General features: G+C 44.6%; 1 protein-coding gene and 1 non-coding gene across 2 annotated transcripts; one reads left to right on the forward strand and one right to left on the reverse strand.

The window, feature by feature from the left end:
- Window positions 1-35037: 35037 nt before the first annotated feature.
- On the forward strand, window positions 35038-35229 carry LOC116971632. Its single transcript, XR_004411527.1, has one exon. It is a non-coding gene; the product is annotated as a U2 spliceosomal RNA (small nuclear RNA).
- Window positions 35230-65899: 30670 nt separating this feature from the next.
- LOC116971567 (sushi, von Willebrand factor type A, EGF and pentraxin domain-containing protein 1-like) lies at window positions 65900-193524 on the reverse strand. Its single transcript, XM_033018802.1, has 35 exons — window positions 193395-193524; window positions 191078-191209; window positions 187264-187419; window positions 184616-184795; window positions 180235-180414; window positions 173756-173935; window positions 171758-171937; window positions 170893-171072; window positions 168356-168535; window positions 167198-167341; window positions 162786-162965; window positions 157365-157544; window positions 155204-155383; window positions 149305-149484; window positions 147144-147323; window positions 143770-143949; window positions 141609-141788; window positions 135643-135822; window positions 131090-131269; window positions 128929-129108; window positions 127548-127727; window positions 126269-126448; window positions 121202-121381; window positions 118062-118241; window positions 116759-116938; window positions 111819-111998; window positions 102859-103038; window positions 94880-95059; window positions 92862-92944; window positions 91661-91847; window positions 86960-87053; window positions 83780-84035; window positions 81240-81279; window positions 74328-74421; window positions 65900-68160 (listed from the first exon to the last, which is right to left on the reverse strand). The coding sequence occupies exons 1-35, from the start codon at window positions 193522-193524 to the stop codon at window positions 68142-68144; spliced, it is 5655 nt and encodes a 1884-aa protein (XP_032874693.1). The 3' UTR covers window positions 65900-68141.
- Between the last annotated feature and the right edge of the window lie 18634 nt (window positions 193525-212158).

Below are 212158 nucleotides of genomic sequence, written 5' to 3' on the forward strand. Positions count from 1 at the left end.
AGCATGGATAGAGGTGGGATATGCTTTGGCTTCCTAGACAAAGTCATGGAACAAGAGGAATGATGCCTTCAAAGTGGGAAGTTCAGAACCACATAGCCTTGTACAAGTATAAAAAGGAGAGGATTCGGTAAGGAGGTGTATCTTCCTCTGCATTTCAAAGATTGTAACAAATGTTGCATGTTGACTAGGTGAATGGCAGCACATTCATCCCTATGTGATGTTTTGGGAGGTGGACATATGGGTCAGGAATGGGTAAAGCCAAATCCAGTTAATTCCTTTGTTTCGCTCTGAGATTTGGTTAACGTATCACCCTCCCTAAGCCAAATAATTAGGAATAATGTCAAAGAACTCGAATCAACCATTTGGCCCCCTTGTGCCTGTTTCACCATTCAGCTTTCTTCTTTTGCAGAAAAGCTTGGTGTCCAGTTGAAGACTATTGACAAACAACTAAATCATTTCTTAAGCAGGATATAGAATGCTATCTGGTAATCCCCTCCTTCAAAGATGGAGGATTGGCACTAATGTATGGACTATTGGGGGGGAAAAGCAGGGGAATGGAGCTGTTTTGGAGAGAGCCAGCATGGATACACAGGACTGCATTCCTCCTTTGCAATATAATTCTATATGAGTCCATAAATATGTAGCTGTTGCTATATTCTGTATCAAGTGTAAGTGACTGCAATAGAATTTATATACCCCCCTACTTAGATTTAAAAAAAGCAGTACTTTATTGCAATTCATGGCTGCTCTTTAGAAAGATAGGAATAGATTCCCTTACAGCCATTCAAAAAAAGAAAACTAAAAGACACAAAGGGGCTACATACCCTTCTCAAAAACTTCCAAACCCCCTGACCCATACCTGTAGTACACTGGACCAGATGTTGCCTGGTGAAAATTTAGCCGCACAAGAGGCAGATCAATGCTGGATTGATGTTCCCCAATGTTCTGCACTTTTACCGGGTTCTGCGTAGGTTTTACTATTTGTCTGAATCATGGAATTTCTATTGGATGTATTTGCACCACAGGGCAGACATGTGACATTTTATATCATAAAAGATGTTTGGCATGATTAAAGCCAATGGGAGGCCTATGTTTTTATTGCAATGTGAATTTTTCTATGAGACTTATTGTAATTGTGCAAATTATTGAGTAATAGAATCCCCACAGCATACAAAGAAGACATTCAACCCATTGTATTAATGTCAGGTTTCACAAACATCTATCCAATTAGTTCCAGCACTTATCCTCTGACACATGCAATCCATCCTTGCCCACATCCTCTTCCTCCACCCCCATTGCTCCTAACTCCACTGTCCTGCAATGTACTTACTTTTTATGTATTAATTATTTTCCTTTTTCAATGTTATCATGACATCTGCTTCCACCTCCGTGTTGGTATATTCTTCCCAAAGATTGCAGAGTTAAAATAACTTCCCTCTGACTTTCTAATGCCAATTATTTTAAATCAGTACTCGTTCCATTCTAAACAGGGCTAGAAAAATATTTGCTGTTGTCTTGATTATTTATTTGCCTGCCTTGAAGATTAATAGTTGTGCTCAATATATAAATTCTATAGAAACATCAATGAACTGTTTTTGACTGAATGACCACAGGAAACATTGACAGAAACTATATTTTAAATGAAAGCTGGTGCAAGAATGAGAGTAGAAAGGATTTGCAACCCTGGAATGCCTATCAAAAATATTTAGCAGCCAATCAAGTAGTCTGAAGGTCTTATCTATGGTGACATTTCAGGCAGCAGGTGGGTCCAATCGAATTAGAAAATTATTGTAACAGATAATCAAAGTGAAAGAAAAATGGAAGAATTGTCTGCAAATATGGCAGTGAAAATTCAAGGTGCACTGTGCTTTTGTAGATAATAAGCACATGGCATCTTTTATGACCAATACAGTTAGTCCCACTGCCTGGCTCTTTCCCCAGTGGTACTAACCCTTCAACTATTTCCCATTCTGTTCTGTAAATCAAGGTCAAAAAAGGGTGCAATTCAGATACAAACAGCTGCTTGTCGGCTTTGATCAGAAAATCACTGCTTTACAAGTTGGAAACAGATTCAAAAGTTATTTTAACTCTAAAATTGAGTCCTTTACATTTCAGTGTATAGATTTCTTTCATCAGATTTACATAAAAGCAACACATGTTTCAAGGGACTGGTTTTCAGCTTTTAATAGAAGTTTGTTATTAGGGCTAAATTACAAGCAGCAATGTAGACTCTTAATGGCTGACTATTTGCACATAGCTTGCCCTGCAGTTTTCACTAAAATAGTTCAAACAGGACATACAACACCCACTGTTTTGTTCATCTCGGAGAATGCTAATGCCTTTTCAGTTCGGCACAACATATGTTCAATTTCCTGTCTGTTCTCTCTGTAATTAAGGAAATCAAAGATGTAGAATCGCCTCTTCTTTTAAATGTAGGAAGCATTTTTTTTGCCCTGCATATATCCTACAGCTGAGATTTCTAAAACCTCGCTGATCATGTGAAGATCCTGTTGATTGGAGAACAGGAACCTTTCCATGAAGGAAAAACCCTGACAACTGCAGACCTGTGAGCTTAACATCAGTAGTGGGGAAGATATTGGATGTGGGACAGGTTTAACGATCACTTGGAATGACAAAGTCTAATCAGAGACAGCCAACATGGTCTTTGTCAAGAACAAATGCTGTCTGACCAATCTGATTATATTGTTTGAAGAGGTGACCAAATGTGGTTTACATGAATTTCAATAAGGTTTTGGTTAAGGTTCTAAAAGGTTGGGTCTAAAAGATTGAGTCTAAAAGGTTATGGCTCCTGGGATCTGTGGCAATCTGGCAAACTGGATCCAAAACTGGCTTGGCAATAGGAAATAGAGGGTGATTGATTGTAGAGAGTTGTATTCATTAATAAGATTGGTGCTGGAAACGTTGCTGTTTGTATTACAGTGTACGTGAATGATGTGGGTACAGGAGGCATGATTATATGTTGACAGATGACACAAAGACTGGCGGATATGTGGGCAGTGTGGAAGGTAGTCTTAGGCTACAGTAATGTCAACGTGTTAGTGAAATGAGCTGATAAATGACAGATGGAGTTCAATCCAGATAATATTGAGGTGACGCACTTTGGGAGTACTAAAGAGGCAAGGACACATACCATGAATAACAGGGTCTCGGGGAACAAACATGAAAAGAGGGACCTTGGAGTATGTCCAGGGATCCTGAAGGTGGCATTGCAAATGGTTGACATGGTTAGCAAAGTACTTGGAACACTACCTTTCATTAGTAAGGCTCAGTATGTCAGGGTCAGACAGCATGACTTAAAGAGAAACAGAACATTTCAGTCAAAGATCTTTCATCAGAATTGGGAGGTGAGTGAACAAATTATTTGTAAGTTGCAAAGTAGGTGGATAGGGCTGGATAGGACAAAGGGAATATCTCAGATATCAATTACACTTCACCCTGGTCTCATCCTATCAAATTTAGTAATGATTCCATCATTCTGTTCCCAGTGCAATGGCAATTAAACACTCATGACATCTTTTCATCTTTACAGTTCTGATGAAGGGCCTTCAACGAAAAGGTAACTCTCTCTACTGATTCTGCCTGATCTGAGTTTTTCCAGCATTATCTGTTTTTATTTCAGATTTCTACACCTTTTGGAGTTTCAACCATCACCTGCAGTTTCCCTCCAAGTCGGGCCATTTTGATTTGTAATTATGTATTGCCATTCCATGATGGATTGTTTCACCACAATGTGGAACATTATGGATCAATTTTATATTTCCTGGAATAACATTAGGTAATGAATTTCAGTCACCTAGTTTTGTTGGTCTCAAACCAATAGAGGTTGAAGGGAGATTTAATATTCAACATTAAAAAGCATTTTAATGGTATAAGAGAGAAGAAATTTGGATAAAAGTTAATGTTATCTTGTGTGCCATCTGGCTTCCTGACCTTTTAGTTCCAATTAAGTTATGGAGTACAGTTATCACACCTACCTTAGCAGACAGCTAGCACCAGAGATCAAAGATGAATGCCTAACTCTGAATCCACCATCAGAATTATTTGTTGTGTTAATTATTACACCATTCAAGATTTAGTAATAATTTTTTAGTAAGGCTATATAAATTTCCATATACCACTTGATAAAGCCAGACCTGTATCAACGTAGCATCTTTTATGGTTTCTCAAAGTAAACAGCAAACGTTTGATGCATCGGTAACGTAATAAATAGTATGGCCATTATTTGCGTGCCATACTCCCATTGTCAGTGATTAGGTTAAATATTAATCAGGATTTTCTGCATGGAACTGTAGCCATTTCTTTGTATAAACATCAGGAAGTTCAGGACAAAAAGACAAAATAACTGAATTTCTTGAGAGGATCCTGCGTGGAGTTTATAGATTATATTCACTTCTGTAGTTCTCATGGAGCCCAGCATTGATGGGTGAAAGAGCTTAAGTCAAGTCAAGTCAAGTCACATTTATTTATATAGCACATTTAAAAAACAACTCTTGTTGGCCAAAGTGCTTTACATCTGTTATAAGAATAGCACAACAAAACAGACGACATACATATATACATGTAGCCCTCACTCAGAGGACGTCAGGAAAGGCTTGGGAATATAGATAAGCCTTTAGTCTTGACTTAAAAGAGTCGATGGAGGGGGCAGTTCTGATGGGAAAGGGGATGCTGTTCCACAGTCTAGGGGCTGCAACCGCAAAGGCGCGGTCGCCCCTGAGCTTATGCCTAGACCGTGGGATATTCAGCAACCCCAAGTTGGCCGATCTGAGGGGCCTGGAGGTGGAGTGGTGGGTGAGAAGACTTTTTATGTAGGTGGGGGCAAGCCCATTGAGGGCTTTGTAGACATGGAGGAGTATTTTGAAGTTTATACGGAACCGCACAGGGAGCCAGTGGAGAGAGGCCAGGATCGGGGTGATGTGATCCCTTTTTCGGGTGCCCGTCAGAGTCTCGCTGCGGCGTTTTGGACCAGTTGCAGGCGGGACAGGGAAGATTGGCTGATGCCAGTGTAAAGGGAGTTGCAGTAATCTAGGCGGGAGGAGATGAATGTGTGGATGATCTTTTCCAGGACATCAAACTGGAGGAAATGTTTTATTTTAGCTATCTTCCGAAGCTGAAAGAAGCTAGCTTTTACCACGGCATTGATTTGTTTGTCAAATTTCAGTGCTGAGTAAATATCACGCCAAGCTTAATCCTTTCAAAAACCTTTACACTTCATTTATTTTCAATTGTTACGAATCTTTTAATTGTTTTCTTTACTCTATAGCATGACAGAAAGATATTTGGACAGGTATATGGATAGGATAGGTTTAGAAGGATGTACAGGCAGGTGGGACTAGTGTAGATGGGACATGTTGGTTGATGTGGGCAAGTTGGGCCGAAGGGCCTGTTTCCATGCTGTATGACTCTATGACTGTGTTTTGTTGACAGATGTGACGGCTAGAGAAGTTTAGCTAGCCATCTGCAGAAGGGTTTTGACCCAAATATGTCTGTCCAATTCCCTCCACAGATGCTGCCTGTTCTGTTGAGGTCCTCCAGAGGTTGTTTCTTAGTTATCTGTCACTTTCTTTTAAGCTTTTCAGTGGAGAGAATGGAATTTGTGTTCAAGGGGCTCACTGATAAGGATGTTCTTCATGGAAGTTCTTGTCATCCATGTGAGATAATCGGGATTGGAGGATCAGTGCGGGGCATTTGCTGTGCCTTGAAGTTCCATATTGTATATGGAAGTAATGCAGGATCACCAACTGGACTGTACGTCTCTTCCAAAGCTCCACTGCCACCAGTGCAATGTTCCTTTGCTACCTCACCGGAGCACCACTGCAGTGGAGGTGGAACACAAAGCTGTCAAACTGGGAGGAGAATGCAAGTCCCACTGAGGTGCAGATCGTGTAGCTGCGGTAAAGCATAGGCATTGTAGGAAGCCGTCACAGTCTCAAATAAATGCTGATCCTCAACTTATCAACCCCAAGCACTTATTTTTGCACAATGGCTGCACGTTGCTCAGTGAGATTTTCTTGTGGGGTTTAAGATTTTGATGGTTAACAATGTCCTGTTTGCATCAGTTATCTCCCCTCTCCACATGCTCTCAACGCTACAGTCCTGCTGCCTTCAATTAGCCAGGCTGGGAAATTATAGATGAGTAACGGTTGAAGTGGCTGGAGTGGTTTCTTTGCAGCAGTATAGGCTGAGACCTGCCTTGGTCTCAGTATAAGGATACTGAAGTATAAGGAGCCTTGCTGTAATAAACAGGAAACACCTATTTCCTTTAATAGAACAGTTAAAAGCCACAGAGGGTTGATTTAAAGTACTTGGTGGAAGGGTTAGAGGAGAGATAAAGCAAAATGTTTTCATCCAGGGGAGTAGCAGAAGTCTGAGACTCACTGTTTTGGGGGAGGGTGGGGGTGAGGGGGGGGGGGGGGGGGGGGGGGGTGGGAGGGGGGTGGGAAGCGAGAAACCTTCATCATGTTTGAAACAACCAAAGATGTGTACTTGAAGTGAGGTGACTACTTCAACTGCAGGGCTATGGCCACTGGATGGTGGGGCCCAGCCAGATAGGCCTCCCCTTGAGTTACGCATCTTCCTTGAGTCTATGATTAAATGACAAAGGAACACGGACTCTAGCAGCTCCTTCCAGTGCCTCCTGTCATCCCAAAGTGCTTCACACGCCATGCAGTGTTTTGAAATATAGCCACTGTGTGAATGCCATTTGTCTTCTGATATAAATATCATATGTCAGTGTCACAAAGCATTTTGCAAATAGTGGGAATAAAAGTTGGACCCACCCACAATTTCAACAAATGATACTGTATCTTGTTATAGCAACATACAGCCTTTTCCATTACTTGCTACATTAAACAATTTGTCATACTACAAGAAAATGATGGATTACGGTCAAATTCCCAGTTCTCCGACCAGTCTTACTGTCTCCGACTACATTTTATCTCTGGTTGCTTTGTTGTTTACTTCTCACAATGAACAATGATCTATTCTACAGTTTTCTTGATCTCCATTCCCTTTGTCCTATTTTCACACCTTACACTTCCTTACTTATGTATCTCACTATCCTCTGACATCAGTCTGAAGAAGGGTCTCTACCCGAAACGTCACCCATTCCTTCTCTCCAGAGATGCTGCAAGTCCTGCTCAGTTACTCCAGCATTTTGTGTTTATCTTCGGTTTAAACCAGCATCTGCAGTTGCTTCCTATACAGTGGGTAAGTGTGTCAGGTTATGGAATTGGAACATATGATGGCTGAATCAGTCAGAAAGTTGCACGGGTGGAGTTGGAGTTGGCACTATGGATTGCGGAGCCAGGAAAATGTGAAGTAGCTCATCTGAGGCAATCTCCAGTGCTGGGCTAGGAAACTCAGGGAGGCCCCCTTTCATGGCAGGCCTTTATGGATACAATGCAAACCTACTTCTGCAGGAGCGATCTGCAGGTCACAGAGGCCATTCCAATCTGAATGCAACTTCAAGAGGCAGTGCCCAGATCTGCACTGCCGTCTTTGTACATATCTAAACATATGTTACATATCAGATGAACAGAGGGACCTCGTATATCTTGCTAGGTTTATGATTTTCATTAGCATTTTATACTTGATAGCTAGTGGAATTTGTGACACACAGAACCAGGGCATTATACAATCTAATTTCTAGGTAGATCAAGGGTTAAGGATTTAATGTTAGTGAGGATATTCGGGAGATCTCCCCTGCTTTTCCTAATCATGTTCCAAGAACTTTTTTATCCATCAGGAAAACCCATGGTTCAACATCTCATTCTGACGCAGCACAGCCTCAGCGCTAGTGTTGTTCAAGGGTTTTGTGCAAAAGTTTTTCATGAGGAGAAACTGACAAACTTTCCCCTCAGATACAAGAGTGTAAACCATTGAGTTACAACAGAAACCGTACAACATTTACAAATCACTTAAAAATATAAAACATATCAAACTGAAGGCTGGCTAAAGCTTCAAAGAGCAGAACTATTATGTAAACATCCAACAATAAATTATCCTTTATATTGTATTTTACTAATGATGTGGGTGCTGTTTAGTCAATGCTTTTAGAATCTAAGGATTTTAAGAATGGGAGGGAGAGTAGCTACACAGATCTTTGAGTCTGGTGTGGCATTCAATAATTCTCTGGTCAATCCTTCATCCATCTCATCCTCCTGTCCAAATATCTATCAATCTCAGCCCATAATATACTTCTGAGGTTGAGAATTGAGACTAAAATTCACAACTCTGTGAATGTAATTTATTTTTAGCTCACTCCAAAAAGGGCAGGTTCTCTACCCTGAGACAGTATTATCCCTGGTCCTAAACTCATCACCCAGAGGAAACAATGTCTCCACGCTGTAAAGCAGCAACATCTGGGTTTTCTCAGAGATTTCCGGTTTCCTCCCACATTCCAAAGACATACAGGTTTGTAGGTTAATTGGCTTGGTGTGTGTGTAAATTGTCCCTAGTGTGTGTAGTATGGTGTTAGTGTGCGGGTATCGCTGGTTGATGCCGACTCAGTGGGCCAAAGGGCTGTATCTCTAAATTAAAACTTAATAAAATCTGGATAAGAGAAAGGACCATGTGGAACTGAGATTACATGATCTCATTGATTGAAGGAGCTGAGTTAAGGAGCCACATAACCTACTCCTGGCTTCTAGTTTGTATCTACATGCGGCTGCAAATAATTATGAGCCAGACGTGAAAATTTAAATCTTTGCCTTAAATGTTCCTGCATTCGACATCAACCCATCGTGAAGTTTGCAGACGACACAACAGTGATTGGGCTGATCACCAACGGTGATGAAACAAAATACAGAGCGGAGGTGCAGAACCTGGCGGACTGGTGCGCACGTAACAACTTGTCACTAAACACCTCCAAGACCAAGGAGCTGATTTTACTTCGGAGTCACGTGAGTGATTCCGTGAAGAACCCGTTCAGCACGCATGTGCGGCATTACGTCCAGCAGAGCAACAGTGGCACAGCAGGAGTCGGGCTCTCCCGCTATGGAGGTGAAAGAACGGACCGTCAGGTAAGCTGACGTCGGTTTCCTTCACAGGGAGCCTTCTGCTGTCCGGCAGAGAAGAAAGGCTCTGCAACAAACCTGTCCCCCGCTCGACTCCACGGAGGAACCTTCCATCAGGGGGGGGCAGCAACGGAACAGACCTGTCCCCGCTCGACTCCACGGAGGAGCGTTTTCCATCGCGGGGCAGCATCAAGCCTGTAGGACCGCTAACCCAGCGCTCCGCAATCCCGACACCGCGCCGAGCCCAGCCCGCTAGCGCCTCAGCAGCGGGCTGGAAGTAACGCCACGGACGCGTCCGGCCGGTGGCTCCGACTTATCAGACGGGACGTCTTTCCACCCGCCTGCACAGACCTGCCCCCACGCTCGACTCCATGGAGGAGCGTTTCATCTCGCGGGAGCAGCAACAAGGCGGTAGGACCGCTTACTGGGCGGTCCGCTACCCCGACACCGCGACCGAGCCCAGCCCCGCTAGCGCTTGAGCAGCGGGCTGGATGTACAAGCCAAGGAAGAGGCGTTCCTGCCGGTGGCTCCGACTTATCGGACGGGGACATCTCTCCACCCAGGCGGGGGAGAGACAGCCGCCTGAGCGGCATGGAGCGGTTCTTGGAGCAGGAGCTCCAGCGCGGTGCACCCCAGGAGGGGCGCTCTCGCAGAGGGGGGTCAGGCACTCCCTCCACAGTGCCTTGTGCACTGTCCATTGCTTCCTCCTTTCCAGAGGATAGCGTTGGTGACCAGGACTGGGCTGGTCAAGAACAGGGGCAATGGCTGAAGATCTCGGGAGTATGCAAGGGGTGCAGGAACAGGAAGAGCTGCTAGGTGTGGTGGACAGCTACGTGGAAACCCCACGTGCAGGCGGCCGTTAAAAGCCTGACGACAGCCATCACATCGTTTTTTCTCCTCGTTCCATGGACAAATACGGAGATGACCACAACCTTCGTAAACAAGTCATAAGACCTGCCATAAAATCCTACATTGCGGGGTTGTGCATACCCCAGCCACTGAGCCAGACCCACTGCTCTTTGGGGAAAAAACCTCACAAAGCATATGAAGGACATGCAAGAGGTTTTACAAAACTTTCGGCTCATGAGGGCAGGGCCGGGACGAGTAACCAAAAACAGTAATTCCTACGCAGCAGCACCCCATCGCATCCATCAGTCAACGTCTACCATATTGGACAGATGAAAGCTCGGGGTCCGCATCTATCACCGAAAGTCTTCTTTAGACCAGGGCCCAGAGCGGACCCCATGGAAAATGTGTCACCCCCCAACGTCACCGCCACGTCAGACGACGTGCAACACTCGTTGGACCGGCAGGAAACAGAAGAATACCCATAACCATGGAGGTAGGTGGGTCTGGTTCCTACCAGTATATAGAGTAATACTAACACATGGGAGTCTATCACGAGTGATCAGTATATACCCAATGGCATTAGTGAATACAATTCATACTAGAAAAATTGCCACCAGGTCAACATTCACCCCAGAGTGTATTTTTTCCCCTCTCCGTTAAAGAAACAAGAGGGACAAGCTGAACTGGTGAGAATAATTACAAAGGGTATCATGGGAAAACCTGAACCCTTGCAATTCGTATCAAATAGGTGGGACGACAGATGGCACAATGGGCTAAGTGTTCGGCTGGCAACCGGAAGGTAGCTGGTTCGAATCCCGCTTGGAGTGCATACTGTCAAATATGTTTGTTTGAGACAACATAGTTGAATTGGCACAATCATGCAACAATTTAATGGTCAACAAACTACCAACTACTCGACAAGTAACAGAGTAATTGGGGAAAATGGTAGCAGCATTTCCGGCTACACAATTCGGACCTTTGTACCAAAAATGACATACAGGTCATTATTGATCGTTTCATGAAGTTACCCACTGAGGTAATATCAGAACGACAGTGGTGGGCAAAAAACGTTTGACATAGTTTCAGCCTATTATTATCACTAACCCTACGTCAGTTATCCAAACAGATGCCAGTACTCAAGACTGGGGAGCAACTAGCTCTTTTCAAAATGGAACCGGTTGTTACTGCCAAACAACTAAATTCCAAAGGATACTTCATGGCAAGCATTCATCTTAAAGATGTTTACTATTTAGTACCATTCACAAGGATCATCGCAAATACCTGAAATTTACCTGGATGGGGCAGCTATAGCAGTTTAAAGCTTTACCCAATGGGCTCACATCAGCCCAAGAGTGTCACCCAGACACTAAAACCAGCTCTGGCAATATTCAGAAGACAAAAACATATTGTCATGGCATATCTTGATGATATCCTAAATGGTAGGCAAGACCATGAATTTGACTGTGTTAGCTGTTCAGCTACCAAACAGTTATTCGAAACCCTGGGATTGTCTTACATCCAGATAAATCTAAGTTGAAGCCATCCTCTATCATGGACTACTTGGGCTTCACAATTAATTCAGTCTACGTGACTGTAACATTGCCAAGAGACAACATAGTTGAATTGGCACAATCATGCAACAATTTAATGGTCAACAAACTACCAACTACTCGACAAGTAACAGAGTAATTGGGGAAAATGGTAGCAGCATTTCCGGCTACACAATTCGGACCTTTGTACCAAAAATGACATACAGGTCATTATTGATCGTTTCATGAAGTTACCCACTGAAGTAATATCAGAACGACAGTGGTGGGCAAAAAACGTTTGACATAGTTTCAGCCTATTATTATCACTAACCCTACGTCAGTTATCCAAACAGATGCCAGTACTCAAGACTGGGGAGCAACTAGCTCTATATCCAGCACAAGTAGTAGATGGACTAACCCAGAATCATCGTTACCACTTACACTGGGCATTAATTATCTAGAGATGTTTGGGTGACTTTTATGGTTTAAAAGCATATGCATAAATATGCATCACTTGCATGTACGGTTAAAAATAGATAATACTACGGTGGTGGCCTACATTAACCATATGGGCGGCATAAAATCGGTATCATGCGACAAGTTGGTCAACACAATTTGGCAATGGTGTGTCCAAAGACATATTTGGCTATCAGTAACTTACCTGCCAGGTAAGTTAAATACAGTGGCAGACACCAGGTCACATAAATTTAATGACAACATCGAATAGATGTTAAAAACCCCAAACATTTTTCACAAAAGTTATCAAGCAATATGGCACGCCAGATATCGATTTATTTGCATCAAGGCTACATCACCAGGTACCTATGTATGTCGCTTGGGAACCAGACCCTGAGGCAGCAGCGGTAGATACGTTCGCGCTGGATTGGGGAAATTCTTCTTCTATGCATTTCCTCCCTTCTGCCTCATCAGTCGGGGACTACGCACAGTACAAATGGACTCTGCTTCAGGTATTTTGATAGTACCCGACTGGCCTACACAGCCATGGTTCCCAATACTCCATGACATGGTTGTTGAAACTCCAATGGTATTCCCCAGTGACCCAGAGTTATTAACACCCAGTGTCGGGCACAAGCCACCCGTGCCATGAAAAAATCAAACTCCTGGGTTGCAGATTCTGCACAAACCACTTCTGGGACTGGGATTATCATAACAAACCGTCGACACCATGTCAGCATCCCTCCGAACATCCACTGAAAAACAGCACTTGTCCAGCATCAAAAAATGGGAGAAGTACTGCTTGGATACAGGGACCACCTACTCAACCGCTGCAGTTACCAACGTACTGGAATTCCTGGTGAACCTTCACCACGATGAGGGACTTCAGCTACAGAGCCATCAACACATCTAGAATTGTCCTGCCTGTCTATTTCAAAACCAGCTCCAGGACAACAGGCCATGGGGTCCCACCAGCTGGTGGTCAAACTAATGAAGGGTATTTACAACTCTAAACCCCTAGACCAAGGTACACCCATATATGGGATGTCTGTGTGGTCCTGACATACCTCAGGGGATGCCCACCAGCCAGATCCCTCAACCTGAAACCATCTATGCTCAAAACACTCATGTTGATGGCACTTGTAGCTGCACAGAGGGTCCAGTCACTACACCTATTGCGACTGGACACCATGCTCACAGCTCCAGACCAGATCTCTGTCGTTGTCCAGGGAATGGTCAAACAGTGCAGACCAGGAACACCTAATCCAGTCGTGGAATTCCGGGCTTACCCGCCAGAAACACGGTTCTGTGCCATGACCCTATTATCCTACATAGACACAACCAAAATATTCGAGGGAGATGAAAAGCCTTGTGGGTCAGTCATAAAAAACCTTATCGTCGGGTGACGAGCCATTTCGGGATGGCTCAAGCAGGTGCTAAAAGCTGCTGGGATAAAAACTAACATGTACAAAGTTCATTCCACCAGGGCAGCATCCACGTCGACGGCTAAAAGAATGGACGTGCCTATAAACCACATCCTGGCTACAGCAGAATGGTGGGGGGAAAGACCGTTCAGAAATTTTTATAATAAGCCGTTGGCAAAAACTGTTTTATTTGCAGTAAAGATTTTCCAGACTGCAAATATTTAATTTAAGCCCAGGGGAACAATTTAATTTCTTTGTTGTTATTGTTAAAAAATACCATTGTGTTTTTCTACAAACAGATTCATTGGTTGATTACGATAACACACTTCCTCCCTCAAAGACTTCGGCAGTGATGTAGTAATAACTGTTACACGGTTTGAAATCACAGAGCTTTGAAATCTTCACGGAATCACTCACGTGAATCCGAAGTAAAATAGTAAGATTAAATGAGAACTTAGCAGTTTGAAGTTTGATCTGTATTTTATGAGGAGTTACGATGAGGGATTACGTGCCCTCCGCTCCCACCCTCAATAATATGGGTCAAATTCATAAACTGATGTCTCCTTATCTTTACTATGTTTACTTCAATAACTGTGTCTATCTGTGATTCCACACCGCTGCTTTGAAGTATGCCGCGCCTGCGCACTGAGCGGGTTCTTCACGTAATCCCTCATCGTAACTCCTCATAAAATACAGATCAAACTTCAAACTGGTAAGTTCTCGTTTAATCTTACTATTATTGACTTCAGGAGGTCCCATAATGGAGAATACGCCCCAATCTCCATCTACGGGGAAAGTGTGGAGAGAGTGTCCAGCTTTAAGTTTCTGGGCACTCATATTTCAGAGGACCTCACATGGTCCACCAACACCGCTGCGCTAGTCAAGAAGGCACAGCAATGACTGTTCTTCCTGAGGACATTAAAAAAGACTGGTCTGCCCCAACAGCTGCTGACAACCTTCTACCGCTGCACCACAGAGAGCATACTAACGTATGGCATCTCTGTGTGGTATCTCAGCTGCACGGAGGCGGAGAGGAGAGCTCTTCAGCGCGTCATCCACAGAGCGCAGAGGATTATTGGGACACAGCTACCAGCCTTGGAGGGCATCTACCACACACGGTGCCTCAGGAAGGCCGTCAGCATCCATAAAGACTCCTCACACCCTTGTAACGGACTGTTCGAACTACTTCCCTCCGGCAGACGTTACAAGGCCTTCTACGCCCGAACCTCCAGACTCATAAACAGCTTTATTCCCAGAGCTATAGCGGCTCTGAACCGGCCTTGCTGAGTGCCCCCCATCCCCCCTGGACTGTCTCCCTCAGATGGTCACGTCGCACAGTTTATTTATTTAATTTATTTTATTTTATTTTTACATCGGTTGGAAGCTGCATACTAAATTTCGTTGCACTGATGTGCAATGACAATAAAAGATATTATTATTATTATTATTATTATTATTGTTATTATTAAATGCAACTTAACAGCAGCGTTTATTTAAACAGCACCTTTTCCAGGTTGCCAAGGAATTTCATGGGAAATTCCAAGGAGTTTCATGGGAAATTATCAACCAGAGATCGACACAGAACTATTGAAAGAGAGAGTAATGGGCCTGTCCCACTTAGGCGACTTTTTAGGCGACTACAGGAGACTATGTGGTCGCCACAAGGTCGCCGGGGTGTCGCCTGTATGGTTGTGAGTAGTGTCCTCAGTCGCCCAAAGAGTCATAGCGTCTTTCTGGTCGCCGAAAAATTTTCAACATGTTGAAAATTTTTCGGCGACAGTGGTGACCTTGGGTTTTACGCCAAATGAGTGTACCTTGACGGAGGTGCTGTCGTAGGTTGTCGCCAGGTTAATGTAGGCAGTCGCCAGGATGTCGTCAGTTGTCGACTGGTGACTTAGGTTGTCGCCGGTGCTGACTTCGGTGAATGTTGTATTTGCCGGCAGTTGCCTAAAAAATCGCTTCAGTGGGACAGGCCCATAAGATGGAGTTTGGTGGAACTTCAGCAACTAATGATCTGAAGCAGGTGATGTTTCTGCAGATAGTTGTTGTTCTTAATCTAAAATTAATGAATAGCCCAAAGAATATCAGGAAATAAATCCCAGAAATAACATTAGAATTTCCTTCTCAAGACCCGTTTTGATCTTCATTACCTTAATCTGCTGAGAGATATAACTAATTATGAATAGAAAGAAAGCGTTCAAAAGCAGACCGCAATGAGAAATAAGGCCATGGAATATTTCACTCAACGCAGACAGCAATCAGGTTTGAATTTCCTTGTAAACGCATATTACAAATCCTTGGATGATCTCACTATGAGGTAAAGATAAGAATTAAATTGCATCAGATTTGCTGCGCCAAATACCTTGGCTGGTACTAACAAGATGGGCCGAAGAGCCTGTTTCTGTGCTGTACCGCTTGATGTCTTGTTTTCTGAGACTTGTCCATTGTTTGGAACAGTTTCCGGACAATTCTCAGGGTCTCTAATTTCAGCAAATTAGATTTCCTCAGCTCGTCCGAGAAATGAGTCGCATCATGGTGGACAAGAACCTGACCCGTGTCCATCTCTCTTCCTGTACCCCCATCTTCCCTATTCACCCACTCACCAGAAGTTCATAAGCGATAGGAGTAGAATTAGGCCATCGGCCCTTCAAGTCTACTCCACCATTCAATCATGGCTGATCTATCTCTCCCTGCTAACCCCATTCTCCCGCCTTCTCCCAATAACCTCCGACACCCATCACCAGAGGCACCATTCAACATATTTGTACTCACCTGCCACCCCTTGGGTTTCACGTTCAACGGATCATTCAATAGCCTATCCAGCTTCCATGTATATTCATAGGGCTAGCAATCACAGAAAATAAAATTGCCCTTTAATTTTTCTCAAAATGTTTCAGTTAAGACTCAATGTCTCAATGTCAGCGCACACTCCTGACCACGTTGCCCTTTTAGATATGAAACACCAGCCCCCCCCCCCCCCCCCCAACCATTGAATTCCTGTGAACTGCAAACTCATAACATCAAACATAGTTGAAATCTAAACTTCAGAAGGTTGAAACACATGCAGCCAACCTAGCCCTCATGTCTATGCTAACATTCATAGAGCAAATTCAAGAAGGAACTGCAGATTCTGGAAAATCGAAGGTAGACAAAAGTGCTGGAGAAACTCAGCAGGTGCGGCAGCATCTATGGAGCGAAGGAAATAGGCAACGTTTTGGGCCGAAACCCTTCTTCAGACAGATGTAGGGTGGGGTGGGGGGGGGGGGGGGGGGTAGAAGAAAGGAAGAGGAGGAGCCCGAGGGCTGAGGGAGAGCTGAGAAGGGGAGGATTCCCCTATGATTCATAGAACATAGATCATCGAACTGTGCAGCACGGGAACAGGCCCTTCAGCCCGCAATGTCTGTGCTGAATATGATGGCACGATCAACACTTATCTGCCTGCATTAAATCCATACAACCAGATTATGGCTGTGATACAATCAGCCACACATTAGCCGTGTTCATTCTCTGCCTTTTGACGATGTCTCGGCCACGATTGCTCTAGTTAGCTATTTCTCATTAAAAATGTGGTTTGCATTCTCTGTGAATGTAGGACACCTCTTTGACAGACAAGCAAAAATAAAGTTGTATTGCGGTACAAAAGGCTTCACATCTGGTTTTGAGCCAATCCTGCATCAAATGTGAACCTGCCCACAGCCGCTACTGAGCCCACGTTTCCCAGACATAGAATATGACCTGTTAAACCATCGTTGTGCATGAGGCAAAAATAAAACCAGATGGCTTGCCTTTCATTTAAATGGTTCCAAACAAGAGATGTCTAATGCCATTCCCATCTTGATAAGTGTTTTTAAAAGCCTGTCACGCTCTAAAAGTATGTCCACATGTATAGAATGATAGATATCCAAACTTCACTTTATTTTCCCACTGTGTTCTAAACTTTGAAATTTTCCTTGATAAGTCTAATGACATAATCTTACTACAGATCAATACACTACAGAGCCTGGAGAGCAGAAACTGTTGGCAAGACATGAAAGAAGTGTGTAATATAATCAAAACTGGTGAACAAAAATAGTTATAAATGATATCATCCCTCTCTCTTTGTGAAAATTATTAACCATACATTTTACCAAAGCAATGGCTATTAATCTGTGGAATTCTCTGCCACAGAAGGTAGTTGAGGCCAGTTCATTGGCTATATTTAAGAGGGAGTTATATGTGGCCCTTGTGGCTAAAGGGATCAGGGGGTATGAAGAGAAGGCAGGGATGGGATACTGAGTTGGATGATCAGCCATGATCATATCGAATGGCGGTGCAGGCTCGAAGGGCCGAATGGCCTACTCCTGCACCTATTTTCTATGTTTCTATTCATCTGGGCTAGTATGTATGAGGGAAAGATTCTACCTTCAATCCAGTGGGTTTGTTCATTTTCTCCATTGAGCTTCATGTAGCAGAGAGAAAGGCCATCTTTCTCGCCAAACACTTGTGCTCAGTCTGCCTAGGTCTGCTGGATCTCCCATTTGCTAACCATTTTAATTCCCCTTCTCATTCCCACATTGATCTTTCTGTGCTAGCTCCCTTCAATTGCCAGAGTGAGGCCACATGCAAACTGGAGGCAGAAGACCTCATATTCCGTTTAGTAAGAACATTGAATTCTCCAATATTACTGGAGGTACATCCCCCCCCCCCCCTTTTTTCATTTATTTCCTGTACCACACCCCAGTACATACCCATTTCTCCCAATATCCCTCTCAACTCCCCCTTTCCCCACCCCTCATCCCATCCCCTTCCTCTGGCTCCACTTTGCTCCTTATCATTTTGTCTCCTTTTCATCTGCTAATGAAATCCCCCTCACTTCTTGTATCCACCTATCACTTGCTAGGTTTTATCCCACCCCCACCTCTCTTCCAGCTTTCTCCCTCTGCTACAATCCGTCTGCAGAAGGGTCCTGACCCAAAAAGTTGCCTATCAATGTCCTCCAGAGGTGTTGCCTGATCCTTTGAGTTCCTCCGGCACTTAGTAACTATTTTGTAAACTAGCATTTGCAGTTGTTTGTGTCTCTGTCTTCCCATCGTTCTTGTGCAGCCTTTTGAAATGTTTACCCAATCAGTCCTACTCCCATCAGATGTTGTCATGAAGCTGCATCACTGTTCAATGGTCACCATTGGCAGACACTTGAGTTTAATGATGACCATACTAAAAAATACTTGATTAAATAGTTCAGTCTTACAGTCAGTGTTGGTGTTGGCACTTGTTAGTTTTGCTGCTATTTAACTCCACTCACACATCCTTTATGTCACCATCCTTGCACTCCTTTTCCCCTCCGGGATGAATCCAGCTTCTCTTTAAATCCATCTCTACTCTTTGCTTCAGTCTCACCCTGTGGGGGGTGAATTTCACATTCGTACCAGTTTCTGGGAAAATAAAGATTCTCCTAAGTTCTTTGTTGGGTACCCTTTCACTCTGTTCTTTATTGAGAACAGAAGCTCTGCTGGCTCACTTTCATTCTTATAACTGGTCTCCTGCATACTTTTTCGAATTGTGACTTTTGGCACCACGAGTTATTACAGCTGAGCATAATAAAGGGGTAAGATTTCTGACTAGGATACTAAGCATTTCAAATTATCTACTGCAGAAAAAAAGCTCATATAACTCAAATATTGCTCTTTACTCCTCTCAGGCTTCGCTCCACAACCTCTCCTCCCCCTTGCAGTAGAGCCTTCTATTCACTTCTCCCTCGTGGTTTTTTTTTTTCAGTTTCCCATTCCTGACGGGAATTGCCTCCTAAGGATCAAAACTCCCAATGCATCACATAGCTGATTCTCTCCATGTGACAAAGACTGCCTCCTGGAACACAATGTGAAAATCTAGCATGTAAACTAATGGTGTAAATTAATGAATGAGTCAGATGATGTGGACTCCAGCCCATAATCTCAGCTGACACACCAATGCATCTTGTCCAAAGAATCTTGTCCTTCAGCTGAGACGTTAAACTAAATCCCTGCCTTGTCTCTCAGGCGAATATTAAAATCTATGAGCACTACTTAGAGGACTAGCAAGGGAGTTCTTCCCAGAGTCCTGGCCAATAGTAATCCCTCCATCAATATTGCAACTGTTTGTTGACAGATCTGTTTGTTGATAGATTTGCACATTAATAATACATATTTTTTCAGCCTGTGCCTTAGAACAACATATTTGTGATTGTGGTTAATGAAAAGTAACACGCTAGAACAAAATATCCTTCCTAAAACTTTTCTCCACTGATACCTTCAATCATGTTTTTGTCTTCTTTACCAATAAATTCAATAATCTGGACTTGGGCCCATAGACATGGGTGATTCATCAGTAAACACAAAATGAGTGTGCAGCATGGGATGGTTTAGTCTTCTGATGATCTTTTGCTTGTCCCCATTGAATCAATGGGCCAAATAATTTCCTTCTATGTCAGAGGAAAATCTGCTGACTGTTTCTTCGAACATTGTATTTTTATTTTAGGTTTCCGGCATCTGCAGTTTGTTATTTATTTCCACAGCAGCTACCAGCAATTCAATCAAGTCCACCATGAAATGGAGAAGCAAGCAACTGCAGATGCTGGAACCTTGAGCAAAACACAAAGAGTAACTCAGCAGGTCAGGTCCCTTCTCTGGAGAACATGGAGAAGCAACATTTTGGGTTGGGATGTAACTGAAGATCTATAACGTCACCTGTCAATGTCCTCCAGAGAAGCTGCCTGACCTGTCTGAAGTAGTGTCTCGACCCGAAACGGTGCCTATTTCCTTCGCTCCATAGATACTGCCTCACCCGCTGAGTTTCTCCAGCGTTTTTGTCTACCTGCTGAATTACTCCAGCACTTTGTGTTTTGTCCACCAAGAAACCATTATTGTAGAACTTGGTCACCTTTGAACTTGGTCAACTTTGAGTCCCATTTCCAAATTACACACCAAATGCTATCAGATTTGCAGAAACAAGGAACTGTAGATGTTGGATTACAAAGTGCTGGAATAATTCAGCAGGTCAGTCACCATCTCTGGAGAATGTTTCAAAGGTTTCAAATGTTTCAAAGGTCTTTTATTGTCACATGTACCAATTACAGTGATATGCGTATTACCATTCGAAAAAAAGCAACAAGACACACAAATACATAAAAGTTAACATAAACATCCACCACAGCAGATTCCCCACATTAACTCACACGAAATGCAAAAAAGTCCAATCTTCTTCCACTTTATTTCTCCCGCGGTCTGGGCAGTCGAACCATCCGTTGGGGCGATCAATGCTCCCGCAGCCGGCGGTCGAAACCCCCACATCGGGGCGATCGAAACTTCCGCGTCGGGGCGGTCGAAACTCCTGCGGCTTGGAGTTCCCGATATCGGTCTCTGACCAGAGACCATGGGCTCCGTAATGTTAAGTCCGCAAGCACCCACGGTTAAAGTTCCGAGGTCGATGTCTGGCAAAGGGATCACAGGCTCCACAATGTTATAGTCCCATAGGCACCCATGGTGGAGCTCTCGAAAGTCGGTCTCCAGCAAAGGCCGCCCAGTCCACGATGTTAGGCCGCAGTGCGGACAGAGATACGATACGGAAAAAAATTGCGACTCCGTCGAGGTTAGAGATTAGAAAGTTTCCCCCCACCCCCCACATAAAACAAACACTACAAGTTTCCCCCCACCCCCCACATAAAGAACACTAAAAACATACATTTAACATATACTATTTAAACACAAAGAAGGAAATGACAGACAGACTGGTGGCGAGGCAGCCATTGGTGGCGCCACCCAGTGGTCTCTGGAGAACATGGATAGGTGACATTTCAGGTTAGGACCCTTCTTCAGACTGTTCCAAAACATGAAACAATGTGCTGGAGTAAGTCAGCTAGTCAGTCTGAAGAAGGGTCCCAATCCGAAACATCTGCTATCCATGTTCTCCAGAGATGCTGACTTACCCATTGAGTTGCTCCAGTATTTTGTGGCTTTCAGATTGATATTCATCATGACTTGTCCAAGGCCTGGCATTCTCCACGTGATCACTATTACTGAAAAAGGATGCACCTCCTAAGATAAAGTATTTAGAATTCAGGCATTATTTTTAAGAGTCCATGGTGAAAAGAAAGTCTTGCATTCCACAGCACCATTCACCTCCCTTTCTGCTGGCACTATAGTAAGAATGTGTTAGCCAACTGATGCACCTCAAGCTCCCAGGGAACTAGGGTGGCATAGAGGCGCTGCCATAGAGTTGCTGCCTTACAGCACCAGAGACCTGAGTTCGATCCTGACTACGGGTGCTGTCTGTACGCAGTTTGCAGATTCACATTGTGACCACATGGGTTTTCCCCGGATGCTCTGGTTTCCTCCCACACCCCAAAGAGGTACAGGTTTATAGATTAATTGGCTTTGGTAAAGACTGAAAATTGACCCTAGTGTGTAGGATTGTGCCAGGGTACAGGGATCGCGGGTCGGCGTAGACTCGGTGGGCTGAAGGGCTTGTTTCCTCGCTGTATCTCTAAACTAAACTAAACTAAACTAAACTAAGCTAAACTAAACTAAACTAAACTAAACTAAACTAAACTAAACTAAACTAAACTAAACTAAACTAAAATAAAATAAACTAAACTAAACTAAACTGTGGCCTGAGGTATCTAAGCATATTGACTGCAGGATCTCTACTGTCCAGGGCTCCAGGGATAACTGGCCGGCTCTTCTTGTTCATGCCTTGGACCCTTTGCCTCCATTTCAGAGGCTGTGTCTCATTTGAAAAGTGAATGTGGATAGAAATAAGAAAGAAAAACATTGCATTCGGTCAAATTAAGATCAAAGGAGGTAAAATGGAATTTGATGGACCATGTGATAAAGACTAAATTGACATTAATTTATTCTGGCTCTGGCTTAGATTAATGCATCAATAGAAAGAATGTGAAGCATTTGCTGAGGCAATATTTGTCCCTCACAATAGCTAACACATTGGTGCACGTTAATAGGTAGCCAGTTTATCATGTGAGCCCTTGAGTAATAATATCCTAATGGGGGATTTTAATGTTCATTTTGATAACATTGACAATATTTTTACTAAAGATTTTAAAGAAATGTTAGATTGCTTTGACCTAACACAACATGCCAATTTTACAACCCACACCAAGGGCCATATCCTTGACCTAGTTTGTTGTTCCGGCATTACACCATATAACATCACCTCTGCTAAACTACCCATCTCAGACCATAAAGCTGTATTATTCTACACCAACCTACCGCTCAGTAAATCAAGGGTGCATCGCATCATGTCATACCGCAACATCAGACATGTTAACCCAGAAGATCTCAGCAGTTTAATTACCTCGAACCCCGTTCCTGTTCACTCTCGGATCTAATGGACTACTACAACAACACTTTATCTTCTGCACTTGATTCTCTAGCTCCTCTGAAAACATGGGTTGTCTCATTTTCCCATGCTGCTCCCTGGTACACACCTGAACTACGTCAGCTTAAAGTTTTAGGTCGGCGCCTGGAGAGGCTCTGCACCAAGACTGGACTTGATGTTGATAAACAAATGCATTTTGATCATCTACTCCACTACAAAAATGCTCTTTCAATAGCTAAAACCTCTTATTATGCAAACATCACCAGCACAGGTGAAGTAAATACCAGAACTCTCTTCTCCACAGTGAAAAGGCTACTGAAACCACCTGAAGCCAATATAAACAGTAACCTTTCCAATGAACAATGCTCGGCTTTTTTGAAGTTTTTCAACTCCAAAATTAGCACAATCCACGAGCAGCTGACCTCTGCCAACATCATGCAGACTGAGTTACCTTCAATAAGCACCATGAAACTATCCCCATCCATTGCCTTATGTGACTTCAGTCTTCCAACTGAAAACTATATTTATGAACTTATTACTAAGTCCAATAACTCCACGTCACCTTGATCCAATCCCCACAACCCGAGTTAAAGCATGCCTGCCTTTTATTATTTCCCTGATAACCTTCATTATTAACTCCTCTCTGTCCACTGGTATAGTTCCCTCTTCACTGAAAGTTGCCATAATCAGACCAATCATGAAAAAACCTGGTTTGGACTCTAGTGACCAAAACAACTACTGTCCTATTTCCAACTTACCATTCATTTCCAAAATTCTTGAGAGGTTAGTTTCATCTCAACCAGAGACCTACCTTGAAAACAATAATATCTTTGAGCAATTCCAATATGGCTTCCGCCCCAAACATAGCACCGAAACAGCCCTGGTTAAGATCACCAACGAACTCCTCCGTGTAGCTGATTCCGGTCTACTCTCTATCTTTATCCTCCTTGACCTCACCGCAGCCTTTGATACCATTTCCCATCACATCCTCATGGATCGTCTGGCTAGCATTGGAGCCTGTGGCACTGTGTATCAGTGGTTTGCCTCCTACCTTGCAGATAGGACACATTTAATACAGATTCAGATTTACCGGTCAGAAAGTTCCATAGTTCACCACAGAGTTCCACAGGGTTCAGTGTTGAGGCCACTACTGTCCATTATCTACCTCCTCCCTCTTGGCAACATTTTTCGGCACCATGGTATTCATTTTCATTGTTATGCTGATGATACACAGCTATATGTGTCCACCAAGCCCACTTCTACTGTCCCCTCCAGTACTCTCACTGCCTGTCTCCATGAGATACAGATATAGATGACAAACAACTACCTAAAGCTCAACAGTAGCAAAACTGAGCTACTCCTCATTGGCTCTAAATCTACACTCTCAAAAACCAATATCTGTTCACTCCCCATCGCTGAAGCCATCATACACAGGTTAAGAGCCTTGGTGTTATCTTGGCTTTCTTTCTCCAGTCATATATACAATGTCTCCGGATTGCCTTTTCCCATCTACGAAACATCTCCAGACTACACCCTGCTTTAACACAACACTTCATGGAAGTTCTAGTCGAAACTTTAGTCACATCACGCATTGACTACTGCAATGCAATCCTGGCAGGCATCCCCAACAAACTTATTCACGACTTCAACTCATCCAGAACTCTCCAGCACGGATTATCTCACGCTCAAAGTCCACTGATCATGTCACACCCCTGCAGATTCAATTACACTGGCTCCCTGCGTCACAAAGGATTAACTATAAAATTGTATTATTAACGTGTAAAGCGTTTCATGACCTTTCACCAGTTTATCTCACAGACCACCTTCAGACTTACACCCCCGCCCGCTCCCTGCAGTCTTCATCAGCAGGTCTACTGGCACTTCCACCCATTAACTTCAGCACAATGGGTGCCAGGGCCTCTCCCGCACTGCATCTAAACTTTGGAATTCACTACCCCCTCACATCCGCATACTGGACTCCATGACAGAATTCTAAACTGCTCCTAAAACCCATCTTTTTAAACTAGCTTACTCATTTTAACTGCAACAATTGTATCTTATTTTATATCAATGTTAACTCGTTGTGCTATGCTATGTTGCTTATTGTATGTTTTAATTACTGGTGCTTTGTTACTTATTGTATGTTTATTACTGATATTATGTGATGTAAGGTGACCTTGAGTGTCTTGACAGGTGCCATTAAATAAAATGTATTATTATTATTATTATTGATACGTGGAAACAGGCCCTTTGGCCATCAAATCCAAACCCACTTTTAACCAATGCAACGCCAAACCCACTGTACTCTCCCCATGTTCCCATCAACTCTCCCCAGATTCTGCCACTTACTTTCACACTAGATGCCATTTACTGTGCCCAAGTAACCGAGCAAACCAAGAGTCACTGGGATGTGCGAGGAAACCAGAGCACCCGGAGGAAAGCCCCAGGTTCACAGAGAAAACATACAAACTCCACGGTGACATCTCTGGAGGTCAGGACTGGTGCAGCCAAGCAACCACTCTACTATCTGCACCAGTGTCATCTTCAGTTACATACTTTCAGGTGAGTATTTCCCAGCCACAATAAATCTAGCTGAAAGAGCATTGTAAAAAGTTATTTTAATTGGAATCGAGTTATGTGAGCTTCAGACAATTCATAGTTTTCTTTTGTGCATGCTTCCAGTCCTGGGGTATTCCTGAATCTTCTGAAAATTCCCTCCCTAATATTCCCTGTGGCTCGGTTTATCAAACTGACCAGGTGTTCTGCTTCAGCGAAGCTGTTGTGAGGTATTAATGTTGGCCAAGATATTGGAGAAAATTCTCCTTTCTCATTCCGCTGTATTACCAGGGCATATTTGACATCCACCAGCTAGCATGTCAGGGCCTCCAATGAACACTTTTACCCTGGGCAGCATCTCCATCTGCTCAGCACCCTCTCAACACAGCACAGCAACATTGATGTAGGTTGTTGTGTAAGCATCTGGGGTGTGATTAATACCTCCAATCATTGTGACTCTAAGGTCATCAGGGTCTTGAATCAGCCACCAACAATGGGCATGATGTCCTTCTGGTTTAAGCAACACAGAGCATCTCGAGCAGTAAACACGACATCAAAGATTGAACATTTATTGAATGTTGAGGCTAATCTGACAAATTACTGCAGCTGATCTGGGAGTTCCCCAAATGTTTCTTTCTCCCAGAAGGAGCAGTTGTTTTTGTCAAATGCAATCTCTAATGGTTGCAAATACAATCCAACTGCAGAAAACACTTGACTGTGTAATAATCCAGAGCAAATTGACATATTCCCCTTAAACTACTCATTAACAAATAGGATACAAATGCTGGAGTAACTCAGCACGTTAGGCAACATCTCTGGAGAACATGGATAGGTGACGTTTCCGGATAGGACTCGCCTATCTTCAGACTAGTGAACAATTAGGTACACTACTAAATATCACTTCCAACTCTGGATCTGCGCAGGAAACCACAATTAGTGTAAGAGGAGCAAATAGTGTGAAATTTAAACAAAGCAATGCTCTCAATCAGACAGTAAAATTAATAGACAAAACAATAATGTGATTAGGAGATAGAGTCCAGCTGGGTGCTGTGAATGTGATGGAAGAGGAATTCCTCTGAACATTGAATGGGTAACATAAATCTAAAGTTGGAAGTGCTTTCGTAATTGTGAAAATGCTAGTAATGAGCAATTTAAGACAGAATGTACATACAGTACACTTTCTAGGCTTATTTCTTTCACACAGTTTATCAGTTTTCTAATTTTATACTGTTCCTGGACTCAGAGAGCAGCAAAGCTATGAACTACTTTTTGAGACGTAAACTGGTATAATTAATAGAATGTTGCTGATAAAATGACAGACAGGTTCAGAGCAGGAAAATGTGACGACAGTAATCATACACTTCATTTTTACTTTGAATGGGTTTAGACTCTTGGCATTTATAGAAATAACTGAAGCTCTTAGTGTGTTACCGAAACCTACAAATCAGGTTGTTTCTGAGACAGACCCTTGTTTGGCTTAAATCACTGTCAGGATGTTAGTCTGAGGAAGCCTGTGATTTAGAATTCAATAAGGCCCATTCTATCTGATGGTTAGAACAGCTCTTGTAAACACTAAGAGGACCATTAATAACTTTACAGTCACAGTGAAGACTTCCCGCTGCAAGGTGAGATCTGCCACACACGACCTCGCGCCAGTATGGATACGCAGATGACCTGGCCCTACTGCATTCGGACAGGAGTTGGTCAAATGTGGAGGATGTGCTCTCGGTGGATATGGAACTTGTTGCGGGCTATCTTAAGACCTGGAGACTAAAACTGAGTGTGGCAAAAACCACCACAACGACCTTTCACCTGAGCAACAAGGAAGCTCAACGCCAGTTAACCGTCACCCTCAATGGGTCACCCCTACCCTATAACCCATTTCCTACATACCTCGGGGTGTAACTAGATCGGCAGCTGACCTACAAGCAACACCTTTAAGTTCTCCATACTAAAGTCTCGGCGCGGAACAACCTCTTGCGTTGCTGGGCTGGATCGTCATGTGGCGCCAGGACATCTACTCTCCGAACCAGTGCTCTTGCACTCGTGTACAGCGCCGCTGAGTACGCCGCCCCAGCATGGTGCCGCAGCGCTCATACTAGCAAGCTAGACGCCATCCTCAACGACAGCATGCGGATCATCACCGGCTGCCTACGCCCTACTCCGACGGATCACAGGTATCGCACCCGCCAAACTTCACAGCGAGTACTTCACTCATAGGCTGGTGTGCAAGGCCCCATCTGACGCCAAACATCCTTTGCACCGCCTCGCCCAGGACTCGCAGCAACTGGGACCTCAACGCCTGTCATCTCCTCGTCCCTTCTCCCGTCACGCAGCGACCCTCTGTGGCTGTGGTTTCAACACACTAGGAGCATGGAGAACCAGCTGGGAACAGACTTCGCGACGTCCACAATTCACTGTTGCACCGAACGCCACAGCCCCACCCGGCTCGGACCTGCCCCGTAACCATATAACCATATAACCATATAACAATTACAGCACGGAAACAGGCCATCTCGACCCTTCTAGTCCGTGCCGAACACATAATCTCCCCTAGTCCCATATACCTGCGCTAGAGTGGGTCGCGCTGAACCGGCTCCGTACAGGGGTTGGCCGGTTCAACGCCAACATGCATCGCTGGGGGCTGTGTCCATCAGCAGCCTGCGTGTGTGGAGCAGACCAGCAAACAACGCAGCACGTCAGTTTCGACTGCGCTGTCCTCCGCCCCCCTGCTGGAGGGGTAGATATCGACAACAGCACATTGAACTGTCTACAGTGCCTGGAGGGCGTTACATAACTTCTGCTGCCTCAAACGCAAGAAGAAGACCAGCTCTGTTATTGCTCAGCCCATATAGATAGATAGATATAATTTAATTGCCACACAACCAAGGTCGGTGGTATTTGGGTTGCCAGCAGCGGTACAGTAATAAAGAACACACAACCACAACAAAAATTTTACACAAACATCCACCACAGCATTCATCACTATGGTGGAAGGCACAGAACTTGGCCAGTCCTCCTCCATTTTCCCCCGTGGTCGTGACCTCCACCCTCCACAGCCGTTGCTGCGGGCGTCCAGATGGTGAGGGACAAAGTCAAAGTCAAGGTGAGTCCAGGATCGGCTCTTCCCAACCAGAGACCACGGCTTCAGGCTGGTGTAGGCCGCAGGCCGGCGGTCAAAGTTTTAAAGTACCTGCCGTGCCGCAGCCGGAAGCACCGCAGTCTGCAGGGCCGGCGGTCGAAGCTCCCCTCCAGGGGAGATGGTAAGTCCATGCCGCACCCGCGGTAGAAGACGGCCGCGGGCCGGCGGTGGAAGCTTTTTCTTCCCCCCGGGTCCTCCACGAGGGATCCCGGGCTGTAGATGCCGCACCAGTTGGAGTTCTGCAGACCGCTGCTTCAGGCTGCCGGCTGCCGCGGGCAAGCGTAATGGAGCGCTCCCCTCCAGCGAGCCCCAGTGAGGTCTCACCCGCTCCGCGCCGAGAGTCCACGCTGCGCCCGCCGCTGAAGCCCCGGGCGCGTCTCCGGGAAAGGCCGCCCGATCCTCGATGTTAGGCCACGGGGGAGGCGACCTGGAAAAAGTCGCCTCTCCATGGAGGAGGTGGCCAAAACGGTTTCCCCCTTACCCCCCCCCCCCCACACCACCCCCCACACAAAACACACAAAGAAACATTAAAAACAGACTTTTAAACATACTAAAAAAAATTAAAAAGTTGAAAAAAAACGGACACGCTGCCGACAGGCTGCTGCAGTGAAGCACCCCCTTCCACTTTGGAGCGCCCCCTCCCACATATGTCAGTTCCCCCTCTCTGAAAGATGTTGAATTAACTCTTCTCAAAAGGTCTTTGTCTGAACCTGGGCAATTTTTTTCCTTTCAAATATTTATCCAATTTTAAAGCTACTGTTGAATCTATTTCCACTCCCTGTCAGGAAATGAATTCCAGATCATAACACAATTTTATAAACCAAAGATCTCCTCATCACTCCTTGTAGTTTTTGCCAGCTATCTTATAACTGTGTCTTCTTTTATTGAGATTGTTGCCAATAGTAGATCCTTCCTGTCCAGAGGCAAAACGTGTACAGACCCTTCAGCCCACTGAGTCTGTACCAACCATCAAACGCTCATTTACCATAATCCCACTTGCAATCTCTGTAGGTCAATTAACCTACCAACCCGCACAACCCGCAGGTTGTGAGAGGAGACCCACGTGGTCATAGGGAGAACGTGAAAACGCCACAAAGACAGCAACGGAGATCTGGTTAGAACCCAAGGCGTTAGAGCTGTGAGGGCTCTTATCCTATTTATATGCGGACTAGCAATTTAATTGACTACTGTGTTATCCCCTGTAAAAGAGGTTGAGCAGGCCAGGACTATTTATTGAAGTGCAGGAGGATAAGGGGTAATTTTATAGAGGTGTGCAAAATCATGAGAGGAATAGATTGGGTAAACACACAGAGTCACATGCCCAGAGTAGGGGAATTAAGAACCAGAGGAAATTATTGATAGGTTTAAGGTGAGGGGGGAAAGATATAGTAGGAACCTGAAGAGTAACCTTTTTAGACACAGGGTGTTGTGTATGGAATGAGCTGCCGGAGGAGGTATTTGAGGCAGGTACTATCACAATGTTTAAGAAACATTTAACCAGGTATATGGAAAGGATAGGTTCAGAGGTATATGGGCCGACACAGGTAGGCGGGACTAGTGTAGATGGGACACGTTGGCTGGTGTGGCCTCAATGTTTCCTCAATGACTCCTGAACTATGACAGCACCAGGTCTGGATTGAACTAGAGTCACTGGGGCTGTAAAATAGATGCATAAATTGGGCTGTTTTCCAGAATAAAGTTAGCAACTTGAGATGATGAGGACATTTGCTACGGTGAAAGATATTACCAATGAATCAATTATTGCTGTTTACATATCCCCCGAACCATTCCATTGTTACTGCAGGCCTATTTTGGCCAAATATAGGCACCTGGAACTGGCCCTGGTGGGCAACTTGGCCAGCATGGGTGAGTTGGGCCATAGGGCCAGTTTCCATGCTGTATACCTCTATGACTAACCCATTAACATTCTCTTTTATCTCATACCATCTTTTCCACTGTTAATTAACCTTTCCTGCCCTTCCCTTTTATATTCCTTCCCCAGCATTGGTGCCTCCCTCTCCACCAATGCTGCTTGGCTTGCTGAGTTTTTTCAGCATCACAGATAGATACAACATAGAAGGAGCCACTCACCCATGCCAGCTCATTGATGGGGAAGTCTATTAATGGTGGCGGTCAAGCCTCGCCGGGTCTAGCGTTTGTTGATGAGGACGCGGGGGAACCACCGTGAGGAGGGGAGGGGGAAGAGCAATGGAGGACCCGGCATGGGGGGAGAACAAAATAGGAGCTGGCGGGTGTACTTTGTAACTTTAGGTCAGCACTGTTTATGTGGTGTCTATTTACATACCTTGGGTATGCAAGCAAAGAATTTCACCGTGACTTGTCACATGTGACAATAAAGTATTCCAATAAAGTTGTCCATTCCATTCTATTCCAAGTCTTTGCTGAACTATTACAGTGTTTATTGTCCACTCCTAGTTGCCAGAGAACTGAAGAAACCATTTAGAGTCAACAGCATTGTTGGGTCTGGAGACCCGATACATAGGCCACATTGGATAAAGTTGATGGATTTCCATCCCTGAAGGACACCAGTGAACCACATGGGTTTTTATAGTTTTAGGGTGAGACATGCAACCCTGCATTTATATTTCATTCCCAAGTATTTATCTAATTCCCTTTTGAAAGCTCCAATTAAATATGGTTCCAACATTCTTTCAAACAACATGTCTCAGATCATCGATGTTTTAACTAATCTCACATGTTTCTTAATAATTATCTTAAAACTGATGCCTTTGGTTACCAACTGATGTGCTGTTGGAAAAAGTTTGTACCTGGTTGAATTATCAAAACGCTTTCTGTCTTATTTACTTGGTGGTGCATTTTTATACTCCTGATGTTTGACTCATTAAGAGCATGATAATTTGGGGACAATGCTGGTGAGGTTGTTTGTTGTCTAGTGAGGTCTGTCTGGTTTATCTGTGGGTTTCACTACAGGAACTGTGCTGTTGTGATTTCGGCTCATCTAGCATTCCACCAGCGATCTTCATTGGCTGTACTGGTTTATACAGACCATTTGCTTCGAAAGGCTTCTTGTCTGGTTTTTGCTTGGTGTTGGTCTAACCTGTGGTGTTTATTGTAGCTCAATGCTAATTGACTTGTACAGAAGATCAACATTAACTTTGAATTTGCGGCCAATACAAAAACATTTTGTTCAGTGTTTCTGTGCCTCTAGGAATATCAGAACAAAGCCTAACACTTACTACAAGCCAAATAAACTTTCTCGACTATAGTATAATAACTGGGAAAAAATTAATATTACAATTTTGGAAAGGCCTTGTAACCCCCACAATTAAAATGTAGATTATGGAAATGTCGGAGACCTTACATTTGGAAAGAACTAGACTTGTCTTAATGGACAAACAAGAACGTTTTGTCAGAATATGGTCTCCATTTATTGACTATTTGAAAGGGTAGAATGGTTCGGCACGGAAAACTGACAAGCTCGAACTCAGGATTAGATGAAAAGTTATACTTAATAATTTTCGAACCTATCTCCAATGTTGTATTATTAGTAAATTATTCCATTCTTCTTTATCATGGTTTTTTTCCCTCGCTTTCTTATTTTCTTTCTATAAAAAAAAATAGAAGCAGTCATTAAATACTTGATAATATTAGCAATGGATGACTGATATACATGAAATGTTCTTATTATGTACTTGCTTCTAATAAAAATATTTAAAACAGGTTTAATTAACAAACTGGAAAGTATGACTCATTTATCCCAACTAGTATTATCAAGTCTCCAGGATCGCTCCGGAATTCATTAATACTTTGATAGAAGGAACAAAGTGGGAAAGTCATCATGGCAATAAAGTTAAATCATTTAATTCATTTCTTTAAATATTTCTGTTTGTATGTTATGAAAATATATTGTAATTATGGTGCCGAACTACTTATTTTTCTTGCGTATGGCGTGCACAGCCTAAAGTTGTAAGACAACTTGTTCTGTTTGATCTTCTGTTTGTGCACGTCAGGTTGATTGTATTCGTCGATATAGGGTGGACCACGTGAAGGTTGCAATCTCCCACCCCAGGTGCTGTACTGACAGACAAGCATCATCCAACGAGGTAATAAAGAAAGAAGACATGGGAAGATGGGGCACTGTGGGATGGGTGTGACTGGTGACAAATAATGAGAGTGTGAGGCTGAGTCAGGGATAAATCTCCAGGAATACCTTAAGCTATCTTTGGAAATTGTACTAGGTAAATATCCGTCATGTTGAACGACAACTTGCATTCAAGCAGTGCTTTTAACAGGTACTTCAGCACAACTTTCCAGGTTTAAAGCATAGTTTTCCAAGATGCTGCACAATTTTGTGAGAGATGGTGACTGCCTATTGCCTGTACCCCTCGTGATGTGATGTGCCACTTGTGAGTCCATGACTATTTGTTGGCCAGGTGTTGCTGCATCTAGACATGGGTGACTGTATTCACTGAGGAGTTGCAATTGGAACTAAACATGACACAATCAATAGTGAACATCCCCATTACTTCATGATGGGAGGAAGCTCATTGATGAAGCTGATTTTACTTCGGAGTCACGTGAGTGACTACGTGAAGAACCCGCTCAGTGCGCAGGCGCGGCATTTTACGCCAGCAGTGCAACAGCGGCAGCGGGAGAGCCTAAGCTCTCCCGCAACAGAGAAACGGACCCAGGTGAGTATCCTGAAGTCGGGTTTCTTTTACAGGGGAGCCCCTTTTTCTGCTTGTGTTTTACAGGCAGAGAAAAAGGCTCTGGAACAAAACTGTCCCCCGTTCAAGGAGGAACGTTTCCCGTCGGGGGGAAGGGGGGCAGCAGCAGGCGGTAGGAGCGTTTACCCGGTGTTCCGCTATTCCCCGACACCGTGCCGAGCCCAGCCCGCTAGTACCTGAGCAGCGGGCTGGATGCATAGCCACCCGAAGAGGCATCCGGCAGGTGTTCCCGATTTGGGACAGGACGTCTCTCCACCCGCACGGGGGGAGAGAGAGCCGCCTGAGCCGCTGGAGCGGCTCTCGGAGCAGGTGCCTGCGAGACGCGCTGCTTGAGGGGCGCTCTCGCTACTACAAGGCACAAAAGCTCTAGAAGAAGGCGGTAGGAACATTTACCGGGCGTTCCGCTATCCCCACACCGCGCCGAAGCCAGTCCCGCTAGTGCCTGAGCTGCGGGCTGGATGTTCAGCCATCCGAAGAGGCATCCGGCCGGTGGCTTCCGACTTGTCGGAGGGGACGTCTCTCCACCCGCATGGGAGAGAGACAGCCGCCTGAGCCGCTGGAGCGGCTCCTGGAGCAGGAGCTCCTGCGAGACACGCTACGTGAGGGGCAGTCTCGCTGGAGGGTTCAGGCATACCCTCCACAGTGCCTAGGCACTGCCCATCGCTTCCTCCTTAGTGTGGTTAGCTTTGGGGTGACCAGTGGCTGGGCTGGTCATGAAGAGGGGTCACTGGCTGAACAATATCGGGAGTATGCTTGAGGTACAGGATCAGGAAGAGCTGCTGGGTGTGGCCGCTATGTGGCTCCACCACTAGCGAGATGGCTTTTCAGTCTCAACTGATGGCCAGCTTACTACCTGTCTTTTCCAAAAAACCTCTCCAAGACAGGTAGCCATGAGGCGTTGGTTTTATCACGCCTCCCCTAAATTGCATTTACTCAAAGTGCCCGCCATTATTGGGGGATACATTGAGCAGCGCATTTAACCTAAATATTTAAAAAATGCATTTGGTACCCTGACGTCGGCTATCATGTCCACCTGCTCATTCCAGAAGGGCAGGGTAGTATGGCAAAACACCTGACCCTACTGTTCAATGGCATACCTCATAACTTCTGAAATGAACTCACAAACCTGCCCTCAATCTATGAAATTAACAGGACTATGAGAACGCCGACCTCACAAGCACAGATCCTGCTACCTGGCACTTACCAAACCAGTCCTAAAAAACTGGACGAAGTGTTCAAACTATTCGGCACAAGAGGGCAGAGTCTGGAATGAGCACCACACTAAACCAGACAGCAGTACCTCTACGTGTCCACCAGGGGTGTCTACCTCATGGTACTGGTGAAAGCTCGGGGCCTGCATGCCAAACCCGTAGCATTTTAGGCCACGGCCCAGAGCAGGCCCCAGAGGAAAATGCGCCACCCCCCAACAAACATCGTCCCTACAAGAACAAGGAACCAGAAACCGAAGAAAACAACAATGAAGACAGATAAGTATGGTTCCTACCATCACATAAAGGTTAAGGGTTGTACTAACAAAGGGTGGATGAATCACGCCTGGTTAGGAAGCTATCACTCTTGGTAGTTATATACCAAAAAATAAATACAAGGGGAATAGAATTAATATCTTGCCACCAATTCAGCAAGCACCCCAAGTGGTCTACCCTCCCACGATGGTGAATGTCGCACCATCGTTGATAAACCACTTGAGTATTTCACCAGGTATACCCATTCATGGGATTTGTAACTACTACCATGGATCCAAGGATACTTTATGGTACACATCGACCTTGAAGATGCACACTATTCAGTACCTTCTCATATAAGTTTCGGATATACCGCAATTACCTGGATGGAGTAACCATGATGAGCATTGCGGCATTTAAGTCAAAGTTATCCAGAATCAACTAGCCCTGATACTTAGAAACATTCCGTCATGGCATGTCTATATATTAACGACAAACTATCCTTGGATACAGCTTTAGCTGCATCGCTTCTCGGCCTTTTGGCTAAGATCAAGTGTAGTATCTGTTCTTATCAGTTTAATAATCTGATACGTCCCTTATCTAGGGACCATATATTAAATTGAATTTTGGAACAGGGAGATGGAATAGGGGCTTGCTCCGTCCACTCCACGCATCGACCCAGTATTGCAGTGCCTCTGGGAACGGTGCACAAAATATATATCCAGATATTTACGTTGACCATCCACAACGTTGTTATCTGGTATTCATTAAGACTATCAGTCATGGTGTATTAACCACCAATCAACTACGTGGCAAAGTAATTGGGATATAGCAGCATTACCAGCTACTGAACTTTGTACCTTTCCTATGAGCTGAGATACTAGTGTTCAAAACTATCTTCATACCTGTAATATGGGGGCAAATGGATTAATCTGTAGTGTTATCATGGAATTTATTGGCAGGAAGGATTATGGTTGTACACTTCCACCTGTTTTGAGTAACATCTTATGTGTCCTGATGTGTTACTGAGCTTGTAATACTTAATGCCAATATGAATTGACTTAAACATGTTATATATTAACTTACTTAATTCTAGTGAAGCATTTGCTCAGTAATCCACCAAATTTGCATGTTCGTTTATAAGATAACAACATCAGTGGTGGCATATACCAAACCACTTGGGCGGAGAACATCGATATTAGGTGACAATTTATTAACAATTGGAAACCGTATGTCGTCAAACATGTTTGACCATCAGTAACTCACCTATCAGGTGAGCTAAATACTGTAAACATACATTTAAACCAAAAATATTTGCTGAAATCACTAAGCAATATGGACACCAGATATCGATTCCTTATATCCAATTAAATCACCACGTACTAACTTACGTCACATGAAACCAATCTCAAGGCAGCGGGAATGGAGACATTCCCGCGTATTGAGGGGTGGGGGGAACCTAATCTCTATGTTTTTCCTTTCCTTCTACCTCTTCAATAGGTACTACGGCTTCATCAGTCGGGTACTACGCATATTACAGTGGACCAAGTCCACAAGCATGGTTCCCAGTGATCCTCGACATGGTCATTAAAAGAATTGCAGAATTGGGAAGACCATTGCTGTGCTTGGATCAGCAGCACTATCAACCTGATGACAGTATTCCGTAGCATATCCTAGGGAACATACCTGAGGAGCATCAAGAAATGGTACACTGTTTTCCAAAACAGGAATTACACATTCAACTATAACAAAAAACTGTACTGGAGCTCCTGGCAGGTCTTCACCACAATGAAGGACATGTTCTGTAAGCCTACTCAAGTTGCTGGAGTAAATACTAACGTGTATAAAATCTTATTCCACCAGGACAGCTTCCACGTCAGTAACTAAGAGGATGGACGAGCCTATGGACCACATCCTGGCTACTGCAGGGTGGTCTAGGGCGTATACGTTCCAAACTTTTATAACAAACCACTGACAGAACCTATATCGTTTGCAGAAAAAGAATCTGCAAAAAATATATAATGTAAGCCCGGGGGAGCAATTGGTCTTGTTGTTGTTAATAACACCATTATTGTTTTTACAAACAGATTCATGGTTGATTACGATAACATACTTCCTCCCTCGAATGACTTCGGCAGCGAGTGAAGTATGAACTGTTACACGGTTTGAAATCACAGAGCTTTGAAGTCTTCACGTAGTCACTCACGTGACTCCAAAGTAAAATAGTAAGATTAAACGAGAATTTACCAGTTTGAAGTTTGATCTGTATTTTATGAGGAGTTACGATGAGGGATTACGTGCCCTCCGCTCCCACCCTCATTATATGGATCAAACTAATAAATTGATGTCTCCTTATCTTTACTATGTTTACTTCAAATAACTGTGTCTATCTGTGATTCCACACCGCTGCTTGGAAGTATGCCGCGCCTGCGCACTGAGCGGGTTCTTCACGTAATCCCTCATCGTAACTCCTCATAAAATACAGATCAAACTTCAAACTGGTAAGTTCTCGTTTAATCTTACTATTTTAGATGCTGCCCTGTGCAACCCCTTGCAGTGATGCCCTTGGACTGGGATGATTGACCACCAGCAACCATGACCACCTAGCCTTGTGCTAATTACATCTGACAAAATAGATGTGACGGTAATATAGATCTTTGTTGTTATCTGTTGGTTGCAGGTTTGTTGACTTCATATGTCGTTTGCTGCATCCGCTTCCTCATGTTGTAACTTCACCAGCTGTGTAGGAGAGCATTGGTCTATGGCGATTGCTGGTCAGCGCTGACTCAGTGGGTCAGAGGGCCTGTTTCCGCACTGTATCTTTAGATTAGATTAGATTAGATTAGATCCTTTATTTGTCATTCAGACCTTTCGGTCTGAACGAAATGTCGTTGCCTGCAGCCATACATATAATAATAAACAACAAAACACACAATAAACACAAATTAACATCCACCACAGTGAGTTCACCAGGCACCTCCTCACTGTGATGGAGGCAAAAGTCTTAAAGTTACTGTCTCTTCCCTCCTCTTCTCCCTCTGCGCTGAGGCGATATGTTGTTACCCCACCGGGCGATGGTAGTCAGTCCCGCGGCTCAACCGAGCTCCGCGAACGGGCCGGTTCAAGCTCCGCGGCCCGGGGTGGTCGAAGCTGCCGCCCTCCAGTCCAGCGGACGCAGCTGTTGCCGCGGGAGCTCCGGAAAACAGGCACCAGCCTGTGACCTGCGAGCTCCCGACGATGTCGTCCACTGGCCCGCGGCCGAGCCCCGGATTCAGGTCGCCGCCGCCGGAACGCCGCCTCAGCCACCGGAGCACCGTCTCAGCCCCGAGTTGTGCCGCCGTCTCAGACCCAAGTCGTGCCGCTGCCACCGGAGTGCCGTCTCAGCCTCGGGCCGGGCCACCCTCACCGGAGCGCCGTCTCAGCCCCGAGCCGGGCCGCTCTCACCGGAGCGCTGGGACTGGGATGACTGTATTAAGGTGCTGTACTTCTTCTTTTTGCGTATGGCGTGCGCAGCCTAAAGTTGTAAGACAACTTGTTCTATTTGATCTTCTGTTTGTGCACGCCAGGTTGATTGCATTCGTCGATATAGGGTGGACCAATCTCCCACCCCAGGTGCTGTACTGACAGACAAACTAAACTAAACTAAAGAGGAATAATTCTGGGATCAACTTCCAAAACCATTACAGATCTTCTATTTGAAATGGCTAGCACTCTGGATATCTGGAGAGTTCTAGTTTAATGCAATGTTAGCAGGATGACAAGAGCTGACCATGTAACTGTGGATCAGACCTCCCACAAATGACATGAGTCTTTGGGGTGTTCTCTCAACAACAACAACAACTTATCTCCCTCAATGTAATAAAACCTCCCAAAGAGGGAAAACTCATACTTGGGGAAAATTTGATAGCAAGCCAAAAAGGAATTATTGGACAGTAATAGTGAGATTGCACCCAGAGTATTGTGTCCAGTTTAGAACTTTGCATTTAGGCAAGGATATACTTGTTTCAGAGGAGTGCAGCGAAGATTCACTGCAAATGGCGAGTTTGCCTTATGATGTGACACTGAGTACATCAGACCAGCATACCCTAGAGCTTCGAAGTATGGCAGATGATCTACGGCTAGATGCTGGGAGGATGTTTCCCCTGAGTGAGGGGTCTAAGACCAGGGGGCAGAGTTTCAGAATATGGAGGATACCATTTAGGAGAAATGTCTTTAGTTTTTAGTTTAGTTTAGAGATACTGCGCGGAAACAGGGCCTTTGGCCCACCGAGTCCGAGCAGAACAACGATCCCCACACGTTAACACTACCCTGCACACATTAGGGACAATTTACAACTTGACCAAGCCAATAAACCTACAAACCTGTATGTCTTTGGAGTGGAGTGGAAGTGGATGTGGAAGTGGAAGTGGAAGTGGAAGTGGAAGTGGAAGAAGTGGAGGATTTTTGGTCATCACAGGTCCATTGAGGCTCATTCATCATGTTCATTCATCAATAGTTATCTGGCCATTAGAGGAATTGAGAGTTACAGAGTTTGTTCTGAAAAATGATACTGCTGTAAAATATTAGCTGGGATATTGATGCACGGTGGAGCAGGTACAAAGAGCCAATTGGCTGACTCCTGCGTCTATTTCTTATGTTCTTACCTTATGGTCTTTTTAGGACAGGTGAGCAAAGGCTTGAGATTGAGAGACAATCTGTGAAGGGTATCTTCCAGGCTGAGAGGTAGAGGGGATTCCAGATTGTAGGGCCTGGGCTGCTGGAGGTTCAGCTGCCGTTGGTGGAGTGATGAGTGGGGATTTACTCGACTCAAGTCGAGTCAATTGATTCGACTCAAGATTAACACTGACACAAGTCACCGTCAACTCCACGGAGCAGGATCAGCAGCTGTGGTTATTTTCTGCAAGCTGTGTCACAGGAGTCGTGCAACCTTGCTCACCAACCTCACTCCTGACATTGTTGCAGTGACTGTCAGCCAGCGAGCTGCTGTATTAAAAATAACTGATTCAGTTGCCTAATGTTCCATCTCAGATCTACACTGGCCGCCTTGACACTGACCTCAGACTTAGTGAGTCAGAGACACACATTCAGACAGAGGCTGACCTCAGTAATGTTTCTGGCAATTCTTAAATGAAAGGGACAAAGTGGCGAAACACCACATCCTTCTAGCTTTGTACCCGACCACAATGTTATAGTTCAATGCTACAACAAAATAGACAAAACTCCCGTTATATTTTACAGCATAGAATAGAAAAGTTCAGATATTTCTGAAGGTTGTGACACTGGATGAGATTAGCGAGTAGGAAATCTGGTAAACCAATAGATGGGACAGGAAACAGGGATGAGGATTACAAGGTCATGTGTTTGCTTAATCATAGGCAGCAAGCATATGCTGATAATGGTGCAAGTCCTGGACATGGTGCAAGTTTATTAACACTATCATCTGTTGCTATTTAGCAACGGCCTGTTCATAGACTGATCAAGTGGACACTTGGCTGACAGCGTCTATGCTCTGCCAGGTTTTAGACAAAACTGGACTTTGGATCCACTGACAGAGATGTTGGGAACAGATGGGCCAGAGGCATTCCTCCCTGGCACCGCCCCCTCACACGAACAAGAAGCCAAAATTCAAAATGATGCTTTAGAGTGGGGCAAAGTGAATTTGGAACATCCGTATCATTCTTTGCCTTCTATTGAATTGCGCACTGCCTCAACCATGTACACATTTGAAGGCAAATGCATTCTAATATGTTCTCATGTTTGTGCGAATGAGAAAAGGCACTGGGGTAGAAGTTTACTTAAGTGGCTAGCACTGAACAGCTGCCGTGTGTATTGTACATGATATTTGATGCTTGAATGCACAATGGGCAATAGATACAAGATCACTTATGTTGTGAACTCAAATTTAAGCCCCTTAAGGGCCTGTCCCACTTAGGCGATTTTTCGGAATCAAGTCGTGTATATTGGCTTCAGGGGATCCGGAATGTTCCAGATGAAAGCCCAGGGGGGCATGATTGTGTTTCCACTTGCACATTGACACTACTGGTCCTACACACATGACCTCCTCCATGTCCTACTACATGACCGGTGATAGACGCACAGTGTTGGAATAACTCAACCGGTCAGGCAGAATCTCTGGAGAAAAAGGAAATGTGACGTTTCAGGTCGGGATTCTTATTCAGGCCCGATCTGACCAGTGTCTAAGGCAACACGCAACTACTTACAGCTAAACACAGATTCTCCACCACACGTGACACACTGCTTACTGTATCTATTAGTCATGGGTTGAGCCAGACCTGACCCACAAGCTCCTGCCTCCATCCATTTGCTTTCATTTCACCTATTCCTTTGATCATCCACAGGCTGGATTACTCTAATAGTTTCCAGCTCTAGTTTGAATATGCTCCTTAAAGGAGATTAGATAGAAACATTGTGGTGGCACCGGGTGGTGGGCCACGCACTATATGTAACTTTCAGCTCTTGGGGGTTCACGTGTCCCGGTGATGAGAGGTAGGGGTCATGGTGTGGTCACCAGTGCCCATGGGGAGTATTTAAGATGCTAATTGCGCACGCACGCAGTTTGGTGAGTGAGGAGCAATAAAGAACAGTATTTTCGGACAAACTTCATGTCTGCCTCGTTCTTTAACGTACAACTCCTCGTCCGCTACAATGTGTTGGAATTTGGGAAGTGAATTGTGAGGATGTAACCCAAACCTGTCCCTTTCATACAAGTCGTTAATCGGTCCTCCATTTCTTTCACCCAAGGCTTGATGGCCATCTTTAGCGCCTTGAGTATTAGAAAGGCGCTATATAAATCCCATCCATTATTATTATTATTATCTTTCCTTTAGGCCAGTGTAGGAGGTGAGCCCAAACAAGAGGAGGCTTATAGATGTGAGTTTGCGTGGTGGCAGAGTCCAAATACTTCACTCCATGGGTTCACATTTTTAGCAGGGATAGGTGAGTAAAATGGTTCTCAGACATTGAGATAATTACCCAAAGGCAGACCCATTTGTAGCTACTTATGTCCTTTAAAGAAGTAAGCAGTTACTGAATGGTGTGGGTTTGGTTTCTGATGTAAACAGTCGTTGGCTATAATGTAGGATGCTGTCAAAGCCCAAGTTTAAAAGTAATCGAAGGCATAACCTCAGCGATGGTAGTATAGAGATTTATACAAAAGGACTAGGAAGGAGTCGGCCATTGCATCCTTTGTACATGATCCACCATTCAGTACAATCAGCGCAAATCCTCCATTTCAATTACCACACGCATAATGCTCTATCCACATCCTATGTGTCTCCATATCCCTGTTTGTCTCACAATTTATCGACCTCCATCTTAAATAGATTAAATGACTACAGTAACCACCTTAACTACAACTCCTCCCACCGTGCCTCTTGCAAGGACACCATTCCTTATTTTCAATTTCTCCATCTCTGCTGCATCTTCTCCTAAGGTGAGGTGTTCCACTCTCGGACATCTGAGATACCTTCTTTCTTCTGTAAATGGGATTTCTCCCCTGCTTTTGTGGATGTTGCCCTCACTCATGTCTGCTCTCACTCCCTTCCCCCCAGATGGAACATGTATAGAATTTTCCTGGACCTCACCTTCACCCTACAGCCTCTGCATCCACAACAATATTCTCAGACGTTTCCATTATCTTAAAAATGATCCCACCACAGTCATATCTTCCCTTCCACACCCATTCCAACTTTCTGAACTCTCCACAACTCTTTAGTTTATTCATCCACTCCACTCCAATCCATGCTCTTGCCAGGCACCTTTCCCTACAACCACATGAGGTGTAATACCTGCCCTTACATCTTCTCCCATACTTACGTCCAGGGGCCCCAGCAGCCCTTGCAGGTGAGAATTTCCTGGTGCACCTCCTCAAACCTTGCTCATTGAAGTGGGATTTCCTTAATATCGCCAAGACCAAGCGTAGACTGGGTGACCATTTCACTAAATGTTCAAACTCTGTCTGCCAAGGCCTGTTTGGATCTCCTTGTTACTAACTCCCCTTCTCATTCCCATGCTGACCTTAGACACAAAAATCTGGAGTAACTCAGTGGGCCAGGTAGCATCTCTGGAGAGAAGCAATAGGCGACATTTCGGGTCGAGACCTGACCCACGCTGACCTTTCTTTCCTTGGCTCCTTCATTGTCCAAGTGAGGTAGTCATAGAGATTTACACAATAGGACAGGAGTCCCTCCCCTTCCACCCATATCCCACCCTGCCACTTTACATTTCACTCCACTTCTTTCTGTATCTGACACCCTTTACATCTTTAGTCATTGTCACTTAATCCACCCATCTTTCAATCTCCCCACCCCTTACCTGTCTGTGTCCACCTATGACTTGCTAGGCACTATCCCGCGCCCACCACTTTTTGTCCGATTTCTCCCCTACTCTGTCAGTTTGAATGGGGGTCTGAAACTGAAACATCATCTGTGCATTTCCACCACAGATCCACAGATGCTGTCTGACCTCCTGAGTTTCTCCAGCACTTTGTTTTTTGGTCAAGATTCCAGTACCTGCAGTTTGTTGCGTTTTCATTGCCTTCACTCATGTTTTTCTTTTTAGGGGTGTTCTGTTGGCCTTTGATTGGACTGGGTGTAATCATAGGAAAATAAATTAAGTAGAGTACTATTGGTAATAATAATGTGGATAAAACTCATCTGCATTTTTGCAGTGAAAATTTGAATATGTTGGATGTTAATATGTGTTTATTGTTGTTTTTTATTGTATTGTATTGTATTGTATGTATGACTGCTTCAATTTCGTTCAGACTTCGGTCTGAATGACAATAAAGGCTATCTAATCTAATCTAATCTAATCTAATATGCATACGTGAACTTTAGGTACTAAAATAGACTGTGGCTAAAGAATTAAAAGAGAGTGACTTTTGCTAATAGCCAGACTATCTGAAACTGAAATATAATATCTTTCATGGCACACTGATACTTGGGATGCAATTGGCTATGTAAACACAAAAGTTATTTTAGATGGTTTGAAAGAAGAATAAAAACGACTATATCTAGATTAAGAACACGGTTAATTGGAAGCTCATAGTCAATGAGATATATGGTAGTCAGTAGGCATAAACCTGTTTCCTTTATCATCTTTACTTTTTTGCATATATTTCATTCATTTGTTCTATATCCCCCTACATGGTCTATATCTCTCATTTCCCTTTCTCCTGACTCAGTCTGAAGAAGGGTCTTGACCCAAAATGTCACCTATTCCTTCCCTCCAGAGATGCTGCCTGCCCAGCATTTTGTGTCTATCTTAGACATAAACCTTGATTATTCAAGAATACATCCAATGGATGGACCAATGGTTTTCCACAAGATCAGATAATATCTGCTCTCTCTTGATTGCAAATGAAAACTTTGTAAGTAGGGTGTAGATGGAAGAGCTGCTGCCTTACAACTCCAATGAACCGGGTTCAATCCTGACCTTCAACACTTTCTGTTTGGACTTTGCACATTCTCCCTGTGACCATGTGGGTTTCCCCTGAGTACTCCAGGTTCCTCCCACATTGAGACAGGTAGTTTAAATGTGACATTATAAAATGCACTCTTTGGATAGGCGAGTGGAGGAAACAGGAAGTGTTGATGTGAGCACAGGGAGAATGGGATTAGTGTAGGATTAGTGCAAAAGTGTGCATGATGGTTAACAAGGGTTTGGTGGGCTGAAGGGCCTATTTCTATCTTGTATAATCCTAGTGTGTTGTAATTTTGCATATAATAGAGCCTTAGACCTTATCAATGTGATTGATCTTACAAAAAAACAAGAGATTGATCCCTGTGATTGGCAGAAGTTGGAACAAAGCCCGGTGGTGTTAGGGGAGCAGGTTATAGCTCTCCACACAGGCACCTGCACTGTCAATACAGGTGACAGATTGATTTTTCAGTTATTATCTAGCTACAAAATATATTGTCCCCATTCATTTTTCATTCTCCACAGCCAAAGATGGAAAATGGTAGCAGTATAATTTGAAATAAAAAGGAAATGTATCACCCGGATTGTATCACAGATTGGGGCCATGATAGTGCTGGATGAAGACATGCTAATCCCACTTTCCAACAAAGGGCCAGTGTGGGACATCTGCCACAAATGAAGTTGCTTGGGTTCGAGGCACTGCAGGAAGGCTCAGTCTGGTGTTGATAAGGAGTCAGATCCACGCTGTTATTTTGTGTCACAGAATCAGAAAATGTGATGAAATGCAGGCAAAACATAGTCAGGGAACAAGCCCCAACAAACTGATTGAGGCAGCTGGCTCACAAGGAAGATTTCCCTTGTCACATGGGAGAAGTCCTCATCCAGTTTTATTAAATTCTGTTGCAATTTTGCCAAAGGGTATGTATTGAGCAAAAACTCCCTCTTGAAGAATTAATTGGTGGCGAGATAAGGCAGTGAGCCATGAAATGAGCTATCTGGCAAAATGTAGTTCCTTTAAACCTTTGCACTGGAGTGCAGAGTTTCTGGCCAAAACACTATGTGGGACAAAGTTCAGCTGGATTTGAATTCCTGAGGAAAGCTTTTGTGCTGTTGCTTGAGAGCAGATGTTGTGTAATGTAGATAACAAAATGGGTCACCATAATCTTGATAAAATCCTAGTGGTGTTGTGAGATTAAAATAAATTATGCAGCAGCTCTGGTTCTCTTGCGTCCGAATCAAATAACTCTACGTTTATGATCCATTCCAGAGTGCGATTTGTGTGCAAATTGTCTGTCAAATGTATTTTCCTTGCAGCGATGTCATCTAAAAGTCTTCCTGGGTGCTATTTTGTAACGGGGTAGACAATAGACAATAGACAATAGACAATAGGTGCTGGAGTAGGCTATTCGGCCCTTCGAGCCAGTACCGCCATTCAATGTGATCATGGCTGATCATCCACAATCAGTACCCCATTCCTCCTTCTCCCCATATCCCATGACTCCGCTATCTTTAAGAGCTCTATCTAACTCTCTCTTGAAAGCATCCAGAGAATTGGCCTCCACTGCCTTCCGAGGCAGAGAATTCCACAGATTCACAACCCTCATCTCCCCATCAAAAAAGTTTTTCCTCGTCTCCGTTCTAAATGGCTTACCCCTTATTCTTAAACTGTGGCCCCTGGTTCTGGACTCCCCCAACATCGGGAACGTTTCCTGCCTCTAGCGTGTCCAATCCCTTAATAATCTTATATGTTTCTGTAAGATATCCTCTCATCCTTCTACATTCCAGAGTGTACAAGCCCAGCCGCTCCATTCTATCCCCATATGAGAGTCCCGCCATCTCAGGAATTAACCTCGTGAACCCATGCTGCACTCCATCAATAGCAAGAATGTCCTTCCTCAAATTTGGAGACCAAAACTGCACACAATACTCCAGGTATGATCTCAATAGGGCCCTGTACAACTGCAGAAGGACCTCTTTGATCCTATACTCCTCTTGTTATGAAGGCCAACATACCATTAGCTTTCTTCACTGCCTGCTGTACCTGCGTGCTTACTTTCAGTGACTGATGAACAGGGGCCCCCAGATCTCGTTGTACTTCCCCTTTTCCGAACTTGACACAATTCAGATAATAATCTGCCTTCCTGTTTTCAAGATTCAAGATTCAAGAGAGTTTATTGCCATGTGTCCCAGATAGGACAATTAAATTCTTGCTTTGCATCAGCTCAATAGAATTATAGAAGGCATGAATACAGAACAGATCAGTGTGTCCATATACCATTGTATAAATGTATACACACATGAATAAATAAAACAGATAAAGGGCAAATAAACAGATTATGGGCTATTAATGTTCAGAGTTTTGTTTGAGTTGTGTTCAATAGCCTGATGGCTGTGGGGAAGTAGCTGTTTCTGAACCTGGTTGTTGCAGTCTTCAGGCTCCTGTACCTTCTACCTGAAGGTGATGGGGAGATGAATGCGTGGCCAGGATGGTGTGGGTCCTTGATGATGCTGCCAGCCTTTTTGAGGCAGCGACTGCGATAGATCCCCTCGATGGTAGGGAGGTCAGAGCCGATGATGGACTGGGCAGTGTTTACTACTTTTTGTAGTTTTTTCCACCCCAGGGCGCTCAAATTGCCGAACCAGGTCACGATGCAACCGGTCAGCATGCTCTCTACTGTGCACCTGTAGAAGTTAGAGAGAGTCCTCCTTGACATACCGACTCCCCGTAATCTTCTAAGGAAGTAGAAGCGCTGATGTGCTTTCTTTATGATTGCATCAGTGTTCTCGGACCAGGAGAGATCTTCAGAGATGTGCCCGCCCAGGAATTTGAAGCTCTTGACCCTTTCCACCATCGACCCATTGATATAAACGGGACTGTGGGTCCCCATCCTACCTCTTCCAAAGTCCACAATCAAAATGGATAACCTCACATTTATCCACATTAAACTGCATCTGCCATGCATCTGCCCACACTCAACCTGTCCGTCATTCTGCATCCTCATAGCATTCTCCTCATAGTTCACACTGCCACCCAGCTTTGTGTCATCTGCAAATTTGCTAATGTTACTTTTAATCCCTTCATCTAAATCATTAATGTATATTGCAAATAGCTGCGGTCCCAGCATTGAGCCTTGCGGTGCCGCACTAGTCACTGCCTGCCATTCTGAAAGGGACCCGTTAATCCCTACTCTTTGTTTCCTGTCTGCCAGCCAATTTTCTATCCATGTCAGCACTCTACCCCCAATACCATGTGCCCTAATTTTGCCTACTAATCTCCTATGTGGGACATTTATCAAATGTTTTCTGAAAGTCCAGGTACACTACATCCACTGGCTCTCCCTTGCCCATTTTCTTAATTACATCTTCAAAAAATTCCAATAGATTACTCAAGCATGATTTCCCCTTCGTAAATCCATGCTGACGCAGACCGATCCTGTTACTGGTATCCAAATATGTCGCTATTTCATATTTTATAATTGACTCCAGCATCTTCCCCATCACCGATGTCAGGCTAACTGGTCTATAATTTCCTGTTTTCTCTCTCCCGCCTTTCTGAAAAAGTGGGATAACATTAGCTACCCTCCAATCCACAGGAACTGATCCTGAATCTATAGAACATTGGAAAAAGATCACCCATGTGCCCACCATTTCTAGAGCCACTTCCTTAACTACCCTGGGATGCAGACCATCAGGCCCCCGGGATTTATCAGCCTTCAGTCCCATCAGTCTACCCTACACCATTTCCTGCCTAATGTGAATTTTCTTCAGTTCCTCCGTCACCCTAGATCCACTGACCACTAGTACATCAAAGGAGATTGTTTATGTCTTCCTTAGTGAAGACGGATCCAAAGTACCTGTTCAACTTGTCTGCCATTTCCTTGTTCCCCATAATAAATTCACCTGTTTCAGTCTTCAAGGGTCCAACTTTGGTCTTAACTAATTTTTTCCTCTTCACATATCTGAAGAAGGGTCTCGACCCGAAACGTCATCTATTCCTTCGGTCCATTGATGCTGCCTCACCCGCTGAGTTTCTCCAGCATTTTTGTCTACCTTCAATTTTTCTAGCATCTGCAGTTCTTTCTTAAACATAAAGAAGCTATCTGCTTGGACTTTTATGGAGCAGAATTGGAGTACATGTTGCTGTGGTTGATGCATGGAGGCGGATAAAATCCAGTCTCTCATCCTTCAGTGAGAACTATAGCCTTGGTCCACCGCCATAAATAGTTGAATGGAGGCCTGAGTCACCAGCAAAGTGGCCACAGATGCAACAATTGGGCCATACAAGAGCCTGAAATGGCCACAATGGACAGCCGAATGAGGGAGACTGTAAGGGATGGATAATGGATCATTGAGGCTGTAAAGTAACTAAGGCATGCGGATCCGGGATTGTTTTCTAAGGAGAGGCTGGATAGGCTAGGACTTTTTTACATGGAGTGTTGGAGGCTGAGGGATGACCTTAGAGAACTTCATAAAATCATGAGAGGCATCTAGATAAGGTGAAAAACCACTGTCTTTTGCTCAAGGCAGAGTCGTCTAAAACTAGAGGACATGTTTAATTGAAAGGGTAAAGATTTAATGGGAACCAAAGGAGCAGGTTTTTCACACAGAGGGTGTGGTTACACGTAGTAAGCTCTTTGCCATGAGTAGAGGAGTAGAACTCTGGTGGGAACCCAGATTTTAGCTGCTGACAACACCAGCTATTTGGTAACAGATCAGTTGTGAGTCATGAGCTTAAATTGCGGCTCTAGGCCAACAAACATGGGTTCAAGACCATGTCCAGATACAAGCACAAAGGCTTTGGATGGAATATTAAACTGGGATTCCAGCCTGTTTTCTCGAGTGTATTTAAAAGATTCCAATATTTTGAAAATTAACAGGGGAGTTCATCCTAATGTCCCGTCCAACACTTCCTTCACAACCATTGCTGTTTGTTGGGTCTTGCTGTAAGCAAACTGACCACTGAATGTTTAAGAAGGAACTGCAGATGCTGGAAAATCGAAGGTACACAAAAATGCTGGAGAAACTCAGTGGGTGCAGCAGCATCTATGGAGCGAAGGAAATAGGCAACGTTTCGGGCCGAAACCCTTCTTCAGACCACTGAATGTCGTTTACATTACAACATCATACATCAAGGCAACCTAACAATGCGGGTGGTGGTGTTAAAAAATGGGAAGTTTCTTTAAACAATTGTTCCCCAGAGTCTGGTGAATCTTTCTGACAGAAAAGAATTGAAGGAAGATCCACTCAGATGCAATATCTACATAACTTCCAGAAGAACTCTCAGAGGGAGAGAGAAAACGGGGAATTACAGACCAGTTAGTCTAACGTCGGTAGTGGGGAAACTGCTAGAGTCAGTTATTAAAGATGGGATAGCAGCACATTTGGAAAGTGGTGAAATCATTGGACAAAGTCAGCATGGATTTACGAAAGGTAAATCATGTCTGACGAATCTTATAGAATTTTTCGAGGATGCAACTAGTAGCGTGGATAGGGGAGAACCAGTGGATGTGGTGTATCTGGACTTCCAGAAGGCTTTCGACAAGGTCCCACATAAGAGATTAGTATACAAATTTAAAGCACACGGCATTGGGGGTTCAGTATTGATGTGGATAGAGAACTGGCTGGCAAACAGGAAGCAAAGAGTAGGAGTAAACGGGTCCTTTTCACACTGGTGGGCAGTGACTAGTGGGGTACCGCAAGGCTCAGTGCTGGGACCCCAGCTATATACAATATATATTAATGATCTGGATGAGGGAATTGAAGGCAATATCTCCAAGTTTGCGGATGACACTAAAGCGGCCTTTTCACGGGGCGACTTGACGCAAGAGTTAACCGGAGTTTAACATCGTGGGAACCTCGTGCGATAACAGTACGGCATTCGTGGACCACCGTGGACCACCGTAGCGCTAACGGCAGGTCATCGTGTAACTTGGTCACTCGGGAGAAAATTCAAGAAAGTTTGAATTTCTCCAAGATTGACTTGTACACTTGTGGTTGAGTATTGCAACATTATATGAACGTAGTGGCCAGTGCGATATCCGTAATAACTCTTGCGGGTACCGTGGGAACTCCTGCGAACGGTGAACCCGGAAGCTGGACAGAGGGGACAGAAGGTGAGTAAAAATTATCTTCTGTGGGATTGAATTTAAAAAATAAATAAAAATAAAGATTTGCATCCGCATATGGACATCAACTTATTCATGAGTTATGTTAATGAGATTCAAGAAAATAACTATAATCTTTAAAAGGGACTTTAAAAGGGACTTTACTGAAAGGTTACGCATTTTTATGGTCCGTGAGAAATTTTTCACATGTACTTCTTTGAGAGATACAGGTCGGAGTCCTCGGGTCCAGGGGTCCAGAACGCTAGCAATCAATGTTGTACAGAGACCCGTGTAAGGAGTGAACTGCACATGCTGGTTTAAACCGAAGACAGACACAAAAAGCTGGAGTAACTCAGCGAGTCAAGCAGCATCTCTGGAGAAAAAAAGCTGATGTTTCGGGACGAGACACATCTTCAGACGCAATTCCGATTAGGCTGTCTGAAGAAGGGCTCCGATTCGAATCGTCACCTATTCTTTTTCTCCAGAGATGCTGCCTGACCCGCTGACTTACTCCAGCTTTTTATGTTTTTCTTCCCAGATCTGACTTACCTGCTGAGTTACACCAACATTTTGTGTCCTTCTGTGCGTATTAACCAGCATTAACCAGCGTCTGCAGTTCCTTTATACATTACCTAACTTCAGATTTTAGAGATATAGCGCGTGGGAACTCCTGCGAACGGTAAACCCGGAAGCTGGACAGAGGGGACAGAAGGTGAGTAAAAATATCGACAAGGGAACATGTGTCCTTCGAGGACGTCCCACCTAATTGTCATTGTTGGATAATCTTTTTAACAGGAACACTTGCAGAGATGGCTCCCAGAAAATCTCAAAGAAAGGGGGTAAAGCGTGTCAGAGATGTTTTTGCCATGTTGCGCTATTCAGTTTCTATATTGTTTCAGTTTCTATATCTATATTGTTGCTCTATTCAGTTTCCCAGGGGGTCGGGACGGGACTGGAGTTGGGAGGGAAAGGTGGGGGAGTCGATGGAGAGGAGGGGGAGACAGATGGGGGTGTCTTCATTTACTGGCGGCGGGTGTCTGTCACTGAAACAGGCAGGTGAGATTTCACATCCACCTTGTGTGTGCCTCTCTCTCTCTCTCCCTCCCTCTTACACAGGCTGAGAGACTCTGCCTCTGTGAGTGTACGTCTCTTTCTCCCCCTCTCCCACACACAGTAAGACCGAGGTACTGTGCTCAGTCCATCTGTGTCTCCCACATACACAGTAAAATATGTCTCCAAATGAGCCAAATCAACCAAGGGAGGATATATATAGTGTGTGAAAAAAAAAGTTACATCATTTGTGTCACGTGTAGTTCACGATGTTCATTCAAGATTTAACGCGAAAGCTCGGGAAACGGACAAGTCACTCGCACAAATAACAGAAATGCCAAGTACCGTGGGAACTCTTTATCTACACCCGTTATATCGTGCGAGACTCGTGCTGGACCACGACCTCTTCACTCTGGTGACATCTTGCGTCAACTCGCCCCGTGAAAAGGCCCCATTAGCTGGGGGGCAGTGTTAGCTGTGAGGAGGATGCTAGGAGACTGCAAGGTGACTTGGATAGGCTGGGTGAGTGGGCAAATGTTTGGCAGATGCAGTATAATGTGGATAAATGTGAGGTTATCCATTTTGGTGGCAAAAACAGGAAAGCAGACTATTATCTAAATGGTGGCCGATTAGGAAAAGGGGAGATGCAGCGAGACCTGGGTGTCATGGTACACCAGTCATTGAAAGTAGGCAAATGTTTGGCAGATGCAGTATAATGTGGATAAATGTGAGGTTATCCATTTTGGTGGCAAAAACAGGAAAGCAGACTATTATCTAAATGGTGGCCGATTAGGAAAAGGGGAGATGCAGCGAGACCTGGGTGTCATGGTACACCAGTCATTGAAGTAGGCAAATGTTTGGCAGATGCAGTATAATGTGGATAAATGTGAGGTTATCCATTTTGGTGGCAAAAATTGAAAGTAGGCATGCAGGTGCAGCAGGCAGTGAAGAAAGCGAATGGTATGTTAGCTTTCATAGCAAAAGGATTTGAGTATAGGAGCAGGGAGGTTCTACTGCAGTTGTACAGGATCGTAGTGAGACCACACCTGGAGTATTGCGTACAGTTTTGGTCTCCAAATCTGAGGAAGGACATTATTGCCATAGAGGGAGTGCAGAGAATGTTCACCAGACTGATTCCTGGGATGTCAGGACTGTCTTATGAAGAAAGACTAGATAGACTTGGTTTATACTCTCTAGAATTTAGGAGATTGAGAGGGGATCTTATAGAAACTTACAAAATTCTTAAGGGGTTGGACAGGCCAGGACAAGGGGTCACAGCTTAAGGATAAGGGGGAAATCCTTTAAAACCGAGATGAGAAGAACTTTTTTCACACAGAGAGTGGTGAATCTCTGGAACTCTCTGTCACAAAGGGTAGTCGAGGCCAGTTCATTGGCTATATTTAAGAGGGAGTTAGATGTGGCCCTTGTGGCTAAAGGGATCAGAGGGTATGGAGAGAAGGCAGGTACGGGATACTGAGTTGGATGATCAGCCATGATCATATTGAATCGCGGTGCAGGCTCGAAGGGCCGAATGGCCTACTCCTGCACCTAATTTCTATGTTTCTATGTTTCTATATCTTCCTAAAGTTTCGGAGGGCAATTCTCACCTGGAATACTGTCAGAATCAATGCAGAATCAACCCATGCTTTCTGAAGATGGGTCTCGACCCGAGACTTCACCCATTCCTTCTCTCCAGAGATGCTGCCTGTCCCCCTGAGTAACTCCAGGTGTTTGTGTCTATCTTGGGTTTAAACCAGCATCTACAGTTCCTCCTTACACGTATTTACATATTCGTTTTAGGATTGCTACTAAACCTCAGAGTGGGAGATCAACAAACATATGCATTATACAAGGACCTTTTAAAATCATGATAACACACTCTCAGGGATGATTAATTACTGATGTAATAAATCAAATAGAATTTTTCATTGAAGACTTGAAAAGATTTACAATAGATAATAGTTTAATCAGAAAGATGGTATTTAACGATCAATTTTGTCAGCATGCAGAAATATTTAAGTGATTTTCATGCACTACTTCAAGGGCCAACGGCATTTCAATCCCACACCATCTATCATTCATATCTTGGGTATTACCTTTGATCATGACTGAACTTAACATGACTGGCCACATAAAACAGTGCAATCAGAGGCTGTGGATCCTGTAGTAAGTGATTTATCCTTTGATCATTTTTCCATCATCTACTGGGCACTTCAAGAGAGTGTGGACGTGCTCTCCACCGGCCTGTATGAACACAACTTCAACAACACTCAAGAAACTCAGCAGCAGCCAGGACAAAGCAACATATTTACTTGTCACCACGTCCTCTACGTTAAATAGTTACTCCCTCTACCGTAGGCACATTGACTGCTACATGTAATACAGCAATTTCTAAACCTGCTGCCTTTGCTACTAGAGCGAGCACAAGGGAATGGCACTAATTATTTGCAGGTACTGAACTTCTAAAAGAAAAGGGAGAACTGGAGATGTGAATCATTGTACGGAAGGAATTCCAGATTTGGGATCTGAACCTGGCAGAAATGTTCTGCCTAATGCATAACCAATGTGACCTGTCTAAACACTCACAGTTATTTGTCTCTCCTTTCCTACACACCCCTTTACACAGTATATTAAAATTGCACTTAGTTTTTATATGAATGCTTTATGAGTTGTTACTTGGCAAATAAAATAAAGTAAAAACAGTTATGGAATCTGATAACAATATTACATCCCTTCATTAATATCTGGACTTGGTGATACAAAACTGCCTTTGTAGTTCAATAGAAACCTATGTAATGCAGATCATTTACAGACTTGACAATCCATTTGTGTATTGTCTTTGGCTAAATAGACACTGGAATCCATAGAAAATGAGACATCCTCAGCATATGCATATATTTAGAAATTGTGGGCACAACATCGCCTTCTGTTTAATTGTAGTTCACTCATGCCAGCAGCCCTCCGCGCAAAGTGCATCATGTGATTACTGTCAAGATGGCTCCTGAACCTCAGTAGATTAGTCATTCACAGTCATAGAGTGATACAGTGTGGAAATAGGCCCTTTGGCCCAACGTACCCACACCGGCCAACATATCCCATCTACACTAGTCCCACCTGCCTGCGTTTGGTCCATATCCCTCCAAACTTGTACTATCTACATACCTGTCTAACTATTTTTTAAACGTTGAGATCGTCCCAGCCTCAACTACCTCCTCTGGCAGCTTGGTCCTGACACCCACCTTTGTGAGATAAAGTTACCCCTCAGATTCCTATTAAATCTTTTTGCCTTCACCTTGAACCTATGTCCTCTGGTCCTCGATTCCCCTACTTTGGGCAAGAGATTGTGTGCATCTAAGATAGACACAAAAAGCTGGTGTAACTCAGTGGGACAGGCAGCATCTCTGGAGAAAAGGAATGGGTGACGTTTCGGGTTGAGACCCTTCTCCCATTCCTTCTCTCCTGAGATGCTGCCATTGTGAGTTACTCCAGCTTTTTGTGTCCGAAGATATTCGGTTTAAACCAACATCTGCAGTTCCTTCTTACACATTCTGTGCATCTACCCAAATTATTCCTCTCATGATTTTATACATCTCTATAAGATCACCCCTCATCCTCCTGGGCTCCAAAGAATAGAGACCCAGGCTACTTAACCTCTCCCTATAGCTCAGACCCTCTAGTCCTGGCAACATCCTTGTAAAATGTGTGAGTGGCAGAGATAAGTGTTTCTAAATTTGATCCTTATTAATAAATTGAAGCAGTCATCTGATTTATTAGTTTCAGAGAGTCCAGAGTCTTTCCTGAACCAATCAATATCAATACTTTCCATATTGCTTTGGCAAGTAAATGCATTGATGCTTAACATCTTGGCTCAAAGATCCCAAAAACCCTGTTGAGAAAATGGAAACAATGAGATCACTTATTACTGTGGACAAATTCAATGACAAGTGGCCAAGGTTTTGGTGCACGACCAAACCAGATACAGATGATGAATCTCCTTCCCTGAGAGACTTCAGAGAATAGATGATAACAATTCATAGAAACATAGAAACATAGAAAGTAGATGCAGGAGGAGGCCATTCGGCCCTTCATTGTGATCATGGCTGATCGTCCCCTATCAATAACCCGTGCCTGCCTTCTTCCCATATCCCTTGACTCCACTAGCCTCTAGAGCTCTATCTAACTCTCTCTTAAATCCATCCAGTGACTTGGCCTCCACTGCCCTCTGTGGCAGGGAATTCCATAAATTCACAACTCTCTGGGTGAAAATGTTTTTTTCTCACCTCAGTCTTAAATGACCTCCCCTTTATTCTAAGACTGTGGCCCCTGGTTCTGGACTCGCCCAACATTGGGAAAAAAAATTCTGCATCTAGCTTGTCCAGTCCTTTTATAATTTTATGTGTTTCTATAAGATCCCCCCCAATTCCAAAGTTTCATGTTCCCATCGCTGATCATAGATGCCAGCCCTGTGTGCTGTGTGTCATTGTCCATGTGACCCACACACCAAGCGTGAGAAATATATTCATCTTCATGTTGGGTCAGTCAGAGATTCACCAAGTTGAAGACTCATTGGTCGTCCAAAAGCATATTCTGCAGCAGAAAACCACAGCTGCACGGATAGTTCATCTTCCACCCCATGCATCAGGCTGTAGATTGTTTATGTTCAGAGGACAATGTGGCTCCACAGTCAAATCTAAGCAGATACCCCAGTAGAGTGTAGAACCCAGGAAGACTTTTGGATAACACTGCAGCAACCTGACAGCCAATTTGCACGTAAATAACAAAAAAAAAATAAAAAATTACCAGAGACTACACCAGGATGCAGCTTTCTGTGGCAATTTTCTTTGCAATATTCACTTTATCTCTGACTTAGTACCCTCTGAGTCTCCCTGTGCCGGCAGGTTATAGGCTCAAGTGCAACTCTAGGGGACGCAATGTGCCACTCCAGTGGGAAGGGAGTGCTACACTGTTGGAGGTGTTCCCCATTGTAGAAGAGATTAAACCAGGGCTCTTATTTTGTTTTAGATTAGAGTCTTTGCTTCTTTCCAAAGGTTACTCCTCAATCACCATCTGTATAACGATGACCTAATTTATCACACTGTTTTCAAGAAGGAACTGCAGATGCTGGAAAATCGAAGGTAGACAAAAGTGCTGGAGAAACTCAGCGGGTGCAGCAGCATCTATGGAGCGAAGGAAATAGGCAACGTTTCGGGCCGAAACCCTTCTTCACACTGTTTGATAAAGCTTGCTGAGAAACCAGCCACTGCATTTCCTCTGCTCCATGTAATATTCTGGAGCTTCAGACTGGATCTTGTGTTCACCGCTTTTTCGCAATATTGACCACGCAATAAGGCAACATTGGCTTTAGGATGTCTGGAGCAAAATAAATCCAAATCTTTCTTCACATTAAAAAAAATAGATTGCTGGAACAGTGGACCTTAAATAAGACCAGTAAATGCTGACATTTCACTTCAATTGCTGTGCTGCCTTTTTGATATCCAGGTACCAATTGAATGGGTATATTATAGACAAAGTTGGTGTTTCAGCCTCCTAGCTCTCTGTCTTTGGATAAACCATTCAAGCACTTCAACTCCTGCTGTTCCGAAAAGTTTAGCTTTAGTTTAGTTTAGTTTAGAGATACAGCGCAGAAACATGCCCATTGGCCCACCGAGCCCGCACCCCACCGAGCCCGCACCCCACCGAGCCCGCACCCCACCGAGCCCGCACCCCACCGAGCCCGCACCCCACCGAGCCCGCACCCCACCGAGCCCGCGCCCCACCGAGCCCGCGCCCCACCGAGCCCGCACCCCACCGAGCCCGCACCGACCAGTGATCCCCGCACACTAACTTTAAACTACAAACACTCGGGACAATTTATAATTTTACCGAAGCCAATTAACCTACAGACCTGTACGTCTTTGGATTGTGGGAGGAAACTGGAGCATCCAGAGAAAACCAATGCTGGTCACGGGGAGAATGTACAAACTCCATACAGACAGCACCTGTAGTCAGGATTGAACGAGGGTCTCTGGCGCCGTTAGGCAGCAACTCTACCACTGCATCACGGGGCGATGAATTATACCAGGGTCATGTAGAGGTGAAAAGAGACTCCCAAAATATCAACTTGTTCAAGAGCAGACAATGAATCTCATGGGCAAAGTCATCTTGAGGAGCAAATATAACACAAAGGAAGAGACGGTGTCGAGTTTTGCTTATTGGAGACACAGTGAGCAAGTTTCAATTATTTCAATCTTAGAGGCTTCATACGTTCATGGTTTCAGAAGGCCTTGTCTTTTCAAGACGGCACAGCATTAAGGCACAGAGCCAGTTTCAAGCATGATCTCCACAGATGTCTGTGTGGAGTTTGCATTTTTTCCCTGTGACACTTGGTGCTCCGGTTTTCCTTATCATCCCAAAGGCATGCAGGTTTGTAGGTTAATTGGCCACTGTAAATCGCCCTCTGTGAGTTGGTGAGAGGAATGATCTGGGAGCACTTGATGAGAACGTAGGGAGATAAAATAAAGAGATGACGATATGATTAGTGTAAAATGGGTGTTGGTGGTCAGTGCAGACTTAATGGATTGAGTCTGAAGAAGGGTTTCGGCCCGAAACGTTGCCTTTTTCCTTCGCTCCATAGATGCTGCCTCACCCGCTGAGTTTCTCCAGCATTTTTGTCTACCTTGGATTTTCCAGCATCTGCAGTTCCTTCTTGAACAATGGATTGAGGGCCTGTTTCTGTGATCTATGACCCAAAGACCTGCATTTTTATGTCATCTATCACAACCTCAGAATTACTGCTAGATTTTGAAGAGTAATATAGACAATTAGGGTACATCTATGTTCCACAGCTTACAACCCAATGGTATGAATATTGACTTATTTAACTTCAAGTCATCCTTGCTTTCCCTCTCTCTCCATCCCTCCCCATCATGGTTCTCCAACCAGTCTGACTGTTCTTCTGATTAAATGTTATCTTTGTATGCTTCGTTGTACCTTCCCCCTAGCTAATAATGTTGTATACTACATTTTCCATGAACCTCATCCCCTTTGATGGCTCTTTTTCACACCTTACCCTTCCTTATCACTGTGTCTCCCGCTCCCCTGACTCTCAGTCTGAAGAAGTGTCTTGACCCGGAACATCACCCAATATTCTATCCAAATATGCTGCATGTCCAGCTGAGTTACTCCAGCATTTTGTGCCTATCTTCGGTGTAAACCAGTATTTGCAGTTCCTTCCGCCACATATGCAGTTGTGATAACTGACCACATAATCTGCTTTAGTGATGCTAATTGAGTGATCAATACTAGTCAGGACCTGCTCTTCAAAATAGCACCAGGCGATTATTTTATATCCACCTGAGAGAGCAGATAGGACCCAACGCACAACACCTCCACCAAACCAGCACTCTCTCGGTAAATTATCAGCAGGACCTTGGAGCTCAATCTCTGGATGTTACAGCTGCTTTACTCAGAAGTGAATTTAGCCAAAGAGAGCAAGCCAGAGTAACACATAATGCTGGACAAAAGGTCAAAGATCCTGGAATCTGGAGCAAAACGAGACAGAACACTGGAAAAAAACTCATCAGGCAATATTTGTGAAGGCAAAAGATTTCTCGACAATGTTTTGGGTTGAGACCCTGCAACAGAACTGTTGCCAGACCAGATATTTAGGCACTGATTCAAAACAGCTTGCATCAAGGACAGCAGGGCTGGAAGGTGGTGAGCAACTGGATGGGAAAGAAGGAGTGCAGAAAGAAAGATGACCAACCAGCTGAGAAGGTCAAGGGCAATGTTGATTCAGTGAGAAAAACATTACCAAATGTTTCTGGAATATTATTCTGTAACTGGGAGTTAGTATTTGCACTGTAGTGGACTGGATAGCTGCCTGCGACCTTACATCTGTCTTGGTTTCGTTTCCTCTCTCGATACACAGAACAGCACCTCACTATTGCTCTGTATCGCACGTGGAAATCACTTGCGCAAATCCTCTAGTTATTCCAGATTTGCTTTGCCTGAGGCAATAATGTCATCATCCAATGGGACTTTGTACGTTGGTGTCGTGGGTGTGACAGTCTGTTGTTCCAGACACTTGGGGAGGAATGATGTGCATTTATTGAGAAACTGTGTTGCAATCAGCAATTTATTTGACTTGACCGTACATGATTTTCAATTATTGCTGAAATGTATGGGGAAAAATCCCTTTTATATATTTGGAGGTGTGGTAATATCCACATTACACTCCAAATGTCATGATGTCGAAGTACACTATGTACAAATGGAGAAAATAGTAACCACATGATTATCTATTTTAAGTAACACGCCAGTACCTGCATGATGTAATTGGAATACGAGCCAAGAGAATGTGAGCATTCAACTCAGGCCCCACTCATAGATCAGTTACGGCAAGCGCTCCAGCCCGTAGTATTCTTTACATCGCCAAGCACATAAATGCATTAATCACTGGACAAAACGACCAGGGACTGAAGGAAGCTATTTCACCTACAATGTTGGTGTTAAGTCAGACAGATATCTACTTTGTTCCCTCCCAATCAGTCTGAAAACCTTTACCTTGCATGCGTTGACTCAATTCCCTTCACAATGTGTTTAAGAAGGAACTGCAGATGCTGGAAAATCGAAGGTAGACAAAAGTGCTGGAGAAACTCAGTGGGTGCAGCAGCATCTATGGAGCGAAGGAAATAGGCAACGTTTCGGGCCAAAACCCTTCTTCAGACTGATGTAGGGTGGGGGGGCGGGGAGGAGAAAGGAGAAAGGAAGAGGAGGGCTGCCCTTGCTGTCTCGTCCCCTTCTCAGCTCTCCCTCAGCCCTCTGGCTCCTCCTCTTCCTTTCTCCTTTCTTTCTTCTTCTTCTTCTTCCCCCCCCCCAGTCTGAAGAAGAGTTTCGGCCCAAAACGTTGCCTATTTCCTTCGCTCCATAGATGCTGCCACACCCGCTGAGTTTCTCCAGCACTTTTGTCTCCTTTCACAATGTTATTGCCAAATCTGCTTCAACACTTTTCAGGCAATGGCTTCCAGACACAACCCACTGTTCCACAAAACATTCTGCATGTGCCACACTAAATCACGTTGCACTGACGTGCAATGACAATAAAAGATATTATTATTATTATTATTATTATTATTAGTTATTTTGCCAATTACCTTAATTCTGTGCCATCTGGTTAGCAATCTTCCCGCCAGCGGAACGTCTACTCTCTATGTCCCCCTGTCAAACCCTTCACATAATCTACATTTAACCTTCTCTGCTCCATGGAAAACATTGTCACCTTCTCTCCAGAGGTGTAATCTTTCATCTTGGTATCAATCTGGTAAATCTCCTCAACCTATCAGGCAAATTGGTGACATCTTCCCTAAGGTATGGTGCATCAGAATTGAACACAGTACACCGGTGTACGATAAGAACTGCAGACTTCAACTGGTATAGTTCGTGCTTCACAGCTCCGCCGACCTGAATTCAACCCTGACCTCTAGTGCTGAGTGTGTGGAGATTGCATGTTTTCCCTGTGACCACAGAGTATCATGCAGTCAAAGAGCTGTACACCACAGAAACAGCCCCACTTTGTCCATGCCTACCCAGGTTGGCATATTGGGCTGGTCCCATTTGCCCACATGTGGCCCATAGTTATAAATGTAGTAAACACTGCCCAGTCCATCATCGGCTCAGACCTTCCTTCCATCGAGGGGATTTATCGCAGTCGCTGCCTCAAAAAGGCTGGCAGTATCATCAAAGACCCACACCATCCTGGCCACACACTCATCTCCCTGCTACTTTCAGGTAGAAGGTACAGGAACCTGAAGACTGCAACAACCAGGTTCAGGAATAGCTACTTCCCCACAGCCATCAGGCTTTAAACATGGCTCGGACAAAACTCTGATTATTAATAACCCATTTTCTGTTATTTGCACTTTATCAGTTTATTTATTCATGTGTGTATATATTTATATTATGGTACATGGACAAACTTATCTGTTTTGTAGTAAATGCCTACTATGTTCTGTGTGCTGAAGCAAAGCAAGAATTTCATTGTCCTATACAGGGACACATGACAATAAACTCACTTGATCTTGAACTTGAACTTAAATGGGAGGGAATTGGAAGGGAAGGAGGTCCGGGAAAATTACAATCACTAAGTTGGTCGTACTGCACAATGACAAGTCTCCAGTTCCTCAGAGATGTTATTCTACGGAGTGGGAACAAAGATAAAAATGGTTATAAATTTCAAAAATTCATGAAAGTTGGGAATGTTTCTATTAGATGGAAAATTACAATGTAACTGCTTTATTGAAGAATGGAGACAGAAAACTAAAGACAAATTGTCTTAACTGTTGTAGAACACATTTTAGAAGCTATTATTTCATTATAGCAGGGTCACTTAGAAAAATTGATGGTACTCGGGCAAAGTCAAGATGGTTAATGAAAGAGAACTCATGATCAATTTGTTAAAGCTCTTTGAAGAAGTAACGCATTATGTATAAAGGGGAACCAGTGGATGCATCATGCTCGAATTCCCAGAAAATATTTGATAAAGTGCTACATCAAAGGTTATTGTGAAAAATAAAAACTGACAGTGTAGGAGCTAACATAATGTACCACGCAGAAGATGGACTGGCTCACAAGAAACAGAGTAGCCTTAAACTGATCTTTCCTGGTCTACAAGATGTGGGAGTTAGATGTGGCCCTTGTGGCTAAGGGGATCAGAGGGTATGGAGAGAAGGCAGGTACGGGATACTGAGTTGGATGATCAGCCATGATCATAATGAATGGCGGTGCAGGCTCGAAGGGCCGAATGGCCTACTCCTGCACCTAATTTCTATGTTTCTATGTTTCTAACAAGTGGTGTGCTACAGGAATTGGTGCTGGAGCCTCAGCCTTCTATAATTTATATCCATAACTTTAGACATTACTTTACTTTAGATTTTAGAGGTTCAGCACGGAAACAGGCCCTTCGGCCCAACGAGTCAGCATCGCCCAGTAACCACCCTGTACAGTAACACTATCTTACTCATTAGGGACTACTTACAATTTTACCAAAGCCAATTAACCTATAAAGCTGTATGTCTTTGGAGTGTGGGAGGAAACTGGAGCACCCGGAGAAAACACACGCAGACACAGGGAAAATGTACAAACTCCATACAAGCAGTGGTGATAATTTTCCAATGTTCTATAGATTCAGGATCAGTTCCTATGCATTGGAGGGTAGCTAATGTTATCCCACTATTTAAGAAAGACGGGAGAGAGGAAACAGGGAATTATGGACCCATTAGCCTGACATCGGAAGATGTTGGAGTCAATTATAAAAGTTGAAATAGCAGCACATTTGGATAGCAGTAACAGGATCAGTCCGAGTCAGCATGGATTTACGAAGGGGAAATCATGCTTAACTAATCTTCTGGAATTTTTTGAGGATGTAACCAGGATAATGGACAAGGGGGAGCCAGTGGATGTAGTGTACCTGGACTTTCAGAAAGCATTTGATAAGGTCCTACATAGGAGATTAGTGGGCAAAATTAGGGCACATGATATTGGGGGTGGAATGCTGACATGGATAGAAAATTGGTTGGAAGACAGGAAACAAGAGTAGGATTAACGGGTCCCTTTCAGAATGGCAGGCAGTGACTAGTGGGGTGCCGCAAGGCTCGGTGCTGGGACCGCAGCTATTACAATATACATCAATGATTTAGATGAAGGTATTCAAAGTAACATTAGCAAATTTGCAGATGGCACAAAGCTGGGTGGCAGTGTGAACTGTGAGGAGGATGCTATGACTTGCAGGGTGCAGGGTGACTTGGACAGGTTGGGTGAGTGGGCAGATGCAGATTAATGTGAATAAATGTGAGGTTATCCACTTTGGTAGCAAAAACAGGAAGGCAGATTATTATCTAAATGGTGTCAAGTTGGGAAAAGGGGAAGTACAATGGGATCTGGGGGTCCTTGTTCATCAGTCAATGAAAGTAAGCATGCAGGTACAGCAGGCAGTGAGAAAGCGAATGGCATGTTGGTCTTCATAACAAGAGGAGTTGAGTATAGGAGCAAAGAGGTCCTTCTGCAGTTGTATAGGGCCCTAGTGAGACCACACCTGGAGTATTGTGTGCAGTTTTGGTCCCCTAATTTGAGGAAGGACATTCTTGCTATTAAGGGAGTGCAGCGTAGGTTTACAAGGTTAATTCCCGGAATGGCGGGACTGTCATATGCTGAGAGAATGGAGCGGCTGGGCTTGTATACTCTGGAGTTTAGAAGGATGAGAGGGATTCTTATTGAAACACATAAGATTATTAAGGGTTTGGATACGCTAGAGGCAGGAAACATGTACCCGATATTGGGGGAGTCCAGAACCAGGGGCCACAGTTTAAGAATAAGGGGTAAGCCATTCAGAAAGGAGATGAGGAAACACGTTTTCACACAGAGAGTTGTGAGTCTGTGGAATTCTCTGCCTCAGGGGGCGGTGGAGGCCGGTTCTCTGGATATTTTCAAGAGAGAGATGGATAGCGAGTCAGGGGTTATGGGGAGAAGGAAGGAACGGGGTACTGATTGGGGATGATCAGCCATGATCACATTGTATGGCGGTGCTGGCTCGAAGGACCGAATGGTCTACTCCTGCACCTATTGACAGGACCCGTAGTCAGGATCGAACCTGGGCCTCTGGTGCTGTAAGGCAGCAGCTCTACCGCTGCGCCAATGTGTCGCAGAATATGGACGAATGGCCCTCAAGTATAGTTGCATCATTTGCTGAGGGCACAAAGGTAGGTAGGAAAGGGCATTTTGAAGAGGTCATAAGAGGACACAAATTAATATATGATAGATTGAGTGAATGGGAAAGATCTGGTAAATGGAGTATATTAGAGAAAATACTTTGTCTTCCATCACAGTGGGTTCACTGTGATGGATGTTTGTGTGAATTAAATTGTGTGTATGTCTGTAGGAAATTGTCTTTGTTTGTATGGCTGTGGAAACGGAATTTCGTTTGAGCCTCACTGAGGCTCAAATGACAATAAATTGTATTGTATTGTATTATATTGTATTATATTATGGAGAAATGTGAAATCTGCCCTGTTTTGGAGGAATAATAAAAACAGCATATTATCTAAATGGTGAGAGATTGCAGAGTTCTAAGATGCCGAGGGATTTGCATGTCCGAGAGCATGAAAGGCTGATGCACAGGTACTGAAGATAATGAGAAAACCTGATAAAATATTATGGTCTATTGCTGGGGAAACAGAGTTCAAAAATGATTGGTGCTTCAGTCTCAGAGGGGATTGATGAGGCCACACCTGGAGCACCGTTTACAGCATTGATAGAATTTAAGGAAAAATATAAAACCATTGGAATGGGTCCAGGGCTTTACCAAATTAATACCTGGAATGGGCAAGCTGTCTTATGAGAAAAGACTCGATAGGCTAGGCTTGTATCCACTAGGGTTTGGATGAGTGAGAGGGAACTTGATTGAAGCACATACAACTCATAATCATAATTCTAATCATACTTTATTAGCCAAATATGTTTTGCAACATATGAGGAATTTGATTTGCCATACAGTCATGCCAATAAAAAGCAACAAGACACACAAAATACATGTTAACATAACATCCACCACAGTGACTCCTCCACATTCCTCACTGTGATGGAAGGCAAAAAAAAGGTCTAAGGCGTCTGAACATGGTGGATCTGGAGAGAAAGTTTCATCTAAATGGTGGCCGATTAGGAAAAGGGGGGATGCAACGAGACCTGGGTGTCATGGTACACCAGCCATTAAAAGTAGGCAGGTACACAAAAATGCTGGAGAAACTCAGCGGGTGCAGCAGCATCTATGGAGCGAAGGAAATAGGTAAAGTTTCGGGCCGAAACCCTTCTTCAGACTTGAGGGCCGTTCGTCCATATTCTGCGACACATTGGCGCAAAGGTAGAGCTGCTGCCTTACGGCGCCAAAGGCCTAGGTTCGATCCTGACTACGGGTCCTGTCAATAGACAATAGGTGCAGGAGTAGACCATTCGGTCCTTCGAAGAAGGTTTTCGGCCCGAAACGTTACCTATTTCCTTCACTCCATAGATGCTGCTGCACCCGCTGAGTTTCTCCAGCATTTTTGTGTACCTTCGATTTTCCAGCATCTGCAGTTCCTTCTTGAACATTAAAAGTAGGCATGCAGGTGCAGCAGGCAGTGAAGAAAGCGAATGGTATGTTAGTATTCCTAGCAAAAGGATTTGAGTATAGGAGCAGGGAGGTTCTGCTGCAGTTGTACAGGGTCTTGGTGAGACCACACCTGGAGTATTGCGTACAGTTTTGGTCTCCAAATCTGAGGAAGGACATTATTGCCATAGAGGGAGTGCAGAGAAGGTTCACCAGACTGATTCCTGGGATGTCAGGACTTTCTTATGAAGAAAGACTGGATAGACTCGGATTGTACTCGCTAGAATTTAGGAGATTGACGGGGGATCTTATAGAAACGTACAAAATTCTTAAGGGATTGGACAGGCTAGATGCAGGAAGATTGTTCCCGATGTTGGGGAAGTCCAGGACAAGGGGTCACAGCTTAAGGATAGAGGGGAAATCCTTTAGAACCGAGATGAGAAAAACATTTTTCACGCAGAGTGGTGAATCTCTGGAACTCTCTGCCACAGAAGGTAGTTGAGGCCAGTTCATTGGCTATATTTAAGAGGGAGTTAGATGTGGCCCTTGTGCCTAGAGGGATCAGGGGGTATGGAGAGAAGGATACTGAGTTGGATGATCAGCCATGATCATATTGAATGGCGGTGCAGGCTCGGAGGGCCGAATTGCCTACTCCTGCATCTATTTTCTATGTTTCTATGTTTCGATCATGTGGGAGAATCCAGAACTCAGGCTTACTGTCTGAAAATATGGGGCCATCCATTTATGACTGAAGTAAGTGAAGTTTTTTTTTCTCCAGAGGGTCACGTATAGGGTGTTAGCAGAGATCTAGCTGAAATAACTTTATTTTGGCCACTTGAATACAAAGAACAGAATGTTCTCAGTTCGTCTGAAATTTCTGGAACTCTGTGAGAAGCGAGTGAAGGAATGGTGCTGGAGATAGCCTCTTTTCAGACAGGATTCAGATATATTGGGGAGTAGGGTAAGGGGCAGGACATGCTCACACCAATCACCTGACCTATTTCAAGGCTGCACATGAAGGAGTGGAGAATGACAATCCTGGTGCCCAACCAAATGCTTGTGGTCAGGTAGGAGAAAGGTTCAAATAGAGGTAATCTTTACCTCACGACTACCTTAAACCTAAAGAGTCAGCCATACACAGAGCAAGACAATTAAATTTCAAGTCCACTCCAAGTGGTAATGGAGCAGTTACAAGCTATTTTGGGATTCAAAATCCTTACAGATGGGCAAACTACGATGGTGTGATTCAGTAAGCAAAGACTTCCATTTCTAAAAGCCTCGTACAAAGCATTATATTACCAGTTTAATACTTCTTGAAGTGTAGCCACTGATGCAAAGTAGGAAGCTTGCACAAGCAATAACTTGATTATCTGCTTTGAGATTGAAGTTGAGAACTTCCCTGAAATTCTTTGAAATAATGATGTGGCCTCTTTAAGAACCACCTGGGAGGACAGTCAAAGATTCAGTTTAAGATCTCATCCAGTAGCCAACACTTTCAATAATGTATACATAAGAAACGGTAGATGCTGTTTCACAAAAAAGGACACAAAGTGCTGGAGTTAAACAGAGGGTCAGTTAGCATCTCTGGAGAACATGGGTGGGTGGTATTTTGGATCAGGACCCTTCTTCAGATCCAATGCTCTCTCAGTTCTGCCCTGAATTATCAGTCTAGACTTTGTATTCAAGACTCTGGAATGAATTTAACTTTATTTAGAAACAGTTTATCATATACAAATAAATAAGCGTTTTACAATCGCAGCTTGTCCAAAAAATACCAATATTTGAATATTATCTTGAGCAAGGTACAAAGACGCCTTAACCTAGCACCAATTTTGTTCTTATTCATTGAAAACCGTATATTTAGTATCATTCACCAAACGGGCAATGTGGGAATGAATCTTCCTTTATTTATCTGTGGAGGAAAAAAAAATGTCTAGTCTGCACATCCAAATGAACAATTTTCCACATTTTTTTCAATGCCTTTTCCAATGAAATTCCATTCCTTCAAATTTACAGCAAGGAAATAGCTATTTGATCCAATTGGACTATGCTGATATTCATGCACCAGACATTCCCTACTGGTATCATCTCACACATGCCTGAGATTCCTTTCCCCTCCACATTTCCTGTCCACATTTACCCAGAAAACATCCATCCCATTCTAAAGCTGTACATTGAACCATGTGCTGCAGAGAATCATAGGAACAGAAGCTAATGTGAGCTGATAGTATCTCCTGGCGGAAGGCTCTTCAGATATAATTTTTTATAACTTTGCAAGTATTGAGGAGGTGGAGGTAAAATTCATTTCTAATGCGCGTTTCACAAGCTTAGGGAGTTCCAAATCACTTAACAACCAATTAAGTACTTTGAAGTGTGGTCTCCAGTGTAATACTGGGATGAGCAGCAGCCATGTTGCACATTGCAACTTGCCTCTCACAACAATGTGGTAATGAACTGTTAATGTATTTCTCTAGTAGTTTTTGTGAGAAGTCAATAATGTCTTGTATCCCACAGTAATTATCAGTCTCTTCTTCAAAACAGTGCATTGGAATCCTGTAGACCCCACCTTAGAGGGTGGGTGGGAATTTAGTTTAAATACGTACTCAAACGTTGGTACATTTGACGCTGTGACACTCCCTTATCACTTCACAGGATCATTCATGACGTTAGCTTTATGTTATCTAGTTTTGGGAGTGGGGCTTTGAAAGCATGAGTACACCAAGGTGCATTCTGCAAAGTAATCTATAAAGTTACATTACAGGTTTTACACGATATCGCATTACTGATCTCATGCAGAAACATCACGCATAGGATGACACAAATGCCCCAGGGGACTTCAGAATGCCCTCAGCTTTCAGCTTTCTTACCAACGTGTAACTTTCAGCACCTCTGCTATTATCTCTCCTTGAAGCACCTGAAAGAAAAGATAAATAAAGTTATTTTCATTTAATTGAAATTACTGAAGGGGCAGCATGGTGGTGCAGCTGGTTGAGCTGCTGCTTCACAGCGCCAGAGACTCGCGTGCGATCCTGACCTCAGATGCTGCCTGTGTGGAGTTTGCACATTCTCCCTGTGACCATGTGGGTTTTCTCCGGGTGCTCTGGTTTCCTCAAACACCACAAAGACGTCGACAAAAATGCTGGAGAAACTCAGCGCGTGAGGCAGCATCTATGGAGCGTAGGAAATAGGCAACGTTTCGGGCCGAAACCAAACCCTTCTTCAGACTGAAGAAGGGTTTCTGCCCGAAACGTTGCCTATTTCCTTCGCTCCATAGATGCTGCCTCACCCGCTGAGTTTCTCCAGCATTTTTGTCTACCTTCGATTTTCCAGCATCTGCAGTTCCTCCTTAACCACAAAAACGTGATGATTTGCTGATTAATTGGCCTCTGTAAATTTCCCCTAGTGTGTGTAGGAAGCGATGCAACAGTGGAATAATGTAAAACTAGTCTGAATGGGTGATCGAGGGTTGGCAAGCACTTGGTGGGCAGAAGGTCTTGCTTCTATGCCGTATCGCTAAACTAAACTAAAACTATTTCCCATTAGCCTCTGTTCCATGAGAGTGAGATATTGACTACTGACAGCCCTGATGGAAAATAAGTTTCCTGCAGGAATCAATAACTGCACTAATGGCATTGTATTCAGTCCTAATTGCTCTTGATGGTGCTTATAATAAAACTATGGGCAGGAGCAGAAGTGACTCTCTGTAAATTTAGCCACCAATCTCTTTCAGAATGAACAATGTGGGTCAGAGGCAGTGCTGTCTCTCATCAAGAGCCATTTAAAAAAATTTCCAGAGACACAACTTTCACTGGCCTGCCAGTGTTCTTTCATCAAATGTTGAAACATAGAAACATAGAAAATAGGTGCAGGAGGAGGCCATTCGGTCCTTCGAGCCAGCACCGCCATTTATTGTGATCATGGCTGATCATCCCCTATCAATAACCCGTGCCTGCCTTCTCCCCATATCCCTTGACTCCACTAGTCCCTAGAGCTCTAAGAACGGCTGCCAACAGATGAATGTGTTGGATGCTGCGACTTGGAAAAGGTACATGTCCAGTTGGTCATGGAACCAGCAGGGACAAGGGCAGCCCCCACTACTCCTCTAGTAAACACTTTGCACAGCGAGGACAGGCATATTTACTCACACACACACTGTTATAATAAGCATCTGCTTTGTGATCCTACTGAAAGCAGTAAAACTTAAATATATGCAGTTGTGGCTTGCATTTCCATTGCAACTTTCACCTTTTCAGCATCTCAAAAACGTTTTCAGCCAAGATGTGTTCGCTGTTGTAAAGTGGGAAGTTACAGCAAAGAAGATGTACAGTACTAGCTCACACGTGTTAATGGACTGGAAACACTTCAGAGAACGTTTATCACCCTAATACCTGGAATGAGTGGGTTGGCCCACAAAGGAAGTCTTGTTCTTGCTGGAGATTAGAAGAGAGTGAGAGGTGACATATTTGAAACATATAAGATCCTGAGGGACATTGATAGGGTGGAAGTGACAAGCATGTTTCCTCTTGTGGGAGAATCTGGCACTAAGACGTCATTGTTTAAAAATAATGAGTCTTCCATTTACACAGCAACAAGAAGGACTTTTATATCATCATTGGAATTTTCTTCTTCAAAAGGCTGTGAAAGCAGTTTTAAATATTTTTTTGCCAGAGGTAGATAAATCATGGCTAAGCAAGAGGGTGAAAGGTTACCAAGGTGAGATAGGAATATGATGTTTGTGAACATATGATCTTAGTGGCTTAGTCCTGCTTAGTCCTGTGTGTATGCTCACAAACAGAAATATAAAGAATACCAGACAATCTGACAATTAAAAAAAAAGGCAAATGCTGGAAATCTTAAACAAGATCTGAAAATTGTGGAAATACTTAGCAGTCAGGGCACATCTCTGGGAAGAGAAATAGAGTCAACGCTTAAAATCAGGATAAATGAGGCTTCGGGAGGGTGGGGAGGTCGATGTCTCTAATAAACTGCAACCATGGTGACCATTGAGGTAAACTGTAAACAAATTTATCAGGTGAATGAGTTAATGGGAGTGTGAGAACATGGACAAAAGAACCTAGACAAAGGAATGTGGAGTATTAGTCACCCAACCATAATCTTAATTCATCTGTTTTTCCCTTCCCTTTTCTCCCTGCTCTGAGAGCAGATGATATGTCCAGCTGGGCTAGTCTTTCTGCTCTGCATTTTGCAACCCACATTCCCCCACATGAGACATTAATTCTCTTTTTGTTCCAGGTAATTTAGGGAGAAGCAAGGGATGGGCAGAAGATGGAACAATTCAGCTGCTCTTCTTTGAAGTCATGACTGAGAGGGCAGATGGGGCCTTCATTAGCATCTCAGCCAAATGGTGGCAACCCGATTGTGTAACATTCCCTCCTATTGTAATGGTGTGTCATCTGCGATTTCCATGCTCAAGTCTCTGTACGGATCTGATCCAAAACTTTCCTGAGATGGGAGTGCTCCTTGCTAAGCAAAGGAGTCCAGCTACAAACCTTGCTAATCTCAGCCTGGTCATAACTACAAGTGTCCACTCTGGTCTAAACACTCCCTTTGTGGAAAGAACACCATGGAGAAAGAAGCCCGTTTGGGGCAGCACGGTGGCATAGCGGCAACGTTGCTGCCTTACAGCACCAGAGACCCAGGTTCGATCCTGACCAAGGGTGCTGTCTGTATGGAGTTTGTACATTCTCCCTGCGACCGTGTGGGTTTTCTCCGGGTGTTCCGGTTTTCTCCCCCACTCCAAAGACGTACAGGTTTGTAGGTTAATTGGCTTTGGTAAAATTTGTAAATTGTCCCTAGTGTGTGTTTAGAATTGGGTTAGCATAGGAAGATCATTGCACAGCATGGACTCAGTGAGCCGAAGGGCCTGATTCTGCACTGTATCTTTTTTAGTTTAGTTTAGTTTAGTTTAGAGATACTTCGGCCCACCGAGTCCGCACCAACCAGCGATCCCTGCACATTAACATTATCCTGCACACACTAGGGACTATTTACACTTATACCAAGCCAATTAACCTTTCCAACCTGTACGTCTTTGGAGTGTGGGAGAAAACCGAAGATCGCAGAGAAAACCCATGCAGGTCATGGGGAGAAGGTACAAACTCCATACAGACAGCACCTGTAGTCGGGATCGAACATGGGTCTCAGGCGCTGCAAGTGCTGTAAGGCAGCAACTCTAAACAAAACTAAACTAAATTATCCAGCGACTTCTGTAAATATCAGTTCAGCTTTCTGTGTTGAAAGAACAGATGGGAATCTGTGCAGCATGGGGTATGGACAGTGTCCTTTTTATCTGTGATAGTCGTTGTGGTCCTACAAACACAGAACCATTGAGAAGTTGCATCAAAGTCTTGCAGAACCGGGATGGACCTCCCAGAGTATAATGCTCCATATGATTCCATATTGCAAAAAAAATGATACAAAGCATTGTACAAGATGAACAGAAAGGATTTACAGCATAAATTCCATACATCTGCCAATACAGAGGAATTATCCTGATATCCGAGAACGCCTTACTTGGAATGGTAAGGATATGGAGAACTTCTACAGAAAGGCAGCATTAATGCATTTTAAAGGGTTATTAGGTAAACACACGAGGGGTAATGGAATAGAATGGCATTGATGGGGTTATAAGGGAGAGAGTGAAGAGGCTCACGTGTTGCATAAAGTCAACATGGAACTATAGGTTGAATGGCCAGTTTCTATGCTGTACGCTCTATTTAATTCTTTGTAATAATCCTTCCTGACAGATGATAGCTCAACAAATGGTGCCTATTGTTGAAATGCTAAGTAGTTGAATAAATATGAACTTCCTTGAATAACTTTGATTGTTATTCTCTGTTCAGAGTCCGTGACAAAGTGAAAAGGCTTCTGCATATTACTGCAATTTTAGAACAATTATAGATTCTGATCTTACCTGCAAAACTGGGCTAAAAAGCCAAAGTGTGCGGAGAATGGAAATTTACAAGATGCTTTTCATAAACAAGTTGCAAAATATCAATTTTGGAAGATTTGAAGAAGTTCAAAATCAATGCCCATTAAATGGCCATAGTGACCACAAGCAATGAAACCTGGCCAGAACTAATAACTTTGTCTTCTCCTATTCTCCTTATTTGGCGATATATATAGGGTAAGACATTGGTAAAATTATGCATTGCGCAGGTTAACATCATGTGTATAAACTATTGGAGGTGGTGCCTTGGTAGGTTGCATTATACTCTCTGCGGAGACTTGTCTTCGGACATTCCCTCTCATTACTAACTTAGAGTCATACAGCATGGAAACGGGCTCTTTGGCCCGACTTCTTGCTGACCCAGATGCCCCTAAGCTAGTCCCATTTGTCTGCATTTGGCCCATATCCCTCTAAACCTCTCCTATCCATGTACTTGTCCAAATGTCTTTTAAATACCATTATAGTACCTGGCTCAACTATCTCCACTGGCAGCTCGTTCCATATATGTGAAAATGTTGCCCCTCAGGTTCCTATTAAATCTTGCCATTCTCACCTTAAATCAATGTCCTCTATGCCATTACCCTGGGTAAAATATTCTGTACATTCACCTTATCTATTCCCCTCACAATTTTATACACCTCTTTAAGGTCACTCCTCTGCCCCCTGTTCTCCAAAGAATACAAGTCCAGCCTGCCTAACCTCTCCCAGTAGCTTAAGCCCTCGAATACTGGTAACATCTTCATAAATACTCAGCAGGTCAGACCACATTTGTGGAAATGGAAACAGAGCTAAGGTCTTAGGTCAAAGATCCTTTGTTCAAAAGTTTAGTTCTGACAAAGGGTCTTTACCTCAAATGTTCGCTCGGTTTCTCTTCCCACAGATGCAGACTGACCTGCTGAGTATTTCCATATGTTTTAATTAAAATTAGATGAGGTGAGGGATGGGTTTGTTCTGATTGCTAACATAGATTCAGTGGGCTGAATGGTCTTCTTAATATCATAAGATCGTAATATCATAATAAGGCAGACAACAAACATCAAAGAAAAATAATGCTGATTGATTTAGATCATCTCTCCTCAAATCTCCCATGTAACAATCTCCACGACTAATATGTTCCTTGGCAACAGACTCAAGGGTGTAAATGAGTAGGGCATAGGCTCACTACATTCATATTTTTGCTTTGACATTGGCAATATTAAATTAAGAAATATCCAGAGGGATTTTCAAAAAGAAATTCAAGGCATTCAAACCTCTCGCACGAATAAGGGCAAACAGGAAAACGTCAACTTATTTCGTAACATTGCTAACATTGTAGAACATCCCATAGTGTTCCCCAAAATACCGAGGAACAAAATTTGGCATAAGTGATAAGGTCATAAGTGATAGGAGTAGAATTAGACCATTCGGTCTATCAAGTCTACTCCACCATTTAATCATGGCTGATCTGTCTCTCCCTCCTAACCCCATTCTCCTGCCTTCTCCCCATGACCTCTGACACCTGTGCTAATCATGAATCTATCTATCTTTGCCTTAAAAATATCCACTGACTGGGGCCTCCACAGCCTTCTGTGGCAAACAATTCCACAGATTCGCCACATTCACATCGAGCCAGAGGGGGAGATTTTAGACGGTGAGCAAAAGGTTGGTAAAGGATCTGGGCTTAAGGAGAGAAGAGGTGGAGAAGGGTGATGAAGGCAGATTACAGTGACAGAGAGGGCAGAGACAAGGAGAGATCTGAGAACCTCACATTCAAAACACTGATAGAGCTATTGAATAACCAAGTGAGCATGTGGGTGAATGGGGAACTGGTGCAAGATATGACATTACCAGCAAACCTTTGGATGGGCTCAAGTTCACACTAGATGGAAAGCTGCAGTTTGGCCAGGAGTGTGCTTCCTTTTCTCCAGATGCTGCTTGACCCGCTGAGTTACTCCAGCATTTTGTGTCTATCGTCGAGTGTGTTGCAATAGTCCAGTTCAGCAATATCAAATGCAGAAGGCAAGCCAAGGTTGAACAAAAGCTTTTCACGGTATCTCAGTACACATGACAATAATAAACAAATACCGATCAAAACTGACTGACATTGGCTGTGATAGAATGATTGTACCTACCATGCCACAGAATAGCAGAGAAACAGAAGGAATCCAACCATTCCCAAGGAACCCAATCCCAAAAATATCCCAATCTGCATGTTGTTTGATGTGCCTGCACAGATAAAATAATTAGAGAGAAGGAAACAGAGTGAATAACCAGTACCGAATCGCTGACCTTAACTCATGTGGATGACGAAAAAAATACATTTCATACATACTTTGCATTCTGTTCATTCAAGCAAAGTTAGGATTTGGAGACAACAACCACTTTATTTCTATAATCACATTAACGTATCAGAATGTAACTATGCACTTCACAGGAGTGACATCAGACAAAACGTGACGCCTAGCTACATATCATATTAGGGCAGAACGTCAAAAGACTGATACGGGAGGAATGTAGTAAGAAACTTCTTAATGCAGAACAGAGCGGCACAGGGTTGCAACTCCAGAGCTTTAGGCCGTGTGAGCTGAAGGCATGGGATCAAGTGGATAGAATTTGACTGCCATTTGCAGAAGAGATTTCCAAACCCAAACCACCCTCCATGGAAGTGCGCTCTCCCGAATGACTGATTTCATGGTTACATACGTGTGAGATGGAGGAGAATTCAGGATTTGAGGCAACACTATTTGCAGCATTATCTGCATCTCAATCTTGAATTGGCACAACTGCAGTTAAATCAATGCCAAGTCAATAAACGCATGATTGAGAGAACTTAATTCACATATGTCAGAGCATATGGGGAAAAGATGGATGAATGGAGTTAGGTCACAGGTTAGCTGCGATCTGATTGAGCAGCAGGGCAGGCTGATGGAGATAAATAGGCTCCTTCTGTTCCATGTTTCTACGTCGCTGTTCATTCAGAGGATCAAAGCCCTGGATCTCCTCACCTGCCAGCACCATGGCTGTGCCTGCACCACACAGACTGCAACGGGTCTGGAAAGTCAGTAGTGAGAGTCCATTCCCAATTCCCACAGGATGGGCAATTAGGAATGGTTATTTAATACTGGCTTTCAGGGTGATGTCCAGATCCTACAGATGATGATTTAAACAAAAATGCTTCTCAACATGTGCTACTGGGAAAGTCGTGATACAGGAATCTGCAGCTTTTTCAATAAAATGCTGTGCTAATTATGGTGCACTGGTTGAATTAATATAAATGTATGAGTGTTTAAACAGCCAATTGACAGTCATTGTCTTGATGCACACAGAAGTATGGCCTTTAAGCCCCTGTTCCCTGGTTTATTGGATCAAGGTCAATCTGCAATCTACCTTCTAGATTAGGTCAACACAGCTGCTGGTTTGGACACTGCAAGCTTCCTCATACAGCACATGGCCAGATTATCTATTTTTTAGTGATTTTAATAAAGGATAATATTGGTTGCCATGCAGGGAGGAGCTCCGCAGTTCCTGTTCATGATGGCACCATGAACCTTTCTCATCCACCAAGGGCCGGTAGTTTGAGAAACAAGGTCAAACTTAAAAAAGGCTTCTCCTGCAGAGGTGGAGCGTTCCCTCGGTACTGTGTTTGAAATGCCACGTCCAGTGCATTTCAATTTTCAACCTCAGCTCCTCACACTCACTCCCTAACAAACCCTGGAGGCTGGAAGACGCACTGTAGCACTGGCGTTTGGTGTCAGTGGGTCTACGGTACCTGAGATTGGTGCCACAGGAACACCCTTTGAATCAATGTTCATTGCCAGAGAATCAAGGTTAATTTATAATTCTGTACAGTGATTCAAAAACCACCAAAAAATCTATTGCTTCACTGAACAACGACAATATCACTCTGCAAGCTGAAAAACCTTACAATAAATTAGCAAAAAAAGAAAAAACATTTGCATTATTTATCACATTTCTTGAATCTGGGGCACTCTTTACAGTTAATGACATAATCTTTGATGTTTCATCACTGTTATGAGACATACAACATGGGATCAGGCGCTTCGGCCTAACTTGCTCACACCAGCCAACATGCCCATCCACACTAGTCCCACCTGCCTGCGCTTCGCCCATAACTCTCTAAATTTGTCCTATCCACTGTTGAGGGAATCACAGCAGCCAATTTGCACAGAGTAGCTCTCAGAAAATAGCAATGGGATGATGATCAGTCAATTGGGTTTTCTAATTATGTTGGTTGTGAAATAAAAATCAGCCAGGCCAATAGGGAGAACTTCCCCTTCATCCACCCTCATGCTCCTGTGCAGTAGCAAGTATGTCCCCTGTCTAACATGACCTTATACCTACACCCTATTTGCTGCTTCATGAAGGATTCATGGTACCATTTCAAATGGGAGCTGGAAGCTTTCTCTAAGATTCAAAATCAGTGACGGATCTGACAGAAGATAAAGTACACACGTCATGTCTTCTGTCAAAGGCAGTTGAGGGGAGGGGAGGAGGGGTGTGGTAATGGGGTAACCTCTTTGCTGCTTCGCCTGTGACTCAGTCACCATCCAGACCACACTCTGTGGTGGAGGGAAGCTGAAACTCAGCCCAGGTAAATGTGGGAGGATTAAAGGTGGCAATTCCAGCCGGGCAGACTGTGCCAGCTTGATTCTGCTTAACAAATCCTCACTCACCTTCTTGAAGAAATTACGCTGCCATTATTGGACTGCATTGTATTAGTTGGTTCAAGAGTTCTGTTTGTTGAGCAAACAAACTAGGCTATAATAAAATAAAACCCAAAAATGCTAGAATAGCTCAGCTGGTCTGGCAGTATCCACGGAGTGAGAAAGAGATTTAACGTTTCAAGTCAAAAGGCTCAGCAACCTGAATTGTTAACTCAGTTCATCATCTTATAGATGCTGCCTAAACTGCTGAGTTTCCAGCTTTTCTGCTTTTGTTTCCGATTTTCAGCATCTGCAATGTTTTGCTTTGAATTTGCTATTTACAGATCTGATCAGTCTTATTGGCCACCTTATTGTTACCTTGTTAACAAAGGTAACAGTGGTGTCAACAGACACACTCCGTCTGGTTGTAAAAACTACTTCCCCAAGATACCTGCTCCCAAATATCAGCTAGTAATTCACCAATGGGAAACATCATGTGTCCCCATGTCACGTAATATTTAAACATCTATAGAACTGTTGCACTGTAATGCTCAGACTCCTGTGCTGCACTCTGCATCTTCCCTTTGCTCTACCCCTATTGTACTTGCACTTGAGTTTGGCTTGATTGTATTTATGAATAATATTATCTGATTTGATTGGATAGCATGCAAAACAACTGTACTTCAGTACACGTGGTATTAATAAAACTAAACGCGCATTTTTAGCAAGAGATCATGAATAATGAAAAAGAGGAACTTTCTGTTTGTACAGTGAGCTGCTGCATGCCTTGAGCACAAATACTTAAGAATTTGAAGGTCATGAAAGGTGCTAAGTAAATACCAGTTCCTTTTTCCTTCTAAACACTGACCAAACCAAATCATCAACGTGGCTTTTGAATTTTGTGATTAGTGTTGTTCATTCTGTTCTCTTGCTCAGCAGCTCATGGTGACAATTCTACCTTATTTCTTGACCTTGGTCTGAAGAAGGGTCTCGACCCGAAAGGTCACCCATTCCTTCTCTCCTTCTTGTGTCTATCTACATTCACAAGAAGTAAACATTTTCTGCAATTTTCTGCAATCTTCAGACTGATTGTAGGGGGGTGGAAGAGAGCTGGGAGAGAGGAGGAGCTGGACAAAGCACGGCAGGTAATAGGTGAACACAGGCAAGGGGTGTTTTGGAGAGGCAGATGGTTGGAACAAAGGCCAACGACCAAAACAGAAGATGTGAGACAAAAGGATTGAAGAGTTGCAAATTGTGAAGCTAGAAAAAAGAATGTGTGTGAATTGGAGGGGAGGGGAGAAATAGGTGCGAGTCTTGGTGGGGCATGGGGAGGAGTATCTTTGGATGAAAGGGGGGTGTGGAGGAGAAAGGGAAGGGGAAGGAGGTTTGTTAGAGTTTACCTAAAATTGGAGTATTCAACGTTCATATAGTTGGGTTGTAAATTACCCAAGTGGTATATGAGGTGTGGTTTCTCCTGTCAACGTCTGGCGTCACTCTGGCAATGGAGGACACCCAGGACAGAATGGGCAGTATGGGAAAGGGAAGGGGAATTAAAATAGTTAGTTGTGCTTCAGGGCACCAACATGAAAATAAAGAACACTAGAATGTTATAAATGGTGTTTCTTAAAGTGATATGGGCGGCTACTCAGAGCTAACTCTGTAAAATAGTCCCACAGACTGATCAACCCCCACAACTATGCTAACCACAGTATCTGGATGGTGATATTAATCTGGTAATATCTGTGCCTTTCTGCTCAGTGTCCTATCTCTGATACAGGCGAAGGTCTGAGGACAAAATTATGTTCTTTTTGTTTGAGGTGGGTGGGGAGGGATGAACGGCTGCGATGACAGAAATTCTTTGCAAGAATAAAAACGCTTGCTTGAGTTAATCATTGGAGTGCTGCTGCCGTTCCAATCAGGCCCACAGCGTTGCTCGACGTTGCTTTGGCAACATAGTTCTTAGCTTCAACCATTCGTTAAGACCTGCTGGGTCATCAAATTTGACCACAAGAAGGGTGGAACTTTTTTCGTAACAATTAAAAAAATCCCTGCATGCAGTTAATAAAAAGGGGCACAAAGTTCTGGAGTAAGTCAGCACCTCTGGAGGACATGGATAGGTGATGTTTTGGGTCAGGACCCTTCTTCAGACTGATTGTGGTGGGGAAGGGGTTGGAGCTGGAAGAGAAGTGGAGCACAATTAAGCCTGGTAAGTGACGGGGTGGATACAAGTGAGGGGTTTTCTTTTTATAGGCATATGGCTGCCCTTTCTGTAAACCACACCACATTCTTGGACCAAATATGAACCAATCTGTTGAAGTAAGTTAAGACTAACTGCACTTAACATCAAGGGCATCCCTCAACAATATTCAGCCAGAGCTGGTAAGTGGGAATAACATTTGCACCAGGGAATCGATGGGCAATGTCCATCTTCAACAAATGAAATATCTCTCCTCAACGATCAATGGCATTACCATTGCTGAATTTCCAAGTATAATTAGAATGTAGAGTTGGATCCAAAGCATCTACAATTCCTTTCCCCTTACAGATGCTGTTAAATCCTAGGATGGCGGGACTGTCATATGCTGAGAGAATGGAGCGGCTGGGCTTGTATACTTGTATGGGCTTGTAATTTAGAAGGATGAGAGGGTATCTTATTGAAACATATAAGATTATTAAGGGTTTGGACACGCTAGAGGCAGGAAACGTGTTCCCAATTTTGGGGGAATCTAGAACCAGGGGCCACAGTTTAAGAATAAGGAGTAAGGCATTTAGAACGGAGAAGAGGAAACACTTTTTCACACAGAGAGTTGTGATTCTGAGGAATTCTCTGCCGCAGAGGGCGGTGGAGGCCGGTTCTCTGGATACTTTCAAGAGAGAGCTTGATAGGACTCTTAAAGATAGCGGAGTCAGGGGATATGGGGAGATGGCAGGAATGGGGTACTGATTGTGGATGAGCAGCCATGATCACATTGAATGGCGGTGCTGGCTCGAAGGGCCGAATGACCTACTCCTGCACCTGTTGTAAAAAAAAATAAAAAATCTGCCTAGTCCCTCCAACAGGTTGTTTGTTGCTCCCACCGTGGATATTCTAGGGAGGGAGGAGTGGATTGTTCACAAACATAACTGAACCAACTAATCAATATGGTTTAGGAAGGAACTGCAGATGCTGGTTTACACCGAAGATAAACACAAAATACTGGAGTAACTCAGCGGGACAGGCAAGATCTCTAGAATGGGTGATGGTTCGGGGCAAGACACTTCTTCAGACTGAAAGTTCGGGGAGCGGGAAACTCCGAGATAGGGATGGGTAAGATGTGAAAACGACAGATCAAAGCAGATGGTGATCAAGGAAATGTAGAATGGGTCCTTGTTGGCTGAGAGGAAGATGACAACGAGGCATACAAACAATACAATTATCAGGAGGTCAGTGAAACTAGTTGGAGAACTAGGGGACACGGGAGATCCCCTCTTCCATCATAGATAAGGCCCTCACAAGTGTCTCATCGGCATCCCACAGCTCCGCTCTGGCTCACCTTCACCGAGCCCACAGCTAGCAATGGACTGTTTCCTTTATCATCATTACCTTTTTGCATATCTTTCATTTATTTGTTCTATACTTGAGACTTGAGAATTAAGGGACAGAAGTTTAGGGGTAACATGAGGGGGGACTTCTTTACTCAGAGAGTGGTAGCTGTGTGGAATGAGCTTCCAGTGAAGGTGGTGGAGGCAGGTTCGATTTTATCATTTAAAAATAAATTGGATAGTTATATGGACGGGAAAGGAATGGAGGGTTATGGTCTGAGTGCAGGTAGATGGGACTAGGGGAGAATACGTGTTCGGCACAGACTAGAAGGACCGAGATGGCCTGTTTCCGTGCTGTAATTGTTATATGGTTATATCTCTCTAAATCACCATCTAGATCTCTCGTTTCCATTTCCCCTGGCTCTCAGTCTGAAACATCACCTATTACTATTCTCCAGAGATGCTGTCTGTCCCGCTGAATTACTCCAGCTTTTTATGTCTATCTTCGGTTTAAACCAGAATCTGCAGTTCCTTCCTACACAATGGCCTTGCCAATGTGTCCCTTTTCATATATATATGTATATCTGAAAAAACACCACATGGTCAAACACGACCTTGTGATTCTGTATAAAAATGGGTTGCAGCAAAGCAACTGGTCATTTTACATCTCTTCCCAGTTTATTAATTAAGAAGAGATGAAAGGGATCTGACTCAGCACAATTATCACATCATACCGAATGCAGTGACTGTGATTATGGTGAGTAAAACAAGAATGGAGTCAATGAGCAATTATCCCACCCTTTCTAATTAAAGGTTGCTAAACCAGGGGATCATTTAATTGCATGCAGTACATCTCACCTTTTAATTGTGCCAAAGTCACACACGACTGTCTCTTCACCTGGTCAAAACAAATAAAACATGATTTCCCGATACGACTGACATGTAAACATACAGAAAATAATGACCAGATAATCTAATTATGAGCAATGGTGATTAAAGGTTGGTGAGGATAATCCCCTTGAACGTCTTCATATTTTAATTACTGAAAGAGCAGACGCATTCTCAGTTAAATGCCTCATTTGTCTGACAAAGCAACACTCCCTCATTGCTGCACAAGAATCATGGCCTCGATTTGTGCGAGTAGGATGACATAGTGGACAATAAATTCAGGCCAATTTGCAACACTGACAATTAAATCCACTTTGGAAGAAATATTCAACATCTATTATAAAAGGTTTGTTCAGAGATGCACAATTAGTCCTCAAGTATGCATTCTTCAATTGGGAAAACTATAAAAACAATAGCAACTGTCAGATTTGTCAAAGGTTGAGACTTTACAGGCAAATTGAATCACGATTTGATAATACAGACTAATTTACGCTGAATATCTCAAGTATGGACAGAGAATACTGCATTTGCTCAAGGGCCAAGATATTCCCCGTTTCTCTCTCCACGGGTAATGTTTTGGGCTGGTGACCTCTCAAAAGTTCCAATGTTCTTTCATCACAATTAGTACCTGAAGTGTGAACTCCATTCCTCTCTCCACTGATGTTGTATTGCTGAGCATTTACCGTTTTTTTTTCCAGATTTCAGGTACCTCTCGTCTACAATCACAGCACGGAAACAGGCCCCTTGGCCAACATACCCACACCGACCAACATGCCCCATCTACATTAGCCTCACCTGCCTGTGTTTGGTCCATATCCCTCCAAACATATCCGACCCATGTAGCTGTCCAAATCTTTTTTAAGCATTGTGATAGTACCTGCCTCAACTACCACCTTCTGCAGCTTGTTCCACACACTTACCACCCTTTGTATAAAAAAGCTGCCTCTCAGATAACTTAATGTCCATCTAGTGCTTTGTATCTTTCACAACAACTTGTACTTATATGTAAGAAGGAACTGCAGATGCTGGTTTAAACCGAAGATAGACACAAAAAGCTGGAGTAACTCAGCGGGACAGGCAGCATCTCTGGAGAGAATAAATGGGTGACGTTTTGGGTCGAGACCCATCTTCAAACAGTAATAGACTGTCCCTCATCACACAAAATGCTTAACCTGTGTGTCTTACATAAAGAAGGGCTGGCTCACAAGTCCAACTGATTAAACCATTCCCAGGGCATAGAGTTTGCGTGTTTTTGGAGAAAAAAGGAGAAACTACAGAAAAGCTGCCTTCTATACTCCTCATAATTTTGGGGAGGAGGAGAATGCGCAGCCAAGTTGAACAGAATTCTGGACTAATTATTTCACACAGGTGACATATGCCCAGAGAGACAGATCTAGAATAGACCTCTTGGGAGAAGTTTGGACTAGCCTGGGGCATTACTACATGCTACTGTCAGATGTCAGGAATTGGGTTGACACGGTGGCGCAGCAGTAAAGTTGCCGCTTTACAGACCCGGGTTCGATCCTGACCTCGGGTACTGTCTGTACGGAGTTTGTACGTTCTCCCTGTGACCACGTGGGTTTTCTCCGGATGCTCCGACTTTCTCTCACATCCCAAAGACGTGCAGGTTTGTAGGTTAATTGGCTTCTGTAAATTATAAAATTGTCCCTAGTGTGTAGGACAGTGCTTGTGTAGGGGGTGATCACTGGTCGGCACGGACTTGGTGGGCCGAAGGGTCTGTTTCCGCGCTGTATGTCAAAAAAAAAATTAAGGGCCATAATTCCTAATCAGTAGTGAGCAACCTGCTCCCTCACCACTAAAGAGCCAGTTGTATCCCTCGCATGATGTTTGGGATCAGGTGCAAGAGAGTGGGGTCCAGACAAGACCCGCTCACAACACAAAGCAAGTAGACTACTAGCCGCCCAACACATGGAACCTTGCTAAGCCCATTGTCAAACACCATCCTACAGTCTATGTTCCTGGATGTTTCAGACTTTCAAAAACCTCCATAAACAGAACATTTAAAAACTCTAAAACACTTAAAAACACATATCGTCAGCATATATACATCCTGACACTCACAAATACCAAGTCCCTAGTAACCAATATTCTCATGGAGATGAGAGGCTGTCCCTGTCCCTTAGCTGCCAGATTCCTCACCTTATGAACTAGATGACGTGTCCAGCTTCAGAGCACAACTGGGAAAATGACAATAATCAGCTGATCCCAACCTGCCTTGTGTGTGCTTGCACCAAAATCTGAACTTCAGTTCTGGTGAAGGAATTGTCACCGGTTTTGTCCACAGCCCCCAACAACTCCAGAATTATTTATATTCTGAAATCTCCTGAATGAACTGTAGTGGTCTGTCAGACCATGTATATTCCTATAAATTAGCCTCAACTCCATTTTTCTGCCAGTTCCCCGTAACCCCACAACATTACATTTTAAAGCATTTTGGGAAGTATTAGATGGAAGTGTTTTTGTGCATTTTTCTCCAAAGATCAACTTACATGATTCCATTCACTGATAATTTTCAATTGAAATGAATAGTTTTTGCCAGTCTCTAAAGCAGCGTTATAAAAGTCTCTGTAATATAGCCGGTTTCCGACTGAAAATTGCATCCCATCCTCAACGTCCATTGCGATGAACTCTGCTGTGATGTATGCTTCCGTGTCTTTTTGGTGGCCAAAGAAATCTCTTATGTTCTGTGAATTGCAATTGAACGAGTGTTGCAAACTCAATGGCAAAACAATGACCTGATAAAGGCTAAAGAGGGGCAAAGAAATTAATCACAAATGGTTCATTAATCAAATCATTGTTATCCATTGTTAACAATTTTAAATACCAACAATTTTGCCTGTAAAGAATGTTATACTTCCAGAAAATTAACAAGTTATTTTTTTTTTTTTTTTTTAAAGGCATCGGAAATACACATTCCACTCTGCTCTTTCCTATCTTCTTCCAAACGCTACGCCACAGCCTTCCCATTTTCACATATTCTACTCACATTTCCCCCATCGAAGCGATAAACATCTTCCTGCCGCATTCTGACCTATATTTCCGAAGTTATTCATGATTTAAAGTTTTTAAAAAAAGCCAAAATCGCTTTCTCAGGGCGTCCAGTGATGATGTCACAATGCCTCTCACAGTGCACCAATCACAATGGGCTCCCAAGCTGCCTGCCACAATACACAATACAATTTATTTGTCACTTGAACCTCATAGAGGCTCAAATGAAATGTTGTTTCTGCAGTCATACACACAAGAAAAACAGACCCAAGACACATCATAATTTACACAGACATCCATCACAGCGCATCTCCTCCTCGCTGTGATGGAAGGCAAAAAAACTTATCTCTCCCCTGCACTCCCCATTCCCCTCCCGATGTCAGAGTCAAAGCCCCCGGCGGGCGATGGCAATTGTCCCGCGGCCATTAACGCCGCGCCGGGCGATGCAAGGCCACGCTCCGGGTCTTGTTGTTGGAGCCCCCGGCGGGCGCTAGCAAAGTCCCGCAGCCGTTGAAGCCGCGCCGGGCGATGTAAGGCCCCGCTCCAGGTCATCCTCGACCCCGCGACTCGGGCGGGAGAAGTCGCCGTTGCGGAAGCCCCGAAAAGCGGTCTCCCAGCAGGGACCCGCGGGCTCCCGATATCACCGTCCACCGGACCCGCGGCCGGAGCCTCCGAATTCCCGGAGGTCGGGCCACAGCAGCGCGCCACCACAGCTCCACCCGCTCCGAACTCGGCCAGCTCCGTGATGGTGAGCAGCTCCGCAGCTCCGCAGCTCCGCAACTGGGGCCCCAGGTCGCTCCTGCCGGAGGCCGCTCCACGTTGCTGCCCCAACGACAACGGAGACCCGACAGGGAAAAGGTCGGGCTCTCCGTGCAGGGGAAAGATTTTAAAAGTTTCCCCCCCATCCCCCGCCCCCCACACACACACACACACACACATACCCCATCAAAAAAAAATAAAAACTACATTAAAACTGGACAAAAAATAACAAAAAGACAGACGGACTGCAGAGGCCGCTGTGACGTGCCACTGCAGAGGCTGACTGCCACAATGACATCACAATGGGACGTTGCCAACGGTAACAATGGTCTCTCAAGCTGGCTGCCTCTCACAGTGGGATCTCAAGCTATCCAGGCCCTGGCGCTGCTCTACGACTTGGGGCAGTGAGGGGAGGAGGATGAGGGGAATGAGGGAGATGGGGTAGAGTCTCTACCCCCCCTCTCTCTCTGCCCCTCTCATTCTCTCTACCCCCTCCCCCTCCCTCTCACTCTCTCTACCCCCTTCTACTCCCCCACCCTCTCTACCCCTTCCCCCTCCCAATCTACCCCCTCCCTCTACCTCTCTACCCCCCTCTCTCTCCCTCTATACCCCCCTCCCTCTCTACCCCCCTTCCTCTCTAGGGAGTGGTGAGTATTGGGACCTATGGGTGAGTGGTGGAATATTGCGTTCGGGGACCAGCCCTCCCCTGTGATGGGGACGGGACCCGATGGGTCCCACTTGGTCTAGTCTCTTTTAATATTTACAATTCATTATTTTGCCTTTTCCAAATTCTTGCCTCACTGGTACCCTTCGTTCCATCGCCACAACCGTTCCCTCAGTTGTCCAAGCACAAAACTATAGCAGTCCTTCCACAAACCTTGCTTTCGCAATCTGCAAATCGCAATCTCAATCACTTTTCCTGACCGAGCTTTAGACCCAATTTTAAACCATCTCCTAATGTGTCTTGAGTTGTTCTGGTGGTGTTAATAATTTTGTGTACAATGCATTTTGTATTTGTTAATGGCTTAGTATGTTTTACTTCACTAAAGGCACCCTATAAATATATATAAAGCTCGGTCAGGAAAAGTGATTGAGATTGAGATTTGCAAAAAATGTTGAAACAAAAGTCTCTGGTTGCTTGATCAAATGATCAAGGCCAATATATATATATATATTAACAACAGCAGCCAGCCACACGGACCCTTATCCATTTTATAATATTGATATGATTGCAACCCTCAATTCCACATCTCCAACCCCCGGCCGTAACCTTTCACCCCTTACATACTGTATCAAGTATCTATTCAGCTCTGCCTTAAAAATATTCAAAGGCTCTGCTTATAACATCCTTGCAGGTAAAGGAAGATAATAAATGTTCTTGGTATTTAATGGATGCGAATGATAATCAATTGCTTGCAACAGCTATTATTAGTTTGAATCATTTTAAAATCATGTTAAAAGGGGACAAGGAGTCCATGTTAAGGCGACACATTGAAAGAATCAATTGTTCAATAAAATAGATTTGCATATATAGCACGCTGTACAACGGCTGAATATCCTTAGGCACTTTATAGCCAAGGAAATACTGTTGTAATGTAGGGAACGGTTGCAGCAAATTTTTCACATTGCAAGATCTTGGAAAAACATCCAGATTTAAGGCCCCTAAGAATTCCGCTGTTCTATGAAAGAGGATCCACATTCACCTGAGATATAGTCAGTGGATTTGTTTTAATTTTCATTCTGAAAGACAGCACTCCAACAGTGCCTTATTGACCTAGATTTTATGCATATTATAAGGAGTGGGGTATGATCCAACAATCATTTGACTTACAGCAATATCAACTGAGTCACAGCCAGGGTATTAACTAAACCCTTTGGGGCACCAATTGATTTAACAATTTTTCTAAGTCTGAGACACATACCAAATTGGTCCGTTCTTACTTTCGACTCTTCGAAGGATAAGTGGAGACAATATCTGCTCCTCAACCACAACTGGTACATTTGGAACTGGAGGGTCTGAAACAAAGATGAATATTTTACAGGTTGCATTTGGTGATAATAATTTAACTTGTCAAAGTGGAGGTGATAGGTTATCTCCTTTGTCGAGCAAGCTCGGTGGGCACTCGGCTGTCAGGATCCCATATCAATATTATGCACTGGATCAATACATAACAATCCTGTGCAAATTATTATGTCACTTACAGCTGTATGGGCAATAATATTGACTGATAGGGGAATAACTTAATCACTTTCACTTTGGCTGGCAGAGGATTGACAGCAAACAAAAGCCAAACAATTACCTGTATATTAAATAAGCACTGAACTATATTCATAGATTGCTAAGACTGCTGAGGACATAAACATCAACAATTTAGTGTAAGCTGCAGAGAAAGGCTTGCTATTCTGATATTTTTAGGAATTAGTTTAGTTTAGAGATACAATGCGGAAACAGGCCCTTCGACACACCGAGTCCGCACCGACCACCAATCCCTGCACATTAACACACACTAGGGACAATTTACACTTATACCAAACCAATTAACCTACAAACCTGTATATCTTTGGAATGTGGGAAGAATCCGAAGATCTTGGAGAAAACCCATGCAGGTCATGGGAGAAAACGTAAAAACCCCGTACAGACAACACCCGTAGTCTGGATCGAAACAAGGTTTCTGGCTCTGCAAGGCAGCAACTCTACTGCTGTACCACCGTGCTGCCCTTATGTAACCAACAGAAATAAACTAAACCACCAGAGTTTCTTTCTGGAGAACCGTAAAGCGGCTTTTTCACGGGGCGACTTGACGCAAGAGTTAACCAGAGTTTAACATCGTGGGAACCTCGTGCGATAACAGTACGGCATTCGTGGACCACCGTGGACCACCGTGGCGCTAACGGCAGGTAATCGTGTAACTTGGTGACTCGGGAGAAAATTCAAGCAAGTTTGAATTTCTCCAAGAGTGACTTGTACACTTGTGGTTGAGCATTGCAACATTATATGAACGTAGTGGCCAGTGCGATATCCGTGCGATATCCGTAATAACTCTTGCAGTTACCGTGGGAACTCCTGCGAACGGTGAACCCAGAAGCTGGACAGAGGGGACAGAAGGTGAGTAAAAATTGTCTTCTGTGGGATTGAATTTAAAAAATAAAGATTTGCATCCGTATATGGACATCAACTTATTCATGAGTTATGTTAATGAGATTCAAGAAAATAACTATAATCTTTAAAAGGGACTTTACTGAAAGGTCCCGCATTTTTATGGTCCGTGAGAAAATTTTCACATGTACTTCTTTGAGAGATACAGCTCGGAGTCCTCGCCGACTAGCGATCGATGCCTTTCCGAAGCAGAACGCTACCAATCAATGTTCTCCAGAGACCCGTGTAAGGAGTGAACTGCACATGCTGGTTTAAACCGAAGACAGACACAAAAACCTGGAGTAACTCAGCGAGTCAAGCAGCATCTCTGGAGAAAAATAGCTGATGTTTCGGGACGAGACACATCTTCAGACTCAATTCCGATTAGGATGTCTGAAGAAGGGTTCCGATTCAAATCGCCACCTATTCTTTTTCTCCAGAGATGATGCCTGACCCGCTGACTTACTCCAGCTTTTTATGTTTTTCTTCCCAGATCTGACTTACCTGCTGAGTTACACCAACATGTTGTGTCCTTTTGTGCGTATTAACCAGCATCTGCAGTTCCTTTAGACATTACCTAACTTCAGATTTTAGAGATATAGTGCGGAAACAGGCCCTTCGGCCCACCGAGTCCGCGCCGACCACCTATTCTTATCCGGCTTCAGAACGGTTCTTCCTTCCATTCGTTTGGGCACTGACCCGACCTACCAACCTACCTCAATGCGGACATTGGACTTTTTTCCCCTGGAACTGTCCTGAAAACATATATTCTGAACTCTGGTATTTTCCTCTTCGCCCTACCGGTTTAAAGAGAATGCTGGAATAACTCGACGGTTCAAAATGCTGGAGTAACTCAACGGGACATGCAGCATCTCTAAAGAGAAGGAACGGGTGACGTTTCGGGTCGAGGCCCTTCTTCAGACTGTACGTGGCTTGGTTATATTCATGTATAGCATTATCTGATATGATTGTATAGCACGCAAACAAAAGTTTACTCCCTGCACAGAATCATACAGCGTAGAAACAGGCCCTTCGACCCAACTTGCCCACACTGACCAATATGTCCCATCTACACTAGTCCCACTTGCCCGCGTTTGGCCCATAACCATCTAAACCTATCCTATCCATGCTTCAGTCTAATGCGTCTTAAACATTGCGACAGTACCTGCCTCAACTACCTTAACGGATAGCTCATTCCATACACCCACCACCCTTTGCGTAAAATAGTTACCCCTTAGGCTCTCATTAAATCATTCCCCCCGAACCTAAACCTGTATCTGCTGGTTCTCGATCGGAGACAATAATAACAAACCAAAGCGAGTTAGGACATCAACGGGGAGATCCTGGATAAACCCAAGGTAGACACAAAATGGAGGAACTCAGCGCAACAGGCAGCATCTCTGGGGAGAAGGAATGGGTGACATTTCGGGTCGAGACCCTTCTGATATGCTGCCTGTCCCGCTGAGCTACATGTTGTGTCTATCTTCGTTTTAATCCAGCATCTGCAGTTCCTTCCTGGCCGAACCTGATTGAAAGATGAGAGGCTGGGCGATAGAGCACTGGGTGTGACAAGGATCAGGCTTCAGTAAGCAAAGTAAAGAGAGGTGGCAACGTTATGGAAATGAAGCGGGTAATCCGAGTGATGGCGAGACGGTATCCTCTAATGTGTCGGAAAGAACTGTAGATGTTGGTTTGCGCCGATGATAGACAGTAATACTGGAGACAGACATAAAATACTGGACGGGCAGCATCTGGATAAAAGGAATGGGTGACGTTTCGGGACGAGACTCTGAAGAAGTGTCTCGAACCGAAACGTCACACATTCCTTCTCTCCAGAGATGCTGCCCGTCCCGCTGTGTTACTCCAGCATTTCATGTCTATCTTCCGTATGCTCTGTGATGGTCATCTCGGAGTCAAGTGGCAACTCTGGTCTGTAGACACGAGGAACTGCAGATGCAGGAATCACGAGCAAAACACAGAGCGTTGGACGAGCCTGACCCTTTGAGTTCCTCCATCACTTTGTGTTGAAGTCAGGTCTGGACATTGCTTGGCTCAGTCTCAGGCGCCGGCTAACTAGGAAGGTCGAGTCAAAGTCCAGCACTAACACTCAAGAAATTACGTTTGCGGCCTGATGTTCCCAATATTTAATTGAAATCATTAATAAAGTAAATAAATAGATACCGGTCTAATCAGTATCTACGGGATTGGACAGGCTAGATGCAGGAAGAATGTTCCCGATGTTGGGGAGTCCAGAACCAGGGTCCCAGTTTTACAGTCTACCGTGGGAACTCTTTAACTCAGTAAAGTAAAGTAGCCTTTATTGTCATATCAGCGCACAGGCAGCAGTTGATTGTTGCTCTATTCAGTTTCCCAGGGGGTCGGGACGGGACTGGAGTTGGGAGAGAAAGGTGGGGGAGTCGAGGGAGAGGAGGGGGAGACAGATGGGGGTGTCTTCATTTACTGGCGGCGGGTGTCTGTCACTGAAACAGGCAGGTGAGATTTCACATCCACCTTGTGTGTGCCTCTCTCTCTCTCTCTCCCTCCCTCCATCTTACACAGGCTGAGAGACTCTGCCTCTGTGAGTGTACGTCTCTTTCTCCCCCTCTCCCACACACAGTAAGACCGAGGTACTGTGCTCAGTCCATCTGTGTCTCCCACATACACAGTAAAACATGTCTCCAAATGAGCCAATTCAACCAAGGGAGGATATTTATAGTGTGTGAAAAAAAAGTGACATCATTTGTGCCACGTGATGATTTAACAACACTTCACAATGTTCATTCAAGATTTAACGGGAACGCTCGGGAGACGGACAAGTCACTCGCACAAATAACAGAAATGCCGAGTACCGTGGGAACTCTTTATCTACCCCCCCGTTATATCGTGTGATATCGTGCTAGACCACGACCACTTCACTCTGGTTACATCTTGCGTCAAGTCGCCCCGTGAAAAAGCCGCATAACAATGCCTTCTATTCTTTCTTGAATTGACTGTCCATAACTTGTGAAGAAAAACTCACCTATGTTGTAGTTTGTTTTTCATAAGCTCTTGTCATGGATATCTTTGGCATGACACGTGTTAGTGTGAACAAGACCCACTGAACGACAGCATTTGTAAACTGCTTTCCAGTCTGTCTTCTATTTTTCCGCCTTTTATCTCTAAAATTACCTGGCAAATTATTTTCCAAGGTGCCGTTAAAAAACATCAAGGGTCACAAATTTTATAGACCCTGCGGTTTGAGCAAATGCAGAATTAGCTAAATTGTATCCAAACACGTCAAGCCCCAAACCCGAGGAACATGTCTCTGGCCTCTCTAAAAAAAAACTAAACACATTTTAACCATATGAGGTGAAATTGAATTCAAATTGTATGTCTATGCACGGACAACTCAGCAATCTGAGTAAGTGCCAAAGACACAGACAATACAACTCAATAATTGTTTGGGCACAGCTCTGCACAATCTCAATCACTGAAGCCAGTTTCTCACCAATGACTGCTGTTGATAGCTGCATAGATGCGGAACGTTGCGATGTAAGAGCTGTGATATTCACTGTATAGTTGGTGCCTGGTCTCAAGTTCAAACACACTACAGGGGAGTCATTTGCTGTACTATGAATAAATGAGCCACTGTGAAAGAATTCCCTTTGATAGACTCTCTCCCCTTGTATCTGAAACTGGAAAGAAATAAAAAGTTATAATGAAACTGTAATGAAGTAAAAAGACATTGCATTAAAAAAAGTACAATGCTGAATGATACAGCTGTAAGAGCAACTGAGTTGGAAGGCTTAGAACTTTCAAATGTACAAATAGAATTTTAGAACAAATTTACCCTGCTAACTGGATCTATTTAAATAGCCTCCCTCCACTATAGCAGAAATCATTTGCGAACAGTTTACTAAACAGATTTGATCTATAAAGAGCTTCCATTAACTTCAGCAAGCAGAACCCAGGACTGAAATTATGCAATCTCACACAAATAACAGCATGATTGTTTAATTGGAAAAATGGAGGTAGACTACATAATTCTAATTCTCTATTTAAAATGAATCCCAGACTTCATAAGATCGTAAGTGATTGGAGCAGAATTAGGCCATTCAGCCCATCAAGTCTACGCCATTCAATCATGGCTGATCTATCTCTCCCTCCTAACCCCATTCTCCTGTCCTCTCCTCATAACTTCTGACACCCTCTTACACTCTGAAAAATTAAACATTCTTCTTCAATTTTCAGAAACCTCCTCTTTTTGGTCAATCTAATAATTTTACCACTAATGCTCATCATCAACTATTTAGTCCTTCCCTAAATATCTCACAGCAAACTGCTGGTGCATAGATGGTAGAAGCATTAAAGGTTTGTTGCCAAAGTGAGTATATTATTTTATATATTGCCTTCCCGAACCCTTATGGAATCTTTCAAAGTCCTTACAGCCAATTAAAGATTTGTTTTAATGCAGTTATCATAAGGAAATGAATTTGCACAGCGTAACCTCCACAATCAACAATGTGATAAAGACCGGATGATTTTTTAAACATTTCATCTTCAATATTTCAGGGGGGGAGCGGGAGGGAGTGGGAGGGAGTGGGACGTGGAGAAGAATCCAACATAACATTGGCCACAAGATATCATGGAACAACAAATTCTGGGAAGCCTTTACCAACATTTAACAGAAAACTTTGTTCTTCACTTACTAAATATTTGTCCACAGATCTTGCTCCAATTCCATCCCTTTTCCATGTCAAGCACGATTCATTAAACAGAATAAAATCATTAACTATGAAGGACAAAAAGAGACCAACAGTGTAACCAATTTCAACAGGAACAAAAGCAAATACACAAAGGCTGGAAGATTTCATTTCTGGCATTACTTTAGTTGAATTACAGAATAATCCACTGAGTTATACAGATTTTTGGGGTGTTCTAACCATTTAAGTACATCACCACTAGCAATAACACAACACTTCAAGTAATTAGCCTTGGATTATTCACTCAACATTGCAACAAGGGCTTTGAGGAGAACGCAAGTCCTGCCTGTCCATTCATGGTGTTATCAGTTGATGTTCAATTTATCATGATACATTCAATGGACCTGAGAGGCACCAAGGATGCAGAAGATATGTACGACTGGCAGCAAATAGTTTCACAAAGGTTTTGACCAGCAAAACACAGGCAAGATTCTCCCCCTTTATATATTGCAAAACATAAAATGATGATAATCGCAGTGGTTGTATCCATTGAGGCAGGAGAATCATGAGGATCTTCCACTCCCAGTCTAATTTAGCCAGTCAGATAACCTGATCTAAGTTGACTCAAAATACTTCCTCTGACATCCAAGACAGTACTCAATGTCTGTATGTCTATGTTTCCATGTGGAAATGTTGTTTTGTGGATTTTTAACAGCTAATTTCTGAGCAACAGGTAACAAAACAGCCATGCTCTGAGTGACAACTATAAAGTTAAAGCATTAGCGCTCATTAGTTAGCAATGCAAACACCATAAACACCGGTATTATTTGTCAATCAAACACTATTTAAAGGTAGGGCAGCTATTTCAAAGCTTGAAAAACCTTTTAATGGTGAGATTTAAGTGTTACATGGACATGTTGGAGAGTTGTGAGTGTGTGGAATTCTCTGCCTCAGAGGGCGGTGGAGGCTTCTGGATCCTTTCAAGAGAGAGTTAGATAGAGCTCTTGGGGATAGCAGAGTTAAGGGATATGGGGAGAAAGCAGGAATGGGGTACTGATTGTGGATGATCAGCCATGATCACATTGAATGGCGGTGCTAGCTCGAAGGGCCGAATGGCCTACTTCTGCACTTATTGTCTATTGTCAATCACCTGCACTCTGAAACTGGCATGATTGCTGCTCAAAGGAAGAGAAATTCCACACACTCCTCCTTTAAGAATACAATGCCCTCAGTCAACAAGCAGTAATCCCAGATCTGGATGTTTGATTGGAAAATGTTCTGATCTATTAGAACTCCAAAGCTCTCCATATGTCAACTTTGCACAGTACAATATTAGTATTATTTGTGCAACACTACTGTCACCTAATTTAATCAAGAGTGCAGATTGCATCTTCCACCTCTCCAAGGAGCAGCATCTTAAACCTTGCCACGAGTAGTATCTGTACAATGTGGACGGCTTGATTGTAATCATGCATAGTCTTTTTGCTGACTGGATAGCACGCAACAAAAAAATATTTTATTGTACCTCGGTACACGTGACAATAATAATAAACTAAACTAAAAGGGTCTTCAAGCACTGGATAAGCTGCCAAGCGATTAATGGCATTTAACATCCTTTGCTTCAGTTTTTAAGTTTTAGATATATAGCGTGGAAATAGGCCCTTCGGCCCATCGTGTCTGTATTTCTATCCTACATTCTAGGGACAATTTACAGAAGCCAATTAACCTACAGACCTCCATATTCTTTGGGATATGGGAAGAAATCGGAAACACCAGAGAAAACCCACATGGTCACATGGAGAGCATGCTCCATACAGACAGCACCCATTGTCAGGATTAAACCCAGGTCTCTGGCGCTGTAAGGCAACAATTCTGGTGCCGTGCCACTGTGCTGCCCTGCTGCACCATTGTTTCATTGTTGAAATATCTAACACAGGAAGTTAAGATGAATGCATTAACTGGACCTTGATTGCTTTTGTTTAATTGAGTTCTCAGCGATGTGGCTTAGTTAAAAAGAACATTACCTTTACACACCAGTTTGACTTCTTCCCATTGACCTTCTTGTTTGCACTTGGACACGTTGGTTCCAGACAGTGCATAAAATTCATCCATACATTGATAGTGAACAACACTTCCCAGTCTCGTGCTCTGGTACTGGGTTAGTTTGGCATGTGGTACGACTGGAGGAGACCCACAGTCAATCTCTGCAAAAGATAAAGGTTACAATATTCTCCTCTTAGTCTGGGCTCCATTAATGTCTCAGCATGCTTTTATTTATGACAGCAGTCATTAATTGAGATCTCGTAAACCAAAACCAAAAGATAAATGTTCACTTCTATGGTGTAATCCAAGACCACAGGATATCCCAAAGTGTTTTGTTTTTTTGCAAATGGAGCATTAGTGAACCCCTGATTGCAACATTCATTATACCACCAGCATGCTAACTCAAGAAGAGAATAACGGGAAATTAACAAGAAACATTACTTGTTGCCATTTTCGATATGCCGACACATTATTATCTATAAAATACATTTATATGCAGGGAAGGCTCTTTAACTGGCCTGGGCTATTGGAAGCAAGAGGTCATGCAATTGTATCTCATGGAAGGACAGAGTGGTCTCAATCTGTGCTTTAAGGGGTTTTACCAGAGCTGTCAATACAAAACCAATTGAGGAATTATTAAAATACTAGCTCCAATTCCAAATTCAGGACACTTAAATTTAGTAAATCAAGCATTCTGGAATTTAAAGATAAAAAAAGCCTAAAAATTGCAAAAAAGAGTAATTATATATGATAATCCATCACAACTTTAGTGAAGGAGAACTGAGGTCCCAAACTGATCAAATTAATCGAATCTCCTCCTCCTGCATGTGATCCATATCCCTCCATTCCCTGCATGAACACGTTCCTATGCAAAAGCCTATTAAATGATCCAACAAAATTGAATAAATATATGAAAGGAGAAAGTATGCAGGACTAAGAGGTAAGAACACAAGGGGGGGGGGGGACTGATTGGCTTTTTCCATTCCTTGATTCTTTGTCCAGCCATTCCCATGTTACTCGAACATGTCTCATGCCTGGTGGTACAATGGGGGCTAACATTGAGTGCGGCAGGCTCAAAGATGCTGGGAGCACATCTGGTTTTCGATTTATGATTGAGACATGCAAACTAAATCTTCTTAAGCAGGCCCTCGGGGTCAAGAATTACTTGTTGAATGTTCCAATTATTTTGCTGGTTGTAGAAATGTTGTTTGAAAGATCATTAGAAGATTGTAATTACTATGTTCTGCAACGGAACAGACTATCTGATCATCATCACGTATTGAACGGTAAATGTACAGCTACATTTCGAAAAGAGTATACATTAGTTTCTTCTTTATTACATTTGGATAATAACTGATAATGTGTGGAAAGGTAACCAGATCTTGCTAAATTGTTATTACGCATGTACTCATTAAACATGCATCAAAATCCGCCAAATAAAAGAAACTGCAGATTAACTGCACTGGAAGCCATACAACTGCATTATACAACTGATTTGTTCTTACAGAACTCACAGAAATATAGCAGAACATCCAAAGGTGCTTCTCAATTACCAAACTATATTTGATGTGGAGCCACATGAGGAAAGATGTGGAAATATGAGGACAGTGACCAAAGGATTAGGAACAAAGTGTCTAAGTAAGATTAGGAGCAGTTTAAAAGAGGTGTGAGAACCGGATATGCAGAGTGTGTATTTCAGTGCTAGGACAGGGAAGGGATGGCTGCCAGAGATGGAATTATTAATATACAAACTGCTGCTCGCATCATTTACCATAAGCACACAATGGTAGAACCATCCACTACAGTGATATTTAAAAAGCTTTATTATAGGAGCCTTGCAACTTCATTCACCAAATTATACTGCACACAACAACAAAATTCTGCTGTTGCTGAGTTCAGTCAGCAAGTAACTACGTCAATCGATTCTGGTTCACTGCAGTCTATCTATACAATATACAATACAATACCGTTTATTGTCATTTGAACCTCAAATGAAGTTCAAACGAAATTTGGTTTCTGCAGTCATACAACAGGAAAAGAACCAAGACACACACCAACACAATTTACACAAACATCCATCACAGTGAATCTCCTCCTCACTGTGATGGAAGGCAAAGTCTTGTCTCTCCCCTGCTCTCCATTCTTCTCCCGATGTCAAAGCCCCCGGCGGACGCTAGTAAGTCCCGCAGCCGATAAAGCCGCACCGGGCGATGTAAGGCCCCGCTATACTTGCATTGTGCCATATTGTACTAACAAAGTTCTCTGACCTGAAAAGTAATTTCTGTTATTCTTTCCTCAGATGCTGCCTGACCTGCTGAGTGTTCCCAACATTTCCTGCTTTTATTTCAGATTTCCAGCATCTGCAGTTTTTAGATTTCTATACTCAAGGTTGTGCGAATACACCTCCCCCTTTGTACACCCCCATCATGAGTTCAAAACAAAAGCATCCCAAGCCTACCCATGGGAGCATCAAAAACACGGGTTGACATGAGGAGATATTGGAAAATTTGATTCCATGGATGTTGAAAATATTAAAATAATTTTTTTTTAAACTAGAATCATTCAGTGTATCAGGAAGCATCAGCAGAGACAGAATCAGAATGTCAGGTTGATGTCCTTTCATAAAACAGCTTAGATGAAAGACTGAGACAAAATGCTAGCATAACTTAAGCGGCCTTTTCACGGGGCGACTTGACGCAAGAGTTAACCAGAGTTTAACATCGTGGGAACCTCGTGCGATAACAGTACGGCATTCGTGGACCACCGTGGACCACCGTAGCGCTAACGGCAGGTCATCGTGTAACTTGGTGACTCGGGAGAAAATTCAAGAAAGTTTGAATTTCTCCAAGAGTGACTTGTACACTTGTGGTTGAGCATTGCAACATTATATGGACGTAGTGGCCAGTGCGATATCCGTAATAACTCTTGCAGTTACCGTGGGAACTCCTGCGAACGGTGAACCCAGAAGCTGGACAGAGGGGACAGAAGGTGAGTAAAAATTGTCTTCTGTGGGATTGAATTTAAAAAATAAATAAAAATAAAGATTTGCATCCGCATATGGACATCAACTTATTCATGAGTTATGTTAATGAGATTCAAGAAAATAACTATAATCTTTAAAAGGGACTTTAAAAGGGACTTTACTGAAAGGTTACGCATTTTTATGGTCCGTGAGAAATTTTTCACATGTACTTCTTTGAGAGATACAGCTCGGAGTCCTCGCCGACTAGCGATCGATGCCTTTCCGAAGCAGGGTCCGGAACGCTACCAATCAATGTTGTACAGAGACCCGTGTAAAGCGGCCTTTTCACGGGGCGAGTTGACGCAAGATGTCACCAGAGTGAAGAGGTCGTGGTCCAGCACGAGTCTCGCACGATATAACGGCAGTAGATAAAGAGTTCCCACGGTACTCGGCATTTCTGCTATTTGTGCGAGTGAACTTGTCCGTTTCCCGAGCTTTCCCGTTAAATCTTGAATGAACATCGTGAACTACACGTGACACAAATGATGTAACATTTTTTTTCACACACTATATATATCCTCCCTTGGTTGAATTGGCTCATTTGGAGACATATTTTACTGTGTATGTGGGAGACACAGATGGACTGAGCACAGTACCTCGGTCTTACTGTGTGTGGGAGAGGGGGAGAAAGAGACGTACACTCACAGAGGCAGAGTCTCTCAGCCTGTGTAAGAGGGAGGGAGAGAGAGAGAGAGAGGCACACACAAGGTGGATGTGAAATCTCACCTGCCTGTTTCAGTGACAGACACCCGCCGTCAGTAAATGAAGACACCCCCATCTGTCTCCCCCTCCTCTCCCTCGACTCCCCCACCTTTCTCTCCCAACTCCAGTCCCGTCCCGACCCCCTGGGAAACTGAATAGAGCAACAGTCAACTGCTGCCTGTGCGCTGATATGACAATAAAGGCTACTTTACTTTACTGAGTTAAAGAGTTCCCACGGTAGACTGTAAAACTGGGACCCTGGTTCTGGACTCCCCCAACACCGGAACCCTTCTTCAGACAGCCTAATCGGAATTGAGTCTGAAGATGTGTCTCGTCCCGAAACATCAGCTTTTTTTCTCCAGAGATGCTGCTTGACTCGCTGAGTTACTCCAGCTTTTTGTGTCTGTCTTCGGTTTAAACCAGCATGTGCAGTTCACTCCTTACACGGGTCTCTGTACAACATTGATTGGTAGCGTTCCGGACCCCTGGACCCGAGGACTCCGACCTGTATCTCTCAAAGAAGTACATGTGAAAAATTTCTCACGGACCATAAAAATGCGTAACCTTTCAGTAAAGTCCCTTTTAAAGTCCCTTTTAAAGATTATAGTTATTTTCTTGAATCTCATTAACATAACTCATGAATAAGTTGATGTCCATATGCGGATGCAAATCTTTATTTTTATTTATTTTTTAAATTCAATCCCAAATAAGATAATTTTTACTCACCGTTCCCTCTGTCCAGCTTCCGGGTTCACCGTTCGCAGGAGTTCCCACGGTACCCGCAAGAGTTATTACGGATATCGCACTGGCCACTACGTTCATATAATGTTGCAATACTCAACCACAAGTGTACAAGTCACTCTTGGAGAAATTCAAACTTTCTTGAATTTTCTCCCGAGTGACCAAGTTACACGATGACCTGCCGTTAGCGCTACGGTGGTCCACGAATGCCGTACTGTTATCGCACGAGGTTCCCACGATGTTAAACTCCGGTTAACTCTTGCGTCAAGTCGCCCCGTGAAAAGGCCGCTTAAGGAGTGAACTGCACATGCTGGTTTAAACCGAAGACAGACACAAAAAGCTGGAGTAACTCAGCGAGTCAAGCAGCATCTCTGGAGAAAAATAGCTGATGTTTTGGGACGAGACACATCTTCAGACTCAATTCCGATTAGGCTGTCTGAAGAAGGGTTCCAATTCGAATCGCCACCTATTCTTTTTCTCCAGAGATGCTGCCTGACCCGCTGACTTACTCCAGCTTTTTACGTTTTTCTTCCCAGATCTGACTTACCTGCTGAGTTACACCAACATTTTGTGTCCTTCTGTGCGTATTAACCAGCATTAACCAGCGTCTGCAGTTCCTTTAGACATTACCTAACTTCAGATTTTAGAGATATAGCGCGTGGGAACCCCTGCGAACGGTAAACCCGGAAGCTGGACAGAGGGGACAGAAGGTGAGTAAAAAAGGTGGTCTCAATATCGACAAGGGAACATGTGTCCTTCGAGGACGTCCCACCTAATTGTCATTGTTGGATAATCTTTTTAACAGGAACACTTGCAGAGATGGCTCCCAGAAAATCTCAAAGAAAGGGGGTAAAGCGTGTCAGAGATGTTTTTGCCATGTTGCTCTATTCAGTTTCTATATTGTTTCACTTTCTATATCTATATTGTTGCTCTATTCAGTTTCCCAGGCGGTCGGGACGGGACTGGAGTTGGGAGGGAAAGGTGGGGGAGTCGAGGGAGAGGAGGGGGAGACAGATGGGGGTGTCTTCATTTACTGGCGGCGGGTGTCTGTCACTGAAACAGGCAGGTGAGATTTCACATCCACCTTGTGTGTGCCTCTCTCTCTCTCTCCCTCCCTCTTACACAGGCTGAGAGACTCTGCCTCTGTGAGTGTACGTCTCTTTCTCCCCCTCTCCCACACACAGTAAGACCGAGGTACTGTGCTCAGTCCATCTGTGTCTCCCACATACACAGTAAAACATGTCTCCAAATGAGCCAATTCAACCAAGGGAGGATATTTATAGTGTGTGAAAAAAAAAGTTACATCATTTGTGTCACGTGTAGTTCACGATGTTCATTCAAGATTTAACGCGAAAGCTCGGGAGACGGACAAGTCACTCGCACAAATAACAGAAATGCCGAGTACCGTGGGAACTCTTTATCTACCTCCCGTTATATCGTGCGAGACTCGTGCTGGACCACGACCACTTCACTCTGGTGACATCTTGCATCAACTCGCCCCGTGAAAAAGCGTGTCAGGCAGCATATCTGGAGAAAATGGATAGCTGACGTTTTGGATCGGGAGAATCAGCCTGAAGAAGGGTCCAAACCCGAAACGTCACCTATCCATGTTCTCCAGAGATGCTGCCTGACCCACTGAGTTAAACATTTTGTGTCTATCTTTGGTATAAGTCAGCAACTACAATTCCTTTTTATTATATTTAATTAGACAAAAGATTGTTTACTTGAAAAGTTAACTCTCTTTTTCTCTTCATTTGTTTATTAGTTACCGCATATATCGGAACAAGTAACCAAGCAACTAGCTCAAAGATAGACACAAAATGCTGGAGTAACTCAGCGGGACAGGCAGCATCTCTGGAGAGAAGAAATGGGTGAAGCTTCGGATCGAGACCCTTCTTCAGAGTGAAGAAGTCTGAAGTCAGCAGTCTGAAGAAGGGTCTCACCCAAACCATCACTCATTCCTTCTCTCCAGAGATGCTGCCTGTCCCGCTGAGTTACTCCAGCATTTTGTGTCTATCTCAAGTTCAAGTGAGTTTATTGTCATGTGTCCCTGATAGGACAATGAAATTCTTGCTTTGCTTCAGCACACAGAACATAGTAGGCATTTACTACAAAACAGATCAGTGTGTCCATATACCAATATAGAAATATATACACACATGAATAAATTGATAAAGTGCAAATAACAGATAATGGGTTATTAATGATCAGAGTTTTGTCCGAGCCAGGTTTAATAGCCTGATGGCTGTGGGGAAGTAGCTATTCCTGAACCTGGTCGTTGCAGTCTTTGTGGCCAAGATGGAGTGGGTCTTTGATGATACTGCCAGCCTTTTTGAGGCAGCGACTGCGATAAATCCCCTCGATGGAAGGAAGGTCAGAGCTGATGATGGACTGGGCAGTGTTTACTACTTTTTGTATTCTTTTCTTCTCCAGGGCGCTCAAGTTGCCGAACCAAGCCACGATGCAACCGGTCAGCATGCTCTCTACTGTGCACCTGTAGAAGTTAGAGAGAGTCCTCCTTGATAAACCGACTCTTCGTAATCTTCTCAGGAAGTAGAGGCGCTGATGTGCTTTCTTGATAATTGCATTAGTGTTCTCGGACCAGGAAAGATCTTCAGAGATGTGCACGCCCAGGAATTTGAAGTTCTTGACCCTTTCAACCATCGACCCGTTGATATAAATGGGGTTGTGGGTCCCCCTCCTACTCCTTCCAAAGTCCACAATCAGTTCCTTGGTTTTGCTGGTGTTGAGGGCCAGGTTATTGCGCTGGCACCATATGGACAGTTGCTCGATCTCTCTTCTGTACTCTGACTCATCCCCATCAGTGATACGCCCCACAATAGTGGTGTCGTCAGCGAACTTGATGATGGAGTTCGCACTGTGGTTCGCTACGCAGTCATGGGTATAGAGTTAGTACAGCAGGGGGCTGAGCACGCAGCCTTGAGGTGCTCCTGTGCTGATTGTTATCGAGGCTGACACATTTCCACCAATACGAACAGACTGTGGTCTGTGAATGAAGAAGTCGAGGATCCAATTGCAGAGGGATGCGCAGAGACCCAGTTCTGCGAGTTTGGTAACAATCTTTGGTTTAAACCAGCATCTGCAGTTCCTTCCTACACAACTAATTCAAAGAGCTGGGTTTTAAGTAGCGCCTGCAGCAGTAGAGAGGAAAGGAAATATCAGAGCGTACTGCCATCAACACTGAGCGTTGTAATCTGAGAATGTACAAGAGGCTAGAATTGGTGGAGTGCATAGATCTAGTCAATACGAGATGTCTGTAACACAAACACACTCAGGTAAATATTTGTTTACCTGCAGGACGCCCTAAGTAAATACTATACAGCAGGTATACATGCCTTTGTGAAGCATTGCTGGTTCAGAGGCCAGATGATAAACACATCAGGTTTGCCGAATTTAATTACTATAGAAATATGATACACTGTTAATACAATATTCCTGGCAACACCTGTTCATGTTTAGCATGCCTTTTATTACCTGAACAATTGAAATGCGCTCCTTCCCACTGACCCCTCTCCGAGCAGATCATTGTGCCATTTCCTCCTTCACTTACAAAACCAGTCTTACAACGATATTGAATTTCAGCTCCGTATGTTGTCTGTCTGATAGGTGATGACCATGCATTTGGTACTGGTGCTGGTGTCCCACAATCAACAGCTATGAAGAAGAACATTGGAAAAGCAGCATTAACTTTTATGGTTTGCATTGATTATATTAATATTAACATTTCATTCTTGTTTTCAAACCTGTTCTTTTTTCAGATCTCCCCTCAACCATAATCTCCACGTTTGCATCCTTCTAAACACCAATTCTGAACACCAAAACACTACATCCCCCATTGCTTTCATTATATCAATGCCATGTTAGTCAGGCCCACAAACTCTGGAATTCATCCTTCAACCCTTACTTAAAAATTAGACAAGGTGACCTAATGGTGCTCAGTGTTAAAGTTAGTTTAATAACCTACTGCGAAGCATGGAGCAACATTTCCCTCTGTTAAATGTAAATAGGTAATGCTGTCGCTTCATTAACTCTCATTTACTGAACAAAGTTAAAAAAAAATGTATATATTATATAGATCAATTGGGAAAGTGGGCAAGGAGATGGCAGATGGAATGCCCAGGACCACAGTTTAAGAATAAGGGGTAAGCCATTTAGAACGGAGATGAGGAAACACTTTTTCACACAGAGAGTTGTGAGTCTGTGGAATTTTCGGGCGGTGGATGCCGGTTCTCTGGATACTTTCAAGAGAGAGCTAGATAGGGGTCTTAAAGATAGCGGAGTCAGGGGATATGGGGAGAAGGCAGGAACAGGGTACTGATTGGGGATGAACAGCCATGATCACATTGAATGGCGGTGCTGGCTCGAAAGGCCGAATGGCCTACTCCTGCACCAATTGTCTATTGTTTATTAACTCAGACAAGTGCAAAGTTAAACTGGGCAGGACATACACAGTGAATGGTAGGGCCTTGGAGAGTTGTTTTTTTTGAGCAGCGAGAACATACGGTAAAATACAAGTTCCCTGCAAGTGGAACTATAGGCAAATAGGGTGATGAGAATGGCATATGACATGTCTGCCTTCATCAAGGCATTGAGCATAGGAGGTAGAATGTCATGGTACAGTTGCACAAAACGTTGGTTAGGTCGCACGGAGTATTGTGTGTGGTTCTAGTTACCACACTACTGGAAGGACTTCATTAGGTTAGAGAAGGTGAAGAAAAGATTCATATGGCCTGGATTGGAGGGTGTGGAAAACATAGATAGGCTAGGTCTGTTTTCCTGGAGCAAAGGAAGGTGAGAGGTGATGTGATATAGGTACGTACAGTACACTTACCAAAGGCATGGATAGGGTAGATGGCCAGTATCTGTTTCCCATGGTAGGAGCGTCTAAAGCTAGAAGGCGTAGGTTTAAGGTGAGTAAGAGGAGGCTTAGAAGGGATGTGAGGGGTAAGATTTTCCAAAGAGTTGTCAATATCCGGAATGAACTGCCAGAGGAGGTGGTGGAGGCAGGAACAGGAACAACATTTAAGAGGCACCCAACCTGCTACATGCATGAGCAGGGCATAGAGGGATATGGAACTAACATGGGCAAGTGAGATCAGTAAAGATAGTCATGGTGATTAGCACAGAAATAGTGCGCCGAAAGGCCTGTTTTTATGCCATACAACTCTGATTCTACAACATTGAACCAGATATTAAACTAGAAGCAGCTGCAGCAATGGTATTTGGCAGCAAGATCAAGACTTGCAAAATCGTCAGAACTTGCAAGGTAATCAACATCATTCTTCACACAAACACCAGCCAACTTTAGCCTCCCCTCACCACAGTAATACAGTGACATTGTGGATGTATCCATTTTACAGCTTAAACAGCACAGGCAATGTTAAATCTGGCATTAAACACATTAATATCTTTCCAACAATATAAAATGGTAGTTCCAATCAAGCTCTCTTGCCCATGGTAATTGGTCAAATGTTACTTCATTGTTAGATTTTAAATGTTCAATTTATACAATTCCCTCCCTCGGTCGTTTCTCCTCCTCCCTGAACCTATTCTCTTTCCCTCACCCTCTTTTACTTTCTATGTAGAAATCAAAAGAGATGCAACTTGAAGCGCTACAACCCATAAAAAAATTAGAGTAACCATTTCTCCTTTTTGACAGCCATGGGCACAATGGGCCAAATGGCCTCTTTCTATGCCGTAGATTTCTATGATATGATCTAATACGATTCCGTTTCACTTTAAACCAAGGCTATGTCAGCTCTCTCAGATACAAAACATTCCATGGTGTTCTTCTGAAGGAGACCAGAGATGTCCTTACTAACATTTATCCCACAATCAACGTCACGTAAATGGATTTTGTGTTTTTAACACATTGCTGTTTCTGGAGGTGGGCTGTGCAAAAATGGCGGCCATGATTCCACTATCCCAACAGAGATTACATTTCACAAAATGCAGAGTAGACCACTTGGAGATGTACTGAAAGAGAATGGAAAGCCCACTATAAACAAAAGTCTTTCATTCTTGCTGTCAGGCTTTCTCCAGAAGCTGGTGGAGGAGAATTGTGTGCATCTCCGCTCCCAATGGAGTTTTCCTGCTTGTTTTAATTTCCCCTTGTGTAAACACATTAGCAGCTGCTCATCCTTCACTGCAGATGTTAGCAGACATTCTGCACGTGGAGAGTCCTGATGTTGGCGCTTGTACGACCCCTGCTGGGCATGAAAAGCAATGGGATCCAGTTCTTTGGCCTCTCAAATTCCATCAGTAATCTCCTTTAGTCACAAGCCCTCTTCAAACACAACACTGATATATTTAATGCTCCCTGATCCTGGAATCCTTGTTAAAACAACATGATACAAGCATCAGAACTGAGAAATGACACCTACTATGTTAGATTGAAAATGTAATAGATTTTTACAAGAAGAAATAATGAAGTGCTTAAAATTTTGGAAGAGTTTAATGGGGCGCGTAAAATGCTTTTCCACTCCTGTTGCATCTTTATAACACTTTTGTCGGGTCACAATTGGAATACTGTGTGCAATTCTGGTCACCCCATTACAGGATGTGGAGGCTGTGGAGAAGGTGCATAAAAGGTGTACCAGAATGTTGCCTAGATTAGAGGGCATTAGCTGTAAGGGGAGGTTGGACAACCTTAGATTATTTTCTCTGAGTATCCAAAGTTGAGAGGAGACCTGATAGAAATATATAAAATTACAAGAGGCATAGATGGGGTAGACAGTTAGCACATAGCTTTAAGGACAGAGGGGGAAAGTTGAAAGGAGATGTGCCTGGCAAGTTTTTTATTTACACACAGAATTTTTGGTGCCTGGAACACATTGCCAGGGGTGATGGTGGAAGAAGGTAAGACAGTGGCATTTAAGAGGCTTCTAGATAGGTACATGGGTATGCGGGGAATGGAGGAAAATGTATCAAGTGCGGCCAGAGGAAATTAGTTCAACAGCACAGACATTGTAGGGCCGAAGGGTCTGTCCCTGTGCTGTAATGTTTTGTGTTCCATGTTAATGAGGTTGGCCTAGAATTTTGTAAATCTGAGACAGTGATAATGTTTACTGATGGTTTTGGAAAAAGCATCACATACAGATCCCGCAATTGCAGTGGGGTGGAATTTTTCTATTGTGACAACAGTTGCTGTCAGGTGTCATATTTACATATAAGCATACCAACAGATTTATTAAATAATATTAACCTTGTACAAATCAACATTGCCTCTGCCTAAGTCTATTATTTTCTAAAATATTTTCTAAAGTGCCCCGTTTTCATTTACTTAATCATAGATTTTAGCATTTCCTCTACCATTGATGCCAGAATAACTGGTCTACTGTTCCCTGAATTTTCTCTTATTCTCTCTCCTTTTTTTGAATTGTGGGACTGCATTTGCTACTTTCCACTCAATGGAAATTCTTCTCAAGCCTTTGCATCTTTGGAAGATGACAACAACTATCCACTATTTTCATCACTGCCTCAATTAAACGCTAGAATGCTGCGCATCTGTTCCTGTGGTCTTATCATCTTTATGTCTCAATAATTACCCCATTATAAGTTTAGGATTAATACTGATGTTTCAAACTCCTCATTCTGACACAAATCCTTCATTATTTCCAGTAGGTTTTCGATATTTTCTTCCATGAAAACTGAAGCAAAATATTTGTTTTTTCTGCTTCTTCATTATTTCCTAATATAATTTCTCCTGATTAAGCCTGTAAGGAACCCACATTAACTTCACCTAATCTTTTGTTTAATGTGTTCCTGTAGAAGCTACAAATGTTGAACATTAACTTTGCCTGAAATACCTCTTCTGTATAAATGATGGGCAGCACCATTAAACTCTATATCGCTTAGAGGGTAGGTAACCTTTTTCAACTCATTCATGGGACCTGGTTTAACAATTGACACAAGCATTTATTCCCCATTCTACACTGGAGCAACAAGGCTGTGGAAAATCACCTTTCTAAGCTGCTCATCTTTGTTTGGAACAACTGAGTGATTTTCTTAGCTATTTCAGTGGGCAGCTAAAAATCTCCTGGTGAGTTATGAGACATATTGTTGCACGCCGGCCAGACAGGGTAAAGATGATAGATTATGTAAATAGAAAGGCTTGACAACAATCCAGTTATTTCACAGTGTGCGAGTGCAAGTGCATTACGCAAGCTTATTTTAGAGAATTCATCATTATTAAATTTATTCACTGAATTTAAATTCTTCAGCTGCTATGGTGGGTTTGAACTTCCATTCTAGATCATTAGTCCAGGCCTATGATTTATAAATTTAGATATAAACCCTCTACACTACCAAGGTCCTGGGACATGGTTTACTCAATATGACATTAAATTATAGTTCATGAAAATGCAAATAGAGACCAAGTTAGAGAATAGAAATCCATTCAAAGGTCTAAACCATATTTATATACTAGACCAACCAATAGCAGCAGCTTGCTACACAAAGAACTGCTTTGTTAGCATAGTGTGATCATACATCATCATCTGTAATCTTGTACTAAATCAGCACTGTAAAGGCTTTTAATAGGGAAGGAGAATATACAAAGCTTTCAGTTATTCCTAATTTATTCTGGTGAGCTATGAATATAGCCTGATAAGCATATAGGTGGTCAATAAGCATATGACAAATCAAATCATAAGAAAGTTCAAACACTCTCATTATATCAAACTTTGCAGAGCAGGCGAACATTATTTATTAATGTGCCTTCTTACTTTTTGCTGTACACAGATACATTCCTTCCTTCAATAATGTAAAGCCCTTCCAAGCAATTATAACAGATCCTGTCCAATATTTTCTTATTTGGCCTCTGGGATTGTCAGAAACTGAATGTAGTCAATGTCCACATTTAAGGAGAAGCTGGATAAATGCAAGAGAGGTACTGCTTAAATAAAACATGGACATTTTAAACTCCATTCCAGAAATATTAAACTCAATGCTATGAGGCCCGGGAACATTCGGCCCAAGTGCACCTTATTAGTTTCAAAGCATGACAAACACCTCCTCGATAATGTGCTTAACATTTTATCCTTCCCCTCTTTTGTCTTTAAAAATTTTTTTTTTATCTAGCTTCTCCTTAAATGTTTCCCATGTTATTCCCATGTCACCATTTCCACTTGGGAAAGAGTTCTACATTCTCTTCACTCTTAGGCTTAAGATGGTTCTCCTGAATTTTCCTTTAGATTTATTAGTAACTAGTTAGTTAATACAGATGGATTCCCGTTTTTTAATTTGTGAGACTTAAGTAATGGAAGATTTCTGTTTAGGTGGGCTAACTTTCCCTTCTGAAATTGGAAGGACCTTCACAAATGTTTGCAGAATTTTAAATGCAAATGGCATAGAAAACAAATCAAGTTTCTGCTGTCCTTTGCACTTGTTTAATTATCAGAGTGCTGGAAGTGGATTCCTTCAAGAAAATGCCTCCTTATCAAATTAGTCACCAGGGAGAGTTTTGGCTCATTTTGATTCTAAACCTAGCTAGATTTGTACATCGGGCCATCCGTAGCAGCAACTGCGGAGGGTTATGGCCCGACAAGGAGGAGGACTGACTTAACTTTGTGCCTTCCATCACAGTGAAGAATGCTGTGGTGGATGTTTGTGTTAAATCTTATTGTGTATTGTATGCTCTTTTTAATTGTACCACTGCTGGCAAATTCATTTCACTGCACCTTCGGGTGTTTGTGACGAATAAGATTGACTATTGACTATTGAGCAGTGCCACCTCTTCAAGCCCAAAGCTGAGCCACCAGGATAAACCTGTGACCGCCAATGTCTCCTCTTGAGGCAAGGGTGAACTGCAGAAAGGAGCACAAGATCACCACGCCTCCTCCTTTGAAGACCAGGACTGAGCTGCTGGGGCAAGCCTGAGATTGCCATGAGGTCCTAGACTTACCACTGTAAATAAACTACATCATGTGAGTTCACCTTACTGCGAGTGTCGGTGTGGTCGCTGCTGAACCCTGCGAAATCCAGACGCCACATAAAAAATGGATAACTTACTCCAATTTAACACACAGGCAGATCTGCATCCTCCTCTTACATCCCAAAGATGTGCTGGTAAGTTAATTGGCCACTGCAAGTTACCTCCACCTTAGATGAGTGGTAAAGGATGGTTGAAGGGCACGCAAGAGAGAATAAGTTGCAGCATTCCAGGAAAATAAGGAGTGGAGCAATGCCACTGATGAGATTGCTCTGCTGTGAGTTGGCACAGATGTGATGGGCCAAATGGTCTTTCCTCTTCTGCATTGGGGCAAGTAAATATGGCCCTCAAGTTGAAGCAGGGATTAATAATTGCTTAATTCTTGCCATCGGCACTATTTTAGATGTCCTGGGAAAACCCGCACGATCACTTCTTAAATAATCACATGAAAATTACTCGAACGATTCGTTTTGGTTAACGGCCGAATTTTCATTCAGCAGTGTGCAAATGAATTGGAGCAGAAACATGAGAAAGATGATTGCACTTCGTCCGGAATAATTTTGGGTTCAATTTCATGGATTTGCCCTGTAGGTACAAACAAATCTTTAAACGGAATTTTAAGTGGGAACTTCTAATAATCGGATTTAAGTTCCTGACTTGAAACTCAAGCATGGAGGCCGGGAGACTGAGACTGTTGAGTTTCATCTCTGCAGGTTGGTTTCTCCACAGATATTCTCTTGTATTTTACCTTCTCAATTTTCTTTGCCATGCAATTGATACCTCAATCATCTTTTGTGTTTTATCACCCCCACTTAATAAATTGATTATAATTCACTCTGTTCCTCTCCCTGTTATTCCAATGTTTACTTCCCTTCCGTAAACCTCATTGATTGAGGTGATGAATTATTGGGGCTGAGGTGACAAATTCCCCATTGACTTCACCAAAGATATTATCAGCTGGCTAATATACAGCACTGGCTCAAAATATTCAATTAATTGTGTTCACCCCAGCAACTTTAAGGCCACTTAGGTTTTAGTCATTGCATAGAATGATATAATAATAATAATAATAATAATAATAAATACTTTATTGATCCCCTCAGGGAAATTCAGATGTCCAGAAGCTCCCTACCAACAAACCCACAGATTCAAAACGAACGCAGACAGAAAATACATAGAATACAATGTGGACACTACCTGAGAGCAATAAATACTTAAAAAGACCAATAATTAACAGTTAAAAATTAGTAATTGCAAAATGCATCCCCCTACAGCCTAGCGGTCCAAATGATAAAATCTAATGGCTGCAGGGGTGAAGGATCTCCTGAACCGTTCCGTTCTACAGGGCAGGGAGAGGAGCCGGTTGCTGTTCCGAGTGCTCTTTTGACTCTCCAGAATTATATGGAGGGGATGCCCGGGGTTTTTCAGGATGACCTGCACCTTGTGCCTCATACGCCTCTCAAGCACCTCCATCCCAGAGTCTACTCTCCCCTCCAGCACTGAGCTAGCTCGATTAACCAGTTTGACCAGCTTCCTATTGTTTTTTGCACTAATGCTGTTGCCCCAGCAGACAACAGCGTAGAAAATAACGCTTGCAACCACTGTGTTGTAAAACATGTGCAGCATATCCTTACACACATTGAAGGATTTGAGCCTTCTGAGGAAAAAGAGTCTGCTCTGGCCTTTTTTGTAGAGGGAGTCAGAGTTGACAGACCAGTCCAGTTTGTTGTCAAGGTGCACTCCAAGGTATTTATATGTCTGCACCACCTCAATGTCAGCCCCTGCAGCGTTGACCGGCTGAAGGGGGAGCTTGGACCTGCCAAAGTTAACCACCATCTCTTTAGTCTTTGTTGTGTTCAGGGTGAGACAGTTCTCTTCACTCCAGGCACAAAAGGCACTGGTCAAGTTCCTGTATTCCTCCTCCTGCCCGTTCCTTACACATGCCATAATGCAGAAACAGGCCCTTTGGCTCACTTGAGTCCATACTGATACAGCACCTTTTACATTAATCTTACACCAATCCCATTTTACTCTCCGCATATTTCATCCGTTCCCCCAGATACGACCATCTTAATACTGGGGTCAATTTGCAATGGCCAATTAACATACCAACTAGTATATCTTTGGGATATGGGAGGAAACTGGAGATCCCCGAGGAAATCCACAGGTGGTGGGGGGGGGGGACATACATACTCCATGCAGATTGCACAGGAAGTCAGGTTTGAAGCCAGCTATGAGGCAGTAGCTGCACCGCTGCACCACCACACCCCTTTTTGTAATAATTTGATTTGGATATTATTACTACATTTTTAATTGGCCATAAACAATACATAAAATAGAATGCCCAAATGTTGAAATTAAAATTTCTTTGCATCAAAGTCACACCGAGAGAGTGAAATAGTCATGTTGGCGTTATGTTAAATTAAACGTATGCTACGGATCCAGTAACCAGTACAAAATAATTTTGTTACATCTCTATTTGGAAATATTCAGGAGCTCTGACCTTTGCATTCTAAAGTTGCCCCTTCCCACCGGCCTTGAGCAGAGCAGAGAGACGTGGTGTTTCCTTTTACATGCACGTGCCCAACTAGACACCGGTATGTCACGATACTCCCATAGGTCATGTTTCTTAGTGGATGTGGTGACGTGCTCTCTAACACTGGCGGTGGCCCACAGTCAATGGCTGAGGAGACATAAACACAAGTTATTTTAAATCACTCATGAAGGATCTGCACTCCAAATCAATTGCAATGTCCCTTTTGAGGAGGGAATCTCCAACATATAAACAGGAGACCACCATCCCGCCCCTTATTAAGTGTTTCAGCAAAGTAAATTACATCAAGAAATATATTTGTAAAAAGTTAATTGCATGGAGCAATTTTTTCTGCTAATTTTATTGATAACTAGACCAAGTTCAGACCCGTTGGGTCTGTTCCCGCAACGCGCGGTTGCGAGGGGAAGGGGCGGCCTGAGGCGTCACACACACACACACACACTAACCAACCTCTCACACACACACTAACCACCCCTCACTCACACACACTAACCACCCCTCACTCACACACACACTAACCACCCCCATTGATATTATATTAAGAAGGGAGGGAGGACAGGGGTAGGGCCCCCCAACAGCCGTCGGCCTCAGAGTGAGCCTCAGCTCCATGGCCTCGCATCCTCGCCGCTTCAGACCCCGAGTACGGGGAGGGGGAGGGGGGGGGGGGGGGGGGGGGGGGTTGGGGAGACTGGAGTGGGCGGGCTGGCGTGATATTTGTTTCATATTTGTTTCAGAATTCTTCAATCTATAATAACTGAAAATTTCATTGTTCTCTTAATTTTTAAGAAAGTTATGGGCTTTTGACTGTCCTCGATCACAGCTTTTGAGTTGTCAATGGAAAAGCAATAGGGAACAAGATGCTAATTTCAGAGTATGAAAATGGCCATAACTTTTTAATACTGAAGATATGAAAGTGAATTAGGTGTCAAATTAAACTTCTTTTTATGCTTTATCTGATGGGGTAAATTGCAGGCTTGATTTTTAAAATCTCAAAATTTTGTAACATTTCTACTAAATCCAATCAATGCATCCCTTAAATTTCTGCATCTTAAGAAATAAGGAACAGATTCCTGTAAGCATCACTTTTAATCGAACATATGGTGCAGTGGTAAGGTTCATCTAAATTCATCCCACATTGTAAAAGTTATCTATCTTTCTAAGATGTGGTACCCAGAGCTGTACACAGAACTCCAGACATTCTCTACCCAGGTTCGGGAATGGCATCTACCTCTTTCCTCTAAGTATTACAACGTGCCATTGGACTGTAATTTGTAAAAGAACTTGAACACGGGAATCGCTCTATTTAAATCTTACCAACGCAGCTGGTTGGGACCAAGGGTGACTTGCTTCCCCTTGGTTTTGTGAGTTCTGAGGAGACTGATGCCAAGGTGGGAACCACACAGTGTTCCAGGACTGGGACGGAGGTGCTTGATGGGGACAGATGGGTGAGCAGTTTGTGAGGGGATGTGCCCTTTCTGTCGGGCTGCAACATGCTCCCAATGCATGGACTTGAGATTCTCAGTTATATCCTGATATATCCTGCATCACATTATGTGATCAGGGGCAGGGATTTCCAGGAGTCAGTGGGGTTGCAATGCATTCTCAACGTGGCTTTGAGCAGGTCCCTGAATGTTATCCTTTGCCTGTTGATCTCTTACTCCCCCACAGATCTCGGAATAAGGTGCTTACTTCCGAAGATCTAACAACCAAGCGATGCAGATACAAAATCTAATTATGAATTAAACTAAAGATTATATGGAGGTTTGTCACAGTGAAAGAAAAACTAGATTAGGGTAAAATTCCAGGTGCCATGGTTCACATTGTGCCATTTGCTAGCAGTTTTAGTTCACCTTGAGTTTACCTTGAGTTCTGAAGGACCCACCATTGTGCAAACTGCAAACCACTATTTTGTAGACCCTCTCTGATGTTTATCAAATCTCTGATAGAAACCACAATTTAGATGAGAACGTCACCGGGAATAGAGATTAGCTAGAGTTTCACACAGTTCATCTTAAGGTGACAGTCAGTAGCTCAAGAGAAGCTTTAAAAAAAGTTGAATTTACTTTATTGGTATGGTAAGTAAAAGGAACAAACCATTTAACAAGATCCACTATATAGATTGATGTTCTGAAGAAAACAGCAAGTTGAGAAATAAAAAAATAAAAAATGTAACTGCAGATGCTGGAAATCTAACGGAGAACAGAATAAGCTGGGGGATAATCACCAGGTCGGGCTGTATCTGTAGAGACAGAAAGAGTTAATGTTTCAGGTCAATCAGAAACAGGAAAAGTTAGAAAATAAGAATATTTTAAGGTGGAGACAAAGAAAAGATTGGAAAGAACAAATGGGTGATTGTAGGTTAGTGTGCAGACCAGAGATCGAGTGATACAAATGAGTGGGCCGGTAAGTTAAATGCAAGTATCTTCCTGGTGTGTAAGTTAAGGCTTAAAATCTAGGCACAGTTGCTTGGATATGGGGAGAGTAGCATGGGTTAGTGTGGTATTAGTGTAAAATAAGTGCTTGATGATCGGCATGGTCTCAATGGGCTGAGGGCCTGTTTCATAGCTCTATGTTTCCGTACTCCCTTTATATTCTCAGGAATACTTTTCCACGTCGCTCCATGAAACTTACCAAATTAATTGAACAATTTATTGTACTATTATATAACATCTAAAATAATGGAATTACACATGTGTTGGGAGAATAAGAGACATAACATCCAATAAACTGGAAAATCAACTAAAGTCCTGAATAATGAAGTTTTGTTGCATTCATTGCCAGCCAAGGACTTTGTGACTTGCTGAAATTATTGATTTTTTCCTGAAGCTTCTTATACCCTTTGCACATATAACCTTAGAAGTGGAGCTCTTGTTGTAGAAGTAAACAAGTCAATGAACTTGCAACAATCAAGATTAACAAAAAAAGCCACCAATTAACATTGAGTGAGGAAGAGCCACTTTCAGAAAGTCCTTGTTTTGACTGAAAACTCTGGAGCTGTGTAGCTGGGCCAGGCATTGATTTATTGACTTTTCTGAATGGTAACATCTCGATCAGCTCAAACTCAAATCAGTTTCCAAACTTGCAGTGGGTTTGTAAGCACAGCCAATGTCAGTGTCATGTGGCCATACTTTGGTTAATATAACATGCCCATAAAAATAAACACTTTCAAGACAGGTGGGAACTTGGTTGAGGTGGAAGAAGGAGTAATGGGGCTTTCTCACGGGGCGACTTGATGCAAGAGTTAACCAGAGTTTAACATCGTGGGAACCTCGTGCGATAACAGTACGGCATTCGTGGACCACCGTGGCGCTAACGGCAGGTAATCGTGTAACTTGGTGACTCGGGAGAAAATTCAAGCAAGCTTGAATTTCTCCAAGAGTGACTTGTACACTTGTGGTTGAGCATTGCAACATTATATGAACGTAGTGGCCAGTGCGATATCCGTGCAATATCCGTAATAACTCTTGCGGTTACCGTGGGAACTCCTGCGAACGGTAAACCCGGAAGCTGGACAGAGGGGACAGAAGGTGAGTAAAAAAGGTGTTCTCAATATCCTTTATAAATGTCTGTATGTTAATATGTGTGTCTTTTCCTCTTGGGCATTACTTTGTTTCTGTTGGTGGCTCCACATTTTATGATAGCCTGAAGTGTGATAAAGCTTTTACCTCAGCAGTTTGATTGTCAGTGCTTGTTTACCTCATTGTTAAATAAATATATTTTTTACTATCAGCTTGATGTCTGCAATTCTTCATTAACACATCACTACAAGATGAATGTCTCTAATGTTATAATCCCTCTCATGCTGAAACACAAAATAGTTGAAGGGAGGTGATATAATCACATTTTCATTAAATTTCATTTTTGAGTGTTCAGGTCCATCAATTGTTGAGCTATTTAAACGTTTGAAAGTTTCACCTCTCGGTAGAAAATAAAATAAGCCAATCAGCACGGTAAATGTGAGACAAAGTCTTTATTCCTATTTGACAATATAAAAAGACGACCTTGCACATATTGAGAGAAGGTGCATCACACCAAACATTAGTCTATAAAAGGGCCTCGCAAACACGAAAATCAACAAATGAGGCACGCTAGATTATTTTAAACACATTATATTCATTAACTTCTGCAACAAGCCTAAACTCAGGCATTAAAAGGGACAATGCAATGTGCTGAATGGCAGGTTTTGCGGACGAACATCTTATAGGAAGCACTTTTCAGAGGACAACACTAGAAAGTCAGCTTATTTGCTATGCATTTCTGCTAACATGCAGTAGTGTTCCTGTGGTCGGCTACCCATCAATATAGCTGTCCTGCCACGGCACACTCCCCAATTGTGAATTGTAGTAAGCGCAGAGATGGCCTCTTTGCTCTTTCACACCCAGTGAGACTTCCTCTTAATTCTCTTTTTAATTAATCTCTCCCTTCTGCCTTCACGCAAGTGTCCTCGATGCACATAGTGGGCTGCTGCATACAGCGCGTCAATGAAAAAAACCACCATCCTGTACTCGAAACTACTTAGTATAGGCATGTCTCCAAATGAGCCAATTCAACCAAGGGAGGATATTTATAGTGTGTGAAAAAAAAAGTGACATCATTTGTGCCACGTGTAGTTCACAATGTTCATTCAAGATTTAACGGGAAAGCTCGGGAGACGGACAAATCACTCGCACAAATAACGGAAATGCCGAGTACCGTGGAAACTCTTTATCTACACCCCGTTATATCGTGTGATATCGTGCTAGACCACGACCACTTCACTCTGGTTACATCTTGCGTCAAGTCGCCCCGTGAAAAAGCCCCATTAGGCATCAAATGCATGCATTCCCTGGATATCATTTACACGGAGCCTCAGTTTTTATTCAAGTTTGGAAACTGTCTGAAGATCTGACCTTCACACTCCAGGTGTGGTCCTTTCCACTGACCCTGGGCAGAGCAGGTCGCTGTGTTGTTTCCTCTCACATGCACATAGCCGATTGCACACCGGTACACCACTGTACTGCCGTAGGTTGTGTTCTCAAGAGAGATAAGCACTGCGTTCTGTAATGCTGGGGGCAAGCCACAGTCAACAGCTGAGGAGACACATGATCCAGGTAATTTAATAATATTTCTGCTCATCACGATGCACACGAGTGTTCAACCCTTGTGCCACCTCCCTAACAACAATTACGGAACACATTAAAGAGGCAAATATATTCACATATGGGTGCAAAAAGCATTGGTTTAAACTACCCGACCCAACAAGGTCAAATTTCAAATCATTTGCATGTCCTTATTATGACCAACATCAGGCCTTGTGATCATTCTACACCACCTGTAGTAGTGTGACTAGACAGTGGACCTCAGGTGAATGCCCAGAGGGTGTCTGATAAGCTCATCAGGGAGAAAGGATTGTACTTACCAGAAGATAGCAAGAAGACTACTGTTTAGGAGAAATGTCAAACATCTTTTGGAGTTGTTCAAAAACAAATGCAAGCTATTAAAACAATTGTTTGGTGCAACTAAACAGAGTGGCTTGCTGGGCCACTGGTGAGTCTGGAGTCATGTACTGGACGAAGTAGGTAAAGGCAGGAGATTCCCCTTGTGGGAGAACACAGTGGAGCAGATGGCTTTTACAACAATCTCTGGTCAACACTGCCAATGCAAGCTTCATATCGCCTTGAGTATTTAAGCGCCTTGAGTATTCTAGAAAGGCGCTATATAAATCCCATCCATTATTATTATTATTATATCATTCTAGTCCATGACTCTGTAATACTTGTTTAGTCCACTTTGCTACTTACTGACCCATTCCACTGACACATCTTCTTGCTAAGATTTTATTCAATTACAGACAAGTATATTTATTTCTATTGTACATTTACTGTGATTTTCTTTTAACGCAGTTCAGTTTTGCAAAGCACAACTCAAACTGGATGCTTCCTGAGCCACATACTAACCAGGGAATGGAGAGATATGGATTGCATGCAGGCAGATCAGTTCAGAATAACATGGCATCATGTTCGGCATGGACATTGTGGGCTGAAGGGCCTGATCCAGTGCAAACATGGCTTCCCCCCCCCCCCCCCCCCCCCCCCCCATCACACGGAGAGACAGAAAACATTGCCAAGCTTTCTCTCACCTGGATGGAAATCCAGAGACAACACTAAAACCTCATTCACAATTTAACTAAAAAAAACCAGCAGATACACCAACCTTCACACTCCAGGATTGGGCCTTCCCACTGACCCTGGGCAGAACAGTCTAAGTTGGTGGTTCCTCTCACATGCAGATAGCCGACCGCACACTGATACTCCACCTTACTGCCAAGTATTGTGTCTTGCGGTGGATATCGCAGTGTGTTTAATAAAGATGGGGGTGGGCCACAGTCAACAACTGAGGAGAAACAAAAAGATACAACTTAAAATATATTGCATGGGATCAGACCAGAATCTTGGTGCATGTGCATAGTGAGCCAGTAGGACAGCTCCAAACAGCTTTTGGAAACTAAATTATACTTCTAACTTCCAGCAGATAATATCTGTTCAGTTTCCATGTCAGATGCTAGATGAGGTAATGTCTCTAATTCCTAAGACTTGCATTATTTTACTGGCATAATTGGCAAAATCAGGCCTGTTCAATTGTTAAAAAATATCTTTGGGCAAATTTATAAATTTGCAGTTCCATAAGAAGTTATGGCTAAATTTGCAATGATCGTGATTATAACTGCACATTCAAAGTCGTCTATTGTTGCAGATAGGCACAAAATGCTGGAATAACTCAGCAGGACAGGTAGCATATCTGGATAGAAGGAATGGGTGACATTTTGGGTCGAGATCCTTCTTCATCTATCGCTGCCCATGTTTTTACTATTCTGGGATCTTTCTAAGTCATACAGGTCACCCATTTCATGTCCACAGACAAGTACGATTGGTCAGTGATCTGCACACAATATCTACATGCTGAAAAGCACATTCTCAAAACAAGATGCATGGTTGGTGTCATATGCTCAACAGTTTTATTTTATTTTCATTGAAAAGTCAACAATTTCAAAGTAGACCTTTGGATGCGAGTTAAAAATGAAACCAAGTCATATTTCATGCACCACATGCCCCCTATTGATTTGTATATTTAAAACAAGCAAACATTACATTGTGGGAAATAATTTACAGATTAATCACTTTGAACAACAATCTACCAAGTGAAACTCAAATAAATTAACTATTTCATCTCATTAAAACAATACCTCCACTACAAATGTATCATCCCCAGTAGTATCTGTTTTCATTCCATCTGGCCATTTGAACACCTCAAGGTTTAATCATCTCTCCTGGCATAAATTCAGCTATCAAGGACATAACTCTTGAACTGATCCCTCTCCACACTCCTCTGAAAATCCTTTAAAATTTAACCCCACATGACCAAGGTTACCTGTCCCAATACCTCATTTTGTGGTTCAATGTCAACTATCCAATTGCTTGATAATACTCATGTAAGTTGCCGAAGAATTGTTTGCTACATTAAAGTCATTATATAGATGAAGGTGATTTTGTTGGATACATACATAGTCACCTTCTGCATGCTTCTTGGTTTTACATTCAAGTGTTAACTCACAGAGAGACAACACACTCTATAGTCGGATTGTAGAAAGGCTTATGTGTGATTTCATTGCTGTTAGAAAGGTAGTAAGTGGGTAGATGTCAACATCTTTCTTCTGGCTGGGGAAATCTAATGACACCAGGCAAGTCCTTCAGTGGAGGCTGAAACTCCCAGCACATTTATGGAGCATCAGTCACAGTGGTATAGAGCAGTGGAAATGGGAAATAATCTCGATGGCCCGGTTCTGGACAGCATGAGCATGGTGATCTGAACAGCCACCATCCCTGGCATAAATCTGTCTGCTTCAATAACGATTGCACAAAAAGTGAACCCTCAGGGTTTCCATGAATTTTACCCTGAGGAAGTTAACCAGGTCTCATGTCAAATATCGGGGTCTTAAGAAGGGTCTCAACCCGAAATGTCATCAATTCCTTCTATCCAGAGATGCTGCCTGGCCTGCTGAGTTACTCCAGCATTTTGTGTCTATCTTTGGTTTAAACCAGCACCTGCAGAAAACCTTGACCCATTAGATCGTAAGAGTGTCAATGTACTAGAGGAACAAAAGGTATCTGGGGACACAAACCACTACATATTGACATCCAAAGTAACTCAGTCAATAAAAGACAAAATGTACTGGGTTTCATTTCAACAAGAACAGCATTTAAAATCACAGAATCTTGCTTAGGCTACTCTTGGAGTGCTGTGCAAATTTCCTGTCTTCATTTTATACTGAAAGATATCAAAGCATAGAAGGTGGAAAAAAGGTTTTGTGAAGTTGATACCAGACCTGTGGGAATACAGCTACTAAGAAAAAATACACTATTGTTTGAAAAAGAGAAGACTAACGTGACTTAACATAACCTTTTAATAACAATTAGTGATTTCATTGAGTGGATGAAGAGAAGGAGATACGAAAGATTAAGACTAGAAGCTACATAATATTCATTAATATATCCTGGAATTCAAAGAACGATTTTCCAGAAAGCAAGAAGATGGAATTTACTAGTCAGATATGGAGGCAAAAATCAGATATATTTACATCCTTATATATTTACATATCATTTATAATATAAAGTCTATATCATACAGAGAGGTAACTTAGATAAAGGAACTTAGGAACATAGAAACATAGAAAAATAGGTGCAGGAGTAGGCCATTCAGCCCTTCGAGGGAATGGACAGACAGTGGTTAGTTAAACGGTTCCTTTGAAAAGGGACCATTTTCAGCTGATTGAGACAAGAAACTACAGATGCTGGAATTGTCCTGTCCCAAAAAGTTGGGCCTTTTCATTCCCTCCGCAGATGCTGCCTCACCCACAGAGTTCCTCCAGCACTTTGTGTTTTGCATGAGGAAGGAAATAGCGAAAGGATTTGCTAATAGGGTGGAATAGAGTTAATGATGTGGGAAGGAGATTATATCAAACAGAAACACGAGGGAGACATGAACTGTTTGGGTTAAAAGGTTGACATCTGTGACGAAGACTCTACATAACAATTACTTTGTCTAAAATTTGTTTTTAAACTGCAGGAGCTAGAAATCTGGAATAACACACAGAAAACACCACAAACACTCAGGCAGCAACTGAGAAATAAACTGTTAACACTTCAATAGAGGTGAGAAAGTTAGAAAACAATAGTGAAAACTTGGAAGAAAAATTAAATTAGAAATAAAATCGCAGATGCAGAGTGTGTTGTTGGAATATTATTTTCCTGTTGTTTTAGTCTGAATTCCATTGAAGAACATTCTGGGTCCCCTACCTTCACACTCCATGTTTGATCCTTCCCACCAACCCCGGGCAGAGCAGGTGAGCGTTGAGCTTCCCCCCACATGACGATAGCCAGCCCGACACTGGTACACTGCCGCGCTTCCATAGGTTGTGCTTTGTGGTACATTCCTCAGTGTGTTTACTATTGCTGGCGGTGAGCCACAGTCAACCGCTGAGGAGACACAAAAAGATTGGAATTCAGATCATTTAACTGTCTGAAAAAAAAGTAATTGCTTGTGATTAGGTAAAGCAGTGCAGCACAGGAACAGGCCCTTCAGCCCACAATGTCTGGGCCAATCATGATGCCAAATTAAACTAACCCCGTCTGTCTGCCTGTCCCTCCATCCCTGCATATTCATGTGCTATTTAAAAGCTTAAATACCACTATCATATAATTAGGCCTAGAATCCTCATCATAGTAGGTGGCAATTCAGTCAATGGCTTTATACAGCAGCTCTCAGAGCATCTTAAATCCCATTCCCCATTTATTTCATGGAGTCGTACAGTGTGGAAAAAAAAACATTTAGCTCACCGTCCACAGGGAACACCAAGCACCCCATAACCTACTCTTTCTCACATTCCTATCAACCTGGCCTCCAACCACTAATTCCCCCATCGCCCACCTTCATCAAACTCCACACAGACAAGACTGAACCCAAGTGACTGCAGAAGCTGTCATCTGGAGCGAAAAACAAACTGCCTGAGGAACTCGGAGAGTCCAGCAGCATCTGTAGTGGGAATGGAAAGGTTGATGTTTCGGATCAAAACCTTGCATCGAGGATCCTGGGAATGGGATTTATGGGATTGCTGCTCAACCAACTGAGTTCCTCCAGAAATTTGTTTTTTGCTCAGGATTGAACCCAGGTTACTGGATCCTTGAGGAAGCAGCACTGTCCTAAACTAAACAATTCACCACATTCTCTTCTGGGCTTTAGACATTTAGACATTTTCTCCTTATTAGCTGTTATGTATTCAATTCATTTTTGAACATTATTGAATTTGCTTCCAATATCCTTGTCAGCAGTGCTGATCAAGATATTTTGCCAAAAATTACTCCTCATGTTCTATCTGGTTCTTTTACCAAAATACTTTGTCTCTGTAACCTCCTGCTGATCCATATTAGCTCCATCAAAACCCATTGTGATTTTCAACAACTCTATCTAACTTCCACTTAATCTTCTTTGCTCGAAGGAGAATAAGCCAGACCTTCACACTCACCACTCTACAGAAGATCTTCAGACGTTCCTTCAGTCTACTGAACCCTTTCCAAAACCATGACACTAAATGGGTGGTGCCAGGAATCAGCACATTGCTCTTGACAGAGTGCAAATATTTAGCACAGCGTTCGTGCTTCTGTCTTCTGTCTAAATGCCAATAAGGACCCAATCATCCTTTTAAACAGAAGATAGACACAAAATGCTGGCGTAATCTTCTTCAGTCTGAAGAAGATCCTTGTCCGGAAACGTCACCCATTCCTTCTCTCCAGAGAAGCTGCCTGTCCCACTGAGTTACTCCAGCATTTTGTGTCTATCTTCAGTTTAAACCAACATCTGCAGTTCCTTCCTACACATATCCTTTTAAACAGATTGTCCTGCCACCTTCAAAGACTGTACCTATGCATCAGCCACATCCCTCACAATCCACACTCAACATCTTCAGTCTGCATCCCCTTTAATCCTGATTACTTTGTATGAGCTGTGACTAAATACACTCTCTGAGCCAGAAGGATGGAGATTCAAGTCCCTCTCCAGCAAACTGGCCACCAGCCAGAGCAGCCATTAGTGCTACTTCCTCCTAGCTCCAACAACCCAGTCTGGCTCCTGTCCTCAGCTCCTGCTCCAGTGGAGTTTGCACTTTCACTCCGGGTACTCCAGTTTCCTCCCACTTCCCAAAGATGTGCTAAAAGGTTAATTGGCTCCTCTAAATTTCCCCCAAGTGTAAGTTGATGGCATTAAAGAATCAAAGTGGAGGTTGATGGGCATGTATGAGAAATAATAAGGGGCAGGGGCTACAGGGAAACAAGGAGAGGGGTAATCTGGCTCATGGGATTGCACCCCCAGGAACTGGCATGGAGCCGATGAGCTCAACACCCTCCTTCTATGCGGTTAAAAATATAAGAGAAAACCAGGGTAACCCAGTAGCAGAATACCAAGGGAGAGAAGCGCTGCTGGAAGTTGTAGGTGGGACTTTAAGCCCAGTTTGGCATTAAAATTTCCAAAGAGCAAGGGGCAGGCATCACTGATGCTTTGGTTAATATTTATTCATCAGACGATATTACCCAAACTTATAGGACCATTCTCACATTGTTCCATTTAGCACGTACAATTGAGCCAAAGGGCCTGTTTCTGTGCTGTGTAACAATGACTCTTTGAGTATTGCGTTGTGTTCTGTGACCCCGGGGATGAGCCGGAGTCAAGAGCTGAGGAGAGACAACTTTGATGCCTGTGGTTAAAGTTGAACTTTAAATCTGTGTTTTTAGTTCTTCTTTTGCCGTTGAGATAATAATATGTATAATGCAATAAAACACTGAAATCCCAGGAAAAGGAAAGACACACATTGCTCGGGTAACTCAACGGGTCAGCCAGAATCCCTGGAGAATAGAATAAAATAGAATGCTGTTTATTGTCATTCAAACCTAGGTTTGAACGAAATTCCATTTCTACAGTTTTTTACATTGCAAAACAATCCAAGACCCACACTTAACACAGTTTACATAAACATCCATCACAGTGAGTCTCCAACATCTCCTCACTGTGATGGAAGGCAAAGTCTTTATCTCTTCCCTTTGTTCCTTCTCCCGCGGTCCAGCAGTCCAACTGCAGTGTCGAGGCGAACTGGGGCTCCGATGTTAAAGCCCCCGGCGGGCGATGGTAAGTCCTGAGGCCGTTTAAGCCACGCCAGGCGATGTTAGGCCCCGGCTCCATGTCCTTAAACCCGCGATTCCAGCGGGAGAAGTCGCCGTTGCGGAGCTCGGAAAAGCGGTCTCCCACCAGGGACCTGCGAGCTGCCGATGTTCCCGTCCACCGGGTCTGCGGCCGGTGCCTCCGAACTCCAAAAGTCGGGTCGCAGCCGCACGCCACCACAGTTCTTCCCGCTCCGAAGTTGGCCAGCTCCGCGATGTCAGTTCCGCAGGCTCTGCAACTGGAGCCCCCAGGTTAGTCCCGGCCGGAGGTCGCCGCCGGCTCCACGATGTTAGGCCCAACGACATCCGAGACCCGACAGGGAATAGTCGGGTCCCCGCACAGGGAAGAGATTAACGGTTTCCCCCACAGCCCCCCCCCACCACCCCCCACATATACACAGCTAAAAAAAATAATAAAAACTGACTCAAAGACATACATTTAACAAGACAAAAAATTTTAAAAAGCCAGACGACTGTAGTCGAGCCGCTGCCGTTAGGCGCCGCCACTCCCACATGTATGCATGTACATGAACATGTATATGCGATGTTTCAGGCTGAAACCCTTCTTCAGGCTTTGAACAAGTTCTCCTCCTCTCTCCGATGGGATTCTGCAGCACCCTCTCTCACTGCTCCCCTCCGTGATTCCTGTTGCTCCCGATTCCATGACCATGTTCCGACCCGGACTCGCTACCACAGCCACGTGTGTTCCCACAACACTTGCTTGCACTTTATGCCTCAAGGCTTCCAGCTCCAGTTCCAGACCTCCCAGTTTAGACTCAACCAGGATTTCAGGTACCTACACTCAAATCCACCACTTCTCACAAGAGCCTCTCCATCCCTACCCTGCATTCCAGTCTGAAGAAGAATCCCGACCCAATCATCTAGCCATGTTCTCTAGAGATGCTGCCTGACCCGTTGAGTTACTCCAGTATTTTGTGCCTTCCTTGGTAAACCATCATCTGCAGTTCCTTGTTTCTACTGATAATTAACCATCTGATTGTTTGGAAATCCCACTTGTTCAACATCTGGCGCGGTCATGAATCCAGAATGTGCGCTGGGGATTCCGAGTGCCGGCACAGTTTTCAGCCAGAGCCAGGGGTCTGGAGCGTGGCCGGGGTCTGGACAGTGAGCTGGGGTCACGGCCCAAGCCGTGTTGGGGTTCGCAATGGTAGGGGGAAGGAACGCGGGTGGGTTTGCGGCTGTGGGTGGGATCTGGAGTGCCAGTACTTATTTCCTTCTCCCTGTAAACTCACTGGGATCACTGGAAAATGTATGATATCACTGTGTATGATATCCTTCGCTCCATAGATGCTGCCTCACCCGCTGAGTTTCTCCAGCATTTTTGTCTACCTTGGAAGATCCATTAGATCGGCCCAACCAAAATCCCAAAGATCCCAGATTACTGGCGTTTTACTGTAGTCTGCAAAATAGTGTTTGAAATATGAACAGAGATTATGGATGGTACAATCTTTTGTACGAGGCATCATAAAAGGTGTTTTTGGGCCATTCTAAAGAATAATAGTGTTAACTTCAGTTATCGGGTACAATATATATCCCTCACTTATCACTAACAAAGACATCCAATGACTATTGTGGGATCTTTCTGCATAAAAATTAGCTGTTACATTTCTTACATTCCCATGTAACACTACTGTAGAATTATTTAGTTGGCAATAAGGTGTTTGTATGATATTAGTACTCTGTAAGTGCCTTAGAGTTATTTATTACATTTTGAGGATGTGGACATGGCCAGCATTTATTTTCCCACTACCAATTCCTCTTGTAAAGGTGCTGTGAGCCACCTCTTGACACATTGCAGTCCTTCTGATCAAGTTAGTGACAAACCTGGGCTAGTGTGGTATTGAGAAAGCTTTGCCACTAGTTATATTCCCATGCACCGGCCACCTTGGACCTTCTTGGAGGAGAGGTTGTCGGTTTGGGAAGCCGGGTGTTCCTTTGTGTCTCCAACTTCTGTTTTTAAATATTCATTTTTGGAATAAAGATCGGGTGTGGAATTTTATTACGACGATTTCTCGTAAATGGAAGAAAAATCAGATAAGTAGTGATGAAGAAGTAGAGATGTAGGGAATCTGCTGGAACATGCCTGTCATTTCAATTGCAATGCCATGTCATGCAGCAACACTCTGGAGCACTGACCTTCACACTCCAGGTCTGGACCATCCCACTGACCCTGGGCAGAGCAGACTGATGTTCCATCTCCTTTCACGGGCACATAGCCAGCCAGACACTGGTACTCCACCGTACTGCCATAGGTCGTGTTATCTGGTGGGTATCGTACTGTGTTCTGTAGCTCTGGGGGTGACCTGCAGTCAACAGCTGAGGAGGCACAAATCACATTTCCATACCCGAGATGTTAAACCTCAAAAGAAAATCTATAATTCAGGCTAGTTTCTTCCACTGAGGTTCATATTGCTCCCAAGACATTTTAAATAGTTGCACGATAAAGGAACACTTGGATGCATTTTCCTTTCCCTCATGACACACACTCCTGATGTAGCTCTGAGGGTGTGCTGATATTTCAGAGCTATAGACTATTGGTGGGACATAAAACTTTGCCTTTTTAGAAATATATGAATAGATTACAAAGTAGTGTTTCAAAGAAGAGTTCTTCCTTGCTTTCTCATCCAGTATTTCACTCAATATTACCAGAAGAAATTGCTTCTGCATTACCGCATTGTTGTGTATGTGACCTTCCTGAGCTCAATGTTTTCTTCACATTATCTACAATACGGAGGTTTCTGCATTTCAATATTAACAGAGAACATCGACCAGTACAGCAACACAGAAGGCCCTTCGACTCACAATGTCTGTGCCAAACATGATGCTTTACTTAAACTAATCCCTTCTGCCTGAACTTGCTCCAAATCCCCCATTCCCTGCATATCCATGTGTCTATTAAAAAGCCTTCTAAATGTCATTATTGCATATGTTTCCATCACCACTACCTCTGGCAGGGCGTTCCAAGCATCTACCACTCATAAATTGTCCCACATATTTCCTTTAAACATTCTCCCTCTGACCTTACAGCTATGCCCTCCAGCAGTTGAACTTACACCCTGGGGAAAAGATTTGACTGCCAACCCTATCTTATCTCTGGCTCTCACAATTTGAAATACTTCTATCAGATGTCGTCTCAGGCTCCGCCATTCCAGAAAAAAAATCCAAACTTATCCAACCACTCATTGTAACTTATACCCTCTACTCTAAGGCAGTATCTTGCGAAAATACTTCTGCATTCTCTCCAAAGTCTAACAACATTTTTACAAAGCTGCAATAGGGCTTCCTGTCACTTATATTCAAAGGTCCGATCAATGATTAGATTGATCATCGATTCTAATCACTGATTATAATATCGCGTCGACGTTTGCCTGTTAAATTAGTGTAAATTTCATTAGCAAAACTCTGGAGAACTGACCTTCACACTCCAGGTCTGGACCATCCCACTGACCCTGGGCAGAGCAGACTGATGTTCCATTTCCTTTCACGGGCACATAGCCAGCCAGACACTGGTACTCCACCGTACTGCCGTAGGTTGTGTTCTTTGGTGGGTATCGCACTGTGTTCTGTAACTTTGGGGGTGAGCCGCAGTCAACAGCTGAGGAGGCACAAATCACATTTCCATACCTGTGGATAAACTTCAAAAGAAAATCTACATTTCTGATGATTTTTTTTTGTACTGAAGTTCGTGTTGCTCCCATGACACGTTAAATTATTGCACGATAAAGGAACACAGTGATATATTTTCCTTCCCATCATGGCACACACTCCTGATGCTGTACTGAGCTTGTGCTGAACTGTCAGAGCCAACCTCATTGTGGGACATTAAACGAGGGTTCTCTGCCCTATTAGAAATATATAAACATATTTCAAAGCAGTAATTCAAAAAAGAATAAGACCTTTACCCGTTGCACTCTCACTCAGTATTTAACTTGCTATTATGAGTAGAAATATCGGCCATTATTTTTATTTATTTATTATTTAATTTAATTATTGATAATAATTATTAATAATTATGCCATTATGACATTAACTGATGCCGTCAGCGATGGCAGCCTCATCAATGGTCTGTCTGTCTTTTCGTCTTTTTTGTTATTTTTAGTGTGTTTTAAAAAGTATGTGTTAATGTTGTCTGGTTTGTTTTATGTGGGGGGTGGGGGTGGTCGGGGGAAACTTTTTTCCCCAATCTCTTGCCCTGCCGGAGATGCAATTTTTTTCCGGATCGTATCTCTGGTCGCTCTGTGGCCCAACATCATGGAGGTGACGGCCTTGCTCGAGACTGACTTTGAGCCCCACCATGGGGCCGTGGACTTACCATCGGAGCCTGCGATCCCGTGCCTGGGATCAATGCTCCTATGTGATTTCAACATCGAGGCAGGTTCTCTGGATGCTTTCAAGAGAGAACGAGATAGGGCTCTTAAAAATAGCGTAGTCAGGGGATATGGGGAGAAGGCAGGAATGGGGTACTGATTGGGGATGACCAGCCATGATCACATTGAATGGCGGTGCTGGCTCAAAGGGCCAAATGGCCAGCTCCTGCACCTATTGTCTATTGTCTATTATGTCATTAACTGTAAAGCCTTTTCTGTTGTCCTGCATCATGAACGGTTCCATAAAGACAACTTTCATTCTTCCTTTCACTTCCTTCACTATTCGTCCCAAATTAATTTTGTTTTATCTGAAAACCGGCTCATATGGAAGCAAAATTGTGCGAGAGAAACATCACAGGTTAAAATATCTCTCGGATGTTTTCCTGTTAATTTGGTGTAAATTTCATTAGCAACACTCTGGAGACTGACCTTCACACTCCAGGTCTGGACCATCCCACTGACCCTGGGCAGAGCAGACTGATGTTCCATTTCCTTTCACGGGTACATAGCCAGCCAGGCACTGGTACTCCACCGTACTGCCGTAGGTCGTGTTCTCTGGTGGGTATCGCATTGTGTTCTGTAACCATGGGGGTGACCCACAGTCAACAGCTGAGGAAAGACAAATCAGATTTCCATACCAGCAGTAAAATATCAAAAGAAAATCTATATCTACCGGAGACCTCGCAGTCTCCGGTACAGACTGATGTCGGGAAGCTCCAAAGTCGCAAGAGGTTCGACTAGCCCCGACCCGGGGTCCGATCGCCCAGCGCGGGGAGCTGAGATCCCCCCCATGCAGGAGCTTGATTGCCCCGTCGCGGAGGGCCCGACCGTTGGCTACGGAAGCCAAGATCGACCCGTCAACGAAGGCTCGAGGCCCTCGACTGCGGGAGAACAAAGAAGGGAAGAGATTTAACTTTTTTTTCCGTCTTCCATCACATTGAGGTATGTGGAAGATTCGCTGTGGTGGATGTTTATGTTAAAATGTATTTTGTGTGTTTTGTTGCTTTTTATTGGTATGACTGTATGGCAAATCAAATTCCTTGCATGTTGCAAAACATATTTGGCTAATAAAGTATGATTATGATTATTGCCTATGAGACCTTTCTGTGCTCAACTTGGCTTCACATTGCGTACATTACAATAGTGACTGCACTTCAATATTAACATAGAACAGAGCTCAGTACAGTACAATAAGAAGCATTTCTGCCCACCATGTCTGCGCAAAAGATGTTGCCTGCTTGCACTAATCCCTTTAGCCTGCACCTGTTGCATATCCCTCCATCCACAGAATATTCACGCATCTATCAGAAACCCTCTTAAATGTAACAATCATATCTGCTTCTACCATCACCCCTAGCAGCGTGTACCTGGCACCTACCATTAAAAAAAACTTTGCACTTTATCTTAAATTTTACCCTCTGACCTTATAGCTATGCCCTCCAATATTTGACATTTCTACCCAGGGATAAAAGGTTCCGATTGCCTACCCTTTCTTTGCCTCTTATAATTTTATAAACTTCTACCACATGTCCCCTCAGCTTCCGACACTCCAGAAAGATAACAAGTTTGTCCAACCATTCATTATAGCTGAAACCTGCTAATGTAAGCAGCATCCTGGTCAAGCTCTTCTGCACTCTCTCCAAAGCCTGCTCATCCTTCATGCAACATATGCAGAACTGCAGATGTGATTCCAAAGATGACCTGAACAATGTTTTGTTAAGCTGCAATAGGTCTTCCTGACTCTTATACTCAGTGGCCCAATAAATGTAGCAAGCGTACCTTACTTCCTCTTTGCCACTTTATCTACTTGCGTTGTTACCTTGTGTTCCTACCTTCATTATTTTGCTATTGAGGGAGTGCAGCGTAGGTTTACAAGGTTTATTCCCGGGATGGCGGGACTGTCATATGCTGAGAGAATGGAGCAGCTGGGCTTGTACACTCTGGAGTTTAGAAGGATGAGAGGATATCTCATTGAAACATATAAGATTGTTAAGGGCTTGGACACGCTAGAGGCAGGAAACATGTTCCCGATGTTGGGGGAGTCCAGAACCAGGGGCCACAGTTTAAGAATAAGGAGTAAGCCATTTAGAACGGAGCCAAGGAAACAGTTTTTCTCACAGAGAGTGGCGAGCCTGTGGAATTCTCTGCCTCAGAGGGCGGTGGAGGCAGGTTTTCTGGATGCTTTCAAGAGAGAACTAGATAGGGCTCTTAAAAATAGCGGAGTCAGGGGATATGGGGAGAAGGCAGGAATGGGGTACTGATTGGGGATGATCAGCCATGAACACATTGAATGGCGGTGCTGGCCCAAAGGGCCAAATGGCCAACTCCTGCACCTATTGTCTATTGTCTATTATGTCATTAACTGTAAAGCCTTTTCTGTTGTCCTGCATCATGAACGGTTCCATAAAGACAACTTTCATTCTTCCTTTCACTTCCTTCACTATTCGTCCCAAATTAATTTTGTTTTATCTGAAAACCGGCTCGTATGGAAGCAAAATTGTGCGAGAGAAACATCACAGGTTAAAATATCTCTCGGATGTTTTCCTGTTAATTTGGTGTAAATTTCATTAGCAACACTCTGGAGACTGACCTTCACACTCCAGGTCTGGACCATCCCACTGACCCTGGGCAGAGCAGACTGATGTTCCATTTCCTTTCACGGGCACATAGCCAGCCAGGCACTGGTACTCCACCGTACTGCCGTAGGTCGTGTTCTCTGGTGGGTATCGCATTGTGTTCTGTAACCATGGGGGTGACCCACAGTCAACAGCTGAGGAAAGACAAATCAGATTTCCATACCAGCAGTAAAATATCAAAAGAAAATCTATATCTACCGGAGACCTCGCAGTCTCCGGTAGAGACTGATGTCGGGAAGCTCCAAAGTCGCAAGAGGTTCGACTAGCCCCGACCCGGGGTCCGATCGCCCAGCGCGGGGAGCTGAGATCCCCCCCATGCAGGAGCTTGATTGCCCCGTCGCGGAGGGCCCGACCGTTGGCTACGGAAGCCAAGATCGACCCGTCAACGAAGGCTCGAGGCCCTCGACTGCGGGAGAACAAAGAAGGGAAGAGATTTAACTTTTTTTTTCCGCCTTCCATCACATTGAGGTATGTGGAAGATTCGCTGTGGTGGATGTTTATGTTAAAATGTATTTTGTGTGTTTTGTTGCTTTTTATTGGTATGACTGTATGGCAAATCAAATTCCTTGCATGTTGCAAAACATATTTGGCTAATAAAGTATGATTATGATTATTGCCTATGAGACCTTTCTGTGCTCAACTTGGCTTCACATTGCGTACATTACAATAGTGACTGCACTTCAATATTAACATAGAACAGAGCTCAGTACTGTACAATAAGAAGCATTTCTGCCCACCATGTCTGCGCAAAAGATGTTGCCTGCTTGCACTAATCCCTTTAGCCTGCACCTGTTGCATATCCCTCCATCCACAGAATATTCACGCATCTATCAGAAACCCTCTTAAATGTAACAATCATATCTGCTTCTACCATCACCCCTAGCAGCGTGTACCTGGCACCTACCATTAAAAAAAACTTTGCACTTTATCTTAAATTTTACCCTCTGACCTTATAGCTATGCCCTCCAATATTTGACATTTCTACCCAGGGATAAAAGGTTCCGATTGCCTACCCTTTCTTTGCCTCATATAATTTTATAAACTTCTACCACATGTCCCCTCAGCTTCCGACACTCCAGAAAGATAACAAGTTTGTCCAACCATTCATTATAGCTGAAACCTGCTAATGTAAGCAGCAGGTACACAAAATTGCTGGGGAAACTCAGCGGGTGCAGCAGCATCTATGGAGCGAAGGAAATAGGCGACGTTTCGGAAGGAAGGAAAAGGGGAGGAGGAGGAGGAGCCCGAGGGCGGGCGGATGGGAGGGTGGGAGGAGACAGCTAGAGGGTTAAGGAAGGGGAGGAGACAGCAAGGGCTAGCAAAATTGGGAGAATTCACTGTTAATGCCATCCGGACACAAGGTCCCCAGACGGAATATGAGGTGCTGTTCCTCCAATTTCCGCTGTTGCTCACTCTGGCAATGGAGGAGACCCAGGATAGAGAGGTCGGATTGGGAATGGGAGGGGGAGTTGAAGTGCTGAGCCACCGGGAGTTCAGGTAGGTTATTGCGGACTGAGCGGAGGTGTTCGGCGAAACAATCGCCCAACCTACGCATAGTCTCCCCGATGTAAATCAGCTGACATCTAGAGCAGCGGATGCAGTAGATGAGGTTGGAGGAGATACAGGTGAACCTTTGTCGCACCTGGAACGACTGCTTGGGTCCTTGAATGGAGTCGAGGGGGGAGGTGAAGGGACAGGTGTTGCATTTCTTGCGGTTGCAACGGAAAGTGCCCGGGGAGGGGGTGGTGCGGGAGGGAAGCGAAGAATTGACGAGGGAGTTGCGGAGGGAGCGGTCTTTGTGGAAGGCAGACATGGGGGAGATGGGAAGATGTGGCGAGTGATGGGGTCACGTTGGAGGTGGCGGAAATAGCGGAGGATTCTGTGTTGTATTTGCCGGCTGGTGGGGTGAAAGGTGAGGACCAGAGGGACTCTGCCCTTGTTGCGAGTGCGGGGATGGGGAGAGAGAGCAGTGTTACGGGGTATGGATGAGACCCTGGTGTGAGCCTCATCTATGGTGGCGGAGGGGAATCCCCGTTCCCTGAAGAACGAGGACATTTCCGATGCCCTGGTAATGAATGTCTCATCCTGGGAACAGATGCGGCGTAGGCGGAGGAATTGGGAGTAGGGGATGGAGTCTTTACAGGGGGCAGGGTGGGAAGACGTGTAGTCCAGATAGCCATGTGAGTCAGTGGTTTTGTAATGTATGTCGGTCAGGGGTCTGTCCCCTGCGATGGAGATGGTGAGGTCAAGGAATGGTAGGGAAGTGTCGGAAATCGTCCAGGTGTATTGGAGTGCCGGATGGAAGTTGGTGGTGAAGTGGATGAAGTCAGTCAGTTGTGTGTAGGTGCAGGAGGTGGCCCCAAAGCAGTCGTCAATGTAACGGAGGTAGAGGTCGGGGATGGGGCCCCGGTACGTCTCGAACAAGGATTGTTCAACGTACCCGACAAAGAGGCAGGCGTAGCTGGGGCCCATGCGTGTGCCCATAGCTACGCCTTGTGTTTGGAGGAAATGGGAGGAGTCAAATGTAAAGTTGTTGAGGGTGAGGACCAACTCCGCTAAGCGGAGGAGAGTGTCAGTGGCTGGGTATAGGTTGCTTCTCTGGTCGAGGAAGAACCGGAGGGCTTTGAGGCCATCCTGGTGGGGGATGGAGGTGTAGAGTGACCGGACATCCATGGTGAAGATGAGGGGGTGAGGGCCCAGAGAGTGGAATGCGTGGAGGCGGCGGAGAGTGTCTGAGGTGTCTAGAACATAGGTGGGGAGGGATTTGACCAAGGGGGATAGGATGGAGTCAAGGTATGTGGAGATGAGTTCGGTGGGGCACGAACACGCAGAGACAATGGGTCTGCCGGGAGAGCCGGGTTTGTGGATTTTGGGGAGAAGGGAAAAACGGGACGTGCGGGGCTGGGGAACGATGAGGTTGGAAGCTTGGTCGGGCAGGGCGTGGGAATTGATGAAGTCGGTGATGGTGCTAGAAATGGTGGCCTGGTGCTCGTCAGTGGGGTCATGGTCCAAGGGTAAGTAGGAGGATGTGTCCGAGAGTTGGCGCGAGGCCTCAGCTTTGTAGAGATCGACGCGCCAGGCTACCACGGCACCTCCCTTGTCGGCTGGTTTGATGACCCAATCTGGGTTTTTGCGGAGTGATTCAATGGCAGTGCGTTCAGAGGGGGAAAGATTAGAGTGAGACAGGGGAGTGGAGAAGTTGAGGCGGTTGACATCGCGGCGGCAGTTTTGGATAAAGAGTTCCAAAGCCGGGACTTTATGAGGGGGGTTCCACGAGGAGGGGGTGCGTTGGAGACGGGAAAAGGGGTCATCATTGGGGGGGCGAGGACTCCTTCCCATGGAAGTGCGCTGTGAGGCGGAGACGACGGTAGAAGCGCTCCAAGTCATGGTGGGCGCGGAACTCATTGAGATGGGGACGGAGGGGGACAAAGGTAAGACCTCTGCTGAGGACAGACCGTTGGGTGGGGGAGAGGGGGAGGTCGGGGGGGATGGTAAACACCCGGCAGGGGTGGGAGTTGGGGCCAGAGGAAGGCAGGTGGGTGGACTGGGGACGGGGCGATGTGTGGGGGGGGGGGGGGGTTGTGGGTGTTGGAGGAGTGGTGGGTGGTCAGGGGGGGGGGGGGAGAGAGGACTGTAATGTGGGTGGGGAAGAGCGGGGGTGACATGGTTGGGGGGGGGATGGGGGAGGGTCAGTGGAGCAGCCACTGAGGTTGGCAAGGCTGGGCAGACGGGCGCTAGGACCCAATGGAGTTAAGTCCAGGAGAGAGGGAGTAAGCAGCGTGGAGGCTCCAGGCCCAGTGCAGAGTCCAGGCTCCAGGTAAGGCGATGGCTGTGGGTTGCTGGAGGGGGGTGGAGTGGCGCGGGTCACCGGACCCGATGGTCAGAGTCCAGTGGCGCGGGTCACTGGACCCGATGGTCGTAGTCCAGTGGTGGTTGAGTCGGGGTCCGCGGGCGATGCGTGGGTGGTCCCGGTGGGCGGGTCGGCGGCGAGATGAATCGGGTGCGTTGCGGCGGCCATGTTGGGGGAGCCCCGGTTCGGCGGCGATGCCGGGTAGGTCGGGTCCGGCGGCGATGTCGGAGGAATCGGCGAGGGGGAGAAAGTCCGAGTTACCGTAGAAGCTGCGAGGCTGGGCATCATCGGTCGGCAGGTGAGGGTCGTCGGCGGCATCGATGTGGAGGTCGGTGAAGGCGGCGTCCCGGTGAGTATGGAAGTCGCTCCTAGTGGCCAAGATGGCGTCGCGGGACTCGGGCAGGCGATGCGGGCCAGAGTTGTCATTAACTGTAAAGCCTTTTCTGTTGTCCTGCATCATGAACGGTTCCATAAAGACAACTTTCATTCTTCCTTTCATTTCCTTCACTATTCGTCCCAAATTAATTTTGTTTTATCTGAAAACCGGCTCATATGGAAGCAAAATTGTGCGAGAGAAACATCACAGGTTAAAATATCTCTCGGATGTTTTCCTGTTAATTTGGTGTAAATTTCATTAGCAACACTCTGGAGACTGACCTTCACACTCCAGGTCTGGACCATCCCACTGACCCTGGGCAGAGCAGACTGATGTTCCATTTCCTTTCACGGGTACATAGCCAGCCAGGCACTGGTACTCCACCGTACTGCCGTAGGTCGTGTTCTCTGGTGGGTATCGCATTGTGTTCTGTAACCATGGGGGTGACCCACAGTCAACAGCTGAGGAAAGACAAATCAGATTTCCATACAGTAAAATATCAAAAGAAAATCTATATCTACCGGAGACCTCGCAGTCTCCGGTACAGACTGATGTCGGGAAGCTCCAAAGTCGCAAGAGGTTCGACTAGCCCCGACCCGGGGTCCGATCGCCCAGCGCGGGGAGCTGAGATCCCCCCCATGCAGGAGCTTGATTGCCCCGTCGCGGAGGGCCCGACCGTTGGCTACGGAAGCCAAGATCGACCCGTCAACGAAGGCTCGAGGCCCTCGGCTGTGGGAGAACAAAGAAGGGAAGAGATTTAACTTTTTTTTCCGCCTTCCATCACATTGAGGTATGTGGAAGATTCGCTGTGGTGGATGTTTATGTTAAATTGTATTTTGTGTGTTTTGTTGCTTTTTATTGGTATGACTGTATGGCAAATCAAATTCCTTGCATGTTGCAAAACATATTTGGCTAATAAAGTATGATTATGATTATTGCCTATGAGACCTTTCTATGCTCAACTTGGCTTCACATTGCGTACATTACAATAGTGACTGCACTTCAATATTAACATAGAACAGAGCTCAGTACAGTACAATAAGAAGCATTTCTGCCCACCATGTCTGCGCAAAAGATGTTGCCTGCTTGCACTAATCCCTTTAGCCTGCACCTGCTGCATATCCCTCCATCCACAGAATATTCACGCATCTATCAGAAACCCTCTTAAATGTAACAATCATATCTGCTTCTACCATCACCCCTAGCAGCGTGTACCTGGCACCTACCATTAAAAAAAACTTTGCACTTTATCTTAAATTTTACCCTCTGACCTTATAGCTATGCCCTCCAATATTTGACATTTCTACCCAGGGATAAAAGGTTCCGATTGCCTACCCTTTCTTTGCCTCTTATAATTTTATAAACTTCTACCACATGTCCCCTCAGCTTCCGACACTCCAGAAAGATAACAAGTTTGTCCAACCATTCATTATAGCTGAAACCTGCTAATGTAAGCAGCAGGTACACAAAATTGCTGGGGAAACTCAGCGGGTGCAGCAGCATCTATGGAGCGAAGGAAATAGGCGACGTTTCGGGCCGAAATCCTTCTTCAGACTGATGGGGGGTGGGGGGGGGGGGGGGGGGAAGAAGGAAGGAAAAGGGGAGGAGGAGGAGGAGCCCGAGGGCGGGCGGATGGGAGGGTGGGAGGAGACAGCTAGAGGGTTAAGGAAGGGGAGGAGACAGCAAGGGCTAGCAAAATTGGGAGAATTCAATGTTAATGCCATCCAGACGCAAGGTCCCCAGACGGAATATGAGGTGCTGTTCCTCCAATTTTCGCTGTTGCTCACTCTGGCAATGGAGGAGACCCAGGACAGAGAGGTCGGATTGGTTATGGGAGGGGGAGTTGAAGTGCTGAGCCACCGGGAGTTCAGGTAGATTATTGCGGACTGAGCGGAGGTGTTCGGCGAAACGATCGCCCAACCTACGCATAGTCTCCCCGATGTAAATCAGCTGACATCTAGAGCAGCGGATGCAGTAGATGAGGTTGGAGGAGATACAGGTGAACCTTTGTCGCACCTGGAACGACTGCTTGGGTCCTTGAATGGAGTCGAGGGGGGAAGTGAAGGGACAGGTGTTGCATTTCTTGCGGTTGCAACGGAAAGTGCCCGGGGAGGGGGTGGTGCGGGAGGGAAGCGAAGAATTGACGAGGGAGTTGCGGAGGGAGCGGTCTTTGCGGAAGACAGACATGGGGGAGATGGGAAGATGTGGCGAGTGGTGGGGTCACGTTGGAGGTGGCGGAAATGGCGGAGGATTATGTGTTGTATTTGCCGGCTGGTGGGGTGAAAGGTGAGGACCAGAGGGACTCTGCCCTTGTTGCGAGTGCGGGGATGGGGAGAGAGAGCAGTGTTACGGGGTATGGATGAGACCCTGGTGTGAGCCTCATCTATGGTGGCGGAGGGGAATCCCCGTTCCCTGAAGAACGAGGACATTTCCAATGCCGTGGTATGGAATGTCTCATCCTGGGAACAGATGCGGCGTAGGCGGAGGAATTGGGAGTAGGGGATGGAGTCTTTACAGGGGGCAGGGTGGGAAGACGTGTAGTCCAGATAGCCATGTGAGTCAGTGGGTTTGTAATGTATGTCGGTCAGGAGTCTGTCCCCTGCGATGGAGATGGTGAGGTCAAGGAATGGTAGGGAAGTGTTGGAAATCGTCCAGGTGTATTGGAGTGCCGGATGGAAGTTGGTGGTGAAGTGGATGAAGTCAGTCAGTTGTGTGTAGGTGCAGGAGTAGGCCCCAAAGCAGTCGTGAATGTAACGGAGGTAGAGGTCGGGGATGGGGCCCTGGTACGTCTCGAACAAGGATTGTTCAACGTACCCGACAAAGAGGCAGGCTTAGCTGGGGCCCATGCGTGTGCCCATAGCTACGTCTTGTGTTTGGAGGAAATGGGAGGAGTCAAATGTAAAGTTGTTGAGGGTGAGGACCAACTCCGCTAAGCGGAGGAGAGTGTCAGTGGCTGGGTATAGGTTGCTTCTCTGGTCGAGGAAGAACCGGAGGGCTTTGAGGCCATCCTGGTGGGGGATGGAGGTGTAGAGTGACCGGACATCCATGGTGAAGATGAGGGGGTGAGGGCCCAGAGAGTGGAATGCGTGGAGGCGGCGGAGAGTGTCTGAGGTGTCTAGAACATAGGTGGGGAGGGATTTGACCAAGGGGGATAGGATGGAGTCAAGGTATGTGGAGATGAGTTCGGTGGGGCACGAACACGCAGAGACAATGGGTCTGCCGGGAGAGCCGGGTTTGTGGATTTTGGGGAGAAGGGAAAAACGGGCCGTGCGGGGCTGGGGAACGATGAGGTTGGAAGCTTGGTCGGGCAGGGCGTGGGAATTGATGATGTCGGTGATGGTGCTAGAAATGGTGGCCTGGTGCTCGTCAGTGTTGGTCCAAGGGTAAGTAGGAGGATGTGTCCGAGAGTTGGCGCGTGGTCTCAGCTTTGTAGAGATCGACGCGCCAGACTATCACGGCACCTCCCTTGTCGGCTGGTTTGATGACCCAATCTGGGTTTTTGCGGAGTGATTCAATGGCAGTGCGTTCAGAGGGGGAAAGATTAGAGTGAGACAGGGGAGTGGAGAAGTTGAGGCGGTTGACATCGCGGCGGCAGTTCTGGATAAAGAGTTCCAGAGCCGGGACTTTATGAGAAGGGTTCCACGAGGAGGGGGTGCGTTGGAGACGGGAAAAGGGGTCATCATTGGGGGGCGAGGACTCCTTCCCATGGAAGTGCGCTGTGAGGCGGAGACGACGGTAGAAGCGCTCCAAGTCATGGTGGGCGCGGAACTCATTGAGATGGGGACGGAGGGGGACAAAGGTAAGACCTCTGCTGAGGACAGACCGTTGGGTGGGGGAGAGGGGGAGGTCGGGGGGGATGGTGAACACCCGGCAGGGGTGGGAGTTGGGGCCAGAGGAAGGCAGGTGGGTGGACTAGGGACGGGGCGATGTGTGGGGGGGGGGGGGGTTGTGGGTGTTGGAGGAGTGGTGGGTGGTCAGGGGGTGGGGGGGAGAGAGGGCTGTAATGTGGTTGGGAAGAGCGGGGGTGACATGGTTGGGGGGGGGGATGGGGGAGGGTCAGTGGAGCAGCCACTGAGGTTGGCAAGGCTGGGCAGACGGGGGCTAGGACCCAGTGGAGTTAAGTCCAGGAGAGAGGGAGTAAGCAGCGTGGAGGCTCCAGGCCCAGTGCAGAGTCCAGGCTCCAGGTAAGGCGATGGCTGTGGGTTGCTGGAGGGGGGTGGAGTGGTGCGGGTCACCAGACGCGATGGTCGGAGTCCAGTGGCGCGGGTCAACGGACCCGATGGTCGGAGTCGAGTGGCGCGGGTCACCGGACCCGATGGTCGTAGTCCAGTGGTGGTTGAGTCGGGGTCCGCGGGCGATGCATGGGTGTTCCCGGTGGGCGGAAGGTCGGCGGGTCTGCGGCGAGATGAATCGGGTGCGTTGCGGCGGCCATGTTGGGGGAGCCCCGGTTCGGCGGCGATGCCGGGTAGGTCGGGTCCGGCGGTGATGTCGGAGGAATCGGCGAGGGGGAGAAAGTCCGAGTTACCGTAGAAGCTGCGAGGTTGGGCGTAATCGGTCGGCAGGTGAGGGTCGGCGGCGGCATCGATGTGGAGGTCGGTGAAGGCGGCGTCCCGGTGAGTATGGAAGTCGCTCCTAGTGGCCAAGATGGCGTCGCGGGACTCGGGCAGGCGATGCGGGCCAGAGTTGGGGCCCGGAGTCTGCGGGCGGTCGAGTCGCGGAGTGTAGGCGTCGGGAGCGGCCTGGAGTCGGGATAATTTAAGGTCCTTAGTGGAATTAAGGTAGGCCAGGAATTTTTTATTTAAGAGGTGGATCTTCCGGCGGATGAAATACAACTGGGGTCCGTTGCAGGTCTGGGTTAGTGAGGCCTGAAGTCCAGGGAGTGTCGATGTGAGGTCCTGTTGGTGCCGGCGCATCGCGACCAGGGTGGATCTCAGTGCCCGGTTAGAGAATTGCTGGGTATGCCGGTGGATAGCCAGTCGGTACCGATGGTCCGGTTGGGGTCCGAACTGGGAGGTAGGGAATTGGAGCTGGAAGCCATGGGGTATGAGATGGAGGCGCAGGCAGGCCCCGAGGAAGCAAATGTGGTTGTGGTATCGAGTCTGGGTAAGGATGTGGTCGTACAGTTGGAGGGCAGAGGGGATCACAGAGGGTGTGCAGTTAGAGAGGAGGTTGTGAAACTGTCTCCGGAGAGAGGAGAACTTCTTCAAAGTAGGCATACCTTGAAGAGATATCGCAGTGGAGTAGACAAAGTGTTCAAAAAGGAACTGCATCCTGGTCAAGCTCTTCTGCACTCTCTCCAAAGCCTGCTCATCCTTCATGTAACATATGCAGAACTGCAGATGTGATTCCAAAGATGACCTGAACAACGTTTTGTTAAGCTGCAATAGGTCTTCCTGACTCTTATACTCAGTGGCCCAATAAATGTAGCAAGCGTACCTTACTTCCTCTTTGCCACTTTATCTACTTGCGTTGTTACCTTGTGTTCCTACCTTCATTATTTTGCTATTGAGGGAGTGCAGCGTAGGTTTACAAGGTTAATTCCCGGGATGGCGGGACTGTCATATGCTGAGAGAATGGAGCAGCTGGGCTTGTACACTCTGGAGTTTAGAAGGATGAGAGGATATCTCATTGAAACATATAAGATTGTTAAGGGCTTGGACACGCTAGAGGCAGGAAACATGTTCCCGATGTTGGGGGAGTCCAGAACCAGGGGCCACAGTTTAAGAATAAGGAGTAAGCCATTTAGAACGGAGACAAGGAAACAGTTTTTCTCACAGAGAGTGGCGAGCCTGTGGAATTCTCTGCTTCAGAGGGCGGTGGAGGCAGGTTGTCTGGATGCTTTCAAGAGAGAACTAGATAGGGCTCTTAAAAATAGCGGAGTCAGGGGATATGGGGAGAAGGCAGGAATGGGGTACTGATTGGGGATGACCAGCCATGATCACATTGAATAGCGGTGCTGGCTCAAAGGGCCAAATGGCCAACTCCTGCACCTATTGTCTATTGTCTATTATGTCATTAACTGTAAAGCCTTTTCTGTTGTCCTGCATCATGAACGGTTCCATAAAGACAACTTTCATTCTTCCTTTCACTTCCTTCACTATTCGTCCCAAATTAATTTTGTTTTATCTGAAAACCGGCTCATATGGAAGCAAAATTGTGCGAGAGAAACATCACAGGTTAAATTATCTCTCGGATGTTTTCCTGTTAATTTGGTGTAAATTTCATTAGCAACACTCTGGAGACTGACCTTCACACTCCAGGTCTGGACCACCCCACTGACCCTGGGCAGAGCAGACTGATGTTCCATTTCCTTTCACGGGCACATAGCCAGCCAGGCACTGGTACTCCACCGTACTGCCGTAGGTCGTGTTCTCTGGTGGGTATCGCATTGTGTTCTGTAACAATGGGGGTGACCCACAGTCAACAGCTGAGGAAAGACAAATCAGATTTCCATACCAGCAGTAAAATATCAAAAGAAAATCTATATCTACCGGAGACCTCGCAGTCTCCGGTACAGAGTGATGTCGGGAAGCTCCAAAGTCGCAAGAGGTTCGACTAGCCCCGTCCCGGGGTCCGATCGCCCAGCGCGGGGAGCTGAGATCCCCCCCATGCAGGAGCTTGATTGCCCCGTCGCGGAGGGCCCGACCGTTGGCTACGGAAGCCAAGATCGTCCCGTCAACGAAGGCTCGAGGCCCTCGACTGCGGGAGAACAAAGAAGGGAAGAGATTTAACTTTTTTTTCCGCCTTCCATCACATTGAGGTATGTGGAAGATTCGCTGTGGTGGATGTTTATGTTAAAATGTATTTTGTGTGTTTTGTTGCTTTTTATTGGTATGACTGTATGGCAAATCAAATTCCTTGCATGTTGCAAAACATATTTGGCTAATAAAGTATGATTATGATTATTGCCTATGAGACCTTTCTGTGCTCAACTTGGCTTCACATTGCGTACATTACAATAGTGACTGCACTTCAATATTAACATAGAACAGAGCTCAGTACAGTACAATAAGAAGCATTTCTGCCCACCATGTCTGCGCAAAAGATGTTGCCTGCTTGCACTAATCCCTTTAGCCTGCACCTGCTGCATATCCCTCCATCCACAGAATATTCACGCATCTATCAGAAACCCTCTTAAATGTAACAATCATATCTGCTTCTACCATCACCCCTAGCAGCGTGTACCTGGCACCTACCATTAAAAAAAACTTTGCACTTTATCTTAAATTTTACCCTCTGACCTTATAGCTATGCCCTCCAATATTTGACATTTCTACCCAGGGATAAAAGGTTCCGATTGCCTACCCTTTCTTTGCCTCTTATAATTTTATAAACTTCTACCACATGTCCCCTCAGCTTCCGACACTCCAGAAAGATAACAAGTTTGTCCAACCATTCATTATAGCTGAAACCTGCTAATGTAAGCAGCATCCTGGTCAAGCTCTTCTGCACTCTCTCCAAAGCCTGCTCATCCTTCATGTAACATATGCAGAACTGCAGATGTGATTCCAAAGATGACCTGAACAACGTTTTGTTAAGCTGCAATAGGTCTTCCTGACTCTTATACTCAGTGGCCCAATAAATGTAGCAAGCGTACCTTACTTCCTCTTTGCCACTTTATCTACTTGCGTTGTTACCTTGTGTTCCTACCTTCATTATTTTGCTATTGAGGGAGTGCAGCGTAGGTTTACAAGGTTTATTCCCGGGATGGCGGGACTGTCATATGCTGAGAGAATGGAGCAGCTGGGCTTGTACACTCTGGAGTTTAGAAGGATGAGAGGATATCTCATTGAAACATATAAGATTGTTAAGGGCTTGGACACGCTAGAGGCAGGAAACATGTTCCCGATGTTGGGGGAGTCCAGAACCAGGGGCCACAGTTTAAGAATAAGGAGTAAGCCATTTAGAACGGAGCCAAGGAAACAGTTTTTCTCACAGAGAGTGGCGAGCCTGTGGAATTCTCTGCCTCAGAGGGCGGTGGAGGCAGGTTTTCTGGATGCTTTCAAGAGAGAACTAGATAGGGCTCTTAAAAATAGCGGAGTCAGGGGATATGGGGAGAAGGCAGGAATGGGGTACTGATTGGGGATGATCAGCCATGATCACATTGAATGGCGGTGCTGGCTCAAAGGGCCAAATGGCCAACTCCTGCACCTATTGTCTATTGTCTATTATGTCATTAACTGTAAAGCCTTTTCTGTTGTCCTGCATCATGAACGGTTCCATAAAGACAACTTTCATTTTTCCTTTCACTTCCTTCACTATTCGTCCCAAATTAATTTTGTTTTATCTGAAAACCGGCTCATATGGAAGCAAAATTGTGCGAGAGAAACATCACAGGTTAAATTATCTCTCGGATGTTTTCCTGTTAATTTGGTGTAAATTTCATTAGCAACACTCTGGAGACTGACCTTCACACTCCAGGTCTGGACCATCCCACTGACCCTGGGCAGAGCAGACTGATGTTCCATTTCCTTTCACGGGCACATAGCCAGCCAGGCACTGGTACTCCACCGTACTGCCGTAGGTCGTGTTCTCTGGTGGGTATCGCATTGTGTTCTGTAACAATGGGGGTGACCCACAGTCAACAGCTGAGGAAAGACAAATCAGATTTCCATACCAGCAGTAAAATATCAAAAGAAAATCTATATCTACCGGAGACCTCGCAGTCTCCGGTACAGAGTGAATGCGTGGAGGCGGCGGAGAGTGTCTGAGGTGTCTAGAACATAGGTGGGGAGGGATTTGACCAAGGGGGATAGGATGGAGTCAAGGTATGTGGAGATGAGTTCGGTGGGGCACGAACACGCAGAGACAATGGGTCTGCCGGGAGAGCCGGGTTTGTGGATTTTGGGGAGAAGGTAAAAACGGGCTGGGCGGGGCTGGGGAACGATGAGGTTGGAAGCTTGGTCGGGCAGGGCGTGGGAATTGATGAAGTCGGTGATGGTGCTAGAAATGGTGGCCTGGTGCTCGTCAGTGGGGTCATGGTCCAAGGGTAAGTAGGAGGAGGTGTCCGAGAGTTGGCGCGTGGCCTCAGCTTTGTAGAGATCGACGCGCCAGACTATCACGGCACCTCCCTTGTCGGCTGGTTTGATGACCCAATCTGGGTTTTTGCGGAGTGATTCAATGGCAGTGCGTTCAGAGGGGGAAAGATTAGAGTGAGACAGGGGAGTGGAGAAGTTGAGGCGGTTGACATCGCGGCGGCAGTTCTGGATAAAGAGTTCCAGAGCCGGGACTTTATGAGAGGGGTTCCACGAGGAGGGGGTGCGTTGGAGACGGGAAAAGGGGTCATCATTGGGGGGCGAGGACTCCTTCCCATGGAAGTGCGCTGTGAGGCGGAGACGACGGTAGAAGCGCTCCAAGTCATGGTGGGCGCGGAACTCATTGAGATGGGGACGGAGGGGGACAAAGGTAAGACCTCTGCTGAGGACAGACCGTTGGGTGGGGGAGAGGGGGAGGTCGGGGGGGATGGTGAACACCCGGCAGGGGTGGGAGTTGGGGCCAGAGGAAGGCAGGTGGGTGGACTGGGGACGGGGCGATGTGTGGGGGGGGGGGGGGGTTGTGGGTGTTGGAGGAGTGGTGGGTGGTCAGGGGGTGGGGGGGAGAGAGGGCTGTAATGTGGGTGGGGAAGAGCGGGGGTGACATGGTTGGGGGGGGGATGGGGGAGGGTCAGTGGAGCAGCCACTGAGGTTGGCAAGGCTGGGCAGACGGGCGCTAGGACCCAGTGGAGTTAAGTCCAGGAGAGAGGGAGTAAGCAGCGTGGAGGCTCCAGGCCCAGTGTAGAGTCCAGGCTCCAGGTAAGGCGATGGCTGTGGGTTGCTGGAGGGGGGTGGAGTGGCGCGGGTCACCAGACGCGATGGTCGGAGTCCAGTGGTGGTTGAATCGGGGACTGCGGGCGATGCGTGGGTGTTCCCGGTGGGCGGAAGGTCGGCGGGTCTGCGGCGAGATGAATCGGGTTCGTTGCGGCGGCCATGTTGGGGGAGCCCCGGTTCGGCGGCGATGCCGGGTAGGTCGGGTCCGGCGGCGATGTCGGAGGAATCGACGAGGGGGAGAAAGTCCGAGTTACCGTAGAAGCTGCGAGGCTGGGCGTCATCGGTCGGCAGGTGAGGGTCGGCGGCGGCATCGATGTGGAGGTCGGTGAAGGCGGCATCCCGGTGAGTATGGAAGTCGCTCCTAGTGGCCAAGATGGCGTCGCGGGACTCGGGCAGGCGATGCGGGCCAGAGATGGGGCCCGGAGTCTGCGGGCGGTCGAGTCGCGGAGTGTAGGCGTCGGGAGCGGCCTGGAGTCGGGATAATTTAAAGTCCTTAGTGGAATTAAGGTAGGCCAGGAATTTTTTATTAAAGAGATGGATCTTCCGGCGGATGAAATGCAGCTGGGGTCCGTTGCAGATCTGGGTTAGTGAGGCCTGAAGTCCAGGGAGTGTCGATGTGAGGTCCTGTTGGTGCCGGCGCATCGCGACCAGGGTGGATCTCAGTGCCCGGTTGGAGAATTGCTGGGTATGCTGGTGGATAGCCAGTCGGTACCGATGGTCCGGTTGGGGTCCGAACTGGGAGGTAGGGAACTGGAGCTGGAAGCCATGGGGTATGAGATGGAGGCGCAGGCAGTCCCCGAGGAAGCAAATGTGGTTGTGGTATCGAGTCTGGGTAAGGATGTGGTCGTACAGTTGGAGGGCAGAGGGGATCACAGAGGGTGTGCAGTTAGAGAGGAGGTTGTGAAACTGTCTCCGGAGAGAGGAGAACTTCTTCAAAGTAGGCATACCTTGAGGAGATATCGCAGTGGAGTAGACAAAGTGTTCAAAAAGGAACTGCATCCTGGTCAAGCTCTTCTGCACTCTCTCCAAAGCCTGCTCATCCTTCATGTAACATATGCAGAACTGCAGATGTGATTCCAAAGATGACCTGAACAATGTTTTGTTAAGCTGCAATAGGTCTTCCTGACTCTTATACTCAGTGGCCCAATAAATGTAGCAAGCGTACCTTACTTCCTCTTTGCCACTTTATCTACTTGCGTTGTTACCTTGTGTTCCTACCTTCATTATTTTGCTATTGAGGGAGTGCAGCGTAGGTTTACAAGGTTAATTCCCGGGATGGCGGGACTGTCATATGCTGAGAGAATGGAGCAGCTGGGCTTGTACACTCTGGAGTTTAGAAGGATGAGAGGATATCTCATTGAAACATATAAGATTGTTAAGGGCTTGGACACGCTAGAGGCAGGAAACATGTTCCCGATGTTGGGGGAGTCCAGAACCAGGGGCCACAGTTTAAGAATAAGGAGTAAGCCATTTAGAACGGAGACAAGGAAACAGTTTTTCTCACAGAGAGTGGCGAGCCTGTGGAATTCTCTGCTTCAGAGGGCGGTGGAGGCAGGTTGTCTGGATGCTTTCAAGAGAGAACTAGATAGGGCTCTTAAAAATAGCGGAGTCAGGGGATATGGGGAGAAGGCAGGAATGGGGTACTGATTGGGGATGACCAGCCATGATCACATTGAATAGCGGTGCTGGCTCAAAGGGCCAAATGGCCAACTCCTGCACCTATTGTCTATTGTCTATTATGTCATTAACTGTAAAGCCTTTTCTGTTGTCCTGCATCATGAACGGTTCCATAAAGACAATTTTCATTCTTCCTTTCATTTCCTTCACTATTCGTCCCAAATTAATTTTGTTTTATCTGAAAACCGGCTCATATGGAAGCAAAATTGTGCGAGAGAAACATCACAGGTTAAATTATCTCTCGGATGTTTTCCTGTTAATTTGGTGTAAATTTCATTAGCAACACTCTGGAGACTGACCTTCACACTCCAGGTCTGGACCATCCCACTGACCCTGGGCAGAGCAGACTGATGTTCCATTTCCTTTCACGGGTACATAGCCAGCCAGGCACTGGTACTCCACCGTACTGCCGTAGGTCGTGTTCTCTGGTGGGTATCGCATTGTGTTCTGTAACCATGGGGGTGACCCACATTCAACAGCTGAGGAAAGACAAATCAGATTTCCATACCAGCAGTAAAATATCAAAAGAAAATCTATATCTACCGGAGACCTCGCAGTCTCCGGTACAGAGTGATGTCGGGAAGCTCCAAAGTCGCAAGAGGTTCGACTAGCCCCGTCCCGGGGTCCGATCGCCCAGCGCGGGGAGCTGAGATCCCCCCCATGCAGGAGCTTGATTGCCCCGTCGCGGAGGGCCCGACCGTTGGCTACGGAAGCCAAGATCGACCCGTCAACGAAGGCTCGAGGCCCTCGACTGCGGGAGAACAAAGAAGGGAAGAGATTTAACTTTTTTTTCCGTCTTCCATCACATTGAGGTATGTGGAAGATTCGCTGTGGTGGATGTTTATGTTAAAATGTATTTTGTGTGTTTTGTTGCTTTTTATTGGTATGACTGTATGGCAAATCAAATTCCTCGCATGTTGCAAAACATATTTGGCTAATAAAGTATGATTATGATTATTGCCTATGAGACCTTTCTGTGCTCAACTTGGCTTCACATTGCGTACATTACAATAGTGACTGCACTTCAATATTAACATAGAACAGAGCTCAGTACAGTACAATAAGAAGCATTTCTGCCCACCATGTCTGCGCAAAAGATGTTGCCTGCTTGCACTAATCCCTTTAGCCTGCACCTGTTGCATATCCCTCCATCCACAGAATATTCACGCATCTATCAGAAACCCTCTTAAATGTAACAATCATATCTGCTTCTACCATCACCCCTAGCAGCGTGTACCTGGCACCTACCATTAAAAAAAACTTTGCACTTTATCTTAAATTTTACCCTCTGACCTTATAGCTATGCCCTCCAATATTTGACATTTCTACCCAGGGATAAAAGGTTCCGATTGCCTACCCTTTCTTTGCCTCTTATAATTTTATAAACTTCTACCACATGTCCCCTCAGCTTCCGACACTCCAGAAAGATAACAAGTTTGTCCAACCATTCATTATAGCTGAAACCTGCTAATGTAAGCAGCATCCTGGTCAAGCTCTTCTGCACTCTCTCCAAAGCCTGCTCATCCTTCATGTAACATATGCAGAACTGCAGATGTGATTCCAAAGATGACCTGAACAACGTTTTGTTAAGCTGCAATAGGTCTTCCTGACTCTTATACTCAGTGGCCCAATAAATGTAGCAAGCGTACCTTACTTCCTCTTTGCCACTTTATCTACTTGCGTTGTTACCTTGTGTTCCTACCTTCATTATTTTGCTATTGAGGGAGTGCAGCGTAGGTTTACAAGGTTTATTCCCGGGATGGCGGGACTGTCATATGCTGAGAGAATGGAGCAGCTGGGCTTGTACACTCTGGAGTTTAGAAGGATGAGAGGATATCTCATTGAAACATATAAGATTGTTAAGGGCTTGGACACGCTAGAGGCAGGAAACATGTTCCCGATGTTGGGGGAGTCCAGAACCAGGGGCCACAGTTTAAGAATAAGGAGTAAGCCATTTAGAACGGAGCCAAGGAAACAGTTTTTCTCACAGAGAGTGGCGAGCCTGTGGAATTCTCTGCCTCAGAGGGCGGTGGAGGCAGGTTTTCTGGATGCTTTCAAGAGAGAACTAGATAGGGCTCTTAAAAATAGCGGAGTCAGGGGATATGGGGAGAAGGCAGGAATGGGGTACTGATTGGGGATGATCAGCCATGATCACATTGAATGGCGGTGCTGGCTCAAAGGGCCAAATGGCCAACTCCTGCACCTATTGTCTATTGTCTATTATGTCATTAACTGTAAAGCCTTTTCTGTTGTCCTGCATCATGAACGGTTCCATAAAGACAACTTTCATTTTTCCTTTCACTTCCTTCACTATTCGTCCCAAATTAATTTTGTTTTATCTGAAAACCGGCTCATATGGAAGCAAAATTGTGCGAGAGAAACATCACAGGTTAAATTATCTCTCGGATGTTTTCCTGTTAATTTGGTGTAAATTTCATTAGCAACACTCTGGAGACTGACCTTCACACTCCAGGTCTGGACCATCCCACTGACCCTGGGCAGAGCAGACTGATGTTCCATTTCCTTTCACGGGCACATAGCCAGCCAGGCACTGGTACTCCACCGTACTGCCGTAGGTCGTGTTCTCTGGTGGGTATCGCATTGTGTTCTGTAACAATGGGGGTGACCCACAGTCAACAGCTGAGGAAAGACAAATCAGATTTCCATACCAGCAGTAAAATATCAAAAGAAAATCTATATCTACCGGAGACCTCGCAGTCTCCGGTACAGAGTGATGTCGGGAAGCTCCAAAGTCGCAAGAGGTTCGACTAGCCCCGTCCCGGGGTCCGATCGCCCAGCGCGGGGAGCTGAGATCCCCCCCATGCAGGAGCTTGATTGCCCCGTCGCGGAGGGCCCGACCGTTGGCTACGGAAGCCAAGATCGACCCGTCAACGAAGGCTCGAGGCCCTCGACTGCGGGAGAACAAAGAAGGGAAGAGATTTAACTTTTTTTTCCGCCTTCCATCACATTGAGGTATGTGGAAGATTCGCTGTGGTGGATGTTTATGTTAAAATGTATTTTGTGTGTTTTGTTGCTTTTTATTGGTATGACTGTATGGCAAATCAAATTCCTTGCATGTTGCAAAACATATTTGGCTAATAAAGTATGATTATGATTATTGCCTATGAGACCTTTCTGTGCTCAACTTGGCTTCACATTGCGTACATTACAATAGTGACTGCACTTCAATATTAACATAGAACAGAGCTCAGTACAGTACAATAAGAAGCATTTCTGCCCACCATGTCTGCGCAAAAGATGTTGCCTGCTTGCACTAATCCCTTTAGCCTGCACCTGCTGCATATCCCTCCATCCACAGAATATTCACGCATCTATCAGAAACCCTCTTAAATGTAACAATCATATCTGCTTCTACCATCACCCCTAGCAGCGTGTACCTGGCACCTACCATTAAAAAAAACTTTGCACTTTATCTTAAATTTTACCCTCTGACCTTATAGCTATGCCCTCCAATATTTGACATTTCTACCCAGGGATAAAAGGTTCCGATTGCCTACCCTTTCTTTGCCTCTTATAATTTTATAAACTTCTACCACATGTCCCCTCAGCTTCCGACACTCCAGAAAGATAACAAGTTTGTCCAACCATTCATTATAGCTGAAACCTGCTAATGTAAGCAGCAGGTACACAAAATTGCTGGGGAAACTCAGCGGGTGCAGCAGCATCTATGGAGCGAAGGAAATAGGCGACGTTTCGGGCCGAAATCCTTCTTCAGACTGATGGGGGGTGGGGGGGGGGGGGGAAGAAGGAAGGAAAAGGGGAGGAGGAGGAGGAGCCCGAGGGCGGGCGGATGGGAGGGTGGGAGGAGACAGCTAGAGGGTTAAGGAAGGGGAGGAGACAGCAAGGGCTAGCAAAATTGGGAGAATTCAATGTTAATGCCATCCAGACGCAAGGTCCCCAGACGGAATATGAGGTGCTGTTCCTCCAATTTTCCCTGTTGCTCACTCTGGCAATGGAGGAGACCCAGGACAGAGAGGTCGGATTGGTTATGGGAGGGGGAGTTGAAGTGCTGAGCCACCGGGAGTTCAGGTAGGTTATTGCGGACTGAGCGGAGGTGTTCGGCGAAACGATCGCCCAACCTACGCATAGTCTCCCCGATGTAAATCAGCTGACATCTAGAGCAGCGGATGCAGTACATGAGGTTGGAGGAGATACAGGTGAACCTTTGTCGCACCTGGAACGACTGCTTGGGTCCTTGAATGGAGTCGAGGGGGGAGGTGAAGGGACAGGTGTTGCATTTCTTGCGGTTGCAACGGAAAGTGCCCGGGGAGGGGGTGGTGCGGGAGGGAAGCGAAGAATTGACGAGGGAGTTGCGGAGGGAGCGGTCTTTGCGGAAGACAGACATGGGGGAGATGGGAAGATGTGGCGAGTGGTGGGGTCACGTTGGAGGTGGCGGAAATGGCGGAGGATTATGTGTTGTATTTGCCGGCTGGTGGGGTGAAAGGTGAGGACCAGAGGGACTCTGCCCTTGTTGCGAGTGCGGGGATGGGGAGAGAGAGCAGTGTTACGGGGTATGGATGAGACCCTGGTGTGAGCCTCATCTATGGTGGCGGAGGGGAATCCACGTTCCCTGAAGAACGAGGACATTTCCAATGCCGTGGTATGGAATGTCTCATCCTGGGAACAGATGCGGCGTAGGCGGAGGAATTGGGAGTACGGGATGGAGTCTTTACAGGGGGCAGGGTGGGAAGACGTGTAGTCCAGATAGCCATGTGAGTCAGTGGGTTTGTAATGTATGTCGGTCAGGAGTCTGTCCCCTGCGATGGAGATGGTGAGGTCAAGGAATGGTAGGGAAGTGTTGGAAATCGTCCAGGTGTATTGGAGTGCCGGATGGAAGTTGGTGGTGAAGTGGATGAAGTCAGTCAGTTGTGTGTAGGTGCAGGAGTAGGCCCCAAAGCAGTCGTGAATGTAACGGAGGTAGAGGTCGGGGATGGGGCCCTGGTACGTCTCGAACAAGGATTGTTCAATGTACCCGACAAAGAGGCAGGCTTAGCTGGGGCCCAAGCGTGTGCCCATAGCTACGTCTTGTGTTTGGAGGAAATGGGAGGAGTCAAATGTAAAGTTGTTGAGGGTGAGGACCAACTCCGCTAAGCGGAGGAGAGTGTCAGTGGCTGGGTATAGGTTGCTTCTCTGGTCGAGGAAGAACCGGAGGGCTTTGAGGCCATCCTGGTGGGGGATGGAGGTGTAGAGTGACCGGACATCCATGGTGAAGATGAGGGGGTGAGGGCCCAGAGAGTGGAATGCGTGGAGGCGGCGGAGAGTGTCTGAGGTGTCTAGAACATAGGTGGGGAGGGATTTGACCAAGGGGGATAGGATGGAGTCAAGGTATGTGGAGATGAGTTCGGTGGGGCACGAACACGCAGAGACAATGGGTCTGCCGGGAGAGCCGGGTTTGTGGATTTTGGGGAGAAGGTAAAAACGGGCTGGGCGGGGCTGGGGAACGATGAGGTTGGAAGCTTGGTCGGGCAGGGCGTGGGAATTGATGAAGTCGGTGATGGTGCTAGAAATGGTGGCCTGGTGCTCGTCAGTGGGGTCATGGTCCAAGGGTAAGTAGGAGGAGGTGTCCGAGAGTTGGCGCGTGGCCTCAGCTTTGTAGAGATCGACGCGCCAGACTATCACGGCACCTCCCTTGTCGGCTGGTTTGATGACCCAATCTGGGTTTTTGCGGAGTGATTCAATGGCAGTGCGTTCAGAGGGGGAAAGATTAGAGTGAGACAGGGGAGTGGAGAAGTTGAGGCGGTTGACATCGCGGCGGCAGTTCTGGATAAAGAGTTCCAGAGCCGGGACTTTATGAGAGGGGTTCCACGAGGAGGGGGTGCGTTGGAGACGGGAAAAGGGGTCATCATTGGGGGGCGAGGACTCCTTCCCATGGAAGTGCGCTGTGAGGCGGAGACGACGGTAGAAGCGCTCCAAGTCATGGTGGGCGCGGAACTCATTGAGATGGGGACGGAGGGGGACAAAGGTAAGACCTCTGCTGAGGACAGACCGTTGGGTGGGGGAGAGGGGGAGGTCGGGGGGGATGGTGAACACCCGGCAGGGGTGGGAGTTGGGGCCAGAGGAAGGCAGGTGGGTGGACTGGGGACGGGGCGATGTGTGGGGGGGGGGGGGGTTGTGGGTGTTGGAGGAGTGGTGGGTGGTCAGGGGGTGGGGGGGAGAGAGGGCTGTAATGTGGGTGGGGAAGAGCGGGGGTGACATGGTTGGGGGGGGGATGGGGGAGGGTCAGTGGAGCAGCCACTGAGGTTGGCAAGGCTGGGCAGACGGGCGCTAGGACCCAGTGGAGTTAAGTCCAGGAGAGAGGGAGTAAGCAGCGTGGAGGCTCCAGGCCCAGTGTAGAGTCCAGGCTCCAGGTAAGGCGATGGCTGTGGGTTGCTGGAGGGGGGTGGAGTGGCGCGGGTCACCAGACGCGATGGTCGGAGTCCAGTGGTGGTTGAATCGGGGACTGCGGGCGATGCGTGGGTGTTCCCGGTGGGCGGAAGGTCGGCGGGTCTGCGGCGAGATGAATCGGGTTCGTTGCGGCGGCCATGTTGGGGGAGCCCCGGTTCGGCGGCGATGCCGGGTAGGTCGGGTCCGGCGGCGATGTCGGAGGAATCGACGAGGGGGAGAAAGTCCGAGTTACCGTAGAAGCTGCGAGGCTGGGCGTCATCGGTCGGCAGGTGAGGGTCGGCGGCGGCATCGATGTGGAGGTCGGTGAAGGCGGCATCCCGGTGAGTATGGAAGTCGCTCCTAGTGGCCAAGATGGCGTCGCGGGACTCGGGCAGGCGATGCGGGCCAGAGATGGGGCCCGGAGTCTGCGGGCGGTCGAGTCGCGGAGTGTAGGCGTCGGGAGCGGCCTGGAGTCGGGATAATTTAAAGTCCTTAGTGGAATTAAGGTAGGCCAGGAATTTTTTATTAAAGAGATGGATCTTCCGGCGGATGAAATGCAGCTGGGGTCCGTTGCAGATCTGGGTTAGTGAGGCCTGAAGTCCAGGGAGTGTCGATGTGAGGTCCTGTTGGTGCCGGCGCATCGCGACCAGGGTGGATCTCAGTGCCCGGTTGGAGAATTGCTGGGTATGCTGGTGGATAGCCAGTCGGTACCGATGGTCCGGTTGGGGTCCGAACTGGGAGGTAGGGAACTGGAGCTGGAAGCCATGGGGTATGAGATGGAGGCGCAGGCAGTCCCCGAGGAAGCAAATGTGGTTGTGGTATCGAGTCTGGGTAAGGATGTGGTCGTACAGTTGGAGGGCAGAGGGGATCACAGAGGGTGTGCAGTTAGAGAGGAGGTTGTGAAACTGTCTCCGGAGAGAGGAGAACTTCTTCAAAGTAGGCATACCTTGAGGAGATATCGCAGTGGAGTAGACAAAGTGTTCAAAAAGGAACTGCATCCTGGTCAAGCTCTTCTGCACTCTCTCCAAAGCCTGCTCATCCTTCATGTAACATATGCAGAACTGCAGATGTGATTCCAAAGATGACCTGAACAATGTTTTGTTAAGCTGCAATAGGTCTTCCTGACTCTTATACTCAGTGGCCCAATAAATGTAGCAAGCGTACCTTACTTCCTCTTTGCCACTTTATCTACTTGCGTTGTTACCTTGTGTTCCTACCTTCATTATTTTGCTATTGAGGGAGTGCAGCGTAGGTTTACAAGGTTAATTCCCGGGATGGCGGGACTGTCATATGCTGAGAGAATGGAGCAGCTGGGCTTGTACACTCTGGAGTTTAGAAGGATGAGAGGATATCTCATTGAAACATATAAGATTGTTAAGGGCTTGGACACGCTAGAGGCAGGAAACATGTTCCCGATGTTGGGGGAGTCCAGAACCAGGGGCCACAGTTTAAGAATAAGGAGTAAGCCATTTAGAACGGAGACAAGGAAACAGTTTTTCTCACAGAGAGTGGCGAGCCTGTGGAATTCTCTGCTTCAGAGGGCGGTGGAGGCAGGTTGTCTGGATGCTTTCAAGAGAGAACTAGATAGGGCTCTTAAAAATAGCGGAGTCAGGGGATATGGGGAGAAGGCAGGAATGGGGTACTGATTGGGGATGACCAGCCATGATCACATTGAATAGCGGTGCTGGCTCAAAGGGCCAAATGGCCAACTCCTGCACCTATTGTCTATTGTCTATTATGTCATTAACTGTAAAGCCTTTTCTGTTGTCCTGCATCATGAACGGTTCCATAAAGACAATTTTCATTCTTCCTTTCATTTCCTTCACTATTCGTCCCAAATTAATTTTGTTTTATCTGAAAACCGGCTCATATGGAAGCAAAATTGTGCGAGAGAAACATCACAGGTTAAATTATCTCTCGGATGTTTTCCTGTTAATTTGGTGTAAATTTCATTAGCAACACTCTGGAGACTGACCTTCACACTCCAGGTCTGGACCATCCCACTGACCCTGGGCAGAGCAGACTGATGTTCCATTTCCTTTCACGGGTACATAGCCAGCCAGGCACTGGTACTCCACCGTACTGCCGTAGGTCGTGTTCTCTGGTGGGTATCGCATTGTGTTCTGTAACCATGGGGGTGACCCACATTCAACAGCTGAGGAAAGACAAATCAGATTTCCATACCAGCAGTAAAATATCAAAAGAAAATCTATATCTACCGGAGACCTCGCAGTCTCCGGTACAGAGTGATGTCGGGAAGCTCCAAAGTCGCAAGAGGTTCGACTAGCCCCGTCCCGGGGTCCGATCGCCCAGCGCGGGGAGCTGAGATCCCCCCCATGCAGGAGCTTGATTGCCCCGTCGCGGAGGGCCCGACCGTTGGCTACGGAAGCCAAGATCGACCCGTCAACGAAGGCTCGAGGCCCTCGACTGCGGGAGAACAAAGAAGGGAAGAGATTTAACTTTTTTTTCCGTCTTCCATCACATTGAGGTATGTGGAAGATTCGCTGTGGTGGATGTTTATGTTAAAATGTATTTTGTGTGTTTTGTTGCTTTTTATTGGTATGACTGTATGGCAAATCAAATTCCTTGCATGTTGCAAAACATATTTGGCTAATAAAGTATGATTATGATTATTGCCTATGAGACCTTTCTGTGCTCAACTTGGCTTCACATTGCGTACATTACAATAGTGACTGCACTTCAATATTAACATAGAACAGAGCTCAGTACAGTACAATAAGAAGCATTTCTGCCCACCATGTCTGCGCAAAAGATGTTGCCTGCTTGCACTAATCCCTTTAGCCTGCACCTGTTGCATATCCCTCCATCCACAGAATATTCACGCATCTATCAGAAACCCTCTTAAATGTAACAATCATATCTGCTTCTACCATCACCCCTAGCAGCGTGTACCTGGCACCTACCATTAAAAAAAACTTTGCACTTTATCTTAAATTTTACCCTCTGACCTTATAGCTATGCCCTCCAATATTTGACATTTCTACCCAGGGATAAAAGGTTCCGATTGCCTACCCTTTCTTTGCCTCTTATAATTTTATAAACTTCTACCACATGTCCCCTCAGCTTCCGACACTCCAGAAAGATAACAAGTTTGTCCAACCATTCATTATAGCTGAAACCTGCTAATGTAAGCAGCATCCTGGTCAAGCTCTTCTGCACTCTCTCCAAAGCCTGCTCATCCTTCATGTAACATATGCAGAACTGCAGATGTGATTCCAAAGATGACCTGAACAACGTTTTGTTAAGCTGCAATAGGTCTTCCTGACTCTTATACTCAGTGGCCCAATAAATGTAGCAAGCGTACCTTACTTCCTCTTTGCCACTTTATCTACTTGCGTTGTTACCTTGTGTTCCTACCTTCATTATTTTGCTATTGAGGGAGTGCAGCGTAGGTTTACAAGGTTTATTCCCGGGATGGCGGGACTGTCATATGCTGAGAGAATGGAGCAGCTGGGCTTGTACACTCTGGAGTTTAGAAGGATGAGAGGATATCTCATTGAAACATATAAGATTGTTAAGGGCTTGGACACGCTAGAGGCAGGAAACATGTTCCCGATGTTGGGGGAGTCCAGAACCAGGGGCCACAGTTTAAGAATAAGGAGTAAGCCATTTAGAACGGAGCCAAGGAAACAGTTTTTCTCACAGAGAGTGGCGAGCCTGTGGAATTCTCTGCCTCAGAGGGCGGTGGAGGCAGGTTTTCTGGATGCTTTCAAGAGAGAACTAGATAGGGCTCTTAAAAATAGCGGAGTCAGGGGATATGGGGAGAAGGCAGGAATGGGGTACTGATTGGGGATGATCAGCCATGATCACATTGAATGGCGGTGCTGGCTCAAAGGGCCAAATGGCCAACTCCTGCACCTATTGTCTATTGTCTATTATGTCATTAACTGTAAAGCCTTTTCTGTTGTCCTGCATCATGAACGGTTCCATAAAGACAACTTTCATTTTTCCTTTCACTTCCTTCACTATTCGTCCCAAATTAATTTTGTTTTATCTGAAAACCGGCTCATATGGAAGCAAAATTGTGCGAGAGAAACATCACAGGTTAAATTATCTCTCGGATGTTTTCCTGTTAATTTGGTGTAAATTTCATTAGCAACACTCTGGAGACTGACCTTCACACTCCAGGTCTGGACCATCCCACTGACCCTGGGCAGAGCAGACTGATGTTCCATTTCCTTTCACGGGTACATAGCCAGCCAGGCACTGGTACTCCACCGTACTGCCGTAGGTCGTGTTCTCTGGTGGGTATCGCATTGTGTTCTGTAACCATGGGGGTGACCCACATTCAACAGCTGAGGAAAGACAAATCAGATTTCCATACCAGCAGTAAAATATCAAAAGAAAATCTATATCTACCGGAGACCTCGCAGTCTCCGGTACAGACTGATGTCGGGAAGCTCCAAAGTCGCAAGAGGTTCGACTAGCCCCGTCCCGGGGTCCGATCGCCCAGCGCGGGGAGCTGAGATCCCCCCCATGCAGGAGCTTGATTGCCCCGTCGCGGAGGGCCCGACCGTTGGCTACGGAAGCCAAGATCGTCCCGTCAACGAAGGCTCGAGGCCCTCGACTGCGGGAGAACAAAGAAGGGAAGAGATTTAACTTTTTTTTCCGCCTTCCATCACATTGAGGTATGTGGAAGATTCGCTGTGGTGGATGTTTATGTTAAAATGTATTTTGTGTGTTTTGTTGCTTTTTATTGGTATGACTGTATGGCAAATCAAATTCCTTGCATGTTGCAAAACATTTTTGGCTAATAAAGTATGATTATGATTATTGCCTATGAGACCTTTCTGTGCTCAACTTGGCTTCACATTGCGTACATTACAATAGTGACTGCACTTCAATATTAACATAGAACAGAGCTCAGTACAGTACAATAAGAAGCATTTCTGCCCACCATGTCTGCGCAAAAGATGTTGCCTGCTTGCACTAATCCCTTTAGCCTGCACCTGTTGCATATCCCTCCATCCACAGAATATTCACGCATCTATCAGAAACCCTCTTAAATGCAACAATCATATCTGCTTCTACCATCACCCCTAGCAGCGTGTACCTGGCACCTACCATTAAAAAAAACTTTGCACTTTATCTTAAATTTTACCCTCTGACCTTATAGCTATGCCCTCCAATATTTGACATTTCTACCCAGGGATAAAAGGTTCCGATTGCCTACCCTTTCTTTGCCTCTTATAATTTTATAAACTTCTACCACATGTCCCCTCAGCTTCCGACACTCCAGAAAGATAACAAGTTTGTCCAACCATTCATTATAGCTGAAACCTGCTAATGTAAGCAGCATCCTGGTCAAGCTCTTCTGCACTCTCTCCAAAGCCTGCTCATCCTTCATGCAACATATGCAGAACTGCAGATGTGATTCCAAAGATGACCTGAACAATGTTTTGTTAAGCTGCAATAGGTCTTCCTGACTCTTATACTCAGTGGCCCAATAAATGTAGCAAGCGTACCTTACTTCCTCTTTGCCACTTTATCTACTTGCGTTGTTACCTTGTGTTCCTACCTTCATTATTTTGCTATTGAGGGAGTGCAGCGTAGGTTTACAAGGTTAATTCCCGGGATGGCGGGACTGTCATATGCTGAGAGAATGGAGCAGCTGGGCTTGTACACTCTGGAGTTTAGAAGGATGAGAGGATATCTCATTGAAACATATAAGATTGTTAAGGGCTTGGACACGCTAGAGGCAGGAAACATGTTCCCGATGTTGGGGGAGTCCAGAACCAGGGGCCACAGTTTAAGAATAAGGAGTAAGCCATTTAGAACGGAGACAAGGAAACTGTTTTTCTCACAGAGAGTGGCGAGCCTGTGGAATTCTCTGCTTCAGAGGGCGGTGGAGGCAGGTTCTCTGGATGCTTTCAAGAGAGAACTAGATAGGGCTCTTAAAAATAGCAGAGTCAGGGGATATGGGGAGAAGGCAGGAACGGAGTACTGATTGGGGATGACCAGCCATGATCACATTGAATGGCGGTGCTGGCTCAAAAGGCCAAATGGCCAACTCCTGCACCTATTGTCTATTGTCTATTATGTCATTAACTGTAAAGCCTTTTCTGTTGTCCTGCATCATGAACGGTTCCATAAAGACAACTTTCATTCTTCCTTTCACTTCCTTCACTATTCGTCCCAAATTAATTTTGTTTTATCTGAAAACCGGCTCATATGTGTGAGATTCAAAAATCACAAATGCTCTTGAGACAAATTCAGACAAAGAAGTGTTTTTATTAATTTCATATTCTGCAGAATAGGTGCCTCTCCACTGATGTCCCCTAGAGGCACACCGAGGATCGGGATGTCTTCTATCTTTATACATTTCTTTTCACTATTTTCACACCCATTGAGCTTCTTCCAATCATAACATAAAACCCAGATTCCCACGAGAACGTCGTGGAACGTCCACCCAAACTTCTACTGAAGTATTTCTGTTGCTACTTTTTATCTAGAATTTCTCTCTGTTCTTTATATCGTTACTTTCTATTCTACTAGCAGTCTGGTTTCTGCTGACATCTTATTTCTTTCTAAGTTATATTTTTCTATCCCTAGTCTAAATCAACCATGTCTATTAACTCTTTCCTCACAATCCATCCTTTTCTTTTTGCTACGCACCCTTGATTTACACTATTTCCTCCTTTTCTAATGCTAGCAGCAGATTCTTCACCTCCCTATCCTCCTCTCGTTGGTCATACTGTGTTCTGAAGGCCATCATGGTGGCAGCACTGTTCTTTGTCAGGGCTGTTTCTATCAATCGCTGAGCCAATCCCCGTACGCAGGGAATGATACAACATCCGAACAAACACAGTAACCCCACCATGACTATCACTGATGTTAGGGCTGATGTAAAGATGTGCTTCCATTTCCCAAACCAGGAGTCTAGAAACCCAGTCCAGGAGGTGTCTACTCCAGAGTTCTCAGCCAATTCGATAGACAGAGAGGTGAGACCTGCTAGGGCTCTTGACACTGACCCATCCGGAGCAGTGTTGTTGGGGATGAATGTGCAACATTGTTCGCCAAACATTACACACACCCCTCCCTTCTCAGCCAGTAGCATGTTCAAGGCCATGCGATTTTGCCAGGCCATTTGGCTGGTAAGCTGTCAGTTGTTCCGCTAATCCTTCAACTGCATCTCGAGTGTAATTTATAAAGCGTTGTTGATTGTAGTACAGGTAGTTGATCCAGTCCACATTTTTATTAACTGTGGACCACCAGAAGAGTATGGACTCAAAGCCCGCAGCTATCTGATTTCTGGCTTTAAATTCATCGGGTACCCCTCTTGGCACCCCTATCGCATCTATATAGATGTGTGTGTCGAATGATCCTCTCACCTTTCTCTTTTGTCGTCGGCTTCCTTTATCGAGTTCTACAGCATGTTCTACTGCTATGGTGAAGGGCATCATCAGTTGTATGAGGGTACAGGTTCCCGTCCATGACCCTGGTAACCGGGGCCACAGGGTATTCTCCCCGCACCACCACCAGACATCGGCTCTACTGACTATCTGCTTTTTCAGCCAGGAGCTATTGAACAGTGGCCCCTGTTCCTCAGCCGTTATGTTATACGTCTTATTGCAGTTGAGCACCTCCCCCATGTCCTGTCCCTCTGGGTTATTTCTTGTATAGCACTCAAACCCCTCCTCCCCAAAAGGAATGGTAAATGGAGGAGGTCAAGGGTCTTCCCTTCGGCCCTTCGTATTGTTGTTGCTGGCCGGAAATAGGTAATGATAACTCTGGCATATCACATTCTTTGGTAAGAGGGGATTCGTGAATAGCTGTAGTATACATGTCATAGCCCTAGGTGTTCTATCCCAATTCAGTGGAAATGGTACTGGGACCAGCTGAGGCCTAGCTCTAGCGCAGGCGTAACAATTGGTTCGTTGCATACTTCTGGCTGTGTACATCATCCAGGCAAGCCAGGTGTTGGCTCCTTTTCCCCCTGTTGGTATTCCTTTCTTATATAACTGCCTTTTAATCCTGTTTCTCTTGCTACTATCATTATCTTCAGATCCTTCGACTCATTTTCCCTGATGACATTGCTGACTACTGGTGGTGCTGGTGTTGCCCCGGGATCCCTATTCTGACTGTCATCTATCTTGAACACCTCTCCCCTATCCTCGTATCTTCCCATCTCACTTTACTTCTATCTCAAACTTCAGACATGCGTCCTTCCCTGTTGTATCTGCACATATCCAATACCTACCACTTCCCTGTATTTGGACACTCTGTATGCTCACATATACGCGTCCTGGCAATTTCTCGTTCGGGTTTTGATATACTCTCCACCTATCAGTTTGATACGTGGTCCGATGCCACCCATATTTTGATGAAGTAAACACCGCGTGCCAATCTTTACAGGGATGGGTGCATACATACATTCTATAGCCGCACCACCATTTTCCTTTACATACATTAAATGGGATGGTGGTGGACCTTCTATTCTGTGGTATTGTGATTTTTATGCATGTTACATTACTTACAAGTTGGGTAACCACCCAACACACGACCCACCAACACGAAATCTTCATTTTTCCTGCGGGTTCTTGGTAAATGTTAAAGTCAATGGTTCTTCTCCTTTGCGCACAGTCCACGGGCTGATATCGTCTGGTGGGGCCTCCACAGGACCCTTAACTCGACTTGCGTGAGTCTACCCTTTCTCTTTTGTTCGTACTGCTGTCTCCGTGATTAGTAATACCAAGTAGGGTCCAGTCCACTTAGCTTGCAGCTTTTCTTCTTTCCACGTTTTTATTAATACCCAGTCTCCAGCCTTGACTGAGTGAATCGGAAAGTCCAGTGGTGGGCTCTGGGCCAGCAATGCTTTAATTTTTAGTTCTGGGTTCCATGCACTGGAATTACTCGATTGATTTTTCGCGATTTCCGACTACTCCCACTTCTTTGTCGAGTCTCTGTGTGGTCCGGATACTACTGCTTAAACAGCTGACGGCAAGCAAGGAGTCTGAGACAGTTGAACTCAGCAGGGTGCACCTTCCCTTCGTCCGTCTACTCCCGTCAGCTGTCCAGAGTATTGGATCTCGGAAACGAGCCCCCAAGTTGTGAGATTCAAAATCACAAATGCTCTTGAGACAAATTCAGGCAAAGAAGTGTTTTTATTAAGTTCATATTCTGCAGAATAGGTGCCTCTCCTCTGATGTCCCCTAGAGGCACACCGAGCATCGGGATGTCTTCTATCTTTATACATTTCTTTTCACTATTTTCACACCCATTGAGCTTCTTCCAATCATAACATAAAACCCAGATTCCCACGAGAACGTCGTGGAACGTCCACCCAAACTTCTACTGAAGTATTTCTGTTGCTACTTTTTATCTAGAATTTCTCTCTGTTCTTTATATCGTTACTTTCTATTCTACTAGCAGTCTGGCTTCTGCTGACATCTTATTTCTTTCTAAGTTATATTTTTCTATCCCTAGTCTAAATCAACCATGTCTATTAACTCTTTCCTCACAATATGGAAGCAAAATTGTGCGAGAGAAACATCACAGGTTAAAATATCTCAATTAGCAACACTCTGGAGACTGACCTTCGCACTCCAGGTCTGGACCATCCCACTGACCCTGGGCAGAGCAGACTGATGTTCCATTTCCTTTCACGGGCACATAGCCAGCCAGGCACTGGTACTCCACCGTACTGCCGTAGGTCGTGTTCTCTGGTGGGTATCGCATTGTGTTCTGTAACCATGGGGGTGACCCACAGTCAACAGCTGAGGAAAGACAAATCAGATTTCCATACCAGCAGTAAAATATCAAAAGAAAATCTATATTTGTGAAGAAAAAAATATTTAATCGAAGATCACATTGCTCCCAAGACATGTTAAATTATCGCGTAATAAAGGAACGCTAGGATGCATTTCCTTCCCTTCATGAAACACATTCCTGATGCAGCATTGAGGATGTGCTGAACTGTCAGAGCTTCGTCATTCTGTTGGGACATAAAACTAGGGTCCTCTGCCCTACTAGAAGTATATAAAAGGATTTCAGAGTGGTGTTTCAAAGAAGAGTAAGAAATTCCACCCATCACCCTGGCATTTTCACCCAGTATTTCATCAATATTACGAGGGGAAATCGCTTGCACATTGCGACGTTCTTGTCTGTGACACTTTCCTCTGCGCAACTTGGCTTCACATTGCAATAGTTTCTACACTTCAATATTAATAAAGAACACTCAGTATAGCAGTTACAGTCCCTTAGGCCCACAATGCCTGTGTCGAACATGTTGCCTGCTTGCACAGATCCCTTCTGCCTGCACCTGCTCCATACCCCTCCTTCCCCAACATGCTCATGTACCCATCTGAAAGCTTAAATCTCAAAATCGTACCACGCACCCACCACTCTAAAAAACATCCCCTATAAACTAAAATATTACCCTCTGACCTTATTGCCCTCCAATATTTGACACTTCTACTCTGGGGAAAAAGCTTCTGATTGCCAATTCTTTCTATGCCTCTTTATAACTTTATAAGAACTTCCTACGCAAGCTGCCAAACTTGTCGTGGGGTACCAATGCATCCACACTGCGGTCAACTGCTCTTGCGCTGTGCTACTCTGCTGCAGAGCATGCTTGTCCTGTATGAGAGAGATCATCTCATGCAAAGAAAGTTGATGCCGCCCTTAATGACAGCTGCAGATTCAGCACTGGCTTCCGGGTTTTATAGTCCCTCCCCCCTGCCGCCAGCGGGGGCAGCAGAGAGAATGGCGATTTTTTTTTTAAACATGAATATCTCTCTGATTTTTCATCGATGGGAAAAATCCTCCTGTCCCGGATGGCGCAGATGGGCTCTGAGCGAGGTGGCCAAAAATGACGGCCGTAGGTGGCGGCATTCTCTCTGAAATCGCAGCACAGTGGGCCAAAAGCGGTTAAGATCAGACTTTTAGTAATATAGATAGTGCAGATAACAATTAATAATATAGTCTTTTGCAGTTCAGAGCTCAGAGCTTATTCATTGTGTTTAATAGCCTGATGGCTGTAGGGAAGTAGCTGTTCCTGAACCTGGACGTTACAGTCTTCAGGCTCCTGTACCTTCTTCCTGATGGCAACGGTGAGATGAGTGTGTGGCCAGGATGGTGTGGGTCCTTGATGATTTTGGCTGCCTTTTTGAGGCAGCGACTACGATAGATCCCTTTGACGGTGGGGAGGTCAAAGCCGGTGATGGACTGGGCAGTGGTCACAACTTTTTGTAGTCTTTTTCGCTCCTGAACATTTCAAATTGCCGAATCAGGCCAGCCAGAATGCTCTCTACCGTGCACCTATAGAAGTTTAGGAGAATCCTTTTCGACTTGCCGAATCTCCGTAATCTTCTCAGGAAGTAGAGTCGCTAATGTGCCTTCTTTGCAATTGCATCGGTGTGCTGGGTCCAGGAAAGATCTTCTGATATATGCATGCCCAGGAATTTGAAGTTATTGACCCTTTCCACCATCGTCCCGTTGATGTAAACAGGATTGTGGGTCCTCATCCTTCCCCTACCAAAGTCCACAATCAGTTCCTTGGTCTTACTGATGTTGAGAGCCAGGTTGTTGTGCTGGCACCATTTGGTCAGTCGGTCGATCTCACTTCTATACTCTGACTCGTCCCCATCTGTGATTTGTCCAACAACAGTGGTGTAGGCGGCAAACTTGATGATGGAGTTCGCACTATGACCGGCTACGCAGTCATGAGTATAGAGTGAGTACAGCAGGGGGCTGAGCACGCAGCCTTGAGGTACTCCCGTAGTAATTGTTACTGAGGATGAAGTGGTTCCTCCAATTCGAACAGACTGTGGTCTGTGGATGAGGAAGTCGAGGATCCAATTGCAGAGGGATGTGCAGGAGCTCAGTTCCATGAGCTTGGTAATCAGCGATGGTATTAAACGCCGAGCTGTAGTCCATAAACAACAGCCTGACATAGGTGTTTTTATTGTCCAAGTGGTCCAATGTGGAATGGAGAGCCAGTGAAATTGCATCCTCCGTTGACCTGTTGTGGCGATATGCGAACTGTAGTTGGTCGAGGTTCTTGTCGAGTAAAGGGCCTGTCCCACTTTAACAACCTTTTTTACTCGTGGACATTTTTCATCAGGCTAGAAAAACGCCCCGACCTACTTGATGCCACGAGTACATAGGACTAGCATCATGACCTACCCACGACCTCCTACGACCTCATGATGACCAAGCTGCGAGTATGAGTCAAGGGTAAACTCGGCAGAGTTCGTGAATTAGGTCGTGAAAGTGGGACAGGCTCTGTAGGAGTTGATGTGCACCATAACCAACCTCTCAAAGCACTTCATCACCACAGACGTTAGTGCAACTGGTCCATAGTCATTGAGTCACGTCACCTTACTCTTCTTGGGCACCGGTATTATTGATGCTCTCTTAAAGCAGGTGGGAACCTCAGACCTCAGAAGTGAGAGGTTGAAAATGTCCGCAAAAACTCCCGCCAGTTGGTCTGCAGATGTCTTGAGACTCGACCGGGTATTCCATCAGGTCCAGGTGCTTTCTGAGGGTTCAGCCCCTGAAGGATCTTCTGATGCCGGCCTCTGTGACTGTAATACCATCAGGGCGAAAGGGGCTCGGGAAGGCACATCACTGTTCTCCCTATCGAACCCTGCATAGAATGCATTGAGCTCATCAGGGAGTGATGCTTCACTGTCGTTTGAGCCGCCTCCTGATTTCGCCTTGTAGGAGGTGATGGCATTCAAGCCGTGCCACAGTTGCCGAACATCCGTCTCATCCTCCAGTTTGGAGCAGAAGTCCCTTTTGGCCTTTTTGATGGCCTTACCAAGGTCGTATCTGGACCGCTAGTAGGACATCGCCAGACCTGAATGCCCGGGATCTGGTCTTCAGAAGAATGCGGATCTCATGGTTCATCCAAGGCTTCTGGTTAGGAAACACTTGGAAGGTTTTTGTTGGAATGCAGTCCTCCACACATTTCCTTATGAAGTCTGGCGTATTCATTCAGGTCTGTTGCCGAGTCCTTGAACATTGCCCCATCTACAGACTCCAAGCAGTCCTGGAGTTGTTCCTCTGCCTCCCCCGACCAGCTCTGTACAGTCCTCACCTCTGGGGGTGATTTCTTCAGTTGCTGCCTGTATGCAGGAAGATGCAGCACCGCTGAATGGTCGGATTTTCCGAAGTGAGGGCGAGGGATAGAGCGAAAGCCGTCTTTGATGGTCGTGTAGCAGTGGTCGAGGGTGTTTGGTCCTCTGGTGTTGCAGGAGACATGTTGGTGGAAGTTAGGGAGCGATTTCTTCAGGTTGGCTTTGTTGTTGTCCCCGGCTATGATGGTAAACGCCTCGGGGTAGGCTGTCTGGTGCTTGTTGACCATGGCGTGCAGCTGCCAGACGGACGTCTGCCTGGGGCGGGATGTTGGCCGTGGTCAGGATAATGGAGGTGAATTCCCTTGGTAGGTATAAGGGGCGGCACTTCATCGCCAGGTGTGGAGAGCAGGAGTTTGATAGGACTGCCACGTCTGAGCACCACAAAGAGTTGACCATGAGGCAGACGCCCCCTCCTCTCCCTTTCCCAGATGCCTGCGTTCGGTCCATACGGTGGATGGAGAAACCTTCAGGCTGGACGGCTGAGTTTGGGGAGCTGGGGGTGAGCCATGTCTCTGTGAAACAGAACACAGAGCATTCCCTCAGCTCCCTTTGGTAAAGCAGCCTTGGCCTGAAGTCCTCCACTTTGTGTTCTAGTGACTGTACTTTGGCCAGTTGGATGGTAGGGAGAGGGGGCCGAAGTCGCCTGCGTTTCAGTCTTACTTGTAGTCTTGCCCGACAACAACGTTTCCGTACTCCATGAAGCCCTCCTCGGTGTTTACAGGTATAGTACTTATGAGTCTCCACGAGGTCGGGGATTCCCCTGCAATCGGAAATTCCCTTACAGTCGGCACCTCGAGCTCCTGCCCAACGACCTTGAGTCTGGACTCCATGAAGGCCCTCCCGGTGTTTACAGGTGCAGAACTTACTGTACCTGCGCTCCTCCGCAGGGTTGGGGATTCCCCTCCGATCGGGGATGCCCTTACAGTCGCTACCTTCGGGAGATCTCAGTAGCGCTAATGCATTTAAATGCGTCAGCAGCTCGCTACTTACATCATTGATTTCTGCAGATTCTTTAATACAGGTGAGCTCAGAAATACTATATTCTGTTGTCCCGCTGGCAAAATGTTGCCGCAGGTAGGTGTCATCTTAGGTCAATAGGTCTATGGTTTACCAGACAAGCCTTGTGGGAAAAGGAAGGCAGTGAAAGCCACCCGCACGTAAATATGCCAATCCCTACCAAGGAATAGCTACCACCTGATCACATGTGTGACTGGAAGACCTGGAAGTCCCTCAATCAGCTTCATACAGGGATGGGCCGATGCAAGACCAATATGAGCAAATGAGGCCATGCAGATGCGGCAGACACAGAGTGTGAATGTGTAACATCTGTACAATCCATGCAACACCTACTAAGATGCCCATTTGTTGGTGAACAATGCTGCCTGGAAGATCTAGCAGTGGCAAACGAGAAGGCTGTCCACTGTGCAAGAGCCTGGCCGAACATTTGAAACATAGATGATGCACACGAAAGAAGAAGACTTTATAAACTTCTCTCAGAAGTCCCCCCTGTCTGACACTCCAGAAAATACAATCCAAGTGTATCTAACTATTAATTATAGCTAAAACCTGGTAATCTAGGCAACATCCAAGTAAAATTCTACTGCACTCTCTCCATAGCATTCTCATCCTTCACGTAATGGGGTGACCAGAACTTCATACATTATTCCAAAGATGGCCTGACCAAAGTTCTACAAAAACTTCTTTTACTCAAAAGCATAGTCAATGCAGCAATTGTACGAAACTCCCTCTTTCCCACTTTATCTACTTGCATTGCTACCTTCATAATGTCATTACGAGGATTTTCAATTGTCGTACATTATGAAAGGTACCACAAAGACAACTTTCATTCTTTCTTTCCCCAAATGTCTGCCTTCATTGTTCGTCCAAATTAATTTTGTTTTATTTGAAAACTGGCTCATGTGGAAGCAAATTAATTGAGAGAAAAATCACAGATCAGAATGTCACTGGAATGCTTGACTGTTAATTTAGTGTAAACGTCATTAGCAACATTCTGGAGAACTGACCTTCGCACTCCAGGTCTGGCCCTTCCCACTGACCCTGGGCAGAGCAGACTGATGTTCCATTTCCTTTCACGGGCACATAGCCAACGAGACACTGGTACTCCGCTGTATTGCCGTAGGTCGTGTTCTTTGGTGGGTATCGCACTGTGTTCTGTAACACTGGGGGTGAGCCGCAGTCAACAGCTGAGGAGGCACAAATCACATTTCCATACTGGATAAACTTCAAAAGAAAATCTACATTTCTGGTGATTTTTATGTACTGATGTTCGTGTTGCTCCCCGTGAAATTATTGTACGATAAAGGAACGCAGTGATATATTTTCCTTCCCCTCCATGGCACACACTCCTGATGCTGCACTGAGCTTGTGCTGAACTGTCAGAGCCAACCTTATTGTGGGACATGAAACTCGGGTTCTCTGCCCTATTAGAAATATACTAGACTGGGAGGCCTGATCCCCCAACGCAACCCGATCCCCCAACGCAATATTCCACCACTCACCCATAGCCCCTAACTGCTCATTTCCCCTCATACCTGAAGGTGGGGGGTGTATGTGGGCAGGGAGGGGGGATGTGGGCAGGGGGGCTTGTGGGAGGGAGGGGTGTGTGGGGGGGGGGGGGGGGGGGGGGGGGAGGGGTGTGTAGGCGGAAGGGAGTTGTGGGGGGGTAGGGGTGTGTTGGCGGGGGGAGAAGGAGCTCGGAGAAAAGAAGGGGGAAGAGCCATGGTGGAGAGGGGGGCATGACGGGAGAGGAGCCAGTGAGGGGGGCCAGAGGGGTAGTGGCTGGAATTGGCAGTGCGATAGGGACTCACAGCGGGTGCTGGTCACTGGTCGTTCTCCTCCGCCTGGATCAGAGTCTCCGCTTTCCATTTGGCGACATCGGCAACATCTCCGACTGCGGGCTGAGCTGGGTCCCCGACTCTGAGCTGGGCTGGGTCTCCCATGCTGGGCTGGGCTGGATCTGGTCTCTGATGCTGGGCTGCTGCTTGGGGCTGGGCGGCTGCTTGGGGCTGGGCGGCTGCTTGGGGCTGGGCTGCTGCTTGGGGCTGGGCTGCGGCTTGGGGCTGGGCTGCTGCTTGGGGCTGGGCTGCTGCTTGGGGCTGGGCTGCTGCTTGGGGCGGGGCTGCTGCTTGGGGCGGGGCTGCTTCGGGTCCCTCCGAAAATCCGGTTGGAAACCTCCGCCGGCTACCCTCAGCTCCCGGGGAGTGACAGGGGAAGAGACTAATCCGTGCGCCACTGACTGGCAGGAGAAGAGATCGATCTGCGCACACGCGCGTTTTTTTTAAATGTTTATACTTCGCTAACTTTTACAACATTCAACCGAACAGAACGAAACTTGGTGCAATCGCAGCATGGGAGAACGATGAGTGAACTGGCGGAAAATTATAGCGCTATTGCGAACCGTTTTTGCGCAAATAGAAAGACCGCCAAACCGGAAGATAACAAGATCAATTTTAGTTATGTATAGATAAACATATTTCAAAGTAATAATTCAAAGAAGAGTAAGACCTTTTCCTGTTGCATTCTCACTCAGTATTTCTCTCACTATTATGAGAAGAAATACTGCCTATTATCTGTAATCATTTATTATTTAATTACTAATAATTATGACAATAAAAATAATAATTATTATGATTGGCCTCATCAGCGACAACGATGAGTCGGCCTATAGGGAGGAGGTCCAGCTCCTAGCAGCATGGAGCGCTGACAACAACCTGGCCCTTAACTCCAAGAAGACCAAGGAGCTCATTGTAGACTTCAGGAAGTCTAGGGGCGGCACGCACACCCCCATCCACATTAACGGGACGGAGGTGGAACGTGTTTCCAGCTTCAGGTTCCTGGGGGTCAACATCTCCGATGACCTCTCTTGGACCCACAATACTTCAACTCTGGTCAAGAAGGCTCACCAGTCTCTTCTTCCTGAGGAGACTGAAGAAGGTCCATCTGTCTCACCATCGAGAGCATCCTTACCAACTTTCCTTTCACAGTATGGTATGGCAACTGCTCTGTCTCCGACCGGAAAGCACTGCAGAGGGTGGTGAAAACTGCCCAATGCATCACCGGTTCCTCGCTCCCCTCCATTGAGTCTGTCCAAAGCAAGCGTTGTCTGCGAAGGGCGCGCAGCATCGTCAAGGACTGCTCTCACCCCAACCATAGACTGTTTACCCTCCTACCATCTGGGAGGCGCTACAGGTCTCTCCGTTGACGGACCAGCAGGTCCAGGAACAGCTTTTTCCCTGCGGCTGTTACATTACTCAACAATGTACCTCGGTGATTGCCAGTTTATCTACTTGCGTTGCTACCTTCATGATGTCATTAACTGTAAAGCATTTTCTGTTGTCCTGCATCATAAATGATTCCATAAAGACAACTTTCATTCTTCCTTTCACTTCCTTGATTATTCTTCGCAAATTAATTTTGTTTTATCCGAAAACTAACTCATGTGGAAGCAAAGTAATTTTGAACTTTGCAGGTTTGAACATTTCTGGGACGTTTGCCTGTTAATTTAGTGTAAATGTCATTAGCAACACTCTTGAGGACTGACCTTCACACTCCAGGTCTGGCCCTTCCCACTGACCCTGGGCAGAGCAGACTGGTGTTCTATTTCCTTTCACGGGCACATAGCCAGCCAGACACTGGTACTCCACCATACTGCCGTAGGTCGTGTTATCTGGTGAGTATCGCATTGCGTTTTGTAACTCTGGGGGTGACCCACAGTCAACAGCTGAGGAGGCACAAATCACATTTTCACACAGGTGGTAAAACTTCACAAGAAAATCTAAATTTCTAGATACTTTTTTTCCCTGCATAAGTTGCTCTCAAGACGCATTAAATTATTGCACTGTATAGCAACACATGGATGCATTTTCCCTCCCCTGATGATATACACTTGTGATGCAGCATTGAGTGTGTGCTGAATGGGGAGAGCCATAGCCTTTGGTGGGACAAGAATCTATGCTTCGCCTTTTAGAAATATGTAAACAGATTTCAGAGCAGTATTATAAAGAAGAGTCAGACATTTCCCCCTTGCATTCTTACCCAGTATCCCTCCATCAATATTACGAGAAGGAACTGCTTGCACATTGAGTCGCTATTCTGCATCTCTGGTGAGAAAGAATAGGTGACCTTTTGGGTCGAGATCCTTCTTCAGTCTAAAGAAGGGTCTCGACCTGAAACGTTCTCTCCAGAGATGTTGCCTGTCCCGCTGAGTTACTCCAGCTTTTTGTGTCTATCTTCAGTCTTTATCTGTTTTCTTTCATTCTTCTATACGAATAAATTTAATTTTATCCCACTGTTGGCTTAGGTGGAAGCAAAATTAATTGAGAGAAAAATTACGGTTTGGAATATCGCTGAGTCGTTTGCTCGTTAGTTCAGTACAAATTTCATTAGCAACACTCTGGAGGACTGACCTTCACACTCCAGGTCTGGCCCTTTCCACTGACCCTGGGCAGAGCAGACTGATGTTCCATTTCCTTTCACGGGCACATAGCCAGTCAGACACTGGTACTCCACCGTACTGCCGTATGTTGTGTTCTTTGGTGGGTATCGCACTGTGTTCTGTAACTCTGGGGGTGGTCCACAGTCAACAGCTGTGGAAAGACAAATCTCAAAAGATTACTGGGATTAACGAATACCTGCTTCCACTAAAATTACGACACTACTCGCAATGAACTGGTCAGACTTGGCTTGTACCAAATGGAATTTAGTGGAGTAGGCGAGTATTTGATTGAGGGTGAAAGGTTATGAGGGTGAGATGCGTTAAGGTTACAGTCAGATCACCCATTTCCTGTTGACTGCTGTGTTCAAAAGGGAACTGCAGATGCTGGAATATCGAAGGTACACAAAATTGCTGGGGAAACTCAGCGGGTGCAGCAGCATCTATGGAGCGAAGGAAATAGGCGACGTTTCGGGCCGAAACCCTTCTTCAGACTCCTGTTGACTCCTTGTTGGATTGAACCAAAGGAAGCAGCATTCACTCATTTTACAGGGAAAGGCGTTTTATGACAAAGCTACATCCTTGAAGACTGTACATTTTCCAAGTACATTTATGACCTTGATATTTGAGCTCAGCATCTCTGTCTAGTGTCCCTTTCAGGCTGATGGGGTAACATCAAAATGACTGTGCTCCAGTTACATAATGTAGCATAGTTTTTTCTGTCACTTCCCATGAGAGTTCTGTCATTCCACATTTAAATAACACGTTGTGGAGTGGATGTTACCTGTGCATGGTTTTAACATGGGGTGGCCATCACACACTAACTAGAAGACAGGCTTCACAATGCTGGTATTTGAACCAGTGTCAAAAGGGTCGAACTGGAGACCAGAATTTTCCTGCACGGAAATTAATGTTCACACACAACTGCACTCGGGGCAGACCCAAACGCGCACACAGAGACACGCACAAACACACGGACCAAACACACACAAGTGCACATACATACACACACACTGAGCCTACACACACCATACATATCCAGCACACACGCATACAGCATGTGCACGCACACCATTCACATCAAGCGTACACACACACCAACTACACACACATAAAAACACACCAAGCACATACACACAAAGCTTACACATATACACACACACTTGCACACCCACATAAACACAACGTGCACACAAACACACACCAAACAAACACACACACCAAGCATAAATATATATACACACACACACACATATAAATGCACACATTTGGGCTCAAACGCACATGGTCATCCCCAAAACCCATCCCGTATGTTCCAACCCCAATCGTCCCAGCCCCTGAATCTCACTGGTATGTTGCACTCGCACCCCCTCTGACCTCCCACACAGCCCCTGTGAGAACACCTACTTGCCCAGATCCCCAGACATGCTTCAATCCCCCTGCTGGCCCCAGCCGTGCATCGGCCTGTTCCAGGCTGCAAACCTGCAGATACACTCCTGGACCTTAGACACGATGTTACTGCCGATGGTTCAGGGGCATTGTGTCCAGCTCTGGCAGGAGCAGGAGTGTGGCTCAGCTCTGCTGTCATCTGGGTGACTCAGCCTTTTCTCTAGGGAGCTGGAGTTCATTTCATTCATTCCAACAATGGTGACACTCTCACAAAATCATTCCTTTTTGTGAAAATGTACATTTCTTATATTCCAACAGTCCACACACTTTACAGTTACCTCTCTCTGTACAGAGCTGCGAGGTTGTGAGAACATCCACTGTGAACTGTGAACATCCACACCTTTCTATCCAAATTGGCCTGTCTTCAGTGCTCCTCCCTAAGAGAGGCACTGATATGGGATGCTTTTATGCAGAAGCTTGTCTCAAGCAAGAGAAATATTAGTCAGGAGAAGGATCAGAGTTTGGATGTTATTCACCTGTTATTTTAGTTTCAAGACCATTGAAAACTTTGTGTAAGACTGACCTTCACATTCAAGGTTTGTTCCTACCCACTGACCCTGGGCAGAGCAGAGTAATGAGCCGTCCCCTCTGACGTGCACGTAGCCAGCCAGACACTGGTACCTCACCGTCCTGCCATAGGTCAAGTTCTCCGGTAGGTTTCTTACCGCGTTCCGTAATTCTGGGGGTAAGCTGCAGTTGACAGCTAAGAACACACAAAATCAGTTACATAAAATAATTTCAATTCACAAAAATTTTAAATTAAACACTAATTTTACTGTGCCTTTCACTGCTTATGTCTTCTTCCCTACTGTTTTCATACTAATGAACAGTACTCCCATACGCTAGGGTGTTGTCCTGATCTTCCAACCTACCTCATTGTAGACTATGCAATTTTTCCTCTGTAATTGTAACACTATAAAGCACATGACACGTAATAAACCAATACCTATTATAACATAAGGTACACAAAAAAACTGGAGAAACTCAGCGGGTGCAGCAGCATCTATGGAGCGAAGGAAAAAGGCAAAGTTTCGGGTCGAAACCCTTCTTCAGACCATTCAAGTATATTTTCATCATCACCATCATTATGAATGGTCAGTTGTTTCAACGGCTGCAAATGAGACTCCAGCACGGTACGTTTCTTACCGCGTTCCGTAATTCTGGGGGTAAGCTGCAGTTGACAGCTAAGAACACAGCTATTTATATTTAATAATTACCATTTTATAATTTTAGTCAGGGCAGGCATGTGCCGTCAGGATAGGCAAGGTAGGCAGTGCCTACCCTGACTAAAATTATAAAATGGTAATTATTAAATATAAATAGTAAAGGCACGGGTGAATTATCTTAGGTAGGCATAATTCTCTCGTGCCTTTCATCCGCAGTACATGTAATACGTGAAAGTATATGCAGCTCATGTGCCATCGACGCTGCTTCAAGCCTTCAATAACAAGGGGAGCTGAAGGCAGCTGAAATTCTGCTTTTGCACCGTGGACTGCATGCACGTTCTGCGCAGCAACATACTGCGCATGCGAGCGGCAGGAGAGAGATGTTCAGATGTAGAGCACTGCCAGAGGTGAGCGGGCCAGCAGAAGGCGCCGAGATCCCGGCGGCCGCTCGCAGCCACCCGAGCTATTTCCCTCCCCGGCCACAATGCGGTGGCTCCACGCCAGTAATGCCGTGGCAGTGGTGAGTGAGTTGCTGGCATGATCCCCGACCCCCTCCTTCTCAATGCTCCTGCCCGTGCTGATCCGGGTCAGACTCCCCACACTCTGTGAAAGGAACTCTCCTCCCAATTGGTCCCTTGAACTAGTATTGTCATTCAATAAGATCACAACTGATTCAACTAGTCCCGGTGTGCTCCCGTTTTTCCCACCATCTCTCCACCTGCGGTCACCCTCCACCCCCCACCCATTCAGTCATTCAGAATGGAGGAGATCTGGAAACCTTGGGCAAATTGAATTGATACTTTCTTTACTTTTATTTATAATTTTTTGAGCGTGAGAAATTCTATGTCCCGTCAGCCTTTTTTCAACATTTAGCAACTCAAGATGGGGGTGCGTCTTCGACACAGGTGCGTCTTTATTGCTGGAAAATACGGTACTTTATTAAGAGATATGGCTTTTGAAAACAAATTACTTTATAAAAGTCGACTGGCAGAGAGGAGAACAATCTGCGCGGTTTAAGATTTTTAAAAAGCCGACTGACGGCCTACCCCGAGTAATTACTCACGGCACGTGCCTGCTCCCCGGGTACTAGTATCAAAATGTCTCAGGACACGCATAGACAGATTTATACCGAGGCCCTTCAGCCCACTGAATCTGTGCTGACTAACTAGCCCCCGTTTACTTCAATACTACTTTATCGTCCCCAAATTCTCGTCAATTCCTTCCAAATTCTAATTCTTTGTAAAAGGGCCAGTTAACCTAACACCCATGCACTTTGGGATGTGGGAGAAAGCCAGAGCATCTAGGGGAAACTCACCCAGTCATAGAGTGAACGTGGAAACTCCACAAAGACAGCACCCGAGGTTCGGTTTGAATCCGGGTTGCTGGAGTTTTGAGGCAGCAGCTTCACTGGCTGCACCACTGAGTAGGAGGTTGGGCACATAATGGCTTGTATATATCCGTAACAACAACATAGGCAGAAGAAGAAATTATGTTCTGCATAAGTTTGAGGGTTTCGAATTAAAATTAAAAAGTGCTCAAAGGCAGTGATTTTAGAATTACTTCCTGTGCCACAAAGTAGTGAATATTATAGGAACAGGAAATAGACCGGATGAGTGAGTGAGTGAGTGAACAAGAGATGGTACATAAGCAGGGATTTAGATTCCAGACATCGAGATCAGTGGTAGAGAAGGTGTGACTTGTTCGAGTGAGGCAGGTTTCAGTCATACAGTATCAGAACCTGTATCCTCATGGGAATATTAGGGAGGTTTCAAGTCAGAATGGCAGGGGGATAGGAACCGGAGTGGAGAAACTGAGGAAAAGAGAAAGGAAAGAGACAACAAGGAAAGAGACAAAAGAAAGCAAACAAAAAAAATTGGAAAACAAATAAATCACGGGCAAAAAACTAACAGTGTAAAACATTTCTAAAATAACTAAGAACATTTAAAAGGTAAGCTTGAAGTAATTGTCCCCCGCTGCACGGAACACAGTGGGGTAAATTAATCTATTGTGTAAATAAATGTAAAGTTGTTTACAGAAACAAAGCAAAAGGGTGAGCAAGGTTCAGAACTGTATATCCAAGGGTTATTCACTGTTGACAAAGCACAAGCGAAAGGGAACAGTGGTGAGAAGCTTTGTTTGTAAAGAAGGAAATCAATACAATGGCAAGGAAAATCTTAGCTCAGAGAACCGTGATGTGGAAGATATATTGCACCAATATGTTATGGAGGCAGCTTGAGAGAACAGACCATGCTTAACTTCGTATTGTGAAAGGATAAATTTTGTTGTGTATGACTCCTCTGGGGGGAAGGAGGTCCAAACAATAAGATGGAGAGCGAGAGAGTTGATTCCAAGACCAGGATTCTCAATCTAAATAAAATAAACCATGATGGTATGAAGCATGAATATGGGAACATTATTAAATGAAAGACATCTTGAACAGCTAGCATTTAAAGAACATGAGTATATAAAACTCGTTCGTTCCTGTCTAGTGTAAAATTAAATTATATGAAACATCACTGGAGATTCTATTATGTGTAACTGACTGTTACATTGCATATACTCCAACATTTACATGCTGGTAAGAATATTGATTTCTCTCACTTCATGTATTCCCTCTCTTTCTATCTCTCCCCCACCCAAATTGCACCAGCTTCCCGTTTTCACCCAACAAACAACTAACAATGGCCAGTTTCCTTTATCGTCGTTACTTTTTTTGCATACCTTTCATTCATTGTTCTCTATCTCTCCACATCACTGTCTATATCTCTCGTTTCCCTTATCCCTAACTAGTCTGAAGAAGGGTCCCGACCCAAAACGTCACCCATTCTTTCTCTCCAGAGATGCTGCCTGTCCCGCTGAGTTACTCCAGCATTTTGTGTCTATCTTTGGTTTAAACCAGCATCTGCAGTTCCTTCCTACATATCTGAATTAGAATCATAATAGTACTTGTATCAGAATCAGAATCGGAATAGTGCCAAGTATGTTTTACAACATACAAGCAATTTCATTTGCCAAGTCAGTCATACAAATATGGTTTGTGACACCCTGATGTCATGAATTATACTACAGGAATGCAGAACTTTGGTTGTAATCTGCCAGTGAAAATAAGTAGCTCTTGGGCAAATTGAACGCGGGGTTATGTCCTGTCTTCGGTTGGGTTTGCCTGAGCTAATGAGTATTAATTCCTTATCTCACTGCACACATTTCAGTATCCATGCACAATCACAATGTGGGATAAGCACTTGGCACCAAGTGTTATTTTTAGATATCGCAGTAATATTTTAATCCCATAATTAATTACATCATTCCAATTCAAGGGTTTGATGAATTAATGTTGCAAGTTAAATTATTAACAATTCTTCTCTCATTATCACATTACAATAAATGTGCTATTATTCCTACATAAATAATAGTAATTTCATTTTTTATAATCCTTAAGTTTTTTCAGCAATACAGTTTTTAATTTCCACTGTTTTGAGGTGGATTGCGCTTTGGTTATCCCACCGATTAGATTACATTTTGTGCTTTATTTGATAAAGATGCAGACACATATATGGTTAGATGCAGACAAATAATCTGATTTGATTTGTACAAGTAGTCAGTGTAGATGCATAAACTCAGTGAGATAGATCCAGACTCAGGTAGAATAGACACAATTCGTCAGATAGGGAGTGCTCATGGGCGGATAAGGGAGGATTGTGGGCGGATTGGGCAAGGATCATGGGCGGATAGGAAAGGGATCACAGGTGGATTGGACAATGATCGCAGGTGGATAGAGGAAGAATCACGGCTGTAATCAGGCGTGGGTATGGGGTAGTTACGCGGTCAGATGGGATGGAGGTTGTCACAGGCTGAGAGGCAAGTTGTTGATGCGAATATAAAACAGAAAATACCTTAAGCGCTCAGCAAGTCAAACAGCGAAATGTTCAGTTTCCTCCCACACTCCAAAAGAAATACAGGTTTGTAGGTTAATTGGTTTAGTATAAATGTAAAATTGTCCCTAGCGTGTGTAGGATAGAGTTAATGTGAGGGGATCGCTGGTCGATGCGGACTCGATGGGCCGAAGGGTCTGTTTCCACACTCTCTCCAAACTAAAAATAAATTGGGTCAATTGGAAAAGTTAATGACAGCGATGCGATAGGGAGACTGTGGCATATATGGCAATATTAATCTTTATTACATAACTTTCTCTTTCTTAGAATAAAGGGAAGGCCATTTAAGACTGAAGTGAGAAAAAACTTTTTCACCCAGAGAGTTGTGAATTTGTGGAATTCCCTGCCACAGAGAGCAGTGGAGGCCAAATCACTGGATGGATTTAAGAGAGAGTTAGATAGAGCTCATGGGGCTAGTGGAGTCAAGGGATATGGGGAGAAGGCAGGCACGGGTTATTGATTGGGGACGATCAGCCATGATCGCAATGAATGGCGGTGCTGGCTCGAAGGGCCAAATGGCCTCCTCCTGCACCTATTTTCTATGTTTCTATGTTTCTATAGTAGGCTAGTTGCCTGGATTGTAGGTAGAGTAGATTATGATGCCCCAGGTAAAAACAAAATCTGGTTATATAGATCCTGGTCTCCACAAAATTACTACATGTGGTTCTGCCCAATGAATTGGAAACAATTGTACAAGAACATTTCCGATGCAATGCTGAGTGTACAAATGTCATGGGGTAGAACAAAACAAGGATGATGATACTTAATCAAGGAAAATGGAAATTATTGCAAGATTTAAAAAAGGACCGTACACACATCGAATGGAAACTGTAAACAGCAGTGAGCTATTGACCTACCAAAGAGAGGGAATGAAGAAAGAACAGAAAATATTGACACCACTCAGCGGGTCAGGTAGTATTTGTGCTGAAAAGTTCATGTTTCAGGCCAGTTTCATGTAGAGGAGGTGACACTTCAGTGGATACAGTGAAAAAAGAAATAAGAAAATTGGATTTGTAAAGTAAGTCTCAACCTCTATTCACTACTCCCAGGCAATCAGCTCTATTTTAAATGTTGTTATTGTTATAAAAAGGTAAATAATTGGCATTGGCCGACAAATATAAACATACCCGTATGTCAAATCAAATGCGTCAGTTTTAGAGATAGGACGTGGAAACAAACCCTTTGGCCCACCAATTCCACGCCGACCATTGCTTGCCTGTGCCCTAGTTCTATTTTATCCCACTTTCACATCTTACACACTAGGGGCAATTTACAGAAGTCAGTTAATCTACAAACCTGGACGTATTTGGAATGTGGGAGGAAATGTGGGAGCACCCAGAGAAACCTCACGCTGTCGCAGGGACAAACTCCGCACAGACAGCACCCGTGGTTGGGATCAAACCCAAATCCCTGGCACTGTGAGGCAACAGCTCTACTGCTAAAGCCCTTTAAAAAAATTATTCTTGATGTGTAGCCTAATAGACAGATCATGTAATGAGATTTGATGAGTTAAGTACCTGAGGTGATGGCTTTTAACTGGATTGAATATCACTAACCTCGCAAACTCTGCCAGCCAATGTTGTAACTAATGTGCATCTCTCCACAGGAATGAATTCTGCAATACATGTGGAGTAGATTGCCATGTGTTGGGTTCATACTGTCCCTCCAAATACAGGATGTGATCTCTGAACGGTATAGGCGTGGATGTAAATATTATTTGATTGTTATCAGCAAGATGTGAAGGCCTCAAACCTGGTTTTGCTCGCACAAATCTGAATAACTTTCATGTAGAAGTATAAACAAAACTAAATTACAAACTTCTTGCCACTTCTGGAACATGAGTAACTGGCTGCTTCAATAGAGACATTATTTAATTAGACCCATTTTACTTTGGAAGCACCAACCTTCACACTCCAGGGTTGATCCTTCCCACCTACCCCAGGCAGAGCAGACTAACATGGCATTTCCTCTCACATATACATGTCCGGTCTGGCACTTGTACACCACTGTGCTTCTATACGTTGTGTTATCCGATGAGACTGGCACTGTGTTCTCCAGCACTGGGGGCGGTCCACAGTCAATGGCTGAAGAGGCACAAAAAAAATGTACTAGTTAAGATCACTGAAGCACATTATGTCACAAATATATCTGGCTGATGATCTGAACAGATTCTTCAACAGATTTGACGGCTCCACACCACCCCAGCCTCCCCCACCTGGTCTGCTGACCATTGCTGCTTCCTCTCCACCTCCCATCCCTCTCTCCATCACTCCTGAGATGTCACCTGTACGGAGTCCCCTCTTTCCACCTCCCACTCCACCGGCAGCCCCACCCATGACTCTTCATACTGCTCAGGTCAAGGTGATGCTGGACAGACTGAAGCCAGGGAAAGCAGTGGGGCCTGATGACACCAGCCCAAGGCTACTGAAGACTTGCTCTTCAGAGCTGTGTGGTATTCTAACACACCTGTTCAACCTGAGCTTGCGTCTACAGAGGGTTCCAAGGCTGTGGAAAACATCTTGCCTGGTACCTGTCCCAAAGAAGACCCATCCCACTCTCCACAATGACTACAGACCAGTAGCGCTCACTTCACATATAATGAAGACATTTGAGAGACTTGTCCTTTCCTACATCAGGACTAGTGTGTCAAATCAAATGGATCCTTTACAGTTTGCATATCAACCTAACATCAGTGTCGATGATGCCCTCATTTACATGCTGCAGAGGGTATACACACATTTGGACACTACTGATGCATCTGTAAGGATTACTTTTTTTGACTTCTCAAGTGCCTTCAACACAATTCAGCCCCGACTGCTAGGGGAGAAGATGGAGAAGATGAAAGTGGATCCATCACTGGTACTGTGGTGTTTGGATTACCTTTCCCTCAGACCACAGTACGTGCGCCTACAGAACAGTGTCTCGGGCACCATCTTGAGCAGCACAGGGGCTCCACAAGGAACTGTGCTGGCTCCGTTCCTGTTTACCATCTACACAGCGGATCTCCAATGTAACACCAACAGCTGCTTTTTGCAGAAGTTTTCGGATGATACAGCTGTTGTCGGCCTCATTAAAGGGGGCAATGAGGAGGAGTATAGAGACATAATAAGTAACTTTGTGGAGTGGAGTGCACACAATAACCTCCATCTTAACACCAAAAAAACAAAGGAGATAGTTGTGGACTTCAGGAGGGGGAGGAGGAGGACTCAAGCAACGCCGATCACCATTAAGGGCACTGAGGTGGAGGTGGTCGCTAATCACAGGTACCTTGGGGTGCAGCTTGACAGTGAGCTGAACTGGAAGTGTCATATGGAGGCGGTGTACAGGAAGGGACAAAGCCGACTGTATTTTTTAAGGAGGCTGAGGTCATTTAACATCTGCCAACCCCTACTGTGCAGTGTCTACCATTCAGTGGTGGCCAGTGCTCTGTTTTTTGCTGTGGCCTGTTGGGGAGATGGCGCCCGTATAGCGGATAAAAACAGACTGGACAAGCTAATCAGGAAGGCCGGCTCAGTGGTCGGGGCTGAGCAACGAACGGTCCAGCAGGTGGCAGAGGCCAGAACTCTGAACAAACTAGGTTCTATAATGACCAACCCCACTCACCCACTCCATGCCCTGAAGGTGATCAAGAGCAGCATCTTCAGTCAGAGGCTGATTGCACCAATGTGCAAAACTGAGAGACATAGGAAGTCCTGTTTACCAGCTGCTATAAGATTATATAATGCGCATAAATAACTGCACTTTTTTTTTAAATTAATTGTATTTTAACTTGTATTTTAACTTGTATTTTAACTTGTTAAGTATGGAAGCCATTTGAGGAAATGTGTGGTGTTATGTCTGTCTTGAAGCTGTCGTGGCACTGTAATTTCCTGAAAAGGATTATTAAAGGTATAATCTAATCTATTGGTCGAAATTGAAGAGAAGGTTTTGCTTTGCAATAGACAGACATTACACTTTAGACAGACATTATTGAAGATGGTGGCGGTGCCTTAGCAGCTGCGGCTCGCCTGCAGTCCGTTTGTTTTTTCTTTTTTTTGTTTGTTCTTTTGTCCTGTTTTAGTTAATTTTTGGTTTTATTTTATTATGTTGTGTATGGGTGTGGGGGGGAGAAACGTGTTTTTGGTCTCTTCCTTCGGGGGGGATGCGACTTCTCTTGTCATATCCCCCGTGTCCGTCTCCGTCTGCGCCAAGGCCTAATGGCGGAGCTGGCGGCCTCGGAGCTGGGGCAGCGTTCCAGCGGCAATATCGGAGCTGTGGCGTTCCAGCGGCAACATCAGAGCTGTGGCGTTCCGGCGGGAGCGGCAACCCGACAACGGAGCTGTGGCGTTCCGGCGGCAGCGGCGACCCAACATCAGAGCTGTGGCGTTCCGGCGGCAGTGGCGACCCGACAACGGAGCTGTGGCGTTCCGGCGGCAGCAGCAGCGACAACCCGACATTGGAGCTGTGGCGTTCCGGCGGCAGCGGCGACCCGACAACGGAGCTGTGGCGTTCCGGCGGCAGCAGCAGCGACAACCCGACATTGGAGCTGTGGCGTTCCGGCGGCAGCGACGACCCGACAACGGAGCTGTGGCGTTCCGGCGGCAGCGGCGACCCGACAACGGAGCTGTGGCGTTCCGGCGGCAGCGACGACCCGATAACGGAGCTGTGGCGTTCCGGCGGCAGCAGCAGCGACAACCCGACATTGGAGCTGTGGCGTTCTGGCGGCAGCGACGACCCGACAACGGAGCTGTGGCGTTCCGGCGGTGGCGGCAGCGGCAGCGGCGACCCGACAACGGAGCTGTGGCGTTCCAGCGGCAGCGGCGACCCGACAACGGAGGATCGGCCACGCGTGGACGACAGCGTCAGGAGCTCACAGGTCACCTCGGAACAGAGGGAGAACAAGGAGGGAAGAGACAAGGACTTTAAGATTTTTGCCTTCCATCACAGTGAGGAGGTGCCTGGTGAACTCACTGTGGTGGATGTTAAATTTGTATTTATTGTGTGTTTTTGTCATTTTTATTATATGTATGACTGCAAGGCAACGAAATTTCATTCAGACCGAAAGGTCTGAATGACAATAAAGGCTACTTTGACTTTGACTTACTGTTGTTTATCCACCAACCTATCTTGGCAGCTTCAACTCTCATTTAAGCATTTGGGTAAACTTCTCCTGATACTTGTTGTCAAAACACTGGTGAAGAAAAAATCTACTTAAGCTCTCAGGAATGAGGATGACCATGATACCTCTCGCACCACACGGTCTGTGGTGGTGATGGCCCAGTAAGTAGCACTCTGGGACTGAGTTGGAAGCAATGCAGGTTTACATTGCACTTGTGCTCAAAGCTGCCACCGGGGCACAATCCTGAATGAATACTGCACCGTCAGAGGTACAATAGTACGAGGTGTGACATCAAAGGCTTGTCTGTACCCTCAGCTGGACGTGAAAGACCTCATCATGGCCCTACTTCAAGAAAAAGCAAGGAGATCGCCCCAGTGTGCTGGACAATGTTCATTGCACAAGATCATTCTTAAATCAAATGATCCATGGACCATCACACTACTGAGAGAGGAAGCTTGTGGCGCTCAAGTTGGCGACTGTATTTTAGACTTTACAATCGTAACGGCCTGGCAAAAAAAGTACTTAATTGGATATAAATTAATTTGGGACATTGAGGTGAAAAAGACGTACTTATTAAATGCATATAATTCTTCCTTTATATATACAATTGGAAACACAGTTAACATCAACACAGGAACTATTTTAAAACTAAATTTACATGAACTAAGCTCCCTATCTCATATGGTAAAAAAAATTGAATGTATTTCAATCTAATTTACTGACAACTAAATTCCATTGTTTTTCAACCCAATCATGTAAATAACTTGAAATCATAGTATCAAAAATAATACGCCTGATTAAAATCAAGCTGAATTATTTCAGTGCCAAAGCTAAAAAAAAATCTGTAAACTCCACCTCAAACCTAAGCCACCAAATACGAGTCGTTATTCAAAAGCAAATCAACTTCTATACAACTTTCAGAGTATTGATCATAGACACTGCAAAGTATTTATTTATGTGGGTAAGGCTCAAGAAGACAAGAACATAGGAGCAGGGGTAAGCCAACTGGTTCCTCAAGCCAGCTGAACCATTGTGATCATGGTCCATCTGCCCCAGTCTTCAACCCCTCTTCTGTTACCACATTACGCTTAATTCACATTTTATTTGCCGACTCTTTAAAACCCCCCAGTCAACCCTAAACATTATTTACACAGTGCATTAATTCAGAAGTGTTTTGTAGTACTGACCTTCACACTCCAGGGGTTGTCCTTCCCACTGGCCCATGACACAGCACATTAAGCTGAAGTTTCCTCTTACATACTTATAGCCGTGTGCACACTGATATGATATTGTTTTTCCGTAGGTTGTGCTAACTGGTAGGTGTCTCAATGTGTTTAGTAGACTTGGGGGAGTTCCACAGTCAATAGCTGAGAAGACATAAACTCAAGTTACTTAGTTTGGTTATTTGTGTATATTTAATATAAGATGTTATGTGTTATGTCATTGTCATAGAGAGATACAACGCGAAAACTGCCCCTTCAGTCCAATGAGCATGCACAGACCATCAAGCATCCATTTAAACGTGCATTAATCTCATTTTACATTCTGCCCACATTCTCAGTGAATGTCTCCAGATTCTGACCCTCATTTGGACACTCGGTACTATTACCAGTGACCAATTAATCAACCAACCTACACGTCTTTGGGACTTGGGAGGAAACTGTAACAGTTTGGGAGGAACTCCTCCTTGGGAGGAAACTGTAACTGTAACAACCAAAGGAAACCCACGCGGTCACAAGGTGAACATGCAAACTCCACGCAATGAACACTCCGGTGCTGAGGCGCTCCTCTCTGCGTCGCTAAATTGGATATTTACTATGTTTAGTTTAGTTTAGTGATACAACGTTAAAACATCCCCTTTGGCCCACCAAGTCAGCGCCAACCAACGATCACCCGTACACTAGTTCAATCCTACGCACTAGGGAAAATTTACAGAAGCCATTTAACCTACAAACTTGCACGTCTTTGGAAGGTGGGAGGCAACCAGAGCACCCAGAGAAAACGCACGCGGTCACAGGAAGAACATGCAAACTCGACACAGACAGCACCAGTAGTCAGGATCAAAACCGGGTCTCTTGTGCTACAAGGCAGCAACTCTACCACTGCGCCACTGTGCCACTGTCTGAAATAGAAGGACTGTACCAGAAGCAGCAGGCACAAGCCTTGCCAGGAATGGGACTAGTCTGCTGCTGTATTGTCATTGAGCTGCAAGTGTCAATGAGGTATCCAGTGGTAGCTAGCCAGCTCCACAAGGGCGACATTTGGTGGCACATGGGGGAAGGGGAGCAGGGGGTGGGGTTGGAAGTAACACTGATGCTTTGGTTAAAGGAAGTGAACAAGGATGATACAGCTGAGGATAAATAAGTAGGGAATAGATGATAGTCAGTTGGGTGTGGTGGGCACAGTAGGGGGTTGCTTGGCAGGGAGGATGGACTGGGAGCAATCAGGAAGGGCCAATGGGATGAGATTATTGGGAGACACACTCAAGGTTTATTGATCAACTCAGTGGACACTCAGGCACATGTCTTGAAATGTAAAATATCTGAGGCATTATTGAATTTCTTGGCTGTCTCTGTAATATTATTCATATAATATAATCATAGTTGCTCAAAATTAGGGAATTAGCAACCCATACCCCACTGGCCACAATGTAAAAGGTTTCTAATGCAAGGCATCTCTTGTAAGTGCAAAGGCATGCAGCAATGCATCAGTGCCCTGAAGTGGTATTCTTTTCAGGATAAGATTTCAGCTAAAAAACTGAAAAAAGAACAACGAATATAAGAGGGCTCTTACTCCGCAACTACTCATAACACAATTTTGAAACATACCACATTAGGTCATATTTTTAAAGCAGACATTGCAGTGAATCCCACAGTATTCCTGAATGTTACAAAATTATGTAATAGAAACATAGAAAATAGGTGCAGGAGAAGGCCATTTGGTCCTTCAAGCCTGCATCGCTATTCACTGATCATCCACAATCAGTAACCTATGCCTGCCTTCTCCCCATATCCCTTGATTCCGCTAGCCCCTAGAGCTCTATCTACCTCTCTTTTAAATTCATCCAATGAATTGGCCTCTACTGCCTTCCGTGGCAGAGAATTCCACAAATTGACAACTCTCTGGGTGAAAAAGCTTTTTCTTATCTCAGTTTTAAATGGCCTCCCCTTTATTCTTAAACTGTGGCCCCTGGTTCTCGACTCCTCCATCATTGGGAATTTTTTCCTGCATCTAGCTTGTCCAGTCCTTTTATATTTTATACTTTTTTATAAGATATCCTCTCATCCTTCTAAATTCCAGAGAATACAACGATTTAGCACAGGCATGATGGGTAACACAGCTTCCTCCTAACTGGCAGACCCGTTGTTTTTGTGGAATATGATGAAGTCTTTGTTTTTTAGTCTGACTGTGAACAGTATTATGGATGTATAGGTTTCCTATGGACCAGATACATCCCATTAGAATCATTTTCCCACTTTAGACTTTAGCAATACAGCATGGAAACAGGCCCTTTGGCCCACAGAGTGCATGCTGACTAGCGATCACCCCATATACTAACATTATCCTACACATTAGGGACAATGTACAAATTTACCAATGCCAATTAACCTACAAACCTGCAGGTCTTTGGAGTGTGCGAGTAAACCGGGGCACCTGGCAGAAACCCACGCGGTTACAGGTAGAACATACAAACTCTGTATGGACAGCACCCGTAGTCAGGGTCGAACCCAGGTCTCTGGTGCTGTAAAGCAGCAACTCTACCATTGTGCCACCACATTATAAATCTAAACAAAAATGTACTGCATTTTTACCAGTTGGCAATCAAGAGAGTTACCTGTGCAATGTGTTCCATCATTGGGAGTGAATGAATCCATATTGTTGGACGGTCTGTATCCTTCATTGCATGTACAATAGTAGCTACCATGTGTGTTATAACAAGTAGCATGGAACCCACAGACCTTCTCGGCCCCTATCTGGCATTCATTTTTATCTACAATGAAAGTGGCAAAAATTGTGAGTCTGTCATATTATATTGGAAGAACCATCCAGCCATGCAAACAACCAACCAAGCAGAGCTGCTACATGCAGTGGATAATTCAACAAGGAAAGGAGGCAACAACAACATTTCCATCTTCAACATAGTGGAGATGAGCACATCAGTGACCAAAGCACATCAGTGTCAAAAACATATGCAACCATCTTCAGCCAAAGCCACCTGAATTATTTCTCCCCAGGTCCCCAGCATCACAGACCACAGAAGGTGGTTACAAAAAAGGCAGTGGGTACCAGACAAGAGCCAAGCTGTAGTACTCAAGCCCTGGAATCCAGAACAAGCTGTCCCCAGCCAAGTTGTTCCTCTGGGATCAACCAGCAATGTGGAAAGTTACCCAAGTACATTTTGTTCATAAAAAAACAGAACAACTGCAATATGGCTACTTACTCTACCCTGCCAACCAGTCAACTCTTAATTATTAGCAAAGGATAGAAGATACACCAATAACACTGCTCACCCATACTCGGTCTGGGTTTGACCAGGGCAACTCGATTCTGGATCTCATTGGTCCAAACATGGATCAACAAGCCAAATTCCAGAGGTAAGGTGATCGTGACCGCCTTTGATATCAAGGTAGCACGACTAAATGGGACATTAAGGGGTGCTAGTTACTGATAGAGCAAAGCTGGTCAATGAAAATCAAGAGAAAAAACTTCAAAGGACTATGGTTCGGTTGCTGGTGATCAATTTGCCCACTCCCAGGATATCAGTGCAAATGTTCCTCGAAATACTTCATTGATGGCCATCCTAAAAATCATAAGGTCAGAACCATGTGACATTGATTAACTGAGTTAGTCCTACTTGTGTATGCCTGGCCTACATCCCTCAAAACCTTTCCTTTTCGTGTATCTGTCCAAGCGTCTTTCAAATGTAATTGTACCCACCTCTACCACTTTGTTTAGCAGCTTGTTCCATACATGCACCACCCTGTGTGTGAAAATCAAAAACACTTGGATCCTTTTTAAATCTTTCCCTTCTTACCCTAAGCCCATGCCCTGTAGTTTGAGATTCCCCTGCACTGGGGAAAAGACTGCGGCTACTTACTATCTTATCTATGCCCCTCGTGATTTTATGAACCTCTGCAAGGTCACTGCTCAGGCTCCTGCACTCATGGAAAAAATACATATCCAGTATCTCCTTGTAACTCAAATCCTCCAGATTCCGTAACATCCTTGTAATTCCCCCCCCCCCCCCCCCTTTCTAGCTTAATAACATTCTTCATATGGCATGGTGATCAGAACTGTACACAAGCTCAAAATGTGGCCTTAATATATCATGTATAACTGAGCAGTGTCAAAAAGGCACAACAGAGGATGTACTTCCTGCGGCAGCAGAGGAAGCACAATCTTCCACAGGCAATGATGGTCCAATTCTACACGGCCATCGTAGGGTCTGTCCTCACCGTCTCCATCATGGTCTGGTTTGGATCAGCCACCAAGCACGACATCCGGAGGCTGCAGCGAATCGTTCGATCAGCTGAGAAGGTTACTGGCTGCAACCTTCCCTCCACTGACGAGCTGTACACTGCAAGGGACAGGAAGCGAGCGGGTAAGATCATCTCTGACCCCTCTCACCCTGGCCACAAACTCTTTGAATCCCAGACATAAAAACAGTTTTTATCCACGAGTAGTTGCTCTACTCAACAGCCAAAAATCTGGAGCCTTCTTTTGCTCTGGCATTTTATTCATTCACATTGATAATGTTTTATTATTAATGTTTAATGTGTCATTCCTAACTGTCACTGTACGTCATGTTGTCACTTGCGGGTGGAGCACCAAGGCAAATTCCATGTATGTGAATACTTGGCCAATAAGCTTATTCATTCATTCATTCAAAATGATGACCCATTGTCTATCCCTCCAGAGATGCTGCCTGTCCCGCTGAGTTACTCCAGCTTTTTTGTGTCTATCGTCTGTCTTCAATACCCCGATTGATGAAGGCGAGTCTGTCAAATGCCTTCATCACCACCCCATTGACCCGTGTCGATTGATTCTCTCCAGCAGTGGCATGCCATGGCTATACTGCCGTACTTTGACAAAAGGAAGCAACTGTACACAAGGTTTTTAAAATGATGAGAGGGATAGACAGAGTTGACGTGGAAAAGCTTTTCCCACTGAGAGTAGGGAAGATTCAAACAAGGGGACATGACTTGAGAATTAAGGGACTGAAGTTTAGGGGTAACATGAGGGGGAACTTCTTTACTCAGAGAGTGGTAGCTGTGTGGAATGAGCTTCCAGTGAAGGTGGTGGAGGCAGGTTCGTTTTTATCATTTAAAAATAAATTGGATAGTTATATGGATGGGAAAGGAATGGAGGGTTATGGTCTGAGCGCAGGTATATGGGACTAGGGGAGATTATGTGTTCGGCACGGACTAGAAGGGTCGAGATGGCCTGTTTCCGTGCTGTAATTGTTATATGGTTATATATGGTTATATGGTTAACTGACAGAAAGGCGTTTTCTTGTAAATGAGGAAAACCTGTTTTTCTTTCAGCTCTCTGTGACGGAATTTCTTACTTCTCTGGTATAAATATTTTCAAATTGTACTCACCATTGTGTAGTGCATATCTCAAATACCCTAAAACAAGCAATAACTCAATTTTGACAAAATTGTCAGTTGCTTCCTTTTGTCAAATTAGGGCAGTATAGTTTTCGCCATCAAGAAGATGTAGTGCAGTTGCTCGTCTTAGGCTACTCTATCTTCCAAATCCACAAGCTCTACCACCAAGGAAAAGGATGGCAGTGGGAGTGGGATCCAAATCCTTGAAATCTCCAGGATCTGGGAGAACCGTCTACAGATTGACCGAGAGATTCCAGAGTCAAATGGCCACAACTTTCACAGCTGCGATTAAACACTGGCCTTGCCTGGTGACACCCAGATCCCGCAAACAACAAAAAGGGAAAATATTAATAGTGCAAAACCATTAATTTTGTTTCTTCCATATGTCTGGTCACTATAGAGTGCAACAAGAATTATGATTAGTAATAAAATGTAAAATGCTAGAATAGATTTCTGGATATCAAGGGAAGCATGCGGTATGAGAATAGTGCGGGAAAATGGTGCTGAGGTGAAAGATCAGCCATTATCTTAATGAGTGGCTTGAAGGGCTAAATGCTCAGATCATGTTTCTTATGTTCTTGTATAAAAGGAAATGTGGTGAAATGGAACAAAAGGGATGTGTAGATGTCAGGCTGGGTGAAGTCTGAACGCTTTGGTTCAAGCCTCACTCCAGAGACTAGAGCACATAATCTTGTGCTCCTCGTGTTATACCGAGAGCCCGTTGCAGATACCATCTTTCAGATGAAAGGTCTTGTTTGTTCTCGCAGGAGGAAAATTCCTGGGCATTTTTAGTTCCTTGCAGGGGAAAAAAATCTGTTGCCCTTATGCTCTCCGAACTTGATGTGACAATAGCCCAGAGCAACATAGTTGACCCTTAACTGCCCTCTGAAGGGTTTGTGTGCCACTCAATTGCAAAGTTAGCAGCTATACATCCCTCCCTTTCCGGGAAAGGGAGGAATGGATAGTTAATATTGGGCTTGCCAGCATACCACTGGTAACATGCTGTTGTCATTCAAAAGAATAAAATTGTTTTCCAACCTGCGCAGACACTTATTCCATTGCCAGTAAACCCATAGTTGCAGGTGCAAGTGTTGGTCGTATCCTTGAACGTGCATGTCGCATTAATGTGACAGTTAGAACAAACATCATAATTTCGCACAGATGTGCTGGCTGCAATGAAGAAAAAATGCAATCATTCCACACACCAATGCATTTGACTCTTTACTCCACCCACTCATTTGTTTCTTCCATCCACCTACCTGTAAATCACTAAATGAACATGTGTTTGTACAAAAACCAACTGAAGTGATATGGGGATATTAGTTATGGATATTAGTTTTCAAAGAGCTGTGTTGGATCAAATAGCTTCCTATTTGTGCTCTTTTAATCTACCATTCCAGGATATTGGACTGGAGAAGATTTCATAATACCAGGCATGTAGGTGTACACCTACTCTTATTTGCTTCATTGAAAGACATGTGTTTCTCACTTGTCTTTCACCTCCCTGTTAAGGCACCTTATTGCCAAAGAACTACATTATAGTAGTTGCCATCATCATATTGCAGGAACTATGGCAGCCAATTTCAGCAGAGCTCCCATAATAAAACAATGTAACATTGATAACATTAAAGACTAGACATTTGTTTATGGTGATGGAATTTGGGGAATTCCATTACTATTGACAAGGCAATCGGGGAGAACAATCCAAATAAAACCACAGGTACCTCAACACCCGCCTGTGAGAGCAGAGATGGTCTTGCTGAATGTCTTACCCAGAACAAGGAACATCAGATCATGGTGAACTGCTGAGGAATTGCAGCTTTCTAATCTGATATGATACTAGATCCCACAACCTTTTAGGCTCAAAGGCGAGTATAATACTCGCTGAACCATAGGCAGGAACACCAAACGTTTATATGTCATACAGCTCAACCACTTCCTGTGGCTGTGAGTTTCAAATTCTGATCACTTTCTGGGGAAAAGATATTTCTCCTGAATTCACATTTTGATTTAATAGTGACTTAGTAATATTGGTAGTTCCCTGCCCATAGCCTACTCCCACAAGGGAAATGCCTGCTCTGTATCTATCCAGCCAAGCCCCTTCAACAGTTCAGCAGTTTGTGGGATCTTAGTGAATTTATGGAGATTTATAAAAGTATATTGCACCATACCTCAACACCAAATGCAGTCAAGTCCCTTCCAATTTCTGTAACTTATCGGCAATGTTTGGCACAACTGGAAGAGGGGTGATGATTTAACGGAGAATAATTACAAGCCTTTTTCTGCACCAAGAAATGCACAAACGATCAAACGTTTAACTGATGGCGTGAAAGTCCAGTGCAGTGTATTAGTTTCCCAAATCGTTAATGAAAAAATACAAACCCCAACAGATGATACCTAGCCATCACATTTTCATAATGGGAGAACAATTCTAAGTGTCAGCTACAGTTCACCGAGTAGCGTTCTTATCTCCAAGTGAAAAGTTGGTGGGGTTTAAAGGTCACTTCAGGGAGGCTCACAATCCAGACTGCCACAACCCTGTGCAGTACTGAGTGCTGTACTGCTGGAGGTGCAGTCTTAAACTGAGGCCCTGTCTACTCCTTCGGATGAATTTCAATACATTGGAGAGCCCTCCCTGATGCCTAGCCAACATTCCTCCCTCAACCATTACCAATGATCATCTGCTGGTAATCACGTTGCACCAGGAGAGCTTCCTGTGCACATGCTGTATTGCTGCTTTGCTTTCAAGAGTAATTAAACTTCAAATGATGGCCAAGAAGTAAAATGCCCCTTTGGTAAGGTGAAAAGTGCTGAAAATGCCTGGCACAATTTGTCCCCACGCAAAACAGTTGGTGGGGGCACAAGAGGTTTCAGAAACATCTCCTGTCCATCTCCCACCACAGAGGCTGCCTGACCCGCTGAGTTCCTCCAGCACTTTGGTTTTTTTTTGTTGCTCAAAGCTTCACCGCGGATGCACCATCATTCTTAACCTCCAACATATCAGGAGGGTCTGGGACCCTCCGCTTTCTCCTCCAACAGAGACCCAGCCAGTTCCCCGGCAGAACAAAATAACTCAGGACCCATCGCCCTTCACTCCCAACACGCCCGTTAAACCACCCGTACTCTATAGTTAACCTGGTGGTATAGAAGGTAGACACAACATGCTGGAGTAACTCAGCGGGACAGGCAGCATCTCTGCAGAGAAAGCATGGGTGGCGTTTCGGGTCGAGACTCTTCTTCAGACTTCAGCGTTTCGGGTCTACCTTTGACTTAAACCAGCATCTGCGTTTCTTTCCTACACACGGGTGGGGTTGAGGTTGTTTTAAAGGGGGTAGGTGCTGAGGAGAGCACTCACCGTGGAGGCGCAGAATGCCCGTGTGGAAGAGGTCGGTGCAGATGACGAGGAGCGGGAGGGCGCGGCTCCAGCACCCGTGCTCGATGCTGCTGCCGCTGCCGCTGCCGCTGCTGCTCCGCTCTGCCCCCATTGCCAGCGCGCACACTCTGGGCTTGGACCACGGAGCCCAACTGGTCTTTATATTCCCGGTCTTTTCCTGTCAGTGGCGGCTGCTCCCGCTGTTGTCTGGTTACATTCGATAAGTGTGGTTGTCAAAGATTAGGTGGCCGTGCGCTCACACTGTGTACACATTATCTGACAGAAATAACCAGCGGAGAGGAACAGCTCTCTGGTGACACCCTTGGAGATTTGACTTCTGTCCAGATCGCCCAACTGTAAATTACCCCAATCTCAACACGTGTACAACTTTACTTAGTGCATTCAAATAATAAAATATTTTTCTTAGTTTGGCTTTCTTCCCAACCAATTGTTCAAGCGCTTTTGATTGCAACATTTAGTTCAACAAAGAAACTGACAAGTTACTAAAGAACCTTCATTAATCTTCATAAAATTCATTAATCTTCATTAATTCAAACTTTGAGCAAACGAAACATAATTTAACAAATTGTCAGTGCGGTTATTGTAACACAGCGGTTATGTTACGGAAACTTAATTCAGAGAACTGAGCCGTTGTTCCAGAAACTAAAGTTGGAATCCAGTCCCGGCAGCTGAGGATTAAATTCGGCGAGATCACTACATTGTATATTTTATTTGAAATGTGCTTTCAGTAATGGAGTTATCAGCTTGGCCATATTGCTGAGTATCTGCTCCATGGGAACCAAACAAAAAAAGGCGAGAGAAAGCGAAAATTAAAACAAGAGGAAAGGTTGGGAAAAACTCAGCAGGTCAGGCATCATCTGGGTACTTTTCATGTTGCAGACCCTTTAGCAGAACCTACTTGGTGCTGACGGGAGCTCGTAAACGTGAAACGTTAACTGTTTCCCTTACCTCAGATGCCACCCGACCTGCTGAGTTTTCCAGCAGTTACTATTTTGTTATTGTTGAATGGGAGGATGGTGGGAGGCGAGGTGGAGGAGGCAGGGGAGATTGATCAATAACCCTTTGAAAACCCAAACTTTGAAAATCCAACCATTTCTGCTTGAGTTACCCATCATCGTTTCAAATAATGACCTTTCAGTATTTGCCATTTCCACTCAGGGAAAAGACTCTGACCATATGCTGTGATTTTTTTTAAACATAGAACTAATCAGGACGCCCATTAACAAATGGGACTAGCTTAGATGAGGCATCTTGGTCAGTAAGGACAAGTTGGGCTGACGGGCCTGTATGTCTATGACTCTCATTACATCCTCCCAGAAATTGCTTTGACCCACTACTAATGCCATTACATCACATTTGGCACACATACAATTAGTTATAGCATATCATGTTATGTTTAAGTAAGCTTACTCTATTACAAATGCAACCATAGGGATATAGCACAAGGAGAGGTGACAGTGCGTGGATGAGATTTTTTAATGTTGTTTACATTTTCTTGTATAAAATATAGAACAGTACATCAGAGAACAAATGCCTGTGCCAACCATGATGCCTATTTAATTTGCCTGCGTCTGCTTGTACATTGGCTATACCCCATCACTGCCTAATCATGTCTAAATACACCTTAAATGCTGCTAGCACATTTACTTCCACTACCTTCCCAGGCACCTACTGCGCTGTGTAAAAATAACGCCTCACAATTCTTCTTTAAAACTCTCCATCTTACCTTAAATCTAAGCAGTCCAGTATTTGGCATTTCCACCCAGGGAAACCACAGCGCCCTCCATAATGTTTGGGACAAAGACCCATCATTTATTTATTTGCCTCTGTACTCCACAATTTGAGATTTGTAATAGAACTAAATCACATGTAGTTAAAGTGTACATTGCGATTTTAATAAAGGCCATTTTTATACATTTCGTTTCACCATGTAGAAATTACAGCAGTGTTTACACATAGTCCCCCATATTTCAGGGCACCATAATGTTTGGGGCACAGCAATGTCATGTAAATGAAAGTAGCCATATTTAGTATTTTGTTGCATATCCTTTGCATACAATGACTGCTTGAAGTCTGCGATTCATGGACATCACCAGATGCTGGGTGTCTTCTCTGGTGTTGCTCTGCCAAGTCTGTGTTGCAGCCATCTTTAGCATGCTTGTTTTGGGGGCTAGTCCCCTTCAGTCTCTTCAACATATAAAAGACATTGGGTTAGATCGGATGATTGACTTGGCCACTCAAGAATTTACCATTATTTAGCTTTGAAAAGATCTTTTTCCAGAACTGTGGTTGCTCTTTTGAGTACTTCTTGGCAAACTAACCTGGCTATCCTATTTTTGTAGCTGACCAGTGGTTTGCATCTTGCAGTGTAGCCTCTGTATTTCTGTTGCCGACTAGGAAAAGGGGAGATGCAGCGAGACCTGGGTGTCATGGTACACCAGTCATTGAAAGTGGGCATGCAGGTGCAGCAGGCAGTGAAGAAAGCGAATGGTATGTTAGCTTTCACAGCAAAAGGATTTGAGTATAGGAGCAGGGAGGTTCTACTGCAGTTGTACAGGGTCTTGGTGAGACCACACCTGGAGTATTGCGTACAGTTTTGGTCTCCAAATCTGAGGAAGGACATTATTGCCATAGAGGGAGTGCAGAGAAGGTTCACCAGACTGATTCCTGGGATGTCAGGACTGTCTTATGAAGAAAGACTGGATAGACTTGGTTTATACTCTCTAGAATTTAGGAGACTGAGAGGGGATCTTATAGAAACTTACAAAATTCTTAAGGGGTTGGACAGGCTAGATGCAGGAAGATTGCTCCCGATGTTGGGGAAGTCCAGGACAAAGGGTCACAGTTTAAGGGTAAGGGGGAAATCCTTTAAAACCGAGATGAGAAGAACTTTTTTCACACAGAGAGTGGTGAATCTCTGGAACTCTCTGCCACAGAGGGTAGTCGAGGCCAGTTCATTGGCTATATTTAAGAGGGAGTTAGATGTGGCCCTTGTGGCTAAGGGGATCAGAGGGTATGGAGAGAAGGCAGGTACGGGATACTGAGTTGGATGATCAGCCATGATCATATTGAATGGCGGTGCAGGCTCGAAGGGCCGAATGGCCTACTCCTGCACCTAATTTCTATGTTTCTATGTTTCTATGTCCATGAAGTCTTGTGTGGACAGTGGTCATTGACAAATCCACATTTGACTCCTGAAGAGTGTTTCGGATCTGTTGTACAGGGGTTTGGGGATTTTTCTTTCTTATAGAGAGAATTGTTCTGTCATCAGCTGTGGAGGTCTTCCTTGGCCTGCCAGTCCCTTTACGATTAATAAGCTCACCAGTGCTCTCTTCTTAATGATGTTCCAAACAATTGATTTTGGTAAGCCTAAGGTTTGGCTGATGTCTCTAACAGTTTTATTCTTGTTTCTCAGTCTCATAATAGCTTCTTTGACTTTCATTGGCACAACTTTAGTCCTCATGTTGATAAAAAGCAATAAACGTTTCTAACGGTGATGGAAAAACTGGAGGAAAGACCAGGCATTGAGAGCTCTCTTATTCCTGCATTAACGAGGCAATTACACACGCCTGAGCAATTATAAATTCCGGTGAAGCCATGTGTCCCAAACATTATGGTGCCCTGAAAAAAAAGGGGGGGGGGGGGGGAGGAGACTATGTACAAACACAGCTGTAATTTGTACATGGTGAAACCAAAATGTATTAAAAAGTATTTAATAATATCTGACAATGTGCACTTTATCCACATGTGATTTTTTTTTTTCAATTACAAATCTTAAATTGTGGAGTACAGAGGCAAATGAATAAATCATGGGTATTTGTCCCAAACATTATGGAGGGAGCTGCACTTGAGTTGAGTTTAGTTTAGTTTATTGTCACGTTTACCAAGGTACTGTGAAAAGCTATTGCTGTGTGCTAACCAGTATGTTAGCACTGTATAATTGTATCTATGTTTCTCAATTTTATACACTTCAATCAGGTTGCCCCTCAGCCTCTAAAGGTCCAGAGTCTAATTTTATCCAACCTCTCCTTGTAGATAATACCCTCCAATCCAGGCAGCATTCCCGTAAAAGTCTTCTGTACCCTCTACCCGGTTCAATGGTACGTTATCGTTACATGCACCTAGAAACAGATAAATCCTTCGTTTTGCTTCCAAATCTCAAATGAAGACTTTACATAAGCACAATTAGTAATAAATAAGCACAATTATATATAAATACAAGTGCAACAATTGTAGTGTAATAGTAGACTTCACCAAAGCAGTATACAGCCACCATGTTTCCTGTGCCATCTTGTGGTCTTCAAGTGGCACTGAGTTGGTGATGCAGCAGTTGTCCTGGCCTGGCGATGCTGTTGATGTCCTCTACCGCTGCCCTGCCCAACCCATCCAACTTCTGTAAGGCCTCCAGCAGCTCCTGTCCCACATGATCCCCGGCAGCTGCAGGGCCTCCAACAGCCCACTCCACGGGCACATCAACCCACAAATGCACCATGCACTTGCCTAACCACAGCCTCCATGCAGCAAGGTGCTTCCCACAGATGAATGGATTCTTTGTCTCCAAGTGCTTTATGGCAGGATAAAGTAGACTTCTCAACTGTGCAAATTTCATTTAAAAAAATTTCAAATGATAAATGTATCCTGTTAGTGGGTCAGACAGGATCTCAGTAGAGCATGGATAAGCAACGTTTCAGGTCATTTCAACTCTGATCTCTAATGCCACCTATCTATGTTCTCCATAGCAGAGGTATTCCAGCACTTTAGTTTAGAGATACAGCGCGGAAACAGGTCCTTCGGCCCAACGAGTCTGTACTGACCAGTGATCCCCTCCCACCAACACTATCTCACACACACACACACACATACACACACAATTTTCAATTTTACCAAGCCAATTAGCCTACAAACCTGTATGTCTGGAGTGTGTGAAGAAACCGGAGCTCCTGGAGAAAACCCACGCAGGTCATCAGGGGAATGTTACAAACTCCGTACAGACGGCACCTGTTGTTAGGATCAAACCCGGGTCTCTGACGGTGTTATACCTTTTTTTTGTAAACCAGCATTTGCCGGTGTCTATTTTACACAGTTACAAAATGACTTCCCAACTTTTATAGTCAATGTATTGATTGAAGCTTATTTATGAAGTAAGCACAGGAGAGACTACTACTTTATTTCACACCATTTGTTCCACCTATAAACCGCTTGCAACTAAACAAATCATTTATTTTACATTCACTCCATAAAAATGCATTCATATCACACCTAGACATCCTGGAATTTCGCCTTGGAACAGATCAGGAAACCTTATTTGACATTAAAACAGAGGCTCTTTCCCAGTTCTGACGTATAGTAGCGACTTCCATCTGAAACCTTAACTCTGTGAAAAACACAATTAGAAAAAAGACAGAATTTTCTGCTATGATTTCTGGTTTCAATAATCTGCAGGGTTTTATTTATCAGTCATCAGGACAAAAATGAAAACAAAGGTATAACATTGAAGGAGAATCCTGAAGGAAGGAGAATTTTTTGTAAACAGTTCCAGAGTTCTGGTCTCAAGAGTTGAAGTTTGCACAAGCACAGATGAGTGATGGAACATGGGAACGCATTGGTGCCTACACCACGAAGAGCACTGCGAGAGGGGAGAGGAGGGGTGGTGCTATAAAATGATTTGAACATGATGCGAACATTACATTGGAGGCGTCACTGGATCAAAGTCAAGAAAGTCAGCAAATAGACTTTTTAAAAAAGTAATGTATATGAAGAAAAGATTAACAAAGATGGACCAGGAACCAGGAAATTCCAAGTTCATCAACGGGAAAGATAACTAACAAATAGTATTTTATGGCAATCCATAATACACTCAAGAGGCTGGCTATATCTTCCAATGTCATTCACAAATAGTTGTTAATCATCTTGAACGGTTAAGACTTTTCCTGCCTATGGAGGAAGAAATATCTTTGCAAACCTTTGAATAATGTACTTTCAAATTGCAGATGTCTGATATATTTATGGATGGATGATTTAGTGAAAACCGGACACAGTAGACAGAGTCTGATTTCCTGCTTCTTCTTCCAGTGCATTCTTGAGAGGACATATGGGTAAATCGAAAGCTGCCCACATTGTCACTTGAGTCATGTCCCATGCTGTTAATGAGAGATTAAGATGATTTGGCCTATCTGACTGCAAAGTCTAGTCATCAAATTTTAAACTTAGAAAAGTGCAAGCAATTTATAGCAGACTGACAGTTGCATCATTTTTCTTTTGTATATAACCAAATATTCAAAACTGAATTATGATATTTCACATCTGTTTGATTTGCTGTTGTGAACAAGGGTTCCGAGAGCCTTGGGCATTCATCTTTGCACCAGGTATGGGAGAAAATAGAGGAGAGCGAGCCCATGAAGTTTAGTTTTACTTCTCGTTATTCTATGAGTGCCAGATAATGGCGAGGACAGGATCACACTCATCTCTGATGCCACATATGGTGTAAAAGTATTTCCAATTGTACGAGAATGAACACGTTCATCCCACCATTTTTCACATTGCTATCATAGGAGTTTTCTATGTACAAGCAGGCTTTTCAGCTTCCAAAATTACAAGTGATAATTTTTCCTAAATTTCCATAAGGTTGTTAAAATGTGGAAGTGCACATCTTTGTGAAGTCCAGCACTGCAATCTGAGTCTGCACTCAAGATAGATGGAAGAAAAAAACATCAGCAGAAACAATTCATTGCAAAATTTTGCCTTGGAAACTCTTGAAACAATCAAGCATCTTTGACGAAAAGATAGATCTTATTAGTAAAGTGTCAAATAATATTTTTGGAGGTATGTAGAATGGACAAGGGCACATCACCAGGAGCCCTATTTGATAAACATCAGTTGTGTGTAAAAGTTAAAGAAAATTCACTTTGTTAGCACATTCAAGACCACAGTGGCTGACAGGGCGAATCACCAGGGATATTCAATTGTTACCACGCCAACTTGTTCGGTGCAGAATTCCTATGTACTGGGATGGAGTCTTCAGCAATCGCAGACACCTACGTAAATACATTTGGTGTTTCTGGAGGTTGCATTATGATTTGCTATATTATTATTATTATTATTGACTTCACATTGTAGATGAAAACTGGAATCATCTTTGCTGAAACTTCAACATATGTTTTTGCCTTAAATCTAAAAATGCCGAGAATCAAGCAGATATTCAGGTTTAAAAGCAAAGAAATGCATCAAACTGCATGCAGACCAATGAAATCCATTTACAAATCATACATGTGCGTAACCGTAAGGTTCAACACATTGTTTGAGAAAAAATGTGGGGTGGCATGGTGGCAGAGCTACTGTCTACTGCGCCAGAGACCCGGGTTCGATCCTGACAACAGGTGCTTGTCTGTACGGAGCTTGAATGTTCTCCCTGTGACTTGCGCGAGTTTTCTCCGAGATTTTCAATTTCCTCCCACACTCCAAAGACGTACAGGTTTGTAGGTGAATTGGCTTGGTATAAATGTAAAATTGTCCCTAGCGTGTGTAGGATAGAGTTGATGTGCGGGGATCGCTGGTCGTTGCGGATTCGATGGGCCAAAGGGCCTGTTTCCACACTATCTCCAAACTAAAAGTAAATTGGATCAATTAGAAAAGTTCTACATTAATCAAAGTGATGCGATAGGGAGGCTGTGGCATATATGGCAATATTAATCTTAATTACCTAACTTTCTCTTTCATAGTAGGCTAGTCACCTGGATTGTAGGTAAAATGGCATAATTAAGAGTAGATTATAACACCCCAGGTAAAAACAAAATCTGGTTATATAGATCCCGATCTCCACAAAATTACTGCATGTGAATTACTACAATGAATTGGAACCAATTGTACAAGAACATTTCCGATACAATGCTGAGTGTACATAGAAAATAGGTGCAGGAGTTGGCCATTTAGCCCTTTTGAGATCATTGTGATCATGGCTGACCATCCACAATCAGCCCTGTGCCTGCCTTCTCCCCATACCCCTTGATTCCGCTAGCCCCAAGAGCTCTATCCAACTCTCTTTTAAATTAATGTGGAAGATCTATCTGTTCAGTACATCTTCAGGTACAGATCATACATTTAACAGCATTCTTTTCTACGCTGAACCAGGGTTGATCTGTTGGCTGTTTTATAGAATGAGGGATTATTGGTGCAAGGTCTCAGACTGTGGTAGAATTCTGGTCAGCTGCTGCCATGGCCCAAAGCCTTTCGTGAATGCCCTGCTTTATACTGCCAAATCTGTTCTGAGTTTATCCTTTTTTGTACAATGGTAAGTGGCACACAACTCAATGGAGGGTATCGTTGATTTGGATACAAACCTTAATCTCCCCATTGACTCTGTCGTGGTCATCCGTACCAATGCTTTCCCAAACAAATTAATCTGCGACAGGTTGATAAGAAATCATTGGGTTTATTCCTGTTGGTTCAAATGTCAACAACTGCAAAAGCACTGTTGGGGATTAATCAGGGATTATAAAATTACATGGTAGTAGCCATTCATTCAAAAACCAGTCTTCAGAATATTTATTCAAATGTACTTTGGCAGCAGTAATCAATTTTGAAATTAAAATGGCAGCTTTGCAGACAGACAGGCTGTTATACTAAGACATCGAATTGGGCATAGTTCAAACCAGAAATCTTCAGCTGAAGACACAAGGTGCTGGTATAACTCAGCAGGACAGGCAATAGCTCGAAGACAGCTCTATCTAACTCTCTTTTAAATTCATCCAGTGAATTGGCCTCCACTGCTTTCTATGGCAGATAATTCCACAAATTCACAACTCTAGGTGAAAAAGCTTTTTCTCATCTCAGTTTTAAATGGCCTCCCCTTTATTCTTAAACTGTGGCCCCTGGTTCTCGACTCCTCCATCATTGGGAATTTTTTCCTGCATCTAGTTTGTCCAGTCCTTTTATAATTTTATATGTTTTTATAAGATTCACTCTCATCCTTCTAAATTCCAGTGAATACCAGCCCAGTCTTTCCAATCATTCCTCATATGACAGTCCCACCATCATGGGAATTAATCTCGTGAATTTACGCCTCACTCCCTCAATAACAAGGATGTCCTTCCTCAAATTAGGGGTCCAAAACTGCACACAATGCTCCAGATGTGGCCTTATCAGGGCCCTGTACAACTGCAGGACCTCTTTACTCCTATACTCAAATCCTCTCATTATGAAGGCCAACATGCCATGGGGAAGAACAAAACAAGGATGAAGATACTTAATCAAAGAAAATGGAAATTATTGCAAGATTTAAAAAAAGAACCGTACACACCCCAAATGGAACTGTAAACAGCAGTTTACAGTTCCCCTATCAGAGAGGGAATGAACAGAAAATATTGACATCACTCACCGGGTCAGGAAGTATTTGTGCAGAACAAAGTTCATGTATCAGGCCAATGAACTTCCATTAAATTGGGTGCTCAACACCCAGAAACAGATATGCCCAGGCATTTATCAACAAATCCTGTTTTTTTTTTTTACATTTCAGAGCTCATTCACTGTATAATGGAGCATATCAGGGAAATAAAATGGGAAGATAAATAAAGGAACACAAAGAATGAGGCAAAGACAGTGATTAATTAAGCCAAAATTGAAATGAATTAAAAAAATAATTTAGTTCAATAAATCATTTAGGTTCAGCTCCACAAAATATTTCCACAGGTTAAAAATGTGAATGTAGGAATGTCACGGTGAAGAACAAAACAAGGGTCAAGATTAACCTGAATTATTAACGACTTTCCACTGTAACTGTCCAATCTGCTGATTGCTTCCAATATGTTCTGTTTTATTTTAGGCCAGTCCAGAAAATCAGGAAATCCAACTTGAAGACTCCCTCTTTTGTACAGTTCAACATCACAGTGCTCAATAAATACAACTGTGGATATTTGTAGCAAGTTTACACCTATTTATCTGAAAATGTACAAGATGTACAATTGCACGAGAAATAACAGCTATGTTAAAACCAAGAAATAAAGCCAGACTTAACACCCTGCATTGATTTGTGCAACAAAGATACATGAGGCAAAGTCATACCCAGTCCAGTTTTCAAGAAGCCTGACAAATGTAGCTGGGATATGTTGGCCAGTGTGGGCAAGTTGGGCCTGTTTCCACACTGTATAACTCTGACCAGGTAAATCTGCAGCAGGTTAACATAATTAACAGCATAAAGAACATAGAGGGGAATTTCCTAAATTTCATAAAGCTAAATACTGGGAAATTACTATGGCACATTGGAATTCAATCATTTGTCCTTAGCTAGTTTTCACCAACTGATAAAGCTATTCAAATGCCATCAGATAATACCTCTACCAAAATGAAACCTGATGGTTAACTATAAAAGGATCAATAACTTGGTAAGCACACACTAACCCCATCCTCATTACCAACCAACCTTGGAGCTGCCTCCTCATTCCTCTTCGATTTAACGAGATAAGGGTTTGCCATGTGGTGAAATTGCTTAACTTTGTGTTGTTAATTACATTAACCTGCTGCAGATCTATCTGGTCAGTACATCTTCAGGTACAGATGATACATTTAACAGCATTCTTTTCTACGCTTTGAACCAGGGTTGATCTGTTGGCTGTGTTATAGAATGAGGGATTGTTGGTGCAAGGTCTCAGACTGTGGTAGATTTCTGGTCAGCTGCTGCCATGGCCCAAAGCCTTTCGTGAATGCCCTGCTTTATACTGCCAAATCTGTTCTGAGTTTATCCTTTTTTGTACAATGGTAAGTGGCACACAACTCAATGGAGGGTATCGTTGATTTGGATACAAAACTTAATCTCCCCATTGACTCTGTCGTGGTCATCCGTACCAATGCTTTCCCAAACAAATTAATCTGCGACAGGTTGATAAGAAATCATTGAGGTTTATTCCTGTTGGTTCACATGTAAACAATTGCAAAAGCACTGTTGGGGATTAATTAGGGATTATACAATTACGTGGCAGTAGCCATTCAATCAAAAACCGGTCTTCAGAATATTTATTCAAATGTACTTTGGCAGCAGTAATCAGTTTTGAAATTAAAATGTCAGCTTTGCAGACAGACAGGCTCTTTACCAAGACATCAAATGTGTTAATTGGGATTAGATCAAACCAGAAATCTTCACCTTAAGACACAAAGTGCTGGAGTAACTCAGCAGGACATGGAATAGCTCTAGAGAACATGTGAATTTTCAGGTCTGGAACTGCTTCAAATTCTGACGGATCCCATCCGAAATGTCAACTGTCCTCCAGCGATGCCACCTAACCCACTGAGTTATTCCAGCACCTTGTTTTCTTTGCAAGATTCCAGCATCTGTAGTTCCTGGTGTCTAAATTTTCAGTTTAAGTAATCTCACATCAATGTGAAAGATGAAGGAAGCATCCAGTGCAGACTAGAAGAGGCGGCACAGTCGTAGAGTTGCTGCCATACAGCGCCAGATACCAGGAGGGGTCCATCCTGACTACGCAGTTTGTATGTTCTCTCCATGACCACATGTTTTCACCAGGTGCTCCGGTTTACTCCCATATTCCAAAGACGTGCAGGTTTGTAGGTTACTTGGCTTGTGTTAATTGTTTCTAGTGTGTAGGATAGAACTAAAAATTGCTTTCACTCAACTATTTTTGTGGCCATGTTTCCATGTCGCCCTCAATCAAATATCCTGTCAATCTCTTGGTCAAAGGGGAATAATCCCAACTCCTGACTAACCTTGCATCTGAAATACCTCATCCCAGAAACCAATCTAGTAAAATTCCTTCGTACTCCCGTTGCTAATGCGTCACTATTTAAGTAGGACTGCAAAGAAAAACCTTGGAATATTAGACAAGTAAGCCTAACATCTGTGGTGGGAAAGTTACTGGAGAGGATTCTGAATGTTAAGACTTACATGCACTTAAGATAGACAGGGTTTAATGATCAGCATTACTTTGCTCATGCGAGATCACGTCTCACAAATCTGATTTAAGTTTTTTTAAAGTAAAAAGGGTTGACAAGAGCAGGACCATATCGACTTCAGCAAGGCTTTTGATAAAGTTACACATGGTAGGCAGTTCTGGAAGGACTGAAAGCATGGGACCCAGAGTGTGCTAGCTAACTAGCTATTCAAATAGCACATGTATATTTGCTTTTAACATTGCGATATCTTAACCTCTAATCTTACGGCCCTCTTTACTTTGTTGTTATTTTCTTACCAGTCTTCGGTTTATACTTCGTCTTTACCTGCCAATTTTGTGCACTGCTTCCTTGTCTTTTTTCTTCATCTCAGATTTCTTTCCATTGGTCATCAGTATTATGATTGTCAAGTTCCTCCCACCATTTTGTTCCTGGATTTTCAGCTATTAGTGATCTTTTAGTGTCTTATTGCAACGACCCACAAGAAATATCTGTTCGAAGTTTGTTATCACCTAATTTTTCATTCATTATTCAGATCATCAAAAAAAACAATGCTCATCTTAATCACTGTACTCTTCTGGCATATCTAATTGTAGTCCTCCAACCTGGGGCAAAAACATTTACACAATGCTTCCTGTCAAGTCAAATTTAAAAAAAATAATCCAAATTGCCATTAAGGTGATGACCCTCTGAGCATAAATTTATATTAATTTGTCTCTCATGGTATTTTGATTTTGATAAATTTTAAATCCAGAGAGAACTTTTGTTTTCTCAACTTGCTTCTATTACTTTAAAACACCTATGCTGTAAGAGCCACTTAATTCTGAATCCCTCCTCCCTCCCCATCAACCACAGTTAGCAATATTGTGAAGGCAACTGCCAAGTATTCATCAAGAACCTAATCCTATCCCACACCTGTCCCCATTGGATTATTTTGTATTTCAGTTGCTAGTATTTTCTCCCATACTCTTGGCTTACCTTCCCCCAACTTCCCTTTTACCATAATTATTTTATATCCTTCTTCACTCTCAGATAAAATAGGAATCTTATTGGAATTAATTTTATGCTCTATGAAAAGTGACCTCTTGGTTTCACAGACCAACTCACTTTGTGGAAAAATATCTTCCCGAATCCCTTAAATCTGCTTAATGTCCTTCCACCACAATGACACCAAATTGTTTTGTGAATCACCACTTGGTAAGATTTGCCAAAATTCAAGTTAGAACCTCTACTCTTTATTTTATCTTTCACTATGATCAACTAATAAAACTCTCCTATGAATACTCTGATCTTTCCAGCCTAATTTCCCATAATGAAACCCTGGGTGTCCCTTACTTCTGCCCTTATATTCTTATTTTTTGAAATGTACTGATTGCAATTTTCAGATTTTTTGATATATATGTTTTAATATATTAACTATATTCTGGTTTATAACGGGACAATGAAATCACGAGTGTTGTGTTCTTAAACCTGAAAACAAATTATGTTCTTAAACCTGAAAACAACTCCCTCATAAGAATTGTGTGCTACATATCTTCAATAACAAGACTGCCTCTTTCCCGCCACAGATATTGCCTGACCTGCTGTGTTCCTCCAACATTGTGTTTTGCTCGAGATTCCAGCATCTGCAGTTCCTTGTATCTGAATGTTCTTAAGTTCTGTTCAAAATCACACTTGCCATTACAATAGTATTTGAACTATTAACCTTGATAGATGCCTTAGACAGTACCATAATTTAGCTCCAAATCATAAAACAACAAATTTGCACCACTAGTCACCTACCTGCGCATACCGTTAAAAAAAATTGTATTTTGAGTTTTGGAAAACTGAGTTGTCACTGTTCCTTTTTCATAATCTCCATACATCCAAACACCTCCTCCTGGAAACCCTGTAATCAGTTAAACAGCCAATCCTGCTCTTTTTAGTTTCAGAAGCAGCTGTAAGCAACACAACTCCAGGTGTGTGGTGCTCTTCGCTCTTGCAACTTGCAGAATGAAAGACCGCCCAAATTGTTAGTTTCTCTGCATTGCAAATTCTCACCAATGTTCCGCTTTTCAGTTCCATTTCATCCCATCTGCAATCAATGCTCAGCTTCTCATCTCCCAACCAAGCAAATTTAAACCCTTCACCCAAAATTTTGCTCATAACAATGCTGGTTCTCATATGCAATGTGCTTGACCTGTGCCAGATCCAATCCAATATCTAAAACCTTTTCTCCTGCACAATTTTCCATCCACACTGCCTGCACTAAATGTTTTAATATGTGCTCATTGGTATGTGCAACCAAGAGCAATCAGGTCACCGTTTCAGACTTTATCTACCAAATCTTTAGGATTTACTGTGGACTTCCACCTGTCATTGGAACTAGTGTGAACCAAATCCACTAGCTATTCACACTTCCACCTTCTTCTCTATAATGTTCGGTTTCACGGCATTATCTTTGATCCTGTCAAGTCAAGTCAAGTTTATTTGTCACATACACATACGAGATGTGCAGTGAAATGAAAGGCACCAGAGACAATGCAGGATTCAAGATGACAGCAAATGGAACAGTCTGTCCATTGAATTATGTAATTACCAGTAAGGATAGTATTTATTTACTTTGCTGCTTACCTTTATAAGTTTGTGTATTGATTCCCAAGTTTGAGCTCAAGTAACTGGACATATTTCATATATATGAAGCTCCCCAGCACTATAATATGGTACAAGTTTATAAACTGGTCTCAGCTACCAATTAATTATTATTTTTAAAGAGTTTAGTTACAATAATATTTGAACTATTAACATTGATAAATGCTTTTAAACCGTACCATAATTTAACTCCAAATCACAAAGCAACTAATGCACACAACCACAACCTACCTGCACATAGTTTTTAAAAAAACATGTTTTTTCTTGAAAACTGGACTGGGTACGACTTTGCCACATGTATCTTTGCTGCACTAATCAACGCAGGGCATTGAGTTTGGATTTATTTCTTTGTTTTAACATAGCTGTTATTTATTGTGGCTTGTCAGGAAATTTAACGAGTTGTCAGGAAATATAAGAGCAATTCGGAATCAGCTACATTACCATGGCACTGGTGTCAGAGGTCAGATTAGGCTAAAATCAAATTTCCCTCCTGAAAGATATTTGTGAACCTGATGCTTCACACCTTTATCAATTCCTGCATAGTTTGTTGAATTCACGATTCAGTTAATTACTTAACATCTATGATGGGATAAGTAATTGTCATGTTTGTCCGGCTGTCTGGATAGGTAATTGCCCATTTGTATAACCCGTGCCTCTTGTTTATAAAAAACAAATTCCTTTAAAAAAAAGTTCTCCAGTTATATTTTCTTGATTACCTTTAAAGTTCTAAAAATACATTATAAGATCAACCTAGTTATGTGTGAAGTATCTTTCTATAATATATTTTCAGCATAAATATGTATTAGTTTCTTGACTTGAATGGTGGCTCTAGTGTGTGACTTTGCTGACAGTGATTTCAAAACCGATCACCAATTGCATTAATACATTTAATTAGTTTGAAGGCTGGTTCGTGATTCTATCAAATATATATACCCTCTGTGTATGGCTTTCTACTTCCTAACATGCACTATTAAAAGGAAATTTGTTAATATGTCACAAAAGTCCAGTGCAATATTGAAAATTAAATGAGAAGTAATTATATCGTACACTCATGGACTGTAGATGCTCACACCCATTGTATTTCCATTTGGTGCCTCGGGAAAGATTGAAGTGACGTGTAGATCAGCAGATAATGTAGATATAGTAAACTCATTCTCGTTAGCTCAATGGTAGCAGTCACCCTATTTGAGACAATATAGTGATATACCTCGACTCCACCCTATCCCCCTTGGTCAAATCCCCCCCCTACCTTTGCCCAAGACACCTCACACGTTCTTTGTCTCCTTCATGACTTCCGTTTTCCAGGCCCCCACTCCCTCATTTTCACTATGGATGTCCAGTCATACTACACCTCCATCCCCCACCAGGAGGGTCTTAAAGCCCTCCGTTTCTTCCGCGACCGCAGAACCAACCAATCCCCGTACTTTCTTCCGCCTAGCGGACCTGGTCCATACCCTCAACTTTTCCTTTGACTCCCCCCATTTCCTCCAAATCTATGTGCACAGGCCCCAGCTATGCCTGCCTCTTTGTAGGGTAAGTCGAACAACCCTACCTTTGTAGGGTATCCCCGAACTATCCGCTACATTGATGACAGAAGGTAGTTGAGGCCAGTTCATTGGCTATATTTAAGAGGGAATTAGATGTGGCCCTTGTGGCTAAAGGGATCAGGGGGTATGGAGAGAAGGCAGGTACGGGATACTGAGTTGGATGATCAGCCATGATCATATTGAATGGCGGTGCAGGCTCGAAGGTCCGAATGGCCTACTCCTGCACCTATTTTCTATGTTTCTATGACTACATTAGTGCTACCTCCTGCACCCATGCAGAACTCACTGACTTCATCCATTTCACCACTAACTTCCATCCGGCACTCAAATTCACCTGGACCATTTCCGACATCTCCCAACCGTTTCTAGACCTCACCATCTCCATCGCAGTTAACAGATTACTGACCAATATCTACTATAAACCCACTGATTCCCATGGCTATCTGGACTACACTTCTTCCCACCCTGCTCCCTATAAGGACTCTATCCCTCTACTCCCAATTCCTCCGTCTACATCGCATCTGCACCCAGGATGAGGTGTTCCAGACCAGGGCATCGGAGATGTCCTCATTCTTTAGGGAACGGGGTTTCCCTTCTATTATAGATGAGGCTCTCACCAGGGTCTCCTCTATATCCCGCAGCTCCGCTCTCACTCCCCATCCCCCTCACCCTCCACCCGACCAGCCGTCGCATACAACATATAATACTCCGACATTTTCGCCACCTCCAACGGGATCCCACCACTGGCCACATCTTCCCATCCCTTTCTGCTTTCCGTAGAGACTGTTCCCACCCTAACTCCCTGGTTAATTTGTCCCATCCCACCCAAACCACCCCCTCTCCTGGTACTATTTTATATTGTCTATTTTACCCTTGCAACCGCAGGAAATGCGACACTGGTCGCTTTACCTCCCCCTTCGACTCCATCCAAGGACCCAAGCAGTCTTTCCAGGTGAGGCAGAGGTTCACCTGCACCTCCTCCAACGCATCCGCTGTTCCAGGTGTCAACTGCTCTACATCAGTGAGAACAAGCGTAGGCTTGGCTGTCGCTTCGCCCAACACCTCCGCTCACTTCGTAATAACCAACCTGATCTCCCGGTGGCTCAGCACTTCAACTACCCCTCCCATTTCGAATCCAACCTTTCTGTCCCTGGCCTCCTCCATTGCCAGAGTGAGGCCCACCGCAAATTGGAGGAACAGCACCTCATATTTTGCTTGGGTAGTTTACACCCCAACTGTATGAACATTGATGTCTCCAATTTCAGGTAGTCCTTGCTTTCTCCCGCCTTCCCAGCTCTCCCACAAGCCTACTGTCTCCGCCACTTCCTTTCTTTATCCCGCCCCCCCCACCACCCGACATCGGTCTGAAGACGGGTCTCAACCCGAAACGTCGCCTATTGCTTCGCTCCATAGATGCTGCCTCACCCGTTGAGTTTCTCCAGCATTTTTGTCTACCTACCTATAAATCAAGTTGCTTGCTAGACCATATTGGAAAGGAATTCAGAATCAACCAGTTGGCCACACTTAAATCGGTGAAGAACAGGTTTTCTTCCCTTGAACGGACAGACCAGCTAGCTTAAAAACAATACAGCAGCCTTCATCATTTAAAAAAGGTTTGGTAGTAATATAAATTAATCAAAATGTTCAAACTGCCACGCAGTATTTGAACTAGGGCATCTTCAGGTTCTGTCCAACCACCAGATGAATCCAGTAACAAAACCACTGTATGATCATGCCTCTTATCAAGTGATATATTCACATCAGTGACCCTCTCTAGAAATCTGAAGCGCATGTAGCTTTCCAGACAAGCAGCAACCAAAGGTTGTTTGCATTTAAAAAAACAATATGAACAAGGCATCAGCCAATTAAAGGAATTGAAGCAAAATAGCAGCAGGCTCAAAATCCTGCAACAAAGCAATTACAATTTAAAAAAATCATCAGTTATGCATTGCGCACACACATGCACGTGTTTACAATGCACAAAGAAAGCAAATGAAGTGGTCAATGTTCTGAAGATCCCCATTCTGCCCTGCAACCAGCACGAATAACACTTCTCCCAAAATATAAGGCATCACCTGGTAGGATGGTGCTCAACAGAATGGCACAAAGCAAACAGCACAGTGGTAAAGGGCAAAACAATGCCACATTCGTGCATAATAAAATGTTTAAGTATATTCAGCAAGAAAGATTGTGTTGAGGTAAAGATACAAAAAAGTGAATTAGATCTTGAACAGAGGTTTCCAAACTCTCACTTTTATATATTTCGATATAGCATTAAAGCCTCAGGGGATCTTTCCAGAACTCAGCAGGTTGAGTGCACAACAATTGGATGTACCAAAGTACTTTTTAAGAACCAAAATGCAAAATATTATGATATGCTTAAATGAGGTAATGGTAAAATCTGAGCACTCAATGAATAAAAATCATTGGTTGCACCATTTTATGCATTTTCATATTTTCAAGATTTCCTCCGTAATCAGCTAAATATCACTTGCATTCTGCTTAACATGATATGAAGAGTGAAAAATGGGGCATGAGATTGACTGCGGTTTCACAGACAAGCTTGTTCAGAAAAGTGACATGGCCTCCCTACTCCATTTAGGAAACCAAGTTCCAAGATCCATCGCATCCATCTCTCCACTAATACATGAG

Source organism: Amblyraja radiata, chromosome 3, assembly GCF_010909765.2.
Source record: "Amblyraja radiata isolate CabotCenter1 chromosome 3, sAmbRad1.1.pri, whole genome shotgun sequence".
In the NCBI taxonomy this organism is placed as follows: Eukaryota; Metazoa; Chordata; class Chondrichthyes; order Rajiformes; family Rajidae; genus Amblyraja; species Amblyraja radiata.

Coding starts and splice junctions, on each gene's coding strand:
- LOC116971567 (XM_033018802.1), bottom strand. CDS start 193,524: ATGGGGGCAGAGCGGAGCAGCAGCGGCAGCGGCAGCGGCAGCAGCATC. Junction 118,242..121,201: donor ATCAAACATGGAGTGTGAAG/GTAGGGGACCCA, acceptor GTTTCTCCTCAG/TTGTTGACTGTGGCCCACCC. Junction 92,945..94,879: donor AGTCAAACTGGTGTGTAAAG/GTAATGTTCTTT, acceptor TGTCCTTCATAG/TTAATGATTTTATTCTGTTT.